Source organism: Oryctolagus cuniculus, chromosome 14 (assembly GCF_051225735.1).
Source record: "Oryctolagus cuniculus isolate XC-2025 breed Fujian yellow rabbit chromosome 14, ASM5122573v1, whole genome shotgun sequence".
In the NCBI taxonomy this organism is placed as follows: domain Eukaryota; kingdom Metazoa; phylum Chordata; class Mammalia; order Lagomorpha; family Leporidae; genus Oryctolagus; species Oryctolagus cuniculus.
The window spans coordinates 62,464,338-62,752,695 of record NC_142880.1 but is presented as its reverse complement, the minus strand read 5'-3'; the positions used below and the strand labels follow the sequence as shown (position 1 = coordinate 62,752,695).

General features: G+C 39.2%; 2 protein-coding genes and 1 pseudogene across 10 annotated transcripts in view; 2 read left to right on the top strand and 1 right to left on the bottom strand.

Moving 5' to 3' along the window:
- Positions 1–39,055, top strand: part of CPLANE1 (ciliogenesis and planar polarity effector complex subunit 1) — a 134,060-nt gene extending 95,005 nt beyond the window's left edge. For 5 of the 8 annotated variants that reach the window (XM_051853812.3, XM_089312744.1, XM_089312740.1 and 2 more), the window contains 12 exons: positions 785–1,038; positions 6,190–6,277; positions 8,638–8,796; positions 10,681–10,711; positions 11,221–11,352; positions 15,069–15,234; positions 20,714–20,772; positions 21,038–21,205; positions 23,282–23,406; positions 28,686–28,775; positions 37,285–37,463; positions 38,597–39,055. In XM_051853812.3, the coding sequence (XP_051709772.3) occupies positions 785–1,038; positions 6,190–6,277; positions 8,638–8,796; positions 10,681–10,711; positions 11,221–11,352; positions 15,069–15,234; positions 20,714–20,772; positions 21,038–21,205; positions 23,282–23,406; positions 28,686–28,775; positions 37,285–37,463; positions 38,597–38,773 (1,628 nt within the window). In that variant the 3' untranslated portion in view covers positions 38,774–39,055. The remainder of the gene's footprint in view (positions 1–784; positions 1,039–6,189; positions 6,278–8,637; positions 8,797–10,680; positions 10,712–11,220; positions 11,353–15,068; positions 15,235–20,713; positions 20,773–21,037; positions 21,206–23,281; positions 23,407–28,685; positions 28,776–37,284; positions 37,464–38,596) is intronic. The other 3 variants (XM_089312742.1, XM_089312741.1, XM_089312743.1) reach the window with 3 other exon arrangements.
- LOC149122350 (large ribosomal subunit protein eL24 pseudogene) lies at positions 12,122–12,821 on the top strand (annotated as a pseudogene).
- A 24,528-nt stretch (positions 39,056–63,583) lies between the features above and the next one.
- NIPBL (NIPBL cohesin loading factor) lies at positions 63,584–283,418 on the bottom strand. Of its 2 annotated transcripts, none has more exons than XM_089312739.1 (47): positions 282,989–283,418; positions 190,893–191,034; positions 188,757–188,922; positions 185,626–185,753; positions 182,797–182,896; positions 181,679–181,830; positions 175,799–175,959; positions 174,769–174,865; positions 166,589–167,215; positions 157,588–159,246; positions 147,362–147,544; positions 142,871–143,068; positions 142,540–142,611; positions 142,352–142,441; positions 140,997–141,100; positions 137,070–137,156; positions 134,069–134,300; positions 132,478–132,629; positions 131,835–131,915; positions 131,221–131,321; positions 122,383–122,521; positions 120,226–120,308; positions 119,518–119,650; positions 118,141–118,284; positions 115,566–115,655; positions 114,327–114,541; positions 114,113–114,215; positions 113,430–113,528; positions 113,187–113,333; positions 108,209–108,343; positions 107,067–107,165; positions 103,213–103,266; positions 95,625–95,733; positions 94,004–94,140; positions 87,101–87,241; positions 85,972–86,065; positions 85,439–85,593; positions 84,836–84,926; positions 82,274–82,447; positions 80,675–80,865; positions 78,500–78,607; positions 77,846–78,046; positions 73,024–73,170; positions 71,111–71,385; positions 67,675–67,849; positions 65,072–65,301; positions 63,584–64,559 (listed from the first exon to the last, which is right to left on the bottom strand). In XM_089312739.1, the coding sequence occupies exons 2-47, from the start codon at positions 190,954–190,956 to the stop codon at positions 64,553–64,555; spliced, it is 8,130 nt and encodes a 2,709-aa protein (XP_089168865.1). In that variant the 5' UTR covers positions 190,957–191,034; positions 282,989–283,418; the 3' UTR covers positions 63,584–64,552. The 2 variants fall into 2 exon arrangements, with proteins under 2 accessions (XP_089168865.1, XP_089168864.1); XM_089312738.1 differs by having other exon boundaries at positions 65,113–65,301.
- Positions 283,419–288,358: the final 4,940 nt, after the last annotated feature.

The window sequence follows — 288,358 nt, the reverse complement described above, 5'->3', positions numbered from 1 at the left end:
TGGAAAGATTATGTGTGCCTGTGCCCTTTTTTGTCATGCTAAGGCATTTGGACTTTAAGGTAAAGGCATTGGAGATGATCTGAAGGGCTTTGGGGCAGAAAAGGAACCGTATTGCATTTTTGGGTTTAAAAATTTTTTATGTATTTTATTTTTTTAAAGATTTACTTATTTACTTGAAAGAGTTACAAAGAGAGAGGAGAGGCAGAGAGAGAGAAAGGTCTTCATCTGCTGGTTCACTCCCCAATTGGCTGCAATGGCCGAAGCTATGCTGATCTGAAGCCAGGAGCCAGGAGCTTCTTTCTGGTCTCCCATACGGGTGCAGGGGCCCAAGCACTTGGGCCATCTTCTACTGCTTTTCCAGGCCACAGCAGAGAGCTGGATTGGAAGTGGAGCAGCTGGGACTTGAACCGGTGCCCGTTTGGGATGCTGGCACTGCAGGCGGTGGCTTTATCTACTACGCCACAGCACCAGCCCCATGTAATTTTATTTGAAAGGAAGAGTCAGAGAGATAAACAGTGGTTCACTCTTCAAATGTCCATAGCAGCCCAGGCTGGGCCAGGAGGAAACCTGGGAGACAGGAACTTTAATCTTGATCTGCTGTGTGGATGGCAGGGACCCATTTACTGGAGCTATCAGCTGCTTCCCAAAGTGTGCATTAACAGAAAGATGAAATTGGAAATAGAGGCTGGATTCAACCCCAGGCTCTCCGATATGGGATGTGGGCACCCCAAGCAGTGCTAGTGCCTATCCCCTCAATCATTTGTGATCTTCTGTTGACATTTAGATCTGCCCAAACCAGAGTTCCAATTCAAAGAACAGAGCACGGAGTCGGACTCTACGGAAGATTATCTGCTGGGGAGACTCCTGCAGGACGTCTCTGCACCTCGCCCTGCTCCAGGCCCTGCCGCTTGCCGCCTGGAACATCTCACCTCTAAGCTGCAGGAGATTGACCGACAGCTGCTAGCAGTGCAGAACATCGCTGGAAGCATAGAGCAGGATTTCCCCAGCCTTGAAATGCTGAACCTGCCTAGTAGTAAGGTAGATTCTCTTCATTTTTCTGTTCTTTACTGAGTTGTTAAACATTTATAGTGTAGTACAACTGTAGGCACTTGATTTTTCTTTCTTTTTTTTTTTTTTAAGCTTTAGTTGAAAGGCAGAGTTACAAAGAGGTGGGGGGGGGGCAGAGAGAAAGAGAGAAAAAGAGAATGAGAGAATCTTCCATATGCTGGTTCACTCAGATGGTTACAGAGGCTAGAGCTATACTGATCCCAAGCCAGGAGCCAGGAGCTTCCTCTGGGTCTCCCATGCGGGCACAGGGGCCCAAGGACTTGGGCCATCTTCTACTACTTTCCCAGGCCATAGCAGAGAGCTGGATCAGAAGTGGAGCAGCTGGGACTTGAACTGCTGCCTATATGGGATGCCGGCACAGCAGGTGGTGGTTTTACCTGCTATGCCACAGCACTGGCCCCTTGGTTTTTTAAATAATTGGGAGATTTGGTTTCTACAAGCTAGAGTTTCTCAACCTCAGCTCTGTTCACGTTTGGGCCAGATAATTATTTGTTGTAGAAGTGTCCCGTGCAATGTAGGATATTTGGTATCATCCCTTGTTTTTACCAAATGCCAGTGGCTCCCCTACCCCATCAGAAATGTCTCCAGACATTGCTAAATGTCCTAGGGGGCCAAAGTCACATCTGGTTGAGAACCACACTCCCTTAAGCTTCTAAGAATTGAGCCTGTGCTTCATACCAGAAAAGGTATACATGAATTGGGGCCAGTGCTGTGACGTAGTAGATTAAGCATCCACGTGTGGTGTCAACATCCCGTTTGGGTGCCAGTTTGAATCCTGGCTGCTCCACTTCCAAATCCAAATCCCTGCTGATGGCCTGGGAAAGCAGTAGAAGATGGTCCAAGTGCTTGGGCCCCTGCACCCGTGTGGGAGACCTAGAAGAAGCTCCTGGCTTCAGATCTGCTCAGCTCTAGCCATTGCTGCCATCTGGGGAGTGAGCCAGCAGATGGAAGACCTCTCTTTCTGTCTCTTCCTTGCTTTGTCTGTGGCTCTGCCTCTCAAGTAAATAAATAAATATTAAGGAAAAAAAAAAAAAGAAGAAGAAAGAAATGCAGGAATTATAAAACCAGAATGTGATTTCAAAGAATCCTGGGCCGGACTAGAACGGGTCAAAGCCAGGAACTGGGAAGCTCAATCCAGGCAGAGACCCGACGACTGGAGCCATCACCTACTGCCTGCCAGGCTCTGTGCTAGTTGGAAGCTGCAGTTATGAGCTGAAGCCAGGAACTGAACCCAGACCTTCTGATACTGGACACAGGCGTCTGAACCACTAGGCTATTTATTTTTTTGACAGGCAGAGTGGACAGTGAGAGAGAGAGACAGAGAGAAAGGTCTTCCTTTGCCTTTGGTTCACCCTCCAATGGCCGCCGCGGCCGGCGCACCGCGCTGATCCGATGGCAGGAGCCAGGAGCCAGGTGCTTTTCCTGGTCTCCCATGGGGTGCAGGGCCCAAGCACCTGGGCCATCCTCCACTGCACTCCCTGGCCACAGCAGAGAGCTGGCCTGGAAGAGGGGCAACCGGGACAGAATCCAGTGCCCCGACCGGGACTAGAACCTGGTGTGCCGGCGCCGCTAGGCGGAGGATTAGGCTAGTGAGCCGCGGCGCCGGCTTTTGATTTTATTTTTTAACTCGGGCTTAGAACTATCATATCAAAATGAATGTTAGCTGTCAAAGTAGTCTATGGAATGTCCTTCATAAAACCTTTTCCTCCCCTTTCTGAGCTAGTTCAGTAAGCACAGCTAAAGCCAGAGGCTTCACTTATTTCCAAATCTAATCTTGATTCTGGCTTGCTCACCCTTGCATTCATTCACTTCAACATTTATTGAGTATCTACTACATGCTAGGCCTGCTACTAAGTTCTGGGGATGGAAAGTCTAGTAAGGCAGAGTACCTACTTACTCTGGGGAGCTTGGAATCTAACAGAAGGTATTGAATCTGTACACAAAGAAAACATGAAGCAGGTGAGGATACCGAGGTGCGCCTGGCCTGCTGTGAGAAAAAGCAGAAAAGATGCCATACGGTGGGAGGTGTTGGGGAGTGTCTCAGCATTACCTGGAGGTAGAGGCTGGTGGATCTGGCTCTGCGACTGTAGCAGTAGACAAAGGTGGGAGATAGATAAGAAGCATTGTTGGCCGTGTCCAGTGGCTGGGATTTCATCCTGCAAGCAGGCAGTGGGGATCACTGCAGAGCTTTCGGCAGTAAAGTGATGTGATCACACTTGCTGGCATAGTGTGGAGGGTAGATTGGAAAGGCTGAGACCGGGAACAGGGGGGCCAGTTGTTATCACTGGGGTTCCAGACCTTGCTGCTCATTAGAATCATCTTTGAAACTTGTTATAAATGCAAACTCCTGGGCCCTGGTTCCCTGAGATTCTGATCTTTAAGTAAGTCTGGGATAGAGCTCAGGAATCTTTATTATTAACAAGCTTTACAAATGATCCCTGTGCTGCTAGTTTTATGTGAGGTCCACTGGTAAGTTTTCAGTGGATCCCAAACACCTAAGGTATGCAGTAGTGATACAGGTAAACCTTCCCTAGAGGGAGAAGCTATCAGGAGTTAGCTATCGGCTAAGGCACGTGAAGAAGAGAACAGATTCGCAGTGGTGTCCAGGTCCCAGTCTGGGTGCACGCTGGGGCCACTTTCTAAACTCAGGTAGAGGAAGCGCTCGTGTGTGTTTATGTACGCATGAGTTTGGGGAGGGACGCACATGTGAAACATGAGGTGCTGTGAGATTGTAGGTATTGGATATATGCTCCTGGAGCTGAGAAGTTAGGTGTGGGCTGGAGGTTCAGATGGTGGAATCACTAGTTAGGAGAGTTCAGATCGTAGGAGAGAGCAGACGGTGGCACAGGAGAGATTCCAGGCACACTCCTTTTTAAGGATGAGGATTCAACATGCAGGCCTGAGAACAGCCCAGGGTTGTAAGAGATCCAGGAGAAAGCTGGCCAGTGGAGGCGTTTGAAGAAGGAGCTCTCACGGATCTGCTGCGTTAGACATTGCACAGTTGTGTCATGATCACCCTGATAGCTCTTCTGGTAATGTACAGGCCAGCCCTGCTGAATCTGTGGAGGAGGCATAGGGGCTGCCATTTCTGAAAAGTTCCTAACAATTGAGGGAGAGCTTCCCTATCAGCCCATGCCTTTGAGACTGGAAGGTGGGTGCTAAGCCTTGTGCTGCCCATGGCAGGTACTGGGTTAATGTTTGCTTAACGACTGCCTTTGTTCTCCTGGTTTTGATTGTAACAGCAGTACAACTATATATACAATGCAAGATTTGCTACTAGAATGTTTAGTAATAATTGTAACACAAGTTTGGAAGACAGTTTGAAAGGAAGAGATTTATTAACTCTGTTTGAAAGGCAGAGTTACAGAGAGAGGCAGAGACACAGAGTAGTCTGCTGGTTTACTCCCTAAAAGGTTGCAGCTGCCGGGGCTGGGCCAGGCTGAAGCCAGGAGCCTGGATTTCCATCTGGGTCTCCCACCTGGGTAGCAGGGGCCCAAGCACTGGGGCCATCTTCCGTTGCTTTTCCAGGTGCATTACAGGAAGCTGGATAGGAAGTGGAGTAGCTAGAACTCAAACAGGAGCCTGAAGACTTGGGTGGAAATCTGTGTTCTACAATTAAGCAAGTCACTGAATCTCCCCAGGGCCGTGTTCCCTCATCTTTTTTTTTTTTTTTTTTTTTTGACAGGCAGAGTGGACAGTGAGAGAGAGACAGAGAGAGAGAAAGGTCTTCCTTTTGCCATTGGTTCACCCTCCAATGGCCACCGTGGCCGGCACACTGTGGCCGGCGCACCACACTGATCCTATGGCAGGAGCCAGGTGCTTCTCCTGGTCTCCCATGTGGGTGCAGGGCCCAAGGACCTGGGCCATCCTCCACTGCACTCCCGGGCCACAGCAGAGGGCTGGACAGGAAGAGGAGCGACCGGGACAGAATCTGGCGCCCCGACGGGGACTAGAACCCAGTGTGCCAGCGCCGCAAGGTGGAGGATTAGCCTATTGAGCCACGGCGCCGGCCCCCTCATCTTTTAAATGCCTTTGCTGAGATGGTAGTCAAAGTTCCTTCGTGTTCTCAAATTATATATTACTGTTTTTCTGAGCCTCTCTTTTTTTTTTCTGAATTAATATTTATTTTTTTGAAATAATATATTTTAATTTTCTTTATAATGAAAGGTATTTTTTTGTTTAAAGATTTATTTATTTATTTGAACATAAGAGTTACATAGAAGGAAAGGTGTAGCGGGTAAAGCCGCTGCCTGCAGTGCCGGCATCCCATATGGGCTGCTCTAGTTCCGATCCAGCTCTCTGCTGTGGCCTGGGAAAGCAGTAGAAGATGGCCCAAGTGCTTGGGCCCCTGCACCCACATGGGACACCCAGAGGAAGCTCCTGGCTTCGGATCAGTGCAGCTCCAGCCATTGCGGTGTGAACCAGTGGATGGACGATCTCTCTCTCTCTCTCTCTCTCTCTCTATCTCTCTGCCTCTCCTTCTCTTTCTGTGTAACTCTTTCAAATAAATAAATAAATCTTTTAAAAAATTTATTTTTTAAAGATTCTGTTTGTTTATTTGAGAAGTAGAGTTATAGACAGTGAGAGAGAGAAACAGAGAGAAAGGTCTTCCATCTGTTGCTTCACTCCCCAAATGGCCGCAATAGCCGGAGCTGCGCCGATCCGGAGCCAGGAGCCAGGAGCTTCTTCCTGGTCCTCCATGTGGGTGCAGGGACCCAAGCACTTGGGCCATCTTCTGCTTTCCCAGGCCATAGCAGAGAGCTGGATGTGAAGAGGAGCAGCCAGGACTCGAACCAGCGCCTATATGGGATGCTGGCACCGCAGGCGAAGGATTAACCCACTGTACATGGTGCCGGCCCCCCAAAATTTAAATTCTTTTAAAAATATATATATATCACTTCTCCTGAGCCTCTTAAAAGGTTAATTCAGTTAAGGAACAAATAAATAAAATTTTCTTCTGTACTGATCTCTATCATTTAGCTCAGAGTGGATTTAATTCATTTTTTTCATTTGTTGCATTAATGCAAATGTTTAAAACTTATATAAAATTATTTGTGATATTGATATGAGCAGTGTATAAAATCTGTAACTGTTGTTTTGTTGTGTGTGTGTTTTCTGCAGTTTGGACAGGTGGATCATGAGGAATTGTCTCCTGGCTCTGAAATTGAAAAACCATTAGCTTCAAAAACCATCAGCATTTCTGAAGAAGGTTTGTTGTGGGTGTGGCAGGGGCTGGGACTGAGCCTTGTTTGGTTGATCAGAAAGAATAACATTGTTTCTTGGAATACCAGAATCAGGAATAGTGAACTGAAGACATCAGCCTCCCAATTTTTAGTTTAGGGTTATTTTTGTAATAATGTAATTGACTCCCACCTTAAGGTCGTTTTTACCCCTGAGAAGCCAGTAACCTCCTCGAGCTTTGACGCCAGAAGCGGGCAGTGTGGCCTGGATCTTAGTTTCTTTGGATTCTGAGCCACTGGTTACCCACAGCTGAGGACTGCACAGGGCTTGTGGTTATGCCTCTGTTTGAGGTGGTCAGGTGAGCTGACACTGGAGGCTCTGGTTAAGCCAGGCAAGAGTTTTTTGTTTTTTATTGAAAGGATGAGATTGGAGTGATATTGTTTATTTCTACTGTATCTTTTTTTTTTAAGAAATATTTAAAATCAAAAATCTCCAATTCTCTTGTTCACTACCCAAATGGCTGCAGCAGCCAGGACTGAGGCAGGCCGGAGCCAGGATCCAGGAGCTCCCCCTAGGTCTCCCATGTGAATGCAGAGGCCCAAGCTTTGGGCTATCCTCCACTGCATTCTGAGGCATACCAGAAGGGAGCTGAATTGGAAATGGAGTAGCCAGGACTCGAACTGGCATCCATATGGGATACCAGTGCTGCAGGCTAGGGCGTTAACCCACTGAGCCACAGCACCGGCCCTTCTACTGTATCTTTAGTTGTTTATACCTGCACTCTTATTCAGTCTGATCAAAAGAAGACAGCTTTTTCAGTGTTCTCAAAAAACCATCCTGTCTGATACTTCTTAAAATATTCATTTTCTTGGCCGGCGCCGCGGCTCACTAGGCTAATCCTCCGCCTAGCGGCGCCGGCACACCGGGTTCTAGTCCTGGTCGGGGCGCCGGATTCTGTCCCGGTTGCCCCTCTTCCAGTCCAGCTCTCTGCTGTGGCCCGGGAGTGCAGTGGAGGATGGCCCAGGTGCTTGGGCCCTGTACCCCATGGGAGACCAGGAAAAGCACCTGGCTCCTGCCATCGGATCAGCGCGGTGCGCCGGCCGCAGCGCACCGGCCGCGGCGGCCATTGGAGGTGAACCAACGGCAAAGGAAGACCTTTCTCTCTGTCTCTTTCTCTCTCACTGTCCACTCTGCCTGTCAAAAAAAAAAAAAAAAATCAAAAAAAAAATTCATTTTCTTTATTTTTTTCATGTAGTCTGTGAGTGGTAAATTTCTCGTCTTTGAAAATAACTTTGATTGTACTATAATTTTTGAGTGATAGCTTATAACTGAATATAGAATTCCAGGATAATCATTGCTTTCCATCACCATTTTGAAGCTATCTTCTGCCATTTCTTTCTCTTTTTTTAAAAAAAAATTTGAAGCAGAGACAGAACTTCTGGTTCACCTCCCAAGTGCCCCCAGTGGCCTTGGACTAGGGGCCAGCACCAGGAACTAGGAACTCAATCCAGATCTCTCATATGGCTGGTGAGAATCCAATTACTTGAGCCATCACTAGTGTCTCCCAGGATCCACATCAGCAGGAAGCTGGAGTCAGGAGTGGAGGCGGGTATTAGCCCGGACACCCCCAATTTGGGATGTGGGTGTCTTAACTGGCATCTTTGTCACTGAGCCAGATTTCTGGTCACTAAGTATCCACCATGTGCGGTCAGTCTAATTGCATGTCCTTTTATCTCTGAATTCATAAGATTTCTCATTTTAAATTTATTTTGCTGTTTTGAAACAATATGTCTAGGTCTTTATCTTCCATTGAGGTAGTAATGACTCTTCGGTTAATGGTTTAACATGGGGAACTTTTCACGTGGTATGTTCGGCAGTGTTGTGTCCACCCTGTTCTTTGTTCTTTCCTCAAACCGTCCTTTGTAGGTTTGTTAGAACTCACTCTGTTCCTTATCTCTTTAACCCACTCTCCATAATTTCCTCTCTTATCCCCTTGGGGTTCTCACAGATATCTTGGACCTGTCTTCCTAGTGTGCCAGTTCTCTTTTCTGCTGTCCTCTTATTCTTTCACCCATTCCTCATGATTTTAGTTTTGATGACCACATTTTTAATATATAAAACTTCTGTACTTTTTTTCCAAATCTATCTGTTCTTTTGATGTTCTATCCTATTCTTCTGGTATGGTTTCTATGCCTTTTAAATTGTTTTTTATTACTATGGAAGAATTTTGTTTCATATTAAATTAATTCATTATACAGTAAAAATTTATCAGAATATTGATACAAACTTCTGATATATCTGAGATGCCAGTGGAAGTATTATAAATTGTTTTCATGTGATTTTTTTGGCTAGTGTATTCTTTTAATTGTAATATGTGTTCTGAATTAGTGCATGTCCTGACTCATGTGGATGGGGAAGATCAGAGTGACAAGATTTCAGAAGCTGAATTTTCAGTAACAGAAAATCGTTCTCATCAGAAAACCTGTGTATTTCCTTCTGCTGATTCAGCTGTCAGCCTTTGCAGTGGCCAGAACACTGCTTCTCCTGGTACTGGTCTTCATCTTTGTTATTTCTCTATACTTTCTGCTACCGCGTTATTGAACTGTGTTCACTGGGGCCACAGGTAGGAAGAATTTGTGAAGGCCATTATGTAATACTTACTTCATGGAAGTTACAACTTGAGCCATTCATCTGAAGAAGTGTGTTACATTGTCACCTTTATAAAGTGTACTACAGCCACGTATCTCCCTGTAACCAAGGTTAAATAGATGAGAATAACAACTGGAATTACCATGTCTGATTTCCACAAACATTTAGAAATTTAAACTTTGCAAATTATGAGAACTTTGAATTTTAATTTGAAAACAAGATACTGGCTGCAAAATACTGAGGCTCTGCCATGTGCTAGACGTCACTTTTTATATGCACAGATTCTGGTTTAAGCTTGGCCTGTGGCTTACTTTTATGATCTCCATTTTACCATTGCAGATATTGAGACTTAGATTTAGCACCACTTTTTATTCCATTTTATATGGGAGGAAAAATTAGCAGTGATATTCTTTTTTTTTTTTTTTTTTGACAGAGTGGACAGTGAGAGAGACAGAGAGAAAGGTCTTCCTTTGCCGTTGGTTCACCCCCCAATGGCCGCCGCGGCCGGCACACCGCGCTGATCGATGGCAGGAGCCAGGTACTTATCCTGGTCTCCCATGGGGTGCAGGGCCCAAGCACTTGGGCCATCCTCCACTGCACTCCCTGGCCACAGCAGAGAGCTGGCCTGGTAGAGGGGCAACCAGGACAGAATCCAGCGCCCCGACCGGGACTAGAACCCCGGGGTGCCAGTGCCACAAGGCGGAGGATTAGCCTAGTGAGCCGCGGCGCCGGCGCATCTACTGTTTCACTCCCCAGATGACCTCAATAGCCAGGCTGGGTCGGGCGGAAGCCGGGAGCCCAAGTACTTGTGCCGGCTTCTGCTGTTTTCCCAGGTGCACTAGCAGGCAGTTGGATAGGAAGCGGAGCAGCTGGGGCTTGAGCTGGTGTTCTGGTGTGGGATGCTGGTGTCACAAGTGGTGGCTTAACCTGCTGTGCTGCAATGCTAGCCCTTAACTTCCATTTTTTAGCACATTCTTCTGAAGTCGTAATACTGGGAAACAATTACTCACTGAGAATGGATTTAATCTGGGGGCCGCTTCTGGCAAGTTAAATAGATGATGGGGTTGAGTATCACTTTTTGAAATGAAAAATAAGGAATTGTGGTAATCAAGGAATAAAGCTTACTGATTTTGGTTAAGAAATTGTACAGGCAGTCCCTGTGTTAACTTGTCTTTCCCAGGTAAACTTATAGAAGATTTAATAAATTGTTTGCTTTAAAGACATGTAGTTAACATTGAACAAGGTTTAAAGAAGTCATTCCTTAGTTTCTGTCCTTTCAAGTAATTTGCTTCTTAGATTTAAATTAGATATCTTCCAAAAGGTATTACTTTCAGGTTACTAGAGGGTTTTTGTCATTTGTGTTTTGTTTTAAAGTCAGTTGCATTCTGGTATTCCACACCATGTACCAAAGATGCAACTGAAGGATATCATGTTGAATGAAGAATGAAATAAGCTGGACCCAGAAAGACAAACACCTTATGTCTCCCGTATTCATATGTGAGAGCTAAAGTTAAAGGATAAAATAAAAAAATCCGTGTACTAAAGGAAGAGGAGTTGAAAAATATTCTACAGGATACTCAAGATTCTAGGAAGCAATCCTGAAATGTAGTAGTACCAAATAGCGTATTCAAGACGAGGACAAACATGTTGATGAATATGTATTTAAACCAATTCAGAGATTTAAAAATATTTCTTTTTCTGAGTATATGATTTGTATATGTGATTACTGATTGACACAAAAAAAGACCTGAAATTTTTATTAATAATATTTCTTTCTTCAAGGTGCAAATAACAGTGATGAATTACTTGAAAGGTAAATATTTTAAAAGCTAATTCTTGATTTTAATTAAGTTTGGGTAAAAATATGTATTCTAGGAATTTTGCAATATGTATGAACTCTTAAAGTATACATCTTTGCATGGTTTAAAGAAATGTAATAAATTCCCACTGAGAACTGAAAATTGTTACATACCTTTCTATTTTAACACAATTAGAATATAGACTCCATTTGCTACATTTCCCTTCACTAAATGTGTATTGAATTTCAGCAGCAAAATCTGCAGACTCTTTTCTTGGTCCTTAAGAGTTTGCTTTTCAAAATGCATTTGCCAAGTCATCTGTTGTGGATTAGGCTTTTCATTTAGAAAAGCATAGAATACTAGAAATTAGTATATTAGAATGACAAAATATCAGAAAGAGTAGGTACGTGTTTATCATTTTGTGTTCAGGTACTCTTGAAAGGCGTAGTTTCACATGTTTAGTTTTGTTTCATTATGTTGTGGATACTGATTTTTGTTTCTCAAATCACATTCGCAAACACAGTGCTTCAGTCGATGCACTCCAGGTGGCTGGCCTGACTGACATTGCAGACATTATTGATGATCTGATAACCGGCGGTGGAGTTTCCAGTGAAGAGCTTGGCTTAACAGAACAACAAGCTAAGAGTATCTCCAGGTAAACTTTGAAAAAATCATTTTTTTTTCTTCTTAGAGGCAGAGAGAGAGGGACAGGCACACACACACGGAGTCAGAGAGGGAGAGAGCGAGCACTTGCGAGCGCTCGCATCTACTGGTTCATTCCCCAAATGCCTGCAACAGCCGGGGCTAGACTGAGCTGAAGCTGGGAGCCCAGGAACTCTGTTCAGGTCACCCAAGTGTGTGGCAGGAACCTGGTCAGACCAGAGCAGGAATCAATCTTGGGTCTGTGAAGCAAGATATGGCCAGCTAATGGTGATTAAATGTCTACCCCAAGAATTCACTTTTAACCCATTGAAAATATTGGTGTTTCAAAAATGTTCAGAATGGACATTTTTAATGTGGTATTCATGAAACAAATTTGAAGCTATTCTAGAATATACTTTTTCTTCATCACTAGTTTTTGTGATGTGTATGTGTCATTTGCCCCTCTCCCCCAACAGTACATAACTGGTTTATTCAGTGTAGCACATTGTATCCAGCGAGTTTTTCCAGGGTCTCAACACTCTGTCATACATTTCATCTCCTCCCTCCTCTGCTCCTCCCTCCCCTCCCCTTTAGTTCCCTTCTCTTCGCCTTCCAGCCCTGCCTGCCTGCTGCCTGCCTGCTGCCTCCCTGCCTTTATTTGGAAGGCAGAGAGAGGAAGAGACAGACAGAGGTCTCCTATCCATTGGTTTGTGCCCCAACTGTCTCCAGTAGTCACGGCTGGGCCAGGCTGAAGCCAGGAGCCTGGAAGTCCTTCTGGATCTCCCATATGGGTGTCAGGGGCCCAACCACTTGGCCAGCTTCCACTGCTTTCCCAGGTGCATTTACAGGGAGCTGGATCAGGAGGGGAGCAGCCTTTGCCATGGGGAGCCACTGCCATGAAGGTCGAGCTGTGCAGCTGCAGTGGGTGCACGATCGATCCCAGCCACGGGAGGCACCATGAGGACTGATGGGAAGGTGTTCTCATTTCTTAACACAGAATGCAAGTCTGAGTTTCTTTCCAAGAGGAATCCTTGGCAGATAAACTGCACTGTCCTCTACAGAAGAAAACATAAAAGGGGCAGCCGGAAGAAATCCAAAAGAAACGAACTCGCCATGCAGTCAGATTCCAGAGGCCATCACTGGTGCATCTCTTGCTGATATAACGGCCAAGAGAAGTTAGAAACCTGAAGTCAGACTCAATGAGAACAAGCTATCAGGGCTGCCAAGGAAGCCAAAAAAGCTAAGCAGGCATCTAAAAAGATAGCAATGGCTGCTGCTAAAGCTCCTGTACAGGCAGCACCTAAGCAAAAGTTCGTAAAGCTAGTGAAGGGTTCCGCTCCCCAAACTAGTGGAAAATGCCAAGTTGGCACATTAGAGTTTTAACTAAAGATTGGAGTATCAATAAAAAAACGAAGTAGAGAAGCTGGGTCCCCCACTGGCACCCATATGGGATGCCAGCATCTTGGGTGGTGGCTTAACCTGCTAGGCCACAAGCCTCACTTCTTGACTTTTATAGAGTCAGCTTTACAAGGAGCAGCTATACTTCTTTATTTCCTAGCTCAGTTCCACTTACTGCCTCAGTAAAAATAGTGTTATAATCAGACTTTAAAGACTGACCAGAAAACAGTCTACCCCCCACCCCGAGAAAAATAAACGATTATTTATTTAGTGGACTTTATCTGCTATATTATGGCCTTCTATCACAACATTGTAAACCCTAACTGCCTAAACTAGCACATTTAATTACCTTCAATATTTTTTTTAAAGACTGATTTATTTTAAAGGCAGAGTTGGAGAGAGGGGAGAGAGAGAGATGAATATTGACTTAACCTGTGCCATAGCACCAGTTTCTTTCTGCTGTTTTTAAGTTGATGACATAAATATTTCATTAAGTCTATTAAATGTCAAAAGTTGGGGCTGGCACTGTGGTATAGCAGGTAAAGCCACTGCCTGCAGTGCTGGCATCCCATATGGGTACTGTCTATGAGTTTCGGCTGCTCCACTTCCAATCCAGCTCTCTGCTATGGCCTGGGAAAGCAGCAGAGGATGGATGGTCTAAGTGCTTGGGACCTGTACCCCTGTGGGAGACCCAGAAGAAGCTCCTGGCTCCTGGCTGCCAGTCGGCCCAGTACCAGCTGTTGGTGCCATTAGTGGACAGAAGACCCCTCTCTCTGTCTCTGCCTCTCTGTGACTCTGCCTTTCAAATAGATAAGTCTTTGGGGAAAAATGTCAAGAGTGATAAATAACAAAATTTTTTTTCTATTCCTGATTGGAGATAGAAATGTAAGACCAAGTTATGTCAGTGTGCTGAAGGGGTCCAGGGCAGGAGAGTCAAAGGCAGCACTTCACCAGAGTTTGAGCTGTATCCTAAAGGATCTGTAGAAACTCATGGCTGTGGGCCAGCCCTGTGGCATAGCAGGTAAAAAGCCACCACCTGCAGTCCTGGCATCCCATATGGGAGCCGGTTCGTGTCCTGGCTGCTCCACTTAGGACTCAGCTCAGACATTAGACCACAATGAAGATCTGAGGCCTGCTGGCGCTGCAGCTCACTAGGCTAATCCTCCGCCCAGCGGTGCCGGCACACCAGGTTCTAGTCCCAGTCGGGGCGCCGGATTCTGTCCCGGTTGCCCCTCTTCCAGGCCAGCTCTCTGCTGTGGCCCGGGAGTGCAGTGGAGGATGGCCCAAGTGCTTGGGCCCTGCACCTCATTGGAGACCAGGAGAAGTACCTGGCTCCTGCCATCGGATCAGCGTGGTGTGCCGGCTGCGGTGCGCTGGCCGCGGTGGCCATTGGAGGGTGAACCAACGGCAAAAGGAAGACCTTTCTCTATCTCTCTCTCTCACTGTCCACTCTGCCTGTCAAAAAAAAAAAAAAAAAAAAGAAGAAGAAGAAGAAGAAGAAGATCTGAGGCCTTCTTTTTAAGGAGAGAGGGAAGAAAAGAAGGTTAGGGAGACAGAGAGCCAAGAGTCACCCAGAGTCACCCGTGTCCTGCAGGAATGGGCCAACCCAACCGTTCCTGCCGTGCCTGGTCATTGACTTGGCCAGACTGTGGACGTGGGACATGAAACTGAGCAGGAGCTGGGGAGATCCAGAACAGTTCCCTCTGCGTTACAAGTTCTGGAAGTGATGGAGTCTAGGATATAGATTATAGATAAGAAAATCTAAAACAAAACCGTTAGGACTGGAATAGTGAAATGGTGAGCAGAGTGGAGCCATGTAGGAGACCACGTATGTTTGAGAGTTAAAATCCAGGCTTGTGGTGCAGTCCCAGCTACTTTGCGCCCCCAGCCAGGTTCCTGCTAATGTGCTTGGGAAAGCTGCAGAGGATGGCAAGTGCACCCGAGTGTTTGGGTCTCTGCCACCCACGTGGGAGGCCCAGATGGAGTTCTTGACTTCAGCCTCAGCCTGCCCTGGCTATTAGGACCATTCAGGGATTCATAGCAGATGGAAGATCTCCCTCTCTGTCTCTCCTTCTCTCATTCTGCCTTTCAGATAAGTAAATAAATAATTAAAAAAAAAAAAAGTTCCAGAGAGAGTGTAAAGAGAAAAGAGCTTAAAGCAAATGTATAGGGAATTTGATCATTCTGAGACCCTTTTCAGTGGATTTCAGGGAGCAGATTTTAGCGAACTGCCTAGAGCAGGGGAAGACTCCAAGTACACAGTAGTTAGTCATGGTACTTCCTATCTGCATGAAAATGTAAAAGTAAACGAAATCTTGTTCTGTTTCTCAGGATTCAGCGTTGTTCTGGCAGGCGTCCACAAAGAACTGAGAGAGAGAGGAGAGAGATTCAAGTGTGGATGAAAAGAAAACGGAAAGAAAGAATGGCAGAGTACTTAAATCAGCTGGCAGAAAAGAGAGGGCAAGAACATGACCCTTTCTGCCCCAGAAGCAATCCGGTAAGTCCGCCATGTCCCAGGAGTGGGATTATCATAGACTGTGTAGTTTTATCATGTCAAATAGTCAAGGATTACTGTAATTTGGATAAATTTTATTTGTTTAGAAGTCACTGTTTACTTAGCTCAGGAAAAATTAAGAAACTTCAGAAAATATAGCAGGATATTGTACAAACCACTTTCACTTGAACTAGCTTAAATACTTGTTTTCTCCTCCAGGCTCATTATGGCTCTAGCATTTTAACCAGGAAGTTGAGTGAGTAGGTGTTTTGCTGGAGTTAAATTTGTAATTTTCGGTGAGAGTTAGGGGCAGCTGAACAGCTTTGTGCATATGAAAGCTGTTTTAAAATTTGATTTTCTACATTAATTTATATATGAAGAATTTTTTAAAGTATGGTCTAATCTTGTACCTGCAGAACAGTGGCTAATGTGTGTGTGGGGTTGTTTTTCTTTTTTTTAAGATTCATTTTATTTGGAAGATAGAGTGATGTTTCATTCTCTGGTTCATTGTCCAAATGGCCACAACAGCCAGGATTGGGCCAGGCTGAAGCCAGGAGCTCAGAACTCCATTTTTGTCTCCCACATAGGTCGCAGGGGCCCAAGCAGTTGGGCTACTGGCTGCTGCTTTCCCTGGAGCAAGAAGTAGAGTAGCCAGGACTCGACCTAGCACTCTGATATGGGATGCTGCTGCTGTTAATATACTGGCCCTTGTTTTGCTTTTATTTTTTCTTTTCTTTGCTCTTTTTCCTTTTTCTTTCTTTCGCTATTGATTTATTTATTTTGGAAGTCAGAGTTACAGGGTATTGGGGGAAAAGAGAAGTCCTCCCATCAGCTGGCTTACTCCCCAGATGGCCTCAATGGCCATGCTAGGCTAGGCTGAAGCCAGGAGCCAAGAACTTCACAGGGTCTCCCACAAGGGTGGCAGGGGCCCCGACAATGATTTCCCAGGCCATTATAGAGAGGTGGGTCAGAAGTAGAGCAGCCGGGACATGAACCAGCACCCTTATGAGATGGCCAGTGTCACAAGTGGTGGCTTTACCCACTGTGCCATAGCGCTGGCCCCTTTTTCTTAACTGCCTCCCTTTTTTGGTCATTTAATTTGAAAAGCAGAGAACTCTCTCTCTCTCTCTCTCTCTCTCTCTCTCTCTCTATATATATATATATATATATTTTAAGATTTATTTGTTTGCTAGGCAGAGATCAGAGAGAGGGAAGGACAAAGAGAGAACTATCTTCCATCTTCTGGTTCACGCTCCAGGTAGCTTCAGTGGCCAGCACTGGGTCAGGCTGAAGCCAGGAGCTTCTTCTGGATCTCCCATGTGGGTGCAGCAGCCCAAGGACTTGGGCCATCTTCCGCTGCTTTCCCAGATGCATGTTCCAGGGGAGCTGGAACAGAAGTGGGGCAGCCAAGACTTGAACCGGCACCCATATGGGATGCCAGCACTTCAGGCCGTGGCTTAACCTGCTGCGCCACAATGCCAGCCCTAGAGACAGAGAACTCTTTCATCTACTAGTTTACTCCCCAAATGCCCAGAACAGCTGGAGTTGGGCCAGGCTGAAGCCAGGAGCCTGAAACTCAAGCCAGGTCTCTGATACGGGTGGTAGCGACCCTGCTGTCTCCCAAGTTGCACAGCAACAGGAAGCTGGATCAGAAGCAGAGTGCTGAGTTGAATTCAGGACTTCCCAAGTGGTGCATCTTAACTGCTGTGTCAGACATCCGCCCTTAACTGCCTTTTAAACAGTCAGTGTTTATTTTCTGAGCCTGAGTATAGGCATCACTGTGGCTATGTCAGATTTTTTTCCTTCAAAAAAGTGAAAAAAAAAAGCAGTGTTACTTTGATAATCATATTAGTATGAAAATTAATTTAGGTTATAATTAGATTATATTTTTATCTTTGACTTTTTAATATAAAATAAAATGTTTCATTTTTTTCAGCCTCATTAGTAGAACACATTATTTTTAATGTTTTTTGATTAACATGTAGTAGTTGTACATTTAAAAAATATTGTCATTGTATTTGAAATGGAGAGAGAAAAACACACACACACACTGACAGTGACAAAGAGACAGATACAAAGAGATCTTCCATCCACTGGTTCACTCCCCAACAACCAGGGCTGGGTCAGGCTGAAGCCGGGGCCAGGCTGAAACCAGGAGTCAGGAACTCAAGCTGTGTTGTTGGTAGCGACTTAAGTACTTGCTATGTCTCACAGTGCGCATTAGCAGGAAGCTAGATCAGAAATGGAGGAGGGATGTGCACCAAGCACTCTGATAGGGAAGGCAGGCGTCCCAAACCAATTCTTGATCACTGCACTGAACAGCTGCCCCACCATGCTTAATGTATTTCCTCCCTCCCTTCCTCCCTCCCTTCTTGCCTTCTTAAGAGTTACACAGAGAGGAGAGGCAGAGAGAAGGGTCTTCCATCCGCTGGTTCACTCCCCAGTTGGCCACAACGGCTGGAGCTGCGCCAATCCAAAACCAGGAACCAGGAGCCTCCTCTGGGTCTCACATGCGGGTGCAGGGGCCCAAGGAGTTGGGCCATCTTCTACTGCTTTCCCAGGCCATAGCAGAGAGCTGGAAGAGGAGCAGCCGGGTCTCAAACTGGTGCCCATATGGGATGCTGGCGCTTCAGGCCAGGGTGTTAACCCGCTACGCCACAGTGCCAGCCCCTTAATGTATTTTCATGAATTAAGCCCAGTGTTTCCCATATGTATAGTGTAAATTGATCCAACCAACTATCCCGTTTCTGTGTCTGGAGCCTAACAACTCCTCTCTTCCTGTTCTTTATACAGTATATATTGTGAATTATACTCAGCTGTTGGTACTGTGGAACACTAAAATTTCCTTCTATCTAATCTCTCTCCCACCCTTCCCAGCCTTTACTAATCACTATTCCAAGTTTAATTTTTTTTAACTTCCACAGATGAGAAAGCCAGATATATACCCAATGGAAAGGAAATCAGCATAGCAAACATGCATTGCCATGTTCATTACCGTGCTAGTCACAGCAGTCAACATTTGTGATCAATAGATTACAGGAAAAAAATGTGGTATATAAACATATGATGGAATACTGTTCAGATATAAAAAAGAATGAAATTCTAACATTGTTAGCAAAATGGATGAAACTGGATGCCATTGTGTTAAATGAAATAAACCAGACACAGAAAGACAATAACAGGGCTGGCACTGTGGCATAATGGACTAAGCCTCTACGTGTGGTGCCAGCATCCCATATGGGTGCCGGTTTGTATCCTGGCTGCTCCTCTTTGGATCCAGCTCTGTGCTCTGGGCTGGGAAAGCAGCAGAAGATGGCCCAAGTCCTTGGGCCCCTGCACCCGTGTGGAAGAAGCTCCTGGCTCCCGGCTTCAGATTGGACCAGCTCTGGCCATTGTAGCCATCTGGGGAATGAACCAGCAGATGGAAGACCTCTCTCCCTGTCTCTCCCTCTCTCTTTCTGTAACTCTGCCTCTCAAGTAAATAAAGAAATCTTTAAATCTGTCATTTGTAAAAGGAGAACACGTTGTGTAAGAATTTTCCAGCTAACGCTGTGCCATATAAATACCAAACCATGCAAAAATAATTGAACTATTGTCTAAAGTGTGTTATTTTCTTGGAAAGAGCATGTTGTTAATATATTTTTTGGATAGCGTTAGGGAAATGATAGTGACCTTTGAGGCTACTGTGATATATAACCAAAATGCTAAAGTGTGTGTATGTCCCCTCTCCATGGTAATATCACTTTCAAAACGGTTAAAATTGGGACCAGCATTACAGCATACCAAGTTAAGCCATCAACTGAAGTACCAGCATCCCATATGGGCACTGGTTTGAGTCCTGACTGGTCCACTTCTGATTCAGGTTTCTGCTAATGGGCTTGGAAAAGCAGTGAAGGATAGCCCAAGTACTTGGGCTGCTGCACCCACATGGGAGACCCAGATGAAGCTCCTGGCTCTTAGCTTCAGCCTGGCCCAGCCCTGGTTGTTGCAGCCATTTGTGGAGTGAATAACCTGATGGAAAAATCTCTCTTTCTCTAATTCTGCCTTTCAAATAAAATAAATTATTTTTTATATAAAAAGATGTTTAGAGTTGTGTCCAAATATAGAAAAAATTAGCTATGAGGGCATAGTGTTTGCAACATCTCATTCACAATTATAAGCACATTTCTTAGTTTTTAGCTTGATTAAAAACATAGTGGGCCGGCGCCGTGGTTCACTAGGCTAATCCTCCACCTGCGGCACCAGCACACTGGGTTCTAGTCCCTGTTGGGGAGCCGGATTCTGTCCTGGTTGCCCCTCTTCCAGGCCAGCTCTCTGCTGCGGCCCTGGAGTGCATTGGAGGATGGCACAAGTGCTTGGGCCCTGCACCTGGCTCCTGGCTTCGGATCAGTGTGGTGCGCCGGCCAGCTGCAGCTGCCATTGGTGGGTGAACCAACGGCAAAGGAAGGCCTTTCTCTCTGTCTCTCTCTCTCACTGTCCACTCTGCCTGTCAAAAAAAAAGTATAGGATTAAAAAGGGGTTAATGTAATTAAAATTTTCATTTGAATTTCTATCAGAAATCATTAAGATTAATTTGTTATAGATACTACTGTAGATGACGTCAAGAAAGCTAATTTACCTTTGGGTGGCCAATTTTTTTATAGGTAATTGTGTACAAAAAGAATTAATCTTACATGTAACAACAATAATTTTGGGGGATGAGATGCATATAATAGATGTTTGTCTATTTGCTTTCTGGGGCATACATTTTTGAAGAGTTTCCAGGCTACAGTGGACGTAGCACTTTTTGAAGCATCAAAATGGTGATTTTATTTTTATTTTTAAAAGATTTTATTTTATTTATTTGAAAGGCAGAGTATGCAGAGAGGGAGAGGCATTACAATCTTCCACCCACTGGTTCACTCCCCAAATGTCTGCAATCATTTGGGCTAGGCTGGGCGGAAGCCAGGAGCCAGGACCGTCCTCCTGGTGTCCCACGTAGGTGCAGGGGCTTAAGCACTTGGGCCACCCTCTGCTGCTTTTACTAGATTGGAAGTAGAGCAGCAGGACTTGAACCTGGCGCCCCTATGGGATGCTGGTGTTGCAGGCTGGTGGCCTTACCTGCTGTACTGCAACATGGCCCCAAAAATGATGATTTTAAATGTCTGACTCATTTCTACTTTTTCAAGCAAGCTCTTGGTGAGATTAATCACAAGATTGAGTATAACAGATAGGGATCTCTGCTCCTAAAATGTTCCTTTTTTTTTTTTTTCATTCAGCTGATAACTTGCTTCCCTTCTGCATACATACTTCACATTCCATTTATGAAACTGGATTTTACTTGAATTTCCATGTTTTAACATTTTCAGGTTTTGTGCTAGCTAGGTTAGGAAGTTTCATCAGATATGGCATTTTGCATTGTTTCCTAAGTAGCAGAATTATGTCTAATGGTTTAAATACTTGTATTAAACAATAATGAACTAACTGGTTACTTCTTGTGCAGTTTTATATGACTTCAAGGGAAATCCGGCTGAGACAAAAGATGAAGCATGAAAAAGACAGGTGAGTTTGGTAGCTCCTCCCTTCATATTCTCTCTAGCCCAGGGTCACTCAGCCTAGGTAATGCCTTAGGAATTCTGTTTTTTATGATATTCTTTTTGTTGATAAACAGAAAACTATAGGAGATATCACTGCAAGGAAAAGAATTGGAAAAGCATTGGGTAACAAAACAAACAAAATGCTCCTTGTTCTTTAGGCACTGTTTCCTCTCGAAATAGCGACTGAAAACGACTGTTTCAGTAAATGGTGTCTAACTGTTTGTTTACAGATTGCTGCTGTGTGACCACTATAGTCGTCGAATCTCACAGGCGTACAGTCTAATGAATGAACTGTTATCTGAATCAGCTCAACTACCAGGACCCACACAGAAACCATTGCCTTCCAAACCCAGCACTGTTCAGTCTCCCAGATGGCAACATTGCCCTTCTCCAAGAAGGTAAGACAAGGTTGTCATGTCATTTGGGAGTAGTTAGCCCTGATCAGAAGAAATGTACTTTTTTTGTTTGTTTGTTTGTTTTTGACAGGCAGAGTTAGACAGTGAGAGAGAGACAGAGAGAAGTCTTCCTTCCATTGGTTCACCCCAAAATGGCCGCTATGGCCGGTGCTGTGCCGATCCGAAGCCAGGAGCCCAGCACTTCTCCAGGTCTCCCATGCGGGTGCAGGGCCCAAGCACTTGGGCCATCCTCCACTGCCTTTCCGGGCCACAGCAGGGAGCTGGACTGGAAGAGGAGTGACCAAGACAGAATCTGGTGACCCAACCAGGACTAGAACTCGGTGTGCCAGTGCCGCAGGCTGAGGATTAGCCAAGTGAGCCCCGGTGCTGGCCAGAAGAAATGTACTTTGTGACCAAGTACTCTTTTTTTTTTTTTTTTTTTTTTTTTTTTTTTTTTTTTGACAGGCAGAGTGGACAGTGAGAGAGAGACAGAGAGAGAAAGGTCTTCCTTTTGCCGCTGGTTCACCCTCCAATGACCGCCGCTGCAGCCGGCGCACCGCGCTGATCCTGGCAGGAGCCAGGAGCCAGGTGCTTTTCCTGGTCTCCCATGGGGTGCAGGGCCCAAGCACCTGGGCCATCCTCCACTGCACTCCCTGGCCATAGCAGAGAGCTGGCCTGGAAGAGGGGCAACCGGGACAGAATCCGGCGCCCCAACCGGGACTAGAACCCGGTGTGCCGGCGCCGCAAGGTGGAGGATTAGCCTATTGAGCCACGGCGCCGGCTCGACCAAGTACTCTTTATTTGTATCTAACTTGTTTAGAGTTACGATGACAGAAAAAATAGCCCCATAAATATGAGGTTTTTGTAAGTTTATAGAATTATTAAGGAAACAGGCAAAAATGGTATTAATTTTCTACCTAAACTATAATAAAGCACTTCAGTATATCTGTTTTGCTTCTGTAATTTTCCTACTAATTGCTCTGCTTGTTTCTTTTTTTTTTTTTTTATTCTCTGCTTGTTTCTTGTCCTTGTCCCTCTCACTGAAGCAGCCAGTCCCCATGAGCCAACCACTTCTTCTGCTTCCCTCCTCACCCTGCCTAGTTATTCTCACTCAATTACAGATATTATGTATTTCACTTGTAGGGGGCTTAGATATAGTCTATTGGGCAGGAATTATTAAACATAGGATGCTAAAGAAAAGTATTACCAGTGTATACGTGAATCACATATTGTAACTCATAAATAATTATGTGTCAATTTTAAAAAATTGGAGGGGCTGGTGCCGTGGTGCAGTAGGCTAATCCTCTGCCTGTGACGCCAGCATCCCATACGGGTGCCGGTTCTAGTCCCTGCTGCTCCTTTTCTGATCCAGCTCTCTGCTGTGGCCTAGGAAAGCAGTCCTTGGGCCCCCGCACCCATGTGGGAGACCAGAGGAAGCTTCTGGCTTTAGATTGGCGCAGCTCCGGCCGTTGCAGCCAACTGGGGAGTGAACCAACAGACGAAGACCTTTCTCTCTGTCTCTCCCTCATTGTCTGTAACTCTACCTCTCAGATAAATAAATAAAAAAATCTCAAAAAAAATTGGAAAAAATTCCTATGGCAAATAAACATGCAAGTTATGTATCGTGACTCATAAGGTGATTATGAATTTGCAGTACATATTAAAAATTACTGCCTTTGACAAAAATAAATGATTAGAATTATTGCTCATAAAAGTTAAGCAGCTAGAGGAAATGCCACTAACACAGACTTGACATAATCAGATCCCTTTCGTGTAGTTTGGAATCGACTGAAAATACCAGAGGTTCCCTTTGAGTCTTTTCTAGAATGTAATGGGGGAATAAGCACATGAATAACTGCAAACTGTGTAAACATTGTAATGGGAAGAGGTAACTGAAAAAGTTGTTTGAATAAAGGAATGGGGTTGAGAGATAAGGGATACAGAGTCATTTGTTGAGTGTTCTCTATGTTAAAGGTCACTAAGGTACAGAAGAAGCAGTAACAAGTGGATGGGGTATTAAAATATTAAAGTGTAGCTGACAGGAAATTCTAGGAATATGACAATACTTTCTACTTTTAGAGAGACTCAGCATGGTCACAATTGTCCAGTAAATTGGCCTGGAAAAGCCAGATACACAAGGAAGCCAAGCTGTACCAATAAGGGGCAACCATTTGAGCAACCTCAAAGCTCACGTTGGCCACATGGTAAGAGTTCAAGATTTTTTTTATTTTTTTTATTTTTATTTTTTTTGCATTGTGTAAGTTGAACCTCATCTCTGTATTTTCATTAAGAAAGTCTATGAATCTTTGCAAAAAGGAACTCTGATTTCAGCAGAAATCAAGGTATTAATAAACAGTTGTACTAGGATTTTGTACTCTAGCTTTGGAATCAGAAGGCCCTGGGAATCTTTTTTTTTTTTTTTTTTTTTTTAATTTTATTTATTTGAAAGGCAGTTATAGAGACAGGGAGAGACGCACAGAGACCAAGAACTTCCATCTGCTGGTTCACTGCCCAATAGCCACAAAGGCTGGAGCTGGGCCAGGCTGAAGCCAGGAGCCTGGAACTCCAACCATTCTCCCACAAGTGTGGCAGGGGCCCAAATACCTAGGCCATCTTCCTCTGCTTTCCCACACACATTAGCAGACAGTTGGATCAGAAGTAGAGCAGCTAGGAGTGGTGCAGTAGGTTAATCCTCTGCCTGCAGCACTGGCATCCTATATGGGCGCCAGTTCTAGTCCTGCTGCTCCACTTCCAGTCCATCTCTCTGCTATGGCCTGGGAAAGCAGAAGATGGCCCAAGTCCCTGGGCCCCTACACCCATGTGGGAGACCAGGAAGAAGCTTCTGGTTCCTGGCTTCGGATCAGCACAGCTCTGGCCGTAGTGGCCATTTGGGGAGTGAACCAATGGAAAGAAGACCTTTTTCTCTGTCTCTCCCTCTTACTGTCTGTAACTCTTTCAAATAAAATAAATAAAATCTTCTAAACCAGTACTCACATGAGATGCTGGCATCACAAGCAGTGGCTTAAGCCACTGTGCCACAACACTGGACATCAATTTGGAAGTTAGTTTTTTTTTTTTTTTTTTTTCAAGATTTATTTATTGGGGCCAGTGTTGTAGTATAGTGGGTAAAGCCGCTGCCGCACTAGTGGCATCCCATATGGGTGCCGGTTCAAGTCCTGGCTGCTCCACTTTCGATTCAGCTCTCTGCTAAGGTCTGGGAAAGCAGTAGAGGATGACCCAAGTCCTTTGGCCCCTGTACCCGCGTGGGAAGGCTCTGAGGAAGCGCCTGGCTCCTGGCTTCGGATTGGCACAGCTCTGGTCATTGTGGCCATTTGGGGAGTGAACCAGTGGACAGAAGACCAACCTCTCTCTCTGCCTTTCAGTCTTTCTGTATAACTCTGACCTTCAAATAAATAAATAATTCTTAAAAAATATTTATTTTATTTGAAAGAATTACAGAGAGAGGGGGAAAGACAGATCTTCCATCCACTGGTTAACTCCAAAAATGGCCACAATGACCAGGACTGGGCCAGGCCAACGCCAGGAGCCAAGAGTTTCATCTGGGTCTCCCATGTGGGTACAGGGGCCCAAGGACTTGGATCATCTTCTGCTGCTTTCCCAGGCACACTAGCAGGAATTTGGATTGGAAGTGGAGCAGCTGGGACTAGAACAGGTGCCCCTATGGGACGCTGGCACTGTGGATGGCGGCTCAATCTGCTGCACCACAGTGTCAGCCCCTGGAATCTTTTTAAAGTAGTGACCTTTCTGTAATAATATGAATTAAATGTAACTTACTCAGTGGTTTGTTTCTCCATTTGTACAAGTCAAGTTCTGATGGATTACAGGATAGATATATCAGAAGAATGCTTATAACCTCAGTTTGAAATACCATGTTTTTACCTTTGAACATCTGTTTCTACATTTGAAGACATATCTGTTGTTTATTGCCAGCCTTTCTTTAGTAAATTTTGCCATATTTGGCTTTGGATCACTACCATACAATGTATTCATAATATGATTACACATTGAAAATGTATGCAGCTAAAATCTGTAATAACTAGTTTTATGTGCCAAGTTCTATTTAAGCACTTTAATATAACCCTATGAAACAGGTACTGTCATATGTTCATTTTAAAGATGAGAAAACCAAGGCAGAAAAGTCTTAAATAACTAGCCAGGATCAGACAAGTAGGAAGTAGCAGATCCCTGATTTAATCCCAGTGTGGGTCCAGAGTCTATATACTTGGAATCCACTGACTTAATTTGCAAAGTTGAAATTCCCATAAAATCCAGTCCTTTAGAAAAAGTCCTTCATAGTTTAGTTAACTGAAAAAAATTATTTACCTATTTGAGACAGAGACAGCGCCCATCCTGCGAGTTCATTCCTCAGTCCTAGCGGGAACCAGGAACTGAATCCAGGTCTTCCACATGGGTGGCAGGAACCCAACTACTTGAGCCATCACTGCTGCCTCAAAGGGTCTGCATTAGTACAAAACTCGCAGTCAGGAATTGCAGTTGGGTGTTGAACCCAGGTCCTCTGATGGTGGAATATAGAATCTTCACTGCTAGGCTAACAACCTGTCCCAACTCTTGGTTTTGATAATTACAATAAGGAAACACTGCTCTTTTTAAAACTAAAATTTCAAACCCAGGGAACTATGCTTTTTAAACAGTTTTCTTTTAAACTAAAATTGAATAAATATTTAAATTGGCAAGGGTTTTAAACGTTGAACTGTCATTTCATGCTATCTGATGAACAAGTCTTAAATTATACTGGGATAGGTCTTCCTACTCCTGGGCTCAGAAGCCCTCGGTTCCTCTCCGACCATGCAGGGAGGCGCAGACCCTCTCCCTCCTGGCCTTCCAGGCGGCATGTGTTAACGTCTGTCTCCTCTGCTTCCTTTCCCCTGACACGCACGTCATTTTCCAACCAAATGCCATGTTTTTGTGCTTCCATTCTTTTTTTTTTTTTTTTTAAGATTTATTTATTTATTTGAAAGAGTTACAGAGAGAGGAGAGGCAGAATAAGAGAGGGAGGGAGGGAGGGAGAAAGAAAGAGAGAGAGGGGGGTCTTCGCTCTGCTGGTTCACTCCCCAATTGGCCGCAGTGACCGGAGCTGAGCTGATCTGAAGCCAGGAGCCAGGAGCTTCTTCTGGGTCTTATACGTGGGTGCAGGGGCCCAAGGACTTGGGCCACATTCCACTGCTTTCCCAGGCCACAGCAAAGAGCTGAACTGGAAGTGGAGCAGCCGAGACTTGAACCAGCACCCGTGGGATGCTGGCACTGCAGACGGTGGCTTTACCCACTATGCCACAGCGCCGGCCCCTGTGCTCCCATTCTTTACCTGAAATTCTCCTGTGTACCTGGAATGTCTCACTTCTGTGACTGAAGACATCTTTAATCTTGATTCTGTAGTCGTTCTGATGTGATACAATCAGTTGTAAATTCTACATCCTCATTTCAGAATTGGGGCTGCTACTTTTCTGAGGCTATTACTTGCATGGCCTCCTCTGAACCCTTAATCACATGTTTATGCCCCTCTTGAGCAATGCAACAACAGGTTTGTATTGTAGTCACTTCTTTTAACTTTTTATCCCTGTGCTAGACTAAAATCTTTGAGCGTAGCCACATTCTCTTTCTCAACTATTATCCCTCACACTGAACAAATGAAATACTCGAATAACTGAAAAAAATGCCTACTTAACATTTTTGCTTAAAGATAGCTTTTTGTAAGCAGTAGTATCATGTGAGTATATTAATGGACTGGTAGACTAGTTTTGTACTGTGTCATAACAGCACCGTATTACCCTAGACAGTGCAGCGATAGGAGGCAAACTGCAGTGGCTGCTCTAGCTTCTCCGAGTGCCTTGACTTGGAACTCTGGCTTCCTTTGTTCTTGGGGCCTGTCCCACATCCAGAACCCCCATTTCACTTGGCTGCACTGAGAGCCTTTAGGTCCCCTGATATGGGGAAGGAACAGGAGGGGAGGCCACATCAATTTAAAAATTGACTGTAGTTTGGAGTTGGCATTGTGGCACAGCAGGTTAAGCCACGTCTCATATGAACACGGGAAAGCAGTGAATAGCTGAACACTTGAGACCTTGCCACCCATGTGAGAACCTTGGATGGAGTTTTAGGCTCCTGGCTTCAGACTGGCTCAGCTCCAGCTGTTGCAGCCATTTGGGGAGTGAACCAGCAGATGGAAGATCTCTCTCTCTGTATCTGCCTGTCCTCCCTCCATCCCCAACTCTCACTTTCAAATAAAATAAAGTCTTTAAAATAAACAAATGAATAAATAAAAAAATACATAAATATTTTGGGAAAACAGGATACCCACATGTAGAAGAGTGATATTAGGCCCCTATTAAAAACACAATGTTGGCCAGCGCTGTGGCTCACTTGGTTAATCCTCCACCTATGGCACCAGGTTCTGGTCCCAGTTGCTCCTCTTCCGGTCCAGCTTTCTGCTGTGGCCCGGGAGGGCAGTGGAGATGTCCAGGTACTTGAGCCCCTGCACCTGCATGGGAGACCAGGAGGAAGCTCCTGGCTTTGGATTGGCGTAGCACCAGCCGTGGCGGCCATTTGGGGAGTGAACCAACGGAGGGAAGACCTTTGTCTCTGTCTCTCTCTCTCACTCTCTACAACTCTACCCGTCAAATAAATAAATAAAAATTTAAAAACACAATGTAAAGGCTATATAATTAGTAATGAAGAATCATCATAGGCATAAAAAAGAAAACTTTGTGGTTTGCAGTCATCTAGAAATACTTTCATGTTCGAGTTCTGTTGCTTGCTTTGTGCCCTGGCTGTGTTACTGCAAACCTTCCTCAGGGGCCAGGATTGTGGTGCCGTGGGTTCAGCCACTGCTTACAGCACTGGCATCCAGTATCAGAGCGGCAGCTCTAGTCATGGCTCTTTTGTTTCTGATCAGCTCCCTGCTATGCACCTGGGAAGGCAATGGAAGCTGGCCCAGGTGCTCACTCTTGTAAGCATTTGAGGGAGTGAACCAGCAAATGGAAGTGTTCTGTCTCTCTCTCTCTGGATATAGTCACTGTACTTCTCAAATAAACCCTAAAAAGAAGAAAAGCTACATCAAAGGGTTGTTGAGGATTATAAATAAAACATTTTGTATAACAGAATAAATGGTTGCTGTTAATTTTAAGAAACCTTGATTGAATGTAACAGCAATTTATGTAGGGTGTTTACTGCTAACAGTTTTGTTACATCCCTGGCTTTTCCAGTTGCCAGAGATGTTGTCAAAACACATTAGCAATTTGAGAAACGATACCAGTTTTCAAACTAGGGTTTTCCCTTTGCTTTGCTTTCTTGATTTAAATAAAATACTATTTATTGGGCCCTATTGTGAGCATGACTTGGGAGCAGATGTAGAGCTGATCAGGTTTCTGTCCTCAAAGAACTTGCCAATAAGATGTGTGAAAAATCATGTATGCCTATGAAAGGCTGAAAAAGTTTGTCTTTATAGGAACTACCACTTTTACCATACAGAGAAAAGCTGGTGGAGCCAGAGTGGCAGGAAGAAAGGCTGTGAGGTCTCCAGTTACCTTCCGAACAGGTAAAGGATAAAATAACTAAATTTGTAGAAATTTCGAGTATTGGGGCCGGCGCCGCGGCTCAATAGGCTAATCCTCCGCCTGCGGTGCCGGCACACCAGGTTCTAGTCCCGGTCAGGGCGCCGGATTCTGTCCTGGTCGCTCCTCTTCCAGGCCAGCTCTCTGCTGTGGCCTGGGAAGGCAGTGGAGGATGGCCCAAGTCCTTGGGCCCTGCACCCCATGGGTGACCAGGAGAAGTACCTGGCTCCTGGCTTCGGATTATCGCAGTGCGCCGGCCGCAGCAGCCATTTGGGGGTGAATCAATGGAAAAGGAAGACCTTTCTGTCTCTCTCTCTCACTGTCCATTCTGCCTGTCAAAAAAAAAAAATTTTTTTTTTTCGAGTATTGGTCTCAGATTGAAGGGTGGTTGTGTGGTACTGCAGTTCAGAGGAACAGCTCTGGAGTTACTGCATTTGGAGTTCCAGTTCACCGCCTACTCTGAAACCTCAGGCAAATTTCTAACCCGTCTATGTAAACATTAGTTTTTCTCACCTGAAAAATACATTTTGTAGCAGTGAAGATGCACCAACTATGGTAGGTAGAGCAACTCCTACCCCCATCTTAAAGCAGAGGAAACCGGCTTCAACAACGTGTTTGAATCTTAGAATATACTGAGTACTTTCTCTGTGCTGACCATTGTGTCACACCTTATGTGTATTATCTCCCTTGATCCTCACAATAATCCAGTCAGGTCGTGGAGTTATCCTCATTTAAAGAACTAAATTTTGCTAAAGATAATGATGAAGAGAAAACAATGATTTTTTAAATATATACTACGAGAATGATGAGAAGTAGGAAACAGTCTAGTCCTGCTTTAATGCCTGTCTCTCCACTGCTGCCTCCTTTCTGTGCAGGTCTTTAGTTTACCATCTCTCTCTTCAGCAATGTCTAATTTGCTATTTAACCCATCAGTCAAGTGTTTAATGTTGATGGATATAGTTTCTAGAAGTTCTGTGAGGGGTCTTCAGAAAGTTCATAGGTAAATGGAATGAAAAGATAGATGTATTTTCCACAAACCTTTTGAAATACTGTTGTATTTGGTCCCTTTCTTTCTTTTCTTTTTAAAGATTTATTTTATTTGAAAGGCAGAGTTTACAGAGATAAGGAAACAGAGTTCTTCCATTCTTTGGTTCACTCTCCAAATGGCCACAACAGCCAGGGCTAGGCTAGGCTGAAGCCAGGAGCCCAAGGACTTGGGCCATCTTCCACTGCTTTCCCAGGCACATCATCATGGATCTGAAGTGGAGCAACTAGGACTCGAACTGGTGCCCATATGGGATGCCAGTGTTGCAGGCAGTGGCTTTACAACTGCTGTGCCACAATGCCAATCCCTGTATCTGGTCCTTTTCCATTCTTTTCTCCATGCACACATTATAGGATCAGTTTGAATTCTAGAAGCATTATTTCCTGTGCTTTTAATTATATAGTCCTGGGCTACTTTTTTCCCCTCAAAGTGCCTTATTTTATGTTTTTGTAAAATACTTTCTAGTTTAGAGTACTCTCAGCTTTTCATTCTTTTCTAAGTAAGCATCTAGCAATGTCTAGTCCAACAGATAAAATGCCTCAAAATATGATGTCCTTAGAAACAGCTGAATGGCTGGTGCTGTGGCATTGCAGTGCCGGTATCCCATATGGGCACTGCTTCGAGTCCTGGCTGCTGCACTTCCAATCCAGCTCTCTGATATGGCCTGGAAAAGCAGTAGAATGGGCCCCTGCACCCATGTGCAACACCCGGAAGAAGCTCCTGGCTTCAGATCAGCACAGCTCTGACCTTTGCAGCCAACTGGGGAGTAAAGCAGCAGATGAAAGACTTCTGTCTGCAACTCTGACTTTCAAGTAAATAAATAAATCTTAAAAAAAAAAAAAAGTTGAAAGTGTATATACATTTATATTATATATTTTATTTATAAATTATATAAATATAATTTATATTATATTTTTTATTTATAAGTATTTCTAGATGACTGCAAACCACAAAGTTTTTTTTTATTTATATATAATAAAATTTATATTTTATTTATATTTTATTTATAAGTGCTCCAGAGAGACAGGGTTTTATGTTCTCTGAAGTACATAATGATGTAGTATGAAACCTTGCCTATAGAAAGCTCAAGAGATCTGTTTCTTTATATAGTGGTAGCTCCACCTCTGAGGTCGGAGGTTAGACTGTGGCCCACTGAATGACACAGGTCAGGCATGAGTAGAAGCAGTTTCGTCTTGAGGGTGGTGGAGGTAAGGGTTTTAGTTTTATGATTACTTTAAGATTTCTAGGGCTAGTAGGTACTGTTTGGCAATCTGTTATAAAGGAACAGAGTGGCAGTGTGTGCTGGCCTACATAGCAGTAATACATCTGCCGGCCTGGTTTTGTCATGGGATTTCTTTTCATATAACTTACTTTGACCATAGAGAGCATTCACTGATACATATATGTTGTCCATGTAAGTAGTAACTGAAAGAGAGTGAGGTGATGGTAGTTAGAAAACAGACTGTAAATCAAAAACTGTTACAAGAGACCAAGAAGGTCATTATTTACCAATAGGATATATATATATACCCAACACTGGAACATCTAAATACATAAAGCAACTATTGGTGGACATGAAGGGAGAAATAGCAATACAATAATAATAGTAGGGCACTTTAGTGCCCACATTCAACAATGGACAGGTCAACCAGACAGAAAATTAGTAGGGAACTGAACCATACTTTACGAAGAAATTATACAGAACTTCCCATCCAACATCAGAATACACATCCTTCTATAGTATACGTGAAACATTCTCCAAGGTAGACTATATTTGGAGACATAAAACAAGTCTTACAAAATGTAAGAAGACTGAAACTTTATTGTTTACAATCACAGTGGTATGAGTTTAGATACTAATAACACATATGGAAATTAGCATGTTCCTAAACCAATAGATTGAAGAAGAAATATGATGGAAAATTTTAAAATACCTTGAGATAAACTACTATGGAACCAGCATAACTTTTGGCATGCTGAAAGGAAGTTCTATGAGGGAAGCTTATAGCAACAAATCTACATTAAGAAGATTGGGGGCCAGCGCTGTGGCGTGACAGATAAAGCCACCGCCTGCAGAGCCGGCATCCCACATGGGCTCTGGTTTGAGCTACTCCACTTCCAGTACTGCTCTCTGCTATGGTCTGGGAAAGCAGTAGAAGATGGCCCAAGTCCTTGGGCCCCTGCACCCACGTGGGAGTCCCAGAAGAAGCTCCTGATTCCTGGTTTCGGATGGTCCCGGTTCCAGCTGTTGTGGTTATTTGGAGAGTGAACCAGTGGATGGAGGACTGACTCACTCTCTCTCCCCCTCTGCCTTTCAAGTGAATAAATAAATCATAAAAAGGAAAGAAAGAACACAGATTGGGCTGTGGCATAGCAGGTAAAGCAATTACCTGTAACACTGGTATCCCATGTGGGCACCATTTCAAGTCCCCATTGCCCCACTTTCCATCCAGCTCCCTGCTAATGCACCTGGGCAAGCAGTGGAGGATGGCCCAAATCCTTGGACCCCTGCACCCATGTGGGAGACCTAGAAGCAGCTCCTGGCTCTTGGCTTGGCCTGACCCAGCTCTGGCCATTGCAGTCATCTGGGGAGTGAACTGGTGGATACAAGGTCAATCTCTCTCTTTCTCTCCCTCCATCTCTCTCTTTGTAATTCTGCCTTTCAAATAAATAAAACAAATCTTTAAAAAAAAAAGGGGGGGGGTGGGCAGACTTCGTGATGCATTATGTTAACCTGCTACTTTGGACACCTGCATCCCATATTGGAGTGCCTGGGTGTGAGTCCCACCTTTGTTTCCTGTCCACCTTCCTGCTGATGTGCACCCTGGGAGACAACAGATGATGGCTTCCACATAGGTGATCCAGATGGAGTTTCTGGCCCCTGGCTTTGGCCTGGCCAAGCCCTGGCTGTTGCCATTTGGGGAATAAACCAAAGGATGGAAGATCTTTATTTCTTGCTCTTTCAAATAAATAAAAAACAGACTAACATTATGCTTCAACATACTAGAAAAATGACCTACTAAGGTTGGACCAGGAAGATAGCCTAGAAAGACCAGTAAGAGACTGAAATAATAATTTTAAAACTTGCAACAAAGTAAAGCCCAGCAGCAGATGGCTTTATAGCTGAATAAAGAGTAAACTTCCAAGCTGGCGCCGCGGCTCACTAGGCTAATCCTCCGCCTTGCGGCGCCGGCACACCGGGTTCTAGTCCTGGTCGGGGTGCCAGATTCTGTCCTGGTTGCCCCTCTTCCAGGCCAGCTCTCTGCTGTGGCCAGGGAGTGCAGTGGAGGATGGCCCAAGTGCTTGGGCCCTGCACCCCATGGGAGACCAGGAGGAAGCACCTGGCTCCTGCCATCGGATCAGCGCGGTGTGCCGGCTGCGGCGGCCATTGGAGGGTGAACCAACGGCAAAGGAAGACCTTTGTCTCTCTCTCTCTCACTGTCCACTCTGCCTGTCAAAAAAAAAAAAAAAAAGACAGTAAACTTCCAAAGATGACCATCAATACTTCCTAAACTCTCCTGAAGAAACTGAACTGGAGGGAACACTCTGAACAGGTTTCACAATACCACTATTTCACAATACCACAATATTCACACTGATAGAAAAATCCTCAATAAAACATTAGCAAAATTACTTGAACAGTATATCAGAAAGATTATACCTCATGATCAAGTAGTATTTATCCCAGCATCCAAGGTTGGTTTGATATACACAAGTCAGTCAGTGTAATACATCACATAAGTAGACTGAAAGACAAATCACAAGATTTTAACATCTTTTCCTGATACAATTTCTTAATGGTTTATGTATAGAAGGAAAGTTCCTCAGAAATGATAAAGTTTTCCATGTAAGATGTGGCACGTGGGCTAGGATGCTCAATCACACCAGTTCTCTGTAGTACTGGGTTACTGTCAAGCAATATCAGAAAGGAAGTAAAATTGTCCCTACTTGCAGATGACATGGTCTTGTACATAAAAACCCTAGGAGAAGCACCAGAAATGGTTTGATCTAACAAATGAATTCAATAAAGTTGCAGGAAATATAATCAACATGCAGAAAAATCCATGGTGGATTGGGCATTTAGTCTGTTAAGACACTTGCACCCCCATTAGAGAGGCTAGATTCTATTCCTGGCTCCAGATTCTGATTGCAGCTTTTCTGATGCATACCCTGGGAGGCAGCAGATGATGGTCGTTCAAGTATCTGGGTCCCTGACACTGACATGGGAGATGTGGACTGAGTTCTGAGCTCCCGGCTTTGGCCTGCCACCAGCTATTACAGGCATCGGGGGATGAGCCAACAGAGTAGGGGAGTGTGCTTTCTCTCTCTCTCTGCCATAGAAATAAACTAAGCCAGTTAAGCCATTGTCTGCAGCACCAGTATCCCATATGGGTGCCCACTTAAGTCTCGGCTGCTGCACTTCCACTCCAGCTCCCTGCTATGGCCTGAGAAAGCAGCAGAGGATGGCCCCAGTGCTTGGGCCCTTGCACCCATTTGGGAGACCCAGAAGAAACTCCTGGCTTCAGACCAGCTCAGTTCTGGCCATTGTGGGCATTTGGGGAATGAACCAGTGGATGGAAGATCTCTCTCTGTCTCTGTCTCTAACTCTGCCTTTTGAATCAGTAAATAAGTCTTTAAAAAAAAAGGTAAACAATCTAACCAAGAAGGTGAAAGACTTATACACTGAAAACTATGAAACATTTATGAAAGAAATTGGAGCAGACATAAATAAGTAGAAAGATAGTCCATACTCACGAATTGGAAGAATCAGTATTATGAAAATGTCCATGCTACCTAAAGCAATATTTACATTCAGTGCAATTTCTATCAAAATCCAATGACATTTTTCTCAGAAGAAAAATCAGTCCTGAAATTCACATGGAACCACAAGAAACCCCAGATAGCTAAAGCAAGCCTGAGCAAAACCAACAAAGTGGGAGGCGTCGCACTCCTGGTCTTAAAATCAAAATCCAAAGTTACAGTAATCAAACAGTGTGGTACTGATCTAAAACTGACAGAACAGTGGGACTCAGTAGAATCCAGAATTAAACTCAGATATTTATGGTGAATTATTTTTTTTGACAGGCAGAGTTAGAGAAAGGTCTTCCTTTTTCCATTGGTTCACCCCCCAAGTGGCCGCCACAGCCAGCGCGTCACGGCCGGTGCACCGCACCAGTCCAAAGCCAGGAGCCAGGTGCCTCTTCCTGGTCTCCCACACCGGTGCAGGGCCCAAGTACTTGGGCCATCCTCCACTGCACTCCCGGGCCATAGCAGAGAGCTGGCCTGGAAGAGGAGCAACCGGGACAGAATCCAGCACCCAGACCAGGACTAGAACCCAGGGTGCTAGCGCCACAGGCGGAGGATTAGCCTAGTGAGCTGCGGCCCTGGCCGGTGAATTAATTTTTGACGAGCTTCAAGAAAACACCACTGGGGAAGGATAGTGTCTTTGGTGAATGATGTTGGGAAAACTGGATCCTTATGTGCATCATCGTAACACAAAAATCAACTCAAAATAGATGAAAGACCTAAACCGAAGACTCAAAACCACAACACTCCTAGAAGAAGACAGAAGAAAGAGCTCCTTGACATTGATTTTGGCAATGATTTCTGGGATATCACACCAGATTTATCAAGAATTCATACAACTTAATAGCCAGAAAATATATAACCCTACTAAAAAATGAGCAAAGAGACATGAATAGGTATTTCCACAAAGATAACATAAAGATGGCCAACAGGGGGCCAGCCTCATGCCAGCATCCTACATTGGAATGCTGAATGGAGTCCTACCTTCTCTGCTTCTGATCCAACTTCCTGCCAATGTTCCTGGGAAGACTGTAGAACATGGCCCATATACTTGGTCCCGTCCACCTGTGAGACTAGGATGTGTTCCTGTCTCCTGGCTTCAGCTCCTGACAGTCATCTGGGGGAATAGGCCAGCATATAGGAGGTTTCTCTGTATCCTCTCTCTGTTGTTCTGCCTTCCAAATACATACATAAAATGCAGCTTTTTATAAAAAGTGGCCTGGAGGAAAAGATGCTTAGCACCACAAATCATCAAGGAAATGCAAATGAAAACTATTCATGCATATTAAAATAGTGTTTTAAGATGAGATTACAGGGGCCTGTGCTGTGGGGGAGGGGGTAAAGCCACCACCTGCAGTGCTGGCATCCCATGTGGGATGTAGAGTGGATTAAAGTTAGAAAAATTGTAAAAATTGAAGGAAGGAAGGAGGATTGGGGAGGGATGGAAGTATGGTTATCTTAGAATCGTACCCATGAAATACATGAAAGCTGTTTTCTTAATAATCTCTTTAAAAATTTGCATCCTGTTTCTTTTGGATGCAACATTCCAGAAACTTTGATAAGGTTCTTTAATAATGTATTGAGGTCTTCCATGTCCTTACCTGTTTTCTGTATAGTTTTTACTTTGTTTGCAGAGAAAGGATCATTAAATGTCCAACTTTGGGGTTGGCACTGTGGCATGGTGGGTAAAGACGCCACCTGCAGTGCCGTTATCCCATATGGGATCCGGTTCAAGTTCTGGCTGCTCCACTTTCGATTCAGCTCTCTGCTATTGCCTGGGAAAGCAGTAGATGGCCCATGTCCTTAGGGCCCTGCACCCGTGTGGGAGACCCAGAGGAGGCTCCTGGCTTTGGATTGATGCCGCTTCGGCTGTTGTGGCCATCTAGGGAATGAACCAGCAAATGGAAGACTTCTCTCTCTCTTCTCTGTCTCTCCTTCTTTCTGTGTAACTCTTTCAAATAAATAATCTTTTTTTTTTTTTAAAGTCCAACTTTAATTGTAAAAATATTTATTTGAAAAGCAGAGTCACAGAGAGGGAGAGACAACGTTGAAGAGTCCATGTGTTTTGTTTTTATCTGTGGCATTTCCTCTCTTAACTCTCTTGTCCTCATATTTATCGTTACTTAAAGGTAGCCAGAATTCAATTTTTATTTTTAAAGATTTATTTATTTATTTTAAAGTCAAGAGTTAGAGAGAGAGAGAGAGAGGTCTTCTATCCACTGGTTCACCCCCCCAGTTGGCCATAATGGCTGGGGCTGCACCAATACGAAGCCAGGAGCTTCCTCCAAGTCTCCCATGTGGGTGCAGGGGCCAAAAGACCTGGGCCACCTTCTACTGCTTTCCCAGGCCACAGTGGAGAGCTGGACCGGAAGTGGAGCAGCTGAGTGCCCACATGGGATGCTGGTACCTCTGGCCAGAGCGTTAACCCACTGCACCACAGTGCCGGCCCCAAGAATTCAGTTTTCAAATCACACATTGACAGGACAGGAAGTTGTGAGAACTCTAAAGTGAACCGTATCCAGAACTCGTAATTGAAATATCAGGTAAAATCTGGCTATGTTAGCAAAAAGATAAAAGTCACAAATCAACAAATTAATGAATAAGTCAGTCTCAATTTATGCTTTGTTCTTTTCCCTTTAAAGGTTCTAATGATCCATGTCATAGTCGGCAACATACAAAAAAACAAGGAAGTGCTGGGCTTGTGCCTCAAACAAAGGAGGTGTGTATAGAGTATGAGAGAGAGGAGACAGTGGTGAGTCCCTGGACGTTACCCTCAGAAATCCATGAGATTCTGCATAGGAGGCACAGTTTCCTTTCACAAGTAAGCACTGTTCCAGACTGCACTTTTTTCTAGTGGATATTTCATGTTCTTCAGGGTTGTTTTTGGAGGGGAGGGGAGTGCAATGTAGAAATAATAAATGATGTTAGGTCAGTTTGAAATAGTGAATTGGGGCTGACGCTGTGGCATAGCAGGTAAAGCCACCGCCTGCAATGCCGGCAACCCATATGGGCGCCAGTTCGAGTCCCAGCTGCTCCACCTCCAATCCAGCTCTCTCCTGTGGCCTGGGAAAGCAGTAGAAGACAGCCCATGTTCTTGGGTCCTTGCACCCATGTGGGAGACCTGGAGGAGGCTCCTGGCTTTGGATTGGTGCTGCTCTGGCTGTTGGGACCATCTGGGGAGTGAACCAGCAGATGGAAGATCGCTCTCTCCTACTGCCTGTCTATAATTCTGCCTTTCAAATAAATAAATAAATCTTAAAAAAAAAAAAAAAAAGAAACAAAGAAATAGTGACTCAAAGTATCACTCTTTTGGCTGAGTCCTGACGCATTTACATTTCAGAATTTTTCTTGACCCTGGAGACAGGCGTTTGGTGCCGCAGTCAGGATGCTGCTGGAGAGGCCCACATCCCACTTGGGAGTGCCTGGAATTGAGGCCCAGCTCCACGTCCAGTCCAGTTTCCTGCTAGTGTATACACTGGGTGGCAGCAGATGGCTCAGATATGACCTGAAATAAACTCCAGGCTCCTGGCGTTAGCCTGGGCTGCCCCCAGCTGTCCTAGGCATTTGAAAAGTAAACCAGCAGGTGGAAGATCTTTCTCTTTGCCTTTCAAATTAAATTAAATTGAAAATTAAAATACACACACACACAGAAATGGAAAATTTAACTAAAAAACAACATAAACACAATAACAGTTGTATTCAAAGTACCAAAATCCCTTCTGTCCACTCTGATGACAGAGGTCAGATAATGTTCAGCTTATTGTCAGTGACGACACAGAGTCAGGTAATGTGCAGTTTACTGTCGGTGCAGACAGGAAGGACAACCACAGCCCTGGTTCCCTGCACATTCCCTCCAGCCCTTTGATAGGCAAGTAGCTTTTGGAAACCTTCATTCATGTTCTAGTTTGTTCTCAGGGGCTGGGACCACGACTGACTGTTCTTGCAATTTGCTAGGACTTGTCACCGACTGGAGAGGCAGAGCCAGAGCTCCCCGCCGGGCTGAGCGGCACGGACAGCGCCTCTGAGAGCACCGGCAGCCTCCTCAGCAAGCTCGACTGGAACGCCGTCGCGGACATGGTTGCCAGCGTGGAGGAGAAGGGCCTGGCTGTCCACTGGGCCCCAGACTTGTGAGGACGGACGGGCGGGCCAGCATCTCAGTGATGTGATGCTAAGAGATTTAGGGGTTTAAGGGAGAGCAGCAATGAAGGAAGCAACACGAATTTGCCACCAACAGCCATCAGCTACTTCAAAAGGGATAATAAACATTTCTCACTAGTTTTGCCTATACAGGAAAAGCAAAGGTTAACTCAAGACATTGTGTGTTTTTTCATTTGACTTGTCTTTAGATATAATTTTAAAAATAAATAGCTTTCATGCCAAGTTTACATAATATTAAACTACTTTTAATAAAAATCTTGTATCTTGTCTCCTCTTTTACCACATTCTAAGTGTTGAGAAACAACCTTATATGGATGAACCTGGCTGGAAGAAAAAATTCTTTGAGAAGAATCTCAGTCTCACTGAGACACTGAATAATGAGTACCATTTTAAAACGCTGTTTTTGAATTTTATCCTGAAATTCACTATGTAAGGCTTGGCCCAGGAGGGAAAAGGAACCAGGTATCTTCTAACCAGTCCTGAAAAAGCCAAGTCTCACACAGGCCCTGTAGACCTTTCGCTCTTCTGCTTTGTAGCTGTACAGCTCTATAGGAACAACCAGGGGTGCTTTTGGTGGGGAAAAGAAAGGGAGTATGATTCCCTGCTGTTCAAAGCTTATCTCTGGTGTTAGCACTGTGGCATAACAGGTAAAGCCGCCTTCTGCAGTGTCGGCATCCCATATGGGCGCCAGTTCCAGTCCAGGCAGCTCCACTTCTGATCCAGCTCTCTGCTATGGCCTGGGAAAGCAGAAATGGCCCAAGACCTTGGACACCTGCACCCACCTGGGAGACCCGGAAGAAGCTCCAGGCTCTAGGGTCCTGGTTTCAGATCAGCCCAGCTCCAGCCATTGCGGCCATTTGGGGAATGAACCAGGATGGAATATTGTCTCTTTTTCTCTCTCTCTCTGCCTCTGCCTCTCTTAACTCCACCTTTCAAATAAATAAATCTTAAAAAATAAAAGCTTATCTTTTTATTTATTTATTTGACAGGTGGAGTTATAGACAGAGGGAAAGGTCTTCCATCCGATGGTTCACCCCCAAAATGGCTGCAACGGCCGGAGCTATGCCAATCTGAAGCCAGAGCCAGGTGCCTCTTCCTGGTCTCCCATGTGGGTGCAAGGGCCCAAGGACATGGGCCATCTTCTGCCGCTTTCCCAGGCCACAGCAGAGAGTTGGATTGGAAGAGGAGCAACTGGGACTAGAAACTGGTGCCCGTATGGGATGCTGGTGCTGCAGGCAGAGGATTAACCTAATGTGCCAAGGCGCCAGCCCCCAAAAAAACTTATCTTAATCATGGTAAAAACAATTATGCAAAGAGCAGGTTAGTTTTTGGCAGTACATCCAAACAAGACAGTTTTGGAGATAATTTTTATGAGAATTGACTTAAAAACCAAGACCCTTCAATCATTTGTGAATTTTTGGTGGAAGCATCAAAGGATACTGTTATCTGAAAAGACTGTTAATTACTTTTCCAGTTACATGTCTGTATGAAGTGAGATTTTTCTTCATCTACCTAAACCAAAACAGGTATATATTGCAACAGGTTGAACACAGAAGCATGTGTAGGAATTCACCCACCTTACCCGCTAAGCCACAGCACAGGCCCTGAAAATAATTTTTTTAAAAAGAACAGAGTTTAGGAACTATGGCCCTAGGTCTAATGATATGGATGCTTCCATAATGGGTCAGTCAGTACTGTCCCACTTTACACAGCTGCCATGAACCTGCCCTAATTAAGGAAGCTGCTTCCCAACCAACGCTGCAGTCCAGGCCACTGAGGCACCTGCAGATATCACCAACACTGATTAGAGCTGAAGAAGCTACACAGACACTACGTAAATTGCCAGCCTAGAACCACAGCCAATATACTATATCCAACTAACATAGAACACACTGCCAGCAGAAAGTCTTTTACTTGAAAAACCATTCTATAAAATTGGAAGAAGCAGCTGACCAACCAGATGTCCAAAAATCAACAATAAGGGCACAGAAAGCATGAAAGAATTAGCATGACCACCGAAGGAAATAACTCCAGAAACAGATCACAAAGAAATTGAAATTGCCGGCACCGCGGCTCACTAGGCTAATCCTCCGCCTAGTGGCGCCGGCACACCGGGTTCTAGTCCCGGTCGGGGCGCCGGATTCTGTCCCGGTTGCCCCTCTTCCAGGCCAGCTCTCTGCTGTGGCCCAGGAGTGCAGTGGAGGATGGCCCAGGTGCTTGGGCCCTGCACCCCATGGGAGACCAGGAAAAGCACCTGGCTCCTGGCTCCTGCCACCGGATCACCGCGGCGGCCATTGGAGGGTGAACCAACGGCAAAGGAAGACCTTTCTCTCTGTCTCTCTCTCTCTCTCACTGTCCACTCTGCCTGTCAAAAAATTAAAAAAAAAAAAGAAATTGAAATTGATGAATTGCCTGACAATTTAAAAAGTATTTTTAAATATGTACTTATTTGAACAGCAGAGAAATGGGAAGAAGGGAGAGGGAAGGAGAGAGAAAGATAAATCTTCCTCTTCCATCTGCTGGTTCACTCCCCAAATGGCCACAATAGCCAGGGTTGGGCTCCTCAAGTGAGGAGCCATGAACTCCTATCTTGGTGTCTCACGTGGATACAGGAGATGAAGTACTTCAGCCATCATCCACTGCTTCCCAGGCACATGAACAGAGAAGTGGAGTAGCCAGGAATCGAGCACTCCTATGTGGGATAAGGGGATCCAGACCAGCAGCTTAATCTGCACCAAATGCCCCCACCCCCAAAAATTTTTTTAAGGAAACAATGAGATACAAGATAATGCAGACAGCAATTCAACAATTCTGGGAAGACAGTTCATGATAGGAATGAGGAATTCAGCAGAGTTCATAAAATGATCTGAAATCTTGAAGCTAAACAATTCAGTAAATGAAACTAAAAATATATGAGCGCATTAGCAGTATTGAGCAGTTTCAGAATTTAAAGATTTTTTTTTTAAATCAGACAAAATTAACAAAACTTTCAAAATTTACAGGACACCATTAAATGAGCATTATGGGTGTTCCATAAGAAGGAAAAGGCATAGAAAACTTTCCAAATCTTGAAAAAGACAAATAAATCCAGGTGCAGGAAGCCCAAAGGATAACAATCTTCAAGACAAACTGTCAAAAACATAAAACCAAAAATAAGATACAGAATTTTAAAAACAGGAAAAGTGTCAAGGTACTCATAAAGAAAGCCACATTAGATTAACAGCTGTAACTCTACAGGCCAGGAGAGAATAGGATGAAGCGTTCAAAGTCCTCAAAGAAAAAAATCTGCCAACCAAAAATACTATTACCCAGCAAAGCTATCCTTTGGCAGCAAAGGAGAGGTAAAGACTTTTCATGACAAGCAAAACCTGAAGGAGTTCACGGTAACTAGAAAGGCCCTACAAGAAATGTTAAGGGAGTCCTTTGTTAGAAGTGAAAAAGATGATCACTACCACTATGAACACACAAAATACAAATCTTCAACAGCAGAGAAGATAGACAAAAAAGAAAAATATAATATTTTTACTTTTTTCTGGATTTGATCTGTTGTGTACTTAGTTAAGGTTTCTTCACCTATATTAATTAGTACTGTCATTCTGCAATTTTCTTAAATTTGGTAGATTTTGATATCAGGGTTATGTTGATCTCTTAAAATGATTTGGATAGCCAGCGCTGTGGTATAGTGGGTTAAGCCATTGCCTGCAGCGCTGGCATCCCATATGGGCACCAGTTCAAGTCCTGGCTGCTTCGCTGCCAATCCAGCTCCCTGCTAATTTGTCTGGGAAAACAGTGGAGGATGCCTAAGTTCCTGGGCCCCTGCTCCCATATGGGAGACCTGAAGGAAGCTCCTGGCTTCAGACTGACCTAGCTCCAGTCTTTGCAGCCATTTGGGGAGTGAACCAGTGGATAGAAGATCTCTCTCTCTCTCTCTCTCTGACTCTGCCTTTCTCTCTCTGTAACTCCACATTTCAAATAAAATAAATCGTAAAAGAAGAAAAGACAGCTGGAAAGTGTTTGATGTTTCTGTTTTTTCAAATAACACATTGTGCTGTTATTTCTTTTTTAAATTTTAGTAGAATTCACCAAACTACACAGGCCTTATCTACAGGAAAAAAATTTTAAATGAATTTCTTAAATACATAGAGGGGCTATTAGAAAATTCTTTCCCTATATAGTTTTCTGTATTTAAATTATTATTTAATGATTGAATTATTTAAATAGCAGTTATTAAAAATTTTAAAATGGAATTATCCTTTTTTGTAGCAGTCTAAGAGATACCTGGGAATGGGTGTTTGGCACAGTAATCAAGATGTAACTTGGGATACCCAAATCCCCTATCAGACTGCTTCAATTTTTTACAACTTTAAAAAAAATTTCCTTCCTTCCTTACTTCCTGCCTTATTTGTTTAGTTAGTTAGTTAGTCAGAATTACAGAGAGAGAGGGAGAGACAGAGATTTTCCATCCACTGGTTCACTCCTCAGGGCTGGGGCACATTGAAGCCAGCTGCGTCATCCAGGTCTCCCACATGGGTGGAAGAGGCCCAAACACTTGGGCCATCCTCTGCTGCCCTTCCCAGACTATTAGCAGGGAGCTGGATCAGAAATGGAGCAGCCAGGCCATGACCTGTGCTCACATGGGATCCCTGCATCACAGGCAGCGGTGTTACCTACTACAACACAATGCCAGCCCCCTGAGTGCTTTGAGTCCTGGCTTTGTTTCCAGTTCTGGCTTCCTGCTACGTACTCTGAAAAGATGCCAGTGATGGCTCAAGTAACTGAATCCCTGCAGCCTATGTGGGTGACCCGGGGGTGAGTACATGACTCCTGGATTTTGGCCTGGCCCACCCCTGGCTATTGTGGGCTTCTGGGACATGAACCAGCAGATGGAAGATCTCTGTCTCTGCCTTTTAAACAAATTAAAAAAAATAAATCTGTACTTCCCTGTTTATTGTAGCATCTATGCACAATACCAAGATATGGAATCAACCTGAGGGCCCATCAACAGTTATAGATAAATAAAATATGGTCTTTGTTCATAATGGAATACAAAAGGATAAAATCCTGTCATTTGCAACAACATGGAGGAAACTAGATGACATTACGTTAGATGAAATACTCCAGCACAGAAAGAGTCTGCACTGGCAGTGATGCTGGAATCAGGGGCTGGAACCAAGAATCAAACCCAGGCACTCTGATGTAGGACACAGACGTCTTCATCCACCAGGCTGAACGCTCTCTTCAGTTCTGGTGTTTTATTCCACAGCAGGGTGACTACAGTTAATATATGTTTCAAAATAGCTAGGAGAGGACATCACAGTGTTCTCCTGACAAAGAAATGACAAATTCTTGAGGCTATAGATGTGCTAATTATTCTAATTTGATCATTACACAATGTAAACATGCACTGAAATACCACATTGTAGCCCATGAATAGATATAGTTATAATCATGTGTCTATCAAAACACTTTTAAATATTTTAGGCTTTCATTTCCCTCTGCGTCTCTTTGAAACCATTGAAACCATACTTTCTTTTAATTCCTTAAACATTTTCTTTTTATTCTTTGTACATATTTCTTTATAGTTGTCACAAAGTCATCATCTAGGGCATCTCAAGGTTGGCTTCTATTGACTTCTTTTTTCCTGAATCTTGGGTTATATCTTTCTTTGTGTGTTTAGTAATTTTGCATTGTATACTATATATGGTGGGTTATATTTAACAAACTCTTGATTCTGTTAGTTAGCCTGAAAAGGTTGTTTGAGACTAATCACCTTGGCCTGAGTGTAACCCAGGTTGTGGTAGAACACAATCTTCAAAATCTCTCTCCTGTGGATAGTATCAGGATTTGGTTTTAGGTTTTGGAGCCCTTATGATAGGGCAAAGTTCTTAATTCTAAGGCAGACCTTTCTAGACTATTAATGAGGTTTTAATGCCATACTCTGGCATGCCCCTTAGCAACACCAACACCCCTCAGCAATGCTCACTTAAATTTTTTATCTTTTTCTCAATGTTGGAGCAATTGTTTTCTTGTAAAAACATATGTAGTACTACAACTAACACAAAAAGCTTAGCTGCTGGCCAAGACCTCATAAGCAACTGCCACATGGACTTTTGGCAACATGATGTCAGATTGATAACAAGAAATGTACCTCTTCTGTGACCCAACTTTAGTGATTTGCGTCTATCCTGCTGTGTTAGTCAACTTTTTGCTACTACAATGAAGCATGTAAGACAAGCTACTTATGAAGCAAAGAGGGATTTCTGGCTCATGATTTTGGAGTCTCAAGTGCAAGATGGGGCGGCCTATGGGTTGAGCATGTGATGGAGGCAGCGGATGGCAATGGCAGGGCACAATCAAAGGAAGGTTCTTATGGTGAGCCAGAAAACAGAACAGTCTTCTTCAAAGGGTTTCACTTTTACATCTACCTTATAGGGCAAGCTTCCAAAGACCTAAGGACCTCACACTAGGCTTACCTCCCAAACACCATAACTGGATTAAGTTCCCACCCTCTGAGTATCATTAACTTAAGACTTGGGGTTTAAACATTTGCATGAGGGATAGGCATTTGGTGCAGCAGTTGTCATTTGGGATGTTTGCATCCAATATTGGAATGCCTGGTTCAAGTCCTGGCTACTCCCTTTCAGATCTAGCTTCCTGCTAATGCATGTTCTGGGAGCCAACAGTGATGGCTCAAGTAATTGAGTTTTTGCCACCTGGCTTTGGCCTGACCCACCCCGGCTGTTGTGGGGAATGAATCAGTGGATGGAAGATGTCTCTCCATCTCTGTCTCTGCTTTTCAAATAAAATGAAAACAAATATATTTGATGAGTTTGGGAGCCAAATCTTCAAACCACAGCACCTGCTTAAAATTATGAACAAGAAAAAATAGCCCACAATTATGAAATACTTCTATACAGCTTTCTTTTTTCTGTTGTCCTACCCTACAGATTCCAGCCACTGACTACCCTAACTCTGATTTCTGCTTCCTCTGCTCAGCAGGAACATGTGGTCTACTTGGATACTAGCTCACTGTGGAAGTCAGGATAATATCCTTAAACATACAGCTAAAGCATTCATGGACTCACCTCTGGAGCTTCCCATCTCTTGGGAATCCTGTTTTGTGCTGCATGTTGTCCAACATCTAAAAGAAGTTGTCCTGCTATACTTTGTCCATTTTTATGATTAATGTAGTTTGGCTAGCGAGGTACTAGTTTCTCTGTCATAGCTGGAAGTAGAAGTCTTACTGAGTTTTATGTCCACACAACACTCCTGAAAATAAAGAAATGAAGAAGGGAGAGTATTAGTAGAGGACTAACAATCCTAGGAGATATCCAGCCTCTAGTTACAATGTGCTGTCATCTTCAAACAACTGAAATATGACAACTTTGCTCAGGATGTCTGAAGATATAGGAAACATTTTTTTGACAGGCAGAGTTAGACAGTGATAGAGGGAGAGAAAGTTCTTCCTTCCGTTGGTTCACCCCATAAATGGCCTCTACGGCCGGTGCAATGAGCAGATCCAAAGACAGGAGCCAGGTGCTTCCTCCTGGTCTCCCATGCGGGTGCAGGGCCCAAGCACTTGGGCCATCCTCCACTGCCTTCCCAGGCCACAGCAGAGAGCTGGCCTGGAAGAGGAGCAACCAGGACAGAATCCGGTGCCCTGACCGGGACTAGAACCCGGGGTGCTGGCGCCACAGGAGGAAGATTAGCCTAGTGAGCTATGGAGCCAGCCAGAAAACATTTAACTGAATGTTTTAGACTCTCTGCTTACAAGGAAAGGCCCAAACTTCATGTTCTCCATACGTGAAATAAAAAGCAGTTTCTTTTTTAAGATTTATTTTCAGGCTGGCGCCGCGGCTCACTAGGCTAATCCTCCGCCTAGCGGTGTCGGCACACCAGGTTCTAGTCCTGTTCGGGCGCCGGATTCTGTCCTGGTCGCTCCTCTTCCAGGCCAGCTCTCTGCTCTGGCCTGGGAGTGCAGTGGAGGATGGCCCAAGTGCTTGGGCCCTGCACCCCATGGGAGACCAGGAGAAGCACCTGGCTCCTGGCTTCAGATCAGCGTGGTGCACCTACCGCAGCGCACCACCCGTGGCGGCCATTGGAGGGTGAACCAACGGTAAAGAAAGACCTTTCTCTCTGTCTCTCTCTCTCACTGTCTACTCTGTCAAAAAAAAAAAAATTTATTTTCTACTTTGAAAGATTCATTTTCCACTGAGACAGAGAGGGAGGGAGAGAGAGAGAGACAGACAGACAGACAGAGGGGGAGAGGGAAAGGGAGGGCGAGAGAAAATATCTTCCATCCACAAGTTCACTCCACAAATGACCACAATGGCCATGGCTGTGCCAGGCTAAATCAGGAGCCAGAAGCTTTATCCGGGTCTCCCACATGGGTGCAGGGGCTCAAGTACTTGGGTTATTTTCTATTGCTTTCCCAGGTGCATTAGCAGGGAGCTGGATCAGAAGTGGAGCACCAGGGCCAGCGCCGGGGCTCACTTGGTTAACCCTCTGCTTGTAGCATCGGCATCCCATATGGGCGCCGGGTTCTAGGCCCGGTTCCTCCTCTTCCAGTCCAGCTCTCTGCTGTGGCCCGGGAGTGCAGTGGAGGATGGCCAAATGCTTGGGCCCCTGTACCCACATGGGAGACCAGGAGGAAGCACCTGGCTCCTGGCTTGGATCGGCACAGTGCGCTGGCCATAGTGGCCATTTGGGGGGTGAACCAACGGAAGGAAGACCTTTCTCTCTAACTCTGTCAAAATAAATAAATAAGTAAATAAAGATGTGGAGCACCATAATCAGCCCTAAAGGCATTTGGATGTGGCTTTATAGCCCATCAGAGCAGTTAAGGCATGGAAAGCCAAGACACTGTGGCAAAAAATATCCTACATGAAGGATCTCCGTGAGACCCCAGTGGGCCATCAGAGAAGGATGTACTTTTCTCTGAAGGGAGAGAGAGAACTTCCACTTTGCTTACAACCTTGTCTAAATACTGACAGAGTTTATGGTCACAAAAGGCTTCCATAGCCTTGGCAGCTCATGGCAAGAGCCTCGGGTGATCACTGACATCATAAAGAAGAGTGTTTATTGTTAAATTAACAACGGAAGTCACTGTGCACTTACTCCCCATGTAGGACCTCTGTCTTTAATGAGTTCTACCATGAGATTTAACTTCAAAACTTATTCTCAAATAGTACCTTATATGTTGTGTGTGGGGGGGGGTACAAACTGTTGAAATCTTTACTTAGTATAGAGTTGGTCTTCTGTATATAAAGTTAATTAAAAATGAATCTTAATGAAGAATGGGAAGGGAAAGGGAATAGGAGATGGAGTGGGAGGGCGGTATGGTGGGAAGAACCACTATATTCCTGAAGTTGTATCTATGAAACTTGCAATCATTAAATAAAAGCTTAAAAAAAAGAGAAGTGGAGTGCCCATGCAGAACGGCTGGCTGGTGTTGCAGGCAAAGGCTTATCCTGCTCTGCCACAACACTGACCCCAAGAAGCAGTTTCTATGATTAAAGACTTACCAGTTCAGGAATACCTCTGTCAAGAATGTTCCCTCGCACCAGTTTAAATCCTTGTTCCACTTCCCATCCAGCTTCCTGCTAATGCATCTGGGCAAGTAGCAGAGGATAGCCCAAGTCCTTGGGTCCCTGCACCCATGTGGGAGACCCGGAAGAAGCTACTGGCTCCTGGTTTTGGTCTGGCCCAGTTCCTGCAGTTGTAGTCATATGAAGAGTCAACCAGTAGATGGAAGATGTGTCTCTCCCTTTCTCTGTCTTTAACTCTGCCTTTCAAATAAATAAAAATAAATCTTTAAAAAATGATTATAGCTTATTCCATTTTACACTTATAACGATTCAAATAATTGTGCACCATGCTTTGTGTCTTGCTTATCTTCTGTAAGAAAACCTTGGATTTTGGGGTTGGCGCTGTGGCATAGCAGGTAAATTTGCCGCCTGCAGTGCTGGCATCCCTTATGGGCACCAATTCGAATCCCAGCTACTCCACTTCCGATCCAGCTCTCTGCTATTTCCTGGGGAAGCAGTAGAAGATGGCCCAAGTCCTTAGGCCCCTGCACCCTGTGGGAGACCTGAAGAAGCTCCTGACTCCTGGCTTTGAATCAGCGCAGCTCCAGCTGTTTCAGCCAACCGGAGAGTGAACCATCGGATGGAAGACCTCTTTCTGCCTCTCTTTCTCACTCTGTGTAACTATTTCAAATAATCTTAAAAAAAAAAAAAAAAAAAAGAAAAGAAGGGAAAAAGAAAACGTTGGATTTTGTGGAGAATAGGACAATGAGCTCTACTTCCTTCACACTGTTTACACTCTGACCATTTATCTGTTCAGCATCTGAATTGTAGCACTATACAGTTAAGGAGTTCTGATGTTTTCCTTTTCATGAAAAAATTGAGTCTAGGGAATACCTCAGGGAAAACAAAAGCCTTGTTAGGTAAGGTCGGTTTCTAAGTTGGGAATTAATGTTCTGGCTTAGAGGTCTGCGGCCAACTTCTGTGGGAGAGATTTTAGTTTTTTATTTATTCTCATATTCAAAAGATGGGGTGGGAGGAGAGGGGCAGAGGGAAGGGAGAGAGAGAAAGAAAAATACAGATATCAATTTTCTTTCTGCTCGTATGTTCCCCAAAGGCCCACAACTGCCAGGGCTGGGCCAGGTTGATGCCAAGAGCCTGGAACTCAATATCCAGTTCCAATGTGAATGGCAGGGACCCATCATCATCACCAACTGCCTTTCATGCTGCACACTGGCAGGAAGCTGCATTGGAAGCACAGCAACCAGGTACTCTGATATGGGATATGGGTGTCCCAAGTGGAATCTTAACTGCTACTCCAATGCCGACCCTTGAAGGAAGAAGTTTTACATAGGATTAAGAAAAACAAAGGACACTAATAAAAAAGCACGTCTTTAAAATATGTGCAAAGTCAGCAAATGCATAAAGAAGCTAATGGGGCCCTGGTGTTGTGGCACAGTGGGTTAAACTGTCTGTGATGCTAGCATCTAATATCAGAATCCTGGTTTAAATCCTTGTTATTCTGCTTCCAATCCAGCTTCCTGCTAATGCCCCTGGGAAGGCAGCAGATGATGGTCCAATTACTTTGGCCCCTGCAACCCACGTGGGAGACTTGGATGAAATTCTTGGTACTGGTTTCAACCTGGCCAAGGCCTAGCTGTTGCAGCCATGCAGGGAGTGAACCAGTAGATGGAAGATCTCTGTCTTTCTCTATCACTCTTTCAAATAACTAAATCTTTTTTTTTTTTTTTTTTTGACAGGCAGAGTGGACAGTGAGAGAGAGAGACAGAGAGAAAGGTCTTCCTTTGCCGTTGGTTCACCCTCCAATGGCCGCCGCGGCCGGCGCGCTGCGGCCGGCGCACCGCGCTGATCCGATGGCAGGAGCCAGCAGCCAGGTGCTTTTCCTGGTCTCCCATGGGGTGCAGGGCCCAAGCACCTGGGCCATCCTCCACTGCACTCCCTGGCCACAGCAGAGAGCTGGCCTGGAAGAGGGGCAACCGGGACAGAATCCGGCGCCCCGACCGGGACTAGAACCCGGTGTGCCGACACCGCTAGGCGGAGGATTAGCCTAGTGAGCCGCGGCGCCGGCCGCAAATAACTAAATCTTTTGAAAACACAAGCTAATTAAAATAACCTCAGCATTAAGAATTTGCAAATGGTTTCTAGATAGGTTTATTAGTATTTTTATTCCTTCTCTAAGACTCAAGTGAAAAAACAAAGGAATTCTTTTATCAATTTTTAAAATTTTAATGTTTTTTTTTTTTTTAAAGATTTACTTTATTTATTTGAAAGGCAGAGTTAGAGAGGTAGATACAGAGAGAGAGGTCTTCCATCCTCTGGTTCACTCCACAGATGGCTGCAATGGCAGGAACTGTGCCGATCCGAAGCTAGGAGCCAGGCGCTTCTTCCCAGTCTCCCATGCGGGTACAGGGGCCCAAGGACTTGGGCCATCTTTTACTGCTTTCTCAGGCCATAGCAGAGAGCTGGATCAGAAGAGGAGCAGCCGGGAGTAGAACCAGTGCCCATATGGGATGCTGGCACTTAGGCCAGGGCTTTAACCTTCTGTGCCACAATGCCGGCCCCAATGCTTATTTATTTCAAAGGCAAAGAGATGGGGCTGGCATTGTGGTGCAGCAGGTTAAGCTGCCATCTGCAGTGTTGGCATCCCATATGGGTGCCACTTCACGTCCCGGCTGCTCCACTTCCGATCCAGCTCTCTGCTATGGCCTGGGAAAGCAGTATAAGATGGCCCAAGTGCTTGAGCCCCTGCACTCACTTGATACCTGGAGAAAGCTCCTGGCTCCAGCCTGGCCCAGCCCTGGCCACTGTAGCCACTTGAGGAGTGAACCAGCAGATGGAAGATCTCTCTTTCCCACTGTCTCTCTCTGTAACTCTGCCTTACAAATAAATAAATCTTTTTTTTTTTAATTTAAAATAGTAGATAAAGCTGGAAAAAAGTGGGCTGATATCTTCCTTTCCAAGGAAGATAGAGCAAAAAACCAAGAAATCAAGCCAAAAATTTAACTGAGAAAATTAGTCCAGGAGGAAAGTCTTAGTAACAGAAATTTCAGAGAGGATAAAAACTAAAGGAGAATGAAGCATTAAAATCCTCTAGAGCTTAGGAAAAGAAGTTTACAACATGCCCTACAAAATTAATTTTATAAAGAGATTTACAGTAATGAACATCATTGCAAATTTTTAGAAAAAATAAACATAAAAATCATCTTAAAAGCTTCTGCAGAGGAAAAACACAAGTCATATACAAAGGAACAATAATCAGAATGGTATCAGCCCACTTAACAACAGCAGCACAGGCTGCAAGCAAAATACTTTCTAATGGAAACTACTCAATTTAGAATTCTAGACCCAGCTATAAATCATGAAGGAGAATTAAAGACAACTTCAGAAGCCGATGATTCAAAAAAGTGTGCCCCAGGGCTGGCGCTGTGGCATAGTAGTTTAAGCCTCCACCTGCTGCACCAGCATCCCATACGGGTGCTGGTTCGTTTCCCGCCTATTATTCTGACCCAGCTCCCTGCTAATGGCCTGGGAAAGCACTGGAAGACGGCCCAAGTGCTTGGGCCCCTGCACCCACATGGGAGACCCAGAAGCTCCTGGCTCCTGGCTTTGGATCTGCCTAGCTCCAGCCATTGCAGCCATCTGGGGAGTGGACCAGCAGATGAAGACCTCTCTCTAACTGCCTCTTAAGTAAAAATAAATAAAGCTTTAAAGAAAAAAGAAGTTTGTCCCTATGCACCCATTCTAATTATTTATTAGCATTACAGAGGGGGAGATCTTCCATCTGCTGAGTCCCACTCCCCAGATGGCCACAATTGTCAGGGTTGGTCAGGTTAGGCTAGGAGCTTCTTTCAGGTTGCCCATATTGGTAGGGGGGGCTCAAACATGTGCACAATCTGCTGCGTTTCCAAGGCCATTAGCAGGGAGCAGCCGGGACATGAAAAGGCACCCATGTGGGATGTCAGTGTTGCAGTGGCTTTACCTTCTATGCCACAATGCCGGCCAGTAAATTGAACATTTTTAAGCTAAAAGGAGGAAGAAGGTATGGATTCTGGATCCAATCAGAAGAGAATAAGTCTGGTATAACTTTTTAATAGCCTGCAAAATCAGTCCAAATTGGTGCAGAAGAACAGTTCCAGGAAGAGTTTCCTAAGGGGAGGTAGGTCAAGGCACAGATAGGAGCAGAGTAAAGTCTCAAATGAATGATTTACATGAGGTGCTGGCACTGTGGCACAGAGGTTAGGGCTGCTGCTTGTGATGCCTGCATTGCCTACTGAAGTGCCTGTTGGAGTCCTGGCTGCTCTGCTGCTGATCCAGCTCCCTGCAAATGCTCCCCAAAAGGCAGCAGATGACTGAGGTGCTTGGTGCCCTGCCACCTATGTGGAACCAGGATAGGTTTCCTGGCTCCTTTCTGTGGTCTCACCCAGCCCCAGCTGTGTGGCCAGTTAAGGAATGAACCAATGGATGGTTCACTCTTGTTTTCTCTGTCATTCTGCCTTTTGAATCCATCAATCTATCTTAAAAAAAATTTATCTGAAAGAGCATTTCAAAAGAAGCAAAGTTTTCTATGCGTTAATTTTGCTAGTAAGAAAGCAAAAACAATTTCACTGAAGGAGAAACAAAAAAAATACAAGAAAATGTGTAACTCATAGCATAATAAACAATGACTTTGAGCAATATTTATGTAGCTTTATACTACATAAATACTCATTAAATATTGAGAGGAAAGAGTAAAGGTGTAAGAGCCACATGATTATCATAAAAATTTTGATAATGTAATACAATGGAAAATTAATAATCAATAATTAATTTTTAGAAATAGAGATTTAATGGCCCAAAGAAAGGCTAAGAGTTCAAAGTATTTGCATCTGCAAAGAAGGATGAGGTGTGGAGAGGTCGAACAAAGCATTATTTCTTAAAATCTTAATTAGAAAAATGAAACCATTAATATAAATATGGGTGCTGGTTCCAGTCCTAACTGCTCCACTTCCAATCCAGCTCTCTGCTAATGTGCCTGGGAAAGCAGCAGAAGACAGCCCAAGCCCTTGAGCCCCTGCATGCACATAGGAGACCTAGAAGCAGCTCCTGGGTCCTGGCTTCAGACTGGCCCATTACAGCCATTTGGAAAGTGAGTGAACCAATGGATGGAAGATCTCTTTAACTCTGCCTTTCAAATAAATAAATCTTAAAAAAAAAATTAAGATTTGTTTATTTGAAAGGCAGAGATACAGAGAGAGGAGAGAGAGAGAGAGATCTTCCATCTACTGGCTCACTCCCCAAATGGCTGCAATGGCCAGGGCTGGGCCAGTCTGAAGCAAGGAGCCAGGAGCTTTTTCAGCGTCTCCCACATACCTTTCAAACACACTTGGGCCATTAGTGGGGAGCTGGATTGGATTTGAACCCGTCTCCATATGGGATGCCGGCGTCACAAGTGGACACTTTACTTGCTACACCACAACTTTGGCACCCATGTTGTCTTTTACGTGGATACATTACCGAAAGAGACTTGTCTTATTAACCTAACTAACTTATTAAGAAAATTTCCACCTGTTATCTCACTACAATTTAAATAACCAACCAAAGCTATGACTGATAAAACTTGCTAATCACTTCAATGAAACCACTACTTTCCTTACCCTACCACCACCATAGTTCCAAGTGATCATTTCTCATGTGGGCCATTATGCCCCCTCTCCCATAAATGTGTAAGTTGTAGTTGACTTTATAAATGCAAACTGGATTCCACATATGCAAGCTGCATTCCACACATATAAACTGCTATTCCACCCCATCCATCTTAATTCCTTGCTCCCCACAGTTTGTTTGACCACCTTAACAAGGCTCTCAGAAGCATGAGCTGACCCCCTTCTATTTCATGAGCTTCCTCGTCCTGCCATTCAGGGAAACCGTGAAGCTTCTGAAGGCTAGATGTGCTCTCTTCACAGCCTTTGCACATGCTTTGCCAGCTGTTTGGAATGCTAACCTTGCTCCCTTTCCTTTCACCAATTTCTTCCCTCATTCTTTGTTCAACCACCATGTCTCTAAGGAGCCAATTACTAGCGGAAAATTTCAAAAATACAATTACCCGGCCGGCGCCGCGGCTCACTAGGCTAATCCTCCGCCTAGCGGCGCCGGCACACCGGGTTCTAGTCCCGGTCGGGGCGCTGGATTCTGTCCCGGTTGCCCCTCTTCCAGGCCAGCCCTCTGCTGTGGCCCGGGAGTGCAGTGGAGGATGGCCCAGGTGCTTGGGCCCTGCACCCCATGGGAGACCAGGAAAAGCACCTGGCTCCTGGCTCCTGCCATCGGATCAGCGCGGTGCACCGGCCGCAGCGCGCCGGCCGCGGCAGCCATTGGAGGGTGAACCAACGGCAAAGGAAGACCTTTCTCTCTGTCTCTCTCTCTCACTGTCCACTCTGCCTGTCAAAAAAAAAAAAAAAAAATACAATTACCCACTTCTCACTAGTTCAGCCCACGTTACTTGGTATCTATTATGTCTATTACATATGAAGCTTCATACGAGGATTAGTTTCATTTGGAGAACACACTTTCTGACTTTGGCAACTCTCCAGACTACTTCAGAGGTACATACTCTCTTGTATTCTATTACTTTTTTGTTTGAGCACTCACTGAAATTTCAATACGTAAGTGTGTACCTTTTGGTCATTTCCTATCTCTCTCACTGGAATACAACTTACTGCCAATGAGTTCAGCACAGCTCATAGAAGCCATTCAGCACAGAGTTGTCAACAGATGGAATCTACAAAAACTAAAAATGAATGAGCTATGTCAATACTCAATGATCTACAAGTAAACTCACTAGTATATAGCAGATAAGGACAAATAAGCCAATGTTTTAGCTCAAGAGGAGTACAGAATATAACTTGTTATGCCTTTTATTTCTTCAGTACTAAACTTTACTTCTTCATCTTACTAATTTACCCCCAAGCTAACACTAGGTCTTTTAGAACAGTTCTCTCAGAAATCTTACAAAGCCTTGGGCCAGGAGTTTGGTCTTGTGGTTAAGATGCCAGCTGGGATGCCAGCATACCAGACTGGAGTGCCTGGGTTCAAGTCCTGGCTCTTTCCTATTCCAACTTCCTGCTAATGCGCACTCTGGGAAGGAGAGGTGATGGCTCAAGTGTGCTGTTTCAGGTGCCACCCAAGTGTGACACACAGATTTTCTTGGCTCCTGGCTTTGGCATAATCCAACCCCAGCCACCGTGGGCATTTGAGTGAACCAGTTGGATAGGAGGTCTCTTTGCCTTTCAAATAAATAAAATATTACTTTATCTGACTACATTATTCTGTTATTTCATTTCTGCTACTTTATTACTCTAGCTTGTCTACTTCATGGAGACCTCTGCAAACACTAGCAGTCCCTCAATCCTGGTTCAATGATAAATCAGTTTTTCTTGGTTGGGCAGCTGAGCACTACTGAACAAAAACAGCACAGAGTTTGGCATCAACACAATTTTCCACATTGCAGACTGTGAGTGATCTTTGTAAACTGCAACTTTGATTACATTATACACTGTTTCAAAATCCTTCCAAAGTCCTAAATGTAGCTTTTTATTTTTTTGGTAGTTTAATATTTTTTTTAAATTTTTTATTTGAGAGACAGAGAAAGAGAGACCGAGGGAAAGGTCTTCCATCCACTGGTTCACTCCCCAAATGGCAGCAAGGGCTGGAGCTGTGCTGAATCGAAGCCAGGAGGCAGGAGCTTCTTCTGAGTCCTCCATGTGGGTGAAGGGGCACTTGGACCACCCTCTGCTACTTTCCCAGGCCATAGAAGAGAGCTGGATCAGAAGAGGAGCAGTCAGGATAGGAATTGGCATCCATATGAGATGCTGGCACCACAAGTGGAGGCTTAGCCTACTATGCCACAGCGCCAGTCCCCCTGAATGCTCGTAAGGTCCTGTATTCTCTGCTTCCCTGTTAGAATCTTACTACTCTTGGTCTCTCTTGGTGGTGGCACTGTGCTGTAGTATTGGTAAGGCTGTTGCCTGAGATGCTGGCATCCCATATAGGTGCTGGTTTGAGCCTCGGCTGCTCCGCTTTGGATCCAGCTCCCTGCTAATGGCCTGAGAAAAGGATAGATGGTGGCCCATGAGAGAGATCTGGGAGAAGTTCCAGTCTCCTGGCTTTGGTTTGGTCCAGCCCTGGCTGTTTTGGCCATCTAGGGAGTGAACCTGAGGATGGAAGATACATCTCTGTCTCCCTCTCTCTTTCAAAAAAAAAAAATTAATTAAAAAAATAAAAATTTTCGCTCTTGATCTTGTATCTTATGTTGCTCTTTCTTTTGATTCCTTGGTTTCTGCATTCTTTCCACATTCCTCTAATCGTTTCTTCTGTTCTTCCTGCCAAATTCTTTTTCTATCATATTTTATACACTGGTAGTATCCAAGTCCTTTCTTGTCTCTGTGCTGCTCTTTCTCCACAGCCTACATGATCATGGCACCTGGCTGCTCTGTTAATGATTTATTTCCACTTTCTGGACATCACTTGAAGTTCCCAAAGGTACTTACTTTCAGCATACTTAAAACTGAACACAGTCACTTAATCTAGAAAAACCTGATTAACTATTCTTGATACCTTTCATTTACCCCAAACATCAAGTCCTATTTTTATTTCCTAAATATATCTGAAATCACTCCAAATTCCTCTTCATCTGTATTGCCATCATCATCCTAGTTCAGATTCCATCTCTGAGACTACAACACCAATGTCATTGTTAGACTGTCAACTCTATTCTCTATATGGCAGCCATTGTGAACTTTCATTAATCCCTGCTTAAAAGTCTTTTAATTGGCTACACATTAACATAAATTATGTTTTTGTATTATTGAAATTGCATACTTATCTATTTAGTTTTTATAGCTTAATTTTTTGCTATTGTACCATATGGATTCCAGTTTCTTTACTCACCACACTGTTCCAACTTTTAGAATTCCATCCCTCATTTCCTGAAACATTCTGATGACCCAAGTCTGTGCAATATAATTAATGGATTTCTTTAAGTTCTTCTATAATGTGCTAAATGGTTTTATTTGCCAAGTTTCATTTTACACTTCTTTCAGAAACACATTGATCCAAACTATGTCTTCTGACTTCAAAGTTACTCTTTTTATCAATCCATGTTTTGGTCTTCTACATGAATCCAGGCAATACAGAAAATAGTTAAAAATAGAACATAATAAAAATATCACATTTCCTCTTCTTCATTTATCAGAATGACAGGCATCACAAAATTTGGGAATATAAAAGTGTATCTTATGAAAAGGTATTAAAAACAACAACAAATTTAGTCACAGAGTAGCCTACATTCAGTTCTTATATCAGGAGACTGAATGAAGACCTTCCAAGAAAAAAATCATCTGTGTAGGAGCAAATGATCTGAGAGATAAAAGCTATTAGTTGATCAACTCGGTGCTAAGCAGGTATGCAGCTCTGGCGATCATTTACCTCTTTGAGCATAAATTCCATCTCCTTCAAAAGATGGGGTTTGGGTTAGAACAGGAAATCTAAATGATAGATATCCAAGACTGTTTAACATGGAATTAAGGTGGTAATAAGCAAGAATTTCTTGGGATTGTATGCACTATTCTAGGTATGAAAATAGGTTCTATTTTCTGAGCAGAGATTTCATGGCTCTCATTTATTCTCAAAGGTATGCATGAATTCTAAAGTGGTTAAAACCAGTTTCTGAACTAAGTTTGTCAGATCTCTCATAGTTTATGAATCTATATATATGTTTTAAACCATAAAATATGGAGCCAATGTTGTGGTATAGTGGGTTAATTTCATATGATGCCAGTTTGAGTCATGGGTGTTCCACTTCCAATCCAGCTCCCTGCTAATGTGCCTGGGAAAGCAGTGGAGGATGACCCAAGTGCTTGGGCCCCTGCCCCTATCTGGGAAGACCTGGAAGAAGCTCCTGGCTTTGGCCTGGCCTAGCCCTGGGCCGTTGCAGCCATTTGGGGTGCACCAGTGGTTGGAAGATTTCTAACTCTGCCTTTCAAATAAACACACATACACACACACAAATGGAGAGCCATTATTGGCTCAGGCTTTACACTAAACAGGTTATAATGACTGTCTTCGATTTTTTGTTCCAGGATCTAAATCTAATAAAGTTATTCCAAAACTACAATTTAAGGCATGCTATATTTAACATTAAAAAAAAAAGCTTTATTTACTTTTTTTTATTTAAAAGTCAGAGTTACACAGAGAGAGAAGGGCAGGCAGGCAGAGAGAGAGGTCTTCCATCCATTGGTTCACTCCCCAGATGGCTGCAATAGCCGGAGCTGCACTGATCTGAAGCCAGGAGCCAGGTGCTTCCTCCAGGTCTCCCACGCAGGTGCAGGGGCCCAAGGACTTGGGCCATCTTCCACTGCTATCCCAGGCCATAGCAGAGAACTGGATCGAAGAGAAACAGCCGGGACTAGAACCGGTGCCTATATGGGATTTTGGCGCTTCAGACCAGCGCTTTAACCCACTGCGCCACAGTGCCAGCCGCTGCTATATTTAACATTTACACTGCCATTTTTAAGAGGAAAAAAAGGCTAATGTAAATGGTGAAGACATTGTGATGAAATAAGATAAAGTAACTTCTTATTTCCAAGTTTCTCAATGTTTGACACTAGCAAATAACTGACAACAGTTATACATTAAAAAAAGGGACAAAATTCTGTTCAAGAGAAACAGTAATACCTGTAAACTATGTAATAAAAATTACAACCTACTGGAATTCATTTGAATTTCAAGCAAAACTTTATTTTGCTTGAATTTTAACACAAAATTACTGACCAAAAAAAGGATTTTGATTATAGGGCAGTCTCTGGCATCCAAACTTCCATTTTCTTATTTTAATTCTTTACCTCCAACTGCCCACATGGCATTTGTCAACTCAAAAGACTGCACAAGATTTATCAAAATATTTCTGAAAATCAGACCTAACTCCTTACTTCATTATCTCTGTAATGGTTCCTCTGTCCTATTCATACAAGTTCATGCCTCAAAAATCATGAATTCAAAAAAAGAGATTCATTGTCTCATGCCTACAATAAGTTTATAAAGAGGATTTAAGAATTCAAAACCAGAAAACAGGGTAGGTGGGCATTTAGTTTAGTGATTAAGACATTATTGAAATGCTTGCATACTACATTGGAATATCTTGATTTTTTTTAAAAGATCTTTTATTTATTTATTTGAGAGGTCGAGTTAGAGAGAGGGAGAGACAGACAGAAAAGTCTTCCATTCACTGGTTCACTTCCCAAATAGCCACAATGGCTGGAACTGGACCCATCTAAAGCCAGGAGCCAGGAGCTTCTTCCGGGTCTCCCATCTGGGTTCACACCAGATAGGTTCAAGCACATGGGCCATCTTTCTCTGCTTTCCCAGGCCATAGCAGAGAGCTGGATAGAAAAGGAGCAGCTGGGACCTGATCTGGTGCCCATATGGGATGCAGGAAATGCAGGCAGTTTAACTTGCCACGCCACAGTTCCTCCCCAGAGTAGCTTGGTTTGATGCATGGTTCTGGCTCCTGACTCCAGCTTCCTGCTAACGTGGACCCTCAGGTGCAGTTGTGATTGCTCAGGTGATTGGGTTCCTGCCTCCTACATGGATTGGGACCTGCTCTGAGTTCCTGGTTCTTGGCCTCAGCCTGGCAAGGCTCTGGGCCCACTTTGGGAATGTGAGAAGTGAATCTACAGAATCAGAGTTCTCTTTTCAGATAAATAAAAATTAATACAAACAATCAAAAACAACTGTGTCCCTCTATTTAGCATCAATTATATTCTTAAGAACCCAAGAAACAATTCAATTTCTTTGTAAAAAATCAGCAATGGAGGAAAAAAAAAAGGCAAGTTCTCTATTTATTTGGAAGGCAGAAAGACACACACACACATGGATATTTCCCATGCACTGGTTCACTCCCCAAGATGGTCACCTTGGGCCTGGGGCCATGCTAGGCTGAAGTCAGGAGCCGAGTACCCAACATACATCTTCCATTTGCTTGGTAGAGACCCAACTATCTGAGCCATCAATTGCCACCTACCAGGGTTCATTCAACAGAAAGCTGGAACAAGGAACCCAGGCACTCTGGTATGGAATGCAGGCATCCCAAGTGGTATCTTAACTGCTACATACACCAAAAGCCTGCCCTGGCAAGTTCTCTAAGACCTAAAAAATTACAGTTACAAGAAAACTGGAAATTTGGTGTCAAAAAAGGATTAATGTTTAAGGATAATAGATAATATATTTACAGATGAAATATGTTTGTGACTTGTTGCAAAAAACATGGGGCTGGGAGTGTATAGGGAACACTTCAAACTTGGTCAGAAATACAGACTGATTTTAACTGAATGGTAAGTACATGGGGGTTCCCCTAATAAAATTTTGGAATAATTTGATGAGAAAAAATAATTATGTGCTCACTGCACCACTCTGAACACTGGAGTCACAACTGAGGTCACAGAAAGGAAGGGTGAGTTGGTAGTACTCACGCTGAAATGCAAACTTGACAATGGATTTTATGACTGCTTAAGTCAACAGGCTATGCAAACTGGAATTTGTTTGATCAGTGACCTTTCTGTCATACCAAATTTATAACCAACTGTTTCTCAAATAGGATTAATAGGACAAGGGGTATACTTAGAAAAACCTTCAAATAAATAAAATTAGTAAAAATGTGTAATAAATAATATGTTTCCTTTTACAACGTTAGGGGATTAAACAAACTTTAAAATGAGAAAGATGAAACAGCAAAAAGTTCTAACAAGTAGAATTCTGGAGAGCAAAAACTAAGTGTTTAAAATTAAATTATTTCAAGTGAGTAGTCTGATGGGTTTTACCTTTGCAAAAGCAATCTAATTTCAACTTAAGATTTTTATCAGTAGTTCTGAAAATGTGCATCACCTGGATAGTGACCAACATGAGTTTTCTGGTACAATCAACAGTGATGTGAGGGAGAGGGAGACCCACAATTTCCCACATATTTCTAAATGAAAATACACATTTGCTTGCTGAACATGAAATCCATATTGGACAAAAATCAGTTTGACTTACCTGTCTTCGCGAGACATACTACGATAGTCAAAAATTGCCTGTGTGCTTCAGTTACCTGCCAACAATTCAAATATCAGCATATCAACAAAGTAAGCTATACCTTACTTTTCTCTAAATGCTATTTCTTCCATTAGACATTACAAAATTCGAGAAGATTTTAGACTGAACTTTCTGCCATGTATATCTGAGTATGGATTATCTTTTTAAAACCAGCCATTTTTGTTAAAATAACAAAAAATTTAAATCAGATGCTAAAGTTTCATATTAATATATTTAAATGTAGAGGTTCTTGAAAATTTTATATAAAATACACCTTTTCAATATCAAATAAAACATAATACAGCCTACTACATATCAATCTACAGAAATTAATCAACACTCAACAAATTAACTTTGTAAATCTGAATATATTTGGAAAATTTAATTTTGTATATTTGATTGCCAAGACCTTAACTTACTTTAAATGTTAAAACCTAAAAAGAATAATACCCAAACATCACCTAAAAAGAATCTTCGAGAAATCTTCAACTTTTTGAAAACTTTGGTTTGTATATTCAAGAGTTAAGGCCTATGTGTTTGAACAACACTGGGTTATACCAGTATTAACAGATAAAATTTTAAGAGATTAGACTATATGGAAAATTCTAAAAAACTTATAATTTCTAAACTTCCAATGAATGACAAACAAAGAAATCCACAGATAATCTAATTAAGGCAAGAAAAGACTTACTACTATTCTATACCCACTTCCAAATTAAGATTCCCAACTGTCTGTACTACAAGAATCTTTAAGGAACTCATTCACTTTCAGTAAGGATGCACATTCTTAATACTTGATGTTCAGTTAGCTAGACTAGTGCGATACAATTTCTCCAATTTTAGATTTAAATTGCCATTATCACATTTATCAGCAAATTCCTATTTCCTTATCTACAAAAAGTGGCTAAAATATTTAACTAGTAGTTTTTCTGAGATTTAGATAGGCACATAGCTTTCAAAACTGTTTTTTCTTTTTTTACTTGTAGTTTATTCTTCAGTACCCTCTATGCTAGATTTATTATATATATTCTTATATTTTCTCAACTGGTATTATACTCTTATTTTTATATTATTATTTTCATAAACTACCACAAATCCTTCTGATATATAAACAAACTCCAAGGTGGGGGATAGCTAGCTTTGTCCCAAAGAGTTCAGAGTACAAGAGGAGAAAAAACATGTAATTAATGGGAACAAAATAAAGACTGAGAAAACATTTCCTTCAAGAAAGCATTCTAAAAGAATTCTACAGAAGAAATCAATCCTGAATTTTCATAGTGGTTTCAGAGATGTTCACAAAAATGTATTTTATGGTGATGTCACTCTTCCTCACAAATTGAATATCTTCACTTTTTGCCAATTTTATAAAACTTGGCATTCTAGAAATCAATGTTTTCAATGTTAAAAGTAAGTGCATATTTGTAAAGGAATTAAATTTGAACAGACTTCATTCACTATTTCTCATGTCAATTATACAAATTAAGAGGTTAAACAAATTCTTACCAATTTTAGTTAAAGTATTTGTTGCAACTAACGTAAAAATGACAACTGCTCCCAAAAGATTTATGATGAAACTTTTAGAATAGAAAGTGAGCATTTCAAGTAGTAAAATAACCCTTTTTGGCATTAAAATTAATTTGTGAAAAATGTCATCATGAAGTGTCATACTTATTTGAACTCTACTTCTAAAATAATATGGCATCATTTTTACCAAGAGAAATGCTGGAATTCCAGAACAGCAGGATTGTTACCTTCCCCGAGTTTTATAAAGTAAATATTACCATCAGAACATCACTAGAAAGAAATTGAAGCATACAAAGAATAAACTATAGTTTCTTTTTATATCAAAATGTACTCTTGAAAATGTGTTTGGCACAGTGCTAAATCATATATAATTAATACTAAATATTGCAGGATACAATAAAACCCTGGAGTTAATCGTTTACACCCTCTTATAGGAATGAAAATTATAGATACCAGTTATTCAGAAGTCAGCCTATACAAATTGTATAAACAATATTATATGTTTTGCTTCGAAAACCAGTGATATAATAAATTTTACATAAAAGACTGCAAAATAATATAAATGGATTTAAACAGATCTTTACAATAAGAAATTCAAATGGAAACAGACAAGTAACAAAGAGAAGTAAAAAAATTTATTGCAGTATTCGCTCCACCAGATTGCCTGGGGATCCCTTTTCTTGTATTGTTTTCAGGGTGACCTAATACAACAAAATCTACATTTACAAAAACTCCTTCTGCAGATAGGTCATAGATACTGCATGCTTTTTTTTTCAACAGAATAAATTATATATCCAGGAGATTCTGCCATTTTACAGCCTGGAAAAAAACAATGCTTCCCTGGAAACTGGGCTAAGCTAAAGAAAGCCATCCGCTGCTAGGTTAAACTCCAAGAACACTTTATTAAGAACATTAACAGACTAATTTCCAACATTCACTTGTTTATTTTTTTAAACAGAAAGTTTTTTTCCAAGATATAAACAATTTTTGTTAAACTATAATACAGTGGGAGTAAAAATGAACTGAGAATCTGTTTCTGCTGCACAACAGCGAAGGGAGCTCCCACAAAAATGTTTGCCCAACATTTCCTTCTTTTGTTCCTGTATCCCAGGTTCCACTCTTACTCTTCAAAAAACTGATTTTTTTTTTGCCAGAATGTTGATATTTCAAGTTTTTCTGCCTTTAAAAAAATTCCTGTAAATTTGGCTGCATGTACAAATTCATTAGCTGGAAGTCCCATCCTTGGCGGCATACAGGGATCGTAAAGTCTGAACAACTTTATTAGTCAGCTTATTAGCACTCGTTAGAGCAATTTTTTTGTAAATAATGTCTGACTCTTTAATAGTGTCTACCCAAGGCACCAGTTTGCGGCCATCACGGCGCTTAGCCTCAGTCCAGGAGCCACTGTAGGAGCCTGCCATCCACTGAACACTGAAGCCATTGCTGGTTTTCTGTACTACTCTTGCAATTTGTGGTCGATCTTTGTACTTTGGACAGCAAATAGCGATGACATCCATGACGTCAACACTTTCATTCATCTGTGCTGCCAACTCCGTAGAGTCTGAATTTCGTTTTGACCTTCTCAATGACTAAAACATTGGGAGGGGGAAAAAAGACCAAGTGTTACACAAAATAATTTTAGTGAAATTATTGTTTTTATTGCTTTTAATCCCTTGACGCCGGGAGTTGGGATTTCCCGGCACACTTCCATTGCCGGCAATGAGACGCACCGTGACCGCCAGCGCCAAGGGGTTAACATATACTTGTAAAACCATATAACTCTTAATTTGTACCCGTGTCTTTACTCTTATTGATATATAAAATTATATATACATATGAACCATAAAGCTACATAAAACTTAGCAACAATAAAAAGGATAACACACATTAATACAATCCAAAGAAAAATTAATAACCCTTTATGCTGGATAAATCTTATTTCTTTTTTTTTATTGTCTTTTATGTTAAACTTTCTACAAAAGGATGTATAAATGGTTGAGTAGAGAATCTCTATCTACAAAATCTTTTCTCTTAAAAGTATTACATTACTCGGTGTACATTTAATAGACTGACATATATAAGCACATAAAAATCATTTTACGTAATACGCTGCGAAATACGTTGACTCCTCCTCCGCCTCACCCCTGAAGTGCCTCCTCCTCTATCCTCCCCATCACTTTCATCATCTTCTGTCTCTGCTGCTGTATTATTTTTAGGGCTGCCTCCTCCAAGCAGCGAGGTAATTGCTTTGTTCCGAGCATTTGTACTAGCTGACACTTCCCCTTCTTCCTCTTCTTCATCAGGGTCCAGATGTTCCATGAGAAGTTTGAACTAAAAGAAATAGATATCAATTCAGAGTTTTATAGTAAATATTCTAAGAAAGACTGTCAAATTTCTAAGTGGTTTCTAGGGCAGGAGTTTTGGCATGGGTGAAATAGATCCTAGCTACTGTCCAAGTTGGGATGGGTAAAGGTTTTCTGTAAAAGGTCATATTGTAGATATTTTTGGCTTTGCAGTTCATATGGGCCCTATCACAACCACACATATCTGCCACTTAAGTGTGAAAGCAGCTATAGATAATACATATAATATAATAGACGATACAATGGGTATGGCTGTTTCAATAAAACAAAGGAGGTAATAGGCTGGATTTTGCCCAAAGCCACAGTTTGCTAACTTTTGGTCCAAGTCTTTATATACCCAGGTATAATAATTTCAGATTTCCATCTTTTAGTTCTCTGCCCTCTTGGGTCTCTGCCAAGATAAGAGGACTTAAGAAGCAGAAAAGGACATAATAACTTTTAAGTGAGTACTAAAATATTTTTCCAATTCTGGATATATGGTTTGCAAAGTTCATGAAGAGCATAAAAATCACTGTGCAGATTTCTTCCTTGGTAAAAAAAATAAAAACAAAACCTTTATTCAGCTACTTGCTTTAAGTAGGTTAAGTTATAACAGTTTAGTTTTATTTATTAAGATAGTCTTCTAAAGACACTGCAAAATTGTTTATTATGTGGTGAAATAAACATGTAATTTACTATATTATTATAAGTGTACAATTTATTGGCATTAAGTTCATCCTCAATATCGTGTACCCATCACCAGCACCCACTTCCAGAGCTTCCTCATCATTCCAAAAAGACATTTTCTACTAATCAAACAATTCCCACTCAGCGCTCTCCCAAAACCCCAGTAATCTCTATCTTCTGTGAATTTTCTTATTCTTTCTTTTCTTTTTCTTTCTTTCTTTTTAAAAAATATTTATTGATTTGAGAGGCAGAGAGACAGAGACAGAACTTCCATTTACTGTTTACCTCCCAAAAGCTTGCAATGCTTGGGGCTGAACCAGAGCAAAGCTGGGAGCTGGAAACTCAATCCAGGACCCTCACATGGGTGTCGGGAGCCCAATTACTTGAGACATCACTTCTGCCTCCCAGGGTCTGCATTAGCAAGAAGACAGAATCAGGAGCCAGGGGCAGGTATTGAATTGAGACCCTCCAATATGGGATGCAGAAAAATTAAGTGGGATGCAGAAAAATTAAGTACTAGGCCAAATACCTGCCCCTTAAAGACATTTTTAACAGACACACTCACATACTTCTTGAATGTGTGTGTAGAGACGTATTCATGTATTATTTATGTAAAAATAAATAAGAGGCCAGCATATAGCACAGTGGGTTAAGCTGTCACCTGCAGTGCTAGCATCCCATGTGGGTGACAGCTTGAGTCCTGGCTGCTCCACTTCTGATCCAGCTCCCCGCTTATGGCCTGGGAAAACAGTGGAAGATGGCCCAAGTGCTTAGGCCCTTGCACCCACGTGGGAGACCCGGAAGAATCTCCTGGCTTCGGCCTGGCCTATCCCTGGGCCATTGCAGCCATTTGGGGAGTGAATCATTGGATGCAGGACCTCTTTCTGTCTCTTTCTGTCTCTGTAACTCTTTCAAATAAGTAAATCAAACCTTAAAAAAAAAAAAAAAAGTAGTACTTGTTGCCAGAAAAAAGAGGAACAAAATGGCCAAATAAGGCAAGAGGATGATTGTTAGTAGTTTTACCTTTTATGAAATAGAAACCATGCAATCCATTAAATTAAAAATGAAACACACATATACATTTTCCTATAATCTTTCATTTTTGTTAAAATAATTAGTGGGCTGCTGTTTTCTAAGAAAAAAATAATTATGATTCAGTTGGGTGCACTGGTAAGGGCAAGATAAAACTAGAAACTTACTAAAACCACAGAAATAAGTGATCCTGGTAACTCATGAAACTAATATGAAAAAAGTTATGTCCCTTCCAAAAGTTTACTTTTCTTTTTATTTTTGACAGGCAGAGTGGACAGTGAGAGAGAGAGAGAGAGAGAGAGAAAGGTCTTCCTCTTTCGTTGGTTCACCCCCCCCAATGCCCACTGCGGCCGGCACACTGCGCTGATCTGAAGCCAGGAGCCAGGTGCTTCTTCTGGTCTCCCATGTGGGTGCATGGCCCAAGGACTTGGGCCATCCTCCACTGCCTTTCCGGGCCACAGCAGAGAGCTGGACTGGAAGAGGAGTGACCAGGACAGAATCCGGCACCCTGACCGGGACTAGAGCCCGGGGTGCTGGCACCTCAGGCAGAGGATTAGCCTATTGAGCCATGGCGCCAGCCCAAAAATTTACTTTTCAAAAAATTCAATACAAGAAGGAATTAGTTTTTGGCTTTACTACTCACATCTAGATATTGTTTCACTATACTCCTCTTCACATCTTCAGTAATTTTGGAATTAGCCATATCACTCCGCAAGAAGTCCAATGTTTGTTTGGGATGAAAATGAACTCCCGTTTTTCGGTTTATCGCTTTATCATATACTTTTGCAGATTCAGATGGAGAGTATTTCTGAATTTTACTGTGTTGGGAAAACAAAGTGGAAAGGTTTATGAACTTTTCATGTACTTATACTGAAATTCAGTCTAGCTAAATTTTTTATATCTTTTATACCAAGTGTTTAGTACCAGAGCATTTTGGATTTCAGATTTTTTTCTACTTTGGAATATCTGCACATAAACAATGATATATACTGGGGATGGGACCCCTAACATGAACACATAATTAATTTGTCTCATATATACCTTATATACATAGCCTCAAAGTAGTTTTATACACTACTGTTAGAGTACCAGACTTGTTTTTTTAAAATTTTTAATTATTCAAAAGGTAGATAGACAGAGATGGATAGATTTCCTTTACTGGGTAACAAAGGCTGGGGCTGTGCCAGGGTGAAGCTGAAAGCTAGAAACTCAAGCTAAGGCTCCCACATGGGTGGCAATGACCCAACTAGCTGAGCCACAACCTGCACATCAGCAGGAAGCCTGAATCAGAAGTGGAGACCCCGTACTCCCATGTGGAGTACAGGTGTCTTATCCATGAGGTTAATTGCCTGAGTGGCACCTAAGTTTTGACTGCAACCCATCATATGAAGTCTGGTGTAGAATATTCTACTTGTGTAGTCATGTTGGTGCTCAAAAAGTTTTGGATTTTGGAGAATTTCAGATTTTAGATTATGAATGCTCAACCTGTAATTACATTGTTGTTACACAGATCACAGATTTCAACTAATGAATTTGACACTACATAAACAATTTTTCAAAGGGAAATAAAGACATAAAAGCAAAAAATAATATTCTCTTGAATACAGGCATGAAAGTGATAGGGATAGAGAAAAGATGCCTGGAGTAATCCAATGACAGATAAGCAGCATCATTTTAATGAAATTAAATTTTTCATTTTTATTTTGGGATACTATGATTGTGATTGTTGGGCAGCTTTAATATAATTGCAATAGTTACTAAATTGGTTTACTGCTTTCTACTTGATTGTCCCCTACCTATTCATTCTTTTCTTTCTTTCTTTTTTTTTTTTTGACAGGCAGAGTTAGACAGTGAGAGAGAGAGAGAGAGAGAAAGGTCTTCCCTTTCCATTGGTTCACTCCTCAATGGCCGCTACGGCCAGTGTGCTGCACTGATCCAAAGCGAGCCAGGTGCCTCCTCCTGGTTTTCCATGTGGGTGCAGGGCCCAAGCACTTGGGCCATCCTCCACTGCACCCCCGGGACACAGCAGAGAGCTGGACTGGAAGAGGAGCAACAGGGACTAGAACCTGGTGCCGATATGGGATGCCGGTGCCAAAGGTGGAGGATTAACCTAATGGGCCAGGGTGCTGGCCCCTTGACTATTCTTTTTTAAGATTTATTTATATATTTGAAAAGTACAAAGAGAGATAGATATCTTTTTTTTTTTTTTTTTGACAGGCAGAGTTAGACAGTAAGAGAGAGAGAGAGATAAAGATCTTTTTTTTCCATTGGTTCATCCCCCAAACGGCCACCATGGCCGGCACGCTGCAGCGGTGCACTGCCCCAATCCGAAGCCAGGAGCCAGGTGCTTCCTCCTGGTCTCCCATGTGGGTGCAGGGCCCAAGCACTTGGGCCATCCTCCACTGCACCCCCGGGACACAGCAGAGAGCTGGACTGGAAGAGGAGCAACCGGGACAGAATCCAGTGCCCCAATCAGGACTAGAACCCGGGGTCCCGGTGCCGCAGGCAGAAGATTAGCCAAGTGAGCCGCGGTGCCGGCCTTATTCATTCTTTTCATAGAAGCTAGAATGACTGCGTAAAATCTGCTTCAGATTATTAGCAATTCTGCTTAAAACACTTCCAACTCCTCAGCACTGTAGCAAAACCTTATAACATTTTAAATTATATTTCTCATGAAGATCTGGATCTCTAGTGTCTCCTGGGAGAGTAGAAACTCTGGCTACTTTATCCTCACTCTATTCTGTGGCAACAGATGCTAGAAACGAGACATGTCTACTTAAATGACATTACATGTCTCTTTTACATGAAACATTCTTTCTGGTTGGCCACTGACCAGGTTCACATTAATCATTAGCTGTCCTCCCTATTAACTTTATTTATTTATTTGTTTTTGCAGGCAGAGTTAGACAGAGAAAGAGAGACAGAGAGAAAGGTCTTCATTCCATTGGTTCAACCCCCAAATGGCCCTTATGGCCGATGTGCTGCACTGATCCAAGGCCAGGAGCCGGTGCTTCCTCCTGGTCTCCCATGCAGGTGCAGGGTCCAAGGACCTGGGCCATCCTCCACTGCACTCCCTGGCCACAGCATAGAGCTGGACTGGAAGAGGAGCAACCGGGACAGAATCTGGTGCTGCAACTGGGACTAGAACCTGGGGTGCGGAGGATTAGCCAAGTGAGCTGCGGCGCCGGCCCCCCTATTAACTTTTAATCTTGTGATGGCTAATCTAAGGTTTCAATGAATGTAAAAAAATGACCAGAATTCAATGGGCATAGGCAGAAAAGAGTTTCTTTTTTCTTTTCTTTTTTTTTTGACAGGCAGAGTTAGAGAGATACAGAGAGAAAGGTCTTCCTTCCATTGGTTCACTCCCCAGATGGCAGCTATGGCCGGTGCTGCGCCGATCTGAAGCCAGGAGCCAGGTGCTTTCTCTTGGTCTCCCATGCAGGTGTTGGGCCCAAGCACTTGGGCCATCCTCCATTGCCTTCCTGGGCCACAGCAGAGAGCTGGACTGGAAGAGGAGCAACCAGGACTAGAACCCGGGGTGCCGGCGCCACAGGCGTAGGATTAGCCTAGTGAGCCACAGCGCTGGCCTTTTTTTTTTGGAGGGGGGGCAGAAAAGAGTTTTAGCGACTAAACATGGGTAAGACTGTAAAGCATTCACAATAATCTCTATTTTTTGTCTCTTACTTTAAATAAAGTACTTGAAAGTACTATTTGCATTCTGTTAGAGCTCAGCCTAACTGGTTTTCACTTGCTCTTATTTCAATGTTTTTTATAAACTTAAATTTGTATACTATTTTAAGATCAGCCTGATTCTCTAATAAGTCCTTTTAGAGAAGTTCTTTATTTTGCAATGCATTATCTATCATCAAGTAAAGGAATATTTTTTTTTCTCCTTTAATAATAGAATGGGTAAATTATGGTATATTACACAACAGAATACTATAAAGCAATAAAAAGGGACAATTACAATATTAAAAGGAACATTTATAATATTAAGTAGGCAGGCAATCATAACTGGGAATCATATTTCTCTACTATTTGAACAGGGTAGTTTTTTTCCCCCTCTTCTCACTGCTTACCTATCAGAAAATCCACATAGATTCTTCAAATGTTGTTTTAACATTAGAAGCAATAAAATACCCTGGGAGACATTTGCAAATTCAATTAAAGGAGCTGAATTTTCTGGTAAACATTTCATCACTGAATTTATATCATCTTCTGAATCTGAATCTGAATCCGAATCTACACGCTTTCGTGATTTCCGAGGCCTGGAAATTTCTTCTTCACTCTCACTTGATTCATTTTCTTTACTGGGTGATGATTTTCTCTCTTTCCTTTTGTCCTTTACCATAGACTAAAACAAAGAAGAAATGATTCTGTTTGAAAAATGATAAAACAAAATGCCACTAACATAATTATGCTCTATTCAATAGCTTCAAAATGCTTCCTTAAATTAACAGCCCCTTGGCTTTCTATAAGTAACTGGAGATGTAACTGTTGTGGGTAAAAATTAAGGTTCAAGACTGAATAAAATCATATATAACAGCCTCACCTATAACCACTCCCTTGGGAAAATCTCTGAAAGGGAAAGGGGAATAATTTCAAAGGGAAATAATTTTTTAATAAGGATAGTAATGAAATAGAAACTAGCTTTTTAAAAAGTTGTCAACTTGGTACACAGGTAAGCCAGTACAGAGGTAAAGCAGTAATTATAATTTAACTGAAGAGAATATAGTAGGCTTGAACACCCCCAGTTTCTACCAAATTCTCTGTTTCAAAAATTTTTAGCAATACAATATACAACTTTTCTTGAATACTTAAATCCTGTTTTTTTTTTTTTTTTTTTTTTGCACTTTATGAAAACGTTAGCTATTAGAAAGAAACAAAGTCAACCAGTTTAAATGGGGGTAGGGAGAGGATCAAATTAATAAAAACAATTATTCAAAATGCAATTGTTAAGAAATACAATTAAAGAAACATTTACAGGTATAGCCACAACAGTAAGTGAAGTAAAATATGAGAACACGAGGTCTTCAGCTCCTGGGAAAGTATTAACTTCTCAAACTTTAATGTAATATAACACATTAGGGATTTGTTAATAAATACAGTCTGTTTTAGCGATTCAAAGGTGGAGTCTAAGATTGTACAGCTCAGGTAAGGCCAGTTTTCAGACTTGTGGTTTACACTTCAAGTAGAGAGGACTTTAGACATTACTATAATTTCAATCCTTATGTATCTAAAAGAACTTCTGTGATTACTAGATTTGGTAAGTTGAATTTTGAGCACAACAATTTTCTAAGATGTCATCTACTTGTATCATCAGGAACATGGAAATATTCCAATAAATTTGTAAAGAATTTATGGAGCGTTTACTATGTGTCTAGTGCTACACTAGGTACTTTCACAATTAAATCAGTTTTATTACTTTCTAAAATTATGGCAGAAAAGACACAAGGTTTTTAACAATAAATTCAGAAAAGATTTTGGGAGCACAATATGCCAACTCCATCTTGACGCTGTTGTTGACAGATAATGAGAGATCAATGATGCTATACATTTTGTTTCCTTATAAATAAACTGTCTATTTATATATCTTGATGTGTACTGCTATGGTCCACAGCATCACAAGATTTACAGAACAGCAATGTGCTATAAAATGGGGCTCAAATGGATATATGAATGGACAAGAAATACTTAAGATCAATGTTAAAGTGCGAAAAAATAAAGAAGTGAGATGGCTCATTGATAAAAACAATTCATGTATGTATGAAAAGTGACCTAAATGACCTACACATGACATTGTTTCAGATCTTTCTGAATAAAAATAAAAAGGTAACCCACTTTCTTTCGCAATTAAGTACTGCCCAGGTTTTAGTATGTTAATTTAGAAGGATTTTATATACCTGTGAAAATAAAAATAATGGGAAGCAAAAGAGAATAGCATGCCTGTATTTTTACAGATGTATTAAGAATAGTAATGTGTGTAACTTACCTCCTTGAATGACTGCAGTAGATTACTACCAGAAACTGAGAGTGTAATATCTATATGATGCATTATAAACAACGGCTCTTCCTGTGTCTGGTATGGAAAACAGGCTAGATTGTCTGCTATATACAAGAGCATAGTCACTTCTGTTTTCTGTAAATTTTAAAAAAAAAGGCACATATATTTAGTGGATACTCTAGAAACCCATCCAAAAAGCTTTTTTTTTTTAGAAAAAAATACTATAGGGCACTTTCACCTCAGCTAATGTGAGAGAAAGAAAGAGAAAGGGAGAGAGAGAGACAGACGCAAAGATAGGGATATGGTTGAGTGCAGGGTTGGGTGGGAAGAAAAAATGAGGCAGGAGATCAGAAATGGATTTTATAAAATAATCGTATACCCATTTTAGGAGATTTTTGTAGTGACTTCCACCATGTTACCTCAAGAGGGAAGAGGTGAAATTTTTTAGCGTACCCAAGTGAAGTTGCATGAAATTTTCTTATGGAGTAGTATATGGAATCTTTATGATAAATCCATACCACATCAGAAAGTATACATATGAATTCGTAATTGTTACTGTGTTTTTAAAGAGTTTAACCCATATGGAGATCAGTTACACACAGTTACTATTCTACCTTCAAAAACAAGTGGTAATTATAGTACTCTAGGTGGGCTAAAAGAGAAAAAAACATTCCAAATTCACATACTCATAGAACATTTGTCAGTTTGCTCTGTATGTGTAATTGAGAATATCAGTTGTTTTGACAATGTTACCAGCTTTATACTCTAAAAACTCTAAGATAGGCAAAATTTAAGAAAAAAATTAAGCTTACTACTACTTGCTTGCTTCAATAAGAAGTAACTTTAAACAGAGACTTTTGGAATTACATAATACAGAATATAAACAGAAAGACACATTAATATTCAAATTCCTGGGGAAGGATTCAGCACAGTGGTTAAATAGCTGCCTGGGACATGTATATCCCATACCAGAATGCCTGGTATGACTTTTGCTCCTCTACTTCTGATCCACCTTCCTGCTAATGTGCACCCTGGGAGGCAGCAGGTGATGGCTAAAGTACTTGGGACCCTGCCACCCACATGGGAAGCCTGGATGGAATTCCAGGCTTCTGGTTTTGGCATGGCCGAGCCCTGGCTATTGCAGAAATCTGGGATGTGAACTAGTAGATGAAAGATTTCTGTCTCTTTCAAATAAAAGATGAAAAAAAGATAAAATTTCTTTTACAAATTTATAGCTCAAAAAAAAAATAAAACCAAAAAAGGAAAAACCAAAAACATGCCCTCTTGTCATCTACCACCCCACTGTTCAAACAGCACTAAATTCAACAGCACCAAAAGCAACAACAAAAATCTCACAGGTCATATTATACACTCTTGTTGTTAATATTCAGAAGAGACTCTCACTTTTTCACTCTAAAATAAGTATTAGTACTTAATAAGTTACAGTTGAGGAAATGCAGACATAGAACCCTACCTCATCTGTTAGTTTTAACATCATAATATATAAGATATATATAATATTTTCCTACTTAAAATTTGAACAAACCTTTTCAAAATTATTTGAAATTCTTCAACGCTGTTCATTGAAGTTTTACATTGTCCTTCCATTCAAAATCAACCTTCTTGAAAGAATATACTGCTCTCATGTCTTTTCCAGTATTCTAGAAAATCTGTTTTTGCCCCTCACAGCTTGACTATTTCTATCAAGTCTGTCAATCATTCCACTCTGGTTTTCACTCTTTATTCTCCTTGACTTCTTAGCAAAATCTAACTCTGTTACCTGAAGTTTCGTTCCTGAAACCTTCTTGTTCCTTAGCTTTCTTTTCCTACCTCTTTGACTATTTCCCTTCTGTGTCCTTCTCAGGTCAACTCTTTTTCAAATTGCCTTCAGGGAGAGTCCCATTATTTTTTCAGATATCCAAGAGAAAAGTATTCCAGTTTATCCTTCGATTATTCTTTTTTTTTAAAGATTTATTTATTTGATAGGTAGAGTTACAGACAGTGAGAGAGACAGAGAGAAAGGTATTCCATCTGATGGTTCACCCCCCAAATGGCCGCAATGGCTGGAGCTACGCCAATCTGAAGCCAGCAGTCAGGTACCTCTTCCTGGTCTCCCATGTGGGTGCAGGGCCCAAGCACTTGGGCCATCCTCCACTGCTATCCCAGGCCACAGCAGAGAGCTGGACTGGAAGAGGAGCAACAGGGACTAGAACCTGGTGCCGATATGGGATGCCGGTGCCAAAGGTGGAGGATTAACCTAATGGGCCAGGGTGCTGGCCCCTTGACTATTCTTTTTTAAGATTTATTTATATATTTGAAAAGTACAAAGAGAGATAGATATCTTTTTTTTTTTGACAGGCAAAGTTAGACAGTAAGAGAGAGAGAGAGATAAAGATCTTTTTTTTCCATTGGTTCATCCCCCAAACGGCCACCATGGCCGGCGCGCTGCAGCCGGTGCACTGCCCCGATCCGAAGCCAGGAGCCAGGTGCTTCCTCCTGGTCTCCCATGTGGGTGCAGGGCCCAAGCACTTGGGCCATCCTCCACTGCACCCCCGGGACACAGCAGAGAGCTGGACTGGAAGAGGAGCAACCGGGACAGAATCCGGTGCCCCAACCAGGACTAGAACCTGGGGTGCTGGCACCGCAGGTAGAAGATTAGACAAGTGAGCCGCGGCGCTGGCCATAGATATCTTTCACCCACTGTTCACTCTTCAAATGGGTGTAACTTAGCCAGGTTTGGATTGGAACAGGCTGAAGCTAGGTACCAGGAACTTCATCCTGGTCTCCCATAAGGATGGCATGGACCCAAGTACTCGGGCTCTCTTCTGCTGCCTTAGTAGGAAGCTAGATAAGAAGTAGAGCAGCTGGGACTCAAATCAGAACTCTAAAATGGGATGGTGACTTAGCCAGCCATGCCACAATGCTGGTGGTCCCTCCTTTGGCTATTCGTATCACAGAAACATTTATCTTATTCCTGCCATAAAACATGTATTTCCTTTCCTACTATTTATTCTTTTTTCCTACTGTCATGATAATACTCCTTTATTACCTTTAGTGTGAATGTTCTTAGGACTTGTCCCCATCATTTTATTTTTCTATCATTCTTTACTATCTACAGTTTCCCCTATATACTTTTCCTCAACATGATTTTTCTGTCCCAAATTATATCTATTCATTATTTCCCACAGATTCTTACCACTGTATTTTTACACCTGCCTAGAATATCTTCCTTTCCTGCTTTATACAGTAGATCTGTATCATCTAATCCCTCTAGGTCTTCAGAGATTTGTTCTCTGATATCCTTGTTGGAAATAGTCAGAAGAAAGCACCACATTATTAGAACTGGATTTCTAATACAGCATTTCAAATGCTGAAGTAATAGAGTATCCATCTGATGACACAGACCAGGAAGTGATACCACACAGGAATGAAACTCAGGAAAGAGTCACTGATGGAAGCAATGTCATCAGTATGAACCACTGGGTGTACAGTTAAGGTATGCTAACCTTTTATTTGTTTTATTTTGTCCTATACCCACAACTGGAGGTAAAATCCTTTGAGGATAAGAACACTACATCATACCATCTTGTTTTAGTACAATGTCCTATGCACTATGAAAGCTTAATATTAATGATGTTATGATAATGATGATGATGATGGTTATGATATATTATATTCTAGGCATTTCTGAAATAGATATCTACAATACTTATCTGCCAGATCATACGTCCAAAAACTTCACAAGTACTTTAAAAGAGGTCTAGTAAGGTCCCTATACTCCGCTAATTATCATTTTGCTTCATTGCAAAAATCTGGTATCTAGTTAACAAGTTATTAAAATAAGAAAATAGCTATACACACATGGCACTCATTTGTTAGTTCTATATGGGTAGACAACACATCTGCTGTTGCTATTTAATCCTTTTTTTTTTTTTTTTTTTTTTTTTTTTTTTTTTTTTTGACAGGCAGAGTGGACAGTGAGAGAGAGAGACAGAGAGAGAAAGGTCTTCCTTTGCCGCTGGTTCACCCTCCAATGGCCGCCGCTGCAGCCGGCGCACCGCGCTGATCCTGGCAGGAGCCAGGAGCCAGGTGCTTTTCCTGGTCTCCCATGGGGTGCAGGGCCCAAGCACCTGGGCCATCCTCCACTGCACTCCCTGGCCATAGCAGAGAGCTGGCCTGGAAGAGGGGCAACCGGGACTATTTAATCCTCTTATCTTTTAGCACAACGGCCAGCACATAGTAGGTGTATAATATTTGTTTAAAATGAATTAATAAATTAAAATATAAAGAACAGGATGGTCTTTTTCTTGGCTTTTGGTACTGGCCAGTGCAACCTGTGCAACAGAATAGCTGAAAGTGTCAAAGCTGGAACTACACAAAAGTGGACTCTGCATTAAGGAAATTGAGTTGAACACTAGAGATCTCATTAGTCAAAAAACAAAAACCTCAACCATTTATTCTCTAACGATATTTGAGTCCTACAGAAATGAGAGAAACCCATTTTATTTATTATTTGTTTAGGTAATCTATTCCCAAAGTGATAGCTTTAGTGATGTAGCTTATTTAAAGATATGGTTACAGACACAATAATCAAAGTTTATAAGATATTCATTTTAAACAATTACATACTTTATTCCTCAACAGACTTATTCTCATGTAAAATTTCCCCTGAAATCTTGACTGTATACCTTGTACATACAGGGTTAGGGAAACACATTTAATATAGTCACTAGCATTTATAAAAATGGCAATACAGACATAACATTTGTAGAACATTTATTTCCTTAAAGTAATAAGTTTTTATGCTTACTGCTGTGTCATCAAAGAGGTTGAGTAAAGAAATAAGAAAGGCCCGTCTGTGCTGGCGGTTTCCACGGATCATGGAGTAAAGGTGTGAGCACAAAGCACTGGAGGACTCATCTTGTCTGAATCCCCTCACAGGATCCTTTAGGCACGTGTTGATTGCCTGTTGTACCTGATAAGACATCTTCATACCAGCCACTGCTTTCATCTGAAATCAATAAAAGCCTCATTTTTGCCAGAGAAATTAAGAAAGTGAAGTTAAAAATATACTTTGAACATTACATTTGGAGGCTAAATTCATTATTTAGTTTTCTTATTTAAAATGATAATATCAGAGAATGAACAGCTGAAAGGAAGATTAGTGATCACCTATTCCAACTCCTTCATTTTATAAAAGAGAAAACTGAGATAAGAGTGTTGTTGCTGTCAAGATCAAACAAGTATGGTCTTGGACCCATGCTTGCTGATTTTTAGTGTTGCATGCTTATCTCTAACCCCCATCATAGAGTTACTTCTAAATCAGAGCAAACATCATGGAGAACAAACTTACTTGCATATACTAGTCAAAGCATTTTATGAATGGGAAATGGACATTTACCAAAGAGATAGTTTATTTAAGAAAGATGCTTAAATTTAGGTTATACAATTTAAAAATACATACATGAATGAATCCAGCATATTTTTTGTCTATTTCCACAAGCTGCTGATCAGCCTTGTTCCGCATAGCAGGTTCTGGATCTGTGCCCATAGCAATTAAATATGGTACACACTGGAAGTAAAAATAAAGAATTTATAAGACATAAGAGTAGTAAAACTATGTATCTCAACATATGTCAAAACTTGTGTATCTGGGATATACGAATTTAACTTTACAGACCTTCCTATAAAAGCTATGTTTTCATGTTCTCTTAAAAATGAGTTTTCTCTACTTTTGGTTCAAAATAAGAAAGCATCAGCAAAAATACTGATATGGTGAAATTCTGACCAACTTTACTGTGAAGTTAAGGCTCTTCACATATAAAGCACTCACACACTCAGAATATCTGTTTAAGATTATGATAAATACTCCAAATGTACACACCAATTTTTTAAGCTTAAATTTGCTATATAAAGATAATGTGGTAATTTGTTTTCCATACTAAAAGCTAAGAAAATTTTATTTTATTTTTCCACAAAGTTGATTTCAGACATGGCTTTAAGGATCAAATAGTTGGTAATAGTCATATTCACTATATTTCTAAAGTCAAGAAACACCATTACTATGTTGAATGAATCTGAATCAAATATCAATGAGAAGGTCATAATAGCTACCACAAACATTAAATATATATATAGATGTGGCACTACATGAAAGAAATTATCATGGATTAAATCCTGGATCATGAAATAAAAAAGTATATTTCACCTACCAATGTCTGAAAAGACTTTACATTAGATAATACTATATCCATATTAAATTCCTTAGATTTGATGACTGCATCATGGTTTTGTAAGACAATGTTCTTGTTCTTAGAAAATATACGCTTGAGTGTTTACAGGTAAAGAATCCTATTATTTGAAACTTATAATGAAATAAAGTGATTCAAAAAATATATAAAGATATAAAGTAAACGTGGCAAAAGTTAACAAATGGATAATATAGGTATACAAAGTATAAAGGAAATCAAGAACCACACCTGCAATTTCTTTGTGAGTGGGAAATTTTTTAAAGAGTAGCTATGATAATACCAAGCACCAAGTAAGAGGAGCCTTAAGTATCTCAAAAAAGTGAGAGTTTCAACACTGTAATAAGCAGTCTTAATGATAACCTGAATTGTGAGAATACGTTAAATACTTATTAACATGCTTTATCTCATGAAACAGGAAAGAACACAGTCATCTTTAAATATGGCATATTTTAGAGAAAGTTTCATGAAAAACAGCCAAGATACAGATTTTTAAAGGCAAAGACTGGTTATTTAATAATTTCACTTCTATATTCTATGTTATTCTCCCGATCATGAACTATACGAGCATTGGCTGCCAATTCTCAGTAATGCTATTCCAAAAACATTTTTTAACTTATTATTTCATTTATTTGAAATACACAGAGAGAGAAACAGAGAAATCTTCCATCTGCTGGTTCATTCCTCAAATGTCTACAAGTGTCAGGGCTAGGACAGGTCAAAGCCAGGAGCCGAGAACTCTATCGGAGTCTCTTACATGGATGGCAGGGCCCAAGTACTTGGGCTATCATTCATTGCCTCAGGGTATGCATTCGCCAGAAGCTAGAAGTAGAGCTGGGCCTTGAACTCAGGGACTCCACTATGGTATATAGGCATCCCAACTGCTAGGTCAAATGCCTGCCCCACTAATATGATTTATACATTGTTCTGTTCTCTTATCAATGCTCTGAAGTGTTGAGTAGCTGATATCTCCAAAGTAAACATGAGAAAATGGAGATCAGATTATATACCTTACTCTTCTGTGGACTAAAATTCCACCCTGTTGAACAGATTAGTCTTAAACCCAGTTCATTCCTGACATTATATATCATTGGTTCTCAGGGATGAGAGTAAATATGGATTGAAACAAATTTGTCATTTCTATTTTGAATATTTACTTGAGTATGTATGTTCTATGTATGTTCTACAAATTTGAAGTTTGTTTGGTAGAGACTACATTATGAACACAGAAGTATGGATATTTTTCAGTAATAACAATATAAAGGAATCCTTTAAGAATTTAGCACAAATTAAAGATTAAGAGGAATAAGAAACTACTTATTCTCTATGCAATGTCAAAAAATGACAATGTGACTCTTGCATTAAGTGCTGCTGCTACAAAACATGCTTACCTGAACTGGATGAATAAGACCTTGGTTTAGAGTCAATGCAATGACATTTAGGGCAAAGTGGCGTACACTTGACTGGGTGTGAAAAAAGGCCTCAAGCACCTGTTTGAGGTAAAGTTGCATGATGGAACTACTCATCCCTGAGGAAACATCACCCATTTCTTTTAAGTCTTCCTGTTTTGCAACTTTTTTCCCTACAAAAATAAACAGAGTTAATACATACATAATACATATATATTAAAACAAGAGCATGTATACTAACTTTACTAGGTACTCCCAAAATAGATCACGATTAAAAAAAAAATCACAAAATATTTTTTTTTTGTTTTTTGTTTTTTTTTTTTTTGTTTTTGACAGGCAGAGTGGACAGTGAGAGAGAGAGACAGAGAGAAAGGTCTTCCTTTGCCGTTGGTTCATCCTCCAATGGCCGCCGCGGCGGCCGGCGCACCGCGCTGATCCGATGGCAGGAGCCAGGAGCCAGGTGCTTTTCCTGGTCTCCCATGGGGTGCAGGGCCCAAGCACCTGGGCCATCCTCCACTGCACTCCCTGGCCACAGCAGAGGGCTGGCCTGGAAGAGGGGAAACCCGGACAGAATCCGGCGCCCCGACCGGGACTAGAACCCGGTGTGCCGGCGCCGCTAGGCGGAGGATTAGCCTAGTGAGCCGCGGCGCCGGCCCCAAAAATCACAAAATATTATAGCTAGTGTTCTCCCACAAATTATTTAATTTTTTTAAAAAATATCATTTATTTGAAAGAGTTAGAGAGAGAGGTAGAGACAGAGAGAGAGTGGGAGCGGAGGGCTTCCATCTACTGGTTCACTTCCCAAATGGCCACAAGAGTCAGAGCTGAGCCTAACAGAAGCCAGGGGCTTCCTCTGGGTCTTACACATGGGTGCATGGGCTCAAGGACTTGGGCCATCCTCCACTGTCTTTCCAGGTGCATCAGCAGGGAGCTGGATTGGAAGTGGAGCAGCCGGGACTTGAAGTGGTGCCCATATGGGATGCCAGCACTGAAGGCTGTGACTTTAACCTGTTGTGCCACAGCATTGGCCCCTCTTCCACAATTTGAAATTTTTTTTTTTCACTTGTTTAAAAGTGGAAAGAGAGAGAGACCGACAGAGATAAAGAGAGATGGCTCTTTCTTTCATCTGCTGGTTCACTCCCCAAATGCAATAACAGCTGGGACTTGGTCAGGCCAAGCCAGGAGCTAGGATTCAATCCAGGTCTCCTTTGTGGCAGGGACCCAAATACTTTGGCCATTCAACTGCTGCCTTCCAGGGTATGCATCAGCAGGAATGTGAAATTGGAAGCAGAGCTGAAACTCAAACACACTCTTGTATGGTGTGAGGACATCCCAAGTGAAGCCTTAAGCACTAAGGGCAAACACTTGCTTTCTCACCAGAGTGGTGACATTTTCTCTTGTCTATGTCAGGAGGCTCTTTTGAGACCCCCTCTTCCTTCAAAAAGTTAATGTTTACACACACACACTTAACTGAATTTTTCATCCAATCCATAAGGAAATTTAGATAACTAAATTAAAGCAAATGAGTCAGAGTATCATACTGCAGAGGTGCTGTGAAATTTTATATATACTTGCACTTACAGTCTCTATCTGCCTGCTGCATACGGGTATCCTCTTCTTGTAGATAGGTCTGGAGGTTTTTCAACACTTGTATTTTTAAATTTACTGAGGAGTTTTTATCAGACAAAATATTATTATACAGATTCTTCACTTCTTGCTCAAACATTAGGCTTGGATGCTGAATAAAGGCAAATCCTAAAGAGATGAAAAAAACTTCATATATTTATATTAAAAATTAAATACAACATCTAATGAAAATGTTGATAAATTATATAAAGAGCTCCTTATTTCAAAAAACAAAAACTTAAAATGACTGGAAGAATATGCTGGTGGCCTTACCTAGAGAAGTATTAGAGCAGGTACTTCTTTCCCAATGAATTAAAAACAAGAAATTGCATTTCAAAGGAGAATTTCACAAGGAAGAAACCTTGAGGAGGGAGCAGGGCCTAGTGGCTAGGGGAGTGGATTAGGAGTCAGGAGTCTTGGGTTCTATTCCTGGCTCCACCACTGACTTGTAGTGTAACCTTGGGAGAGTCACATAATCTCTCTGTGCCTCAATTCTCCATCTGTAAAATGGGGACAATAACATTTACCACCCACCTACCTCAAAGGGATGCTTTCAGGATTTAAGATATTAATGTTTGCAAACATTTTTCAGATCCCTAACAGAAGATACTACATTGACATTAATTTTTTAAAATGTAAACATATCCATTTTATGAAATAGAATAATTCTAAAATAAACTAGAGTTCAAATTATCTTCCATTTCTTTTTCATATGGCCTTATAACTTATGAGGCCATCATGCTAATTTCATAACCACTAATTGTGAAGTATTATTATCCATGTTTACTTATTTTTATATATATAAAAATGATTTGAGAAAGAAAGTAAAGATTCTCAATGATGGTATTTTTGGTATCAGTCAACAAACTAACAGCATAGAGTGATCAAATAACTAGCCCAAGGTCACACAAGATTAACTATGGCCCAGGCAAGATGTCTTTTTTAAAATGATCTAGAGGCATTACTTTCTGGGAAATGTTGCTTCTTTAGATAAAACTTCATTTACTATTCATTCTCTAGTTAGCTGTAACACTATTAATTTTGCCCCTTCATATATATAATAACTGAATATTTAAAGGTATATATATGTTGGCTTGAAGATCATCTTGTACCACTGCGACTTTCTAGCAAACTATGTCTGATTTCTTACTATATTTTCTCTAAGTAATTTTCTGAAAGGTATGGAGAAGAAATAAGATAGTAAGATTTAAATTCACTTACAGATACTATAAACATGATTTAATGACGGATGAGTAACTCAGTATCTTTCACTATTCATCTTTGTTTAAAAAAATACAAATGACCACCCATGCAGATTAACTGTAAATCTTGAAAATGTTTCCAAAACAAAATTTCCAATTAAATTACTAACTTTTATAGGATAGCTTTATGTGTACCTGACCAAAACAACAAAACCCCAAAACATGGACAGATTGTTCCTCTTTTTATATAAAAAGTGCATTCAATTTGGATACTTAAATGCTATCCCTCTTCCCATTTTCCCACACTCTAACTCTTTTTCAGATAATCCATATAGGCCAATGTGTTCAACATGTTTTTTACTATATCAATGCACCTGCAAAAATATGGAATAGGTATACATCCAGCTGACACTGCGGCTCAATAGGCTAATCCTCCGCCTTGCGGTGCCGGCACACTGGGTTCTAGTCCCGGTCGGGGCGCTGGATTCTGTCCTGGTTGCCCCTCTTCCAGGCCAGCTCTCTGCTGTGGCCCGGGAGTGCAGTGGAGGATGGCCCAAGTACTTGGGCCCTGCACCCCACGGGAGACCAGGAGAAGCACCTGGCTCCTGCCTTTGGATTAGCATGGTGCGCTGGCTGCAGCGCGTTGGCCGCGGCGGCCATTGGAGGGTGAACCAACGGCAAAGGAAGACCTTTCTCTCTGTCTCTCTCTCTCACTGTCCACTCTGCCTGTCAAACAAAACAAAACAAAACAAAACAAAAAGGAATAGGTATACATCCAAACTGTCCCTTTAGGTGGGTTTCTATATAAAGAAATATGTATATAATAAATATATCTATATAATATATAGTATATAATAAATATTATCTATATAAATATGTGTTTCTATATAAATAAAAGTCTTGTGTAGACTGCTCATTGTTTTAACTTGAAATGGCATGTAATAATAAAGCTTTGCATGAAAAAGAACAATTTAAAAAATATGTAAACAATACACAAATCCTTCTGCCTCATCTTCTTTTATCAAAGTCCTTTTTTCTTAAGATACCCTATGAAGTAGGGGTAGGAGACAGTATTGTTATCTCTACTTGCTAATGAAGAACTGATGAACAGAGAAGTTAAGTGGCTTGCTCAAGGTCACCCAGAGAGTTATTGGCTGAGCCAAGAATGGAATCTAGATATTTTAACCCCTAGTCCTCTGTTCTACTGTCAAGAGAAACATATTTAAACATTAACAAATTATTCTAACAATATTTACAAATTTGCTCCACCACTTAAAGACTTAAAAAGCTATAAAAAAATTTAGACCTAACTTACCTAGACCAATGATAGCTTTTGTTTGTACTTCTTCATCTGAATGTTTTGTAAAATACATTAACAGCTCAAGTACTTTATCTTTTATGTTAACCTAAGAAGGGAAAGACCACATTGAAGTATTTAAGAATAATAATTTACATCAACTTCCAAATATAGAGGGGAAAAAAACCCAACACCTTAAACAGAATGAGAACTTCCATATGTGAACTTTACCAAAAAATAAATCATCAGTCCATTTATCTTAGAACAGTGGCATTCAAATTATCACTCTATGAAGTTTGTAAATCCATGTAAATCAACGCATTACTCCCTTCACCGAGAAATCGAAAACATGTCAGCTGTTTATCTAAGCAGTAAGCCTACTTGTTACAAAGCTGATATAACTGATGGTGAAAAGTTCACATCCTGTCACAAACCACAAATGGTTGATGGATCAGCATCAAGTTCAAGAACCACACTTTCAGTAGCAATGTTTTCAGAATTCTCACTAAACCAGACTATAAAAAATGCTGTATCAATTGTAGGTCACTGTAGTCATTCTTACCTCATCAGGCTATAAAATTCTATGTTTTACAGAATACTAACTAATATTATAATCTTTACCTTACTGTTGCCTTTAAAATCTTCCAAATCAAAATCAAAATGCCGACATAGTGCTCCAACAGTGAAAAGAGATCTTAGAAGTGCTGGTTTGTTTGTTAGGAGTGAAGTATTATTTGGGTCTTCTTGATGCTGACTTTTTAATTTTGAAATGGCACCTAAAGGAGATAAGTAATATTTACTTGTAATAAATCCTTTAGACTTGAGTTGTTATGTTCAAACAGGTAAAATCAATGAATTACAATTATTTTACCTAAGTATTAAATATATCTAGAATTATGAGAGTACTCTAAATAACATAATGAAAAAATTAAATTTTACCTTATAGCAGATAGAAAATTTACTAACCTTTACCTATGAGGAGATACATTTCTAAAGTAATGACAGTGGACTCTTTAATACAAAATATACATGAGATTTGCTTCTGATAGTGGACCAAGGAGGACAATCATATCATTTCAGTTCCCTTGATGTTACATTTTGTTGTATGTATATGTTAAAAATAAATAATTTTAAAGTCTGGGCATTGAACTTACCATAGTATCTATTAAAACAGGCCCACACGAATTTAAAATTTTGTGTCACTTTATTTACAACAGCCCCAAGACAGCTCACACAATGTTGCACTACCTAAAAGATATAAATATGTTATAATTTGATAAAAGTTAAAGACAAATATAAAAATGCACTACTCCAAAATTTTAACAAATATTTGATTTAAAAGCATAAAAAATATTGTGGGGAGCAACTCAGACTAGACTGTTACTCGAATTAAGACTTATTCTATGCATCTGCTCTCCCACAATATGGCGCTGGGAGAGGAGGAAACAGCTTCTACACAGCTGCCTCCAGGTCAACCAATAAACTGTAGGACCTGCTCCTGATTGGAGGAGAGCAGCGTACTCGGCGTGTGGGTAGCAGAGTTGGGATTGGTGGAAGAGGACTATAAAGGAGGAGAGAGACAACATGCACCAGGAACATCTATCTGAAGGAACACCTGTGCAGCCTCCGAAAGAGCCGGCCGGCGGTGTGCCGCTCCCCCGCGGAAGTGGGGAAAGTGGCGGGGGGAACCGCCCTTCCACGGAGGTGGAAGGGACGGTAGCCAACCCGGGAAGAACCAGCAGCAAACCCGGGGAGGGCCGAGCAGACGAAAGAACAACGCAGGGTCCTGTGTCGTTCCTCCACGAAGAGGGGGAGCGACAAATATAAAGACATAGAAATTTAATCCTGACATATAATATTTTAAAAGTTACTTGCAAATTATATACTTTTTTTTTGTTTTTGACAGGCAGAGTGGACAGTGAGAGAGAGAGACAGAGAGAAAGGTCTTCCTTTGCCGTTGGTTCACCCTCCAATGGCCGCCGCGGCCGGCGCGCTGCGGCCGGCGCACCGCGCTGATCCGATGGCAGGAGCCAGGAGCCAGGTGCTTTTCCTGGTCTCCCATGGGGTGCAGGGCCCAAGCACCTGGGCCATCCTCCACTGCACTCCCTGGCCACAGCAGAGGGCTGGCCTGGAAGAGGGGCAACCGGGACAGAATCCGGCGCCCCGACCGGGACTAGAACCCGGTGTGCCGGCGCCGCTAGGCGGAGGATTAGCCTAGTGAGCCGCGGCGCCGGCCGCAAATTATATACTAATCAACACAAAGATGGTCAACCAAATACTTACAGTCATGCCATATTTGATGATAAGCTTCATGAGATCTTCTTCAATAGTGGCAAGGAAAGTTTCACTTGGATGCTCCATCAGTGGTACCACTAGCTCTAGGATTTTTGCAACATTGCAGATAACCATGAAATCATTTTGTGTCTGTAAGGACAAAATTATTGCTTTATGAATATCTAAAATCTAAAAATAAGCTATACATGTACAGCTTTATGTATTTATGGGTAGAGGTGGGGCATTATATGTTGTTTGTTTTAAAACAAGGTATTAGAAGGGCCACCATCATGGTACAGCAGGTTAAGCTGCCACTTGGAACACAGGCATCCCATGTTGGAATGCTGGTTCAAGTCCAGGCTACTCTGCTTCCATTCCAGCTTCCTGAAGATGCCCCAAGGATGTGGACCTCTGCCACCCACACTGGAGACCAGGATGGAGGTGCTGATTCCTGACTTCAGCCTGACCCAGATCTGCCTGTTGCAGCTAGTTAGGGAATGAACCAGCTGATGGACGATCTGTCTCTGTCTCTCCCTCTCTCATTGTCACTCTGCCTTTCAAGCAAACAAATCTTGAAAAAATTAAAAAGATAAAGCATATATATAATTAAAAAACATTAGAAAACTGCTTTTCTTAAAGGTATGAAGGAAAGAGCACCAGGCAGTGTATAAGGTATCTGGATTCCAGTTCTCCCACAAACTTACTATATGAAATAGAAGTCCCTGAATCACAATGCTAGTTGTTTTTTTTTTTTTTCCATAAAGTATACCATGAGTCAATTCTGAACAATTTGATCTGAGAATTTCAGAAAGCCTGGTAGTTTTTAAGATATTTCAAACTGGGACATAATGAAGTAGTTGCTCAGATATGGTTGAGTATGCCCCCATCCAGAGGTTTTTGACAACATCAGGAGATATTGTTGTTACAATGGAAGTTGGTGGTGGAGACCGGATACAATGGACTTGTAGTGGATAAAATCAGGGTGCTACCTGTTAAATAAGTCTGTGGTTAAACATTCTACAATGTACAAAATAGTCCCTAACAACAAAGAAAAATCCATTCCTAAGTACAAATAATGCTGAGGTTGAGAAACGCTGCATTAAACATTTTTTATGATAAAAATAAAGACTCTGAAAACTAGGCATAAGATCTAAATTTTTTTGAAAGATTTACAGAGAGAGAGAGAGAGAGAGAGAGAGAGTGATCGATTGATTGATTTAGATCTTCCATCCACTGGTTCACTCCTCAGATGGCTGCAATGGCCAGGACTGATTTAGGTTGAAGCCAGGAGACTGGAGCTTCATTCAGATTTCTCACACAGGCGGCAGGGACCCATAAACTTGGGCCATCTGCTGCAGTTTTTTCCAGGCCATTAGCTGGGAGCTGGATAAGAAGGGGAGCAGCCAGGACACGAACCAGGGCCCAAATGGGATGCAGGTGGTAGCTTTACCCTCTATGCCACAACACTGGCCCTGTATTTTAAATTTAAACATATTTTCTTTGAGTAAAAAAACTAAGCGTGCTTTAAAAAAATAGGTAGAATATTAAAAATACCACAACAAAACAGAAAGGTACTAAAAAAAGTCCTGACCAGCCAGTTCCTTTCACCGAATGCAAGCACAGTTACTAATTTTTTTTTGGTAGAATGAGGCTTTCAATGTATGTTTTTAGTCTACCAAGACACCTGCCATTTCACATTTTTAGCAACATAATTATGGATACTTATTTTGGACTTTTAAATAATTTATTTCACTGGTGAAAAACTTTTCCACCTCATTTCCATTCATCCATTCAGGGTCCCAACAGTATTAAATAAATAAGATGAATATTTATTTCTAAGCAATCTGGAAATCTTGTCATTTCCTACCATTCCATCCCATAATTCCTTTAAGCAACTGAGAATGAGTTAGAGTGGGCCTAGAGATAGAGCTTTTGTTGGGCAAGATAAATTTACTTGAGAACCATTACTAGCATTTAATTTAAAAAACAATGAAACACCATTTCCTGAAACTTCTTTTTAACATATCTGCTTGGAAAAGCAAATAAATGAACTATTTTAAAACCTACAAGAAAAATTTAAATAAAGAGATCATGAAGGAAAAGAATGCAGAGTATAATGTTAGGAGGAATTACTTGAATTGAATATAATGTAAGATGGTTTAATAGATAAAATACGTAAAGGATTTATTCTTCAGAATATGAATAAAAAGGCCTATAATTCAAAGGTAAAATGGGAAAGTGATATGAAAATGATGTAAAGTCAGTTCACAGAAAAAGTCCACTTGGTTAACATCATGAAAGGATGCTCAAATTGGAAGTGAGAAACTGAAGCAACAAAATCAATCTTTTATACCTGTTAGACTGGAAAAGAGTATACAGATAATAACATCAACTGTTATCATACACAGCTTTCCAAGAAAGCAATAGAGCACGTCCAGCAGCAAAGCGGCAAGAACTACTCAAAACCCAAACCAAAAACCCATTTGGAGCAAATCCGTTCCTCCAAAGCCAGCTTGGTACAATAAAAGCACCAGTGTAAAAGGTAAATGAATAGGAATGCTTATTAAGGAACTGTTTGTACTGCAAATCAATAGGAGACAATGCAGGGGCCAGTGCTGCGGCATAGCAAGCTAAGCCTCTGCCTGCAGGGGCCAGAATCCCACAAGGGTTCTGGCTCTTTTTTGGGCTGCTCCTCTTCTGACCCAGCTCCCTGCTAATGTGTCTGGGAAAGCAGTGGAAGATGACCCCTACAATCATGTGGGAGACCTGGAAAAAGCTCCTGGCTCCTGGCTTTGGATCACCTCAGCCATCTGGGGAATGAACCAGCAGATGGAAGACCTCTCTGTCTCTCTCTGTAGCTCTACCTCTCAAATAACATCTTAAAAAAAAAAAAAAACCAATGCAAATGTCTCCTAAATATAGAAATGATTAAAGAATAGAATAGGTAATAAACCCATTTAAAAGAATGGGGCCAGCACCGTGGCTTAACAGGTAAAGCTGCCACCTGGCAGACGGGCATCCCATATAAGTGCAGTCCTGGCTGTTCCACTTCCCTTCCAACTCTCTGCTATGGCCTGGGAAGGCAGTGGAAGACGGCCTAAGTATGTGGGCCCCTCCACCCGTGTGGGGGACCCAAAAGAAGCTCGAGGCTTAGGATTGGCTCAACTTTAGCAGTTGCAGCCATTTGGAGAATGAACCAGTGGATGGAAGATCTCTCTCTCTGCCTCTCTATAACTCTTTCAAATAAATGAAACTTTTAAAAAAGAATGACTTAATTATATATTAGGTGATGTGAGATTAGTAAATATGCCTAAAAATATGTATATCTCACTTCAAAAAAAAAAAACTAGTTAACCATTTATATATGTTTGTCCATAATTACAGTATGGAAGAATATACTACACTGTTTATCCTGACAGGGGTAGGAATAAAGATGGGAACACCATATAAAAACAAAAATTTTTAAAAAGTTCATCATGTATGAGATAAATTTATATAAGTTCGTGTGTATATGATATACACAAAGCTTTAAAAGTGATCTTGCTTTAAAAAAAATACTGATTTGGGGGCAGGCATTTGGCTAAGTGGTTAACGTGCCACTTGGAACATCTGCATCCCATACTGGAGTGCTGGGTTCAAATCTTGGCTGTTTCTGATTCCAGCATCTTGCTGATGTGTACTTTGGGAGGCAACAGGTGATAGCTCAAGAGATACATGTGTCCCTGCTACTCATGTGGGAGACCTGTACAAATTCCAGGCTCCGGGCTTCCACATGGACCTGCCCTAGCTGATGTGGGCATTTGGTGAGTGAACCAGCAGAAGGAAGATCTCAGTCTGCCTGCCTCTCTCTCTTCCCTCTCAAATAAAAAGTAATAATTAAAAAATTGGCTCAAATATCATGTAAGGGCTGTTTATATAGTTTATAATATAATCCAGACCTTGGAGGCAAACAGACATTGTGCCAAAGTCTAGTTTTGGAGCTGGTTAGCAATCTGCCAATGGTCAAGTTATTTTCTCTGATCTTTAGTTTCATATGCAAAACTGAGATAATAATAGCACCAATTCATGAAGTGAGATAATGCTTGAAAACATTCTTGACAGCGCTTGGTGTTGTTCTCAACAACTATTAGCAATTTTTTCTTTAATAAAGATTTATTTGAAATATAGTTACAGAAAAGAGAGGGAGAGGCAGAGCTTCCTGGTTCATTCCCCAAATGGCTGCAAGGGCAGGGGTTGGTGTCAGGCAGAAGCCAGAAGCTTCTTCTGGGTTTTCCACATGGGTACAGGGGTCCAAGCACTTGGGCCATCCTCTCCAGCTTTCCCAGGCACATTACCAGGGAGCTGAATTGGAAGTGGAGCAGCCAGGACTTGAACCTGTGCCCACATGGGATGCTGGTGTTGCAGGTGGCAGATTAACCAGCCATGCCACAATGCTGGTCTCCATGTTAGCAGTTATTAAAAGCCACAGGTTATATATTAACCAACTTATTTCCAGATCTAATAAAGGCTCTAAAGATAGACTTAGCTTTTCAATAGTAATATATGCTGTTTTAACTTCTTTATTTTATTTTTTTTTAAAGATTCATTCATTTATTTGTAAGGCAGAGTTACAGAGGGAGAGAGAGATCTTCCACTGGCTGATTCATTCCCCAAATGACTGCAACAACTGGGGCTGGATAAGGTCCAAGCCAGGAGCCTAAAACTTCACCTGGCTCTCTCACGTGGGTGGGAAGGGCGCTACCACTTGGGACATCTACTGCTGCTTTCTCAGGTACATTACAAGGAGCTGAGTCAGATGTGGAGCAGCAGGAACTCCAACTGGCATTCATAAGGGATAATCAGCATTTCAGGTGGCACCTTAACCCACACTGGTCCCTTTAATATATTTCCTATTTTCTGCAACTCTCCTCAGTTTTTAAAAATTTCTCAGTCAGTCCTAGAATATATAATTACTATTTTTTATTGAATTTTTCTCTAATTCATAAGCAGAGAGCTAGACACAGAGAAGAGGATTCCACCTGTTTTGTTTGTGTGTGTGTGTATAACTGAAAGATCTTATTTTTTTTTTAAGATTTATTTATTTGTTTGAAAGGCAGAGTAACAGAGAGGCAGAGGCAGAGAGAGAGGTCTTCCATCCACTGGTTCACACTCTAAATGGCTAGAACCGAGGTGATCTGAGGCCAGGAGCCTGGAGCTTCTTCCTGGTCTCCCACATGGGTGCAGGGGCCCAAGGACTTGGGTCATCTGCTGCTGCTTTCCCAGGCACATTAGCAGGGAGCTGGATCAGAAGTGGAGCATCCCATATGGGATGCTGGCACTGCAGGGGGTAGCTTTACCTGCTAAGCCACAGCTCTGGCCCCTGCGTGTGTGTGTTTTTTAAAAGATTTATTTTCAAAGCGCGAGAGAGAGATAGAGATAGAGAGAGAGAGACAGAGACAGAGAGATCTTCTATCTGCTGGTTCACTCCCCAGATGGCCACAATGGCGAGGGCTGGACCAGGAGGAAGCCAGGAGCTAGGAGCTTCTTCCTGGTCTCCCACATGGGTGGCAGGATCCAAACACTTGGGCCATCTTCTGCTCCTTTTCTCGGGCCATTAGCAGGGAACTGGATTCGAAGTGGAGCAGCCGGTACATGAACTGGTACCCATATGGGATGCTGGCATTGCAAGTGGCAGCATTACCTACTATGCCACAATACTGGCCCTTGGGATGTGGGCCTATTTACTGCTAAGCCAAATGCCTGTGACCTAGACCCAAGTTACCATGCTGTAATCTAATAATTAAAGTGAGATTTTAAAACACACACACACACATATTAAAATACATACATACATACATACATATGTAGATAGTTAGGTTTAGGTATAAGGCCATGGTTAGGGATAGTGTTAGTGTTAAGGTTAGGGCTAGCGGTAGGTTTAGGGTTACAGCTAGGTCTAGGTCTAAGGCTAAGGCTAGGGTTAGGGATAGTGTTAGGGTTACTGTTACCGTTAGGGTTAGCGTTAGTTTTCCGGCTAGTGCTTACGATAGAGCTAGGTATAATATATATATTATATATACATATATTTTAAAATCTCACTTTATGTATTGGATTATTGAGAGGTAGACATGGGGACATACACACACACGCACACAAACTCCCATCTGTTGGTCCATTTTCCAAATGTCTGCCATGGCCCTTAGCTGGGGTAAAACCCAGAAGCCAGAAACTCAGCCCAGGCTTCCCTGGTGGGTAATAGGATAAAATCATCTGAGTTACCACTGCTGTCTCCCGAGGTCTGCATCAGCAGAAGATGAGTCAAGAGCAGAGCTGAATCCAAGTACTCCAACAAGGGATGCTGGTGTCTTAACAATTAGGCCAAATATCCACCCTGCTGTATTCTTTTACTTATGATGTTTAACTTAATTTTCACATTTTATTTTATGAAAACAAGAATATGCTAAGGTTAACTTAAGATTACAGCTTTACATCTCTGGTATAATACTAGAATTCCCATATTCATTATACTACTCAATTGGAAAAATAAATAACAAAATAAAATATATTTTTATATAAAAATAAAATATAGGTGATAGACAAATACAAAGCAAATTAAGGATCCAAAGATGGTAAATTTCTCAAAGATAGGAACTTTGCTTCTTTCATCTTTGAAGTCTTAACAACAACTACAACATTTATGAAGCATTTATTGAGGGTTTAACTTAAGAAACTTACAGAAATGGAATCTGAACCTTATTTATCTTATATTTGAAAATTATGTTTGTAGATAACTTGCTACAAATATTAAACCATATATTTGAATAAATGTCATAGTTGATCTGTCAGTGAGTATGTGACAGATACAAGTGAATTCTAAATTTAAAATCCTACATGTTTCATGTAGGACAAAAAATAAAAAAGCTCTATACTTACACTACATTTAGTGGTAAGGTACGGCTGCATAGTCATAGCATGCTTAACCATGAGTTGGGGTCTTATTTTGCTGAATAAAAACAAAGTGGTTATGCAAGCTACCAATCTTCCAGAATTCACACCTTTATTGTCAGAGTCTAGAAAAACAAACAGAGAAATAAGATACCAAAATATGATAAGCCAGTGAAAATTATGCAGATTACTATTTAAATTACTTAACATATTATCCTCTGGATAAATTAGCTGTAGGTGTTAATGTAATGGATTAGCATTTCTTATGATACCAGTATCATTCTATTCTCCATTTTTTGTTATAGAAATTACAAATACTGAAAATAAAGGACAAAGATGTAACAAGTGTGCAAGGCATTTTTTCCACTCAGTGGAAAAAGTTAAAAAGTAAAAAGTTAAAAAGTGGAAAGGTTAAAAAGTAGAATAGAAGCTGGGAAGTTTAGGGATGGGCTTTTTGGGAATAAACATAATGTTCAGGATGAAAAAATATGGGAAAAAGAAAAGAGAAACAAAAATGATTTTTACTGAGGTGATAAAGTGTTTAAGGTTATTGCACAAAAGAGTTGTTATTGTGGGAGCAGAATGTTAACAAATGAGAGTGATAAATGGAGAAGTTAATCCAATGCTTTATTAAACAAAATCCTGTTTGGTTGGAAGAAGAATGTTGTCAAAAAGAGACACATTGGTTCTTGATAAACAAAATAATTTTTAGGGGCATTAGCAACTTTTTACCACTGAAGGACTCTAGGAGCACTCCTAAAATCTAGGATAAGGAAAAACAGGGGTAACAGAATAAGAAGAAAACAGATATATGCAGAAAATGGAAAAAAAAAGATTAAAGAAAAAAACTATAAAAATATAATTAACAATTGCCTCAGGTACTATAAATGGTACCTTTTCTTTGACGTTACTGGCCCCCAGCTCTGGAGAATGACTGAGGTTGACTGTTGTTACTCATTAATGTGCACTAGCAAAAGGGAAGTAATGCTAATCTTTTATGTTTTTAACAATGGGTATATATTAAAACTTCTATATTTTTATGCAATTACTTATAATTGAAAAAATTCATATTTATGACTGGTAAACAGTACGATAGATGACATAAAATATTAAGTACTTAAAAAATTTGTGAATTTTCAATGTTTTAACAGCGTTCTAGCTCAAGATTAAGAAAACTTTGTATAACAATTATAAATAATATTAAGAAGGTACCAAGTCTTTAAAAACATTTTTATGAGAGTTAAAACAATTTTGAGAGAAAATTTTATTTGATTTAAAAGATATCAACAGTTTTGTTCTGAGTGTCATTTGTTAAAGACATATGAGCCCCTGGACTGACTTATTCCTATTGTATGTGACATCTACAATTATATGCTAGTGAAAAATACATAGAACAGATGAAGACTATGATTTTATTATGCTGTTCTCAATAATCTTAGTCAACAATACAATCTTGGACACAACATCAAACAGGTATTTATACAATAAAATACAAATAGCATTGAAGAGTTAAGCAATTATTAGATAAGCAGAGTCACAGGTTAAAATGGGAAACGTACCCAAATAGCTTATAAAATTAACCTAAGACTCAGTATATAAAATATCTTACCAGCTAGAGATTCCTCATATTTAAGAATGTGCTCAACTAGGTTATCAACAAGCTGAGTACAAGCTTTTTTCACAGGTTTATATGAAGAATCCTCTTCAGACTTCAGCAACTACATAAGTACATTAAAAAAAAAAAAACTCAGTAAATAATTCATCAGGTCAAATATTACTAAAATATCACATGTGTTCATCAGTATTTTTTTCAATTTGGAATTAACACTGAAAGCATAAATAATATAAAATAATATAAAAATACTGACATTTAAAAATATGACCCAGTAACTAACAAATACTTTTGACTTCAGTATGAGATATTTAAATTGTTGTGTGTAGGATCACTGGTATACAGGAAAGGTGACTTTTTTCTCCCTTACTCTAATCTAAAACAGAGTATCACTGAATTAATAAGTGTAACTACATCTAAATTGCACATTAAAATTTGTGATTATAAAACCTAACATTAGATATCTTGTTATCTTTTGCTTAATCATTAATAAATAATATTTGAAAATATTATGATTAATGAGATGAAGACAGAGATCAGTCTAACTACAGATAAAAAACAACTTTGAAAGGCAGAGTGATATAAAAGAGAGATCTTCCATTCACTGGTTTACTCCACAAAATGACTGTAATAATCAAATTTGGCCAGGCTGAAGTCAGGAGGCAGAAACTCTATCCAGGTCTCCCACGTGGGTAGCAGGAACCCATGTACTTGCGCCATTATCCATCGCCTCCCAGGCACATTAGTGGGAAGCTGGATCAAAACACAGAGTACCTGAAACTCAAACCAGAACTCAGATATGGGATGTGGGTATTCCAGGTGGTGGTTTAACCTGCTGGGCAACAATGCCCATGCCTAATTCAAGAGCTTATGTTTTGTTTTGTGAATGAATATCAATTAATATAATTCTACATATTAAAGGAATTCCAATTTTGTTGATTTCTGTGAACACTTTCATTGCTGTCAAATATAATTTTTTACAATAATGGCAATGTAGTCACATGCAACTATTAGGTACCTTAAGTGTGGTTTATGTAATTGAAGAATTAAAATCAGAACTTCAAAATAGTTTTCTCTGATTTTCAACTTTCTGAAACAGTAGCATATTTGTTGTAGTCTTCTAGGACCTGTTTTTTCATACATTAGGTCACTAACTGCAATTCACATTGTTGTATATTGCTGTATTTCATTCACTTTCACAGGTATATAACAGTCCACTATCTATGTATACCACAAATCATTAATTAATTCATTCATTCTCTGTACCTAGGTTATAGTTTAGTGGTACAACATATATGTTTCCTGGTGCACATATGCAAGATTCTCTAGGGTATAAAGCTTGGAGTAGAACTAGTGGGTCATAGAATGTTTGCATTTTCAATTTCACGTACATAATGAGATATTTTAAGCTTAAATATTAAATTCATTTGCATTCCACACATACCTTATAAATAGCCTGATGGTAATTTTATATAGTATTTTTAATATGCCTAAGTTTTTATTTCAGATACAGAGAGACAGAGAAAGACGGAAAGAGAGCTCCTATTCACAGGTTCACTCCTCAAATGCCTGCAAAAGCCAGGGCCTAAGTCAGGATGAAGTCAGGAGTCAGGAACTCAGTCTGGGTCTCTCATGTGGGTAGTTAGTGACACAAGTACTGGAGCTATCACTTGCTGTCTCCCAGGGTATACAATAGCAGGACGCTGGAATCAGGAATGCAGCAGGTGCTTCAAAATGAGATGTGGTGTCATCATCTTTTTTTTAAAATACCTTTATTATTTTTAAAGTTCATTTGTTTTTATGTATTTCAAAGGCAGAGGAAGAACAAGAGATCCATTTGCTGGTTCAATCCAGGTTAATGGCATTTGTGACTTAAGAAATCACATCTTACACAAAGGTCAAAAATATGTTCACCTTTTCTCTTCTAAAAGTTTTAAAGTTTTCCTTTAACCAACTATGGCATTGAGATTTTGGTTTAAGTAGGAATCAATTTTTTTTAAAGACAATTCCTTACAGATAAATAATTGTTCCAACACTGTTAAACTGCAGTAACATGCCTGCTTTTTAGGCAGTAAATTCCATATGTGTAGGCTTATTTTCTAGGCCTCTGTCTTGTCCTGCAAGTCTGGGCTAGGCTGAAGCCAGGAGCCTGGGACTCCATATGGCTCTCCCAAGTGGGTGGCAGGGATCCACCTGCTACCTCCTGGGATGTGCATTACTAGGAAGCTGGACTGGAAGGAGAGGCAGGGCTCAATCCTAGGCACCCCAGCAAGTTGCAGCTTGACCTACTGTACAAGCAGCCCAACCCCCAAGCCATGTCATAATAGTTAGGCCAAACACTTGTCCTCTCACATGAATATTGGCTGTGACTTGTTACTAGAGGTCAGCTGTGGAATTTTCCAATTATGCCATCATCTACTATAGTGCTAATAGTTTTGGATTTTGGAACATTTTAGATTTTGGATTTTTGGATTAGGAAAGTTCAACTTGAAACACTCTCTCAGTTATCAGCAGTGCCATGAGGTACTACTTAATCCATCTTGTTATACATTTGTTATTGTCTCAGTTCCCAATTTTTGCCAATCAAATGGGCTGAAAAGTAGCCTTGATTTATATTTGACATATTACTAAACGAAGTTGAACACCTTTATAGGCAAATGTGCTAGATCCTTAATGAAATGCAATTCATGAATTTTACCTATTTTTTTACTGGGACTCTTACACATGTTCACAGGAGAGGACTTTTTAAATTTTTCTCACTATTAATCCTTTGTTGTATGTGTGTCAATTTTGTTTTCCCAGTTTGTGACTTATGCTTTTTCTTCTTTTAAAGATTTATTTAATTTATTTGAAACAGTTAGAGAGAGAGGTAGAGACAGAGAAAGAGGTCTTCCATTCGCTGGTTCACTCCCCAGATGGCTGCAACTGAAGCCAGGAGCAAGGAACTTCCTCTGCATCTCCCACATAGGGTGGGACTTGGGCCATTTTCTACTGCCTTCTCAGGCCATAGCAGAGAGCTTGATTGGAAGAAGAGCAGCTGGGACTCGAACTGGCGCCCATATGGGATTGGCACCTGGCTTAGGCCTGGCCCACCCAAGCAGTTGTGCCATTGTGGCCATCTGGGTAGTGAAACAGTCAATGGAAGAACTCTTTTCGCTCTCTCTCTGTAACTCCGCATTTCAAACAAATAAATAAATAAATCTTAGAAAGCGGAATCATCCCCTTCACAAAAGCAAAAAATATATTGTTTTTTGGGTAAAAGTTTAAAAGCTTTCCTTTAACTGATGATGGAGCTGACTTTTTTAGTTGAATTAATTAGGAATCAAAATTTTTTTTTTTTTTTAAATTTTTGAGAGGCAGAGTGGACAGTGAGAGAGAGAGACAGAGAGAAAGGTCTTCCTTTGCCGTTGGTTCACCCTCCAATGGCCACCGCGGCCAGCGTGCTGCAGCCAGTGCACCACGCCGATCTGATGGCAGGAGCCAGGTGCTTCTCCTGGTCTCCCATGGGGTGCAGGGCCCAAGTACTTGGGCCATCCTCCACTGCACTCCCTGGCCACAGCAGAGAGCTGGCCTGGAAGAGGGGCAACCGGAACAGAATCCGGCGCCCTGACCAGGACTAGAACCTGGTGTGCTGGCGCTGCAAGGCGGAGGATTAGCCTAGTGAGCCGCGGCACTGGCCAGGAATCAATTTTAAAAGATAATTCCTTATGAAGAAACTATTGTTACATGCCTATTTATCTTTTCCTTACAATCAGTAGTGCCACTTCTGTTTACAGGAAATATATTCTGTATAGGCTTATTTTCCCTTATTTTTTAGTCTTTTCAGTACTGCTGTGTCTTAATTATTGTGTGTATATATATATATATATATATATTTTTTTTTTGACAGGCAGAGTGGACAGTGAGAGAGAGAGAGACAGAAAGAAAGGTCTTCCTTTGCCGTTGGTTCACCCTCCAATGGTTGCCGCAGCCAGCGCGCTGCAGCTGGCGCACCGCGCTGATCCGAAGGCAAGAGCCAGGTGCTTCTCCTGGTCTCCCATGGGGTGCAGGGCCCAAGCACTTGGGCCATCCTCCACTGCACTCTGGGGCCACAGCAGAGAGCTGGCCTGGAAGAAGGGCAACTGGGACAGAATCCGGCGCCCTGACCGAGACTAGAACCCGGTGTGCTGGCGCCGCAAGGCAGAGGATTAGCCTATTGAGCCACGGCGCTGTCCAATTATTGTATATTTTTAAAAAATTTTGTCATTTGACACAAAGACAGCAAGTTGCCATTCTCTAGCTCACTCCTGAAATACCTGCAATTGCCAAGGGTGCAAATATTGCAAAGCCAGGAGTCAACAACTTAATCACCTACATGGGCAACAAGGTGACATCACTGCTGCCTCCAAGGGTCTGCATTTTGCAGGAAACTGGAGTTGGGAGCTGGAGGTAGGAGCTGAACTCAGGCACTCCATAGTGGGAAGTGGGTGTCTTGACCACCAGACCAAACACCCACCCCAGTTACTATATCTTTAAAAATAATCCTGTATCAAAGTTCCTGCTTTCTCAGAAATAATTTACTTTTTAGCTCTGCTTTTCCCATAGACATTTTACAATCACTTTGACATATTTGCTGAATTACTTTTTCTTGATTTTGATGAAATCTTAAGATTTTATGTAATTTTCATTTTTGGCTTTTTAATTTATGGATTAATTAATGAATTTGCATTTTATCTTCATGAAAAATTTTCATTTACTTCTTTTCATTTTATTTGAAAGGCAGAGAGAGAGAGACATAGGGAGATCTTGCATCCACTGGTTCACACCCCAAATGCCTTCAATAGCTAGGGCTGGGTCAGGTTGAGGCCAGCAGCTTGGAACTCCATTTGCATGTGCATGGCAGGGACCCAAGTATTTGGATCATTACCTGCTGATTCCTGGGGTTCACATCAGTAGAAAGGTGGATTGGTAGTAGAGTAAATTGGACTTGAACCAGGGACTCTGACATGAGATGCAGGTATCCCAAGTGGCAGCCTAACTGCTATACCAAATGCCCACCTCAACGTAGGCACCTTTAATATCATTTTAATATTTTATTATGAAAAATTTCAAGTACACAATAAAAAATTTTACCATGAACATATTCTATCAATCATTTCAACTATTAACATTTTATTCTATTGACATTAATAAACACACCAATACAAACACACCCACATGCTTTACATAAGCATATATATGTGTGTATATATGCATTTGCATATACATATATTTTACCCATTTTACTTTTGGGGTATTTCAAAGTAAATTGTGAACACCAGTAAATTCTCCCCTTTTTTTCCTATTGAGATAAAATGTACACATAATGAAATGCATAAATCTTCAGTGTACATTGTTCTGTCAAATGCATTCAGCATTGTAACTCAAACCTCTACCACGACATAGAACAAGGGTTCTCAATCTTTAACCTTCATCAGAATCATATGGAGAAATTGTTTAACTATAAAGTGAAGGGTCCCACCATCAGATTACTGAGTCATTAAGGTTAGGGTAGGAGCTAGTAACAAATCCCAAGCAATGCTCATGAACTTTTAGAATAACTAACACAGACTTTTACTATCACCCCAGAAAGTCCTCTCATGTCTTTCTCCAGTCAGTCCCTGGTGTTCTGCAACCATTTTGATTTTTCCTAATACAGATTAGTTTTTCCTCCCCTAGAACTTCATAAATATGGAATTATAATATGTACTCTTCTGTGTAAGGTTTCTTTTACTGTGCATACTTGTAATGTTTTTCTTACTCTTTTATGTTGCTGTATGTATTGATAATTTGTTCCTTTATAATGTGGAATATTATTAAATTGTATGCAAACATCGCAGTTTATTTATGCAATCACTCACTGATGGAGATAGACAGTACTTGATGTTAACCTTCAATAAGATCTTACTTTGGATTTCAAAGGCCAGGAATAGATGAAGTAAGGGTTAGCTTTAACTAATTCCATTGCCTGCATATCCTCATAAATTAAAAAAGAACCATTCTTGGATCATAAGCAATTATAATGAAAAGAATTTTGATATGAATTAAAAATTTTCTGTATCTATCATGAGTTATAACAGGGTTTTCTGAAGGCTTTTCTGCAGAGCTTCTTAGGATCAGTACTAAATTTATGACAGTGGCTTAAATACCTGGAGTACTTTACAGACACTGAAAAATGTTAGGTACTTTATGGTGGAAGTTATTTCACAGACTACTGAAAAATTGCAAAAAGCAATGAAGTCATCTCAGGTTATAAGGGAAATGATAGCTCCACATATTTAAATATGATATACTAATGTAACTCTTTAGTCTATCAGCAGTTCAGTACACGTGTGACTCTGCAAGTTTTTAATGTGCTATTTCAAATTTCCATAGGAAGCCATTATTTCATGAATGAGGAATCACTGACTTATAAGAAATCAATACAATCCCCCCCCCAAAAATCAGAAATACCTGGAATTGTACTGAATGGGGTGAATGTGTGTATATGTGCACATGTAGAAACAGTAAGTGTGCCAATTATTCCTGACTCAACATTGCAATAATCCTAGAAGTTTATTTTTCTATATCCTTCCTTGCTCTTCATAAAATTTAGGCACATATGTTGATATAACTGTTAAGAGTGATTATATCTCCGTCACATGTATATGAATAAATGAATTTTCTTCATTTCTTTCATTAAACAAAACTTTGCTACTTATAAAGAACTTCATCATAAAATCTCAATGTCATTAGTAAACTAAATTGTTGGTAGAAACTAAGGTAGGAAAACAGAAGAGAGAGCATGCATTGATTGAAAGGGCAACAACTAACTAAATCAGATGAATAAACATACAATAGATGTAAAACTACCATTCTTCTTCTAACTTGTCAATAACATTCTTGCTACTAAATCCATAGACTAGTATTTCTGAAAGCTACACTTAACTTTTACTTAATCACTTACTGTAATTATCAGATGAAATATGTGGTTGCAGAGTTTTTGGAAATTATACTGTTGCCTTTGGAATGGGTGATTTAACTAAGGTGGTCAAAAGGTCATATAATACAGAGTCATTTGATTTAGGAAGGGAATTATGCCAAATATTGGAAAAATGCTAATTTTTTTGAAGCAGAATGAAGAACATTTCTATTTTAAATATTCTGAACTAAATTTAAAGATTCAAAGGGAGGTATACATTTCCACTTATAGAAGTTTTCAAAAAAGCACTAATTGTGATTTAATTCTGTATTACTATAGGAAATTCTATGGGTTTTTAAAACCTGACAAATGATGTTTTATGTATGTCATGCAATATGTATATTTAAAGATCTCATGAATATTATCTAAAGGGATAAAAAATAATTATTTGGAAGGGAAGACAAGATTTCAATTAGTTATTCAGAAAACTTACTGTTCTAACAGCAAAATAATTGACTAAATAGGGAGCAAGAAAAATACTTAACATTGACATGAATTTTTCCTAGCAAAAGTTAAATAATTAACACAGAACTGAAAAGATTCTTTTAAATCATAAAGTCTGTGAAGGATTAGACTTCATATTATCAATGTCAAAATAATACTCACATTTTGAAGTAGTTGCTCAAACCAGTCATATCCAGTATCTCTGCATGCAGCAACCTAAGAAGGAAAAGATGATAAAATTATGAATAAATATTAGAAATGTATTTTATAATCTGAAAAAAACATTTTTTGCATACTTCAGCTTTAAGTATATAAAATTCTCAGTTTTCTCAAATTGAAAAGTTTATTTTAAAGTAAATAGTTTATTATTTTCAGCAACCCAAACAATAACAAATGTTATATAATTTTATTGTAAAAATATCTTGGAAGATAGTAAAAAAATTAGTTTAATGTATTGAAGTTTAATTAATATAGTACTAAATCTTGAACAATAACTTGAACCACACTCTACCAGAAAAATCTGTAAAACTTAAAAAGAATAAAAATATGTTATACAGAATATAATTATGTATAAAAAATATTTCATATTTAAAACATAATTCAGCTTCACTAGGCTAAATTCTACCAAACTGTTAAAGAACTAATCTCTATTCTTGAAGTATTCAAAGCCATTGAAAGGGAAGGAATCCTCACAAACTCCAGCTTCACCTTAATTCCAAAATTTCAAGATAAAGATAAAACAAAGAAACAGAACTATAGACCAATATTCCTAATGAACACGGATGTAAAAATCCACAACAAAATACTAGCTAATTGAATCCAACAACACATCAAAAAAGATTGTCTACCTAGACCAAGTGGGATTTAACCTAGGGATGCAGGGATGGTTTGACATATGCAAATCAATAAATCTGATACATCACATTAACAAATTGAGGAATAAAAATGATTATCTCAATAGATGCAGAGAAAGCATTTGACAACATACAACATCCTTTCATGATGAAAACCTTAAGCAAATTGAGTATAGAAAGAACATGCCTCAATACAATCACAGGAATATAAGACAAACACACAGCCAGCATCACAATGAATGGGGGAAATCTGGAAGCATTTCCATTAAGATCTGGAACCAGACAAGGATGCCCACTTTTACCATGAATACACAATGTACTCCCGGAAGTTTTAGCCAGAGCCATTAGGCAAGAAAAAGAAATCAAAGGGATACAAATTGCAAAGAAGGAATTCAAATTGTCCCTGTTTGCAGATGATATGATCTCTTATACAGGGGAACCGAAAGACTCTACTAAGACACTATTAGAACTCATAAGAGAGCTTGCAAAGTTGTAGAAAATAAAATCAACACACAAAAAACGGCATTTGTATCCACAAACAATGCCATGGCTTAAAAAGAACTCCCAATATCAGTCCCATTAATGATGGCTACAAAATACTTTAAATGCCTTTGGATAAATTTAATCATGGATGTGAAAGATGTTCACAATGAAAATTATAAAACATTAAGGAAGGAAATAAGACACCCCCCCCCAAAAAAAAAAAGGAAAAATCTTGCACATCTGTGCATTGGAAGAATTAATATCATCAAAATGTCCATACTACCCAAGGCAATTTAATGCATTCATTGCCATCCCACACCAACACCAAGGATATTCTTCTCAGATCTAGAAAAAAATGACCCTAAAAATCATGTGGAAATGCAAGAGATCCCGAAAGGCTAAAGCAACCTAAATAAAAAAATCTGGAGGCATCACAACACTAAATTTCAAGACATACTATAGGGCAATTATAATAAAAACAGCCTGGTACTGGCATAAAAATAGATACATGGACCAATGGAACAGATCAGAAACTCCAGAAAGTAATCCATGCATTTATAACCAATTAATCTTTGACAAATGAGCTAAATCACTTCCTGGAGAAAGGACCATCTCTTCCACAAATGGTATTGAGAAAATTGGATCTCTGTATGAAGTAAGAGCCCCACCTCACATCCCATAAAAAAATTACAATGTATCAAGGATTTAAAATTTTACCTGAAACTACCAAACTAACTGCTTAAGGAAAACATCAGGGAAACAATACAAGACACTGGACTCTGCAAAGACTTCTTGAATAAGACCCAAAAACTGTAGGCAATAAAAGCAAAAACAGACAGATGAGAATACATCTAGCTAAGAGGAAGCTCTCAACAAAGTGAAAAGGCAACTGACAGAATGGAAGAAAATATTTGCAAACTATGCATCTGACATCCAGAATATATAAGGAGCTCAAAAAACTCAACAACAACAAAACAATAAAACAATCCAGTTAAGACATGGGCTAAGGACATGAACAGGCATTTTTCAAAAGATGAAATACAAATGGCCAATAGACACATGAAAATACATTCAGGAGGATCAGCAGACATTAGAGAAATGCAAATAAAAACCACAATGAGGTTTCACCTCACCCTACTTAGAATGGCTATCATCCAAATGGTGAGGACGTGGAAAAAAAGTTACCCTGATATACTGTTGGTAGGAATGTAAATTAGTATAACCATTATGGAAAACAGTATAGAGATTCCTCAGAAATCTGAAAATAGATCTACCATATGACATTACAATCCCACTCCTGGGAAACTTATTCATAGGAGATGAATCAGCATATAAAAGACTTTATCCTTATGTTTAAAGCAGCAGAATTCACAATAGCTAAGATGATATGGAATCAACCCAGATATCCATAAACTTATGACAGGATAAAGAAAATGTGGCAAATACACACGACGGAATACTACTCAGCCATAAAAAAGAATGAAAGCCTGTGATTTATAATAAAATGGCTGCAAATAGAGATCATCACACTTAGTGAAATAAGCCATTTCTCAAAACACAAATATCATATGTTTTCTCTGATTTTTGGTAACTAGTATATACAGTACAAAAAAGTAATGTATACTAGTGAAACTGACATCTTAAGATCTGATTACTATTTACAGCCCTTGTTTATTATATTCCTGTGGAACAGTGGTCTACTTTTCACTTGTTTAGAGGAACACTGAACCTGTGATTATAAAGTAAATTGAAAGTATATTATCACAAAAAATAAAAAGAAAACTAGGAAAGAGGAGGCAGAGAAGGAAGGAGTAATATTATCATCACTGTATTCTTGGAATTGTATATATGAAATTCATCAAATCTCTATGTATTAATAAATTTAAAAATATAGTTAAAAATGTATTCTGGGTAAAAAAATCACAGTTTATGTCTGTAATGAAACAAAACTAAATTCATATTTTCTGAAAAAGGTAGAATTATGTCTAAGTTGCCACTCTTGGACTACTGTATCTATTCTTCCACTTCTTTACCTATCTTTAATTGTTGCAAAAATAGGAGAATCTCAACATCCATACTTAACATGAATGAACACCAAGAATTTTGGCTATGAGAAAACAACCTCGCCGGCGCCGCGGCTCACTAGGCTAATCCTCCGCCTAGCGGCGCCGGCACACCGGGCTCTAGTCCCGGTCGGGGCGCCGGATTCTGTCCCGGTTGCCCCTCTTCCAGGCCAACCCTCTGCTGTGGCCAGGGAGTGCAGTGGAGGATGGCCCAGGTGCTTGGGCCCTGCACCCCATGGGAGACCAGGAAAAGCACCTGGCTCCTGGCTCCTGCCATCGGATCAGCGCGGTGCGCCGGCCGCAGCGCGCCGGCCGCGGCGGCCATTGGAGGGTGAACCAACGGCAAAGGAAGACCTTTCTCTCTGTCTCTCTCTCTCTCACTGTCCACTCTGCCTGTCAAAAAAAAAAAAAAAAAAACAAAAAAACAAAAAAACAAAACACAACAACCTGAACTTACTTGCATCCTTTGAGTATCTCCAGAAACATAAGGTAAAAGAAGCATGAGAAAATATCCAAATTAATCAAATATTTCATCATTGCCTCTCCCTTCATAACACAGGTTGAACCTCAACTAGCTTTGCACCAGTGACCACACACTTATTCCATCCTTTCTTACCACATCAGTGATATTTAAAATTTTCCTTGTCATTGCCTCTTTGTCATTGTGTGGAGTTGGAGTAAACCAGAGTTTTTGGAATGTTTCATTCACTAATTTCTAAAAGAAAAAAAAAGTAAAATTACCTAACTCACCATAACAAACACAGCAAATCTGCAATCCCAAATTCTCAATAAAGCTCATCACAAAACCACAAATAACCAATCAAAACACAAACTGATGGAAATTCTGGAATGAATTTCCTTACAGTTTTCTTAAATAACTATTTTTTTTTTCAAAAGTATGAATTTGTAAAAGGTGGCAAAAATTCTAAATAATTTCAATGAGTATTACTATGCCTAACCTAGCCTGGCCTAAAACTTATGCAGAGTATACCCCCATAGGGTTTTTATTTTTGTTTAAAATTAATATTTTTTTTATATTTGAAAGGTAGAGATCTCCTAAGGTTGGTTCGCTTCCCAAATGACTGCAAGAGCTTGGGCTGGGTCAAGCTAAGCCAGGAGCTAGAAACTCAGTCTAGGTCTCTGAAGTGGGTGGCAAGGACTCATGTACTTGAGAGCCATCATCTACTGTTTCCCACGGTGCTCATTATCAAGAGCATGGACAGGAAGCAGAGGAGTGAACTTGATGCAGGCACTACAATATGGGTTGTGGGTATCTTTAATTGTTGTACAAACACCTATCTCACAAATGTTTTTGATGAAACTAAAAACTATATTTTTACTGATTTTGGAGTAGTTGTTACAGTATTTACTAAACTTCAAAAAAAAATTAGGGACAACACATGTATGTGAATTCACTAATGAATTTAAAGATTAAACTTTCAACATAGTTTTTATTTACTAATTTGGAAAACCAAACACATACCATTTGAAAATTAAACAGTTTCAATCTGATGACAAACTTTTGGATATAATGCAATGACATAAATAAATATCATAATTGCTGAATTGGTTGAGAAAGAATAGATTTTATGCAATACAAAAATCCAGACATTAAAAATTTAAGTTTAGAAACAAAAAATGTTGATTCTCTTGTTAAGCTTTTATATGTATTTAAATCAATAAAATTTAGCAGTAACAAACATCTTATTTCAAACATGAAAGAAAATAAGTTTTAAAGTGGCCAGTGTTTTGTCTTACCTTAATGCCCTCCTCATCATTGACTCTACGAATCATTTTTACACACATTTCTGTAATTTTTGGAAATGTAGGTTGTTCAATGCAGATGTCTCTTAGAATCTTTATTACCCTTTTCCTGACACTGATACCAGTATCCTAAAAACAGAAAGTATTTTTAAATGTCAGAAAAATTGAAATACCTGAAGTGTACAAATTTGATAGAATGAAATTAGAAAATAGGTATTCATTATATTCATTATTTGTTAACATGATATATGTGGTTTATACATTCTCTGTTTACAGGTTTTCTTTTTTTCTTTCTTTCTTTTTCTTTTTTTTTTTTGACAGGCAGAGTGGACAGTGAGAGAGAGAGACAGGAGAAAGGTCTTCCTTTTGTCGTTGGTTCACCCTCCAGTGGCTGCCGTGGCTGGCGTGCTGTGGCCAGCGCACCGCGCTGATCTGAAGGCAGGAGCCAGGTGCTTCTCCTGGTCTCCCATGGGGTGCAGGGCCCAAGCACTTGGACCATCCTCCACTGCACTCCCGGGACACAGCAGAGAGCTGGCCTGGAATGGAAGAGGGGCAACTGGGACAGAATCCGGCGCCCCGACTGGGACTAGAACCCGGTATGCCGGTGCCGCAAGGCAGAGGATTAGCCTATTGAGCCGTGGCACCGGCCCTACAGGTTTTTTAACATGAATATGATTTGTTATATTCATCCTTAAAATTATTCATTTGTTTATTAATTTACTCATTTTCATTGTATTTGTGAGGCAAACAGAGATAGACAGAGAAACAGGGGCTTTCAGCTGGTTCCCTTCCCAAATAGCTGAAACAGCTTGGGACAGGCTGAAGCTAGGAGCCTGGAACTCCATCCTAGTGTCCCATGTGGGTGGAAGACACCCAAGTACATGGATTATCACCTTCTGCCTTTGAGGGTATCTATTAGCAGGAAGCTGAACTCAAAGTGGAGGTTAGGATTAGAGCTCAGGCACTCTGCAGGCATCCTAAGGAGTGACGTAAAATTTTGAGCTAAACATCTGCCGCATATTATATTTACTTTCAACATAGGATATCCAAGAACATATTCTGTTGCTTTGCAATGGGCACAAGACTAGAATATAAGCTTGCTAGAATGAAATATATAATAAATATAAATAGAATAGTATCTGGCACTTCAATAGCATTTAAGATAAATTTTAACAGAAAAGTTTAATCAAACCTTAGTACTAACTTACCATTTAAAGGGAACACAAGAAACAAAGTTACAAAGTAAAGAAAATGATGGGAAAATAACAAAACTGACCTGGTCTTTTAAGTGAGTCAATGTCATGGGGTAGTATATAAAAGAGTAGGAAGATAGTCTTCAACTTTGAGACTCGATGACCATGGGAAAGGCAGAGAAAGATACAAAGAGAGGGAGGGGGGAGGGAGAAGGTGAGGGAGAGAGAGGGAGGGGGAGAGAGAGAGAGAGAGAGAGAGAGAGACACACACAAGTGCGTGCAAGCAAACTTCCATTGGTTAGTTTTCTCCCTTAAAAGACTGCAATATCTAGGGCTGGGGCAGGCTGAAGCCAGGAGCCCGGAACTCCACCTATGCCTCCATGTGGGTGTCAGGATTCAAGTTCTAGAGCTATTATCTGCGTCTTCCCAGGTACATTAGCAGGGAGCTGGGTTGGAAACGAAGCAGCCAGGACTTGAACTGGCACTCTGATACTGAATGCAGGCATCACACGTGGTGGCTTAACCCACTGTGCCAAGATGCCTACTCCAACATGTTACCTTAAATTGGATTCTAATTCTTAAAAAAAAAAAAAAAAAAAAAAAAAGCCAACTTAAGAATCTGAAGATGAATGGTTGGGTGAGACGGTTTTCTTTTGATAGGACAATATCCTTATTTTTGGTGATAGTCAAGCTGAAGTATGCACAGGAAAGCAGTAAAATGTTTGTAATTTAACTTAAGATAATTTAAGTTTAGATCAAATATGGAGGTGAGTTTAAGGGTGTTTACTGTATAATTTTTCTTTAATTTAAAAGACTTTTGGGACCGGTTGTGTGGCATGGGGTTAAGCAATGTTAAGCTGCCAGCTGCAAAGCAAGCATCCCATGTTGGAGTCCCGCTGCTCACTCTGATCCAGCACCCCGCTAACATGCCTAGCAAGGCAGCAGAAGACGGCCCAAATATTTAGGACACTGCTACCCATGTGGGAGATCTGGATGGAGTTCTTGGCTCCTGGCTTTGGACTGGCCCATCCAGGCTGTTACAGACATTTGGGAAGTGAACCAGTAGATAGAAGATCTCTTTCTCATCTCTCCCACTCTCTCAACTCTCTCAAATAAAACAAATCTTAAAGAAAGATGACTTAAGTAAGCCATTCTTTAAAAACAGACTTTGATATTAACAAGTTTTAAAAAATAAAATAAAAAGCATAAGGCAGTGTGCAAAATTACTGATTTCCATTATATCATTCAGCAGTTCTGAAACATGTTAGGATAGTTTGCTAGAGTTAATTGTCAGGTAATTGAGAATCCTATTGATTTTACTCTTCACTCTTGAAAAGACTGAAGCACTAAAAGTGAAAAAGTTCTTCCACTCCTTTCTTAAATTATTTCTTAATTAAAACTTTTTTTAAATTTAAAATTTTTACTGAGAGAAAGGGGCAGACAGATAAAGAGTTCTCACTGACTGGTTTACTCCTTCACATGCCTACAACAATTCCAGGAGGGAGCCAAAGCTGAGAGGTATGAACTCAATGCAAAACTAACACACGGGTTGCAGGAACACAATCACTTGAGCCATTACCACAGCTTATCATGGTCTACTTTAGTAGGAAACTAGAGTCAGAACTTGGAGCCTGGTTTTGAACCTAGGTACTCTGATGGAAGATGTGGGCATCTTAACCACTAGGCCAAAAGCCTGCCTTGCTTTTTGTTGTTTTATTTATTTGTTTTTAAGTATTTATTTTTTATTTATTTGAAAGGCAGAGTTACAGAGACAAGAGGAGAAACAGAAAGAGAGATCTTCCATCCATTGGTTCACTCCCTAAATGGCCACAACAAACGGGGCTGGGTCAGGCCGAAGCCAGGAGTCTGTAGCTTCTTCCAGGTCTTCCACATGGGTGCAGGGGACCAAGCACTTGGGCCATCTTCTGCTTTCCCAGATGCATTAACAGGGAGCTGGACTAGAAGTGGAGCAGCCAGGTCTCAAACCTGTGCCCATATGGGATGCCAATATCGCAGGTGGAGGCTTAATGGGCTAGGTCACAATGTTGTCCTGTTTTTTTTTTTTTGTTTTTTTTTTTTTTGTTTTTTTTTTTTTTTTTTTTTTACAGGCAGAGTGGATAGTGAGAGAGAGAGAGAGACAGAGAGAAAGGTCTTCCTTTTGCTGTTGGTTCACCCTCCAATGGCCGCTGCGGCCAGCGCGCTACAGCCGGCGCACCGCGCTGATCCGAAGGCAGGAGCCAGGTGCTTCTCCTGGTCTCCCATGGGGTGCAGGGCCCAAGTACTTGGGCCATCCTCCACTGCCCTCCCAGGCCACAGCAGAGAGCTGGCCTGGAAGAGGGGCAACCGGGACAGAATCCGGTGCCCTGACTGGGACTAGAACCCGGTGTGCCAGCGCCGCTAGGCAGAGGATTAACCTAGTGAGCCGCGGCGCCGGCTTGTCCTGTTGTTTTATTTAGCAGGTGGAGACACAGAGTTCCCATCCAATAGTTCACTTCCCAAATACCAGCAATGGCTGGGATCACCCAGGTTGAAGCTGGGAGCCAGGAAACTCAATCCAGGTCTCCCATGTGGGTGGCAGGAACCAAATTACCTGAGCCATCACCACTAGTACCCAGGGTCTTCATTATCAGGAAGCAAGAGATAGTAGCTGGAGCCAAACATCAAGGCCATATATTCCAATATGGGGTCATTTGGCTTACCACTCACCCCAAATTATTCTTTTTTTTTTTATTTGACAGAATTACAGACAGTGAGAGAGACAGACAGAGAGAAAGGTCTTCCTTCTGTTGGTTCACTCCCCAAATGGCCATGACGGATGGGGCTGTGCCAATCCGAAGCCAGGAGCCAGGTGTCTCCCACGCGGGTGCAGGGGCCCAAGCACCTGGGCCATCCTCCACTGCTCCCAGGCCACAGCAGAGAGCTGGACTGGAAGAGGAGCAACCGTGACTAGAACCGGTGCCCATATGGGATGCTGGTGCCGCAGGCGGAGGATTAACCTAGTGAGCCATGGCGCCCCCCCCCCCCACCAAATTATTCTACAACAAAGATTTTATGCCTAGTTGAAGCTGAAAAGTATACCCCTCTACTCTAATGGTAAAAAATACTTGGTAAGGTGAGAATACCCACTCTCACGCACTAATACATATAAAGTCAATATTCCTGTAATGGGTCATATGGGGATTTCAAAGTTCTTTCCTAATGCTAATGCTTCCTTTTGTTTTCCAGGAAAATGCTACTGTGCAAGAGTTCCCTGACAAAGAAGGAAAAAGTATCTTAGAGCAGTAATTTTTAAATTTGTGCTTAGGCCTCAAATAACTTTCTGAGTTACCCTGTAGGTATCTGAGCTTGTCAAAATTCAGTTCTAAGGAAACATGCAAATATGCATAAAGGATCCAAAAATAACAGATACTAACTTTATATAGCTCTCTCTCACTGCAATAATAATTCTTGTTTATATACTTATAAATATGAATATATAAATACTCTAGGTTCCTATCTATTTTTCCATGCAGTCCTAATCATTTGTTCACTGTTAACTGGAATAATCAAAAAGTAATAGAAAGTGAGAAAAGAAATCCAATTTTTGCCAATGGTCTGTTTTATGATATTGAGCAGTGTTCCTCTTGAAAATGCATCCTTCACAAAGTTGCTATAGTTCACAGATTAAAGACTATAAATATATAATTGATACATTACTTTTCTAGCTTAACATTTTAAAACAATACATGATATTCAAAATGCAAAATTATATTGATGAATCATAAAAATGGCAAACATACCAATATTCTTTCAATTAGCATATCATAATACTGTTCAGCAAGTTGAGGTCGACAAAGGACAAATCGACCAAGTAATTCTACTGCAGCTTCTCGGACACTGGTGGAGTTGTCCATCAATCGTCCATGAACTCCTCGCTGCATATCGAGCTAAACAAAAGTAAAGAAAAGGTAATTTATACTTAATAAACTAGTATTTTAATTTGAATAGAATAACCAAATAAGAATTATTTTTGCTCTCTTTACCCTTGCAAGAATACTGGGGTCTACAGCAACAACCTCAGATAAACACTTCATGGCTTTTGTTCGAACGGCAATTGCATTTTCACCAAGAACTCGTAGGATCTGCCAAGCAAACATTGATTATTCATAAACTTTAGAATATATAAAATTTAACAAAATATAGCATGAAAATATGCAATAAAAAACCTATTACTTGCCTCCCTTTATTTTCTATATGAGTATTTAGATATAAAATTATTTTAATGATTATATATAAAATATTTACTAATCCAAAGCTTTAAAGATTAGCACATGGGGTAAGTGAGGCAGGCATTGGGGCCCTTTTTCACTCTGGTATTCTCAACAAAACTGTTTTTTATTGTTTTCCTTTTCAAGAATGTTCAGTCCCTCTGAAACCTCACTATGTGTGTACCTTTAATTAGGGACATTTGGTAACTGAGTATTTTTGTAATTCACTCTAATTATACCATAATGTGTATATTCATAAATACATAGCCACTTATTTTTGAAACAAGAATCAGTATGTAAAAGGCATGCAGAAAAGACAGTTATAACAAATATGGAATATAGAATTTCTATAATCTTTTAACTATCCATACTCAGTAATGAATAGATATTGTTACAACTCCTTAAGCATCCACTCAGAAAAATCAACTTTCTGTATGAAAAATATTGGCCCAGTTTACCTGTGTCAAATAAATATCAAAGCTCTGGGCAAATGGCCTCATGGAGGCCAAGTATCGAACAATCAAGCAAGCATCATCATAGTCCACAGTATCGGAGTTCATCCTGCAACAGAAAAGTCATCAAAATTTTATTAATTTTTTTTTTGTAACTTAGGTTAATGGGTATTAAAGAGATAACAGAGTATGTATATATATTTTCTATCTGGGATCTTACTTTAATGTGCTGAACTGAGAAGGTGTGGTTTTGATAATGCTTCTAAGAAATTTTTTCCGGTTTTCAGCCCGATGCATAATTTGACCAGTTGTCTCAATTTCTTTTGCATGATGTGTTCCTTCAGATGATTCTTCATCTTTTTGTGATTTCATTGCTTTTTCTGTTTCTAGAGTTGTGTCACGGAACCACTGGGCTATATAGAATTTGCGAGAAAACTAGAAACAAATTAGAAAAACTTGAGCATGATGAAATTAGCAACAAAATTCTCCAGCAATTAATAAAATCAGAGTACTCACAACCAGAACACAATTGTGAGGTTTCACTGAAAACAATTTTCATCAAATAAAAAGTTTAAAACTTTGGGATAGCCTCAAAGATAGAAAACTTACTTTACTTTGTTCTAATACTTGCAACAATGATATACAATGATTATTTGATAAATACAAGTATATTAAATATAGAATACTACTATCAACTAATTACCCAAGGACATATCACTGGAGACAGCAAATTTAGACAGATTTTACAGTCAACTGTAGAAGTTTAGAACAAAGGTATAAAATGCTGAAGGTGGAAGACTCTGCCTGTTTTCAAATTTTGTCTTATTTCTACAAGAAATACATAGATCAATTATCAGTGAAGTAGTTTAATATGAAGAACAATTGCAAGTATGTTCCTCTGAATGCATATCAAAAACCTGTAGTAGTTGGCTGAATAGTTCAGTAGTCTCTAATCCCATTTAATTACACATTCCATCCATTAAAGAATAAAAGTAAAAATACCCCAGGTATATGTCTACTGTTTTCTAATACAGTGCATACATTTTATATATGAACCTATTATACTACTAATCTGGATACACAATACACATGAAAACACAATGGCTATATTTTAAAAATAGAAATAAAAGTAAATAGTTTATTTTTATATATTGATGGATTATCTCATGCATTATCTGGCCCATATCCACAGTGAGAACCAGCAACCTAACCAAGATTCAATGGTAATTTATAAAAAGATTTTTAAATATTTTTCATTACTCAAATTTTGGTATACTATAATACATATAACCAGAATACCATACAAGACAAATCAACCTATAACTATTAGCATCCCTGTATTTCAAAATCAATATTCCAGACAACTTAACTTTTCCTCTTCATGCTACCTCCCAATATTTTTTATACCCAAGTTAAATATACATATAGTATCCCGCCTCCAGAAAGCAAAGAATCCTACCACTAGTGAAGGATCAGTCTCAGTGTTTTCATCCAAATAATCAAGTAATGCCTTTTGTAACTGCTGGATTTCATCTTCTCCTCCTGAAACCTACAGGGTGTAACAAATAAGAACAACAACAAAAAATTACTGGTGTGCTCTAATAATCATCTAGTTGTAAACAAAAATCTGAAGAAAGAAACTGACAAATATCAAAAGTGAAAATGTTAACTATAGCAACTAAGAGGAAGAAACAGAAAAATACTATTTCTTTATTTTAAAAATATGTCAGAAACTACATGCCTTCTTTCTTTTAAACAGCACACTGGCAGCTAACAAAAATTACCAGAACAATGTGTTAAATCCTCAGAAGTAGGAATGCCCTGGAACTGGTTTTCTATTTGAATTAAAGAGAACACCTCCAAACTTTAAATCTCATAAATGAAAACTGTAACTATTTGTATTAATATATTTTGTACAATGCTGAAATTTTTGTAAGACTATGTTCCTTTGAGATATTATTTAAAAAGAACATTGTAGAAGGAAAATATTATTTTTAATTAATATGAAAACAGGATGTTTCATGTAGAATATTAAATATTCATTCAATAGGTGAGTTATTTTTCTATCCAGGTGCAGAAAGGAACTTTATCTTTAGGTTCTATCAAGAATTCTGCAGATAGGAATCAACTGAGTTGATGTTCATGTCCATATCATGTGAAGTTCTAAATATATATTTAAGTAGAATATATAGGACTATAGAATATATTAGAACATATGTAAGTAGAATGCAAAGATCTGAATAACACATGTTCTAGGGGTATAGTGAGACCGATGTATTCAGAAATTGGCCATAGCACTGTGAATAAACTCTAAATTTCCAAAGGCAACCGAGAAATGCGCTAAGAGCCAAAAAGATATTTATGAATAATGCTCTCCCTGAGGTTGAACAAGAACAATCTACACAGCTATATGTAGCAGTAAGAGATCCAAGGATCCCTCTAAGAAATACTGAAAGTTATATAGCCTGAACATCAAGGTATCTGTATTATCATTCACCAAAAAAAGGAACTGCAATTCTTTGGAGAAACAGATGCTCCAAGGGCTGGGGCAGAGAAAGTAAAAGATGGGTCAGGAAGTATAGGATGGCATAGAAAGTAAGTCCTCAAAGAAAAAGGGAACACATACATCAAAGGTCATAAAAGCTAGCATAAAGAGGATCTCACCAGTCAAATAATGATGGCAATACACTGTAACCTATTAAATAGAAGAGGAATGGCAGTCTCAAATGAGGGTAGTTCAAAAAATCTGTTTAAAAATTAAAGTGAAAGATACTTATGTTTGGGGAAAAAAACCTGAAATCATGCATAGCTGCTTTCTTTTCTTTTTAAGATTGATTGATTTCTTTGAAAGGCAGAATTAGAGGAAGAGAGAGAGAGAGAGATCTTCAGCCACTGGTTTACTCCCAAAATGGCTGTAACAGCAGCAGCTGGGCAGGTCTGAAGCCAAGAGCCAGGAGCTCCTTCTGGGTCACCCATACGGGTACAGGGCCCAAATACTTAGGCCATCTTCCATTGCTTTCCAAGGCGCACTAGCAACGAGCTGGACTGGAAGTGGAACCAGGGCCCATAAGAGATGCTGGCATCACAGTGACTTAACTCATTAAGCTACAGTGCCAGCCCCAGAAATTACATTTCTAACAAATTCCCACATAATGTCAACATTGGTGCTGCTAGTCTAGGGGAACCATACTTTGAAAAACACTATACTAGAGAACTTAGGGGTAATGGTGACATCATGTCTGCAACTTAACTTCAAAAGAAATAAATTTAAAAACAAAACAAATATGCATATAAAGATCCAGATACATGTGTATTCTGAGAATATGATAAAGCAAATGCTGTAAATTGTCAACAATTAAGGAATTTGGGCAGAGATCTTATGGGAGGTTTTTTTGCACTACTCTTAAGGCTGAAATTATTTTTAAAAATCAAATGAAAAAATTTAGAGGTACTTCCACTAAAATGTATACAGTTATGAATGTAAGGAAAACTAAAAAGAAAATGAAAACAGGAGCAGTACCTGATAGGATTAGAGACCATGTCCCAATATTTTCTTTTTTTTTTCAGTCTTTTTCCTATCAATTTTCTGAAATAACTTTGTTTTACTACTCCCTTACCCATACTTTAAAGAAAAGAATAAATATGGCAATAAAATATGTCCCCTCAAGATGAAAATTCTCTAATATAAAGGCGAAGGAAGCCCTTACTTCTCAATATAAAAGATACACAACATTGAAAGTTATAAAACCATCTGACAGGGCATGTTAAAATCATCTCAGTAAACTAGAGATTTAAATAAAACTTATGTTAAATACAAAATAGTATTCTACATGCATAAGAATATTTCATTAAAAGAAAGTAAACAAAGGATTTATATAAACCATTTAGAAGTTCCCAGTAGAATTTATAATTCACCCCTAAGTCTCACTTTTAGAAATATCTTATTTTCAATCTATAAAATGAAAGACTATGCAAGAATATTTAAACAAAGCAACCAACTATTATCCCGAAATTTTAATACTTTATCTCAATACCTGCTTTAAAATTCGTTCTATAGATCCTTGATCCATTTTGCTTGTAACAGCATCTTTTCTCAGTCGTGCAGCGACAGTTCCAAGATAATCAAGAGACGCCACTCTTAAAGCCATTTCTGTTGACTTATTACTGAACTGATGAACCTAAACATGGAAATAAAGTAGTTTTCCATTAAGCTAGTAGATTTAGAACAATATATCTTTAACAGCAATTTAATGTAAATTCCCAACCTATGTTTTATTATTTAAAATTTAAACTTCTTGTTCTTGTGGTAGTATGTAAAAAAATGATTTTTGCTTTTTTATTTTACTTTCTGAAGTCTGAGCATTTTCATTTATTAACAAAATTATAGATTAAATTTACTCAAAAACCCAGTCACTTTTTAAAAATACAGGCTTAGCTGTTTACGCAAAATGGGAAATTAACTGGTAAAATTTTCTTAGCACAGAATTCTGATGCCTATGACTCATCTTACTTTTAGGACAGTACTAATATATTTTCCAATTCAGAGAAAGTTAAGACCCCAAAAGCTTTGGAAGGCAACTATGTTCACCACTATACCACCAACACCTCCTAAGATCCAAAAAGCTTTGTAGAAATTTGTATTGCACAAGTCCAAATGTACTTTAAAGTGAAATCACAAAATTTCTTTGCAATTCCTAATATGAGGACTAAAAACTGCCTTGCATTTTCAGACATACTCTTAAAGGCGACAAAGAATTCATGTCAATCAGTTGCATGCTTTGAATTGAGTAACTACAGTAACTTCTGACTCAGTGTTGAAATGCTTTTAATAATATAACATTTCCACACACCCCCAGTATATTTTTTTTGACAGGTAGAGTTAGAGACAGAGAGAGAGGCAGAGAGAAAGGTCTTCCTTCCATTGGTTCACTCCCCAAATGGCTGCTATGGCTGGCGCTGTGCCGATCCGAAGCCAGGACCCAGGTGCTTCCTGCTGGTCTCCCATGCAGGTGCAGGCACCCAAGCATTTGGCCATCCTCCATTGCCTTCCTGGGCCACAGCAGAGAGCTGGACTGGAAGAGGAGCAACCAGGACTAGAAGCGGCGCCCATATGGGATGCCAGTGCCACAGGCGGAGGATTAACCAAGTGAGCCTCGGCACCAGCCCCACCCCCAATATTTTAAAACATTGTTTTCTTATGTAATGAAATGAAAGCACTAAAATTCACAACATTTTAAAGTTTTTTACAAAGTACCAACAATATTGTGTACAGTTATGCACATGCAAAAAAAGAGATGCAATGTTCATATTTCCTTACACATTTTTAAAGAATTCATCATCTGTGAATCAGAGTATATCCTCATTATGTTGTCTTCTAGTAATCTAATAATCTTTAAATGCTATACTCTTACCAACAGTCTCCCTAACAAACTAAGGAGTAGTTCAGCCGCTGGCCATTCAGGCTTATTGACTGTTGAAAGAAGGTCTTGAACAAAATTTTCAAACAGTGGTCTGTAATCTTCTTCACCTTGCTTACTACCACATCTGTTCAAAAACAAATAAGAAGGATGTCAATTTATATGACATGTCTACCCACATGCTGAAATTTTGTTAACTAGGTTTTCTTTTCTCTATATCTAGTAATAAGGCATGAAAGTACACTGAACATGGTTTAAAATAATCTATTTCTTAAATGCCATTTCCCCCTAAATATAGAAAATCAATTTATTAATATTAACACTATTTTCTGGTAAGTATTCACATTTTAAAATATCATCACTGTTCTTTTCTCTACAAGATTACCCTAAATTCTTATGCAGGCTAACTAATCTCTACAAACACTCCTATCAGGTGAAATGTACCATATTTTGCTTAAAAAATGATAAAAAAGTTCAACCCAATACTTTAATTATTTAGAATCTAAATTATAAGCAAATTAAAAAATTTTGGATTTTTAATATTCTAATTTGTCTCACTTTAAATCAGATCAGGAAACTAAGGACCAGGGAGAGGTATTTAGTATTCAGACTGTGGCAGAAAACTGAATTAATCTTTTACATAAGTGAACTATTCTCCATACTATGGAAAATAAAAATCAGATTTATGCTATTTTAACTTACTTTTTAAGGAAGATAGAAAGGAAGTTTTGGGCTGTTCGCATAGCTGTTTCATAAGAATTAGTAATTACAACATCCTGGTCAACCTAGAGAAGGGAAAATCAATTTATAAAGACATAAGAAATAATCAACAAGCAAACTGGCTTAGTTGCAATTACGACGTTATTACAGAATAGAGGTAACACATTTGAGTACTAAAATGATTAGAGTCCCAGCTGCTCTACTTCTGATCCAGCTCTCCGCTATGGCCTGGGAAAGCATTAGAAGATGGCCCAAGTGCTTGGGCCCCTGCACCCACATGGGAGACCTGTGACAATCTCCTGGCTCCTGGCTTTGGATAGGCCCAGCTCCAGCTATTGTGGCCATGTTGAGGTTGAGAGAGAGCAGTTTTTTGTTTTTAATTTTTATTAATGTAAGGAGTGAACCAGTAGAAAATGAAGATATCTCTCTCTCTGCCTCTGCCTCTCTGTAACTCTGATTTTCAAATAAATAAATAAATATTTTTTAAAAAAAGAAAAATTGGATCAAAAGCATAAACTAATACTGTAAAGAATATTTTAACCTCAAAATTTATGAAACAATGGGATGTAATCTAAAAAAATTAAACATCTTCAGTAGAAATTTAAACATTAGAATATAAATAGTCAATTCATAGTTGCAGAAATCCAGAGAGTAAATAAATACAGGTAAAGGAGCTCAAACTCATCAGTAACCAGGAAAATGCAAAATACAACATGATACTATTTCACAGCGATCAGAATAGGTAAAATCAAAATGTGTAGAAATGCCAACTGAAAACCCCATTAAGGAAACTGACAAAGTCCACTAAAGTTAATGCATGTAATTCTACTTCTTAGAATATTTAGAGAAACTTGTGTTGTAAGATGTGATACCATTAAATGAGGTGTTTAACTCAAGTCAAAAACAATCTGGCACATTATATGTATTAAAAACAATGTTGACTGAAAAAATTAGCTGTAAATACATCACTGTCATTTATGTAAATTTAAAAGATCATGGAACTGGTGCTGTGGCACAGTAGGCTAAGCCTCCACCTGAAGCACCAGCATCCCTATGGGTGCTGGCTTGTATCCTGGCAGCTCCTCTTTTGATCCAGCTCTCTGCTATGGCCTGGGGAAGCAGCAGCAGATGGCCCACGTGCTTAGGCTTCTGCACTTGCGTGGGAGATCTGAAAGAAGCTCCTGGTTCCTGGCTTCGGATTGTCCCAGTTCCGGCTATTGTAGTCATTTGGGGAGTGAACCAGTGGATGAAAGACCTTTCTCTGTCTCAGTCCCTATCTGTGTCTGTAACTATCTCTCAAATAAATAAAAACTTAAAAAAAGAGAACATAATGATCTGCCATCAAATTTATGCAAATAAATAAATGGAAGGGGATAAACATACTCATGATATAAGTTACTAAGAGTAAGGAAGAAAAAACTAAAGACAGAACAATGGGCTTGGAAGGGGAAAATTCAAAGATGGTCTCAACTCCTTGGACAATATTTACTTTACTACTTATTATATTTTATAATTAAGTGTAGAAATAACTACTAAATATATTTAAACTTGGCTGTAACAAAACAGATTTGTCACTTGAGTCTTACAAACCGGTATGGCAGGCTTGTTAAGTAGTACCATCTCAGTTTTTGTTTTTTGAAGGAAAGGTTTATTGTTGGGTGGGGGAAACCCGACATGCTGGAGAGGGGGGGGAACAAAAAATAGGGCAAAAACAGAGAGAGGTCGAGAGAGAGAGGTTGAGAAAGAGCAGTTTTTTGTTTTTAATTTTTATTAATGTAAGGAGAACAGATTTCATGTACTTCATAGGTACAATTCTAAGAAGATAACCATATTTCCCTCCTTCCTCTCTCAATCTCCCTCCATCCTTCCTAAATTTCAATCCACTCTAATCATAGGCTTAATGTACCACTAACAGTAATATTTAACAAGCTGAATAAACTCAATAAAATGATTTTTGTTTCATGAGTGGTAGACATTAAGTTAGAATTCAAATCTCTGAAAAATGCTGTCTAATATTTCACAAGAAGCCTAAAGTACATTGATGAACTCTTAATTAAGAAATTTAGTTTTCTGACAAAGAATATAGGTGTTTCCTTACATAAAAGTACAAAGTTATAAAACCTTTAAAGCTTTCCTTACCTTTTTATTTGAATCCTCTTCTGAATTAGAGTCCTTCTCTGATGATGGTAAGTGTACTACACACTGAATAAGCTGTAAAACCAGTGCTGTAACCATCTGGATATACATAGGTTCTCCATCCATATCACTACTGTTTAACCTTTAATGAATAAGAAACAATTTAAATTATATGAAGTATGAAGAAAATCATTTTACATGTCAACTACCACCTTAAAGTTTTAGGATATTTTCTTTACTAACATTTCTGGGCATTACCTTTAGTACTTATAATAATATTTTTATGTTTATTTTTTATAAATTAGAGTATCAAGTAAATGTATATGTGTTTCAGATAATTGAAATGTGAAAGAAAAAAATACAGAATGTAATACAAAGTTCTAGCCTAAAGCATGCACTTAATAAAATTTATAGCAAAAATTTGTTTCTTTTTTTTTTTTTTTTTTTTTTTGACAGGCAGAGTGGACAGTGAGAGAGAGAGACAGAGAGAAAGGTCTTCCTTTGCCGTTGGTTCACCCTCCAATGGCCGCCGCGGCCGGCGCGCTGCGGCCGGCGCACCGCGCTGATCCGATGGCAGGAGCCAGGAGCCAGGAGCCAGGTGCTTTTCCTGGTCTCCCATGGGGTGCAGGGCCCAAGCACCTGGGCCATCCTCCACTGCACTCCCTGGCCACAGCAGAGAGCCGGCCTGGAAGAGGGGCAACCGGGACAGAATCCGGCGCCCCGACCGGGACTAGAACCCGGTGTGCCGGCGCCGCTAGGCGGAGGATTAGCCTAGTGAGCCGCGGCGCCGGCCAAAAATTTGTTTCTTAAAATTGTTTTTTAAAAAATTGTTTACATATTTAAAAGGCAGGCAGGGAAAGAGAAATGAAAGAGAGAAAGTTAGCTCTCATCCACTGGCTCACTAGCTCAAAACAGCTGGGCCTAGACCAGGCCAAAGCCAGAAGCTGGGAACTCAACTGGGGTCTTCTATATGGGTAACTCAAGTACTTGAGCCACAAGCTGCTGCCTCCCCAGAGTCCACATTAGCAGGAAGCTAGAAATAGCAGAAGAATCAGAAGCTGAACCCAGGGATTTCCATCTGAAATGTCAGCAATTCAAGTGGTACCTTAACCACTGCAACAAAGCCCACCCTTAAAATGCCTTTAAAGGGGCTGGTGCTGTGGCACAGGGGATTAAAGCCCTGGCCTGAAGTGCCGGCATCCCATATGGGTGCCAGTTCTAGTGCCAGCTGCTCCTCTTCAATCCAGCTCTCTGCTGTGGCCTGGATAGCAGCAGAAGATGACTCAAGTCCTTGGGCCCCTGCACCCCCATGGGAGACCTGGAAGAAGCTCCTGGTTCCTGGCTTTGGATTGGCGCAGTTCCGTCCACTGCCGCCATCTGGGGAATGAACCACTGGATGGAAGACCTCTCTCTCTGTCTCTACCTCTCTCTGTAACTCTTTCAAATAAATAAAATGAATCTTTAAAAAAATTTTTTTTTTAAATTGCCTTTAGAAATAATCACAGGTTAAGCCACCGTCTGCGACTCTGGCATCCTACATGGACATTGGTTTGAGTCCAGATTGCTCCTTTGATCCAGCACCCTGCTAATGTGGCTGGGAAAGCAGGGGAAGATGGCCCAAGTCTTTGGACCTCTGTACCCATGTGGGAGACCCGGGTGAAGCTTTTGGCTCCTGGTTTTGTCTTGTCCCAGCACTGGCCATTAAGGCCATTTGGGGAGTCAATCAGTGGATGGAAGATCTCCCCGTCGTTCCCTCTGTAACTCTGCTTATTTATATAAAAATAAATAAACTAGGCCGGCGCCGCGGCTCACTAGGCTAATCCTCCGCCTAGCGGCGCCGGCACACCGGGTTCTAGTCCCGGTCGGGGCGCCGGATTCTGTCCCGGTTGCCCCTCTTCCAGGCCAGCTCTCTGCTGTGGCCAGGGAGTGCAGTGGAGGATGGCCCAGGTGCTTGGGCCCTGCACCCCATGGGAGACCAGGAAAAGCACCTGGCTCCTGGCTCCTGCCATCGGATCAGCGCGGTGCGCCGGCCGCAGCGCGCCGGCCGCGGCGGCCATTGGAGGGTGAACCAACGGCAAAAGGAAGACCTTTCTCTCTGTCTCTCTCTCTCACTGTCCACTCTGCCTGTCAAAAAAAAAAAAAAAAAAAAAAGGCTAATCCTCTGCCTTGCGGTGCCGGCACACCGGGTTCTAGTCCTGGCCGGGGCACTGGATTCTGTCCCGGTTGCCCCTCTTCCAGGCCAGCTCTCTGCTGTGGCCAGGGAGTGCAGTGGAGGATGGCCCAAGTGCTTGGGCCCTGCACTCCATGGGAGACCAGGAGAAGCACCTGGCTCCTGCCTTCAGATCAGCGCGGTGCGCCGGCTGCAGCGCGCTGGCTGCGGTGGCCATTGGAGGGTGAACCAATGGCAAAGTAAGACCTTTCTGTTTTCTCTCTCTCTCTCACTGTCCACTCTGTCAAAAATAAATAAATAAACAAACTTAAAAAAAAAAAAAAAAGCAAGTCTTAAATGTTTCCAAATGCCCATATCTTCTGGTATTCATTTTCTAACTCCAGTACTAAAATGTGTCAGGCTTTTTTTTTTTTTTTGGGAGAGCAGGATTTATTTATTTAAATTTTTATTAGTTTTTAACAGATCCAATGTGATTTGTACATGCAATTGTAAGATATAATGATGTTCCTTTCCTCCCTTGCCCCCCTCTTTTAGATAACATTTTTATTTGCATTACAATAAAAGGCTTACTGCTTTACTGATTAAGAAGCTTAAAAGTAAAAAGCACAAAGACCCAGGCAAGGGCTTTCAACAGTAATTCAATGGGAAATTATCATTTCACTCACATATAGCAAATTTTAAAGAAATCATAGATCATTAGTACTATAGTAGTATATGGGCTGTCTCTGTGGTGTAGCAGGTAAAGCCTCCACCTGCAATGCCAGCATCCCATATGGGCGCCCCATATGGCTCCTGGCTTTGGACTGGCCAGGCTCCAGCTGTTGCAGTCATCAGGGGAGTGAACCAGAGGATGGAAACGCATGCTCTCTCTCTCTGCCTCTCTGCCTTTCAAATAAATAAATAAATAAATATTTTATTTTAAAAAACTATACAATATTCTTAACCATTAGTTTGACAGTTATAAAACAAAATTTTACAAAACTATATTTGCAGCAATACTGACACACACAGACATTTTTTTTCTGTTTTTCTTTGTTTGCTTATTTTTTTAATTTTAGCTCTCACTTATAAGGGAGAACATGCAATATTTGTTTTTCTGGGTCTGGCTTATTCCACTCAACATGATGTCCTCCAGTTCTGCTGATTTTGCAGCAAGTGGCACAATATCATTCTTTTTAATAGCTGAATAATACTCCATTGTGTGTGTATGTGTGTATCCATATTTTCTTTACCCATTTATCTGATGATTGACACCTTGGCTGAACCCACATTATGAGTATCACAAACAATGCTGCTATAAACATGATGGTGCAGGTATCTCTTTGATTCACTGTGATCAAGTTTTTTGGATACATATCCAGCAGCGGGATAGCTGAATCTTAGAGTTAGTCTATTTCTAGTTTTTTGAGAAATCTCCACACTGTTTTCCACAGTGACTGCACTGATTTACATTCCCACCAACAGTGTTTAAGTGTTCCCCCTTGTCCACATCCTTACCAGCATTTGTTAACTCTATGTTTGGATTTCAGCCATTCTAGAGAGGTGAGGTGTTATCTTACTGTGGTTTTGATTTGCATTTCTATGATGGCTATTGGTGTCAAGCATTTTTTCAGGTATTTATTGGCCATTTGTATTTCTTTTTTTGAGAACTGTCTGTTGTAGTCCTTTGCCCATTTCTTAAGTGGACTGGTTGCTTTATCGTTGTTGAGTTTTTAAAGTTTCTGATATATTTGGGATATTAATCCTCTGTGAAATAGGTGGTTTGCAAATATTTTTTCTCATTCTATCGGATGTTTCTTCACTCTATTGATCATTTCCTTTGCTGTAAAAAAGTTTCATATACTCCCATTTGTTTAGTTTTGTTTTTCTTGCCTGTGCTTTGAGGCTCTTATCAAAGAAGTCATCCCCTACACCAATGTCTTGGAGTGTTTCCCCTACATTTTCTTCCAGGAACTTCATAGTCTCAGGTATTAGATTTAAATCTTTGATTCATCTTGAGTTGATTTTTGTATATAGTGAGAGGTAGTGATCTAATTTCATTCTTCTCCATACACACACATATATTCAGTTTTTTTTATTAAAGACTTTATTTATTTATTTGCAAGGCAAAGCCACAGAGCAGAATAGGCAGAGAGAGAAAGGGGTCTTCCATTCACTGGTTCACTTCCCAGATGGCTGCAACAGCCAAAGCTGAGCTCATCCAAAGCCAGGAGTCAGGAACCTCCTCCAGGTCTCCCATGCAGGTGCAGGGGTTGAAGGACTTGGGCCATCCTCCACTGCCTTCCCAGGCCATAGCAGAGAGCTGGATTGGAAGTGGAGCAGCTGGGACTCGAACCAGTGCCCACATGGGATGCCAGCATTGCAGGTGGCAGCCCCACCTGCTACGCCACAGTGCTTGCCCCAGTATATATCCAGTTTTGCCAGCACCATTTGTTCAAGAGATTATCCTTACTCTACTGTATGGTCTGAGCACTTTCGTCAAAAATCGGTTGGCTGTATTTATGTAGATTAAGTTCTGGGCTCTCTTTTCTGTTCCATTGATCTGTGTATGGGTTTTCATGCCAGTACCATGCTGTTTTTATTACTACAGCCTTGTAGAATACTTTGACATTAGGTATTTTAATGCCTCTAGCTTGATTTTTCTTATCTAGGATTGCTTTGGCTGTTCTAGGTCTTTTGTGATTCCATATGAATTTTAGATTTTTTTTTTATAATTCTGTGAAGAATGTCATTGGTATTTTGAAAGAGATTGCATTCAATTTATAGATTGCTTCAAGAAGTATAGGCATGGGGCAGGCACTGTAGTGCAGTAGGTTAATCCTCCGCCTGCAGCGCTGGCATCCCATATGGGTGCCGGTTCGAGTCCTGGCTGTTCCTCTTCCAATCCAGCTCTCTGCTGCGGCCTGGAAAAGCAGTGGAAGATGGCCAGGAGGAGGCACCTGGCTCCTAGCTTCGGATTGGCGCGGTTCCGGTCATTGTGGCCATTTGAGGAGTGAACCAACGGAAGACCGTTCTGTCTGTAACTCTACCTCTCAAATATATATATATATATATATATATGTATAGGCATTTTAGTGATATTGATTCTTCTGATCCATGAGCAAGGAATATATTTCTTTTTTTGGGTCATTGATGGTTTGTTTCACCATATTTGATAATTTTCATTGTAAAGATCTTTGACTTCTTCAGTTAAATTTACTCTTAAGTAGCTGATTTTCTGTGGCTATTGTGAACAGTATTTCTTGATTATTCTTTCTGTGAGTTCATCATTAGTATACAAAAAAGCTACGGTTATGTTTATTTTATAATCTGAAACTTTGCTGAATTGGTTTATCAATTCTAACAGCTTCTGAAGGAGACTTTAGGCTTTTCCATGTTCAATATGTTATCTGCAAACACAGATAACCTGACTTTCTCATTCTCATTTCTGATGGCTTTATTTCTTTCTCTTCCTTAATTGCCCTTGCTAAAACTTCTAGTACCACACTGAAGAAGAATGGCAGAAGTGTATACATCCAGGGCTGGGTCTGTGGCACAGCGGGTTAACACCTTGGCCTGAAGCGCCAGCATTCCATATGAGTGCTGGTTCTACTCCCAGCTGCTCCACTTCTGATCCAGCTCTCTGCTATGGCCTGGGATAGCAGAAGATGGCCCAAGTCCTTCGACCCCTGCACCTGTGTGGGAGACCTGGAAGAAGCTCCTGGCTTCTGGCTTCAGATTGGTGCAGCTCATGCCATTGCGGCTAATTGGGGAGTGAACCATCGGATGGAAGACCTCTTTCTCTCTCTGTCTTAACTCTTTCAAATAAATAAATAAAGCTTTAAAAAAAAAGTGTAGACATCCTTGTCTTGTTTCAGATCTGAAAGGAAATGCTTTCCGCTTTTCCCCATTCAGTATATTTGCTGTTGGTTTGTGATATATAGCCTTTATAATTTTGAGGACTGTTCCTTCTATACTTTATTTGTAAGGGTTTTTTCATGAAGGGGTGTTGAATGTTATCAAATGGTTTCTCTGCATCTACTGAGATAACCATCTAATTTTTGTTCTTCATTCTACTGATAGGATTTATGACATTTATTGATTTACGAATGTTGACTCACCCTTGCATTTATGGTATAAATCCCACCTAATCATGATGTAGTGATTTTTTTGATGTAGTTTTGGATTTGATTTGCTAGTATCTCACTGAGAACCTTTTGCACCTATGTTCATTAAGGATATAGGTCTGTAGTTTTCTTTACCTGTTGTGTCTTTGTTTGGTTTGGGTATCAATGTTGACCTCATAAAATGAGTTTGGCACAGTTCTATCCAGAACAATTTTGGAATAGTTTGAAGAGTACTGAAGTTACTTCCTCTCTGAATGTTATGTAGAATTCAGTAGTAAAAGCTCAGGTCTCCAACCTTTCACTGATGGAAGAATTTGATCACTGCTTCAGTGTCATTGCTTGTTAGGGATCTGTTTAGATTGTCTATATCTTCCTGATGTAATCTTGGTAGGTCATATTCATTTCTTCGAGGTATTCTAGTTTATTAGCATATAGTTCTTCATATTAGTTTCTTATGATCCTATGTATTTCAGTGGTTTTGGTTATAATGTTTCTTTTTTCATCACTAATTCTGAGTCTCTTTCTTTTTCTTTGTTATTCTGGATAGAGGTTTATCCATTTTGTTTATGTTCTCAAAAACAACTTTTTGTTTTGCTGATCTTTTTTATTTTTTAGTTTCAATTTCATTAATTTCTGGTCTGATTCTTACAATTTCTCACCTTTTGCTGATTTTGGTTTGTTTTTCTTTTTCTAAGTCTTTAAGATGCATCATTAGATCCTTAATTTAAAGAATTTTTCATTTTTTTTTAATGTAAGCACTTACTGCTGAAACACTCCTATCTTAATACTGATTTTGCTGTATTCCCCAGGTTTTGATAATGTTCTATTTTTATTTCAAGAAAGTTTATTCCTTTTCAAATTCTTCAATGACCCCCTGATCAGTCGGTAGTACGTTGTTTAATTTGCAAGTATTTATAGTGTTCTATTGTTCTTCTTGTTGTTTTCTGGTTTTATTTTTTTATGGTCTGAGAAGATAAATGGTACTACTTAAATCTTAAATTTGTTGAGACTTGATTTGTAGTCAATCCTAGAGAACATTCCATGTGCTGATAGGAATGTGTAGTCACAGTCAGTTCTTAATCACCCATGCTCAAGTATGAGGTCAACAGCAGATTATGAAAAAACAATTTTCAAGTTTTGTATTGTATTGATATTGTAGAAAGGTAAAAATCTGTTCATATGCTGATGGTTTCATTAGGTTTACCAGACGATAGATATTTATCTATACACATTTAGTCCAAAAAATGGATATGAAAAAGTTAATTATTTCAAAGAAAACAGACTTTAAAAGCAATTTAAGCAGCTGGTGCTATGGTGCAGCAGGTTAAAGCCCTGGCCTGAAGTGCCAGCATCCCATATGAGTGCCGGTTCATGTCCCGGCTACTCCTCTTCCAATCCAGCTCTCTGCTATGGCCTGGGAAAGCAGTAGAGGACGGCCAAGTCCTTGGGCCCCTGAACTCTTGTGGGAGACCTGGAGGAAGCTCCTGGCTCCTAGCTTTGGATCAGTGCATCTCCAGCCATTGCCACCATTTGGGAAGTGAATCAGCAGATGGAAGACCTCTCTGTCTCTACCTCTCTCTGTAACTCTTTCAAATAAATAAGCCAGGTCAACACATTTCATCACTTACTTAGGAATATTATAATTACTTGTGCTGGCAAAGATGATAATGCTTACCATAGCAGTAAGTAATACTATTTAGTTATAACGTGCTGACTCATTAAAGCATTTAATCCCCATGTCTATTCTCTATACTGCTGTTAGTCTTTTAGCTCTTCTTTAAAAATAGATCATTTAATGGCTTATCATTACAAATAATTAAGTTCAATATCCTTAATTTGGCTTATAAAACACCCTGTGAACTATTATGATTCTATTTCTCTTTTCATAAAATAGTGATTCCTTTTTTTTTTTAATATTTATTTATTTATTTCAAATGGAGCATTACAAAGTAAGAAAGGAAGAGACAGACACTGGTTCAAATAGCTGCAAAGGCCAGAGCTGGGCTGTCTGAAGCCAGGAGCTTCTTCCAGGTCTCCCACTTGGGTGCAGAGGCCCAAGCACTTGAGCCATCTTTTGCTGCTTTCCCAGGTCTATTAGCAGGGAGCTGGATCAGAAGTAGAGCAGCTGGGACTCAACCCGGTTCCCATATGGGATACCTGCCTGCTATACCACAGTGCTGGCCCTCAAACCAGTGATTCTTAACCAGGGAAGATTTTGATTTCCAGTTTGGTTCTCACAACTGGAAAAGGTGTGGGCATCTAGTGCTTAGATCGGGGATGCTGGTAGCATCCTGTAAGGCACAGGACAGTCCTGTAGAACAAAGTATGACCTTGTCCAAAATGTCACAAGATTGAAAAACACTGTCATAGATCTTTGCAACTGAGGATTATTGAACTTCTTTGTTTCCCAAAGATGTCATTGTATTAGTTATTTTTCATGCTGTCCTGACTGAACCCTTATTTTATTGGTAAAATATAAATCAGACAGACATGAAGAGTCAAGTTTGATGGCAACGATATAATGGAATTCTTTTGTATACTTGATCTTTTCAGTCAATTAGTTACCTGAAGTTCCTCAAACTCCTCTTGCTAGTCGGTAATCTTGCAAGTGAAGTAAAAATTTCTTCCAAAATTAACTGCCTATGCTTTTCATATCTTGAGAATACCTGTTTAGGAAGTATAAGATTCCAAATTAAACACATTCAACTAATAAAAAGCAAATGATATGATAATGTGGTAGAAAGCATTTGCCATTTAGAATGAAAATGTTTCCACTTTTTCTGTAGTAATGACTTCAGATAATTTGCTCTAATTTTCGGCCATTAACTACAATATTTTTTATAAAAGTCAAAGAACATACTAATTTCATTAGAAGAGCAGGATATCTTGAGTATAGAAAGCAAGAAAAGGTATGATTTTAAACCATTCTGATTTATTAAAATATTAAGGAACTGTTAACTGGAATATTTTTAAATATTCGTAAGTTTTTCAAATTTGACAAAAACAGAATAACTGAACAAATTCATGGTACAGAAAAATGAAACTTCAGTTTATAAAAATCTAGTAAGACTCAGTACTGAAATGAATCTACTAGAAACTAGGAATCTGCATTTTTTTTAAAGTTTAGATTAATTGACATTAATGTTACTTTAAGGAAGAGAGTAACTAAAAATACTTACTGCGGTAACTAATTTAATGGCGCACAATTGTAGTTCACTGACATTTTCCACAAAAAATGGTGTAATTCCCATTGATGAAACCTGGGGAGAATGTAGAGAAACAGCAATTAGTAGACATCTTTAGGTAATTTTAGTAACATTCTATATTACCAAATTCAAGATATTCATGAACTTACAGGAAAACATTAAGAGGCTATCTTCTGTTCCCTCACCTAAGCTAATTTCCTTTCTTTGTTTCCCTTCATCCTCAAGCACATTAGCACATATACAACGTATCCTGATTCACAGCTGTCATTCCTCTAGAAGTCATCTTTTGGATTTATAAATGGCATAGGAATATAAAAAAACAAAAAACATCTCACTATCTTGGATGAAAATACATAGTGTAACGGATATCTTTCAAAGAATGCAAAGTTTGAAAATCACACTATATTCACCTGCCTTCTGCCCAAAATGTTTCTTATTAAACTCCTCTGAACTTTTATTTTCCAACTTAGATATTACACTAAACAGGAAAAGTTAACATAATGCTGGTATTACTATTCAGTAAGCAAGGTTATACCAGATTTAATCAGATCCTCTATTCTTAAATCATTCTGTCTAGAAATATACAAAATGCTTAAAAAAAAAAAGAAACCCTCACCTGAAGAATTGTCGTGTCTGTAAGAAGTTGTATCTCTAGTAATTCTGATAAGCTGCTAACAATATCACATACTTTGTTATAAAGCATTACTATTACTCTTTGTTTATGAGTAGAACACTTAGCCCGTTTGGCCTTTGAACTTAATAAGCCTCCTAAAATGAAAAAAAAAATTCAAGACAAGAAAAATAACATTTTTTTAAATTAAGAGAACACAATGGTTTTAGCTACATAAAAATGCAATCTTTTTAATAAAGCTGGTTACTGAAAGAGAAATACTTGTAACATAATATAACAGCACATTTCAGCAGCTACTAAAGTCTTGCTATTTAAAGTATTACTCTATCATGATTTGTATTTTTTTACATTGCAGCAAAATAGTAAGATTATATTTCGCTTTAAATTAACCTAACAATTATTGTGAAACAGGTAATTAAATGTAGATTATTCCTGGGCCTCAATTTAGTGTTCCTCATTTCAAACATAGAAGTAATAACTATTTCATTGCTTATTTATACAGGCTAACAGCAAAAGAAAATGAGCTGCACACTCAGTCTAGCAATTAAGGTGCCAGTTGATACAACGGCACTCCACATCAGAGTGTCTAGGGTGGACTCTGACACTGGCTCCCAAGTCTAGCTTCCTGCTAATGTAGATCCTGGGAGGCAGCAGTGATGGCTCAAGTAATAGGACTGCTGCTGTAGTCTCGTGGGAGACTAGGACTGAAATCTCAGCTGCTAGCTTCAGCCTCCATCAATTCTTGGGTGTTATGGGCATTTGAAGAATAAGTCAGCACCCGGGGGCGCTCTCTCTCTCTCTCAAATAAGTAAGTAGAAATAAAGATACAGAGCATACACGTAGAATCAATCCAAATAACTACCCCTTTGGGTAAAGTTAGGGGGGAGTGATAAACGGAAACAGAAGCTAGTATTTGGGATTTTCCTCGACCAGTAGAAATACCTGTAACTTCTTTTTCTTAAAGATTTATTTACTAGAAAGTCAGAGTTACACAGAGAGAGGAGAGGCAGAGAAAGAGAGAGGTCTTCCATCCACTGGTTCACTCCCCAATTGGCCACAAGGCTGGAGCTGCACCGATCTGAAGCCAGGAGCCAGGAGCTTCCTCCAGGTCTCCCACGAGGGTGCAGGGGCCCAAGGACTTGGGCCATCTTCTACTGCTATCCCAGGCCATAGCAGAGAGCTGGATCAGAAGAGGAGCAGCTGGGATTCGAATTGGTGCCCATAAGGGATGCCAGCACTGCAGGCGGTGGCTTTACCTGCTAGGCCACAGCGCCAGACTCCCTGTAAATTCTATAACACAAGTTAATATCCCTTTTGGAATATATATATAGATTTTACCAGTTGAGCATCCTTAATCTGAAAATTCAAAACATATTGGACTTTTGGTTTAGGGATGTTCCAACTTGTAGTTGCTAAAAAATTTATAATTGATCAAGTACTATACTTAATAGTTACATATTCTAGACAAATCCAAAAATCAAAGTCAGTGTTCATTACAATTTATATAATATAATAATTTGTGTCATTTTAATATTTATAATATAAAGAAATCATCAACATAAAAGAGCAAACTAACCTCCATGAGGATCTAATCTGTAAACAGGATCATACTGGGGATAAAGTGTATTCTGCAAATGAAATTTAGTGTACTGTATAACCCTTTCAATTACATCCTCAATGTATACAGCTTTTGGCATGTTAGGGGATGTCATAATGTTGATAGTTGTAAGACAAGCATCTGCTGATTTTGTGACTCTTTCCATAATAAGGTCTCTCCACAATCTTTCTTCTTCTTCAGTATCGTTATTCTATAAAACAGCACGATGTTAATAACATGAAAATAAACCCACTTATCAGTTGAAAATATAAATTAAACAATGGTGTATTTGATTTTCATGATGGAAAACAGAATTTTGATATGTTTACTCTTTATAGAAACCTGGAACTAAATACAAATCCCAATATTACTTTAAGCAAAATTTTTGCTTCAGTATTTTCAAAAATGATATATTCTATGAATTTCACCACTAGATGACTCTCCAAACACAATTATAGTTACTTTTACCTTTTATGAGTCTTAACCAAATCTAAGAATTTAGCTTATAACCATAACCACATACAAATTAATTCTGTACTTTGCATGTAAACATGATAGTTAGAAAAAAAATAATGTTTGCTTGTGATTGTCAGACCAAAGCAAAAATTACAACAGTAAAACCCAGATACTTTATTTTGAGGTAATAAAAAGTTGTTGACTTGATCATGCTTAATCACCTTTTTTTTAAAGCACTATTTTTAAAACTGGGATTAAAAAGTGGTATAACACAGACTTCTGAAGACTTCATTTTACATTATAAATCAGCAACCTGACATTACAATTGGGGAGTGCTTTTAGTCTTACTATTAAAGTGAAAATGTTTCTATTGTATCCTTTTTAAATGAAATATCAGCTTTATATTCTGGGATTACTTCCATTTACATGCTTTTAAAAGTTTATATACTGGGAAGTAAACAAATAAAAATACATATTTGTAAAGCAGAGGGACTTTATAATCAATAATGCTTAAAAACTTGATTACCTTTTCCCCTCTAGCTTTCTTTTTTCTTACTGTTTAAATTACATGCATACTTAAAAAAAAAGATTAAGTAGTTTGACTTTGAGATTAAAATTACTCTTTGGAAGAGTCCGTTAAGGAGGTTCATGATTCATACTGAACATTAAGGCTATCTATAACATTTTAGGTAGTGCTAAGGTTTTAAGGAATAAAAATAATTCCATGTGACTCAGCCACCTTTCCAGAACTCTAGATTACTGATATTTACCACAATTTCCTGGAAAAGTATTTAACTTTGTATGATCCAAAAACCAATTCAGAAAACTACCATCAGAGATTACTTTTCTACATATTTTACCCCATGTGGCTGGCTCCTGTAAACACTAACATTTCTCTCATAAAATAAAGTACATGTACTAAATATGAGAGGACTTCAAAAGTTCATCAAAAACAGAATAAATGATATTGTAGATTTTACAGGTTTTTTTTGTTTGTTTGTTTGTTTTGGACAGGTAGAGTGGACAGTGAGAGAGAGAGACAGAGAGAAAGGTCTTCCTTTACCATTGGTTCACCCTCCAATGGCCGCTGTGGCCAGCGCACCGCGCTAATCTGAAGCCAGGAGTCAGGTGCCTCTCCTGGTCTCCCATGCAGGTGTAGGACCCAAGGACTTGAGCCATCCTCCACTGCACTCCCGGGCCACAGCAGAGAGTTGGCCTGGAAGAGGGGCAACCGGGACAGAATCCGGCGCCCTGACTGGGACTAGAACCTGGTGTGCCAGTGCCACAGGCGGAGGATTAACCTATTGAGCCGCGGCACTGGCCGAGATTTTACAATTTTTAAGTACTTTGGTACATATGTATAAATGAGAAGTGGTTATTTCTAGACAATATAATTTTCTGTGCTTAAAGAAAATCTCTTCTACTAAACGCCAATAAGCATTAATGTTCATTAACATTAGAGATATTAAGATCAATTTGACACATATGCAATTTAAAATAGGCTATTACAGTGCTAGGAAGGCAAGTTCCAGAAAATTTAATTTATAAACCACTGCAACCATGTTATTACTGCTTCTGACATAAACACATTAAAATGTAGAACAGTTGCAGTTAACATTTACTTAGAAGTTACAATGTACCAGATACTGTTTTAACTACTTTGTATGAATTCATTCATTTAACCTGTTCAACCCCAGTTTGAGCTCTGTATTCAAATGATATATAAGGAATAGCGCTTTAGTGTACATTAAGAATCAGCAAAAGGTTTCCAGTATTTCCCTAGGGAAGGTCAACAAAAAGAATTACTTATCTTTTTTTTTTTTTTTTTTTTTTGACAGGCAGAGTGGACAGTGAGAGAGAGAGACAGAGAGAAAGGTCTTCCTTTGCCGTTGGTTCACCCTCCAATGGCCGCCGCGGCCGGCGCGCTGCGGCCGGCGCACCGCGCTGATCCGATGGCAGGAGCCAGGAGCCAGGTGCTTTTCCTGGTCTCCCATGGGGTGCAGGGCCCAAGCACCTGGGCCATCCTCCACTGCACTCCCTGGCCACAGCAGAGAGCTGGCCTGGAAGAGGGGCAACCGGGACAGAATCCGGCGCCCCGACCGGGACTAGAACCCGGTGTGCCGGCGCCGCTAGGCGGAGGATTAGCCTAGTGAGCCGCGGCGCCGGCCCAAGAATTACTTATCTACTATTACCTCACAAGTGAAAGGAAATTTTAAACACATACATTTCATACAATTATACAAGGAAAAGCATAAATAATTCAGAGATTAAAGAATAGTTTTTTGACAAAGAACAAAGAATTTTTTCTAAGTTAAATAAATTTAAATGTCTTTGTCTTTATATCAAAGCTGTAAATTGACAAAGTGTAACAATTTTTAATTGCTAAAAGTAAAATTCTATTAGCAATGTTAATGAATGTAACTCGCAATTTGTGGTAACAAGTTCAAACCAATGATATGTGGCATTTTCCCCATAAAACAAAGTGGCTTAAAAATTAAATCAACAATATAGATTTTACACTTACATGATTTAACAAAGTGGAAAGCTTTGACCCATCTTGAATATTCTTCTCTAAGATATTTAGGACTTTCACAGTTTTGTCAGTTGAAAGCTAAAATGACAATATAAATTCTTTTATCAATTATTGGTAAAACAAATTATTCAAGAAACATTCTGTACAATTATTCCCTCTGGGCTATGAAAGATAAAACTTTACTACCCTGTTGAAGAGTGTATGTGTGTGGAACTTCCCCCTTAGAAGCTCTATTCAAGTTGAATTATGTGAAAGAATTAATCAGTTGTTTGTGGAAAACAAAGTAACGCAGTATAGCCACATGTGTATACTACCAGCCAACTCATACCACTTATCTTTTTAAAAATTATTTATTTATTTATTTATTTGAAAGTGCCACAGAGAGAGGCAGAGCCAGAGGGAGAGAGAGGTCTTCCATTCTGCTGGTTCACTAATGACCACAATGGCCAGAGCTGAGCTGATCCGAAGCCAGGAACCAGGAGCTTCCTCCCAGTCCCCCACAAGAGTGCTGGGGCCCAAGGAGTTGGGTCATCCTCCACTGCTTTCCCAGGCCATAGCAGAGAGCTGGATCAGGAGAGGAGCAGCTGGGATTTGAATCAGTGGCCATATGGGATGCCAGTGCTGCAGGCTGGGGCTTTAACCCTCTACGCCACAGTGCCAGCCCCCATTTATCTTTAAATACACTGAATTTGTACTGAAGTCTACACCTCTCTTTTTAAAAAAAAAATTTTTTTTTGATTTATCTGAAAGGCAAAGTTACAGAGAGGAGAGAGAGAGAGAAAAAGAGAGAAAGAGAGAGAGAAAAAGAGAGAAAGAGAGAGAGAAATATCTTCCATCTGCTGGCTCATTCCCAAATGGCTGCAAGAGGCTGGGCTGGGCCAGGCAGAAGTTAGGAGCCAGGAGCTTCCTCTGAGTCTCCCAGGTGGGTTGCAGGGTCACAAGGACTTGGGTCATCTTCCATGGCTTTCCCAGGCACATTATCAGGGAGTGGGACTAGAAGCAGAGAAGCTGATACCCATATGGGATGCCAGCATCGCAGGCAGTAACTTAACCCATTAGGCCACAACGCCAGCCCCTACCTCTCTTCTTGTGACACTGACACTGAGCATATAAACACATATGCACACACTGAAGATGTAATCTGTTGATTTAAAGATCACATGGCTTCCACACTATCAGGTTATTCAGCAAGTTTCTTAAAACCCAAGATGAAGCATGAAAATTGCAAATGATAAAAGTTATGAATGTTTAACACTGCTTTAGTTAGCAGGTATCTTTTAAAATAACTATTTAGCTTCTTACATGGGATGCTTTCAAAAAATTATCCTATATTTGGAGTTTCTGTCAGGAGTCAATGGTACCCATACTCTCTTGATTGAATGAATAGTACTCTTTTTAGATATCTGGCATGGTTCTAGGACATTCAACCAAATCAACCCCATGCAGAGCACGATGGGAGATCAAAAGAATAACTGATATTAAGTCCAATTTGATTAATCATGTGATGTATAGAAATATTTTTTTTTTGACAGGCAGAGTAGACAGTGTGAGAGAGACAGAGAGAAAGGTCTTCCTTCCATTGGTTCACCCCTCAAAATGGCCGCTACGGCTGGTGCTGCGCCGATCCAAAGCCAGGAGCCAGGTGCTTCCTCCTGGTCTCCCATGAGGGTGCAGGGGACCAAGCACTTGGGCCATCCTCCACTGCCTTCCTGGGCCACAGCAGAGAGCTGGACTGGAAGAGGAGCAATTGGGACAGAATCCAGCACCCTGACCGGGACTAGAACCTGGGGTGCCAGTGCCACAGGCGGAGGATTAGCCAAGTGAGCTGTGGTGCCGGCTAAATATTGTTTTAATTATTTCATAACAGATTAAAACTACTGAGATTTTTGACAAAATTTCTATACTTCAAAAATGCTCAGCAAATTTACCTTTTGAAATAGTTAACATATTAAATATATGTAATTATGGAATTTATCACATAAATCCCTAAGATTGGCAATGGAATCTCAGAAAACTGCTGACATGACCCTATACATAAAATTAATCAATGTACCCCTAAATAGACATAGTAAATCACTGTGACCAGCACATTAATCCTCCATTAATTAGGTAGTTTATATGACTGAAACAATCCATGGCACATTCATTACCTAGAATACAGGCAATATTTAAACAAATTAACACAAGGAACAATTGTATTTAAGGTATGCAAGAACATCAAAAAATAGGGGTGAGCATTTTGGTACAAAGGGTTAAGTCATTGCTTAGGGTTGGTGGCATTCCTTATGGGAGTACTGGCTTGAGTCCCAAATACACTGCTTCCATTTCAGCTCCCTGCTAATGTGCTCAGGAAGCAGCAGATAATGGGTCAAGTATTCTAGTTCTTGCTACTCAGGTGAGAGACTGGGAAGGAGTTCCTGGCTCCTGGCTTCAGCCTGGCCCAGCCCCTGCTATTATAGCCATTCAGGGGATGGAAATTCAGTTTTTCTGTGACTCTGCCTTTCAAACAAATAAATAAAAATATGGAAAAAATTTTTTTCCAGGATAAAATTGTTTTGAATCAACTCCACAAGTAATCACACTTTTCAAAAAAAATTTTAATTTTTTTTAATTTACTTGACAGGTAGAGTTATAGATAGTGAGAGAAAGAGAGAAAGGTCTTCTTTCCGTTGGTTCATCCCCCAAATGGCCGCTACAGCCGGCGCTACACCGATATGAACCCAGGAGCCAGGAGCTTTTTCCTGGTCTCCCATGTGGATGCAGGGCTCAAGCACTTGGGTCATCCTCCACTGCCCTCCCAGGCCACAGCAGAGAGCTGGACTGGAAGAGTAGCAACCGGGACTAGAACCCGGTGCCCATATGGATGCCAGTACCGCAGGCAGAGGATTAACCAAGTAAGCCACAGTGCCAGCCCCAAGTCATCACACTCTTTCATTAATTCTTTTACTGTTCTTTTTTTTTTTATTTTTTTATTTTTTGACAGGCAGAGTGGACAGTGAGAGAGAGAGACAGAGAGAAAGGTCTTCCTTTGCCGTTGGTTCACCCTCCAATGGCCGCCGCGGCCGGCGCGCTGCGGCCGGCGCACCGCACTGATCCGATGGCAGGAGCCAGGAACCAGGTGCTTTTCCTGGTCTCCCATGGGGTGCAGGGCCCAAGCACCTGGGCCATCCTCCACTGCACTCCCTGGCCACAGCAGAGAGCTGGCCTGGAAGAGGGGCAACCGGGACAGAATCCGGCGCCCCAACCGGGACTAGAACCCCGTGTGCCGGCGCCGCTAGGCGGAGGATTAGCCTAGTGAGCCGCGGCGCCGGCCCTTTTACTGTTCTTAAAGAAAAAAATTCTTATTTCTACATTATGGACTAGAAAACTAAGAGTAATGTTGTATAATTTTGTGTAAGCCAGGATCCGGTTGGTAGAGAAGGGAGAAACTGTCTTAAAATTGTACTAAATGACTTAAAAAATACTCTGCTGTTCCACTAGAGCAATGAGACTAAAGACAACTCATAAAAACCTACAGCAACGAGGCTTTGTATTTATTAACAAAAATTACAACATTTTACAGTATGAGAAGTAATGTGTTGAAATTGCACTTTTACTCTTTCACAACCCTAAATGACCACAGCAGTGTCCAAAAATGTATTGTATTTGCACATTTAAATAATGGATATATTTGAGAAAATGAAAAAAATTAACAGTGAAGAAAATCAACGTCCATTACTCTTTCAACACTAATATCTTTTTAGAGTAATTTGCAGAATATTTATTTTATTCAACATTTTTGAAAGAAAGAATTCATGTAGAATTGAGAAGGCAACCAGCTGCTAATTACTTTTTGCAAATTTTGGAATTTACCCTGAAAACTTTAATTTCAAATGCTAGCTTTAATCAAGTTTTTTCAATTTTACTTTACTGAGATACCTTATCCATTATACCCATTGCTTTAATTTTAGCGGATTCACTGCCAAGCTCATTAAGCTGATGTTTTCCTAAGAGTAGTTCCTGTGGAATTTCATCATCATCACCTGAAAAAGCAATCAAACAAAAACGCAGTTTAGGTAAAAGAAATAGTTCAAAATGGTAAGTTTAACAGAAATCTTGGAAATGCAAAAAGATATAAACAAAGTGTACAATAACAACAAGAGACCTCTAAAAATCCAACAACAACACTTGAATGACAGAGAATAGGAGTTTAAAAAGAGAGTTCTGACTCGTTTAAATGTAGTATCTCTACTATCTTAGATATACTACTGTTGACCTTTCTCAACCATGTTCTACACCCAGGAGGCTGACCTGTACAAACTACATCAACAGTGACTCATACCCTTTGTCTTCCGTTTGGGTTTAGCAAGTGGAGTGCCCTGTCAGAATATCAAGGACAAGGAAGTAAGATCAGGATATTTATATTCCTGACGTTTTCCTTGCAAGATCTCCAAGCCTGGCTCTGTCCTCTGACCAAAAGGTACTGCTTCTTTCAAGGCAGAGACATTTTTTCCTACATGTGTTCTGGTGACTTCTTTTGAGAGCAGGGGTGTTAACAACTGCATGCTGTTAATACTGGTTTCTGGCACTATTTCCCCCTACCTTTGTCAATAACTCCTCCCAAATCATCTTACTGTGACAGTGCCTCTCTCTTTGGACCCTAATGATACAGAAGGCAATTTTATTACAAAATTGAAAGTTTTAGAAATGATGAAACTGACACTCTAAATGAGGACATATAATGATACTTATGAGTAAATCTCACAAAATATTTTAAAAATAAAGAGTGATGTATCTTTTAGTTCATTCTTAAATAGGTGGACTCATTTCAGAATTAAGGTATGGCATACAGCTCTTGTATAAATTAATCATTAATATTAAAAAAAATTTATTTGTTTTCATTTAGTTGAAAGGCAGAGAGATCTTTCATCCACTGGTTCATGCCCCCAAAAGCCTAGAACAGATGGGGATGGGCTAGGCTGAAGCCAGGAGTCTGTAACACAATTTGTCTCCCCTGTGGGTGGCAGGGACTCACATACTTAAGTTATCACCTGCTGCCTCACAAGATGCAGATTAGTAGGAAGCTGGAATCAGGAGCAGAGCCGGGAATCAAACCCAGACACTTTGATACTGGATATAGGAGTTCTGAGTCGTATCTTAACCACTGTGCCAAATGCTTGTCCCAGATTTCAGGTTTCTTGATAGCACAGATCACGTTCCTGTATCTTCTAGAATAACTGGCAGAAAGCTAGACATAGTAGGGGTAAATAAAATATTTTTAAAATTTATTTTACCAAATGCAGTAAAATCCATATCTTCCAAATTATCCAAAATATTCTCGATTGAAGCTGTGAATCTTTTAAAAGTTGAAGAGTCCATCATTTCTGAAAGAGATAAAAAAAAGAAGACTTATATGTCTACATTCAGAATTGACAACTGAAGATAAAGATCATCAATAAAAACCAATTAAATAAACTGTTACCTTCAGGTGTTAATTTTGGTTCATAAGCTTTCCTTTTCTTCTGTTTTTCTTTTTTCTTCATTTTTCTAGCGACTAAAATGAACGAAAAGAAACGTTGAAATGCAGGAACAGCTTAAAATATTTCCACTTTCATTTCTAGTTTCTTCCTGAACATTTATTTCTTAAACTATAACCACTGCAAATTCAAACTAAATATATACTATTTTTTTTTTACTTTTGTCTTAACAATTAAGAGTTGTTAATTAATTCAGAAAAAGATAACACTCTTCAAAGTTAAAGCCCTAAATTTAAATCAGTTTATGTAAAAAATCCATTGGCACTGATGAATTACCCTCACTAAGGCTGGGAGGAGGAGAATAATCTTCCATGTCAGAATCTGATGGACTTCGGTTTCGGTAACGACCGCCACCTGAACTCCTTCTTCCTTCATGAGAGTGGCCACTTCGCCTATGATCCCCAGAGCTTCTTCTGTCACGCTCTTCATATTCCCAAGCTTTATCATCATCTTTTTTATGTCGTTTCCTAGAGGCTAGAAGCAAATCCCCATGACAAATAATTTACCTCATTTAAAAATACTATGAAAACTTGTACATTACAGATGAATCACATGGGAAAAAAAACTTCATTTTGTGGGTGTAAGAAATTCTGGGTAATTCTGCCTATCCAGAAGTTTAACTTATGGTATACAAAGAGTATCAATAGATCTATCCAAATTTAAAGATTTTTACATGAACTAAATTTGCTAATAAATACACACACGACCTGGATATTAAACCATAGTGTTCAGTTCAATGAAACGCATTCAGTACTTCAGTAAAGATTATGTCTAACGTTCAAGATTAATTAAGGCTTGTAAAACAGCCTTTATTTAGATTTGGATGAACAACACAATTACTTTACCACATTTAGATTATGGACAGGGCAGTGCAGGGTTTGGAGGGAAAAAAAAAATTAACCTTTAAGAAAGTATTACAAAATATAGATAACCATGCATACAGTCAATTAACATCTGAGTTAAACCTACAACTAAGCAACTAAGTAATAAATTCCACAGACTCTGGTAAACATCACAAGCCTACACAGATAAACTTTATAATTATAAATACTAATATACTGAATTAAGTTCTCCAACAATGAGCTTGGAGAAAATCTTCTAAGCTTATGCATGCTACATAAGCATGTTTATATATCATGTTACCTTCAGTCTTTTCCCCATCCTTCCAGAGGTCCAAGCATTGTGTTAAAATCACCAGTACTGACAGGAGCCTCTGGGCAGATGTGGCAAACAGATTTCATCTGACACATCAATCTGGTCAACTGGTAATAGCTGCCTAAAACATTATGTTGAAAATAATTCTGAGCCTTGAGAAAGCATCATAGTTCAGCAAGAAAGACTGATTAGAAATAATCCACAGTGAGAGCTGAAGGGCAATGCTAATATTTACCATATTCACTCTAAGATGTAGGTACAACTAAGTTAAAACCATGGTAGAGAACTGTGTCCTACCAAGATTATACTCTAATTAATGGTGTGACCACTGCTGCTGGCAATGATATACTTTCTACTCTGCTGTTTGACTCCCTTGTGACCATTCCCCCTCCTCCACCCTGAATTCCTAACTGTGATCAAACACAAATACTTAAGACAAATCACTTGGATCTCTATACTTAGCTTTAAGGATGCCAACCTCTGGCCCATGCACTCTACCTACACTTTTATCCGTGACCTTATTTGTTGACAGTAAGTGTATATCCTGATTAATCTTACCCTTACATGCCACCCTAATTATTCCTGCTCAAGAATCCAGTTTGGTTTCTGACTATGGACATTTCTGTCCAATCTATGGATAACACAGCAGGAAAAGGAAATTTCTTTTTTCTTTGTGGTCACAGGTTTGGCATAGCAAGAGGATTCAAATAAAGGACAAATTTAAGTGGGCAGACTGAAATCTTCACTGATTCTTCTTCATGATTAAGCATAAATTTGTTTATGAAATATGTGAGGAGAGATAGATATTTAGAGAGAGATATTTAGAGAGAGATATTTAGAAATATAGTTAGGATCTATCTTAACACATTCTCTTAATGAGGGGCTATTTCATGTACTAATGAGTATGTGTGAGAAACAGGATTTGACAACAGGAAATTTGTTCAGAAATCTTCTATGATCTCAAATATGAGTTTTTATGGTGATGGACCAAAACTAACATAATCCAGTTCATTTTTTGAATTTTAAATAAGAAATCTATTCTAAACATCTGCTCTTATGAACAGAAAAATGACTGAAAAATCATTAGTAATTACATACAATATACAATAGTAACTATTTATAGGCCTTGGGGATTTTTATTTTGTATTCTTTAAAACATGAGGTGGCAAACAAAACAAAAAATTTCCATGACACACAGTATTCCAAGTGAGGTTACTAGGATCGCAACTTAACTGCAGCTAGCTTGTTTTTTCTCCATTTCCCTCATTACTCTAAAAGAAGCAGAGGAGGGTAGTAAGGCTCTCAACAGATATGTAAAATATGGCTTGGGTTTTTGCCACCTTCCCTTTCTGAATTTTACCTTTCTCTGCTGAATATTTCCTCTCTTCCCATGTTCCCCAGGCATCCAATGATCCTAAATTTGTGTTAAAGCTACTGAATTGTGTGGCTCAACTTTCAAAAGTAGCCTTCAATCTTTTCCCCTATCTTTCAACAAAACTATTTTCATAAATTTTAGATTCTAGGAAAACAACTGGATTAAACTTCAGTAAAATCCTGAATTTCAAAATCTCTCCCTCTCAAAATAGCATTATGCTTGCAACTTATGTTCTTATGGTGGTTTTGCATTTTGCATTATTATGTATTCTCACTGCTTTGTTTCTGTTGTGGTACAGTAACAATTTGGTTGTTTATGTCAACTAACTAGGCTTCTTCTAACACTCATCAAGGGCACCATATCCATTTTTTATATTGTTGCTTATATCAGTGTAAACCAAGAAAAACAGGAAAGTACTCTGTGATTTCTTTAAAAACCTAGAAGAACTTTGCTTTTTCCTAGTGGAGGCTAAAGCTCAGGTTCTGGGAATGAGTAACATTAACTTTCATATACTTAGGCATAACTATAATGGGATACACAGATTCAGTAAGAAGCTATGTGCTCCCATAGATGAGACAGTATCTCTCATAATAGCAAGGAAGATAATACTGGCAGTGTTGATGATAAACATAAGTCATGTATAGCTTTACACTCTCATATCTAATACTTGGTGGTCATTTTTGATTAGCTGTCCTTTCTATTTAACTGTTAGATAACTTCAGAAGTTTCAATTTACAAGGCAGGAAGTCATTATCAATCAACTGGAGTCTAAGTGTAAGTTGAAATAAAACTGCAATTAAGGAATGATTTCTCAGCTATTCTAGAAATGGATGATGTTTAAGGGGAGGAGGGAGAGTAGAGGCATGTGTATAAAAGGGAATGAATTTCCAGGTCACCAAATTTCCTTTCTCCTCTCACGTTGCAGAGCAAATCAGTTCCCATAGTATCAGAACGTTTGATTGCAATAAAAAAAAAGTTAGCAATTTTAATATACTGTGTATAAATACATCTCACAATAATACAAATTGTAACAATTACACATATAGTTAAATGTCAGATTAACTTTACTGCATATTTTATTTCAACTTGAAAACTTTGTTCAGATTTTTTCCATATTCATAGTCTACTGCTCATCACTCAAGAACTCACAATTTAAAAAAGATCAGAATAAATGAACATCAATTAAAAACTCTAGAGAAGTGAAAGGCTTCCATCAGTAATATACATTTAAAAATAGCAGCATGCATCTGTCCTTCCTGCCCTTGCTGGTCACACCTCAATCTACAGACTCTAGGTGGAAAAGGTAGAACACATTGGTGGTCTTCCCACTTCTTTTGGTCATTATGACTAAGTCAGTTGGCACACAAGTGAAGATCTCCCATAGTCTGTTTCCACTGAATGGCGTTTAAGTCAAACAAGGTTGCTGACCCCTCTTGGCTAGGCTCAATTCTGTTGCTCCAGAAGAAGGAAGATAGGGATAAAAGAGAAGAACTTTTTTCAGTGGACCAGTAGGAAGACAGGCGAGGTATAGCAAGTCTAGTGCAAAGACAGGTGATCACAGTGTTGTAGAGAGGTAGCTGTGAGGTGAAGAAGCCAGCTCTGGAAAACAGTGAAACAAGGGAGGAATTCCAGGACACAGCTGGGCAAAAAGGAGAAGCCAGGTGCAAACCACACAGATAATCCGCAATGCGGCTAATCCATTCATAATTTAGTGATAGTATGGTTTTATATATTTCTTCATCTGGCTATCTCCTACGTGTCCTTCAAGACTCAACTCAAGTGTCACCTCTTCCAGTAAGCATTCCATGAACCCCCATTCTGATTTTTTTTTTAAATGTCAATCCAGCGTGTTCCCACAGCACTCTGGACTTAACACTGTTAGCACTACTATACTTTTTATATACATAGTTCCCCCATTAGACTGAAGATCCTTTGAGAACTGGGGTCAAATCTTATTTGTAATTTTATTTTTAATACCTAGAATACAATAGGAGAGTAATAAATGTTTGTTAAATGCTTACAGACACATATCTGTGTTCTTTACCACTCATTCTAACTCATTTAAATTTTTTTCTTGGTGCCAACTGATCTCATTTTTCACCAATTTTAAAGAAAAGACCTTGCTATAGTTGATTATTAAGAATCAATGTCACTGTACTTCTGCTAACCCCCCAAATTATGAATGAGACAAACACTTCAATCTGTTTTATAATTCCAAATAATAAAATGATACTTACATTCAAAAGCTTCATCACTATCATTATCTTCATCTGAACTGATTTCAGCATATTTTGGCTTTTCATTAACTGTGCTACGTTTGCGTTTGTTCATTTTCACCCGTTCACAAAGTGGCATTGTGGATTCAATTTCTGCCAGGAGTTCAGGGGGCAATTCTTTTAACACTGATTGATCTATACTACCTATTAATAAAAGGTAAGAAAAAATTTAAATCTGGGTATCAAAGAAAAAGTTTCAACTAAATTACCAGCACAATAAAAATATTACTATTTATTTTTTAAGTTACCTTTTCAAATAAAATATGCTCACACTTGAAATTCTAATACTTTTAATCTTAAAAAGAATTTGTATATATTTAGTTTTAAAAAGTTCTTAGAAAAATGGCATTAAAATACGCCTATTTCAGTGTAAAAATTTTGAAGCTCATGTACAATTTTTTTCATAATACACATTTCTATGAATGTTTGGAGATTCCTTGTTTATACAGATTTCAAAAGGTTTTTCTTATACCTAAATGAAAATGCTTTATGGTTTATTTTTAAAGAGCATAACCAGTACCCAAACATTTTTTAATTCCATTTGCCATTAACTTCTTGAAGTCCCTGGTATATGTGGATATATACATAAATACTTATCTATATACACAGACAATAACATTACCATATAAATGAAGGGCAGTAACATCATCAATTTTTGAAACAATGTCTTCATTGAATAAAAACATTCTGAAACTAGAGATCACTGGTATCAGCAAGCGGATTTGTGATAGATGGTATAGTTCACATACTAAGTAGTACCCTAATTTGTTCTATAAAGGTATAGAGACCTATAATTAGCTTGAAACTCATGTTACTACACAGTACAAATGACAAAAGTTGGAGGACATGCACCACCTCCTTTTATGATCTTAGCAGTTGTGTAGGGTGGCTGGGATAAGAACTTAATATATGCTTTAACCTGTCACTGCCTAAATAAGAAGTAAGTTAATGTCTTTAGCATTATGAAGAATTTCTTCAGACAAACCAATATATACTGGGGACAACAGAAATATGTACAGTAAGGTAAACAAGCCAAAATATTAAAAATATAAATGTCTATAACTGAAAAATAGTAAATTCCACACTGTTACAAGTTCCTATTTCCCTTTTCACCCAAAGAATAAAGACAATGAAAATACGTAAGCGCAGTACAGTAAGAATCATTAACATCACACTAATCCTACACACATCCACATATAATTTCTATGAAGAAACAAATTGTAAAATCTTGACAGTTTAAAAACAAAGAAGTGGCAAAAGTTATTTATTCAGGCTAATTTTAGTGTCCTTGATGACTGACAAAGCTGACATTTTTACTTTACTTACCCATGTAAATCTTTTAATGAAAGCATTAAAAATGATACCTTACCTGATAAATTTTATTATGAATTACAGCAAATACTTTAGTGGTTTACAGCAGGAAATATTAGCAACTTATAATCAATTTTAACACTATCCTTTATAGCATTCAAATGATAACACTGTTTATATAAAGAGTAAAAAATAAGTCATAACAGAAAAATAAATAGGTTCTAATTAAGACCTATTTAAAAGTCTGAACAATATACAAATAATTCAAGATACAGAAAGCAAAGTATTAATCTTCATGGAGTAATATCCTTTTTTATGCTTCTGAAGTTTCTGTTCAAGATCATGAAGGAGTTATTTCAGTAACTTTCAGTCTTCTATTCTTCTAAGGACATGCATGGTGGCAGTAATACCCAACAAAGATCCAATACTGGTGACTGGTATTATTACAAATACTTCATTGCTGAGAATCCTGATTCTCATGTTGAGTCTACCTTGCCTACGTTGTTTTTAAATCATAACATTTACTTGTATTGACTTATTAATTTAAAGAAATTTTACCAATGACAGCTATTTTTTAGAATACTGGTCGAAGTAAAAGAAATCAATTTTAGCTTTGCATTATCAGTATTTTCAGCTCCAAAATGAATGTATTCTGCATGTCATTTATAAGTCTTTAAAGCTATGAATACCTCTAATTAAGTATGTATTTCTTTTTTGATGGGAGGCTCATATTTTCTAGAATACATCTTTCAAGCATGCATACCTAGATGGACAATAAATGCTTTGACTGAAAATTCTGTGGTTTATAATTTCTTATGTTCATTATTATAGATATTAATTACTGGATAGTTCCTAAACTGCTGAATTTTACAGACAAATAAAGACATTCTCCAAATTTTCTCAATAGAAAATTTGTAGTATTCTAATCTTTTTAGGCTTAGAAATTTGGGTAACTCGAAGTATTTGGCCTTTAATCCATCATAGGCCATTTTTTTCTTTTTTAAAGTTTTAGTATCAGTGAAAAAGAAATGTTTCAAAAAGATTATTTATTTGAGAGGTCGAGTTACAGAGAGAGGGGAGGGAGGGAGGGAGGGAGGGAGAGAGAGAATCTTCATCAACTGATTTACTACTCCCCAAATGGCCACAATGGCTGGCACTGGACCAATCTGAAGCCAGGAGCCAGGAGCCTCTTCCAGGACCCTTATGTGAGTGTAGAGGCCCAAGCACTTGAGCCACCTTCCAATGCAGGGAGCTGGATTGGAAGTGGAGTAGTCAGGACTCGAACTAGTGCACATATGGGATGCCGGCACTGATGGCAGAGGCTTAACATACTATATCACAGTGCTGATCTCGAAAATGTAATTTTTAAAAAATATATTTATTTGAGAGGCAGAAAGAGAAGGGAGAGAGTAGGTGCTCATTTGCTATTTCATGTCCTAAATGCCCACAAAGGCAGGGACCAAAGTTGGGAATTGGGACTAAATATACAGGTCTCCCACATAGGTGGTGGGAACCCAATTGCTTGAGCCATTTCTGCCACCTACAAGGTGTGCATTAGCAGAAAACTGGAGTCAGGAGTTAGATAGAGGCAGACCTTGAACACAGGCAATCCGATGTAGGGTACAAGTATCTTAACACTAGGCTTAATTATACCCACCACTAACATGGGATTTTTAAAAAGTAGATTTACCTAACTGATTGTTCCACGTAGGTTAAATTCACATCATAAACACATACTGACTTGATAATAACATCCCAGAGTTAAAATTATTTTGCAGATAAATATTCAAGGGCTAATGTATGTATTTGTACTTGTACTCTCTCTACAGTGAATTAAGAAGATGTCACCAGAGCAAGGGCTCTATTGTCCTTACAAAAATTCTTCCTAAAGGTCAAACACTGACAATTTGGGTCTTATATCCAGTAACTCAGATATCAACACTTATTTGTGGTAGAGGGGCCTCAAAGTTCCTAGAAAACGGAGTTGAAAGAAAGATAATCAGACTTTTCTGTGAACTTTTTGAATTCCTTTTTACTCCCTTAAATTAAGACACTATCAAGTTTAAGAGTACTAATATTCTATAGATCACTTTAACCTCTGCACAACTTTCAAAGGTAAAACCACTTAATTCAAAGACCAAACATTGTATTTCTGAACATGACCCACTCAAGTTAAAAAAATTCAGCAATGATTAATCTCTCCCAATGTACTGTCCTATAAAAGTGAATCCTGTTACATTTTGAATGGAACTGTCTATTCAACAGGCTTATGTATTTTCTGAATTAAACACATCCTTTCTTTTTATGAAAAGTTGGCTCAGCTAGATCCCTTAATCACAAAAGCAAAAGGTTAATGAAATGCTTGATTTGCCTAACAAGTCCCAATATTTTAAATATATTATCAAGCCGGGTGTAACGTGTGTGTCGGTGGGACTGGAACCAAGTGGTGTGGACACTGCCGGGCACACAGGAGCCAGGTGCTTGGCCCGGGACTTCCTGTGCACCTGCTATGTCTGGCTTTACATTTTGAAGCACAAATAAAAAACTTCTTGGTTGGCTCACTAAAAAAAAAAAAAAAAAAAGGATCTCAAATGAATAAACAATGAGTACTTAAAATGATCCATCTGATGTAGTTGATCACATTCTTTCCCCTGAATTAGGAAATAATTCCTTAAATACAAATCTAATATCACACTATTTTTTAATGCATTGATGACTTTGTGATTGCTGCTGTTTGCCAATTTGCTCCCCAAAACTTCAGACTGATGATGCTGCATAATTATCTTTCTCACACATCATTTCTTTTGCCCCAACTATTTTATTCTTTATATAAGATATTTGAATTACTATCAAATTTTAGATTATTGATTTGAGGAATAATGCAATTTATTCACAATTTCGTGAATATGTAACTTCAGCACACACATATATTTATATATTTATATGTGTGTGTGTACTCCATAAATACAATGCACCTCCACATTCTAGCTCTAATAGGACTAAAAAATACACTTAGTCCTCAGTGTGCCACATTTTAGAAATCTTGGATTTCTGGTGTAAATCAATCACAACTAGCACATGTGCTAGATTACTTAAACCAGAAGTCATCAAAAGACTTAAAGTCCCAAAGAGTCACTGATTTAATACTTAATAATAAGAATTGTTTTTCAGAAACAGGAAAACAAACGAGGTTAAAATAAATCACCTCAACAAATTCTTTCGCTTCAGTGACATTTCTTCCACTAACCTACCTATGAAATTTAAGGATAATATCAAATGATGTTTAACTTCAATTAGAAGTAAGCAGGGGCAAGAAGAAAAAAGCAAAAATTCAACAGTCTAGATTGCCAATATGTCCTCTTTTGATCATAAGTGAGTCAATATTGTTTGAAAACACGTCTTTTGTAGTTGCAAATGGTTCCTAAATGCAAGGCAACTATCCCAGCTAAAGCCACTGTTAGTGAGAACTTTCAAGGAATATTAACTACTGATAACAGAACTCTGAAAAACAATAGCAGTTGAGAAGTAGAAACAAAGGAAGGAACCTAAAGAGAAACTGAAAAAAAAAAATGTGAGTATAAACAATGAGACCAGGATACTGAATGTTCCTTCCAAAGGGACACCCCCTTGTCAAATGTGATGGCAAAACCAGAGAGAGACTATATTAGGCTCAGAAATGTTTAGTGAATGAAGGGAAACAGAAAATTGCTAATTAAAAAAAGTTTTGAGGTCACAAAACAGTGGCCACGGAGGAACTTAGACATGTGCAGTTAAGCAATTTTGTGGAAAAAGCAATAAAAAACTAGAAGGATCATATTTTAAAATCCATTTTATATTATATCAAAAATGTATTCATCGTCTTAATATCTGTATCAGGTCCTTGTAGAGTTTCATGAACTTTTTTAGAATAAGAAGGAATTAAGAATTTTAAAGATTATTTCTTCATAAATAGGTACAGGTTCTCTTAGAATTAGTGCTAGCTCTTTACCATTTATCATATACCTATTAATCATATATCTATTTCTACAGATACGAGAACGTGTAGAAGTTATGTTTTGGGACTGTCTTAAGGTAAAAAATGGAAACAAAAGGACATTTTCAAACAACTTTATAGGTTTGATGTTTATGAAAGCTTCTGGTGATTCATTCCTTTTGTCCAAAAACTTCTACATAGGGAAATCATGGGCACAATTTTTAAAAATATTGCTCCAAAATTATATTCAACAATAGCTTATGCCAACCTCTGCAAAAAATACTTCAAACATTCCTAAAACTATCACTGATAATATAGTGTTTATTTCAGCATTTAAAGAGCTTTAAATTTTCATTATTTATCTTCATTTTTATTTGAAAGGCACAGAGAAGAGAGACATTTTCTACCTGCTACTTCACTCCCCAAATGCCACAACAGCCAGGGCTGGATAAGGCCAAAGCCAGGAGCAGGGACTTCAATCTGGGTCTCCCATGAAGGTGTCAGGGACCCAAAGTACTTGAGCCACCATTTGCGAAGCACACTGTATTTGGAAGCATTGGGGATTCAAAGGAGGCAACTCATTGATATGAGATGTAGAGATCTCTAAGGGCATATTAATTACTACATTAAATGTCCCTATTTGAGCATTTTAGAAAGGTATTTTACAAAATGTTCAAAAGAATCAAAAATAAATTTTTCCTCTGTCTCATTACAGACTACTAATTATTACAATCTACTTCAGAGAAAATAAACCAAGAGTTCTTCAATTTAGGAATTCATACACTATGCCATAAATCTATTCTGAAAGATTTTTCTCTCAAATTTACAGAAGCTGAGGGTCTTTTGTTGTTGATTTTAAGATTTTATTTATTTATTTAAAAGGAGAGAGAAAAAAAAAGTTCCTCCATCTACTGGCTCATTCCCCAAATGCCTGCAACAGCAAGGGCTGGGACAGGCCAACACCTGGAGTGAAGAACTCCATCCAGGTCTCCCACTTGGATGGCATCATTTCCTGCCTTCATAGTTGAATTAGTACAAAGCTGGATCAGAAGTGCAGTGTAACCTGGACTCAAATCCTATTTGAGATGCACAAATCCCAAGTAGTGGCCTAACCCACTGAGCCACAATATCTACTCTGAAGCTGAGTCTTAAACATAATCCAATTCAATTAGATTGTTGAGGCAAATAGCTATGTGTTTTAGTGATCAGTATTTAGCAGTGTAATTTCTACAGTAGATAACTGAGGTTTATGAAATAACTGCCTCTAAAAATGACTACAATCATTAGCTCATCAAATAAGCAGCATAGTTTAAACATTATTGACTATTAGAGCTGCTACATTACATTCACAGTGAAGATTAATTTCAGCAACTGTTTTTTCCCTTCAGTTTAAATGATCACAAATAACAAATAGTTATAGGATGTTTCTTGAATGAACTGAGTACAAGTAATAGAGAACAATACATTTATTGAAAAGAAGGAGGGGTAGGGATAAGTAAAACTGGTTTCCTTAGATATAAAGCTATTTTGACAGTCTAGAGTGTTTCAGAAAAACCAAAACCAAAATGAAATTATAAATGCTTGTAATTACTGATATTGGGATGCTAACACCTAAGGGATGATATCTGATGCCTTAAAGGGTCTCATAACTTTATTATTTTAATTTGGAGAAGTATTATACATTAGGGAAATATTCTGATAAACAGAGGTTACAACTAAGTATATTTTGGCATTTAATATACTGACAATATATTTTAATAAAGATATTTTAAGAACTTAAAAGATTTTATAAAAGATTATGTTGTCTCCTCATCCCCAAGGAATAAACAAGGTGACAGAAAGAGGATGGGACTAATATTGAGCTTATCTTATACTAGCTATAGATCAAAATAAAGATAAAAGAATAATTAAACAAATATGAATTGACAAAGTTATTATAAATTTAATGAACAAAAATTTGAAAATTATAGTTCCTGTACTACTTAATTCATGTATTAGTACACAAAAGATGTGAGTATACTAGTTTAATCTGCACACAAAAGTTTTTTTGAAAACAGCAGCAACACAATCTCTAGTCATCAGTGGGCATTTAATAACTTTAATATGTTCTTGTTATTTGTGAGGTAGTGTGCTAGGTACTAGGGATACAGACATACTGTCATGGAAATAAAATCAAATTAAACAATATCACTTTAGACTAATGTGCTTATACAAAAGACAAAAATAAGTGACCTGTATTAGGAGTTATAAATCTATATCTATCATATATTCAAAATTCATTCACTTAAAGCATACTGAAGAAATTTCAAATTACCCTAAAGAATATTTTATACATGAACATCAGATAAAATATTTGAAGAGTGTTTTTTTTATTTATTTATTTTTTGAAGGCAGAGTTAGACAATGAGAGAGAGACACAGAGTGTTATTTTATAGCTCTTCCAAGAAAGGAAAACCTACTAAAAATTTGATCAATTGGGAATCAACCACCAAAGTATCCCAGCAATATTTATACTAATTTCTTAGAAAAACATTAATACATTAGAACCTGTAATTATTTTTGTGAGTTTGCAAAGAAAATCTTAGTAATCCACAACTGTGCTCACACACATGTAGTAAAAACAAAAGCAAAAACAAAACCCCACAATCACAGAACTCTGTGATTACTGATCAGCAGTAATTTTAGTAAACTAAAATTGAACTACATATAAAACTGAACATAACATATATATAATAGAATGTAACATATATAGATACTAAGATATAAAGCCAAAAGATATTTATATGCATCCTGAAATGAATTCAAGCACTGAAATCATACTTTGGTAAAAACTGTTCCTTACTGTAATTGCAGATATGTTAATATATGTGTATGTATACACAAACATGCACATGTACATACACATACACACATACTCAACCACTCTAGTAGGAAGACACCCAGCAAGTCTACTTACTAACATGACCAAATCAAGTATATATAATTGTAACAGTAGTACACAATATGTATTGGTGCTAAAAAGACATTCATAAGCAATGAAATTACATGTGAAAAAATACACAGGAAATAATACAGCTTTCACTAATTAGCAGTTATATTTACTTCTTGATGTTCTTTAAGCAGTTGTAAAAGAAAATTTGTTAGAACATAGCTTAAAGCAAGGCTAGTATTAAGCTGACAGAGGGCAGGGAGAAAAAGACGGTCCAGAACAAGGAAAACAAGAGGGTACCACTTTCCATCTTTCACCTGGGTCTTCTAAAACTGTGTAACTATATACTCTTTACTTCTTAAATATAATTTGCTCCCAAACTTTTACTGAAAATGTTTCAAGAAAATCTAGATTCAAAAGAAAGCAATTCTGATGCTAGCCCTACATTCTATAATCTCTTATTTTATATTAATAAGAAATCTTGAAAAGATACATTCGAGTTAAATAAAATATTTCTAATTAAGGCTGAAGTGTTAACTAGCTTTTACATGTCTGATTGCCATAACCGAAAAGTTAAAAAGCTTTACCAAAAGAGTACAAATATTACTGATTCAGAAGGCAAATGATTTTGGTTTTAAAAGAGGGAACAAATAAACAGTAAAAAAGCAAATATCCAAGGAACACCAAGTAAGAATACCAACATAAGTCACTGTGTTTTTTTGGAATAAAGCATTCTTTCTAGTAATACTGTGTTTTCAAAGAGTGTTTTCTTGGGGGGGTAGTCAAGACACAATAGGTTAAAAAAATAATAACCATTCCACTTTCCATGTTTCCTAAAACACTGTAGTGCTATATAAGACCACTTTCATTGACGATGCAAATGTTCTCTATCTGTGCCATTCAAAAGCTACATGTAACTACTGAAGAAAAGAAATTCCTAAATTTTACTAAATTTCTAGCCAAAAGGAACTATTGGTTACCATACTGGATGACATAATTACAGACTGCATATATTTAAGTATAAAGTTTTTAAATCACAGAAAAAAAAAATTTAAGGTCAAACATTCAGTTCCATTGCCTTTAAAACTGTATGTTAATTTATTTAAATTGATAGGCTAAATAGGTCTTGCCATATAACAACATAAAAAATATTTTAAACATGAGTACACAAAGAACAGCAAGTTACATTTTGTGCACAAACTGACATTTTTAGCATTTAAGACTCTCCCTGTCCCTACCTCGTCCTGGAAATAATATTATTAAAGACTAACCAGAGAACCAGAGCACTGCAAACTTAACACCAGCCTCCCACCCCAAAACTTTATGATTTAACCCAAGAGACAAATACAATTTTGTATTATCTTTGCATAAAAAGGGTAGATTATTTTTTTAAAAATAAAAAACCACCTCCCCAGAAAACCTTTGTATAACTTTCTAAAATTTACAAAATCAAACTATTAATCAATAATTAACTCTGAGGTAAGTCTATAAGAAAATAACACTATCATGCATTTAGCATTCTTTAAAAATTTATAGCAAAGATTCTCATATACCATATAACTTTACTTAAATGCTAGATATTAAAATTATCTTATTGTACAGTGGAGTATCTCACCAGCCAATGAAACCTGTTAAATACATCTATTTTTATATCTCATTCGCTTGATTAATGAGCAACTTCCAGAAATATCTGATAACTAAACAGCAAAAGAACTTATTTCTGTGTAACCAAACAGGAGTAAAATTGAAGACCACCATGAGCAGTTTCAAGCAGGAATGGGAGAAACAGAATTCGCTCAGAACTTTCATTGAGAATTTATCAACACTTCTGGAAACAATCCATATTATTTAATATAAATACTTATAATTAATAGCTTTTTTTTTTATCTCTGTAAACCTCCATTTTTAAAAATAATCAGAATTCTTAAAATTTTAAACTTATTAGAATACAAATGACATCAGAAGTATTCTTACCTTTGTTTGACTTTGATGGTTTATTCTTGATAGATTTAAGTGAACTTCTTGATTTATCCTCTCTATCTTTAATAAGTTTCTGAACATCATCCAAAGACAGCTTTTGCAGAACAACTACAGGTTTAGCTCCTTTATTTAGATCTTCAACTAATCCCATTTTTTCTACCTTGTCTTTCTGTTCTCCTTTCAATTCCATTTTTTTTGTCTCCTGAGTAATATTGCCATCTTTATCCCTCTTGATTTTTGGAATGACAAAATTTTTCAATGCACCAGACCTGCCCCCCAACAAATAACTTGGAAATTCTGCCTTATTGTCAGGATGTGCTTTATTACTGTCTACTTTACTCTTGTTACCCTCTGTCCTTTTGTCATCTTTACTATTTGGTGACTTAAAACTAGGCTTATCAGGTCTTGATTTATTAGAATCTCCTTGTTTAACACGAGGACTGTCAGGTCTTGATTTTTGTTCTCCGGAAGACAGTCTTTCCCTTGAGTCCCCTGATTCATGCCTATGTTTTCTTTCTAGTTTATCAGTTTTTGAAACATCTGATTTAATACCATGTTCATTTCTACTAGAGGATCTCAATGTTTCTGGTCTTCGAACTCTAGACTGATCCCCCCGATGTCGCTCTGATTCACCTTTGTCATCTGATTTTTGTTTATTATCATGGTCACGTCTTAGTGACTCAGAAACAGATCGCCCATCAGGTCTCTGCTTTAAGGCTTCAGCTCTTTCTGATTTTAATCGAGGTGAATCAGATTTAATATCCTGTTTATGTTTAGACACTTCAGGTTTTTTCTCTGCTGATGGCTTTCCAGAATCCCTCCTATTTTCATGTCTGTGTTTTGGTGTTTCAGGTCGACTTTCATTTTTTTGCTTTGGAGTTTCAGGCCGGCTCTCACCTTTTTGCTTTGGAGTTTCAGGTCGCCCGTCACTCTTCTGTTTCGGGGTTTCAGGACGTCCATCACCCTTCTGTTTTGGGGTTTCAGGACGCCCGTCACTCTTCTGTTTTGGAGTTTCAGGGCGGCTTTCACCCTTTTGCTTTGGGGTTTCAGGTCTTGATTTTGTTGTTTCTAACTTGCTATTATTTTGTTTATTATCATTTGGTTTTGTGTCAGATGGTCGATTTTCATTCTGTTTAGGCTCGACTATGGTGTTCTCATTTTGTTTGGATTCAGTTGTTCTGCTCTCACTCTGTTTAAGTTCTTCTGTTTGGGTTTCATTTTTAGTTTCTGACTTATTTTCATTTGATTTTGTCTCTCCCAATCGGTTTTCATTTGGTTTGGATTCTGACAATCTACTTTCATTTTGTTTCATTTCACTTTTTGAAAGCTCAGCATCAGACTTTTTTTTAGGTGTCTCAGGATGGTTTTCTGGTGTAGATTTAAGACTGCCAATAATATCTTCCTGAAGAACAGAAATAGGTGCATCATTACATTGTTTGGTTTCTTCAGGCTTTTTTATGGAGTCTGAATCCTGAGTAATAGAAGCCTGAGAGTCCACTCTTCCTGCCTGATGAAGATCAATGCTAACCATTAATGCTGGCCTTGACCCATTTCCCGTAGAACCCGTCTCCTGAGAAGCTGGTCTATTACCTCCTGTAGCACCCCCAGCCTCCTGTGGGTAAGAATCTTGTTTTCTTTTTTTCAAAGGCTTATCTGAAATTCAAAGATAAATATTCAGTATCAGTAATAGACATATATTCTTGATTATTAAAAATCATAAGGACTTTGACCATCTTTTTAAAATCATAATTTTTAAAATGTAGCTAATGCAAATACATATATATAACAGTAAGCAAGAATTACATAATGATTTTAAAACCAAGGTGTGAGGAAATATTTATGTTTGCTGGAACCCAGTGAATATTAGTGATTATAAAGAATTTTACAGTATATTTTTTGAAAATATAATTAAGTCTAAGAATATAAAATTAAGAAACTTCTAACACATCAAATAACAATATGTTTATGTTTGCATTTGTTAAAGAAAACCGATATTCTTTATACAAGAATCAGAAAATTTGAAATACAAATCATACTACTAAAGATAAAGCATATGAGGGTAGTAAGGAAAACAGATAATTTAAGTATTGTTCATAAATCTTTGATCCAGAATTCAAATTCTTCAACGTGTTAACAGCACAAATGGAGTTTAAAAGCTAACACACAATATTAGAAAGAATAAATTTAAAAATAAGGAATCATATATATCAAAAATATAAACCAGAAGCATATAAGAACTTATAAACTTCCATAAAGAAAACCTGCTTCCATTCCTACACACAAACTTTTAGGGATCTATATACCAGCCTCAGAAAGAAATAGTTAGTTACCCTAAAGCATCAGCATGCATGCATATACACCAATACCCACACACACACACACACACACACACACACACACCTGCCACTGCAATAAAATGTTAAGATATTTTTAACAGCTATATATTTCTATACATTATTCCACTTCTAACTCAGATGTTTCTGGGTTGTTTTCTGTAAATTCAATTTCTAATTCATGGGGATAGTTACTTTAGAGCACACCTTCAGGTTTTGTCTGCTTTTACTTACTTGTTGACTTCACTATGCTTTAAAAGTAATTTCTAGTCATTTTTAACAGAGAACTTCTACATTCTCTTATATTATTGTGATTTACCATTTAAGGAAAATAGTACCACAAAGTGAAAAGTAAAACTGACAACTTTTTAAAAGAACAATCCCTTATTGTTAAGGAACCCAATTCTGATAAAAAAATGTTTTAAATGGTAATGCTTCTTTTATACAACAATGTTCTATCAATTTGTTATCAAAGTGAAGTAGCAGTTCATTCCAGTTAAAAACATAATGAAATGCAATTAAAATTTACTGTGTAAACAGATTAAGTTTTTTGATAAATCAAAGTTATTCTGCTCTGTTAACCAGAAGTCAAATCTATCATTACATGTGATGCTCAATTTGCAAAATGCCATAATAATAATAATAATAATAATAATAATAATAATAATAATAAGGGCCAGAGCCATGGCGCAGTAGGTTAATCCTCTGCCTGCGGTGCCAACATCCCATTTGGGCACCAGTTCTAGTCCGGGATACTCCTTTTCCAATCCAGCCCTCAGCTATGGCCTGGGAAAGCAGTAGAGGATAGCCCAAGTGCTTGGGCTCCTGCACCCATTTGGGAGACAGGGAAGAAGCTCCTGACTCCTGGCTTCGGATCAGCATAGCTCTGGGCCGTTGTGGCCATCTGGGGAGTGAACCAATGGAAGGAAGACTTTTCTCTCTGTCTCTTTTTCTCACTGTCTGTAACTCTACCTCTCAAATAAATAAAAACAAAATCTTTAAAATAATAATAATAAAGTCTGCTATCATTAGATTGTTTTCTCTAATAAAACACAGTAAGAATTGATAGAATGTTTTCCGCATCAAAATCTAAGAATAAAGCAAGGAGAATACTAAATTTATGCTTACAGAATCCTTTTTTTAAAAATACATTTTGTATTTATCTTTTATTACTTATTTGAGAGGCAAAGAGCAAGAGAGGGAGAGGGAGAGAGGGAGGTGGTGGGAGAGAAGAAGAGGGGAAGGGGGGGGAGAGACGGACAGAGCGGGAGAGAGAGAATAAGATGAACACAGAAAGAGAGAGTTCCTATCCTCTGGATCACTCCCCAAACGTCCACAGTGGGCAGGAATACAATCCAGGTCTCCCAAGGGGGTGGCAAGATTCCAATTACTTGGACCATCATCACCATCTCCCAGGGTCTGCACTGGTGGGAAGTTGGAATCAGCAGTCAGAGCTGGGAATAGAATCCAGGCACTCTGATGTGGGAGGTAGGTACCTTAATTCCTACACTAAATGTCTGCTCACAGGATTCGCTTTTTGATTATGCCACATAAAATAAACTTTATATTTTTCCAGAGGGCACACTAAATAATTACTATTTCCTAGATAGATTTTTTATTATTATTTCTTAGAAGTTCATGACAAGAATCTAAAAATTCATATAGTAAAACCTTTCAATGAATAAATTTCAGGCACTTGAAGATTTCTCTTAAGAAACTCATGGTTCATCTGCTTTTCAGGAAAACATTAACATACTTTAGAAGGCTGATATTTAAAGGGTTACAAAATACTTAAGTTTATAGATAATTAACCTCTTCCTAATTTACCTTTTGTCATTAAAAAGGAAAATTCACAATTTCGGAGAAATCATGATGTTTAATTTATTCTTGAACAATGGATCCCATTATTATTTGTAAAAAGTATATGAAAGCATTTTTACATAAGTAACATATTAAAATGAAAAAGATAATTTTTTCACTTAATTAAAAATTACTAAACACAAAGTTTCAGTATTTTCAGCTCCTGGAGAGTACTTCATCTCTTCTGTAAAACCTGGAAAATTTTCATAATTTGTGTTGGAATTCTTGGATACATTAAGAGCATGCACATTCTTATTCACCTGATCAGGTTCAGTTCCACCACAAATTTACTCTGAAGGGGGCTTGAACCTGTATAGGTCATTTCTGTCCATTCACTTTTGTTACCAAGTGTTCATTACATCTAATCTTCATCTAATCATGGCATGCCATTTCTAAGAAGAATAATTATAGTATTTGGGACACTGATTACGTTTAAGCCCTCTTTAGCATTGGGAACCATAAGATTAACTATTAGAATGTATGTATTCGTGAAGAAAACAGATGCAAAAGGACATCATAATTTCAAAACCAACAATTCTTGTCATCTAGATATTGATATTCTGAAAATAAGATATGCCCTTACAGAAATTCTGAACTCTGTTATGCTTACAAAAAACAAAATCACTATCGCTTACTTATAGCTACTACAAGTAATGACTGAAAGCACCTACAGTAGAAAGCAAAACAGTTATACACATGATAGCCAATTATGCAAAATGAAAACAGCTATTAAACCACGGCACAGAGTAAATGAATAATTGCTCCATTCCTGCCCCAAACCCCAATCTCTTATTCCAAATTACAGTGGATAACACAGATTGAGTATTAGTTATCAAAACAATTGGGACTGAAATGTTTCAGATATCAGAGTTTTTGAGATTTTGGAATATTTGCACAGACCTTCCTGGCTGAGCACCCCTAACACAAAAAGCTCTGAAACCTGAAAATTTGAGTCTTACTTCAGCTCTCAAAAAGCTTTCGATTTCAGATTTTCTGAACAGAGATGTTCTATGAAGGCTCCAGTGCAAGAATATTAAACATTATAAAAACTATTGGTGAAGCTGGGTCATTCATTATACTTACTAACATGGAAAGTGGACCTTGGGAAAAGATGAAATAGGCAAAGATGGACAAAGGAAGCCCTTCTTTGACAAAAGAAAGCAGGAATTTTCAGCAAAGAAGGAGATATTAATGTCTATGACAGGTCATCCCAGAAGCAAACATGAATAGTCTTTTAACATTAATTGATATAATGACAGATGTTAAAAGTATGAGCAAAATGATCATGAAAAGGTCCTTTTGGGATACCATAAAATATTGGGTTACAGATTCACCATATCAGTGTATATACAAAACTGTCCAAAGGGATAACAGGATAAAGGGACATAAATATCCAGCAATCAGGAAAGTGCTACCTATGAGTGGAACAGGGAACACAGCAGGAACTACCACAGCTTAGGCAAAACATTCCTTAGGACTACTTTACTCCTTTTCTTGAATTCCACAATTAACAGCTATGTTTCTTGAGTTGTATTATCTTATTTATATGATAGAGCTTTTTGATTTCTGGTTATTTAAAGAATAGTTCTCTAACAGCAAATGAATAATTGACAAAATTGAAATCTAAAGGAGAGTAAACAGTAAAACCCTATAGGTCAGACAAGTAGTCTTTGTTTCTTATAACCCATAACACAATAGTTGTTTAAAAAAGTTCTAACTACATTAAATATCACTTTTACAATTTAGCCCTAAGAAGTAAAAACTGATAACTGTGAATTCATCATGAATTAATTTCAAGGAAGAATTTCATCTGTGAAGGGCTGACTCCAAAACTACCACTTCAGACAAATTTTACTTTTACCTATGACCTCACCTGCAACTCCTAATCTTTCCAAAATCTTAGGTAACTTCTTAAATAAAAAATACTATCCCATCACACAACACAGAAACTAAATGCAAAATGGCATTTTAAAGGTGTTAGGTGGCACTTAATTCCAAGTTTTCAAATACATCCATGAAATAACAGGCATATGTCTTTGAGAAAACAAGTTTAAAATGACAACGGTAATATGACATCAGCAAAATCTACTTTTATCATTATAGCACCAGATAACTATATCCACCAAAACTGTAAGTCAATTTTGCTCAACTTTTCATTTATCTCTGTTATAGCCACATTATCATAGATTACAGAGTGAACTGTTTAGATGATTGAAAGTAAAATATGCATTATAAACTTCTGTAAACACGGTGTATAGTATGTTAATTTTGCTTTATTTACCTATAGAAGTTAGTAGTACAAAATAAGTTTGGTAATGCATTTAGATCTATTTACTATTCTTTTTTTCTTTTTTTAAAAAAAAAGATTTATTTATTTATTTATTTGAAAGGAGAGATCTTCCATCCGCTGGTTCACTCTCCAGATGGCTGCAATGGTCAGGGCTGGGCCAGGCCAAAGCCAGGAGCCAGGAGCTTCATACAAGTCTCCCACGTGGGTGGTAGGGGCCCATACACTTGGACCATCTTCTGCTGCTTTTCCCAGGCAGGGATCTGGGAGCAGTGAGCTGGATCAGAAGCGGAGCAACCAAGACAGCAACTGACGCCCATGTGGGATGTGGGCATTGCAGGCAGTGGCTTTACCCAAAGCCACACCACAACACAAACTCCTGCCCTTTCTCTTTTTTCCAAAGTAAAAATTTTGATTTCAACAAATATCATACAATAGAAATTCAAGAAAGTTAAAAAAATTCAGCATTTCCTCTATTGTTTGTATGAACAACTAAAAATCATTTTAAAATCATACTTCTAAAGGAGACAAATTTTCCATAATACAGTATATCTGGGTTAGGCAATCACAATTTCATGTATTTCTTGCAAATTTTCATAGGATTCAGGAATTTTGGATGGATTAATACTAAAAAAAGCTAAATAAGATTGCTCTCTTCACTTGACAAGGACATACCTCTATAAGCATTAGAGAAAGACATATATAGGTTACTTTAAAAAGTCCGTGGAAAACTGAATTAAAAATAGATTCATTTTGGAGCAAAAGAAAAATGAAATCCATGCATTTTTTGATAATTTGTATTGTATACAAACTTCTGAAGACCCACCATATTGCATGAATTTCAAACTTTTTATTTGAACTAAATTAATTTATTTTTAATTCCATTTTCCACAAACATTTTGAAGTATTCTGTACTTTGGAACTTCCACACTGCAAGTACAAACCAAAGACAAAAGGAACAGACACAATATCAAAGACCTATTAGCTAATAAAAATCCTAATTGTCTAGCAAGTAAAATGAAGACTCTCAGCAATTTCTTTATTTGTACCTATTTATGACTCTCATTTTTATAAACATTATTTTCGATAAATGCTAAAAAGAGCCATCATAATAAGGGACATAATACAAATCTTCAGCATGTTTCTTAACATAGGATCACAATTATCTACTATAATGATCCTGTCATATAATAAATGATACACAGAAATGAGCTCTACTCAACATTATTAAGTTCTGTTCAATAATTACCAAGAAATAAAGTATAAGAATTATAAATCAATCTAGGATGTTTTAATCATAAAATTAAATCACAAAGTGTGTTTTTTGCTTGGATGATCAAATGTACATATACACCTGTAAAGACATCAAATTCATAAAACACTAATTTCAATCACGATTCATCAGTTTCTCATATTCAAGGGATTATATACATAGCGTATGTCAAATAATCAAGAATTTACTAGGAATTATTTTTATTTGATTATAAAGCCCAAAGAGGCACATAAATTCATCGATTAGGTATGTCTTAAAAAATTCTAGCTTAATATCCTAATCAGGTAAAAGGGATCTAAGTTTTGCTATTTAGTATAAACTTAAAACTCCTTTGGTAATTTACTTTTTTCCCTTCTTCCTGTAATTTATTAAACAAAACCAAACCTAAAATCAAAAACAAAGTGGAAAAAACACACACACTGTGCTAATACAGGATTATAAACCAACATAAGGATGTATATATACTTTTCTTAAAGGTACCTGCTTTAAAATAATTCTGTAACAGTTAACCCTTGCCAGAAAACAAGTTTAAGATGCAAAACTATATTAACTTTATTTTGCATATAATTCATTTTAAAATGCATGCAATGCTATGTTCACTTTAGCAGAAAAGCACAAATAAGTAAAATCACTTTATACATAACAGATGAGACCTGCTGTAGAGAAATACCAAATCTCAGATAAAGTGAAGCGTACTAGTAATTCAAATATATGAGTCTTCAAAAAGTTCAATGGTAAATGTTTATAATTAAGAAATACTCTCAAATTTTAAAACAAACACTTTTTTCTAAAGATTTATTTATTTATTTGTAAGAGTTACAGAGAGAGAGGGAGAGTTGGAGAGATCTTCCAAGTACTGGTTTACTCTCTAGATGGTGACAGGCAGGGCTGGACCAGGCCAAAGCCAGGAACCAAAAGCTTCATCTGGGTTTTCCACATGGGTGGCAGGGGCCCAAACATTCAGGCCATATTATACTACTTTTCTCATGCCATTAGCAGGGTGCTAGATTAGAAGTGGAACAGCTGAGACACCAACCAGCAATGCAGGCTGCCATTGTACCTGTTATGCTTCAGTGTCGGCCCCCAAGCTTGCCTTTAAATTCTGCTTTGAACTTTTTGAAGAACCATTGCATTTGAGAAGACAAAAACATTACAAACATGAGAAAAAAAGAGCAACTAAAAAAATATTTTACCACTATAATTATATATTTGCCCAGATGATGACATTAGAGATTATTTTACCTTTATCTTGAACTTCTTTTGAAAAGCGCTCTCTTTCAATAGCCGATTCTCTCTCTATTCGCTCAATTTCAGCCAATGCATCCAATTCCACTTCATCATATATAGGTCCCTGTTGTGATACCTGTTGCTGATTCTGTACCACAGAAGTCTGGGGTTGTTTTGTAGCAACTGAAGTGTTCTGTTGTAAAACAGGCACTTGATTTGCTGGAAGGAATGCTGTTTGTTCTTGCTGCGACAAACATTGAGCAGCATTTAGCGGGCGATTTACATCCTGTGGAGTAATGGGTGTTTTTGAAGTCTGTCCTGGGTACTGCACATTAAAAGGAATATCATTTTCTGAAACATTGCTATTTTCCATACCAGAAAGCATATCTTCTTGCTGGTCCATGTCTGAAGACCTTACACGAGACAGTCTTAATGTAAGTTTAGTAGAATCCTTGGATGGAGAACTAATTATATCATACATTGCAGCTTTCTCACTCTGGTCTTTTTCATCCTTGCCTAATTTCATTTTCTTCTGCTTCTTTTGTTTTCTTTCTGGAGAATCTAGCAAGATGTCTGGTGGAACATCTCGAGGTGATGAACAGGGTAGAGGCTGAGATTGTAGAATTAAAGGTGGTCTTGATCCTAGAAAAAGAATTCGACAGCAGTGAACACTTCTGCTGGTTTTACCTATTCTTTTAGCATGATAGATTCTTAAAAAAAAAAATAAGTGACAATATGGTAATGCTAGAATTAATACTAAGTTATCTAATAGAAGATACTTATTAAATAGAAGATGAAAAGAAAGCCTAAAGACTTGTCCTGCACAGTTGTTTAGCTTGCTGGTGGAAGATCTAGGTTAGAATAGGAGTATTCTCTCAGACCAGTATTATTTTTAACATTGCGTATGTGAAATGTAAATGGTCAGCTTTAAAAGGGCTAATGAGTTCATTGTTTCTAAAGATGATATAACTCAAGCTACTAAATATCTAGGAAAACTGATAATATCCTATCTAAAAGTAACAATAGGCAAACCTTTGTCAAACTGCACAAGAAATTACTTCCAGTGTCTGCAGTGACATATTACTTACATGATAAGAAGCAGTAGAAAATGAGTTGGGAGTCCTTCACTTCAAATGTCACGATAAAGATTTACACCTTTATGTGAGTCTTTTATTTCTCCTACCACTTAACATCAGGCACATAACTGCCTTCAGCTTGCTAATTCTCCTTCTCTTAGAAACATATCCAACTCCAGAAAATTCCAAGGCTCAAAAATTATTTTTGAGCCCAGATCCCATTAAATTAACTATGTTAAATTGCTATGTTATACAGTAAAGTAAAAAAATTGAACAATCCAATAGAAAAATTCTCCTAGTTATCAACCTATTAAGGGATGAAAAAAAGGCATGATATGCTTCAGAAATAAAAGTAAACTGTATCTGAATAATGTGAAATCCCTAAGAAATTAGTTACTGTGGTGCAGTGGATTAAACTTTCATTTACAATACTAGCATCTCATATTAGATTCTGATTCAAGTCTCAGCTGCTGTGCTCTGAATCGAGTTTCCTGCTAACACACCTGGGAAGGCAGCAGAAGATTGGGAACTGCCACTCATGAGAGAGACCAGAATGGAGTTCCTGTTTCCTGGCTTTGGACTGCCCCTGTCCTGGCTGTTGCGGCCATTTGGGGAGTGAATCAGAGAATGGAAGATCTCTTTCTTTCTCTCCCTCTCTCTGTTACTTTGCATTTAAAATAAATAAATAAATCTCTAAAAAATTACTCAAGAAGCCGGCGCCGTGGCTCAATAGGCTAATCCTCCACCTTGCGGCGCCGGCACACCGGGTTCGAGTCCCGGTTGGGGCGCCGGATTCTGTCCCGGTTGCTCCTCTTCCAGGCCAGCTCTCTGCTATGGCCAGGGAGTGCAGTGGAGGATGGCCCAGGTGCTTGGGCCCTGCACCCCATGGGAGACCAGGAAAAGCACCTGGCTCCTGGCTCCTGCCAGGATCAGCGCGGTGCGCCGGCTGCAGCGGCGGCCATTGGAGGGTGAACCAACGGCAAAAAAGGAAGACCTTTCTCTCTGTCTCTCTCTCTCACTGTCCACTCTGCCTGTCAAAAAATAAAAAATTACTCAAGATAAAAGTGCTTTAAAGAAAGAACTTACATCTAGACCTGCTTTAAATTAAGATTATGATGTGCAGTGCATTTATACATAAAATTTTTCCATGATATATAAATCTGACAAGCAATGTTAATATATTTTAAATGCTGTATGTGAAATATCAGTTGTTTTTTTTTTTGTTTTTTTTTTGACAGGCAGAGTGGATAGTGAGAGAGAGAGACAGAAAGGTCTTCCTTTTTGCCGTTGGTTCAACCTCCAATGGCCGCCACGGCTGGTGCGCTTTGGCCGGCGCACCGCGCTGATCCGAAGGCAGGAGTCAGGTGCTTCTCCTGGTCTCCCATGCGGGTGCAGGGCCCAAGCACTTGGGCCATCCTCCACTGCCTTCCCGGGCCAGAGCAGAGAGCTGGCCTGGAAGAGGGGCAACCGGGACAGAATCCGGCGCCCCGACTGGGACTAGAACCAGGTGTGCCAGCGCTGCTAGGTGGAGGATTAGCCTATTGAGCCGCAGCGCCGGCCGAAATATCAGTCTTAAGAGAGCCTATCTAATGAGCAAAAGGTGTGATACTAGATGCCATGAGACTCATTTACTATAAATGTTAACTTCAAATTAGATCAATCACGAGAACGTGAGTGAGCTAAATCAGACATCAAAATGACATTTTTGGCCTGTTTTGTGTCAGAGCTCTATAAGGTTTTTACGTAAATTCACTTAATTAATTAATTCACTTCCAACAACATTCTTGAGGATTTTCATCTATCACCACTTTGCAGAAAAGGTATATGAAGCTTACAGAGGTGAAGAAATCTGCCCAAAGTATGTAGCTAGCAAACTTGAAAAACTTAAACCAGATTTGTGTAAATGTAAATTTGTGTAAATTTCTGTAAATAACCTGTACACCACTATGTCCTCCTATTTAAAGTTTATGTTTTGGGGCCAGTGTTGCAGACAGCAGGTTAAGCTGGTGCCTGCAATGCTGGCATCCCATATCAGTGCTAGTTCAAGTCCCAACTGCTTCACTTCCAATCTAGCTCGCCAATGCGCCTGGAAAAGCAGTGGAGGATGGACCAAGCACTTGGCCCCTGCGACTCATATCAGAGAAGCAGCTCAAGTTCCTGGATCCTGGTTTTTGACTGGCCCAACCCCAGCTGTTATGGCACTTTGGGGAATGAACCAGTAGATGGGAAATTTCTCTCTGTAACTCTACTTTTCAAAAAAGTTAAATAAAGTAAATAAAGTTCATATTTCAAATTATATGAGGAAATCTTCAAAAAGTTTTTGAAAGATATGCTTGATAAAATAATCGTGCATGGATGTCAAAAATGTTTTGTATCAAAATAAATTTATACTTCAATCCTATTTTTCCATGAACTTCTTGAGATACTCTTATGTGTGCGTACATCTTAAAGTTTTTTTTTTTTTTTTTTTTGAAAGGCAGAATGTTAGTGAGACCTTGCATCCACTGGTTTACTCCCCCAAATGCCTGCAACAGCTGAGGTTGGCCACGTTAACGTCAGGAGCCAGGACTCCATCTGGTTCTGTCGAGTGGGCAGGGACTCAAGAACTTGAGCATCAACTGCTGCCTCTTTAGGCATGTTAACAGGAAGCTGGATTGAAAGCAGAGTGGTTAGACTTCAATCAGGCATTATGAAAACGGATGTAGGCATCCCAAGTGGTGGCTAATCTGCTGTGCCACAAGCCCTACCCTCTTGTCTACATTTAAAGCTCCCATCTGCCATCTCTACCATGGCAGGTTGAAGCTGGGAGACAGGAATACAATCCAAGTTTCCCACATGGGTTGCAGGAATCCAATTACTTGTGCCACCCTCACTGTCTCCCAATGTCTGTAAGAGCAAAAAGGCAGAAGTCAAGAGCCAGAGTCATGCATCAAACCCAGGCATTCCAATGAGATGTGGGCATCTTAACTGTTGGGATAAATTTCTACCTGCTTTTTAAAAATTATATTTATTCATTTATTTATTTGATAGGCAGAGATAAAAGATATATTTAATTTAGAGCAAGCATCAATTTCTGGGGGCTGGCGCTGTGGTGTAGCGGGTAAAGCCACTGCCTGCAGTGCCGGCATCCCATATGGGTGCCGGTTCCAGTCCCGGCTGCTCTACTTCTGATTCAGCTCTCTGCTGTGGCCTGGGAAAGCAGTACAAGATGGCCCAGGTCCTTAGGCCCCTATACCCGCCTGGGAGACCTGGAAGAAGCTCCTGCCTCCTGGCTTCAGATCAGCGCAGCTCCGCCCATTGAGGCCAATTGGGGAGTGAACCAGTGGATGGAAGACCTCTCTCTCTTTCTGTGTAACTCTTTCAAATAAATAAATCTTAAAAAAAAAAAAAAACCACTTCAACTTCCTATAATTCACCTAAAAATCAATGACTGTCAGGGCATGCACTCATCAAGGCTAGTTTGAAAGCAACCACAAAGAAGTTAAGGCTTCTGCTGTATAACTTATTCATTTGATTGACTACTCTAAAATTTTCTGTTTCTAAATAAGACTAACTGCTCATCCACATACCTACCTACCTACCTACCTACTTACCTATCTGATCTTTAGAGTCAGAAGAGAAATAGACTGGTTCTCCATCAACTTTTTTTTTTTCTTAAAGATTTGTTTATTTGAAAGAGAATTAGAGAGAGGCAGAGACAGAGAGAGAGAAATCTTCCATCCGCTGGTTTACTCCCTATATGGCTGCAACAGCCAAAGCTGTGCTGATCTGAAGCCAGGAGCTAGAAGCTTCTTCCAGGTCTCCTATGTGAGTGCAGGGGCCCAAGGACTTGGGCCATCCTCCACTGCTTTCCCAGGCCATAGCAGAGAGCTAGATCGGAAGTAGAGAAGCTGGGACTTGAACTGGCACCCATATGGGATGCTGACATTGCAGGCGCTGGCTTCACCTGCTACGCCACAGCACCAGCCCTGATCAATCACCTCTTATTATTCCTCCCTAGCAGTTTAAATAATACATGTGGGATAAGCATCCAACTTTGATGGCTAATCTACAAAACCAGAGTTATCCCAGAAGCTATTCTCTCTAATAAGCCAAGTTTTTATCCCTGAACATTCACAAAAATCATAGAATTAAAACGGTTCATAAAAAAGTTCAACTTCCGGCCGGCGCCGCGGCTCACTAGGCTAATCCTCCGCCTAGCGGCGCCGGCACACCGGGTTCTAGTCCCGGTCGGGGCGCCGGATTCTGTCCCGGTTGCTCCTCTTCCAGGCCAGCCCTCTGCTGTGGCCAGGGAGTGCAGTGGAGGATGGCCCAGGTGCTTGGGCCCTGCACCCCATGGGAGACCAGGAAAAGCACCTGGCTCCTGGCTCCTGCCATTGGATCAGCGTGGTGCGCCAGCCGCAGCGCGCCGGCCGCGGCGGCCATTGGAGGGTGAACCAACGGCAAAAGGAAGACCTTTCTCTCTGTCTCTCTCTCTCTCACTGTCCACTCTGCCTGTCAAAAAAAAAAAAAAAAAAAAGTTCAACTTCCATCTCAGGAAGAATGTCCTTGGTCAAATAGTTAGAGTACAGTTTATGAAAACATATCTTTACCAGATGAGGCAAAACCAGTCCATGCTTTAGTTGAATAGAATCAGAAATTATCATGGATCAAAAAATCTATCAGATATGTTGTAACTAATTATAAGCAATTTTTAAAAAGCAGAATAAAGTATTCTCTTCCAAAATTCAGGCTCTAATTTCAAATATTTTAAAAAACAACGCAAATAGGACTTAATTTCACAATATTGTGAATCAGTTATAGAGAGAAGACCATGCAAATTTCTTTGGAATTTAATAAATAACACTCAATGCACATAATACAAAATAGGGTAAGTTCTTAGAAAAAATTAGATTAGGGGAGGATCCATGGAAGTTCACTCATTTAATTTAGAACTGAAAGAACAGATAGGATTTTTTTTTTTTAAGGTTTTATTTATTTGAGAAGTAGAGTTACTGAGAGAGGTAGAGCAGAGAGAGCGAGAAGTCTTCCATTCACTGGTTCACTCCCCAGATGGTTGCAATGTCTGGAGCTAAGACGACCTGAAGTCAGGAGCCAGGGTCTTCTTTCAGGTCTCCCATGTGGGTGCAGGGGTCCAAGTACCTGGGCCATCTTCCAGTGCTTTCTCAGGCCATAGCAGAGAGCTGGATTCAAAGAAATGCAGCCGGGATACGAACAGAGCCCATATGGGATTCTAGTGCTGCAGGCAGAGGTTTAGCCCACTATTCCACAGTGCCGGCCCCAAACAGGGTTTTTATAAGTAGAGATAAAGCAGATGTGAGAGATTTAGAAAAATAACAGAATTTCCTGGACTTGATAAATTATCACAGAGTTAAGAGACCACTTTATAACAATTTCAAAATTTTAATTCAAGTTGATTCAGAGATACAAAAGCATTGAGAGACAGAAATGGCAGAAAAAACAGTGAGAACAATTTTGAAAATGAATTTGATGGGTTGGTATTTTGGTGCAGCAGGTTAAGCTGCTGCCTGTGATGCTGGCATCCCATATGAGGACAGGTTAGAGTCCCGGCTACTCCAGTTCTGATCCAGCTCTTTGATGATGTGCCTGGGAAAGCAGTGGAGGATGGGCTAAGTACATGGGCCCCCGTCACCCATGTGCGAGACCCTGATGGAGTTCAGGTTCCTGGCTTAGGCCTGACCCATCCCTGGTCCCTGCGGTCATTTAGGGAGTGAACCAGCAGATGGAAGATCTCTATCTGCCTTTCTAATAATAAAACAAAGCTTTAAAACAAAAGAAAATGAATTTGAAATATTAGCTAGGAATGAAGAAACTCTGGAAATGAAAAACTACAACGAGAGACAAGACTGAGTCAAAGATAGATGCAGGAGAGGCTAGTTGGCATTTATGATGAGGTGGGTTAAACTGCTGGTTGCAACACTACCATCCAATATCACAGTGCTGGTTTGAGTTCTGGCTGCTGTACTTCTCATTCAGATCCATTTTTTAAAAAAGATTTATTTATTTGAAAAGCAGAGTTACAAAGAGGCAGAGAAAGAGGGGGGGAGGGGGGAGAGGGGAGGGGGAGGGAGAGGGAGAGGGGGGAGGGGGGAGGGAGAGGGGGAGGGAGAGGGGGAGGTGGGAGGGAGAGGGGGAGGGAGAGAGGGGAGGGGGAGGGGGGAGGGGAGAGGGGAGAGGGAGAGGGAGAGGGAGAGGGAGAGGGAGAGGGAGAGGGAGAGGTCTTCCATCCACTGGTTTACTCCCTAGATGGTCGCAACAGCCAAAGCTGTGCTGATCTGAAGCCAGGAGCTAGAAGCTTCTTCCAGGTCTCCCATGTGGGTGCAGGGGCCCAAGGACTTGGGCCAATTTCCACTGCTTTCCCAGGCCACTGCAGAGAGCTGGATGGGAACTGGAGCAGCTGGGTCTCAAACCAGCACCCATATGGGATGCCGACACTGCAGGTGGCAGCTTTACCCGCTAAGCCACAGTGCTGGTCCCTCAGCTCCGTTCTAGTATACCTGGGAAGTCAGTGGAAAATGGCCCAAGTAGTTGGGCTCCTACTACCCATGTCAGAGACTAGGACGGAATTCCTAGGCCCTGGCTTCGGCCTGGCCCAGACCTGGCTATTTGGGGAGTGAACCAGCACATGAAGATGGACTTTTCTCTCTGTTGCTCTGCTTTTCAAATAAACAAAGATTAGTCCTGTTCACAAAAGATATCAATGCTGTCATCAAAATCAAGTAAAGTAGCCAAGGAAAAAAGTAAAACAGGCAATAAATTTTTTTTAAAGTGGTAAGGAAGACCAATCAAAATTTTCAACTGTTTAACAGAGATTAAGAAGGTTGTGGTTTGAAAAGACCACTGGCTTTAGATTTATCAATGACAGCAATAGTGGATATACCTAAGAACACTATCAACAGTTTAATGGGATTTAAAGGAAGGGAAGATGAATAAATAAACAGAAGATTTAAACCTCTGTTCTAGATGTGTTAAGTATACATTTATTTTTTTCTACAATGTACAACAATAGAGAGTAACTTTTTGGTATCTGCTATAAGAAGTTTGAGCTTCTGAATTGAAGTGTGAAACACCCTAAAAGAAATTTTGTTACAGTAATACCTTTAGGAGTTCCATCGCTTCCAGCAGGGGAGCACACGGGCTGTGGAGATCTCAAGGGAAAAGATGTCGCATTCCTTATTGTTGAAGAATCTCCATCCTGAGAATAGAGTATAAAATTTGTATCTTGAATGATAAGAGAGGCTTTATAGAAATCTTAAAGAGAACCAATAAAAGACATAAATTACTGACAGGTAAAGTGTTGAAATTCAAAAGCATAATTCTTCTGCACTTTCCTGTCTTCTTCTTGGTATATCTTAGAAGAACTGAAACTGTATCCAAAAGAACCAACAGCCTAAGCATGGCAATGAATAAGAAAATTGTATTACTAGTACGCTCCATTTTCTTTTGCTATTTTCTATCAAAGGAGCTGTGAACACCCTATGAGGTTTATAAGTATTTTGAGGGCAGAATCCATTGTCATCTTTCTTATTTTTATATACATGCAGTTTACATAAAAATACAACCAAATCCAAAGCAAGGGAATGTCCAGTATATGGAATATTTTAATAACATTAAGGCACATTAAATTTCAGGGAAAAAGCATTGTACAAGTTTTAGAGGCAAAAAGAGCCAAGTACTAATAAAAAAAAAGCACATTATTTAAAAGAATATTTTGGTGTGACAGTATTAACTTAAAACTGAAATTACATTTCATTAAAAACAGATCTCTAGACCATGGGTTGGCAAACTTTCTGTAAAAGGATAGATAGGAAAAATTTTATGTTTTATGGGCCATAAACAGGATCTATCATATAAAAATCTTTGATTTTTAGTTGTTTTTTTTTGTTAAAGAACTCCTTGAAAATGTTAAAATCATTCTTAGTTTGTGGATCATGTCAATGGCCACAGTTTATCAGTCTTGCTTTAGACTAAGTCTATCGTTACAGGAACCATGCTGTTCATAGATTTAAATTCTCAGTATTTAGTATAATATTTGACATATAGTAAATATCCTTTAAATTGTAGAATGAAAATACTTGGTTAAGGGACAATTACTTTATTACCTTATTGATAACAATACATTACATACTTCACTACTTAGCCTGTGCACCATGTGTAGGTAGTCGTCACTTGAGCCATGTCTAGGATTATCAGCATGATGATTAGCTGAATTGCCAGACAACGGACCAGAAACTTTATTATCATGTATGTTTCTCAAACCACCTGCAACAATGGGACTTGATACCGATGCTGAAATTAATAAGAATTTAAAAAAAAGTTTATAAACGGTTAAAGTTTTTACAGAATAGTCATTCATAAGAAATATATTAAGCATATAGAAATTACAGAGAATAACATAATACTCATATACTGCCAACTCATTTTGATCAAACTTAACACTGTGCCAGTCGTCATGAAGATTTATTTTTGAAAATAAAAAAATTAAGGATATAGTTTATGCTCTCCCTATATCTGTATATTCCTCTCTTCTGCCCTCTTCTACTTACTCCCTAGAGGCAACTATTTTTGATTACAGAGTATACTTTACCTTTGCATACTTTTGTACCTTTGCTATAAATGAGCAATTCCCAAATAATACATAGCAATGTTTTGTACATTTTAACTTTATAATTTTATCTACTTTGTACTCATACTAGTTTTAAATTTATTTTAAATAATATATATCTACTCAGTAATATATTCCCCATTCTGATGTTGGACATTTAGATTGTTTAAAATATTGCTGTCATAAATAATGCTGCGATGTATATACTTTTTACAAATTTTTGTGAGCTCTAGGCACCAATTCCTAGAAGTAAAAGTGCTGGATATGCTCTTTTTAAAGTTTTATTAAAAATACTAAATAACTTTCCAAATTACTTATGTTCATTTGTATTCCTCAGCAGTACATGAGCATTCTCATGGCTCTACTTCTTTGCCTATAATTTTGTCATTCTGAGGGTGGAAAATGTCTTTGATAGTCATTTTAATTTGCATTTCCTTGATTACTAGTGAAGCCAAGCATTTTTTCATGTATACTGACTATTCACATTCTTCCCTTAACAAAGTCATAAAAAGTTTTCTAGATTTCCTTTTAAAAGTCTTACAGTTTTACTTTTTGCTATGTAAAATTTATTTTTAAGTGTAATAGACTAGGACCCAAGTTTACTATTTTTCATATGGATAACTGAGCACTATCAATTAAAGAAATCATTCTTTTTCTTTTTTTTTTTTTTTTTTTTTTGACAGGCAGAGTGGACAGTGAGAGAGAGAGACAGAGAGAGAAAGGTCTTCCTTTGCCGTTGGTTCACCCTCCAATGGCCGCCGCTGCAGCCGGCGCACCGCGCTGATCCTGGCAGGAGCCAGGAGCCAGGTGCTTTTCCTGGTCTCCCATGGGGTGCAGGGCCCAAGCACCTGGGCCATCCTCCACTGCACTCCCTGGCCATAGCAGAGAGCTGGCCTGGAAGAGGGGCAACCGGGACAGAATCCGGCGCCCCAACCGGGACTAGAACCCGGTGTGCCGGCGCCGCAAGGTGGAGGATTAGCCTATTGAGCCACGGCGCCGGCTCAGAAATCATTCTTTATTCTATTACAATATAATGCTATATGTTTCAAGTTTCCATTTGTTCATGGCTATGTACTTAGGCTCTTCATTATGTGTTACTTTCTTCCATATCTGTAACAATACCACAATAAATACTGATTTCTGTTAGATTATCTTTCTGTACCTCACCCTTATCAAAATTGTCTGGTCTATTCTTAGACTATTATACCTCCATATGAATTTTTAGAAACAGTTTAAATTTCAACAAGCTCTGCTTGGGATTTTTTAAAATACAGTATTGAATTTATAGATTTGGGGACAAATCTATGACCATCACAAAGATGCTGTAAGTCTGTATTTTCTTAAGTTTACTTCTTTCAAAAGTTTTAATTATATATATATTGAAAATGCTTATCTTCCTTATTGCCTAGAATGCCCACTGCATGCTGAATAAAAGCAGCAATTACAGGCATTCATGTCATGATCTGAACGGCATGTTTCTATTCCTCACTAGATAAAGCCTTTCTTAGGGTAAGGCTGTACCAATCTATTCTCATTTTGTTAAAAGTTTTAAAAAGTACTTTTGTTCCTATAAGGAAGCTCACAGGACCTTTACCTCTTCCATCTGAATTATATGAATTGTCCATTAATCAGTCTATGAATTTCTGATATACATCCAATTTTATCATATAGATTGCTAAAACTACTATTTTGGTCCCTAACACTTATTTAGAAATTTTGTTCCCATGTTTATATATGATGGCTGGGTCTACAATTTTTCATGTTTTTCCTTATCTCACCTGATACTGGTTTCCAGATTATTGCACAATTTTGTAAAATGAGTTGAGAGAGTGCTGATGTTTTTCATTATTCTGGAATTGTTTAAGATTAGAATATATCTTCATCAAATGTTTGGTAGAACTTGTTAAAACTGTATGATAGGGTAGGGTATTGGGAGCAGCAGTTAAGATACCACTTGGGACACACTGCATCCCATGTCAGAGTGCCTGGGTTCAAGTCCTGGTTTCACTTCTGATTCCAGGTTCTTGCTAATGTGCACCCTGGGAGATAGTAGGTGATGACTCAAGTAGTGAGGTCCCTGATACCTGGTACAAGACCTGGATTGGGTTCTAGGATCCTGGCTTCTGCCTGGCTCAGCCTTAACTGTTGGCAGGCATTTGGGGAGTAAACCACCAGATGGAAGATATCTCTCTCTCTGCTGTTTGAACAAAAACAAAATAAAACTGGTATGTTTTATCTCTTCCCTACTTCTAAGAAAGGCAGATTTTAACTTGAGTGAAGTATATGAATTTTAAATTAAGACAGACAATGTCAAACTCCTCTCCAAAACAGTAATACCAATTAATACTCCTATGGAGACTACAAAATGTCTAAAAATTTAACACAAAATTTCATTCAATTTAATTGTATCTCTTAGTGAGCCAAACTGACCATAATTTCATGCATCTATTAAACCTTTCTGTATCCAATTGCTGCTCTTTTTCAGTAAATTGCCTTTTTACTTCTTTGTCTTTTTGTTATCAGTCTATATATATAGGACCACAGTATATTAAAAATACTTCATATTTATATAATTGTTAGTTCCATATTTATTTGTTTACATATTTTTTACATATTCAAGTTCCCTTCTCTTACATAGAAATTTATAATCTATTTTTCTGAATTCTTGACTCTAGGTTTTTAATCTTCCTACAAGTAACATCTTCTCACCTCTAAGATTAGCAAACTTTGCCCATATTTTTCTTCTATTAATTTTTGCTCTAAGTGATGCAAGAAACAAACTAAAATTTCAAAAAGGCCTAAAAAATTATCAACATAATTTATTAAATAATCCATTTTCATACACGGATTTAAGGATGTCATCTTTGGAATGACAGAATTCTAATCATCATCATTTTCCAATGACCGAAGTAAAAACTGATGAAATGAGAATCACTGGATGCTAAATCCTTTCATTAAAAGATAAACTGTACTTTCACAATAGTGAGATCATCAGATGGTCATCATCTTAATATTATTAATAATGGGCCCACCTGGCCTTCTTATGTTAGGCAATATAAAGTGCACAGTATTATATATGCAATGCTTTTGCCAAAAAGACAATAATGAAAACTAACAGAAGCTTTAAAGCTAACTTCGAGTTCAAAGAAAATATATGATTTACATGAACAAATTAAACCAAACTAAAAAAAAAACAGTGAAGTATAGAATATGTGATATTCTCAACAAAAGCAACAGATACTCTTCAAAAAAATTAGTGTCATGCAGGGGAAAAGGCATAGGAATGTTTTAGATTAAAATAACCAAAAGAGGGGGCCGACGCTGTGGTACAGTGGTTAAAGCCCTGGCCTGCAGCACTGGCATCCTAGCTCTTCCACTTCAGATCCAACTTGCTGCTAATGTGCCTGGGAAAGCAATGAAGGATGGCCCAACTCCTTGGGGCCCTACACCCACGTGGGAGACCGGGAAGAAGCTCCTGGCTTCAGATTGGCTGAGGCTGTTGCAGCTGTTTGGGAAGTAAGCCAGCAGACGGAAGACCTCTCTCCCTCTCCCTCTCCCTCTCTCTCCACTCCTCTGTAACTCTTTCAAATAAATAAAAAAAAAATAAAAAATAAAAAAAACAACAAGGGCCTGCGCAGTGGTGCAGCAAGTTAACGTCCTGGCCTGAAGAGCCAGCATCCCATATGGAAGCCGGTTCTAGTCCCGGCTGCTCCTCTTCCGATCCAGCGCTCTGCTATGGCCTGGGAAAGCAGTAGAAGATGGCCCAAGTGCTCGGGCCCCTGCACCCACGTGGGAGACCCGGAAGAAGCTCCCGGCTCCTGGCTCCTGGCTTCGGACCGGTGTGGCTCTGGCCGTTGCGGCCAACTGGGGAGTGAAGCATCAGATGGAAGACCTCTTTCTCTCTCTCTCTCTGCCACTCTTTCAAATAAATAAATCTTTAAAAAACAAAAATAACAAAAGAGGCAAAAAACAAGTGCTATGCATGAAAAACTAGATAATACATTGAAAAGAAAAACAACCAAGACATACTTATGACAACTGGTGAAAATTAAACATAGACTGGATATTAAATGAAACTAAGAGCGGTCTGTAATTTTTTTACAGGGGTATTTATATAGTAGAAATCACCTTAGCAGATGTATTTAAAGGAAAATATCATGATACTTACTGGTAAGGGGCTCTCCCTGTGCATGGTTAAAACTTTTTATGATCCTGAAAAAGTTTTAAATGTTATCTTCCTCATACTCTAAACTGCCTTATTTCTATATTGTTTTCTCTCCTACTGACCTATCTATTTGTCCTCAAGTAACTGAGCATTTCCAAGAAATTATTCATTACTGAAAGGTCCTTAAACCACATTTCTCTTGATTTTATGATTTTAAATATTCTTTTGGACAAGCTAAGTTTATTTTGATAAAAAAATCATCATTACAGTATTTATAGAGTAAAAATTTATGTTCTCTTCTACAAATACTCATGTGTACATGGATATTTACATAAGAAACAAATGTGTCCTTTTGACATTTTTCCTGATTCATTACATCTAAAATGTTCCTCACACCTTGTGTATATTAATATTAAGAATCTACACAGGGGGCTGGCGCTGTAGCATAGAGGGTAAAGTCATCGCCTGCGGTGTTGGCATCCCATATGGGCGCCGGTTCCAGTACTGGCTGCTCCACTGATCCAGCTCTCTGCTATGGCCTGGGAAAGCAGTGGAGGATGGCCCAAGTGCTTGGTTCCCTGCACCCACATGGGAGACCTGGAGGAAGCTCCTGGCTCCTGACTTTGGATTGGCACAGCTCCAGTCATTGAGGCCAATTGGGGAGTGAACCATTGGATGGAAGACTTCTTTCTCTCTCTCTCTCTTTCAAATAAATAAAAAAAAAAATCTTTAAAAAAAAAAAAAAAAGAAAAAAATATACCTCAACATAATATAACTTTTAAAAATGGTATCAACATTATGATAGTGAGAAAAATAGACTGAGAACTAATAATCTAACCCCAGAAATTTCTGCATCTAATCTTATTAATTATACCAAGATCTTTTCATAGTGTATACTTTACAATTCTTTGGTTTAGTGTTTCTATAAGAAAGTCAGATAAAAAACTAATTCTCAATTTCCTAACTAAATAATCAATTATATATTAACCTAACCCAAGGAGCCTTTCACTTTCTAAATCATGAATTCTCATACAATAAATGATCTATTTTAACAATTTAATCTGTATGTTTTTCATTTTTCATTATGTAGCTTGTATATTTTAAAAAAGATTTTTTGACAATTATATAGTATAACACTTTAGTTTGTGTTTTAAAGAGTATAAAAAGAAAAAAAACTAGTTTGGATGGAATTATAGGTAACCACGTATTCCTAGTCAAGTAACAAACAACGTTCTTACCTTGCTGCATCTGTGGATGTGTTGTATAACTTGAAGGATGGGAATATGGCATGTATCCTGCAGGGCTTTGTGGGGCATATGGACTAGGCACTGGGCTATTTTGTTGTGGCATAAATCTGTTCCCAGAGCTTGTCTGTGGTGGCACAAACCGGCTGAAACCCAAAACCCAAATAAAGATTAGGAAATGAAATAAATATGCTGTTTTTTGAAATTTCACTGTCATATAATCCTTGAACTCCATATATCATAAAAATATGTAAACACAAAAATTTTGGATTTAGTGAAATCCAAGTACACATAAAAGTATAAATTTAAAGCACAATCAACATTCACTAAAACATCACTTTTGTATATAACTAATCTAGAACAGTCAACATAAAAATCATTCATAACTCATAATCTAAGAGCTATACTAATGTAAAAGCTGAGGAAACTAATTTAACTTACATATATAAAAATATCAAGCTGTTTATGGTATGTACACCCATGCCCCCTAAAATAAGTTCTATAAGGAGCCAGCATTGTGGCATAGCAGGTTAAGCTGCCACCTGCAATGCTGACATCCCATATGGATGCTGGTTTGGGACCTGGCTGACCCACTTCTGATCCAGCTCCCTGCTAATGTGCCTGGGAAGGCAGCAGAAGATGGCCCAAAGTGCTTGGGTCACTCCACACATGTGGGAGACACAGAAGAAGCTCCAGGTTCCTGGTTTAGTCTGGTCCAGCCCTGTCTGTTATGGACATTTGGAGAGTGAACCAGTGGATGGAAGAGTTCTGTCTCTCCCCCTCTCTCTGTAACTCTGCCTTTCAAATAAATAAAAAATAAATCTTTAACAACAACAGCAAGTTTACGCTATAAATTTTCTTATATATTTTAAACACAATAGTAATTAAATTATTTAAGATGGCATCTACTTCCATTAGTATAGTGGAGTATTTCCATATAAAACATTAAGACAAATGTTCATGTAGATTGCTATTTAAGACCAAGCATGTCAACTCTTTAACTACATATAATTCACCATTATTTAAATGTATACACTTTATAATCACAAGTATATTCACCACAGAAGACATTTAATAAATGAGATACATACTCTTTTTTTTTTTTTTTTTACCTGGAGGGGCTATGTGAGATAGTGGTTTGTTGATAATTGGAAGATGCAGGACTACTGTGCATGGAATTCTGAGAAAGTTTGTACTGAGACATCATCATTCCTATATGCACAAAAAAACATTAAATGTTATTTTTTTCTAACAGTATATATTTAAGTCAATCATTCTTTCACTAATATTCAAAAGTTCTTTTTTTGACCAATGCTTTCAATTTGAAGAGCAACATACAGATCCTATAAAGTATAAATTTAAAGCACGATCAATATTCACTAAAACATCACTTTTGTATATAACTAATCTAGAACCAGAAATAAATATTATTATTTTTAAATTTTACTTGTTTATTCAATGTTCTATCATCCAGTCTCAGAACTGAAAAGAATTTTTAGAAGTGACTTTATCAAATCCGTTTCCAACACCACACACTTCCAACTATAATAGGTCTATAGGAATTTATTTTAATGTATGGAATACTTTATCACACGTATTTTCCATGTGTGGAAACAAGTTCACAAAGCTGGCTGTTTCACTGTGCTTCAGAGGCCCTAGAAAATACTTCATTTATGGCCTAAAGTTTGAGTTCCTGAAATTTCCATCTGAAAGCCTTTGCAACACAACAGAATGCATTTATTCCTTCTGCAATCACTCCTTGCCACATACGAATGAAAATGTGAGGATAACTTTCAGATTTTCAGATTTTTTCAAGGTAGACATTGTTCCCCATTTGTTAGAAAATGGCATTTTGTTATACAGGCAGTGTAGAAAAATTCAGTTACTTAGATATTTTAAAATCACAGATGAAATCCATGATTAACTAGCCTTCAATTGTCTTATTTCTAGAACTATTCTTAAATTATATCCCTAAATTTCATTTCCTGCTATTGATAGAAAAAATGCCTTTCTCCAGAAATATTCAAAGAGAAGTTACATGTTCACTGGTTAGGAATATTACAGAAGGACTTATAGCTCTAAAGCAGTGGCTGAATGGAATTGGGGTTCAAAATCACCTCAAAGTCTATCACTGGTAGCGTATTTTCTTATATAATCTGAAATTCAACTTATGAGCTTTCTTTTCCAACTCAAATTTAATATAAGTAATTTTGTTCCATAGTTTAATAATTATCATAATTATTGTTGCTGGATTTTTTTTTCTTCAGGGCATGGCGGGGAGTAAGGGGACAATACTTGATGAAAACTTCCTTCCCTCTCCCTGTCCTATCAATTTAACAGTAATCACTGGGACAAGTGACATTCCTAGTTGTAAAGCAATGGCTTTCTAAATAAAAGGAGTACATAAAGTTCAAATAGTCCTTCCCATGAACTCAAAGTTTCAAAGAATTATGAAAAAAGTGATCTATATAATATTTTTTCCATGTGTGAAACTCACATTTACATTTACCAATAAAAAAATCATACTTAAAAATTTTAAGCTGTATATCACCAGGAAAATGCTTTTAAAAAAATCATAACAGGCAATTAATCTGTTAATATTAAATACTACTTTATGTTCTTAAAAAATAGGATATGTAGAAATCAAACAATATTTTGGACTAAAAATAAGAATATATAATATAAACACAAAATATATAACTGACAGATGAGTAGCTCAAAAGTTTCTAATAGAATGTTTTACTATCCAAATTAAATACTCGAAAGTAAAGATTACACAAACATCATATTTGTAGCCTTGGCAGATTTCCTTTAATATTATGTAAGGTGGGGGTTTTCAAAAAATTCCAAGACAATGTACAACTTTCAGTTCCATTTCCCACGAACATTTTGAAGCATATTCATATTTACCTGCATGCTGTCAGACATAATACTTCCATTACACTAGTATTTTTCCCAATTATCTCCATTATTTTCTTTCAGTTTCAACGTGTTTCAAGAAAGCATTCAAAACTCTAGTTTTCTTTCATCATTCCTATCTGTGCCTAGCTTATGAGTGCTGGTGAAGGCACAACCCTACCCTCAATTTGCTGAAAGGTAAGTTGGGCAGAAGCATTCCTTTGGCTGTATTTTGAGGAATAGATAGTAACTATGTAATTGCATTAAAAACACACCCAAACCTACCAAAGATCAACATCAATACTATTTTAAAAACTAAACTAAACTAAAAAGCAGAAAACAAAACAGAAAGCTTCATGGAGGCGCTGCCAATATAGCAAGCCAGAATGAATTTGGCAATATTCTTGTATAATCAATCAGTTAACTATGTCACACCTTCCTGATTGGTCTAAACTATTCTCTCCTCAAATCTGTGGACCTAACCATGCACTTGGGCTTGTCAAATTCAGTAAGCTTCAGAACAGAACAATGGCCCTATTGCAACAGTACTAAATGTTGAATATAGTATTTTTATTATTGTTTTAATACTTTTTCTGCTGCTAAAGCAGTATGAAAATTCAATCAATTACTAGATGATCATGAATATAATACTAATTATTACTAAAATTAAGATCTGGTGTAGTTATATATACACACATTACATGTTCAAAAACTTTATGAGTATTTTTATTATTGGGATTAATCAAAGACTTCAATCCATTTTATCATTTTCTAAAATAAATTCAAAAGCTCTTTGAATAAGTACATTCTGAAATATTTAACAAAATGCAAAAAGTTTTAATTTCCAAGGAATTTAGCTATATATTAAACTACAAGAATATTATTTACTTTCTTTCTTGGCCTTGGCTTGATTCAAGATATAAACACAGCATTTCCTAGACAGTAGATCAGCTGTTGAGGCATTTAAACTCAATTACATGTAAAACAAGTCTTGATACAGAACCCATAAAAATACTATAAAATTCAATAATTAAGAATCTCACCACTTTGTACATATCTGTTCTGCATGCTTTTCTCCCTGAAAACGTTAGGACTCCTTGCCAGGACAGCCTGCAATAAGACTGGTATATCGCCTTCAGGATCATCACTGCCAAGGTTATCTTTCAACTCTCTGGCATTAAAAAAATAAATATGAAAAATTAAAAGTAATTATGATTTATTAAGAGACTATGGAAAAAATATCTAAGCACACAGACTTTTAAAGATGAGAACATCTAACCATATAGACTTTTCAAGATGGTATCTTTGAAATAGAATTAGCAAAAATGACAGTTCTTTTATGAATAACTTCCCTTTTTTGCATTTTATTTTACACATGTGAAAAAGATAAAAACATTATTTTATGGTGCTATTAGTTTATTGAAGAATGTTCAATTAGTTTGTTTCATATGTGTGCTGAAGGGAGCACATGTTCAATTAGTTTTAAAACAGAAAATAGAGTTTATTCTAAATTCGAAATAACAGAAAGGTAGAGAAGTGATAATCATGAAAAAGAACTGATTTCAGGGTTTTGAATGTATTTTTTTCCCTTGCATCTAAATATGAATGAAAATCTAACTTTCTGAGGATGGCTTCCAAATGGAATACTGTTACCATATTAAGACAAGTTTATGTGGTTTGTCCATCTTACACTGTTATCTCAAATGAAGTCAGCAGGGAGAAAAACCCAAACACATGATTAAATGAAGTAATAACTTTCAATAAACTTCACAGTACACAGCAAAATATACCATGGAAAATGGTACCAAAATTAAATATAGGCAGTGTTCACTAGGTCTAATAATAAAGACTTACAAAGTTGGTGTTCAATGCTAAGATTTAATAAATTTCTGGGGGCATGTTTTTCTTTTGCAAATGTTTCTTTATTTCCACCTACTTGAAAGGTAGAGACAGAAACAGAGAGACAGAGAGTAAAAAAAAGACAAGAGATCTTCCATTTGCTGGTTCACTCCCCAAATGCTTACACCAATCAGGGCAAGGCCAGGCCAAAGCCAGCAGCTTAGAATGCCATTTGAATATACCAACTGGGTGACAGGGGACCAGACACTTGAGTCTGTCTCCCAGGATGCATTAGCGGAAAACTGGATTGGAAGTGGAGGTATCAAGACATGAATCAGCACTCCAATATGGGATTCAGGCATCCCAAGCATAGGCTTAAGCTGCTGAGGCACAATACCTGCCCTGGGTACAACTTTAATGTAGCACTCCTTTGTACAAGGGGTCTTGGAAAAGTTCTTGGAAAACTACATTATCACTTAATTAATTTTCTATGAACTTTTTTAAGCCATCTCACATATGCGCTATTTCCGTATCTCTTTATATTTAAGGAAAACTGTTGAATGTGCACAGGCATAAGAAATGATGTAATATTAGACACTGCTGACTTTCTGTAGTGACAAAATAATGTATTTCTTCCTGATTTTAAGGAATCAATTTTGTTTCTGCATCAGAAAATCCACACTTAGTATTTCACTTCAGAGTCATCATCTTAAAAATGGACCCAAAATATGCATTGCACTGCATCTAATGGTTGAGACGTCTCCAATATAATGAGCTTTATCCCCGTTTTCTTAAAAAAAAAAAAAAAAAAAAAATGGGATCAGTGCTGTGGCACAGGTTAATCCTCCGCCTTCAGTGCTGGCATCCCATATGGGTGCTGGTTCTAGTCCTGGCTGCTCCTCTTCCAGTCTAGCTCCCTGCTAAGGCCTGGGAAAGCAGTGGATAGTCCCAGTGGAAGCTCCTGGCTCCTGGCTTCGGATTGGCCCAGCTCCAGCTGTTGTGGCCAACTGGAGAGTGAACCAGTGGATGGAAGACCTCTCTGTCTCTCCTTCTCACTGTCTGTGGCTAAATAAATAAATAAAATCTTAAAAAAATTATATAAAGTCAGTTTATTTCTATGTTATCATCTTTTTAATAAAAAAAGTTTTTAAGAATCTATTTGAAGGTGGTGGAGAAGAAAAGAGAGAGATCGTCTACCCACTGGTTCACTCTCCGAATGCCCTCAACATCTAGGATTGGGTCAGGCTAAAACCGGGAGCCAGAAACTCAATCTGGGTCTCCCATATGGGTTGGGATGACTACTTGAGTCATCATCTGCTGCCTTCCAGGGTGTGTTTCAGCAGGAAGCTGGAACTGAGAGTAAAGCCACGACTTGAACCCAGGCACTCCAACAGGATGCAGGCTTCCCAAGCAGTGGCTTAACTGCTGCACCAAACACCAAACCTCATTTCCTTAAATAATGAATATTTAAGAAAAACAAAAAAGGAAGGACACATCACTACCACTTTGTGATGGGATATGATGGGACAACAGTGAGAGATCTTAACTCTTTATGTAATTTTTAATGATATTACATGTTGTTGTAACATTGTTTTTGTTACAGAAAAATGAATTTTAAAAAGTAAATGTACAAAATATCTATAAGTGTGCCATATATTTAAGTCAGTTTTATCTCAAAAAGACTGTAAATGCATATGTATGTTCAGGTATTACAGTATATTAAGGAAAACTTCATTTTCATCTTTCATAGTTAGTCCTTGAGTTCCTTATATACTTATGAAAAGCACTTTAAGTCTATTCCAAATAAAGCTAGCAACAAAATCCAAAGTGTCTGGGAACTTTAGTGACTGCAATACTATAAAAAAGGGAGATGCTTTCTTGGACAACTTTGGATGTCTGGAAAACTTATAGATCCCAGGTCATTTTTTTTTTTTTTTTTTTCCTGGCACACTGCACCCATCTGAAGCCAGGAGCCAGATGCCTCCTCCTGGTCTCTCATGCGGGTGCAGGGGCCCAAACACTTGGGCCATCCTCCTCTGCCTTCCCAGGCCACAGCAGAGAGCTGGACTGGAAGAGGAGCAACTGGGACTAGAACCCGGCACCCATATGGGATGCTGGCGCCGCAGGCGGAGGATTAACCAAGTGAGCCACGGCGCTGGCCCCAGATCCCAGGTCATTCTTAAAAACTTACGGTCTCAAATATGTTAAAAAATACAACAACAAAAAACCCTCCAAATATCCAAAATTTTTTGAAACAACAGAATAAAACCAGGAATATTGTTAGTAAGATCAAAACTTTTTGCTGTATTTTAGATGTAAATTTGATTGTACTTACATGTGATCTGTTGATACCTGGTTGAGGCTATGGACAAGCTGTGAAATCAAATTGTCATCCCTACAGGCCAAAAGGCAGTTCACCTCTTCTGCTATTCTTGCATTAAAGAGAAGGCTCTTTGTAGTAGTAGCAGGTAAAGGAGATGGAAGAGGCAGCTGGTTCAGGACTATTTGGAATAAAATCAGATTATTAGAAACTGAATGACTATCTTTAAGTCTCTTTAGTTCTTATGTATACTTTGGGAATGAAAATAAGTATAACTAATCAATACAATAAATTATTAAAAGACATCCCTCTAAGTAAACCTCAGTCAATCCCATAAAACTCCCCAAGACATCACATGGCCATAATAGATAACAGTCTTTTTTGAAAATAAAATTTATCTCCTTTACATTCATGATTGCTTCTCACTGCCTAAATTTTTATTAATCTGATATCTGACTACTCAAAAAGAGTAAGGTTAAAAATTAAGTAACTTCCAAGGTAAACAATTCATTTACTTCAGTTATTCTTGCTTATAAGATTTATCAAATCACTTGAACTCTCACAAACCAAACAACAATATCTGACTCTTCATTATACAGGCATGTAATATATTTTTAAAAAACTAAAGAATATATGAAAATAAATGGCATATATCAGCAAGAGAACATTCACAGGATTCTGAAAAAAAAATTTAAAGAATTCTGATCTCAGTTATAAATTCTTAAACAGTTTTTTCCTTTCCATCTATTTTGATAGCAAACAAAAGAAAATAAATAATTAGAGTAGTTTAAATTCAGTTATTTATGTCTCTTCACCTAATGGAAACTTGTTCATTTGCCTCTAAACTTAAGATTAAGAGAACAAAAATGGCAGATGTCTTTGTTTCTGGCTTAATTTCTAACCATGTACATAGTATAATTATCATGCTGCCCAGTCTCAGGTTTTACATTAAAAAAAAAAAAAACCCAAGAAACAAAATATTAATAAATGAAGCACACTCCGAACACAGACTTAAAAAATATGAGGCCTAGCAGAAATGATAGGAACAAAAGCTAGGAAGAAATTTAGAAGTAGGATGGTACTTCAGAAAGTTCATGGGAAAATGGAATTTAAGATAGGTTTATCCTGGTGTAAAATAATTTTGAAATCCATGCAGTTTTTCTATAATATACATTTTCCATTAATTTTATGAAGATCCCTCAAATACACAGATTCCCAAACACTGATCTGGATAAATATTCTTTAAACTTAGTAACTGCTAAAGTAGGCTGTTAATAAATATATCTATGAGAAATGCTAACAAATACTGAATGTAACGTCCAAAATAAACGTCACTGAGGAGGCCATCACTGTAGTGTAGCGGGGAAAGCTGCCGCCTGCAGTACTGGCATCCCATATGAATGCCATTTCAAATCCCAGCTGCTCCACTTCTGATCCAGCTCTCCACTAAGCCTGGGAGAGCAGTGAAGACGGCCCAAGTGCTTGGGCTTCTGAAGCCATGTGAGAGACCCAGAAGAAGCTCCTGGTTCCTGAGTTCAGATTGGCCCAGCTCTGGCTGTTGAAGCCATTTGGGGACTGAACCAGCGGATGGAATTCATATTCTCCCTCCCTCCCTCCCCCTCCCCCGCCTCTCTGTAACTCTGGCTTTCAAATAAATAAGTAAATCTTTTTTTTTTTTTTAAATCACTAAGAAATTAGATAGGTTGGGTTATTAAACTTCCTTCTTCTAAGGGCAGTTTCAGTTACCATTTTCAAAAATGTATTTTTAGTAGTCTATATAAACTCCTATAATCGAACTCATGCTTTTCCACTTCTGGTTTATATCAAAGCTTTGTGTCATCTTCTTTTGTCCTTACTTTCGCGTTTACCCCTTTATCACATAAGACCTTTTTTCAAACACATACTACTTTTTAATGGGTCCTTAGATGTAAACACATAATTAAAGTTTATCTGTAACTGGCTAGTAACACAAATTTTTCTACTTTCATATGTATGGCAATAAATCAAAGGCAATAAAAATGCTTGACACTCAAAATTTAAAATCTTAACAGTTTTTTGATACTTACAACCTATTGATAATTTTTATAACAGTTTCATTAAAAGGCATTAGCACACAATTCAACTTAAAGTAGATAAGTTAACCAAACTTACGGTCTGTGAGACTAGCAATCCCCGCAAGAGTAGTGATGGGGACATGGGGCATATCCCCATTCATCCTGAAGTTCTGGAATGGTGTTGCCTATGAAAGTACTTAGTTCAGGTGCCAGCTGTCATTACTTCCCATTTCCCAACACTGCAACATACAAAAAACAATTATTTGTGGAAAAATATCAAATACAGTACTACTATGGAAATGCTCATCATTATAAAAAAATTTCTGCTTTTGTCTGTTCAATATTTGTAATAATAGTCATGATCTATATGCCACTTAAGCAATTCCAAGTGCTCCACATACATGAACATAATTTAGATCTCATTACAATACAATAAGGTAGGTAGTGTTATTTTCTGCATTTCATTGGTGAAGAAATTAACTGACAGGGAGTTTAAAGTAACTAGTGGAGCAAGAATTAAAACTCAAGCAATCTAACTCCAGTGTCTGTCTTTTTTTAACTACTAGGCTGTATGTTGCTGGACAGGAATACTCAAACTTGGCAAGCACTGTAATTTGCTTCCACATTATAAGCACATTAACATTTCAATCTCACAGTTTAGCTTAAATTTGCCTTCCTAACCATGATTCTCATCACTTTCCTACATAAACCATTCTTCCCAATCAAGTTTATCTAATTAGATTCTCCCAGATTCACATTGTGTTTTCCCATCTACACGTACTTCCTTAAGACATTCTTCCTACCTAGGAAGTTCATTCATACTTTATTCCAAGTTCAATAATTCTTCAAGATCTTGGGCAAATGCCCACTACTTCATGAAAACTTCAAATTCATCCCAAAGTCCTTTTACCAATACACTCTGAACTTATGACATCTATTCTTTTAGTAAATAATTTTATAGTCCTTTGTAACATCTGTGAAACTTGCTTCATTTTTTGCATGCACTTACCTTGTCCTCCAACTATCAGTGCATGCTGCTTATAAAAAATTTACCACATAATCAATATGCAACTACATAAATGAGACAGAAAGGCACTAACATTTTTATTCTCCATACAAATGACTTAATTGGGTTAAATATCTAGTAGTCATCCTAGTGAAATTCTCAGTCTCTTTACACACATATACATACAAGTACACTGTACAAAACTGTTGAGCATTTGTCCTTTCCCTTATTCTGTTCAATGTCCCCTAATTTCTCTCATTTTAGATTCAACGTATGGCTCATGAACTTTTTTTTCTGCTTTAACCTTATTGAGTAAGCACTTTTTTGGTAGGTAGATAAAGTAACATTTTAATAATGTACATCATCACAATTGTTTTTAGTAAGTTATAAAATAAGTAGGATTCTACTTTAGATCAGCAAAAACACAGAGCCAAAATAGAAAAGCTAAACTGCTTCCTTATTAACATCTCTTTTTGAGGCTGTATATGCTCATCAGTTATTTTTAAGAGGCCTCTAAGTTGTAAACTTCAAAACAATCACACGCTAGGAAAAAGTTCCCCTACACATGTGTGTTAATGCAACGTTGCAAACAAGTATTTTTTGAAAAAGCAGTTTACGTTAAAATTACGAAGGCACTTTTCCCTTAACTTTTTATTATAAACACAAGACGCACTGAGAATGCATATGCAACATGTATGCCAGAGTCTGAAAGTTACAAAGTAAGCATTCATAGAACCACCATCCAGAAGTGATGTCTATTTGACTTTGGCAATAATTTCTTTTTTCTTTACAGTTTAGTGACCTTTTTATGTACATTCTTTACTAAGTCAACTCAAGGAAAAAACACTACTTTCCTTTGACAAATGACTGATGTAAAATTTGCTAGTAGAAGCCCACTGAAAGGAAATGGCACAGGAAATAGCCTAAGAAGATGAAATTACTACTGGCTATCCTTTATCTTTTGCAACTCTGTGGACTTTTTGAAATTACAACTCTTGAACAATTACTAAAGAAATTTAATGCAACACCGCATATGTACCAGTCAGATCAAGGACTTAAAAAATAGGTTGGGATTTAAAAGCTCCTAATAGAAGCCAACAAAACAGTGAACTTTTCTTTATATTTATGCTAACAAGAAAAGTTCAAACTTATGATTAGTAACTAATAGAAAAATTGTTGAATGAAAATTATTTGAGCATTACAAAACACCTTGATAATCATATAAATTAATTGCTGTAAATTGCTATATTCAAGCAGATTAAGTAACAACTGATCATGTTGCCAACTCAGAGAATAGGAACTTAAAGAACAATAAGTTAGAGGTTTCTTTCTTTATTTTTTTTTAAAGTTATTTATTTTGTTTGAAAGGCAGAGTTAGAGAGAGAGAAGAGAGGGATCTTTTATCTGCTGGTTTACTACCCAAATGGCTGTAGAGGCTCCTGCTTAGAGCCATTAGCTCCTTTCGGGTCTCCTATATTGGTGGCAGGTGCCCAAGCACTTAAAAAGGCATCTTCTGCTGCTTTCCCAGGCACATTAGTAGGGAGCTGGATCAGAAGTGAGGCAGCTGGGACTTGAATTGGTTACCCATATGGGATGCCAGTGTTGCAGGCAGCAGCTTAACATACTACACCACAATACTAGTGCCAGATTAGAAGGTTTTAGTATAGGTTACCCGATTTAACTCTATTTCCCTAAGTCTCAGGTGAGTAACATAGAAATAAGGATTTTTTAGGCTAAGCACAATCTATGTAGTTATGAACCAGATTATGCTTTTCTTAGTGATGTAACAATATATTGGGATATTATTTTTTTAAATTTATTTGACAGGTAGAGTTATAGACAGAGACAGGTCTTCCTTCCATTGGTTCACCCCCCAAATGGCCACTACGGCCGGCACTGTGCCGATCTGAAGCCAGGAGCCAGATGCTTCCTCCTGGTCTCCCATGCAGGTGCAGGAGCCCAAGCACTTGGGCATCCTCCACTGCCTTCCCGGGCCATAGCAGAGAGCTGGACTGGAAGAGGAGCAACTGGGACTAGAACCGGCGCCCATATGGGATGCCGGCGCTGCAGGCGGAGGATTAACCAAGTGAGCCACGGCGCCGGTCTAGGAGTAAAGGGGAAGGGAACAACAATGGTTGCTTGGTTTAAAGTACTTTATTGTATATTCAGATTATTATTAATAAATATATTTATACCTCACTGCTCAACTAATTTCACTAGAATCCAAAAGTTTAAAGAGGAATCTAGAGGAAATGGACTTAAATTTTAGATGGATCTGTAAATGTTATAAAGATTTATTTATTTGCAAGGAAGAATGAGAGAGAGAAAGAGGACCTTTCATCTGCTGGTTCACTCCCCAAATGCTCCAATGGCTGGGACTGGGCTAGGCTGCTGCCAGGAACCCTGAACTTATTTTGGTCTCCCACATGGGTAGCAGGGGCTCAAATACTTGAGCCATCTCTTGGTACCTTCTCAGGGCATTAGCAGGGAAGTGGATCTGAAGTGGACCAGTTGGGACTCAACTGGTATTCTGATATGAGATGCCAGTGATGCAAGAGGCAGCTTAACATGATATGCCACAACACAAGCCACCAAGAGTCACAGATTTTAGTGATGATGAATAACCCGTGGAAATGCTGCTACCTTGCTAGGGGGTCACAAGAATTCATTAAGAAACAGTAATCCTAGAATTCTAAATATGAATATATACACCCCAACTAACAAAATACAGCATTTCTGGCTCTGGGTTAAATAATGTTTGATGTCTGGCTCTGTGACAGTAAGCTGTTTTTCATGAAATGAAGCTTAAAGTCATTGTCTCTGTCCAAAATGAAAAAGTAACCAAAACTTTAATGAGAACTGTCAATTAAGGTAAGGCTTTACACTCTGGGAATGCTGACCAATTAGAAGACTACAAAATAAATTTAGTTGGTTGAGATCAACATTGAAAGAGATGAAGGAAGACAAATGTATCAGTACATTGTACACTGCTTTCTGTCTAGGTAAAATGTCTTTAAAATTGTGGTTCACTAGACAAACAGTATGAGAGCTCTGATGTGAAGAAACAGAAGAATGGGAAAAGTGGCCTACCTCGTAAGATAAGAATGAAATTAAATAATATGTGTAAATAATCTGAGATACTACATGGCTCACACTGAGTGATAATACAAAGTTAACAGTGTTACTGCTAAACAGAACACAGATTTGGGGGAATAGTGGAGGAACCAGGTGAATTACACAACAGGGTCTTTTCAAGGCAAATAATTTCTACTTTTGAAAAATTTATTATAAATTATTTGATATTCCAGTATGTATTTCACTACAGTCTTACAAACTGTACTTAAAATCTTAGGTCTGCTTTCCTACAATTACTTAAGTGATAAGGTCACAGAAATAAATATTGGCAATAAAAAGCAGAAAAAAAAACCCTTAACTGTTGTGAAGCTCAGAACTAAATTAGACAAAATATAATAAGAAATTACAAAAAAAAAAAGAAATTACTTATAGAATAATTTTAAGAATGACATTTAATTAAAAGAATGTTTAATTAGGAGAAGGTAAAATAGTAAATTCTCAATTTAGTTCATTATCAATCTGAAGGGAACCTCTAAATACTTGCCAAGATTTTTAAATATTCCGATTTTTTTGTTCATTAATTTCACTTCAAAATTTATGATTTCCTCAAGCAAACAAAAGAAATGCAAACAAAACAGTACCAATAGAAGTTATAATAATATGCTAAAATTGAAATGGATTTGGAATAAAATATCTGATGGCAGATAAACTCTTCTGGAGAGCTACTATACACTCAATAGAAAAGCCTAAAATGTGTATAATCTTGTCTCAACAATTCAATGTTTAGAAATATACCCTGGGAAATAATCATACTTGCTCAAAAACATATATACAGTATTGCTGCAACACTGTGCTGCATTTTAGTATTGAGAAATAGATAACTAATGTTTACTGAGCACTATTAGGTTAAAAAAAAAGGTTAAAAACACTTTAATGTGCTTTAATTCTCATACAACACTTAGATACTAATATTTCCATTTTGTTTGATGAGGAATCTGAAGTATAGAGATGGTAAGTAATTTGCATAAAGTCATAAAGCAGGAGTCAAACCTAGGCCATCTAGCACATAACTAAAATACATAAGATTATTGTTATTTTATTATTATTGGTATAATAAATGTTATTATGAAAGTTTATTGTGCACCAATTAAATATCAAGATGTACAATCAATAAAGTCATAGTATATAATTAAGGAAGAAAGAAAGCCATAGGGATTTGAATCCAAGCTCTTCCATACTGTACCTCAGTTTCCTTATCTTTGAAATAGGAGGCAGGTGATTTTTCTTACAAATGATTTTGTTTTGAGACAGAAACAAATTAATACATATAAATTACTCAACAAGTGCTTAATAAATGTAAGCTGCTATTTAAATTTTCCTGCACTGTGCTTTCATCAAGTATGTTATCTCAGAAACTGTTCACTTAGGTAGACTTGCCTCATTTTATTTTACAGTTTGATAAACTATACTATGTGAAGAGTACATTCCCATCACAACTATTCAATCTGTCTCAGTAATTCAATAATTGAAATTTCTTTAAACTTTACATCATATTCTCCAGAAAAATCCACTTCATCTTTTCGTTAATGTAACTAAAGTATTTTCCTTTTCTTTTTACTAATTAAGGTGCTTAATAGTGAAAACAGTCTGAAATGACACACTATGTTACATCATTAGTTCATTCAACCCCATAAGTACCTTTTGAGTTATATCCAACACAACACACGTATTTCTATAATATTTAGCTCTTTGTGATGGTGAACTCAGTATTTGTTTTGTGTCACTGTGCCACATACTGTGTCAAACACAAACATAGGCAAATAAAGTACAGTGGTTAGCAAGATGCAAACAGCCTCTGCTCTTCAAAATTTGAGTTTGGCCACAAGAATGATGTAATGGAGTTCAAAAGGAGAAAGGTTCAATCACTGAAATAAACCCTGAATCAATTCTACCACTAGTTTTTTTATTTCTATTTTTTAAATTATTTATTTATTTGAAGAGGCAGAGTTACAGAGAGTGAGAAGGAGAGACAGAGAAAAAGGTCTTCCATTCGTTAGTTCACTCCCCAAATGGCTGAAATGGCTGGAGCTGAGCCAATACAAAGCCAGGAGCTAGGATCTTCCTCTTGGTCTCCCATAGGGCCATCTTCTACTGCTTTCCCAGGCCACAGCAGAGCTAGATTGGAAGAGGAGCAGCTGGGACTAGAACCAGCACCACTGGCAGAGTATTAAGCTACTGTGCCACAGCACCGGCCTCAACTCCATAGTTTAAATTTTACTACTTCATGTTTTAAATTATCTACAAATAGGGACCGGCACTGTGGCACAGCAGATAAAACTGCTATCTGTGATGCTGACATCCACGTGGAAACTGGTTCAAGTCCTGGCTGCTCCACTTCCGTATCTATTTTTTTTTCCAAAATAGGTTTATTTATTTTATTTGAAAGGCAAAGTTAGAGAGAGAGAGAGAGAGAGAAACAGAGAGAAAGAATATCTTCTATCTGCTGGTTCATTCCCCAAATAGCTGCAATGGCCAGAGCTGAGCCAATCTGAAGCCAAAAGCCAGGAGCTTCTTCTGGTCTCCCATATGGGTGCAGGGGCTCAAATACTTGGGCACAACTCATATAGGATGCTGGCACTGTAGGCAGCAGCTTTTACCTGCTACACCACAGCACTGGCCCCTGCTCCACTTCCGATCCAGGTCCCTGTTAATATGCCTGGGAAAGCTACAGAAGACTGCCCCTGCCACCCATATGGGAAGCTCCTGGCTCCTGGCTTCTGAACAGCACGGCTCTGGCCCTTGTGGCCATTTTGGGAGTGAACCAGTGGATAGAAGGTTCTCCACCCTCCCCCCTTGTAACTCTGCCTTTCAAATACATACATACATACATAAAAAATAAATAAATCTTTGTTTTAAAAAAAGAACAGTTTAAATTCTCTGCAAATCCCTATCAAATTTATTTAAAATAAAAATGGCAGAGATCCTTAAAATTTCTGAAAAGCTAACTATCAACGGGTCCAATACAAACTCATTTTTTGTTTAAACATATTTTTATACAAATGATAGCTTGGGTAGTACGAAAGTCCTTGAAAATATGTTAGGGATATTTTAACAATGAGTAGGGGTGGTATGCATTCTGAGAGTTGGAGAATTCCTCATTTTTGTGGTATTTATATCTGTACTGCTTGGATTTTTTGTACTAGGAAACTATTTCTTTATGATTCAGAAAAACAATGATATAAACTATGATAAAAATGAAAAACTGGGGCCGGCGCTGTGGTGCAGCAGGTTAACACCCTGGCCTGAAGCGCAGGCATCCCATATGGGTGCCGGTTCAAGACCTGGCTGCTCCACTTCTGATCCAGCTCTCTGCTATAGCCTGGGAAAGCAGTACAAGATGGCCTAAGTCCTTGGGCTCCTGCACCCGTATGGGAGACCCAGAGCAAGCTCCTGGCTCCTGGCTTCAGATCGGCACAGCTCCGGCCATTGTGGCCAATTGGGGAATGAACCATTGGATGGAAGACCTTTCTCTCTCTTTCTCTCTGCCTCTCCTCTCTGTGCAACTCTGACTTTCAAACAAAGAAATAAATCTTTAAAAAAAAAATGAGTCTTTTAATATATGTACACAGATTTCTGTGACATATAAATAATTATGAAACATGCTAAACTGCTACTATACGAAGGCACTGTGCTAGATGCTGAATGATAACAGACATGCTAAGTGGATTCATAAACACCTGGGCCACAGCATGTTTGTTACAATTTTTTTTTGTTACAAAGCAGTTTGTTACAATTTTTTCCATATTACTGACAAAGCAAATTTAAGTTTTCAGTGAAGATTAATTTAATAGTGATAAAGAAGATTGAGTGGTAGAGAATGGAAGAAGAAAGTTCTGTTAGGAGAACACTGCATTACTGGCATGTAATAACGGTACAATTTTTGATTTATTTGTATTAAAATGTCTATATTAACATCTAGCTGAAAATGTCTAAACTAGGAAGTTAGAAACTCAGGAACTAACCCAATGGTACAAAACTATAGTAATAGTTATGGTTATTCGTAGGGAGTTACTAACAGTTAACATGTGTTGAGCTCCCCTAATTCAAAAGTCAGAAATCTGAAACACTCTAAAACCTGGAACTCTGATTGCTTACATGACACGACAAGTGGAAAATTTGCATACCTGAACATATGTGACCTGCTGCAGTTAATATGCAGTCGCACTACAAATACTTCAGAAAACTACCTTCAGGTTATGTGTCTAAGGTATGTATGAAACATAAATCAATTCTGCATTTGTGTCCAATCTCATTATGCAAATGCAAATATTCCAAAATATGAAATATGAAACACTATTGATTCTAAGCATTTAAGATAGAGGATGCTCAGATAATATATGAGACAGGCAAGATAGGATAACACTATCAGACAAATTTTATTTTAGTACTTCTTAAGTGCCAGAAACAGTATTAGAAAGTTCTAGATTATCACTATTTTACAGATGTAAAAATGCAACTCTCATATCCTAAATACTTTATCTCTGGATAAATATTGCAGAGAACTGGGATCTGAACTCTGAATGTCTCTAAGTAAATCTTATATTCTCACATATATCTAGAGGATGTAATATCAATAAACACCTACACTGGTATGAAATTAAGTAAAACCAATAAAAGGTACCAAAAATACCAGTAAAAGTATTTCAGAGCTGTTTGTTCAAGATTTCAGAGTTAATAACTGACCTAGTTAAGACTAGAATCTAAATGTTTGGACTTCTAGCTTACTAATAAATAATCTTTTAAAAAATTATTTATTTATTTATTTATTTGAGAGGCAGAGGGAAACAAAGAGATACAGAGCAAGCTCCCATTTGCTAGTCTACTACCCAAATGCTCCAACAACTGAGGCTGGGTAGGCAAAGCCAGGAGCTGAGAATGCAATCCAGGTCTCCCATATTAGTAGCAGGAAACCAAATATTTGAGCCATCACTACTGTCCCCTCACAGGTTTCCATTAGCAGGAAGCTGGAGTCACAAGCTAGAGTCAAGAACTGAACCCATGTACTCTGATGTGGGATATGGATATTTTAACAAAATGCCTGCCTCTAGTTCAGTACTCTTTATTTTTTTTAAGATTTATTTATTTATTTATTTGAAACTCAGAGTTACACAGAGAGAGGAGAGGCAGAGAGAGAGAGAGAAAGGTCTTCCATCTGATGGTTTACTCCCCAATTGGCTGCAACGGCTGGAGCTGTGCCCATCTGAAGATGGGAGCCAGGAGCTTCCTCCATGACTCCCACACGGGTGCAGAGGCCCAAGGACTTGGGCCATCTTCTACTGCTTTCTCAGGCCACAGCAGAGAGCTGGATCAGAAGTGGAGCAGCCGGGTCTTGAACCAGTGCCCATATAGGATGCCAGCGCTTCAGGCCAGAGCATTAACCTGATGCACCACAGCACCAGCCCCTCAGTATTCTTTATACTATGCTGTCGTCTTGAGCGATCATGACATTATTCTGAATAAATCAATATTCCATTTATGTTCAATATTTAACCCAATATTTTTCTTCTTTGATAATGTTGTGGCTTTTTTGGGGGGTGATGGAGGGTAGGGTTTAAAATTAGTATACTTTATTATCTTCTTGGGAAAAGCATAGGCTATAAATTCTAAATAATGGGGCCAACATTGTGGCAAAATGGGTTAATTTGCCACGTCAGAGACAGGGTTGAAGCTCTTGGTTCCTGGTTTTGACTCGGCCGTTGCAGCCATTTGGAGAATGAACCAATGGATGGAAGATCTTTCTCTCTCTCTCTCTCTCTCTCTGTAACTCCCCCTTTCAAATAAAAAAAATAAATCTTTAAAAAATCCTAAATAACTACATAAGTTAAGACAGTAAAATAAACCTATGTTGTACTATTTTAGGTAGGTCACAGTTACTCACTAGTTAGTGGCAACTCTTCAGCAGAATTCTTTCACTTTAGTTAAGTTCATATTCCTTTTCCCTGCTTATTTCTCAAGAACAGATTTTTTTCATGTTCTGTTTCAGACACTTCTGAAAGGATCTTCTTCAAAATCTAACTCAAAAATAAGCATTTCCTAATCAGCTGAACTGTGAAAACTCTCACTTCTTTTAAAACACTTCTGCTCTTCTAAAGTTCCAAGTGCCTCCATTAAATTAAAAAAAAAAAGTCTAACAAAACAACTCTAAAGTTCTCTTGGTACACTTGCTCAAGGAAGCCACCATGATGCATACTAGTAATATGTGTGTGATTTGATAATGTAGCCATGATAATATACAATATATAACAGAAGGATATATTTACATTATTTAATATTATCAAGCAGAGAATGCAAAGCTACTAATAACTAAATCAGGTTGAGATTTAGGATTTCTCAAAAGTAGTTTCCCAAATATGTGTATGTTGAGAAAATAATTCATAAAACTTTACTCACATGCAATTTTAAAATTGTTTAATTTGAAAGGCACCGAGAAAGAGAGAGAGAGAGAAAGAGAGAGAGAGATGTCTTCCATCCTCTGGATCACTCCCCAAATAGCAGCAACAGCTTGGAAGCTAGGAGCTAGGATCTCCATCTGGGTGGCAGGGGCCAGGTGCATTAGCAGGGATCTGAATTAGAAGTGGAGCAGGGGACAGCTCTGCAGCAGTGCTGGCAACCCATGTAGGCACCGGTTCCAGTGGCTGCTCCACTTCCAATCCAGCTCCCTGCTAATGTGCCTGGGAAAGCAGTGGAAGAAGGCCCAGATACTTAGACTCCCTCCACTCACCTGGGAGATCTGGAAGAAGCTCTTGGCTTCAGATTGGGGGGTGAACCAAAAAAATCTCTCTGTAATTCTGCCTTTCAAATAAAATAGATACATCAAGAGAAGGAGGAGAAAGAGGGGAAGAAGGAGGCGAAGGGGGAAAGAGAGCGGAAGAAGATGGAGAAAGGGGAATGAGGAGGGGAGAGAAGGAGGGGGAGGGGGAAGAGGATGGACGGGGGAGAGGGTAGGAGGAGGAGGAGGAAGAGCAGCAGCAGAAAGGACTCAAATCAGCACTCAACTCATATTGGATGCAGGCACTGAAGGTGGCAGCTTAACCCACTGTGCCACAATGATGTCAGCACCAACACGTATTTTATATGAAATGACTTTAATGAAACTCCACATTCCAAAACTCTTTACATAGTTTCAGCTGGTTATACAATTAGGCCTGCAGAGTAGTTACACAAGCTCTAATCATATAAAAATGTGCTGAAGTACAAACTGCATCAGGAAAACTAGTCCTGAGTCCTAGAATTTGATCATTTAAAAATTCATTTACAGAGTGAAGGAGGAAATTTCCAAGTACTCTTATGTTTTGGGTTCTTCATCTATGCCTCACACACCAAAACAAATTCTACAGCTCACTTTCTTTTATACTGCAAAGGAAACAGTCTGTCTCCAAGCACATTATTAGGTAATAGAGGCTGACAGAATATCTTATAACTATCTCCTATAGAATGGCAGCAGAAATGCAAAAATCAAATGACTATTTCTTTATAAGTGAGGTTTAAAGAGCTACATTATTTAGATCTAGGCCTCAATTGTCACCAAAACATATCAGATGATTAACAAATGATTTACTGTTAAATCTAAGAGAAAATGCTACCTCAGTGAAAATTACCAAATTGACCACAAGAGGGCACACTTTCAATTACTGTAAATAGATGGAAAAATAGTAAACACAGATTTTCTAAAATCAGTACATCAAAAGTTGGCCAGAATCTCTGGAATTGGTTGTTCAACATTGTTAGAAAGCAAAAAAAAAAAAAAAAAAAAAAAAAAAATCTTTGTGTGTAATATTCTGTTTAAAGACACAGAGAAACTGTATGCATTTAAATATAAGAAAAACTTATATACACAGATTTCTATATTTATACTAATTTAAAAGTATGGAATGATCTTATCAGCCATCTTAACTCTGTTAGCTACTTGGGATTTGGTTGCCCTAAGACTCCTTTAAAAAATTCCTCATTCCTTTTTTTGCATCTCATTTGTAGCATAGTTCCTATGAGCAACTGAATTCTTCAAGACCTAGCAGGAGGCCGGCGCCGCGGCTCACTAGGCTAATCCTCCGCCTTGCGGCGCCGGCACACCGGGTTCTAGTCCCGGTTGGGGCGCCGGATTCTGTCCCGGTTGCTCCTCTTCCAGGCCAGCCCTCTGCTGTGGCCAGGGAGTGCAGTGGAGGATGGCCCAGGTGCTTGGGCCCTGCACCCCATGGGAGACCAGGAAAAGCACCTGGCTCCTGGCTCCTGCCATCGGATCAGCGCGGTGCGCCGGCCGCAGCGCGCCGGCCGCGGCGGCCATTGGAGGGTGAACCAACAGCAAAGGAAGACCTTTCTCTCTGTCTCTCTCTCTCACTGTCCACTCTGCCTGTCAAAAAATTAAAAAAAATAAATAAATAAAATAAAAATATTAAAAAAAAAAACCCTAGCAGGAGAACTAATGGAATATGCTTCAGATACTTTAGTAAATTCTTCCAATTAAACAGGTAAAATAATTAATTAAAATACCTGGAGGAGTACTTGAGAAAAGATTGCACATAAATCTTGGATATTTCATGTATAATTTGCACACCTATTCTATTCTGCTGTAATCTGCTCAAAGACAGCATTTCAACACTTTCTGTATCATCAGTTTTCTCTCTTACAGAATAATTCTAATTAGCATAAAAATGTATGTTGATAAATTCCCTTATTCTTAGCACAAAGCAAATAGTCTTATCTTGACTCTTAAATACACCTCCAACAATTCCTTAATTATTCTATTCCTTTACACAGTAAAAATCCATTCAGTTGTCTATATTAATAACTAATTCCTATATTTTCTATTTAATCCACATATGAATTTTAAATTCTTATCATTACACCAAATGTCTTGCTGGTTAGTAATGGCACTAACATTGCAAAATTCAATAAGCAGTTCAACCTAGCATTTAGAGTTGATCACCATTTCTTTTTTGAATAATTCTATACCTGTCTTTGCAGAACAACATATTCTTCTAGTTTCTCCTCCAGTTATTCTAGCCATACTCTTGAACCTTCTTCTGGTTTCTTCTCTTCTTCCTATTCTCTCTCACTCCTTTGTTGATCTCATTTTAGTCTCATGACAGCACCTTTATCTGGATGACTCCCAGATATATACTTCCAACTCTAATTCTCTCTGATCTAGACCAAAGATTGGCAGTCTTATTACTGACTTTTTAGAGTACTATCGATATGCTCTGGATAAAAGTACTTTATTAAATGAGGGTATCTTAAAAAGCTTGTGGAAAAATGGAAGTTTTTTTTTAGTGAGAAAAAATTTGAAATCCACAGTTTTGTCATAATATACACATTTTTCATAAACTTTCTGAAGACCGCTCATATGCATGTATCCAACATTTTGTTTGCACCAAAATAAACTCATCTTCTCGTTCCATTTTGCTTATGTTTTGAAAATATTTTCCCCAGCACTTTGGATTTCCATTCTCTTACCGTTACCTTTTGAAGAGTTAAAGATTAATTTTTCATTTTAAATCCAATTTATCAATTTGTTCTTTTGTTGACTGCTAATTTTTAGTACTATACATAAGAAATTTGTCTAACCCAAACTCACAAAGCTGTTATCCTATTTTTTTTCTAGAAGTTTTGTTTCTGTTGACCTCTATCATCCTTTTAAAATTTATTTATTTATCTAAAGATTTATTTATTGGGGCTGGCGCTGTGATGCAGCAGGTTAAAGCCCTGACCTGAAGCACCGGCATCCCACATGGGAGCTGGTTCTAGTCCCAGCTGCTCCTCTTCCGATCCAGCTCTCTGCTATGGCCTGGGAAAGCAGTAGAAGATGGCCCAAGTCCTTGGGCCCCTGCAACTACGTGGTAGACTGGGAAGAAGCTCCTGGCTCCTGCCTTTGGATTGGCGCAGTTCCAGCAGTTGCAGCCATCTGGGGAGTGAACCAGCAGATGGAAGACCTCTCTGTCTCTACTCTCTGTAACTCTTTCAAATAAATAAAAAAAAAATCTTAAAAAAAGATTTATTTATTATTTATTTGAAAGGCAGTTTCAGAGAGGCAGAAGCAGAGACAGAGAGGTCTTCCATCTGCTGGTTCACTTCCCATATGGCTTTAACAGCAGGAGCTGAGCCAATCTGAAGCCAGGAGACAGGAGCTTCTTCTGGGTCTCCCACCCAGGTTTAGGAGCCCAAGGACTTGAGCCATCTTCTACTGCTTTCCCAGGCCATGCATCCGAAACAGAGCAGCCTGGATTTAAACCAGTGCCCATATGGGATGCTGGCACTGCAGGCTGCAGCTTTACCCGCTAAGCCACAGTGTCGGCCCCTAGGTTTATTTTTGTATACAGTGTGAGTTATGGAACAAGTTTCATTTTTTTCTTTTTGGATATGAATATACAATTGTTCCACACCAATTTTTTTTTTTTAAGATTTATTTATTTATTTGAAAGGCAGAGTGCAGAGATAAAAGGAGAAAGCACCATTGGCTCACTCTCCAAATGGCTGCAATGGCCTGGGCTGAGCCAGGCCAAAGCCAGGAGCCAGGAGCCAGGAGCCTCTTCTGGGTCTCCCATCTCGGTGCATAGGCCCAAGTACATGGGACATCTTTTGCTGCTTTCCCAGATGCATGAGCAGGGAGCTAGATAGGAAGTGGAGCAGTGGGGACTCAACCTAGCACCCACATAGGGTACCAGCACTGCAGGTGGAGACTTAGCCTTTTACATCACAGTACTGGCCCTATACCAATTGTTGAAAAGAATATTCTTTCCAAACTGAATTGCCTCTGCACTGTTGGAAAACATCAATTATATTTCTTGGCCTTTTATTCTGTTCTAATCAATACACTGTTAACAACAACTACACTGTCTTGATTATTGTCACCTTGTAATAAGTCAAGAAGTTAGATACTATTAGCTGAAATTTCTGTTTTTTCTTTTATTCCTCTCTCCAAACTTTCTGGTTCTGTTTTCAACAGTTACATATGAGTTTTAGAAATATATTGTTGGGGCAACTGTTTTCACACTGTTTGGGATGCCTGTACTCCATACTGGACTGCCTGATTCCAGTTCTCCCATGCTTTAGATCTAGCTTCCTATTGATGTGGCATTCTGGAAGGCAGCAGATGACACTCAAGTACTTGGGTTCCTTTCACCCACATAGGAGACCTGGATGGAGTTCCTGGCTCCTAGCTTCAGGATGGCCTAGCCCTGGCTATTAGGGGCATGAGGTAGGGAGTGAAACAGCAGATGGAAGGTATCTTTCTTTCTCCCCCAATCCCCTAGGGCTTTTGGGGGGCATTTGAGGAGAGAACCAACAGATGGAAGGTCTCTTTCTCTGTCACTCTGTCTTTCAAATAAAGAAATCTTGAAAAATTATCCTGACAGTTTCTACAAAATTGCTGGGAGTATGATAGCACATTGTTTCTCCTAGTCAATTCTGTAGACAAAATTTTTCTCATGCTGTTATTTTTTCTGTAAATGTCTGGTGAATTCACCAATAAAGCCATGTGGACCTCGAGTTTCCATTGTGGGAAAGTTTTAAACTATAAATTAAATTGCTTTAAAAGATACAGGGCTGTTCAGGTTATCTATTTGCACTTAATGAATGTCATTTTGTGCTTTCAAGGTGTTTTCTCATTTCATCTAAGTTATCAAAATTATAGGTATAATATATAACATGTCTACTGTCTTTTATGCACCTACAGTGCTGTCATCTATCTCATTTACAATATGGGTAAATTTGAGCCTCCCCCTTCCCAACACTCTAGCTTGTCAATTTCATCAATTTCCCAAAGAACCTCCTGTTACTTTTCTTGATTTTTTTCTATTTCACTGGTATCTGGTTAGATTTTTTTTTTTACTTCATTTCTTCTGTTTATTTATTTATTTTTGACAGGAAGAGTGGATAGTGAGAGAGAGAGAGACAGAGAGAAAGGTCTTCCTTTTTCCATTGGTTCACCCTCCAATGGCCGCTGCGGCCGGCGTACCGCGCTGATCGGAAGCCAGGAGCCAGGTGCTTCTCCTGGTCTCCCATGGGGTGCGGGACCCAAGGACTTGGGCCATCCTCCACTGCACTCCCGGGCCACAGCAGAGAGCTGGACTGGAAGAGGAGTGACCAGGACAGAATCCAGCGCCCCTACCAGGACTAGAACCCGGTGTGCCGGCACCGCAGGTGGAGGATTAGCTTATTGAGCCGTGGTACTGGCCTCTTCTGTTTATTTTGGGTGGAGTGTGCTGTGCTTTTTCTATTTTCTTATGCAGAAAACCAAGGTCACTGATTTGTTTTTTTTTTTTTTTTTTTTTTAAAGATTACTTATTTACTTGAAAGTCAGAGTTACACAGAGAGAGAAGGAGAGGGAGACAGAGAGAGAGGCCTTCCACCCACTGGCTCACTTCCCAATTGGCCACAATGCCCAAAGCCAGGAGCCAGGAGCTTCCTCAGGGTCTCCCAAGTGAGTGCAGGGGCCCAAGGACATGGGCCATCTTCTACTACTTTCCCAGGCCACAGCAGAGAGCTGAATCGGAAGTGAAGCAGCCAGGACCAGTGCCCACATGGGATGCCGGTATTGCAAGAGGTGGCCTTACCTGCTATGCCACAGCACTGGCCCCCAGGGTCATTGATTTGAATGCCTTCTTTTATATAAGGATGTTTAATGCTATAAATTCCTTCCATACATTTCTTTAGAGGCATCCCACAAATTTGGATATTCCAGTATACTTTTGATTAGGAGCTAGACAGCAAATATCCTTTCCTTGTTCCTATTCTTAGGGGAAAAGTGTTTACAGTATTTCACTATTACATTTGATTTGGCTGTAGGTTTTAAAAAATATCTTATATCAGATTAAAGGGGTTTTCCTATTTTACTGACATAATGAATAAATACTGAATTTTATGGGATTCTTTTTATTTAGTGCAATGATCACTTTTTTATCCTTTATTTCTGATAATGTGAATCATAATTGATATTCTTAATGTTAAATCAACCTTGTATTCCTTGAATAAACATTACTTTGTCATAACATATCTTCCTAATTTGATCTGCTAGTATTTAAAATTTTTACATGCATATCCATCATGAATATTGACTATAATGTTCTTTTCTTGAAATAACTTTACCAGTTTTGATATTAGTATTATACCAGCCATGTAAGATGAAATAGAAATAATACCTTCCTCCTATATTTTTAAAATGCGTTTAAAAAAGATTGATCATAAAATTACCTTTTTCTCTTGAATTTTACAGCTTTTGCAGCAATATGCTCTTTCATTTTTCAGATTGGTAATTTTCTTATTTTTTGATTAGTCTTAGTATAGGTTTACCAATTTTATTAACATTTCAAAGAAATAGACTTGTTGAGATTTTCTATTTCATTTATACTCTTGTTTTTAACATTTCTTTTTTTACTTTTTTTTTTTTAGATTTTTATTTACTTATTTCACAGGTAGCATTAGACAGTGAGAGTGAGTGAGAGAGAGGGAGAGACAGAGAGAAAGGTCTTTCTTCCGTTGGTTCACTCCCCAAATGGCCACAACGGCTGGAGCTATGTTGATCTGAAGCCAGGAGCCAGGTGCCTCTTCCTGGTCTCCCTTGCAGGTGCAGGGGCCCAAGTACCTGGGCCATCATCCTCCACAGCCTTCCCAGACCACAGAAGAGAGCTGGACTGGAAATGGAGCAACCAGGACTAGAACCGGCACCTATATGGGATGCCGGCGCCACAGGTGGAGGATTAACCTAGTGTGCCATGGCACCGGTCCCCAAACATTTCTTTTCTTCAACTTACATGACTACATATCCAAGAGAAAAACATGTTCATAAAAAGACTTGTATACAAATGTCCATAAAGGCTTTGCTCAGAAATATCCAGTCGGTAATAAAAAGTCTCTCAACAAAGAAAAGTTCAGAACCAGATGACTTTTATTGTCAAATCCTACCAAACTGTCTCAGAAAAGAGTGAACCCTTCCCAAATTTCATCTACAAGGCCAGCATTATCTTGATTCCAAAACTAGGCAATGATACAAAAACAAAAATAAAACCATAGACCAACATCCCTGATGAACACAGATGCAAAAATTCTCAACAAATTACTAGCAAATCAAATCCAATAGCACTTCAAAAATATTCACCATGTTCAAGTGAGATTTATCCCAGGGATACAAATATAAATCAACACACACAAACCTATAAACAAAATCCATTACAGCAACAGAATGAAGGATATGATCATCTCAACAGATGCAGAAAGAACACCTGATAAAACTGAACATCCTTTCATAATAAAAACCCTGACAAATTGGATGTAGAAGCAACACATCTCAACATAATAAAGTCTATACACGACAAACCCACAGCCAACATCATATTGAATGAGGAAAAGCTGAAAGTATTTCCTCAAAGAGTTGGAACATGATCTTTGAGTATCTACTCTTATCACACTTAATATAGCAGTGGGAGTTTCAAAGTAATTAGGAAAGATAAAGAAATGAGGGGCCCGCGTGACGGTGCAGTAGGTTAATCCTCGGCCTGCGGTGCTGGCATCCCATATGGGCGTCGGTTCTAGTCCGGCTGCTCCTCTTCCAATCCAGCTCTCTGCTATGACCTGGGAAGGCTGTGGAGGATGGCACAAGTATTTGGGCCCCTGCACCTGCATTGGAGACTGGTAAGAAGCACCTGGCTCCTGGCTTTGGATTGGCGCAGCTCCGGCTGTTGTGGCCATTTGGGGAGTGAACCAATGAACGGGAAACCTTTCTCTCTGTCTCTCCCTCTCACTGTCTGTAACTCTACTTCTCAATAAATAAATAAAATCTTAAAAAAAAAAAAAGAAATGAAAAGCACATAAACAGGAATGAGGAAGTCTGTCTGCAAATGACATGATTCTATAAATACAGAAACCTAGAGATTCCACCAAAACGTTATAATTGATGAATGAATTCAGCTTAGTTGCAGAAGACAAAATCAGCACACACACAAAAATCCATATCCCGTTTATACACCAATAATGAGCTTGCCACAACATAAATTATTATTATTAACATCATCCTCTTCCTTTCATTTATTTGAAAGCCAGAACTACACAAAGAGAAGGAGAGGCAGAGAGAAAGAAAGAAAGAGAGAAAGAGAGAAAGAAAGAGAGAAAGAGAGAGAGAAAGAGAGAGAGAGAGAGAGAGAGAACCTGCTGGTTCACTCCCTAATTGGCTGTAAAGGTTGGAGCTGTGCCGATCCAAAGCCAAGAGCCAGGAGCTTCCTTTGGGTCCCCCACATTTGGTTGCAGGGTCCCAAGGACTTGGGCCATCTTCTATTGCTTTCCCAGGCCACAGCAGAGAGCAAGCGTTGGCCCTACTACAACATAAATTATAAGAGTAATACCACTGACAACAGCTACAAAATAAATAAAAGAGCTTAGAGTAAATTTAGCTAAGGATGTGAAAGACCCTTAAAATCAAAATCACAAAACACTATGCAAGAAATTGAAGAAGAGATATAAAGAGGGGAAGACTTCCCATATTCACAGATTAGAAGAACATTATTAAAATGTCTATATCTCCCAAAGCAATTTACAGATTCAATGCATTTCTCATTAAAATACCAATGACATTCTTCACACAACTAGAAAAAACACTCCTAAAATTCACATGGAAGCACATAAGGTCCCAAACAGTCAAAGCAATCTTGAACAAAAAGAACAAAGCTGGGAGCAGCACAATATTTGATTTCAAAACATGCTATAGAATTACTATAATGAAAACAGCATGGAACTGGTACATAAACAGACACACAGATACAGAGATTTCTGAAATAAATTCAAATATCTAAGGCCAAGTAATTCTCAAAAAAGGCACCAAAAAACCACACTGGATGAGCAATGGTTTTTCAATAAATGAAGCTGAGAAAATTGGACATTCACATGCAGAATATTAAATTTCATCCCTTTCTTTTTATCCTATGCAAAAATAAACTAAAAGTAGATCAAAGATCTAAATTTAACACCTAAAACTACTAGAAGAAATCACAGGGGAAATACTTTAACACGTTGGTATAAGCAACAGTTTTTATGATAAAACACCAAAAGCACAAGTAACAGAAGGGAAACTAGACAAAAAGGACTATACCAAACTAAGAAGCTTCTGAACAGCAAAAAAGGAGAAAAAAAAAAAAGAAAGAAACAAAAAAGAACAACGAGACAACTGACAGAATGGCAGAAAATATATAGTTATCTGACAGAGGATTAATAGCCAGAATCTATAAGGAATTTAAAAAAAATTGAACAATTAAAAAAAATCTAGTTAAGAAATGTGCAAAAGATCTAGATATTTCTCAAAAGAAATACAAATGGCCAACAAATATATGAATAAATGCTCACTAACAAAACCACAGAGATACCATCTCACTGCAGTTAGATTAGCTACTATCAAAAAGAAAAAAGTAACAAATGTTTCTCAGGATGTGGAGAAAAAGGAACCCCTATACAATGATGGCTGAAATGTATATTAGTACAGCCATTATGGAGAGCAGTGGGACAGTTCCTTAGAAAACTAAAAATAGATAAAACTGTATGACCTAGCTATCTCATTTCTTTACATGCAAGGAAATGAAATTAGCATTTCAAAGAGATACCTGCACATTCATGTTCACTGCAGCACTATTCACAATAGCTACAATATGGAGTCAAACTAGGTATCTACTGATGGATGGATACAGAAAAAGAAAAAAATCAAATTCAGAAATTACAGCAAAACGATGGAACTGGAATCATTATATTAAATTAAATAAGCCTTACATAGAAAGAAAATATCACATGTCATCTTTGATATGTGAAGTTTAAAAGATAGCATCTGAACTTAGAAGATTAAATTGGGGATGGCTGGGGGAAGGACTGTATAAAAGGAGGTTGGATAGCAGGCACCAAAACACTGTTAAATGGAGGTAGTAAGTGCTACTGTTCACACTGGAATGACTATATTTGACAAAAATGTGTTATATACCATATAAAGAACTGGAATTGAGGAGTTGGTAGGCTCTAAACATACAGAAAAGAAAATCAAAATGCTAACTGGCTGATTTGATCAATATGTGCTGTATACATGTATTGAAATATACTGTACCTCATAAAAAAGTATGTTTTGTTTTTAAAGATTTATTTATTTAATTGAAATAGTTACAAAGAGAGAGAAGGAGAGGGAAAGAGGGAGAGAGAGAGAAAGAGAGAGAGAGGTCTTTCATCCACTGGTTCACTCACTAGTTGGCTGCAATGGCTGGAGGAGCTGTGCTGATCCGAAGTCAGGAGCCAGGAGTCAGGAGCTTCTTCTGGGTCTCCCACGCGGATGCAGGGGCCCACAGATTTGGGCCATCCTCTACTGCTTTCCCAGACACATTAGCAGAGAGCTGGACTGGAAGTGGAGCAGCCGGACTTGAACCAGTGCCAATATGGGATGCTGGGGCTGGCCCCAAGTACAAGTATTATACATTAATTTAATAATATGTATCTATTGCCAGTAAACCAGACTTACAATTCTGGCATATTTGCACAAGGGAGTAAGAATGGGGGGCCTGCGCTGTGCTTAGCAGGTAAAGCTGCCACCTTCAGGGCCCACTAAGCATATGGGTGCCAGTTCGAGTCCTGGTTGCTCCACTTCCCATCCAGCTCTCTGCTATGCTTGGGAAAGCTCTGGAAGATGACCCAAGTCCTTGGCTCCCTGCACCCATGTGGAAGACCCAGAAGAAGCTCCTAGCTCCAGATCAGGATCAGCGCAGCTCCAGCCATTGTGGCCACCTGGAGAGTGAACCAGCAGATGGAACCGCTGCCTCTCTGTAACTCTGCCTTTCAAATGAATAAATAAACAAATCTTAAAAAAAGAAAAGAAAAATGGGGTTATTGATACAACAATATGGATGTATTTTTTTTAATTTCTAAAGATCAAGCTTAATGAAGCACAAATTGTGCATTTTAAAATTTATGCTTTAAGGTATATAGTTTGATGAGTAAAATTTCATAATTGTTCAAATAACTATTTCCTAATAAATCAGTTCCTTTTTTGAAAACAAAATTTATTTTGCCAGAGAAGCCTTTTATTTAAGGAATACAAACTTCATGTATTTCATAAGTACAACTTTAGGAATATAGTGATTCTTCTGATCATACCTGCCCTCCTACCCACACTCCCACCCCTCTTCCTCCTCCCTCTCCCATTCCCAGTCCCATTCTAATATGGATGCATCTTAAAGGCATACTAAGTGAAAGAAGCCAAATACAAAAAGCACATACTGTATAATCCCACTTATATTAAATTCTGAAGCAGGCAAAACTAATTGAAGGTGGGGGAAAGACCACTAGAACAATGGTTTGTCTATCTGACTACAAAGGGGCATGCGAAAACTTTCTGATGTGATGAAAATGTTGTCAAACATGAGTGGGTATTTGTCATATAAGTGACACTTGTCAAAATTTTATAGCTGCTTTCTATTTTGATGTAAATAATTACCAAATGCAAAAAAAAAAAAAACCTGTAAAAGTAAGTGGTTGAAAGATAGGATGAGGCATAGATAACATTAAAATGAAAGCATGCTGATGACTATTCAAGTTTGGTGATGGGTACTGGAATTTCATTATACCCTTCTGTATACCTCCACATATTTAAACTTTTCCATAATAAAAAGTTTTCCAAAAGTGAGGAGACATTTTTGTTGAGGGTAAAATACTATTTGTCTTCAGATAAGATCAACATTAATTAAAGCTTAAAAAAAAAAAAAAAGCCCTGCCCTACTAACTGCTAAGCTAGACTGTAATACTGCAATGGTTTCAAAAACCCATAAAAGAATACAAAGAATCAAATAAGGGCACACTACTTAAAAAGTCTTTAAAAAAATGTAATGAAGGGGAATATGTTTGATGCAGCAGACACACCCAACATCCCATATTGGTATGCCTGGTTCGGGTCCTGGATACCCCAGATCCAGCTTTCTGCTGAACACCAACCGGGGAGGCAGTAGGTGTTGGCTCAAGTATTTTGGTACCTCTCTCTCATGTGGGAGACCCAGATGGAGTTCAGGCTCTTGTCTACCCACAGATGTTATGAGCATTTGGTAGTGAACCATCAGATGGAAGACATCCTCCATCTGTCTGTCTGTCTCTCTCTGCCTTTCAAATAAAACGAACAGAAAAAAATATAAGATGGAATTAAAAGGTAAGTTTATTTTGCTACAAAGTTTTTTTGAAGTATCTGTAAATTTTTTAATATGCATTTCTGAAAATGTTTTGACAATCTCCCTTATAATCAGTAAATAACATAATGCATGAAAAATGCGATGAATATAAGAGAAAATACCGGAATTGGTTTTCAGGAGAGATAAACTTTTGAAAAATCAATTCAAACCAATAAAAGCCCCTTATTAAGAATTCTTTGTTAGTTTTTAAATTTATACAGTATTCTCAAAATATTTTAAGTAGTTCAAAATACAGGGTAAAAAGCTAATACATATTACCTTCAGTAAGCTTTTATGTTTTCCAATAGATTCCTCTATTATCCCATTTTATAGGATGTAGGTGCATAAATTATAGATGTATTGCTTCTAAATCAGTATACCCATGTTCAATGAACTAATCATAACATGCAGGTTTTATGTGCCACAGCACTGGCCCATTGATAGCATCACATGCCATATGCTTTTTGCATATAAAATTTAAAAATTTGCTTTAAAAATTCCATCATTATCAATTTTTCATTAGGAAAAATTTACTTTAAGTAGAGTTTGACTTATTTACTGACCTGCTACATGAAAGTGAACTTTCTATGAAACAAAGATTATAAAAAAGAAATACACCCAGAGGCAGAAGGCTAACAAAAACAGAGTCAAAAGGCTTTGTGTGGTATAGCATAATCTTCCAGGTAATGATTCAGAAGAGGGAAGGAACCTTAAAAACTTTTTAACTAAACCTTAAACTCTAAACAACATTTTTGTCACTGTCCATTTTGTTTCTTGCTCTTGAAAATATTAGGATATTAACTAGTGATTTCTTGCATCCAGAATGTCATAGCTCATAGAAGAATGCAAAAGAGGCTGGCACCACAGCTCACTAGGCGCTGGCACAGCAGGTTCTAGTCCCGGTCGGGGCGCCGGATTCTGTCCCGGTCGCCCCTCTTCCAGGCCAGCTCTCTGCTGTGGCCCGGGAGTGCAGTGGAGGATGGCCCAAGTGCTTGGGCCCTGCACCCCATGGGAGACCAGGAGAAGCACCTGACTCCTGCCTTTGGATCAGCGTGGTGCGCCGGCCGAAGCGCACCAGCCGTGGCGGCCATTGGAGGTTGAACCAACGGCAAAAAGGAAGACCTTTCTGTCTCTCTCTCTCACTATCCACTCTGCCTGTCAAAAAAAAAAAGAAGAAGAAGAAGAACTTTTATTGTTCTTTATGAATCTAAGTAAAATTGGGAATTATAGAAAAGGGATGTAGAAAAATTTTTCAAATTGTTTTAACACATGAATTCTTACACAAAAATACAAAAACAAATTAGACTTAAAAATGAAACTAAGGAGTATTTAGCCTAGTGATTCAGACACCAGTTATATGCCTATACCCCATTTTAGAGTGTGGGTTCCATACTCGCTGTAGCTCCAAAACTACCCTCGTTCCTGACTTTAGATTCCTGCTAATTCAGACAGTTGTAAGACAGTGGTGGGGGCTCAAATAACTGGATTCTTGCCATCCACGTGGGAGAACTGGAATGAATTCCCCTGGCGCCACGCTTTGGCCCAGCCTGATCCAGTCTCAGTCATTATAGGTATCTGGGGAGTGAATCAGTGAATGGGAATTCTTTCTCTGTCCTGTCTCAATCAAATGAACTAATTAAGACAAAAAGGAAACAAAAAGTTTTAATTTCAAAATAATGAATTGCCTGGATTTGAGGAAGCAGTTTAATCTCTACCAATATCTATCAGCTAAGTATTTTTATCATTGAGTGATAAAATTTATAAATCACTAATTTCCTCCTTTTTGCTAATCTGGTTTCTTGATTTTTAAAAAGGTAAATCATTACACATTCACCATCTTATAATGGATATCACCATTATAAGATATTCACCATTGTAAGATATTCACCATCTTAAAATGGATAGTGGCTGTTATGTACATAGTGGAAAACAAAACACATGATTAATATCCTCATGGAAGTTAGAGTCCAACAGAGATGACATATTAAATCATGCAACATAATTATTTTTGTAGCAACAAACATAATGGAAGATACTTACACTGTGATTAATATATGCCTGAAATTGTTGTAATGGATTTACATATTTTAACTCATTTCTCCCATAAAAATACACTCTACTTTACTTTCATTTTAAGATAAAATTTGAGCCACATAAAGGTTAAGTAATTTGCCCGAGGTCTGATTCCAGTTGCTTTTTATATTCTAGAGTCCTAGCATATTTGAGTCCTTTATATGAAAAGAACAAGGTACCCAGAGAAGAAAAAAGAAGGTAAATCAACACAAGATCAGGGGGAAAAGCTTATGAGTTAGCTTATGTGAGTTAGCTCATACCTGGTGTGACAGGTTTGTCAAGGGGCTTTCACTATGATTTTGATTTATGGCACTCAAAGAAAGGGTAATCTACTGGTTATATACTTGCCTATCTTGGAAACTTAGCATGGCACACTGTTGTTGCTTAGTTTTGAATCTATTTCTCCCTTTATACAAAAGGCTGGAGCTATTCATTAAAAATATTAATTTGAATTACAATTTACTGTCTACAGAGGGCAAAACTTTAAGGAACTGAATGCAACAATACTTCTGTTTTGTTTTTTCTTATATTAAAAGTTTGAAGGAGCTGGCACTGTGGGATAGTAGGCTAAGCCTCCACCTGTGGTGTTGGCATTCCATATAGGTGCTGGTTCACGTCTTGTCTGCTCCACTTCCAATCCAGGTCTCTGCTATGACCTGGGAAAGCAGCAGAAGATGGCCTAAGTCCTAGGGCCCCTGCATCCGCGTGGGAGATCCACAAAAAGTTCCTGCCTCCTGGCCCAGCTCCTGCTGTTATGGCGATTTGGGGAGTGAACCAGTGGATGGAAGACCTCTCTGTCTCTCCCTCTCTCAAATAAGAAAATTAAAAAAAAAAAATCTTAGAAAAAAATTGAAAAATTACAGATAAATGAAGTGCTAAGTAAAAAGACAAATTGTATACTCTTGAATAGTCACAAAATGAAAAATGATGCTCATGCAAAAACCTGCTCATGAATGTTCATAGTAGCTTCAACCACAATAGCTTACTGGAAACAACCCAAATGTCCTCCATTGCAAAAACCACTCAATAAAAAGGAACAAACTAGTGATATATAGATCAATTTGGATGATCTCAAGGAAATCACGCAGAGTGGGAAAATGCCAGTCTCAAAAGGATACAGAGTCTATAAACCCACTTATGTAACATTCTTGAAGTAATAACATTCTAGAGATGGAGAAGATGCTCTGGTAAAAGATTGGTGTGCAGGTGTGTGGCTACAATGAGGCATCACAAGCAAATGATGCTTCGGATTGGTCCAGCACCAGCCATTGTGGCCATCTGGGGATGATCCAGCAGATGGAAGACTTCTCTCGGGCCAGCACTGTTGCACAGTGAGTAAAGCCACCCGCTGCAGTGCCAGCATCCAAAGTGGATGCCGGGTCAAGTCCCAGCTCTCTGCTATGGCCTGGGAAAGCAGTAGAAGATGGCCCAGGTTCTTGGGCCTCTGCACCCACGTGGGAGACCAGAAAGAAGCTCCTGGCTCCTGGCTTTGGATTGGCGCAACTCCGGCCGTTGTGGCCAATTGGGGAGTGAACCAGCAGATGGAAGACCTCTCTCTCTCTGCCTCTCCTTCACTCTGTGTAACTCTTTCAAATTAATAAATAAATCTTTAAAAAAAAAAAAAGCAGATTTTCAAGGGGCAAGAAATGATCAGTGAATCAGAGTAAGAAATTATTGACAGGTCAGATAAAAAAGGACTGGGGGAGGTGAGTGAAGTGTTACATGATTTATTTTTTCCAATTCCCTATGACACTAATAAGCATATCAAAATTATAAATTATAAAAGGGCTGGAACTTGGCCCAGCAGTTTAAAATATACCAGTTAAGACACTTGTATTGCTTTTTGGGATGACTGAGTTCTGTTCCTAGCTCTAGCTCCTGGTTTCAGGTTCCTGCCAATGCAGACTCAGGGAGCCAACAGATAATAAGTAGTTGAGTTCCTGACTCCTAGCTTTGGCCCAGTCCTCCCCAGCTACTGCAGGTATCTGGGGAGTAAAGCAGTGAATGAGAGCTCTCTTTGATTCTCCTTTAAAAAATTGGAAAGCAATCAGTCTTTGTCCAATATAGTAGTTAACTCATTAGTATTATACATGCCCCTCAACTATTTAGATAAATCCAGTGCAGACTGAAAATATTACTAAGTCCCAAATGCATTTAATACACCTACTAAACATTAAGCTCACCAACACAGTACACTGCCAAGTATGAGCTGTTTACTGTCATGACGGCATGGCTGAATGGGAGCTATGGCTTGCTGCTTCTGCCCAAATCATGAGAGAGGATCAGAGTGCAAATCACTAGCACCAGAAAAGATCAAACATCAAAATAGAAAGTTTGATTTCTACTGGATATAGATGCCTTTAGTACTATAGTAAATTTGAAAAATCCTGCCAAACCACTGTAAATTGTGGACCTACATCCAAACTTTTATTACTGGACAAAGAAACATTTACACTAGCTGATGTAGAGACACTGCAGAGCAATCTAAAGGCAGAATGCTTTAAAATTTTTTCCTAAATTTTTCTAACATTATAATTTCTTTTAAGGTTACAGAGATCATTTTTAAATTACTTTTTAAAACAGATTTATTTCTTTATTTAAAAGGCAGAATTACAGAAAGTGGGCAAGACAGATGGATCTTTCATCTGCTGGTTCACTCCCCAGATGCCTGCAACAGCTGGAGCTGGGCCTATCCCGAAGCCAGGACTTCGTCCAGATCTCCCACATGGGTGCAGGTGCCCAAGTACTTGGGTCATCTTCTGCTGCTTTCCCAGGCACATTAGCAGGGAGCTGGATCGGAAGTGGTACAGCCAGGACTCAAACCTGTACCCATATGAGATGCTGTTGCCACAAGGGGCAGCTTTACCCACTATGCCCCAAAACCGGCCCATTAATTACCTTTTTTTTTTTTTTTCTTTTGAGAGGGAGAGAGCGCGTAAATGAGTGAGTTCTCCCATCTGCCAGTTCACTCTTCGACTGCTTGCAGGTCTGGTCATTGTTGGAGACAGGGGTTAGGACTCAATCCAGGTCTCCCACATGAGTGGCAGAAACTCAACTACTTGGGCCATCACTGCTTTCCTCCTAGGGTCTGCACTGGGAGGGAGTTGAAAACTGGAGCTAGAGCCAGGAATCCAACCCAGGTTCTCTGATGTGAGATGGGGGTGTCTTAATCCACCTGTTCCTGAAAAGGTAATTTTAATATAACTTCAAACTTAAAAAGTTACATAATGAGTACAAGAAAATGTCATAAACTTTATCTGGATTCACAAATTGTTTACACTTGCACCATCTGATTTAACATTCACAATCTTGCTTTGTGTGTGTGTGTATGTATGTCCTGGGAATGGCAGGAAATGACAGGAAAGTTTAGACAACAAAGTCCATTCTTCTACATACTTCAGTATATAGTACTGGCTTGAAAACAACTGCCTATTAATCTCCTCCCAGAACCAGTGGGCCAAGGTGAACATTTTTGTTTCTTGGAGATGGCAAAGGCACAAATGTACATGTCCAATTTTGCAAATGCTTTTCAAATCTTCAGTCATGACCTGATCACTAATTTCAATGGTCAACATAACTCCTTTGGCCAAATCCAAAGTCCAGGGGCAAGGAACTATTCTCTGCCCCTTTAGGAGTAGAAGGAATTGCAGTCATAAGGCAAGGGGCCTGGACAGAGGGATGATCAAAGAACTGGGGCTACTAATGCAATTTCTCACAGCCATTGAATCCAAGGTTATTGCGGATGGGATCTGGTATTGATTAAACCTTTCAGGTGATTTTCATATATGCTTAGGGGTAAAAAATCATGAGGCTCCAAAGACCATTGAGTTAATACTCAAAAATTTTCATTTCTAACAATTTTCCCTAATAATGTCGTTATTGCTGCTGATCTAAGGACTAACTGGGTTTGGAGATAAGAGTGAGACTTCTAGAGATGTCACTGGTAATGAATTTTGAAAGCCTGGCAGGGAAAAACGGAAAGGATGTTCTGGGCCAAGGGAAAAGAAGCTACAAAGGCAAACAGGTGTGAAACTGCATGAAAGGTTTAAGAAATTTCAAGCACTTCAGAATGAATACAATTGATAGGCATGGGGAGTAAGGAGGATTTAAAAAACAGACTGGAAACAGATCATGAGAAAGCCTTATGTGCTAAGAAGTCCAAATATGAAAGCTTCCAGGGAACCACAAAAAGATTTTATATAGAGATAATGATATGAATAGAACCTAGTGTTAAAACACGTTGTAGGGCAGCACTAGGAAAGATATAGAATGTACAAACTATAGCTAAGAACAACAATTAATAGGGAATACTTGCTTATTAATGAAGCAATTAATACCCTGAACCAAGAGAGGGCAAGGCAAAAGGGAGAAAGAGGTGGATATACGACTATACAAGAGATAAACTTAGTTACTACTTGAATGTGGCTAAGAAAAACCAAACCAAAACAAAACAAAAAAACAAAATAAGAAAACTACTAAAACTAATAAACAAGCTCAGCAAGGTCACAAGTAAAAAGATCAATAAATCAAAATTAATGGCATTTCTATATTCTAGCAAAAACAAGATCAAAACAATTAGACTCAAATCAGCAACTCAATGAATATTAAGGAATAAATTTTTTGAAAAGTACAAGATTTATATTTGTACACTGTCACAAAACACTGCTGAGAAAACAAGATCTAAAGACGTGGAGAAACAGCCCATGCTCATGGAGGGACAGATTCAAAATTGTTAATATGGCAACCCTCCTAGAATTGATGTACAGATTCAACATAATTCTTTTCAAACTCCCCACTGTCTTTTATGTAGAAATAAGTGTTCTTGATTTAATAGGGAATTATAAAAGACCTAAAAGAGACAAATCAATGTGAAAACAAAATAACAAAGTTGAAGGATTTATAATATCCAGTTTCAAAACTTACTATGACAGTATGAGGCAGGATAAAGTATAAGGGCTAATCAATGACGAGAACTGAGAGTTCAGAAGCAAATTTTTACATTTGATTGATATTTTACAAAGATGCTGTAACAATTAGACTAAAGATAGTCTTGACAACAAATGGTTTGCAGACAACTGGATATCCATATGCAGAAAAATGAATACAGACTGTTATTTCACACCATGCATAAAATTAATTCAAATGGGCTGAAGAACTTTATTCCTAACAGCCCAAAATCAGAAATGATTTAAGTACCTATCAACTAGTATATGGATATACAAAACATATCAATACCACGAAATATCATTTAGCTGCAAAAATACTGAAACTTGCCTTTCTATGGATGAATCTCAAAGCATGACAAGGGAAAGAAAGTAGATATAAAAGATGATATATGATATATGAAAACTTAAGAGAAACAGAAAGTAGATTAGCCTGGGAATAGAGAAGGAGTGTTAGGATTTGCAGACTGGCTAAAAATTGACTTGAGGAAAAAGTACTGAAGTGATGGAAAAGTTCTAATACTGGAAACTGCTGAATTATATATATATATAATATTATATGTATATAATATATAACATATAAAATATACATTATGTAAGTTATTCCTCAATAAAGTTGCAAAATAAAATACATTTGGATTTTGATCACCTTTAACTAGTTCTAAACTAGTTTAAACAGTGTAACTATATGTAATTAAAAATTTATTTTACATACCAAATACTAATAATTTCTGGGAATTAAAAAATATAATTTGGTTGTGAGTTAACTCTAACTGGCACTTGATAAAATTTCTTGAAAGAAATAAGGAAAGCAGTGTTATTCAAGCAAGCTTACATAGTGTCACCTGGGTATATTAAAGACTATTTCATCTACTGTGATAGTTGCACTCGATATAATTATCTTGTTTTGAATAAAATCACTAATATACAAGTGGAAGAACATCTTACAAATACTGTAGTCCAGCGCCTTTGTTTCACAAATAAGAGGAAATACAAAGAGATTATTATTATTATTATTTTAAATTTGACAGAGTTAGACAGTGAGAGAGAGACACACACAGACAGAAAGGTCTTCCTTCCGTTGGTTCACTCCCCTAATGGCCGCTATGGCCAGAGCCACACCAATCTGAAGCTAGGAGCCAGGTGCTTCCTCCTGGTCTTCCACAGGGGTGAAGGGGCCCAAGCACCCGGGCCATCCTCCACTGCCCTCCCGGGCCACAGCAGAGAGCTGGATTGGAAGAGGAGCAACCGGAACCAGAACCCGGCACCCAAATGGGATCCTGGAGCCACAAGCGGAGGATTAACCAAGTGAGCCATGGTGCCGGCCCCAATACAAAGAGATTAAATAGTGTTCAAGATCACTTCTCCAAAATGAGTTGCAAAAACTAACAGTCTTCAGACTTTCTTCTTTTCCAGGAATGAAATATGATTTGATTGAAAGAAGAGAGTGTTAAGAAGATTATATAAAACTAACAGGAAAAGCATTCAGGTAACAGCTAAGCAGATGATGAATTTTTCCTCCTATAAACAAATCTCTTGTAATTCCAAATTATTGGTTACTTTTATATTCTACAAAAAGGGAGAGAAACTTTGACGTATGTATTATCTTAGTTAATATTTGAGACCTCCCTATGAAGAATTACCAGAAACTAAGGTTCAAAATCATTAACTTGCCATGAGTAGAAAGCTTATAGATAACTGAGTCAGAATTTTAAAAAATTAAATTTAATTGCTTTTGAAGCCCATTTCCATACTCATTATTTGTCGCTTATCTCCAAAACAATTCCTTTCAATAAATACTGTTTGTGCTGACACCTCAAACATATAAATAGTGTTTATTGTTAAAGTCACAAAAAGTAGACATTTTAAAAGGATGAAGTAGGGGTGGGAGTTGTGGTACAGTAGAGTAGCCAAGACTCGAATATGATTCCATAATATGGGATGCAGGGGTCACAAGTGGCTGCTTACTCTGCTGAGTCACAAAGCTTGCCCCTAAAATCAGAGATTTTTTTAATGACTGAAGAAGTAATATGAAGAACTGAACACTCTATTTCTGATAAACCACAAGGTTTTTTGTCAAAAAGTTTCAGTGTTTAGGTTGGAAAAATAAACTTAGGTGGGAAAGGGGGAATTTCCTTAATATATATTTTTTTAATTTTTTATTTTTATTTATTTATTTTTTTTGACAGGCGGAGTGGACAGTGAGAGAGAGAGACAGAGAAAAAGGTCTTCCTTTTTGCCGTTGGTTCACCCTCCAATGGCCGCCGCGGCCGGCGCGCTGTGGTCGGCGCACCGCGCTGATCCGATGGCAGGAGCCAGGAGCCAGGTGCTTTTCCTGGTCTCCCATGGGGTGCAGGGCCCAAGCACCTGGGCCATCCTACACTGCACTCCCGGGCCACAGCAGAGAGCTGGCCTGGAAGAGGGGCAACCGGGACAGAATCCGGCGCCCCAACCGGGACTAGAACCCGTGTGCCGGCGCTGCTAGGCGGAGGATTAGCCTAGTGAGCCGCGGCGCCGGCCGAATTTCCTTAATATTAAATTTAGATTTTAAATATAAATAGCAAGTAATCTCTGAACCTCACAGAAAGTGAAATTTACTATTTAAGTTTAAAAACCTTTGAGACACAGTTGATCAGTTTATGAAAACAGAAAGGTGATAATCAGCTTACAGTATATGCATCATTAGAATTCAACAAACCTACATCATACTTCATTAGAAGCATGCTATGAAATATTTCTATGTAGACTAAAATGTATCTGACTTTGGATTAACTTTAACCAATATGAAGTGTAATCCACTATAAAATAAAATCTTGCTTCTCAATTTCAGCTCAATTCATTTAAGAGATTTATTCATTTATTTGAAAGTCAGAATTACAGAAAGAAATATCTTCCATCCTCTGGTTGATACCCCAGATGGCCGCCAACAGCCAGGGCTGGGCTAGGCCAGAGCCAAGAGCTTTATTCAGATTTCTCATGTGGCTGGCAGGGCCCAACACTTGGGCCTCATCTTCCACTGTTTTTCCCAGGCCATTAGCAGGAAGCTGGATTGGAAGTGGAGCAGCCAGGACAAGAACTGGTGGTACTCATATGAGATGCCTGGATTGCAAGTGGCAGCTTTACCTGCTACACCACAATGCTGGCCCCAACCCCATTCTTAACCAGTGTGTCTTCAGATTATGAGATCCAAGTTATCTAAGTACACTAGCAAAGCTCCTTAAGCCAATATTCCTAAATTGCTTACCTAAGATTTTCCTTTCTCATCATCTCACTCCCATTCACTCACTTTCGGGTACTTCTCCTATTGATAATATATGTGCTAAATTATATTTCACAAAAAATACACATTATAAAGTTATAGGATTTTTTTCAAAGTTTATTTATTTGAAAGACAGAGGTAGATAGGTGGCTAGGTAGGCAGGTAGATAATCTTTGATCTGTTGGTTCACTATCCAGATGTGCTCAACACAGCCCAGGCTCAGACAGGCCAAAGTCAGGAGCCCAGAACACCAAGTGGGTCTCCAGTGTGGATCACAGGGACCCAGTTACTTGAGACATCAGCTGCTGCCTTGGAGGGTACACTCTACCAGGAAGCTGAATTAGAAGCTGAGGGGGCGGCGCCATGGCTCAACAGGCTAATCCTCCGCTTGTGGTGCCGGCATACCAGGTTCTAGTCCTGGTCGGGGCACTGGATTCTGCCCCGGTTGCCCCTCTTCCAGTCCAGTTCTGCTGTGGCCCGGAAGTACAGTAGAGGATAGCCCAAGTCCTTGGGTCCTGCACCCGCATGGGAGACCAGGAGAAGCACCTGGCTCCTGGCTTCAGATCAGCGCGGTACACCGGCCGCAGCATGCTGGCCGTAGCAGACATTGGAGGGTGAACCAATGGAAAAGGAAGACTTTTCTCTCTGTCTCTCTCTCTCACTGTCCACTCTGTCAAAAAAAAAAAAAAAAAAAAAAAGAAACTGAGTGGGGCCTCAACTCAGGAAGTCCAGCCAATATGGGACATAGGTGTCCCACCTCTGTGCCACAAAACCCATAAAATAACTTGATAAACTCACAACAAAGAAAAGAAAGCTTACTCTGTTGCTTACCAACTTTTAAAAGTCTATCTTCTGGGGCCGGCGGTAGCGGGTAAAGCCAAGGCCTGCAGTGCTGGTATCCTATATGGGCGCCAGTTCAAGACCTGGCTGCTCCACTTCTGATCCAGCTCTCAGCTATGGCCTGGGAAAGCAATAGAAGATGGCCCAAGTCCTTGGGCCCCTGCACCCATTAGGAGACCTGGAAGAAGCTCCTGGCTCCTGGCCCCGGATCAGTGCAGCTCCGGCTGTTGTGGCCAATTGGGCAGTGAACCAGCAGATGGAAAACCTCTCCCTCCCTCCCTCCCTCCCTCCCTCCCTCCCTCCCTCTCTCCCTCCCTCTCTCTCTCTGCAACTCTTTCAAATAAATAAATAAATAATAATAAAAAAAAGTCTATCTTTCGGGGCCAGTGCTGCGGCGCAGCGGGTTAAGGGACTGGTTAAGAGTCCCGGTTGCTCCACTTCCGATCCAGCTCCCTGCTAATGTGCCTGGGAAGGCAGGGGAGGATGGCCCAAGTCCGTGGGCCCCTGGACCCAAGTGGAAGACCCAGAAGAAGCTCCTAGCTTTGGATTGGCTCAGTTCCAGCCGTTACGGCCATTTGGGGAGTGAAGCAGCAGATGTAGCACCTCTCTATCTTTACCACTCTCTTTCAAATAAATAAAGTAAATGTTTAAAAAAAAAAAAAAAAGGTCTATCTTCCTAAATAAATTTTAAAACATGGGCAGAAGAAGAAAAAAAGCAAATTGGAAAGAACTGGAGTTGGTCAAAAACAGATATCCAGATAAACACTGGAAACTTAGGACTTGGTGATCACAACAATATTTGGTGCTCATTTCACTCAGTAGACTATAAATGGTTATACATATGGAAAACTCAAGACAACCACACCTGGAGAAAAGGAGAAAAAAAGGGAAGGAATCACTCAGGAAGTTCTTAAAGCTAAAACTATTGATTTTTAGACTTCTTCTCCCTAAGTGGCCTAGGCACTTGAATCCAACAATGTTATTTCTGTCTGCAGAATAGGAAACAGCATTATTTAAAACATAGAACTATCTACTTTAGATCATTTTTATTTGAGGTATTACTGCATATGCAACTGCTTACTTATCAAAAATATCCAGAGATTTTCATGGGCAAATTCAACATTTATACTGCTCCAAGTTCATTATCCTGTTCTATCTAATCTATCTTTAAAAACATTGCTTGGGGGCCGGCACTGTGACACAGCAATTTAAGCTTGGGTCTGCAGTGCCCGCATCCACATGGGCACTGGTTTGAGTCCCGGCTGCTCCACTTCTGATCCAGCTCCCTGTTAATGTGTCTGGGAAAGCAGCAGCGGGTGACCCAGCTACTTGGGATCCTGCACCCCTGTGGGAGACCCGAATGAAGTTTCTGGCTCCTGTTTTCAATCTGGCCTAACCCTGGTTGGTGCAGCCATTTCCGGAATGAAACAGCAGATGGAAACTCACTCGCTCACTCTCTTTTCTCTCTCTGTAACTCTGCCTTTCATATAAATAAATGTAAAAAACAAAACAAAAAGCCACAAACCATTGCTTGGGCACCAGTTCAAGAACCAGCTACTCTACTTCTGATCCAAGTCCCTGCTAACATGCCTGGTAAAGCAGCAGAGGATGGCTCAAGTCCCTGGGCCTCTGCCACCAAAGTGAGAGACCTGGAAGAAGCTCCTGGCTCCATGTCAGCATAGTTCTGGCTATTGTGGCCATTTGGGGATTGAACAAGCAGATGGAGATTTCTCTGTCTCTCCTCCTCTCTCTGTAAACTATGCCTTTCAAATAAATAAATGTTTTGGCCGGCGCCGTGGCTCACTAGGCTAATCCTCTGCCTGCGGTGCTGGTACTCCGGTTCTAGTCCCAGTAGGGGTGCTGGTTCTGTCCCGGTTGCTCCTCTTCCAGGCCAGCTCTCTGCTGTGGCCTGGGAAGGCAGTGGAGGATGGCCCAAGTCCTTGGGCCCTGCACCCGCATGGGAGACCAGGAGGAAGCACCTGGCTCCTGACTTTGGATCGGCACAGCGCGCTGGCTGTAGCAGCCATTTTGGGGGTGAACCAATGGAAGGAAGACCTTTCTCTCTGACTCTCTCTCACTGCCTAGCTCTGCCTGTCTAAAAAAATAAATAAATAAATAAAAGTTTTTAAAAAGAAAAACCATTGCTTGAGTTATTCTTCTAAAATCATGATTTGCTTAGGTATTCTCATGCTATCTCTAACATGAAATTCTATTTCTTTTATTCTACATTATTATATAAAATCTTAAATTTCATGCCTGACGATAAAGATATTATTTATTTTTATATTCCAGCTGCCTACCACAATGCGGGAAAGTTTTACATGATAAATAAATGTCATGTTGAACTGAACTTTTAGCCTGTTAAGCATTTTACCATACATATATATGATGTACAACCAAACCAGCTTTTGAGAAAGGCTTGTTCTAATACTCTATCAAAAACAGAATTAGGGGGGCCAGTGTTGTGGCATGGCAGGCAAAGCCACTGCCTGCTATGCTGGCATCCCTTATGGGTGTTAGTTCATGCAGATGCTCCATTTCTGATCCAGCTCCCTGGTAATAGCCTTGGAAAAACCAGCAGAAGATGGCCCCAAGTGTCTGGGCACCTGCCACCATGTGGGAGAGCAGATGAAGCTACAGGCTCTAGGCTTTGGCCCAGCCTACTCCTGGCTACTGGGGCCATTTGGGTAGTGAACCATGGCTGAGAGATCTCAGTCTCTCCCTCTCTATCACAGTAACTCTTCCAAATAAATTTTTTTTTTTTTAATTTTTTGACAGGCAGAGCGGACAGTGAGAGAGACAGGGAGAAAGGTCTTCCTTTGCCGTTGGTTCAACCTCCAATGGCCACTGTGGCCAGTGCGCTGTGGCCGGCGCACCGCGCTGATCCGATGGCAGGAGCCAGGAGCCAGGTGCTTCTCCTGGTCTACCATGGGGTGCAGGGCCCAAGCACTTGGGCCATCCTCCACTGCACTCCCGGGCCATAGCAGAGAGCTGGCTTGGAAGAGGGGCAACTGGGACAGAATCCGGCGCCCCAACCGGAACTAGAACCTGGTGTGCCAGCGCCGCAGGTGGAGGATTAGCCCAGTGAGCTGCGGCGCCGGCCAAATTTTTAAAAATTGATCAAGAAGAACTTTTTTCTTACCTACCTACCTACCTACCTATCTAGGTTGCTAGCTAAAATATGCACAGTGACCATGAAGTTACTTTAAATGAACATAAGCAATGTAGATACAAAACAATGGAAAGTGACATTTTGGGGATCCTATGCCCAAAGCAACAAATCTAGTTGACTGTCAGCACTGTATATGACCAACATTCAAGTGTTCAAGAAAAGCTGGAAATCTGTCCTACCATCTTTTTTTTTTAATGTGGTTTCTTTTTTTTTTTTTTAAAGTTTTTATTATTTTTATTTATTTGAAAGGCAGAGTTACAGAGAGAGGGTGGAGGGAGGTGGAGAGAGAGAAAGATCTTCTATCCAATGATTCACTTCACCAAATGGCTGCCAGCTGCTGAGGCTGGGCCAGGGTGAAGCCAGGAGCCTAGAACTTTAACTGGGTCTCCTACATGGGTGCAGGATTCCAAGGAGTTAGACCATCTTCCGTTGCTTTCCCAGGCACATTAGCAGGGAGCTGGATTGTAAACAGAGTAGCTGGGACTTGAACCCGCCCATATGGGATGCCAGTGTCACAGCCAACAGCTTACCCTGTTACTCCACAATGCTGACCTTCTAAATAAACATGGCTTAAAAACAAAACAAAACAAAACAAAACAAACCACTGTTTATTTAATTATTTGAGAGGCAGAGAGAGAGAGAAAGAAAACAGGCAGGCAGGCAAGCAGGCAGAGTTCCCATCCTCAAATGCACACAACACATGACCCTGTTAGCCTGAACCCAGGAGCTGGGAGCCCAACTACTCTAGCCATCACTTTGTAATGCCATAGGGTGCATACTATCAGAAAGCTGAAATTGAGAGCAGGGACAAGACTGAAACTCAGGTACTCTAACATGGAATGCAGGCATGCTAACTGGCAGGGCAAATGCTTACCACTAATGTGGTTTCCTAATTTTACAACTTAGTTACTTTCTTTTTTTAAAAAAGCAAGGTTTAAGAAAATAAGTTTGTAAGATGGATTGGGTCTACAGGCCTTTAGTTTGTGACCTTTGAAACAAATGGATGGCAGATTATTTGGTTTGGGTCAAAGACTCTAAACACTGTTTTGATTCTTTGATTTACTTCCTACCTCCTTCCTTGGGTTCACAGCCATTCTACCTTTTCCATTTCTCAATATGATTCAATCATATTGGCTTTCTTGTAGTTCCAGAGTCTTCTTTCAGCTTTATTTAGTTCATAAGCCTCCAGCCTGGAAATCTACACACTTCTTCAAGTGTCAACTACCCCTCAACAACTCCTCTGACTAATCCCTAAACTGGTATGGTTTTTCCTTGACTAGGTAAATACTCTGTCAAATATATTCACAACTGCTGCTGTGAATAACTATAATGAAAACAGATTAAAATAAAATAAATCTATGATCTAGAGGTCTGGGAGACTGGATATGGAATACAGTGTTCTCGTTTTATTTGGGTAGAAGGAAAAATGGAAAGTATGAAGTATGAGTGAACACAGAAAGCTGAAGTAACAACAAAAATACAGAAGTTATGTAGGATGTAGAGGAAACAGCTTTTAAACAACATGAAAGTGTGGTAAGAACAGAGGGTTTTAAATTATAATTCGGCACTTACTGGTTGAATAACTTTAGGCAATTAGCCTGTTTAAAGATTTCCTCAAATATAAAGAAAGGTGGTTAATAGTACTCAGTTCACAGAACTATTTTAAAGATTAATGAGCTACCTCTTCCAGTCCAGCTCTCTGCTGTGGCCCGGGAAGGCAGTGAAGGATGGCCCAAGTGCTTGGGTCCTACACCTGCATGGGAGACCGGGAGGAAGCACCTGGCTCCTGATGGGTGCAGTGTGCCGGCCGTAGCGGCCATTAGAGGGGTGAACCAAAGGAAGGAAGACCTTTCTCTCTCTCTCTAACTCTGTCTGTCAAAACAAACAAACAAACAAAAAAAGATTAATGAGCTAAAGTATGTAAGGTGAATGTAAGATATTGCTTTGATATGATATAGTGAAAAAAGTATATTTCAAAACAGTATATCAATACTATTAGTAAATAGCACCATTTGTTGAGTATATTCAACATGCCAGCCATTCTGCTAGATTACATACATATTAATCTTTGATGCTGGTGGTGTGGTGCAGTGGGTTAAGCTATCACCTGTGATGCTGGCATCCCATGTGGGCACCACCTGGCTGTTCCACTTGTGATCCAGATCCTTGATAATGTGCCTGGGAAGACAGCAGAGGCTGGTCCACATGCTTGGGGCCCTGTACCCATGCAGGATACCAAGATGGAGTTCCTGGCTGCTAGGTTCAGTCTGGCTAAGCCCCAACAATTGTGGCCATTTGGCGAATGAACCAGTGGATGGAGAATCTCTCTCCCTCTATCTTTCCCTCTCTTTAACTCTGCCTTTCAAATAAATAAATCTTTAAAAAGAAGATAAATAAAAATGTTAAGCTTCACTACATTATTGTCAGAGATAAATTTTTTTTTTTTAGACAGGCAGAGTGGACAGTGAGAGAGAGAGACAGAGAGAAAGGTCTTCCTTTGCCATTGGTTCACCCTCCAATGACCACCGCGGCCGGCGCGCTGCGGCGGGCGCACCGCGCTGATCTGAAGGCAGGAGCCAGGTGCTTCTCCTGGTCTCCCATAGGGTGCAGGGCCCAAGCACTTGGGCCATCCTCCACTGCACTCCCTGGCCACAGCAGAGAGCTGGCCTGGAAGAGGGGCAATCGGGACAGAATCCGGCGCCCCGACAGAGACTAGAACCCGGTGTGCCGGCGCCGCAAGGCGGAGGATTAGCCTAGTGAGCCGCGGTGCCGGCCGATAAATTTTTTTTGATAGGCAGAGACAGTGAGAGAGAGAGAAAGTGAGAGAGAGAGACAGAGAGAAAAGTCTTCCTTCCATTGGTTCACCCCCAAAATGGCTGCTACAGCCAGCGCGCTACCCCGATCTGAAGCCAGGAGCCAGGTGCCTCCTCCTGGTCTCCCATGCAGGTGCAGGACCCAAGGACTTGGGCCATCCTCCACAGCCTTCCCGGGCCACAGCAGATAGCTGGACTGGAAGAACAGCAACTGGGACAGAATCCGGCGCCCCAACCGGGATTAGAACCCGGGGTACCGGCGCCGCAGGCAGAGGATTAGCCTAGTGAGCCGCGGCGCCAGCCCAGAGATTTTCTAAAAATATTTATTTATTTGAAAGTTAATAGTTATGGAGAAAGAGGGACAGAGATCTTCCATATGTGGGTTCACTCCTCAAGATGGCTCCAATGGCCGGGGCTGGATCTCGAACATGAATAGCAGGGACCCAAGTACTAGAGCCATCTTTGCTGATTTTTCCAGGTCATTAGCAGAGACTGGAAGTAGAGCAGCCTGCAGGTGTCAGTATCTGCTATGCAACAGTGATGGCCTTGCCAGAGAGATATTAATCTCTCCACTTAACATTTATGGAATATTTGTACAAGTGGACAAAATACTTAATAGCACTGTAAAATATTTTCCCTTAAAATGCAATTATCAGGGCCAGCATTGTGGGGCTGAGGTGCTTCCTGTAACACTGGTATCCCATATGAATACCTGTTCGAGTCCTGGCTACTCCACTTTTGATTCTGTTCCCTACTAATGCACCTGGAAAAGCAGCTGAAGATGGCCCAACTGCTTGGGTCCCTGCCACCCATGTGGGAGATCTGAATGGAATTCCAGAACTCTGGCTTCAGCTAGGTCCAGCCCCAGCCCCAGCAACAGTTATGACTGAACCAGCTGATGAAAGATATCTCTGTTTCTCTCTAACTCTGCCTTTCAAATAAATAAATATTTAAAAATAATGCAATTATTGTCCCTTTACCTGATATTAAGGATATGAGACATAAAATTATACTGACAATGCTAATAGTATAACAGATGTAATTAAAGAAAAAGGTGTGTGATGGTGGTCCCTGGGAAACTTCAGAAAATGAAAGCAAAATGAAATTGTCTTGGGTAGGCATGGGACAAGGGAATCTTGAAAGAGAAGAGAGATGAGAGTCTAAGAAAAAAATCTATTACATGTATTAGCTAGACTGGGGATTTTCCGTTATTATTGACAGCTAATGTCTGCTATGAATTTTCAGTTGCTTTTCATTCAGACCATTTAATTTTCAGAGGCAGTATTTTAAAATACATACTATTCATTTCATTAAAATTTAGCATATACTATATGCCAAACATTGTTTGTAATATTATATATGAGATCATATAGTGTCCCTGCCTTAACCAGCTTTCAAGCTATCACAGAAATGGAAGACTTTTCAATGATGCTAAACAATATGCCTAATTTCACACACTTTATAAGGGACAGTTAGGATACAGACTCAAAGTTTACTCTCAACCAAGGTTCTCAACTACTGTACTTATTACTTCAGAACAATAAAAACAATTCTATAATACTGATGAGGTACAAGACTATACAAATTTATAAAAACATTGCTAAATTGTTAAATAAATATATTTTATTCAAATTCAACATATTAAATGCTATCAGCAATGATAGTAAAATTTGAAATATTAAAAATTAGTTCAGGAGGAAAGTTTTTTTTTTTTTTTTTGACAGCAGAGTTAGACAGTGAGAGAGAGAGAGAGAGAGAGAGAGAGAGAGAAAGGTCTTCCTTCCATTGGTTCACTACCAAAATGGCTGCTACAGCCAGCGCGCTGTGCTGATCCAAAGCCAGGAGCCAGATGCTTCCTCCTGGTCTCCCATGCGGGTGCAGGGCCCAAGCACTTGGGCCATCCTCCACTGCACTCCCTGGCCACAGCAGAGAGCTGGCCTGGAAGAGGGACAACCGGGACAGAATCCGGCGCCCCAACCGGGACTAGAACCTGGGGTGCCAGCACCGCAGGCAGAGAATTAGCCTAGTGAGCCGCAGTGCTGGCCATGGAGGAAAATTTAAATTCAAATCAAAAGCTATATCCATGGAGCTCTATATTATCTAATCTAGTATGATTAAATACTTAATCAGGCTAGGATATCAAAAAATCCTAAAGATGAAATAATAATTGATCTGTGAGGAGCAAAAATGAATGGACAAATTATTAACAGTGCCATCTTTAGGACAATTAGCAGAATACAGACAACTAACTTGGAATTTGCAAACATAATTCTTAATTATCCAAATTAGGGATTTATTCAGAATGGAAATTAGTCATCAATAAAGCACTCAAAACTGGATCTTTGTCCACTCAATTTGTAATTCTTAGATAGTATATACAGCTTTATACAAATTATAATGAACATTTTTACAACATAGGGGTGCTAACTGGGGTCTTATTTATTAACACATAATCCCCTAGATTCTCACTCATGTCCACCAGTTGATATCTTACATTATATAGAAAGCCAAAAAGATCAAGACTAACTTCTGTGTCTTAAGATAAAACTTCTAGATACGAAACTTTACAAGAGTATTTATCAGGGCCGGCGCCGTGGCTCACTTGGTTAGTCCTCTGCCTTGTGGCTCTGGCATCCCATATGGCGCCGGCTTCTAGTCCCGGTTGTTCCTCTTCCATCCAGCTTTCTGCTGTGGCCCAGGAGGGCAATGGAGGATGACCCAAGTGCTTGGGCCTCTGCACCTGCATGGGAGACCAGTAAGAGGGACCTGGCTCCTGGCTTCAGATTGGCACAGCACCGGCCGTGGCGGCCACTTGGGGAGTGAACCAACGGAAGGAAGACCTTTCTATCTGTCTCTCTCACTGTCTATAACTCTGTCAAATAAAAAAAAAAAAAAAAGAGTATCAGAATATCTAAATTACACAGTACTATAACCAAATGCCAAATAATGTTCCTGGTTGTAAAGAAGATAATGAATATGAAAGTGAGAAACTGGTCAATTTCCATAAAGGATCAGTATTTTTAAATAACAACAGACTGGAGCCAGCACGTGGCACAGAGTTTAAAGCTTTGACCTGCAGCATCCCATTTGGGCGCCAGTTTGAGTCCCAGCTGTTCCACTTCCTATCTAGCTCCCTGCTAATGTGCCTGGGAAATCAGCAGAGGATGGCCCAAATCCTTGGGCCCCTGCACCCACATGTGATAAACAGAAGCTCCTGACTCCTGGCTTTGGATCGGCTCAGCTCTGACCATCGTGGCCATTTGGGGAGTGAACCAGTGGATGGAAGACCTCTCTCTCTGTCTCTACTTCTCCCTATAACTCTGTCTTTCAAATAAACAAAATAAATCTTTAAAAAAATAACAATAGATTACCAGTACAAAGATTACTAGTTACCAGATCAAGAGATTTCAACAAAGATAATGCCATGAATGCCCTCCCCTTTCCCGCTCCCTCTCCCCTTCCATTCACATCAAGTTTCATTTTCAATGATCTTTATATACAGAAGATCAATTTAGTATATACTACGTAAAGATTTAAACCGTTTGCACCCACACAGAAACACAAAGTATGAAGTACTGTTTGAGTACTAGTCATACCGTTAATTCACATAGTACAGCACATTAAGGACAGAGGTCCTACATGGGGAGTAAGTGCACAGTGACTCCTGTTGTTGATTTAACAACTGACTCTCTTATTTATGGTGTAAGTAGTCACCTGAGGCTCTTGTCATGAGTTGCCAAGGCTATGGAAGCCTCTTGAGTTTGCCAACTCCGATCTTATTTAGACAAGGCCATAGTCAAAGTGGAAGTTCTCTCCTCCCTTCAGAGAAAGGTACCTCCTTCTTTGATGGCCTGTTCTTTCCGCTGGGATCTCACTCAGAGATTTTTCATTTAGGTCTTTTTTTTTTTTTGACAGAGTGTCTTGGCTTTCCATGCCTGAAATACTCTCATGGGCTTTTTGGCCAGATCTGAATGCCTTAAGGGCTGATTCTGAGGCCAGACTGCTGTTTAGGACATCTGCCATTCTATGAGTCTGCTGTGTATCCTGCTTCCCATGTTGGATCAGCGAAAATTTATTTCTAAGAATAACTCCCAAAATGGACAACTTCAGATGAGATTTTACCTATACTAGTAAAAGCATGATTTTTCAAATTCAAATATCAAGCTAACAGGTTTAAGGTAAGAGAAAATACAATATAGAAATTATAATCAAAAATAATTTTTAGGAAATGGATCAAAATCCAAGGCCATTATATAAAAAATAAGGTATGAGTAGGAAATGTACAGTAACAGAAACTGGTAATATACATTTAAGAACTACATTGGGGAAAACATACAATAAAAGATGAATCATTTTCTTATTCCTCTTTACTAACGATCTATAATTTATCAAATAAACTGAAAAGTTTTTTAAGTATTAAGCAATTTTGTGTTGGTCACTCATTTTGGAAGTTAGTATTCATTAAAATAGCTTTCAATTTTACTCTGCCCTCAACTATTTTATCTAATTAAAAGCAAACTAAAATCCTGGTTACTTTCTTTTTGAGATATAAAACTGGGACAAGTATCGACATACAGACTTATCTCAACAAATCCTAAATTGTCGCCTTCTATTTTGATTTGGCAGAAATATAAAGAAGAATCATGAGTAGAGCACTGGATCTTTTCGTGGGACAGTGAGGAAGAAGGCAGGCACACCACTGTAAGACAACAGTTCCAATAGAAGAGAGCACTTTCTATTTTGCTCTAGTGTGACTATTTTAACAGAATAAATATGACACCAAAATAATAGTTCTACATATAAAATGGTTGTTAAGATTTTAGCCTACATTATTATACTGCTCACTCCATTTTCAAGTTAGTACTCAAACTGGATGCAAAATATACTCATTTTCCTGGAATGGAAATACCAGCAATGGGTTTTACAGAATATGAAATTTCACTCTTCCAGATACACATATTATACTTTAAGTCTATGAACAAAAACGTGATATAGGTTGAGATTCTCTTGTAGAGTGGTAGAAAGACAGCAAAGAATTAACATAGAGAATTGAAACACTATATACTATTTTGTACTGATGAGAATCAGTCAATTAAAGTTTTTGAGAACAGGTAAAAACTGACAAATGGTAAAATGTAACACACAGTAAGATCCTGAATGACAAGATCAAAATAGTAACAACAAAAGATAATAAACTAGAATACCCGACAATTTAAGTTTTAAAAGGCATCTAAGATTTTTATGAAAGTCTGTGTTTAGCTTACTGGGTTACCTAGCATTGATGACTACAGACACCTGTCCATTTGGTACTTAAAAAATCCTACTTATGTGAACTGAAAGTTCAAGGTCATCAGAAAATTTTCATCATGCATATAAATCAATCTGTTATGTTAGAAAAGCAGCTGAGAATCTTTCTTTTAGTAAACAAAACATACTTCAAATGAAACTGATTTCTTGTTTCCCGGCCATGCACTTGCCACACAGAAACTTTGCCTTCAAAATTGAAAGCTCTTCCCTATTGCAATAAACTCTGCAAACTTTATCACAGATGTGTTCAAAATTATGCTTTTCAAACAATCATCAAAATAAAGTTTAGAGACACTTATAGTAAAACTCAAGAAACAGATAATGTGAAACATAAATATCAGTATCAATTACACACATATGGAAGCTGTCTTCTATACTGAAGTTTTACCTTTCCTACTTTACGTTCTGATATTTAAATGTCCTTCCTTTACAAAGTCTTTATTTATTTTAACCGCAAAGTCTTTATTTAGCGGTATAAAAAGCTAGTCCTCTTATGTTAAAAGTTCATTGGTTGGTAAAATTAACTTGAAAAACAAAATGTGGGGTGGACATTTGGCCTAATGGTTAAGATGCTAGTTGCAGTGTCTGCATTCCACATCAGAGTACCTGGGTTCAATTCTCAGCTCTGACTCCCAGTTTCAACTTCTTCCCAATACAGACTCTGGAAGATGGCAGGTGATGGCCGAAGTGGCTGAGTCCTCTGGCACCCAAATGGGAAACCTGGATTGAGTTCTCAGAACCTGACTTCAGCCTGTCCCAATATTGGCTATTGCAGTCATTTGGGGAGAGAACCAGCAGATGGGAGCTCTTTTAAAATTTTAAATGTTCTAAAAATTTTAAATGTTCTAAAAATTGTGGTCACTCTGTGCTTTTAGTGAAATAAATATTATTAAACACCCTCGCATTTCCAATTTAAAAAATGAAGAGAAAGTTTGTAGCCAGACACTTACCTTGTATTTTGGGGAGTTTTAGAGAGAAAGTTGATGGTTTCTCCCCCACTAAAGCAATAATTTATTAAGTAGCTGTGAAAATAGGGGTCATCTTTTAGCTAACTTACAAGAAAAACAAATTCAAGCATCTAGATGAACTTACAGTAAATGGAAAACTTGCTAGAAGTCAACTATCTACTTGCATTAGGAAACCTCAAACTTGTACAAAATATACTAAGAAAAGAAATTTGACCAACTTTCCCTTTTTTCAGGAAATAGATGTTTGGAGAAAGACAAGGTTTCAAGAAAGAAAGGACAATGATCACAAATGAAATGCCAATTCATTTTTAATAAATGAGTACAGTCATTCCATGTGTATCTTTCCATTGGAGATAATATGGTAAAGAAATGGATACGAGATGAATGAATAATTCTTGCTAGCCTGCATTCTATCAGTAATAATAAATGATGAAATATGACTTAACTGGCTTACTAGTTCACAGCTGGATCCTTAGGGAATTGGATATAAACACCTAAGTATTTCTTATGTGTTTAGTTAGGACCACTTTTGTACGAGATGAATACAGATCTGGGGCACGTATTGGAACAACTTACTATGTGACATGACTGATATCACCTTTGTATGTCAGAAATGACTTCAAAGAGAATGATAAAATCTAACTGGCTACTTTTAAAAATTCTCTTTGGGTATAACCAAACAAAAAGTTAAGGGAAGCTACTTAAGCTAATAAACTTGTTCCAGTGATGTAAACTATTATTAACAGTGAAATGTGTTTCTTTTTCATTCTACAGTTACAATATAGCTTTGGCATTTTCTCATAAGAGTATGGTTACAAAACAAAACTCTGATCAGCAATTAGCGGGGCATGTAAGACTGTTGAACTTGTAGTGACCTGAGAACTTCATCTATGAAACGCTTCTGCTCTACAATTTACCTAATTCATTCAACAAAAAGTAGTATGCAGGAAGGGCTGGTATAGAATCAGATCAACTGAGGAATATGAAATTGACTTTATCTATACTAGATTTGGAACAAACATCTTAAGATACTTAAACTAACATTTTCTACTGTGCTTCTAACAGAACGTCCATAACAGAAATTAGTATTACACCTCAAGAGATACCTTACAAATTTTATATATAGTTTTAATCCACTAGATAGACATTTCAAAAGTGCTTATTAAACAACCATAACGCAGAGCATTCTGGATATTAGTTTAGAAATACATGTTTATACCTCTGAGAAATGTCTAACAAACTAAATTTCCAAGAAGAAGAGAATGAGTATATACAGGGTTATATACAAGGAAGTGATAGACCTGAAAAAAATACTAATGAAAAAATACTAATGTTATTTTTAATATAAATATTAAGAAGGAAAAAAAATCTCCTGAGGAAAACTCCTTTCAAAAAAATCCAAAAATGTTTTAGATTAAAGTAGTATTTCAAAGTAGTTACCATTAAAATTTAAATGGCAAAGCAAAATTTCAAAATTCCACAAGCTCTCTCAAAGATATCATCTGTAACTCACAGCAAATCCAAACTTCCTCCAAATGTAGTTTACATTTACTACATAACTGAGAGTAAAACATAAAAATGAGTTACATGAAAAATACCTGATACTTAAGCAGTAAGCCACCTTTTTGAGTAAAATTTCTGTGATAAAACTTTTCTTTTTATTAGACTTAAGTAAACGGAATTATGACAGCAAAGAACATTATCTGTAAATTTAAAGATTACCTACACTATTTCTTGAGATAAACTACAAAAGTGACTTGTGTGTCATGTCACAGCTGAAATATGAAAGCGTCAAAGGAAGAGCCTTCAGCTTTTTATTTTCTTGTATTGGTCACTGTGGATGTCTTAAGTCCCAGGTATCCAGTTATAAACACTGTTAGAAACTATCAGTTTGGTTTTTTGAGCTACTGTGTGGAGTTTTATTCAAATTTTTGGATATGTAATGTGAGCAAGAATAAACTTTGGTTGTATTAAGTAATTGAAATTCTGGAGTTAAAATACCCTATTCTGATTAATACAGGGCTTATTTAGAGACCATAGTAATTTCAGCTCATTTATTTAGTAGGTTTGGCTTCAAGGAAAATAACTCTATGACAGGCCAGCTTCTTTAGAGTGAATGCTGTTCTATTCGCCATAATCAATGGAGAAAAAACAAAAATACATAATAATCTTATTCAACCTTTAATATGCAACCATATGCAGAAATAAGAAAACTAGGGGCCAACGCTGTGGCGTAGCAGGTAAAGCCACTGCCTGCAGTGCCAGCATCCCATATGGATGCCAGTTCGAGTCCTGGTTGCTCCACTTCCAAACCAGCTCTCTGCTGTGGCCTGGGAAAGCAGTAGAAGATGGCCCAAGCCTTTGGGCCCTATATCCATGTGGAAGACCTGGAAGAAGCTCCTGGCTCCTGGCTTTGGATCGGTGCAGCTCTGGCTGTTGGGGCCAATTGGAGAGTGAACCAGCAGATGGAAGATCTCTCTTTCTCTTTCTCCTTCTTTCTCTGTGTAACTCTTTCAAATAAATAAATAAATCTTAAAAAAAAGAAAACTAAACATTTTTATAAAAGTACATTTTCTTATATCTAAGAAACCCTTGCAATACTAAGTCACATTTGCTTTATCTTTTTTGGGTGGGCTGAACCACTTGAGTTAGCTAGATTTTAGCATTTTACCACAAGAAAAAGGGCATTCTCCTAGATAACAACCGATAATCAACTTAAATTTAACATTGATACTGTTATTTAATACACAGTCCATACTGAAATTTGCAACTGTCCCAATAATGTCTCCTAAAAAGATAATTCAGGATCAACCAATCAAAGATTAGGTTGCATTTGGTTATCAAGTCTCTTTCAGTCTCTAACCCAGAACAATTTGCCAACCTATATTTATCTTTCAAGACACTGACATTTTTGAAGCAATAATGGCAATTATTTAGTGCTCTTCAATCTGGATTACTTTGACTTTGCCTGTCATGATTAGATTCAAGTTGAAAGAGACTATGGTTTTTACAATTTTAAAAAGTTATAGATGGGGCCGGTGCTGTGGCATAGTGGATAAAGCAGCCACCTGCAGTGCCGGCATCACATATGGGCACTGGTTTGAGTCCTGGCTGCTCCAGTTCGATCCAGCTCTCTGCTATGGCCTGGGAAAGCAGTAGAAGACTGCCCAAGTCCCTGGGCCCCTGTATCCATGTGGGAGCACTGGAGGAAGCTCCTGGCTCCTGATCAGCACAGCTCTGGCCACTGTGGCCATCTGGGGAATGAACCAGCAAATGGAAGACCCCTCTCTCTCTCTCGCTTTCTCTGCCTCAACCTCTCTATAATTCTGCCTTTCAAATAAAATAAATAAATCTTAAAAAAAAAGTTATAGAAAGTACGGGACAGTGTGTAGTGCAGCAGGTTAAGCTGCCCTCTGCAGCACCAACATCCCATGTGGGTGCTGTTTTGTGTCTCGGCTGTTTCACTTTCAATCCAATTCTCCTCTGGTGTGCCTGGGAAGACAGTGGAAGATGGCCCAAATGTTGAGACTCCTGCATCCACATGGGAGATCCTAATGGAGTTCCTGCCTCCTGGCTTTGGCCTGGCCCAACACCTGGCTGTTGTGGCTATTTGGGGAATGAACCAGTGGATGGAAGATCTGTGCCCCCTCCCTTCTCTTGCTTTAACTCTTTCAAATAAATCTTTAAAAAAAAATTATAGAAAGAAAACCGTAAGATATCTTCTTGGCGGACAGGGACACCAGCAAAAGCACCAAGAAAGGCTCCTAAAATTACAATTTAGGCTTTCTAGGACAATGAATAGCCATTCTCACTTTTTTCCTGTATGCCAATGATACTCCGCCTTAACCTCTTCTAAAGTCTGAGATTTACACAACTGACTGTTGGACGTTTTCAACTGGCTATCCCATAGACAATTCAAATTCTTTTTTTTTTTAAGGCACCATTTTTTAAAAAGATTTATTTATTTATTTGCAAGTTAGAGTTACACACAGAGAGAAGGAGAGGCAGAGAGAGAGAGAAGGAGAGAAAGAGAGAGAGATTGACAGAGAGAGAATGTCTCCCATCTGCTGGTTCACTTCCCAAATGGCCATAATGGCCGGAGCTGGGCCATTCTGAAGCCAGGAGCCAGGAGTTTCCTCCTGGTCTCCCACGTGCGTACAAAGGCCCAAGGACTTGGGCCCTCTTCTAGTGCTTTCCCGGGTCATAGCAGAGAGCTGGATTGGAAGTGGAGCAGCAGGGACTCAACCAGCACCTATATGGGATGCCAGCACTGCAGGCAGCAGCTTTAGGTGCTATGCCACAGCGATGGCCCCAACAATTAAAATTCAACACATTCAAAGTTCATCTCAGTCATAAAAGTTATTACTACTCTCCCTCCTTCCATATTCCTTCTCTAAGTATTAGCACTTCATACTTTCTAATTCTTTTTTTTTTTTTTTTTTTTTGACAGGCAGAGTGGACAGTGAGAGAGAGAGACAGAGAGAAAGGTCTTCCTTTGCCGTTGGTTCACCCTCCAATGGCCGCCGCGGCCGGCGCGCTGCAGCCGGTGCACGGCGCTGATCCAATGGCAGGAGCCAGGAGCCAGGTGCTTTTCCTGGTCTCCCATGGGGTGCAGGGCCCAAGCACTTGGGCCATCCTCCACTGCACTCCCTGGCCACAGCAGAGAGCTGGCCTGGAAGAGGGGCACCCGGGACAGAATCCGGCGCCCCAACAGGGACTAGAACCCAGTGTGCCGGCGCCGCTAGGCGGAGGATTAGCCTAGTGAGCCGCGGCGCCGGCCCATACTTTCTAATTCTTAACTGAGATACTTCCTTGGGGCCAGCACTGTGGCATGATGGGTAAAGCCACCACCTGTGGTACCAACATTGCATATGGGCACTGGTTCATGTCCCCGCAAAAGCAGCAAAGGATGGCCCAAGGGGTTGAGCCCCTGCACCCACGTGTGAAGAAGCTCCTGACTCCTGGCTTCAGATTGGCCCAGCTCTGACCACTGTGGCCATTTGGGGAGAGAGGCAGCAGATGGAAGATCTCACTTATGCGATCTCTAAACCTGCCCTTCAAATAAACAAATAAATATTTAAACAAACAAAAAACAAAAAAAATTTCCTATGTCCTACTCTACCACCAAATAAGGTACCAAGAAGCCTACCAACTTAATCTGTGTGTTTCTTGAATATATTCTCTTCTATCCTACTATACTATCTTTGTTCCAAGATCTCTTCTTTCCTAGACTCTTGTAATAGCCTAATTAGATTCACATCTCCCAGCCTCACCATCTCTATAGACCGCTCTCTCACTGTATCAGACTAATTTGTTTAGAATACAAATTTGATCAAAAGACATCCCACTGAAAATTCTTCAATGGTTCCCCTTCAGATACAGAGCAAAGTCAAACTGTTAGTACTGCCTCCAAGGACTGACAAAGTTCATTACCTACCTACATTTTCACTCACTTCTTGACTTGATACTGCTTTTTCCAGTTGTTTTCCTAACTTCAGTCATTGGATACATCTTCATAATTTTTGCAAATTTTTCTTTGAGCAAAAGACATTACAAGGAGGTAGTAAAATAATATTTAAATTTTATTAATTTTTTCCTTTTAAACTTTAAAATGAATAGTTGGAGGGACACGCATTTGGCACAGCAGTTAAGATGCTGCTTAGGATACCCACACCCCATTATCAGAGTGGCTGGGTTTGAGTCTCAGCTCTGTACCCAATTCCACCTTGCTGCTAATGTACACTCTGGAGGCAGCAAGTAACGACTCAAGTAGTTGGGTCCCTGCCATCCATGTGGGAAACCTGGAGTGAGTTCAGGTTCCTGTCTGTTGTGGGCATTTGGGGAGCAAACCCACAAATTGGAAATCTCTTTCAAATAAAATAAATAATTACAAGATTTTTTAAAATTTATTTTACAGAGTTAGACAGTGAGAGAGAGAGAGAAAGGTCTTCCTTCCACTGGTTCACCCCCCAAATGGTCGATATGGCTGGCGTGCTGCGCCAATCCAAAGCCAGGAGCCAGGTGCTTCCTCCCGGTCTCCCATGCGGGTGCAGCGCCCAATCACTTGGGCCATCCTCCACTGCTTTCCCAGGCCACAGCAGAGAGCTGGACTGGAAGAGGAGCAACCAGGACTAGAACCCAGTGCCCATATGGGATGCTGGCGTTGCAGGCGGAGGATTAACTAAGTGAGCCACGGCACCGGCCCCATTACAAGATATTTTTAAAAAAAGTTTGGTGGGCCGGCGCCTTGGCTCAATAGGCTAAATCCTTTGCCTGCAGCACCAGCACACCATGTTCTAGTCCCGGTCAGGGCACTGATTCTGTCCCGGTTGCCCCTCTTCCAGGCCAGCTCTCTGCTGTGGCCTGGGAGTGCAGTGGAGGATGGCCCAAGTCTTTGGACCCTGCACTCGTACAGGAGACCAGGAGAAGCACCTGGTTCCTGGCTTCGGATCAGTGAGGTGCGCCGGCCGCAGCGGCCAGTGGGCGGTGAGTCAACAGAAAACGAAGACCTTTCCTCTGTCTCTCTCTCGCACTGTCCACTTTGCCTGTCAAAAAAAAAAAAAAAAAAAAAGTTTGGTCAAAAAATATTTTCTGAGCCTCCACACAATGTGCAATGCATTCTATTAAGTACTGTGAAAAATGATAGGAAAGTTAGAATATCCTGCTCTACCATTTTTTTTATTTAAAGATTTATTTTATTTATTTGAAAGACAGAATTACAGAGAGAGGCAGAAACAAAGAGAGAAGTCTGACATCTGCTGGTTCACTCCCCAGATGGCCACAACGGCTGGAGCTGTGCCTATTCGAAACCAGGAGCCAGGAGCTTCTTCCAGGTCTTCCACACTGGTGCAGGGGCCCAAGGACTTGGGCCATCTTCTACTGCTTTCCCAGGCCATGGCAGGGAGCTGAATCGGAAGAGGAGCAGCCTGGACTAGAACTGGTGCCTATGTAGGATGCCAGCGCTTCAGGTCAGGGCTTTACTCGCTGTGCCACAGCGCCGGCCCACTAGGATGTTTTTTAAAAAGGTTTACAACTAATTACACTACAAGGTCAAAAAATATAAGGGTACGAACAAGATCCAAGAAAGTTCAGAGAAGGATGAAATTATTTCTGAATAGGAAATGTCAAAAGAAAATTCGGAAAGATTTCCTAGAGGAGGCCAACTGGCAGCCTTAAAGAATATGAAAGGTATAGGCATGAGTATGAAGGAAATTCTTATTGTTATTGCCAATTTCTTTATCCTAAGTTGGTTTTCTGCCCCTACAGAAAAGGACCATGACACATTCCTTTAGTAATAATTCCTCATTAAAATGGATTCTTCAAGGAAGAAAGGTAACAGAATTTGATTAGCACTGTATAGGAAAAATCTCTGCAGGTGCGATGCCCTCTCTACTACATCCCCCAAATGGAAAACTGCTCTGAAGGGGTTGTTTTACTAACTGACCAACTATGAGCAAGTTTTCCAGACATCTACAGTCTTCATACAATGCTAGTCTAGAAACAGATCAAAATATTTTTAAAGAATTTCATTTATTTATTTGAAAAGGAAAAGGGAGAGACAGAGATAGAGAGACAGATATCTCCCATCCACTTGCTCGGTAACTAAATGCCTACAACAGCAAGGGTTGGGCCAAGCAAAAGCCAAGAACTGGAATCAACCATGGTCTTCCATGTGAGTTGGAAAGACCCAGTTACATGAGCTACCACTGGCTGCCTCCCAGGGTCCACTAGCAAGAAGCCAGAATTGGGAGCAGAGCCGAGATTCAAACCCAGGCACTCCCATATGGGATGCGGGAGTCCTGAGTTATGTTTTAACCACTATGCCAAAGGCCCTTTGTCTTATAATAATTTTATTTCCTTTCAGTTCAGCTGAGAATCTTTCAAAATGATGATGAAAAACATCAAAAGAATAAAATGAATCAAAACTTACAGATAGCTGAAGTAGAACAGGTATCTTATTAAACAATTTCTACCATAAAACACAGTTCACTATGCAGGGCTCCTTTAGTAAGCACATCCATTTTAAATCTTTACCATAACTTGATAGTTTTGTTAACAATCTCTTCTTCTAGAAGAACTGGGTCAGTGGGCAAGCTTACATGAGGTTATTTCAGAAACTTCGTGAAAAATAGAATTAAAAAGGAAGCTTATTTTGGTATAAAAAATTTTAAATTCACATAGTTGTTTTGTAATACATATATTCCATGAAAACTTTTGAGGAACCTGCATATGCAGGGATCTTAACATTTTTCTGCACTAAAATAAACTTATCTTTTAATTCGACTTTGCACAAATTTTCTGAATCCTCATAAACTAATTACTGTAGATCACTAGTACACTGTAACATTAGCTCCTACATCTTGCCTTTCCTTTATCTTCTTTCTACACTACTTAAAAAAAAAAAAGTTATTTCTTTAGGGTGAAGAAGTAAAAACTGATAAAGCAGTATTTTCATATGGTTACTGTCCACAGCTGGAAGTAACAATAAAACAACACTGCTTCTATGCAAACATTTAATGTAATAGTAATGCTACCTGTCATATGCTTAGAAGAGACTGATTAGCATGTAAATGGAATGGGCTGAAGCTGAAAGAAGACCAATTTCATAGACTGTTGTAGTAACCAGGCATAGACTAATGAGGATAAAAACTAAAGGCAGCAAAAGCAATAAAGTATATGGCAAAGTGCTGTATAGGCTGGATCCAACTGAAGTCAAAGTAAGACAGAAAAAGAAGAAATAGTCAAAATACCACAAATTCTGAGCTTATCATAACTATGAATATATTGCCTTAGTAGTTTCTAAAAGTTACATAAAATATTTTTGGGTAGACAGTCTGGAGGTAAGCTTTTCCATTAAGTGCAACTGGGTACTCTAAAGGAACAAATGAAGGTTAATGATGGGAGAACCAACTATGTAATAGAAAATAAGGAAAAGCATTACTCTCCCTTTTGCAAGTTTTGAAAGCCTGGGTTCCACTTTTTATTTGTTTAAACACAATATAAGAAATCACTTTCTAGGCCTTACTCATATATATATACACACCTGTGTACACCCACTGTATTTCAAAAATTGAGGTCATACTAACTACATTGTTCTAACAAACTACTATTTTTTCCTTTAATGATACATTACTTGTTAACTTATCTAGGGCACAGAGTCCAACTTCCTTTTTAAAAACGTATGTATTGGAGTTGGCGAACTCAAGAGGCTTCCATAGCCTTGGCAACTCATGACAAGAGCCTCAGGTGACTACTTACACCATAAATAAGAGAGTCAGTTGTTAAATCAACAACAGGAGTCACTGTGCACTTACTCCCCATGTAGGACCTCTGTCCTTAATGTGCTGTACTATGTGAATTAACGGTATGACTAGTACTCAAACAGTACTTCATACTTTGTGTTTCTGTGTGGGTGCAAACGGTTTAAATCTTTACGTAGTATATACTAAATTGATCTTCTGTATATAAAGATCATTGAAAATGAAACTTGATGTGAATGGAAGGGGAGAGGGAGCGGGAAAGGGGAGGGCATTCATGGCATTATCTTTGTTGGCATTTAGGAAGTGAACCATTGAAAGAAAAATAACCCTGTCTCTGTCTCTCTGCTTCTCAGTGGAAATAAATAAAAAATTTTTTAAACTCCCAAAGCCCTTACACTGAACACTAACTTTTTTCATTCATGTCCAGTGTAAAGCTTCAAAATAATTGCTGTCATGAAATTAAATACTCTAAAAACAGCTTTCTTTGGGATTCAATCAATTCTCAACAGAGAGTGATACTCATTCACCAATTCCAAGAAAATTGTGAAGGTATTTTTGGTACCTGAGGGTTGCAACTGCCAGTAGAAAGTGGGACACTAGGGGCCAGCATTGTGGCACAATGTTGCAAAGCTGCTGCAGGCAATGCCAGCAGCATCCCATTTGAGTGCAAATTGTGTTCTGGATGCTCCACTTCGGATCCAGCCCCCTGCTAATGGCCTGGAAGGGGCACCGGAGATGGCCCTAGTATTTGGGCCCCTGCTACACATGTGGGAGACCTGGAGGAAGCTCCTGGCTTCAGCTTGGCCCAGCCCTAGCCGTTGCGGCCATCTGGGGAGTAGGCCAGTGAATGGAAGACCTCTCTCTCTCTTTCAAATAAATAAATAAATCTTTAAAAGAAAAAAAGAAGAAAGTGACACACTAAGCAACAGAGCAGTTCAGCACAATGAATATCCTTCCCTAAAAACCAATAGCACTCACTCAACTCTTGGCTATGAAATACTGAATTGGACAATTAGGGTATGCTGCTTGGTTTCAGTTGTGAGAAGTTTGGAAAAGACCAACAAAGATTCAAACTGGAACAAACTAGGGAATGCATATAACATAATATTATTTGAAAATATTTGAAATTTTTAAACACTCATTCATTCGTTTAAAAGGCAGAAGAGAGCAGGAGGGAAGGGTACGGGAGAGATACAGATCTTCCATTTGCCAATTCACTCACCCAAAGGTCTACAACAGCCAGGGCTGAGCGAGGCTGAAGCCAGGAGCCTAGAACTCTATACAGGTATGTGGCAGGCACTCAAGTACTCAAGCCATCACCTGTTGCCTCCCAGGATACACATCAGCATCTGGACCACAAGTGGAGCAGCCAGAATTCGAACCAGACACTCTTATATGGGATGCAGGCATCTCAAGTGGCAGCTTAACCCACTGTGCCACAACACCAGTCTTGATATTGAATGTTCCTATATCTAGTAGTAGGTAATGCTTGACGTTTCTAAAGAATTTGTATATAGCTGATTACTTTTTAAATTTCCTGCTTAAACTTTCTCTATGGTGGCTTCCTGGTATAGACCATTTCTCTTTTTGCTAAGATTTATTACACATGTTTGGCATTAGTTATATTATTTTGGATGCAACCTTAGACACAGAAGAGAAAAAGAAACTGAAACTAGAACTTAAAGATTATTTTTTTAAATGCCTGAAGTTCTTCAGTCATTGCTGAAATAATATCTTTAAGATTTTTCTATTTCTAAAAATCATAATTTCTTGTAGCCCCCAATTCTATATTTTGTTTTTGTTTTTACAGGCAGAGTGGACAGTGAGTGAGAGAGAGAGAGAGAGAGAGAGAGAAAGGTCTTCCTCTTTCCATTGGTTCACCCCCCAATGGCTGCTGCGGCTGGCGCATCGCGCTGATCCGAAGCCAGGAGCCAGGTGCTTCTCCTGGTCTCCCATGGGGTGCAGGGCCCAAGGACTTGGGCCAGCCTCCACTGTACTCCCGGGCCATAGCAGAGAGTGGACTGGAAGAGGGGCAACCAGGACAGAATCCGGCGCCCCGACCAGGACTAGAACCCGGTGTGCCAGTGCTGCAGGCGGAGGATTAGCCTATTGAGCCATGGCGCTGGCCAATTCTATGTTCTCTATATAATACTTGAACATTAACTTTACCACATGCAAGGAAAGCTCAATATATTTTGAATAAAAGATTGGATCTAATATTGGGAAAGTTTAAAAAAAAAACGATATAGGCTGCCATACTTCTTATTTAGAAAAATTCCATAGGAAATATGCTGTAGAGGGCTGAAAACATAAAAACAAAAACCTAAATATTCATAATAAGTAAAATGTGCTATACTTGATAGTAAAAAGGCTATCATATGTAAAGTTCACCTACATATTGGTAGCTTTGGGATCCGCAAGGAGGGAAGGCCTATACTTCCGGGAATGGAGAGGCCTACTTCCGGGGAAGAAAGTCCTTGTCAAGGTCCCTGCGGATGCCGAAGTAGAGATATAACATATCAGCATCTTAAGTCATTTAGGTGTAACTGCTAATTTATTGTAAACTCTTGTATACTCAGCATGTTAAATTTGTGTTAAAAATGTTATAGAAATGTGCATTTGGTAAGGAAGGTTAAAAGGAAAGAGTTATTTTGAATAAAGAAAGGACAAAGTTTGTAAGATTGACTTCATCCTGATGGCTAGTTTACTCTAGACTGGAATGGAAATGATGGAATGTTTCAACTAAGTTGAAGAGGGTGTGTGGAAGTCACAGAAGGTTAGGAAAGAAAGAAATCTTGGATCTTAATGAGAAAGCCACAGAAGCCTAAAGAGTTAAATGTTCTGTAAAATCCTACAGGTGCTTTCAAAAATGCTATGTGAAGTAAGCACGTGCCTCTTGTTGAGTTTATAATAAGTTTATAATTTTAAACGAGGCAACTTAAAGTCTTTCATCATCCACAGTTTTGTGTATCAGATTTGCTGCTCATAAAACTAAATATGTTGCTGGTTCTGTGTTTAGCTGTCCTCCTATAGGTTCCGATGGACTTTTTCCAGCCACTTCTATTGTATTCAGTACTCTGGGATGGTGCTGTAAACAGATGAAGCTATTACCAACTGAAAGTATGGTTAGCTGAGGTTACTAAGAGCAGAAAGTAATTCGAATCAACTGGTAAATTAAAAAAAAAAAAAAAAAAGGCCGGCGCCGCGGCTCACTAGGCTAATCCTCCGCCTAGCGGCGCCGGCACACCAGGTTCTAGTCCCGGTCGGGGCGCCGGATTCTGTCCCGGTTGCCCCTCTTCCAGGCCAGCCCTCTGCTGTGGCCAGGGAGTGCAGTGGAGGATGGCCCAGGTGCTTGGGCCCTGCACCCCATGGGAGACCAGGAAAAGCACCTGGCTCCTGGCTCCTGCCATCGGATCAGCGCGGTGCGCCGGCCGCAGCGCGCCGGCCTCGGCGGCCATTGGAGGGTGAACCAACGGCAAAGGAAGACCTTTCTCTCTGTCTCTCTCTCTCACTGTCCACTCTGCCTGTCAAAAAAAAAAAAAAAAAAAAAAAGTTAAAAAGTTTAAAAAACTAGTATTGAAACTGCTATATTTGTTATCTAATGATTGAAACTGCTTTCTAAGTTTTCATTTGATATTGCTATTGTCAGTAAGTGATCTGGGACTGGCACCCCCTTGACTTGCATCCTCTAGTCTGCTTTAACAAAAACCAGGAGGAAGAGAAAGCCAGGCATCAGAAATGTGATGATAGGTGGCAGGCCTATTAATGGCTGTTCTGTACAGTGATCTGCCCTCAAGGAGACCCAACAGGCCAGTCCACTACAGTGGCTTTCAGTGTGGCAAGCCTGTGCTTCAGCAGAAATCAGCTTGTGAAGAGCCTGGCAGCTCTGCCAGCCAAGAGTTGGATCACTGGAAATGGACCTGCCCTGGAGTTGAAGGACACCCAGGTCAGAGCCACAGATCTTATTGGCTCTAAGCTGAAAAGCCCTTTACTCAACCCAGCTTCCAAGGTGACCACCGCTGCTGAATGGAGACGGCCAAGTAGGGTCAGCAACATTACAGGCAGAACTGTAAATTTCCTGTTAGAGATGCCATCTGCTTTTACCTGGCCAGCTCTCCTCCCTGACCAGCTAGGTAATGGAAGTCAACAGGGTGCCTTCCTCAAGAAGGTTCACACTTCCCTTAGGATGGTACCCTATGTGAACAGACAGATAAGTCTGGGCCTCTTAACTTACAAGGCCTAAAGCCCACCAGATTATTTTCAAGCCCCTTCTGTCAGGTTCTATTTGCATCTCAATCAGCAAACTTAGTTGTGGCTTAGGCAACACCTTTCTTGAGTCCTCTAATAATGACTCTGTCCTTTGTTCTAGACCCTGTCTAGCCCACTTGGGCCTCATTCCTTTGTAATCATAACCTCTACTCTAACATCAATGACTCTACTCCCAACCTGTGAGTACTGATGGTCCTCTCCACTTAATGTCGTATGATTATTCAGAATTTCTCTACAGACAAACCCCACTACCTGCAAAAGTTGAGTGGCCTTTCTCCCAGTCTTGGCTGGGATCAGATTTAAACCACATCCATCAAACAATCCTCACAGGGGTCCAGAGACCCCCCTCATTTCCTCTCCTCTATGAAATCCTTTCATTACCTGGTTAATGCCACTCTTAGGATCATTGGTTGCTATTCTCACCCTGACCTGTATACTACAGTGTCTGTTTAAGTGTTTACAGCAGGTTATAATGGAATGAACCACGGCCTTCAGCAACCAGGCAGTCAACCAGATGCTTCTCCATCCATACATGCCTGTCCCTGCGGAGCCCCAAGATACCCCCAGCGGGCCCCTGTAGACGACGTCCCCAGTCAGCAGGAAGTAGCCAGAGAGACTCATCGTCGCCCCCTTTCCTATCATCAAAAGGTTGGGATGGTAGCTTTGGGATCCGCAAGGAGGGAAGGCCTATACTTCCGGGAATGGAGAGGCCTACTTCCGGGGAAGAAAGTCCTTGTCAAGGTCCCTGCGGGTGCCTAAAAGTCAACCAATGAGGATCAGACCCGCCTCAACCTTTAACTCCCATGCCCTGAATCCATAAAAGGAGCTCTCCCAATCTCTGACGTGTGACTTCCCCGGCCCCCCCTCTGTTGCTCTGTTGGGACCGGGGTACCTCGCCCGGGAGCGGAACCCCAGTAAAAGCCTGTGAATTAATTGATTTGTCTGCCTGGGAAGATTTGTTAGGCGCCGGACACCTTACACATAATTAATTTTTTTAGTTGAATAGTTCTCAAGTTTAAAGAATTTTAAAGCAAATACTAAAGCTCTTTGATTCTCAACCCTTTACCCTCAAATAACACTTTGATAGCAAAAGATTGTCTTTCAGTATGCAAAATTTCACATGGTGACAGGTAGAGTGTATATAAAAATTTTGTATCCAATTGCCATTATCCTGACTATGGATCTTTGTTTGTGTTACCTGTACTGCCTTTCAAAAGGTTGCATAAAAATGCCACTAGAAATGAATGAGGATATTGGCTTGTTGTACCTTGTCAGCATTGGCTGTTAGCTCCAAAACACTTCTCTAAGTTGCTTTAAATTTTTTTCAATTGCTCACTTGCTGTTTATAGTTTCAGTTATTGCTCACTTACTACTTATACTTTCAGTTGTACAAATTATTGTTTGACCATATTCCTGTTAAGATCTTGGTAATTTTCATTTGAATTGTAAAGTATTTACTTAGTTATTACTTTTCAGGCCTGTTCCTCAGGAGCATTTCTTAAAGATTGATTTATTTATTTGAGAGACAGAGCTACAGAGAGAGGGAAAGAGAATGAGAGGTCTTCCATCCACTGATTCATTCCCCAAATGGCCACAATGGTCAGATTGGGCCTATCTGAAGCTTCTTCCAGGTCTCCCACGTGGGTGCAGAGGCCCCAGCACTCCGGTCATCTTGCACTGCCTTCCCAGGCCATTAACAGGGAGCTGGATCAGAAGCAGAGCAGCTAGGACTTGAACCCATACCCATATGGGATGCTGGTGCCACAGATGGAGGTTTAACCTACTATGCCACAGAGTGCCAGGCCCCCTCAGGGGCATTTCTGAGAAGACCGAAGTTTGTCTTTTACAGTAAAGGTAATATATGCAAATTATATATGTGTATATAGCTGGAATTTCAGGTAAATGGAGGAAGCACCCACAATTCTGTCACTATAATGTAAGTACTATATGCTTTGATGTTTCTTCTGGTCTTTTCTAAACAAATACATTTTACATTTAGTCATATTACTCCACAGCATTTTGTCTTTTTTACTTAAGGTAAGAGAATGCCAATGATATAAGGCATTTTCATTTTGAAGATGTAAACTGTCACTGGAGTTTAAAAGGAAGAACCTTTAAGTATTATTTTAACCTCTGGTAGCTATATAATTCACATATTTCTCCTTTTTTTGGAGGGATGCTGTGAAGATTAAATGAGAAAAAATATATGAAGCTACTAACATCTTAAAATTATTGTAAGACTAAGAATAGTACAGTCAGTTCCTTTTGAATAAAGGCATCACAATAACTAAATCTATCCAAGCAATCAGAAGTCTAGAACCTTGTCAGCAGTATCATTTTCAAGTATGTTAGAAATGCAGACTCTCAGACCCTACTCCAGATCTACTAAATTACAATCTGTATTTAACAAGACACTGAGTGAGAGTCTAAGATCAATGCTTTTTAATCTAAGATTGGTGGCTATATACCTGAATCACGCGGAAAAACTAAAAAATATTGTGGAATCCTAAGTGAGATCCGCATTCTACTTGTTACCACCCATGCAAAGAAACATACCACAGTATTTTTAGCACTATACTGAAAAATATCGACAAAACTAAAGTTTACACTAAAGTGTATCTTTGGGGGTTGTGACTAAGAAACTCATTCATATTTCTCATGGATCTATTCTCCCACACCAAGACAGTCCTTAAAAATAACCATTCTCTCAAAGAACATAAAGGCTAAAGTTCTAGAAAATGTTAAAAATTTAACTGTCTTCAATTTGGTGCCCTTTTCTCAAATATTCAGATTTAGAAATCACTGAGGACTAGTCAGCCATACTTTCTCCGGAAGACTGAGAAAGATAACTAGACTTTGACAAAATAAAAACTCAAACTGCAACACAATCAGGTAAACAATTTTATGTGATCAAGGTAAATAGTCAATTTAGAGAAAACTTGGGATAAGAAGATAGTCTATATATTTGGTCAAATTATAAATTATAAATTTAACTCATTTCCTTCTGTATATTAACCACCTTTAAATTACTAACAATGAAAAAACTATTCTCGTAGCAGAAATAATTTTGAAAGGCTACTGCACTTGTAGTTTGAAAGAAAAAACATACCACCCTTAATTGAAAGACTAATGAAGGCACTATAATGATTTTAATAAGATGAAAGAATTATATTTGAAGTACATTCTTGTTAAAATATCTTAAAGAATCCCAAAATAATCATAACATTATTAATAACACTGTCACTATTGATAATTTAGGGGGGGACCTAAAAATACAAAATTCCTTTTTATTTTTACATAAATGTATTTCATACTGTATTTTTAGAAATTGCTTTTTCTTATCTTTTAGATGTCATTAGCATTACTTCAAGTCTCCCTAATATCTCAATGAAACTTTTATTGAAAAAATATTAAACCAGTAAATAATTTAGAAACAGGTATCTTAAAAATATTTTCTCTATGTCTTTACGTTTTAAGGGTTTTGTTGTTGTTGTTAATATTCTCATTAAGATTGATTTAGAAAAGAGAAAAGCACAGGAGAAGCTGCCCCACTCACACATGAAAACTAAATTTAAGAAGGTAGCCCATATTCAAAGTCCAATTCCAACCTCATAAACAAACTGTATGATTCTCTGCTCAATTACCTATTATAAAGTCCTAAATCTTCAACTAAAAATCTTTATTAGTGGATCTTGCTCCAACAGGAAAAGATTTCCACATCACAACTAATACAAAAATGAGAAATATGTAGCAAGAGGGGAAGTGATCCCAAGGATACACACTACAGTTAGATTGTCTCTTAAACATTAAGTTATTCAAATTCATTCCTTATTACCTTTGCAACTAACTCCTCACAAACTACATATTTCTGTTCTTGACTAAGAAATTTTTGGCCAATTTATCCTCCATGCAGTAAAAGCATATGAAAGGAGCTGGTGGTGTGGCATAGCAGGTAAAGTCACTACCTGTAGTGCCAGCATCCCATATGGGCAATGGTTCACGTCTCAGCTGTTCTACTTCTGCTCCAGCTCCATTACAATGGCCCAAGTGTTTGGGCCCCTGCCACTCATGTGGGAGACCTGGGAGAAATTTCTGGCTCCTGGCTTTGGATTGGCCCAGCACTGACTGTTATGGGCATCTGGGGAGTGAAACCTGTAGATACCTTGTCTTTCTCTCTCTCTCTCTCCCCCAATCCCCCGTAACTCTTACAAATAAATAAATGTTAAAAAATAAATAAAGCATATGAAAACCTCAATTTTCTCCTTGTGCTTATTTTTGTGGAATTTTTTCACTTGTACAACAATGGAATTCTCATACATCCCATAGGGCACTGTGGTAGGCAGCCTCTAAAATGGCCTCTTATGATGCCACCCACCTGATAATCATTTCCTTGTGTAATTCCCTTAGAAAGTGGGCTGGATCTAGTGTTTACTTCCAATAGAAGTATGAAAAAGGCATAGTAAACTAAGGGGTAGCCTAATTGCAAAGCAAAAGACATTCAGAGAAAGCATCTAAATAAATGCCTCAACCCTTATCTATAAGTCTATTTTAAATTTGTTTATATGAATTCATTCAGTCCAAACATTCATGCTGATATTAACATTAACTTCCAAACTAGGGAGAAAAAATAATTATGATATAATAGGTAAGAAAGGCTTAAACCAAAACAAACGAACAAACAAAAACCCAGGAGAGAAGATAGAAGAGGCACTGACAAATTTTGCCTCAAACAGACAAGGAAGGTATCACAAAGATGCAATTGTGTTAGAACTTGAATAAATACAAACTTGCTAGATTCTCTGCCAAACAAAGGGAAAACAGAATTCCAAGACGAAGGGAAAAATTCATGCAATGAAAACTAAATTAATATGGATTCTTTCCAGAAGACTTATAGCTAAGGCTGAAGAACCAGCCTCTTACAACCTTACTCATTCATGTGTTCATTCAACAAAACAAAACTCTGAACATACACTATATGCCTAGTACTGGGCTAGGTACCAGAAATAAAGCACTAAACAGAACATTAAGTTCCTGACCTCAACAAACTTAGAATTTAACTGAACATAGAAGGAGTATATGCATTCATTGTAATTATGCTGACTTTGAAATGCTTATGGGACTTCACGCTTTCATCCCCTGGGTTAGTCATATTCTTTGTAAGCTTCAGTTCCCCAATTTGTAAAGTGGAGATAATATTATACTTATACCTCAAAGGAGTATAGTAATGATGAAATAAGGCAAGTAAAATATTCACAACAGTAAGCTCTTGATAAAACTGGTCATTACTACTATTACCATTATCATTATCTGTGCTAAAGAATGAGACAAAGATTTTAGTATGCTCTAAATCATAAAGAAGGAGCAGAAAAACTCTTTGCTGTTTAGCTCCTTCAACTAACTTAGTTCAACTATCAACTAAGGCATTAAGTAGCTCTAGACTGTCATAAAGTTCCCAACTCTTCCAAAAAAGGGTACTGAAAACAAAAGCTGGCATAATCTCTGATGATACAATCTGCAATTAATTTGACTTGTTTAGTAACAGATTCTCAGCTCTGTGTACATGTGTACTAAAGAAGTAATACTCGGGGCCAGCATAGTGACACAGTGGGTAAAGCCATGGCCTTCAGTGTTGGCATCCCAAATGGGCACTGGTTCTAGTCCTAGCTGCTCCAATGTTCATTCAGCTCTGTACTAATGTGCCAGAAAAGCAGCAGAAGATGGCCCAAGCATTTTGGCTCCTATATCCATGTGGGAGACCTGGATGAAGCTCCTGGTTCCTGGCTTTGGCCTGGCCCCGTCCTGGCAGTTGTGGCCATTCAGGGAGTAAACCAGTGCATAGGAAGATCATCTCTTTCTCTAACTCTGCCTTTTAAATAAATAAATAAATCCTGAAAAAAAAAAAAAGAAAATAAAGAAGTAATATTCAACAACTCAGGCTGAAACACTGAATTTACTTTGGGACTAAAATATAAAAAAAATTAAAAATAAGAAGTTGTTATATACTAGAAGGGATGTTTCAAAGGGCAAAAAGAAATGGAGTTTAGTTATTGATTAAAGAAGAGGAAAGGAAAATAAAAAGTGGCCTGAAATGAACAAGTTATCATGGAAAGAGTAACTGAGGTCTAAAACTAAAACAGTTCACAAAATCAAAAGCCAAACATGTCTCTAACACAAGATTTAGGGAGCAATCTTTTGGAGGCAGTCCACTATTGGTTATTTTAAACTATTTAGAAATCATTATTTCAAGAATTATTTATCTGAGAGGCACAGACAATGTGAGGGCGAGAATGCTCCTTCACCACTCTTCTGCTGGTTCACTACCTAAACATATGCAACAGCTGAGGCTGGGCTGGGCCGGGCCAGAAGCCAGCAACCACGAACACAATCCAAGTCTTCCATATATGTGGCAGAAACCCAACTATTTGAGACATCACAACTGTCTCCCACGGTCTGCACTGGCAGTAAGCTGCTAAAAACGCACTTTTAAAATGGCAACAGGAGGCCAACACTGTGGCGTAGCAGGTAAAGCCACTGCCTGCAATGCCAACATCCCATATGGGCACTGGTTCAAGTCCCAGCTGCTCCACTTCTGATCTAGCTCTCTGCTATGGCCTGGGAAAACAGTGGAAGATGGCCCAAGGACTTGGGTCATCTTTTGTTGCTTTCCCAGATGCAGTATCAGAGAGCTGGGTAAGCAGTGGAGCAGCCGGGACTCAAACTGGTGCCCACATGGAATGCTGGCACTGTAGGTAGCAGATTAACACACTGTGACACAGGGCTGGCTCCAAGCTGTAAGCTTCTTGCCCTAAAACTCTTAAGAGGACTCCTCCAGGACTAGTTCTTTCACAGTCTTTTGTTTCCTGATGCAACCTCTGACTCTGGGTTTCAAGAGCCCACCTTCCTAAAGTTAGAATCAAGAAAATTTCTGAAACTGAGATAACGGAGTAATTTAGTAACATTCTAACAATGAGGAAATCCTTTATCTGAATTCCAAAGACAAAGGTAAGAGTTTTCTGAAGTAAAAACAAAATTTAATTATAAAATTCTGCTTTAATTTTCATTTAATATAGATTAATGAGCTATATTATGTGTAGTATAATCAGCATGTAGGTTCTTTGAAGTTAGTGGTAAAACAGTATAGTACCACAAGAGTTTAATACATTTTAGAATCAGAAAAAAACAGGTTCAAATTCTCCTTTCTCCTGTTTCAAGTTGTACAACCTTGAGCAAATTAACTTCCTAAGACTCAACCTCCTCAATGAATTAAACATATCTACCTCCTAAGGTCTTTACAAGAGTATTAAATATGACAGTGAATAATGCATAAAAAAGCACCTGATATTTTCTTTAAAAAAAAAAAAAAGGGCAGGGGCAAACTCAGCCTATCAGTTAAGATTATCCCACACCCCACACTGGAGTCCCTGGAATCAATTCTAGGCTATGGCCGCTGACTCCAGTTTCCTGCCTCTCATATTGTGGAGATATAGATTGCATTTCAGACTCCCCACTTTCACCCTAGCCCAGTCAGTCACAGCCACCATGGGCATTTGGGACATAAACCAGGAGATGAGAAGAGTCTGTCTGTCCGATAAAAAAGGGAGGGATGGGGAGTAGAAAGGGGAAAGGAACTACATCCTACCCAATCTCTGTTTCTACAAAGCCACCCAAAGATCAGTGATAAGATCAACACACTATGAATGAGAATGGAAGTAACACTTACTAAATAAGCACACTTTTCATAGTACTTCAAGCACTTCATCTTATTTAATCCATGTGGATCAAGAGCACACAGCATAAACTAAGTACAGTTTTATTCTTTATCTCCCTGTGAGGTTTGACTTCCTCCCAAAGAAACCTTTTACTTAATGAGTACAAATTTCATAAGCACAACTTTAGGAATATAGTGATTCTTCTCACCATATCCCCCTCCCATCCCCATTCCCACCCCACCTCTTCCTCCCTCTCCCATTCCCTGTCCCATTCTCCATTAAGATTCATTTTCAATTAACTTTATACACAGAAGACCAACTCTGTACTAAGTAAAGATTTCAACAATTTGCATGTGTGCACACACACACACACACTGCTTGAGAACAAGTTTTACAGTTAATTCTCATAATACAACTCGTTGAAGACAGAAGTTCCACATGGGAAATAAGTGCACAGTGTCTCCTGTTGTTAATATAACAATTACCACTCTTATATATGACGTCAGTGATCACCCGAGGTTCTTGACATGAGCCACCAAGGTTATGGAAGCCTTTTGAATCCACAGTCTCTGGCAGTTTTTAGACAAGGCCATAAGCAAAGTAGAAGTTCTCTTCCCCCTTCAGAGAAAAGTACATCCTTCTTTGATGGCCACCTCTTTTCAATGGGGTCTCTCTCAAGAGATCCTTCATGTAGGACAATTTTTTGCCCTGTGTCTTGGCTTTCCATGCCTAAAATGCTCTCATGGACTTTTTAGTCAGACCAGAATGCCTTAAGGGCTGATTCTGAGGTCAGAATGCTATTTAAAGCGATTAACATCCTTTTTAATACATGTATTTGCCATTTTAGGTTCAATTCTACTAATTAAAAAACAGAAGTTTAAACTTGGGAGTAATAATTAATTATCACTGCTTATTAGATATGAGGTTTCCAATCAACAGAGAAACAAGGATATTTCAAAAAATTTGTACAAAATGGAATTAAAAAGATAAATGTATTTTGGTACAGAAAGAACTGAAACCTATGCAAACAAGAGGACTTCAAAAATGAGTAAAAATGCATATTACAAAAAAATTATTAATGAATTTCAACATATTTTTTAATAATTTTTTTCTATATCCTTCTTGAGGAACCCTAAGTATCTATTTAAATCACAATATTGTCTGAATTGACAAAATTCAAGCCATTAACCTTACTTCCTTGCTTCTCTTCCCTCTTTTTCTACTCCTCCCCCCCTTCATCAATTTATTCTTTTTTTTCTTTCCTATATGACTCATATATTAACTAATGGAAGACTTAGGAAAATCCTACTAACCAAAAACATTACAGACACAGACACTTATTTCTGCAACAAACATATGAGATACCTTACTACAGGTAAAGCACATTGCTTTAATTTCTGGACCACAATCCTATTTTTAATTCTATGCCACAATCAGATAGCACTATATAAAAAAAAGTTAACAGAATTAAGTGGCTGTAACATTTCCTTCTGAGCTAACCTTACTTTTCATATGAGCTCAAGTTTGTTCAAGTCACAAAGGAGCAGCACTGGGCAAATAGGAAAATTCTATCTTGTAACTACTGTTGGAATGTAGTACTTTAAAGGTTGAAGGGCAGAATGAAACTAACTAAAGAACAAAAACTGTCTCTAGAAAAATCAGGGTATGAATTAAAACTAATACACAAGTTCAGCAAGGTTGCAGGATACATGGTCAATATATAAAATCAATTGTACTTCCACACACCAGCAGTGAACAATCTATAAATGAAATTAAGAAAACAATTGCATTTATAAAAGCATTAAAAGGAATAAAATGCTTAGGAACAAATTTAACAAAAAAAAAAATACAAGTCATACACTGAAAGAAATAAAGGTCTAGAAAGGGGAAAGGCATTCCATGCTCATGGATTGGAAGATTTAACACTGTTATGATGTTAACACTCCCCAATCTGATCTACAGATTCAACACAACCCCTATCAAAATTACAAATGCTATTTTGCAGAAGTTGACAAATTGATTCTAAAACTCTTGTAAAAATGAAAGTGATCCAGAATAGTCAAAGCAATCTTGAAAAAGACCAAGGCAAGAGGACTTCCCATTTTCAAACCTTACAACAAAGTCACAGTAATCAAGACAATGTAATAGGGGCATAAGGAAAGACACCAGTATAGATGGACTAAGTGTCCAGTAATAAACTCTTAAATTTATGCTCCATCAATTATTCTGCAATGGCCAGTACTGGGCCAGGCTGAAACCCAAAGTCATGAGCTTCTTCCAGGTCTCCCATGTATGTGCAGGTGCCCAAGTACTTGGGCCTCTTCCTCTGCTTTCCCAGGAGCATAAGCAGAGAACTGGATTGAAGAGGAGTAGTTAGGACACAAACTGGCCCCCATACTGGATGATGGTGTTGCAGGCAGCAGCTTTACCTGCTATGCCACAATGCTGGCCTCTCAACTGATTCTTGATGGGCATACCAAGAGAATTCAAAAGGGAAAGAAAAAATTTTTCAATGTATGGTAATGGACAACCAAAGAGGCACAGATAGAACAACAAAGCTGGATCCCTACCTCATAACATGCAAAATATTAACTTGAAATGAATGAGAAACTTAATGTAAGAGCTGGAACTAAACACAGATGAAACTGTGCAGGACCTTGGATTACAGTGGTTTCTTAGATAAGACAATCCAAAGCACAGCAACCAAAGGAAGAAAATGATAAATTAGACAAAATTAAAATAAGAAACTTAAATGCTTTGCAGGGAACTATCAAGAAAGAGGAAAGGCCCCATAAAATGGGAGGACATATATGCAAATCACCTGACAAGGAACTTGTGTCCATAATATAAGAAATACTTATAAAGCAACAGTAAAAAAACCATGTAACTCAATTCAAAAATGCATCAAGTCAGATTACAAGTAATGACAAAGATGTGAAACCCCTGCACACTGTTACAAGAATGTAAAATGGTATAACCACCAGAGTTCAACATAGTTACCATACTACTGAGAAATTCTACTGTGTATACACACCTAGAACTGAAAACATGTCCACACAGAAACTGGCACATGAATGTTTATAGCAGCATTATTCATAATAACTACAAGGTGAAAACAACCCAAACATCCACTAAATGATAAAGCATAAATAAAATTTGGTATATACAGCCATTCAATGGACTATTACCTACTCTTAAGAAGGAATGAAATACTGATACACACAATCATTAGGTGACCAAGTAAAAGAAGCCAGACATAAAAAAGGCCACTCATAGGATTCTACTTACATAAATGAGGAAATTCACTTCAATAGAAGATATATTAGTGGTTGCCAAGGGCCAGAGTGAGAGGAGAATAGGGAAAGACTGGTGATGGGTATGTGGTTATTTTACAGGTGATGAAAATGCTCTGGAACTAGACAGTGATTATGGGTGCACAAGCTATTAATATAGTAGTCCCACCTTATCCATAGTTTCACTTTACACAGCTTCAGTTACCCTCAGCCAACTCAAGTCTGGAACTTTTAAGTGGGAAATCCCAAAAATAAGCGATTCCCAAGTTTTAAATTGCATACCATTTTTAGTAGCGTGTCTGCATAGCATTCTGAAATCATCATAGTTACTTAGCAGTCATTTCTGTGATCAGATACACTGTCAGGTATAGCAGTGCCTGTGTTTAAGTATCCCTTCTTTTATCTAATAATTCCTCCTAAGCACAAGAGTAGCAATGCTGGCAATTCAGATATGCCAAAGAGAAGCTGTAGGTGTTTCCTTTCTGTGTCTCATATCATCTCAAGAAGGGTGAATACAGTACGATATTTTGAGAGACTACATTCATCTAACTTTCATTACAGTATAGTCAATGACTGTTACGTCTTTCTTTTGTTGTTAATTTCTTGGTGTGCCTATTTCCAAATTAAACTTGTCATAGATGTATATATATGTATAGAGGAAGGGCAAAGGGGACACAGTATATCCAGGGTTTGGTACCGGGTATCTTAGGAATCCTCAAGAGTACTGAAATACATTCCCCCTGGAAAAGGGTGACTATTGTATACTAAAAGCCATTTGATTGTACACTTTAAAAGAGGGAATCTTATGATTCATCTGAATTTAAGATATTTCTGAAACCTCTTCAAATTAGTGAGCTCCATCAGTTATTAGCAAACATTTGCTAAGAGTCTGCTCCAGGCCAAACATTTTCACGAACCACCACAGGCAAAAAGTTTATAATCTGATAAAGACTGGGCAAATAGGGCAAAAATGAAGCAAAATGAATCTTAGTTTGATATATAATGAGAAAATCTGACAACACATAACTTATGTAACTAGCTCCTACACACAAATACTTACAGAAGATAAAAAGATGCTATGAACTGAGGCAGGAGAAAAGAGGGAAAATTTTTTAAGCTTGAATGTTTTAAGCCTGAAGCACCAGCATCCCATGTGGGTACCGGTGCTCCTCTTGCAATCTAGCTTTCTGCTATGGCCTGGGAAAGCAGAAGATGGTCCAGGTCCTTGGGCCCATGCACCCACATGGGAAACCCAGAAGAAGCTCCTGGCTCCTGGTTTCCGATCAGCGCAGCTCCAGCCGATGTGGCCATCTGGGGAGTCAACCAGCAGATAGAAGATCTCTCTCTTTGTCTTCACCTCTCTCTTTGAAATAAATAAAAATAAATCTTTAAAAAATATTAGAGGTAATTCTGATATGCTACTTCCTCCCAATCAAACAACCTGAAGACTGTGATAGAAAGACATCTTGCAAGTATTGAGAAAAAAGGAGATAATGTATTGATTAAAAGGTGTGAGGCAGGGAACAGGCCTAGAAGTTAAGACATCTGCATCCCACAGTGGAGTACTTAGGTTCAATTCCTAGATCTGGCTCCTTGTTCCAGCTTCTTGCCAATGCAGATCCTAGAGGGCAGCTTTGATGGTTCAAGTAAGTGAGTTCCTGCCATCTACCTGGGAAACCTGAATTGCATTCCCAGCTCCTAGCTTTGGCCATAGCACAGTCCTGGCTGTTCACTGGAGCGAACCAGTGAATGGCTAGAAGCTCTCCCTCTAAGTAAGTATTTAAAAAATAAAAACAAAAAGGTATTAGGCAGGAAAATAAAAAAAAGTCAACATATATAGTGGATACATTTGCATATTTGATATATATGTAATCAAGACAGTGTAACATAGTACACACACCTATGAGGTATAATTAAGATACTAGATGTGAGTGAAATCAAGAAGTTATTATTTGGGTCACTTGATCTGGAGCATATAGCTAAATTGTGTTATAAAAGTATACTTAAAATATTTCAATACCAAAATTGAGCTGATAATTTTTTATTTATCAAATTCCTTTATTCTTAATAATGCATTACAAATGACGCAAATCAGCAGATTTCAAGGACAACCACAACCAGAAGGTTATCTATCAACTAAAAACAAATACTTGATGAAGATTCACTGTATGTGTATGCTATGGTTCTAAGCATTTTGCTTTTCTTTTTTTAAAAAAGATTTATTTTACTTATTTGAAAGGCAGAGTAATAGGGAGAAAGAGAGAGGCAGAAGAGACAGAAAGAGATCTTAATCCACTGGGTTATTCCAAATATGGCCACAATGGCCAGGATTGGGACAGGCCAAAGGCAGGAGCCTAGAAGCCATCTGGGTGGCTCATAGGGATGGCAGGATTCAAGTATTTGGTTATCTTCTGTTGCTTTGCCAAGTGCATTAGCAGGGAGTAGGATTGGAAGCTGGTATTTGAACTAGCACTAATATGGGATGTCAGCATCACAGGCAGCAACCCAAATCTCTGCACTAGGATACCAGCCTCTACATGTTACTTTTTATTAGCAAAATGCAACATTCAACTGGACTTTTGAGTGAACTTTTTAAATGCAAGACACCTTTAGGAACATATCAGTTTATAATTTCTGATTTTATTCCATATACTGCTGGCTAAGTTGTATTTAGTTTTTTTTGGTGTTTTTTTTTTTTTTTACTTCTATTTTTCTACCAATTTCTATTTTGCAAATTAATTTACAGTATCTGCTACCTTAACTTCTTTCCTCAATTCTACTGTCTTCTTTAGTATCCAGTAACTCTCTCTCCATTCTTCAGAACTAAATACATCTCTCCATTCTATCTTTACTTTTAATTCTAATTCACTAAAACTGCTTAACTCATTCCTTGCTCCTTTATAACTCAAATTGTTTTTATATAATAGGATAAACAGAGGATTAATTTACGCAGCCATGTAAAATTCAGGGGGGAAGCTGAAAACAAAGTCCTGGCACCAAATGCCCAGTATTCACTGTTGAGCATAAAGCAGATATTCAATTAATTCTTGATGAATGATTGAAAAGCCTAAGAGAATTGCTAAAGAGAAAATTTACAGACTTATCTTGCATCTCCAGAAAAGGAGTTAAAGTTTGAAAACATACCAGATGACTCTGATGTGCCACCTATCCAGCCAAAAGTAAAACAAATCTTAGGAAAGTATTAATTTTCATTTTGACAGTGTCACTTCGTCAATTTTTTGATAAATTAGTTTGAATGCTTTAAAATTACTCATGCATACAACATGTTTTAAAAAATTATTTACTTATATATTTATTCAAAGGCAGAGAGAGTGCACTCAAAGAATCTTCCACCTGCTGGTTCACTCCCCAAATGCTGCAATAGCCAGGGAATGGGCCAGGCAGAAGCCAGAGGCAAGAACACCATCCAGGTCTCCCACATAGGTGGCAGGAATCCAAGTACTTGGGCCATCTTCTGCCTTCTCTCAAGCACATTAGCAGGAAGCTGGAGGGGGAATTGATCCCAGAGACTCTGATATGGTACACGGGAATCCCAAGCAGTTTGTTTAACTCATCATGCCACAACAGCTGCCCATAACACTTTTGAAACATTCCTGCAATTTTAACTTAATTTTAAAGTATATCTTTAATTATATTTGTAAAGATAATGTCCCTCATGAAAAAAAGTAAAACAGTTCTCATGATAAGATCTCATTATATCTGTGATTTAGTATAAAACTAACTGAAGAAGTAGAGATTAAACTAGATAAGCAAACACATATATTAAGAAGGTGCATAGGGCCCTGTCCAATTAAAAAAAATCCTAAAAGAACATCATTTTGTTATTCTAATTTCATAGGAATACAGCCAATATAACAGAAAACAAACCATTAAGAAAATATGGATTATTGAAAACAAACAACTAACTTGGGATCTACCATTCTACTTTTAACCCTGACTTAAGAATGAAAAGCTCTTGTAGGTCAGCCTAGAAAGTAAGTTTTCTTAAAAAACTCAAATTTTGGGGTCGACACTGTGACGCAGCAGGTTAAAGCCCTGGTCTGAAGCGCCAGCATTCCACATGAGCGCCGATTCTAGTCCTGGCTGCTCCTCTTCTGATTCAGCTCTCTGCTATGACCTGGGAAAGCAGTAGAAGATGGCCCAAGTCCTTGCGCCTCTGCACCATGTGGGAGACCTAGAAGAAGCTCCTGGCTCCTGGCTTCGGATTGGCGCGGCTCCGGCTGTTGTGGCCATCTGGGGAGTGAACCAGCAGATGGAAGACCTCTCTCTCTGTCTCTACCAAGTCCATCCTCCATTGCTTTCCCAGGTGCCATTAGCAGGGAGCTGGATGGGAAGTGGAGCAACTGGGACTCAAACCAGTGTCGATATTGGATGCCAGCACTGCAGGCCGGGACTTTAACCCACTGAGCCACAGCACCAACAATAGGATACTCAACAATCTGACCATTAAAGACTTTAATTTCCATTCCTTCCAAAACATGAAAAGTGATACAGAATGTATTTTTATTCACAGGCAGTCAAAATTGATTTATTTTATATTCTATCCTCCAATGGCCACAATTAAGAAAAATGGGAATCTAGGAGGCACCAATCTACATGTAATCACTAAATTATAACCAGGTTAACTCCTTAATATTTTTTATGGATTTCTACTCCACATTCTGTCCTACTGAGGACCTAATCAATCCCTACATCTCCCCAGCCTCTTTTTTTCTGCCTACTATCCAATATATATTTTTAAAAATTTATTTGAAAGGCAGAGTTACATACAGAGAGGCAGAGAGAGAAAAAGAATCTCTTGTTCACTCTCCAAATGGCTGCAACAGCTAGAGCTGGGCAGATTCAAAGCCAGGAGCCAGGAGCTTCTTCTGGGTCTCCCATGCGCGTAAAGGGGCCCAAAGACTTGGGCCACCTTCTGCTGCTTTCCCAGGCACTTTACCAGGGAGCTGGATTGGAAGTGGAACAGCGGGGTCTCAAACGGGTGCCCATATGGGAATGCCAGCACTGAAGGGGGTGGCTTTACCAGCTATACCACAGCATTGGCCCCTATTCAATATTTTTTAAAACATAAAATATACTTCATTACTAAACAGCTTCCTGGTTTCCCACTGCTTTTAAAATACAGAATTCTCAATAGCATATATATTCCTCCATCTTCTATACTGTGATAAGTTTCTATAGTTTCAAATCTTTTTGATTCATTCTTTCTCAAGCCTATGCTATAATAATCTAAGCCATCTTTAGCTTCCAAAATCAAAACTGTTGCCCTAGACTCCCAAGTTTAACTAACAGCTTTCAAAATTTAGTTTATATACCACCATTTTCTGAGCAGACTTTTCTGACTTATTTCTTTGCCACACTAGTTTAAACTGGGTGACCACCACCCTACCCCCACAGTGCTTCTAAGCACCTTCTTTGTTTATCTTGATCACAGTATTTAGAAATTATGATTTCTGTTTACCCATTACCTTTATTAAACCATAAGATCCTTGATTAGGTAGCTTTTAATCTTTTTGTTTCACCATTTCTAATGCCTAGCAGTTCTCGAGAGAAGACACAGGAAATGGTCAGTGTTTCATGAACAGAAAACGAATATGAGATCATGGCCATGTCACACTGGATATTTTGTATTTCATATAGTAAAACTAAGTAACAAGTCAAACCTAGAGATTATCTTTCTTTTTTAGAACATTCCTATCTAGAATCTTTTTACCATTTTTCTGTAGAAAATTCCTTAAGCATCCAGCATCCCATATCAGAGCATCAGTTCAAGTCTCAGCTACTCCACTCTGATCCAGGTTCCTGATAATGTGCCTAGGAAGGCAGGGGAAGATGGCCCAAGTGTTTGGGACTCTGTCGCCCACGTGGGAGACCTGGGTGGAGTTCCCAGCTTTCAGCTTTAGATTGCTCAGTCCTGGCTGTTCCAGCCTTTAGGGGAGTGAACTAGCAGATGGAAGATCTCTTTCTGTCTCTTCTCTCTGTCACTTTATCTTCCACATGAATAAATAAATCTCAAAAAAATAAAAATAATTAAAAACAAATATCTGAATCATTAAAACCATCTGATAATTAGGTGGTAACATGCTTAGGTAACATTAGAGATTCTGATTTTGAACATCCTAGGTCAGCCACAAGTTTACCATAAATAATAAATCATTTTAAATTCCCTTGCTTTGACCCCCTCATCTAAATACCAAGGACAATGCAATATCCCTCTGGCATACACTGGGAACAATGAGAAACTGGAAAAGACTGAAGAACTATGAGAACTATCTTTCTACCTTTGCTGTTGACACTTCCCAATTCCTATCCCACATATCTAGATTATGCAGATCATTTTAGCCTAAAACCTATCAGTTTGTTGCTTGGTAGCAAATCCAAATGTCCAGAATTAGAGTTGGAGTCAGAAGAAGAGTAGAAGGAACTCAAAACATTCCTGTATACAGATCTTTCTCTTATCTAACTAAGCAAGCCTATTTATCCAAATAGAAATAATTAACTAAATTACACTAATTCTTTATCATCAATGCTGCTGTACCTTTTTGGGGCTTCATGATTCCTTTCCTACATGAAACTTACACGACATTTATAGCCCCACTCATCCTTCCCTCACTCCCAAGTAGTCCTGCATCCCAAAACTGAAATATATTTAAGTTCATTTATTCAGCAATTATTTGTTTTAGTGAGCCACTACAAGGATCCAATGACTGTCAGACTCCCTTCAGCCTTTGTAAACTGCGTTTGGACTGAAACCACTTACTCCAAAATATGCTAAGTAGCACCAGTCCAAAAAATAGCACATATTATTTCTTTGTTATAAACTCTAAATATAATGAAGAAAATGCTTACTTGGTTTTTCAAGACAACATTATTAGATGCCATTCACAAAAATCCTGATTATCTAATCAGGATTATTTAAACTATAGCTCTAAGCAAACTGGGATATGAGTGGTTAACTTCTAAGGAAGAAACATCATCAGGTTATACAAAACCAGGAGCAATTATTTCCAAATTCACAAATAATATAGTCACAACATATCTGATTCATACTACTAAAAATGTTTGCGGGGCTGGTGTTGTGGCATAACAGGTAAAATTGCTGCCTGCAGTGCTGGCATTCCTTATGGATGCTGGTTCAATCCAGCTCTCTGCCATGGCCTGGGAAAGCAGTGAAAGATGGCCCAAGACCTTGAGCCCCTGCACCTGCGTGGGAGACCCAGAAGAAGCTCCTGGCTCCTGGCTTCAGATTGGCTCAGCTCCAACCATTGCGACCATTTAGGGGAGTGAACCAGAGGATGGTAGACCTCTCTCTTTCTCTGCCTCTGCCTCTGCCTCTCTGAAACTCTGTTTTTCAAATAAATAAATAAATCTTAAAAAAAAAAAAAAAGTTTGCGTGTCTACCAACTGAAATGGTATCATATCCTATTGCATCTATTTCTTCAGTTTTTCTGATGTCTGCAACAATTTTCTTCCTAAATTCCCCATCTCTTTCCTACTCAAAATCTAGCTCCTGAACATATAAACATACTGTACTGAAATAAATGAACTCTACCATGAAATGCAATACTCTAAAAGGAAAGCAAAGAAAAACAAGGTTGAGTCTAACTGTTCTAGCTGACATAGAGCGATAAGTCAAAAGACTTAGATTGTAGATATAATGAAAATGTGTACAGAAGACAGTTACATTTAAGGTTATATACTGTGAATATTACTGAAGATTAGATCTTAATTTTAAAAACCAGAGCCTAAGCAGAGAAGCAACAAGTAACCAAATACTAAAAACATACTTCTACAATTAATTGCCTCTACATCTTTCTTAAAAATGCCAGCAGTTATTCAGTTTGACAAGTTATAAATTGAGGCCCACTCTCAGAATAAAAAACACTGGAGAAAACAGATCTAAGAGATATCCAGGTAAGTACTACAAATGTCAGAACTGGGTGATCAACTGAATTTGATGTACAATAAAGAGAAGGGTAGTGGATTATCTCACTTATAGTCTGTAGTTTGGGCAACTGAGTTAGTGGTAGAAACATTAACCCAACCTGAGAAGAATGGCTCTCTTTCCTTTTGGGTGGCACAGGTGGATGAGGGTATGTAAAGACTGAGAGATGAGTTCAGAGATAAATACATCCAAATATCTACTATTTGTGGAACCATCAGGAGGTGCCGGGGAGAAAACAGGATCTAGCTTGGCAAAGAAATAGATTTTGGAGACAGATTTCTGAGTCATATGTATACCTATCCAGGTAGTATGTAACAAATTATGTGAAAATATGAGAACCAGAAGAGAAAAGAGAACTGAAGTTAAAGAACTACCTGGAGATACAAATATTTAAAGGGGTATGAAGAGGAGGAAGAGTCTTTTCCTTTTTAGCAAAAAGGTCAAAAACATAGGGAAGTGACAAGAAGATAGTATTTTGAAACCAAGAATGTTGTTTCAAAAAGAGTGGGAGAGAAAATGATCAGAAAATGGGTACTTTTCTTATTATCTGCCCCAATAAACAGTACAGCTTTGCAAATAGCAGAAAAAAGGGCTATGACTACTTCTCACAGTAACCTATGCTCTATTTTTATCATAAATTCATAAAAATTTAAATTTGTGAACCCAATTTTTGGTGAGTCATTATTCTATCCTTTATTTCTTATTCCAGGCTTTATGTGCTATATGCTCAAATTATAGAATGCTACCATTAATTACAATAAAAATAAAAAAAAAAAGAGGGCAAGGTCTGTTTCACCTCTTTAGTAGAGCATTTAAGCTAACAGCATTTACTAATACAAATAAATATCACTTAATAATAGTACCATTTGTACTCAGCTTGGGGAATGAGGGGTAAAAATGGACAAGTAATATATTTACACAGCTGTCAAGATGTGAGATACATCTAAGGCTGTTCAAGTAGTATTTTTGATAATATAAGTCACTTCAAAAAGTTTATGGAAAATGTAATTAAAAGCTTAATTTTGATTCAAAACAATTTAGAAATCCATGCAGTGTCTTTACAATATGCATTTTTCCATGAACACTTTGAAGACCACTTTTGTCCTATCATAAGAATAATATCAAATAGTACATTAAATGTAATTTCAAAACCCAGTTACCAACAAACTACTGATACATGCAACATTATATGAGTCTCAAAAGTCTTTTAAGTGAAGAAACCATAGACAAGGGGTTATGCTTTTATCTTGTATGTTTATATGACATTCCAGAAAATGTAAAATTAATAAGGACAAGAATAAGATTTTGTTGCTATGGGCTAGACTAGGGGTAGGGAACTGATTACAAAAAGACACAAAGGAACACTTTTTGGGGCAATGAAACTATTGTTGATTGTGGTGGTAGTGGTTGCAAGACTGTGTTTGTCAAAACTCATCAAACCATACAAGTAAAAGAGTGAATTTTGCTATGTAACTTATGCCTTAAAAAAAAAAGACTTAATTTTTTTAGATAATTCAGTTGTCAGATCACTACTTTAGCTGAAGAGTATTTTTAATGTGCTGTAATATATTTATGATTATAGTTAATTTATCTACACAAAGAAAATAAAAATCAGCACAGCAAATTAATACTATAATAAATCTATTTGAAGATTAAAACAGGAAAGTATTTAGATATTTACCCTTTTGTAACAAATCCCACTATGATGCTCCCCATTATATTATTCAAGGAACAAAAATCCCTTTCTATTTTTCATTTACAGCTGAAAAAGGAATTGCTTTTGTCTTTTCTTTATTTTTGTACATAAGCTATTTATGTACTATTACTGACACATATAAGTAAGTAAAATGTTCTTATCCCAAAAGCAAGAAGCCTCAAGAATATGGCTATATCCAAGAAAATTACAATTTAAAATAAACAGATATACTCACCACTCACTAATTTTGGATTTAGAGATATATCTTTTTTATTTATTTATTTTTTACAGGCAGAGTGGACAGTGAGAGAGGTGAGAGAGAGAGAGAGACAGAGAGAAAGCAGAGAGAAAGGTCTTCCTTTCCCGTTGGTTCACCCTCTAATGGCCACCACGGCTGGTGCGCTGCAGCCGGCGCACCACGCTGATCTGAAGGCAGGAGCCAGGTGCTTCTCCTGGTCTCCCATGGGGTGCAGGGCCCAAGCATTTGGGCCATCCTCCACTGCACGCCCTGGCTACAGCAGAGAGCTGGCCTGGAAGAGGGGCAACCGGGACAGAATCCGGTGCCCCGGCCAGGACTAGAACCTGGTGTGCCGGCGCCGCAAGGCGGAGGATTAGCCTATTGAGCCACGGCGCCGGCCATGGCCATTGCATTTCAACTTTCAATCTGAGAATATTCTGAAGCATAAGTAGAACTCTAGGGGAGAAATAGTTTTTTATGTACAACTTAAGAATAGCATTAATAATAATAAAAGGAGCTATGTGTACTTTAAGCCCATGTGAAACTGTAACTTGCCCATTATCAAGAAAAGCTAAATTACATATAAACTACACTCAGATGAACAATTTCCTTTTAAAAAAAAAAAAGTTATGTATTTCGTAAGGCAGAATAACAGAAAGATAGAGAGAGATCCTCCATCCACTGGTTCACTCCCCAAAAAGGCCACAACAGCCTTGGCTTAGCCAGGCCAAAGCCAGGAGCCTGAACTCCATATGAGTAGCAGGAAGCATCTGAGCCATCATCTGCTGCTTCCTAGACACATTATTACTAGGGAGCTGGAAAAGAAGTAGAGTAGCAGGTGAGTAGGCACCCTGATATGAGATATGGACATCTCAAGCAGCTGCTCAGCCCTCTGTACTGTGCCACAAAGCCCGACCCTGATGATCAGTTTCTTTAGCTGAAAATTGGCAACCCCACAATCCAATTGGATAAAGATAACTAAAAATAGATTTAAAAATACTAAAAGGGTTAGCAAATAGCAATATTTAGAAAACTCAGTGATGTATTTCCTGGCTAGCATTAATTTCAAGGACATTGTTTTACAAATAACAAATTAATTATGGTAAACATCAACATAAAGAAAAGTATTTTTAAGTAAACCATAGTCTGAACTTTAATAATTTATCAGTATTTTAGGCACTGTTAGTTTTAAAGACTAAAAAAATTAGTGCTAGGGCACTGTTGTACAGCAGATTAAGCTGCAGCTTTGGACACCCACATCCCCATATTACAGTGCTGGTTCGAATACTGGTTCCTTCACTTCCAACCCAGCTCCCTGCTAGTGTTCCCAGGAAGCAGTAAATAATGGCAAAGTACTACTTGAGTCCCTGACAACCATATGAGAGACTAGGGATGGAGTTCTTGTCTCCTGGCCTAACCCAACCCTGACTTTTTTGAACATCTGGGGAGTGAACCAGTAGAAAGAAGAATTCTCCCCTCTTTCTCTGCCATTCTGTATTTCAACAAACTTTTTTTTTTTTTTTTTTTGACAGGCAGAGTGGACAGTGAGAGAGAAAGAGACAGAGAGAAAGGTCTTCCTTTGCCGTTGGTTCATCCTCCAATGGCTGCCACGGCCGACGCGCGGCAGCCGGAGCACTGCGCTGATCCAAAAGCAGGAGCCAGGTACTTCTCCTGGTCTCCCATGGGGTGCAGGGCCCAAGCACTTGGGCCATCCTCCACTGCACTCCCTGGCCACAGCAGAGAGCTGGCCTGGAAGAGGGGCAACCGGGACAGAATCCGGCGCCCCGACCAGGACTAGAACCCGGTGTGCCGGCGCCGCAAGGCGGAGGATTAGCCTAGTGAGCCGCAGCGCCGGCCTTCAACAAACGTTTTAAAAAGTAAATAAACAATGTGACCTAAGTATGTAAATCCTTAACAAAAAGGGAATCTAGCATTTCAAAATTGTAAGTACAGCACACCTTCGAGATTTCTCAGACAGGTGAATATATAGAAAATCATTTTAAAAATTAAATAATATTGGTAACCTCATGAGTGTTCATGCTAAAAAAGTTTTCCTTTTTGCAAAAGGGCAAATAATATGCCAAAATAAAACTTAAAAGAAGCTTGGTTTATGTGTTTAAATGATTTGCTATATATATAAGGTGGCATAGCAATTTACTGACATGAATTATTTCAGAAATTTAACATATTCTTAAAAGATTTAAAAAACTTAATTTTTGTTTGACAGGCAGAGTGGACAGTGAGAGAGAAAGAGACAGAGAGAAAGGTCTTCCTTTTCCGTTGGTTCACCCCCCCAGTGGCCGCTGCAGCCAGTGTGCTGTGGCCGGCGCACTGCACTGATCGGAAGGCAGGAGCCAGGTGCTTCCTCCTGGTCTCCCATGCAGGTGCAGGGTCCAAGGACCTGGGCCATCCTCCACTGCACTCCTGGGCCACAGCAGAGAGCTGGACTGGAAGAGGAGCAACAGGCACAGAATCTGGCGCCCTGACCGGGACTAGAACCTGGGGTGCCGGCGCCGCAGGCCAAAACTTAATATTTTTAAAAGTAATTCAATCACAACAAAGTCCAGAAAATAAAATGCTATGCCAGATTTTTCTAAAACTAGCTATTCTACAGGTAACCCTACTTAATAAAATTCGCAACCCATATATTTTTTAAAAATCAATATCCTATTTAAATGCATGTTTGTACATTTTATGTATTATAGTGATGTAAAAGAATAGCGTATCTATATATATACTTAAAATTTTATTTATATATTTATTTATTTATTTATTTAATTTATTTGAAAGGCAGAGCTACAGAGAGACAGACAGACAGAGGTCTTCCATCTGCTGATTTGCTCCCCAAATGGCTACAATGGCCAGGGCTGGGCCAAGCCAAAGTCTGGACCAGGAGCTTCATCGGGGGCTCTCACGTGGGTACAAGGGCCCAGATACTTGGGCCATCCTCCACTGCCTTCCCAGGCCATAGCAGAGAGTTGGGTCAGAAGTGAGCAGCTGGAACTAGAATCAGTGCCCATGTGGTATATCAGTATGGCAGCTGTACCCACTACACCACAGTGCCAGCACCTTAACAGATTATAATCAAATAATAAATCCACTGGGACTGACCAAAACATTTTAGGATTCCTCTTCATAAATTCTCGAGAGGGCAGGCATTTGGTACAAGTGTTAAAACACCACCACTTAGGACACTTGTATCCCATATAGAAATGTCTGGATTTGATTCCTGGCTCTTGATTTTGGCTTCCAGCTTAACACAGACCCAGCAATAATGGCTCAAATAGTTGTGTCCCTGACATCCAGGTGGGAGGGCTGGATTGAGTTCCTGTCTCTTGGGTAGATATGTGGTCTCTCAAATAAAACAAGTAAATAAATAATCTCGATAGTATCTTTATGATCTAATAAGATAAACTAAATGACTACTTTATAACCTAGTCTATCTTTTCCATCAAAAATTGTGTTATACAGTTTGAGGAGGAAGAGTGGTAAGAATGAAAATAGAGATTTCAGAATGTAACAAATTTAGGTTGGAATCCTACACTTGCTAGATTTGCCAGGGCAAGTTTCTTATATATGATGAACATCAATCCATTTTCATTGGTAAAATAAGTTCATTACCATTGAATTAGATGGGTAGTTGGGACGTTCAAATCATGATACACTGCATAGTGGTTAGGCATCAACTCTGGAGTTCTTTCTCCACTTTCTTGCATTTAACTGTGTGAGGCTGGGCTAGTCATTCAGTCATTCTACACCTTAGTTATTCATATAATCAATCTCAAACTATACCCTGAGGAACTGAGAAAATTCATATAAAGTTGTCGGCATGGTATCTGGCATTTACAAACCACTCAGTAACATATATCGTAAACATAAAGCAATGGCCACAATGCCTGGTACAAAAATATATCTTTTTCTAACCTGTTTCAAATGACTTTTTAACTGTATCTAAAATGAAAACTCACCTGAATATAAAGATTTGCAATGAAAGATAAGAAAAAAAGACTATCTCAAACTCTCTTAAGGTATTCACAACAAGAATTCTCATATAGTTTATGCAATGGCAACAACAACTAGGGTATTAAGGCACAACCTCCCAAGTAGATGACCCTGAAAATACCAACATTCTGTGGCAATAAGTGCTGGAGTTAAAAGAAAACTATCAGTCACATTAATTTACAGATTCATCTAATTATACTACAATTGGTCACATGTATTTCTAAGAATGAAATCACGTTCCAAAGCTGAATCTCCCCTTTCTAAAAATAGATGCTTTGGGGCAAAAATGTGGTACAGTGAGTTAAGCCATTGCTTTAACACTGGCATCCTATATTGGAGTCCCAGCTGCTCAGGTTCAAGTCCCAGTTGCTCTGCTTTCGATCTAGTTTCCTGCTAATGCACCTGGGGAAGGCAGAATATAGATGGCCCATGTACTTCATGGCCTGCTGCTACCCATTTGAGAGACCAGGATGGAGACTCTAGCTCCTGGCTTCAGCCTTGCCCAGACCGGGCTGTTGCAGTCATTTGGAAAGTGAACCTGCAGATGAAAGATCTCTGAGTCTCCCTTTATTTCTGCCTTTCAAATTAACAAATAAATCATTTTTTAAAAGATGCTTTGACAATCTCAACGCAATATAAAAAAACTTGAGAAGTAAAAAATTAACAGCTTAACAAAATTAAAATACAATAGTTCACAATACAATAGTTTACTGCTGCATTAAAAATGTTACATATACAGGCTAAATAAAAAAGTATGTGGAAAAGTGAAATTAAAAGATAAATTTACTGTTGTGCAAAAATTTTGAAATCCATGCAAGTTTTTCATAATATGCATTTCCTACAAACTTTTTGAAGTTTACAGCATGAATGTATAGCATGAATTCTATTCTAATGTATAGCATGAATTCTATTCTAGCTTCTATGCCTGAGGTACACAATTTCTTTGACCACGTGACTTGTAAGTTTTGAACTGATGAAGCAATGAAAAAATCTGATTATATTAAAACTAAAAATGTAGAACCCTAAATCTTTAAGAACAAAGTTATATCAGATTAATCATTTACTTATTATAAGACCATGGGCAATTTTCTAAACCTTTCCAGCTTCAATTTCTCCATATATTAAGTTCTGAAAATAATTGTTTCTAATTCACAGGCTTGTTAGAAAGAAGGAAATGATATAATACTATGAGGACATACTTAGCACAACTCCTGGCTAATAGTAAGATCTCTAAGTTGTATGGAGCAAAACATTAGCTGGCACTGCTTTATTAAGAAACGATGTCTTCTAATAATACATTTTAAGAATAGAAATATTCCTTAAAACTTAACTCAATCTGACAAAACTCAATTCATTAAAATTGACTCCAGATTTACATAAAAACAAAATTACAGACAAGAAAAACACCTAAAATCATTTTGTCACTTAATTTACTGAGCACATAATATTCTAAGCACATAAAATGCCAATTTTTTTTTTGGACAGGCAGAGTTAGTGAGAAAGAGAGAGAGACAAAGGTCTTCCTCCTGTTGGTTCACCCCCTAAATGGCTGCTACAGCCAGCGCGCTGCGACGATCCAAAGCCAGGAGCCAGGTGCTTCCTCCTGGTCTCCTATATGGGTGCATATGGGTCTCCCATATGGGAGCTTGGGCCATCCTCCACTGCCTTCCCGGGCCACAGCAGAGAGCTGGACTGGAAGAGGAGCAACCGGGACAGAATCCGGCGCCCCAACTGGGACTAGAACCCAGGGTACCGACGCCACAGGCGGAGGATTAGTCTAATAAGCCACGGTGCCAGTCACAAAATGCCATTTAAATTAAAATGATGGCCTTAGGAGTTATGGTTTTTGAAACTGCTTTTATATCAACTAGAAACACTAAAGTTCCACTCTAATAATTTTTTTTTTTTTTTTGACAGGCAGAGTGGACAGTGAGAGAGAAAGAGACAGAGAGAAAGGTTTTCCTTTGCCGTTGGTTCACCCTCCAATGGCCGCCGCGGCCGGCGCGCTGCGGCCGGCACATCGCGCTGATCCGAAGCCAGGAGCCAGGTACTTCTCCTGATCTCCCATGCGGGTGCAGGGCCCAAGGACTTGGGCCATCCTCCACTGCACTCCCTGGCCATAGCAGAGAGCTGGCCTGGAAGAGGGGCAACCGGGATAGAATTGGGCGCCCTGACCGGGACTAGAACCCGGTGTGCCGGCGCCGCTAGGCGGAGGATTAGCCTAGTGAGCCACGGCGCGGGCCTTCTAATAATTCATTTTTAAGAGATTTATTTGAAAAGCAGAGTGACAAAGAGAGACAGACAGATAACAATCACAGATAATAATCATCTATCTGCTTGTTCACTCCCCAAATGATGGTAACAGCCAGAGCCAAAAACTCCAGCAGGATATTCCACACGAGTGGCAGGAAACCAAGCATCATCTTGGTCATCAAGTGCTGCTTTCCCAGGCACATCAGCAGGAAGCTGGCTAAGAAGCAGAGTAGCCCGGCTACTCTGACACAGGCAGGATGCTGGCATCACAAGCAGGGGCTTAATCCTCCTCATCACAATACCAGTACCTCTAATACTCTTAAAAAAAATTTAAAAAAACCCAAACACTTCAGGAGGCGTTACATTCTTCACTACAAATATAGTTAATTCCCTTACATTCCTTAGTAGGCACATATGAATATCATTCAAACACCACATATGCACAAGATTTCTAATGTAAAATTACTATTTTCATTCCAGCAAAATACAACCAAGAAACAGGTATCACCTCTCTTTGGAAGAAGGAGAAAAAGGGAAAAACCACCTTGAACTTAGATAATTGAAAAAACAAAATCACAAATGGTATTAGTGTCAGCACTGAGCAATACTTAGTTTTGAGACCAGAGCTCAGGCCGGCGCCGAGGCTCAATAGGCTAATCCTCCGCCTTGCGGCGCCGACACACCAGGTTCTAGTCCCAGTCAGGGTGCTGGATTCTGTCCCGGTTGCCCCCCTTCCATGCCAGCTCTTTGCTGTGGCCCGGGAAGGCAGTGGAGGATGGCCCAAGTGCTTGGGTCCTGCACCCCATGGGAGACCAGGAGAAGCACCTGGCTCTTGCCTTCAGATCAGCGCGGTGTGCCGGCCGCAGCGGCCATTGGAGGGTGAACCAACGGCAAAGGAAGACCTTTCTCTCTGTCTCTCTCTCTCTGTCCACTCTGCCTGTCAAAAATTTAAAAAAAATAGAAAATAAAAAAATAAGACCAGAGCTCAGACATTTCTTAAAACAACAATCTAATAAAAAACTAGTAAGTGTTAGGGAATCCCTTACTCTTCAAATGACTCACTGTATAAATCTACACAAATCATGTGACCTATTTCAACCTTTTCATCAAAAAATGAAAATTATCCTGGTTACTTCTCTCACAGAAATATGAGAATGTTTATACATGGGCTCATGTCACCTTTAAAGAGGACCAATTTAACATACAAAGAATTATTATAAATGACAACTGCTGAAAATAGCAAAAACTGTTTGAAAAGTGCATTTTTAAAAGGTTGTATATGGTCATAAATTTCCACCAAAGTCAACTTAGTATGCCCAAGATACTGCAGTATCTTCAACTAAACAGTTATCAGCCTTCTAATAAAGGTTCCTAGTCAGTAGTTTCCTATTTTATGAAAAACAAATATAATAAACAGAATTCAAATTGCAAAAGGAATTTTTATTTATCCTAGACCTCTCAATCACTTCATGTAAAAATGATATTTAAAATTTTTTAATTACTTACAAATTATAGTTTTTCCAATAAACAGAGTTAGATGAAATTATATGAAACTCAAACTCAGGTTTTATTCACTCTTGAATTATGAATTATTGCATCTTATTTTGAGAAAGTAAAAATATCACCATAGGGTATGTCCGAATCTAACAGACAGTTCAAATGTTTCCATGACAGTTTGATGATATATAGGTACCAAAAAAATTAAAAATGAAATTAGTTAAGAAGCCTTAGGAACTAAATGTTGGAGCTGAGTGGTTCAGCTCTAAATAAAGAAAATTTTGGTAATAGCTTGGCTCATGAGATTTTTAAAATTTAATAATCAGCATTATGCAGAACCAAAACTGTTTATTATCATAGTAAGAACTTCCACTTTTCATTTCTAAAGAGACTCTCAAATAGACAATCTTCCTTTCCTCAAATACAACCTTTTTGTTCTTAAAGGTGCACAGCTGTATAATGATCTGTCACACACAGGTTCAAAAATGCTCTCAAACAACTTTAACAAATTTTGAAGACTCTGAGGAGAAAGCATCCTATACATACTTTTCAAAACACTAAAAAGAATTAACTATTTAATAATCAACTTTGATTTACTAGAGTTTAATTATTTACTTTAAAACTTCAAATAGTATAAGTTATTGCCACCTCTGCAAACTCAAGAGAAACAATAAACTACACTATTACACTGTTGAAATTTTGTTTAGGTATGTTAGGAAAATATTCCTCCAAATGACATAACTAGAATTATAAGATTACAGGGACAATTAATGGCTTTCTCTTTTTACTAATTTTTTTTTAAGATGGGAATACAAAAATAGCCACTGATAGATTAATATCTCAATCAATAGACGGAAGGTAGAACAAGTTATAATCTTTAGAGAAATACAAATTATTGTGTTCAGCTAAGTTGTCAGAAATTTAAAGTCCAAGTTCTGGTTTTATTTGTGTTTTACACAATGTTTTCTCCTTTTAAAGTGACTTCTTTATAACTGGCCTAAATCAGACAAAAAAAATTTTTTTTCCAAAGGTACCTTAAAGAAACATTTATGCTATCCTAATGAAAGACATCAAACAATCTACATCACTTACAGATTACTAAATATACAGAATTGGGGAAATAAGATGAGAAGAACTAATGAGCTGTAATCTACTTCCAAAGTCTCAAGAAATCAATCATGCAAACCAGTATCTAACATATTGATTCAAACTGCATAAGAAAGAGCCCTGTAACTATAAAACTCAAAAAATAAGTTGCTTCTGTTGATGAAAACTCAGCAAGAAAAACTTTTCTTTCCGTTACCTTTTGTAGAACTATGTCTATCCCCTGACACACGTCTCAGTATTTTAATTAAATAAAAGTCATAAAGACAATCACAGGAACATGAGCACCTTTTAAACATTCATAATGAAGACCTTACCCCACCCCATTTGCCAAAAACCAACCCTCTGCTTTCTTAAAACATGAGGTGTTCGCTCCCTTCAGCACTCCCTCCCTGGCATGCCCCCCCACCCGCTGCAGGCCTGAGGCCCCATAGCAAACAGTGTCTAACAGGAGCAGGCAGCACAAAGACAGGAATGGGAGATTAGTGGGAGGGAGGGAGGCCGGGATTGGGGCTCAGCAGGAGCTTCAGGCTTTTTAAAATTCAAACTGCTCCCTGACCAATACAAATCACGGACACGCTACTGACTACTACACGGATTTATAGCATTAAAAACATGCCTAGTACGTGACAGCTATATTAACTTCACTCTTTTAAACATTTATCCGTATGTTTGAAGGAAATGTGGGCCAATTTATTGTAAACAGGATGCTAAACTCAAAAATAATCTCCAGAAAAGTTACTTATTGTACACTGACAATAATTTAATAAGGACACAAAAAATTTGAACCAATGTAACACTGTCTAGTAAAACAGGGACTTTGTTGAGCAGTGTTGCTTCATTTTAACCAATGAAAGTTTTCCTTCAGTGAATACGAAAACAAAGTATCAAAACAGTCTAACCCAGGTACACTTATTTTTTTTCTAGGTAATTTGTATGACTGAGGACTTTTAAATCGGTGTTTCCCCCCTTACACCAATCTACATTACCAACGCCTCCACAAACACGCTTCAGACACTTGACATAGTTGTGAACTAGAACTTGTTAAGGTAGAACTGATATTTTTCTCCAGCATTTACAGATACATTTGACCTATTAAAATGACACCTCTCTCATTACACAGTCAAACATCATGGCACAAACAGCCAATGACAATCCTGGGACCTCAAGAAGATCTGCCCTGACATGAAAGGATGGCACCTTCTACATATATATGGTTTTTAACTTCCTAAGGGGTTTGAGTGTAACATATTTTCTATCCTTTTAAAGAAAACTGGTTTTGCCCTATCTCAGCACAATTCTCAGAACATTTAAAATTCTTTATATGCTTGTACACGTTTAGGTCAGGAAGCACATGAGTGTTTTACGTACAGCCGTTTAAAACTGTCCTTACATAACGCATACAAAATATAAAGTGGCAGAGTAAACCTGTCAAGTACTTTACACTCGTCTTTGAATAAAAAGTCCATGTGCAACATACACACTGTCAAACAACATAAAAGCTCTGGGGTGGGGGGGTGTGCACTGTACCACACTATGGTTTTCTCTATCAAATATTCATGTGGACGATTTAATTCGTTAATTCTCTCAAAAAGAAAACGAGTCTTCATGAACTTTCCAACGTCCAAACAAGTTTTACAAAGAGAAAAGAATCACCACTGGATCCGTGTCTGAGTATTTACATTTGTCTCACTAACTGAAACTACTTCCTCCCTTCATAGGGTCACAGGGGGAAGGAGGGGGGTTGTTTGTTTCACCGGGACGTTCCCCACTCCCAGACTGGGAAAGTTGTAAATATGGGGACGATCGGGCACATTTGCTGTTAGTTGTATTGTTTCCGCCTCCTCGCTAGCTACGGCTCCTCTCCCGGGCGAGGCCTGTCACCGACCAGCAGTCGCTCCGCTCAGCCCGGAGCTCTCCTAATCCCCGAGCTCAAGTAGATTCCGCTGGCCCGCGGCCTGCACTCTCCGCCGGGCCTACGCCTCCCCGGCCGCCCGGCAGGAGCCCAGTCCCCGCCGCCGGAGCCGGCCGGGAGCGGGTACAAAACCACCGCCACCCAGGGCGGCTGCCACCGGAGAGGAGCGAACTCCAGACTCGCCCGTGGAAGAGACCTGGGGCCGCTAAGGAAACGGCGGGGAGGGGAGCGAGGAGGAGAGACGCTGAGGACCTGGCGCCGTCGCCGCCGCCGCCGCCGCCGCCGCCGCCGAAATAAAGAGCAGGAATTTACCTGGGCGAATCGGCGTCTGAATCCAAGGGGAGGCCGAGGCCGCTGTGGCGAGAGACTATAATCCGGGCCGGGAGGGGGGGTGGCTACGGCTCCTCTTCCGTCTCCTCAGTGCGGGGAACATGTAGAGCCGGGGGGAGACCAGCCGAGAAGACAAATCGCTGCTTCTTCTTCCTCCTCCTCCTCCTTCTCCCACATAGAAACACTCACAAACACCCGACCAGGGGCCCGAGCTACCGGGGGGGCATCGCCGCGGGCCCGGGAACCAATCCTCCTGTCGGCGGGGGCGTCCCTCCCTGCGGCTTGGTGGTGTCGGGTGAGTCGGTACCGACGGAGGGAGGGGGGGGAGGCGGGGGGAAGGAGCCCTGTGTGTCTCTCTCTCTCGTTCCGTCTCTCCCTCTCAGAACAAAATGCCGACCGGAAGTGCAGCTGCAGGAATGACTCCCTCCGCCGGCGCCAAACACTAACAACCACCCCCTCTTCCCCACTCCACTTCCGCCACCGCCGCCGCCGCCGCCGCTGCCGCTGCTGCCGCCGCCACTTGGGCTCGCGTCCTCGGCCGCGCCGCTCCGCGCCGCACCCGGGCCCGGCCGCGGTGGCAGTCGGGCGACGGCGGCGGCTCACCTCGACGCCCTCCTCCTCGGGGCGGCTGTGGATGTTGCGGGCGTTGTCGACCCTGCGGAGCGGCGTTTGGGCTGCGGCACGGCCGGGGCGGCTCGCTCTGGGCTGTATATTCCTGGAGGCCGCCCGGCGCCGGGCCCGAGTTCGGTGGTGGTCGTGTGCGTGGGGGGCGCTCAGGCCCGGACAGGCTCGCAGGCCGCGGAGGGCGGCGGCTGGAGGCCACGCTCGCCGTCCCGGCTCGTCGTCGTTAGCTTTGCGGGGCCGAACTCCAGGCAAGGCGGCGTAGAGGACGCCCGCGACGCGACGGCGGCGGTGCCTTTTTAAAAATGGTGTGTCCCTGCAGCCGGGTGGATGGATGTATCCTACACCTTCTCCTTTTGAGAGGCCGGACCTTACGCCCGTCTGTGAGTCATTCCTGCGGAGGACGAACGCAATCCTCGCAAGTCATGAAGACTCCCAGCTGGATTGACTTGGAATCGTGCTTGGGATGCATTTAATTTGTGGAAATTAGGCGTTCTCTGCTGATCGTGCTTTTTGCTGGCGGTGGTCTGGGCTCTTCCCTACCAGTCGGGATAAAGGCCTGTAGGCGACGCTGTGGCGAGCGAGGCGCTGCCGGGCGGCCCGGCCGGCTCCCGGCGCCCCCCGTAGGTGTGGGTGGAGCCGAGCGCGCCGGCCGCCGCGGCGGCGACCCCGGCCCCGGGCGCACGGTGGGCGACAGAGTTCCGACGTCGGTTTCTTCCTTGTGTTGGAAACACTGAGGCACCGGACAAGGCTGGAGTACCCAATGTGATTATACGTACAAGTATCGTGCTTTCTGTAGTCTTTCACTGTAGAACGAACTAACGTCATCGTTGCCCAGTTCTCTGTAAAGTTTGTTGTGTAAATCAAAAGGGGGCTATTCTTCAGGTAAAAGGTGCGGTAGGTAAGCGAATTTTACTCAAATGGGGTGGAATTGTTTTGTCCTAATGAGCTCACTAAGTCAACGTTAACGGTATCGTGTATTTGTGTATGTACAGTGCGCTAAGAAAGAAAACAAATGGGAAGATTTGCCTGGAGGTCATTCCTTTTATCTAAAAAGCACTCGGGGACTCAGGTCTTGTCGCCGGCATCTCGAGAGGAGGGAAAGGCCCCTCGAACGCGGAGCGGTGGGGCGGAGGTGGAGTTCTCCCCTCGGCCGGGCTCTTCCCCCAGTTCACCACGGGGCTTGCCTCTTCACCTTCGGCGTGCTGTTCAAATGCCCTGTCAGTGCTTCCGGTGGCCGCTCTTTGTGAACTCCCAAGTTCTCTGGCCCCTTTCTCATTTTATTCTTCGGACGTTCTACCTATCTTACTGGTTTTTCTTATTTCCTCTTTCCCTATTGGAACGTACCCTCCAGATTAGTTTTTCTCCACTGCTGTTAATGACCAGCTCTTAATACTTGGTTAATACGTGAGAGAGAATTCTGAAGTCCTTGACATCCCCCCATTTCTGAATGCTACCTTTTAATATATACTTAATATATATTTATACACTACACAGGACTTTTATGAAAGATGGCGAAAACTGTGGGAAAATATCTAGTGGGAAGATGCACGTTTATTATAGAGCTCTGGTAAAAGAGATGGTCTCCAGACTTTTGAAAGCCCACCACAACACCAGCAGCCCACAAACTGGTGCTAATGACTTGTTAGGTTTTGTAAATGGGCATGCAGGAGAGTGGATTAATGGATCGTCTGAACGTAGAAAGACTGGGCCAATTAGCTTTGCTCATCTGAGTCTCTCAAACTGCATTCTTCATTCTCTCTATTCACGTATTAATATATGCTACTTCCGTAGATTAAAATCTATGAGATTGACTCGACCCAAATCCAGCACTACTAGAATAATTCATTCAGCAAGTACTTAACACAAAATGTGTGCCAGGCACAGTGATTCAAAAGGTACTTTTTTTCTGAGACTATGAGGCCTTTATAAAAAGGCCACATATGGCTACTTTGGTTACTACTCAATTATGCTGTCAAGCAAAACAAATGCTAGTGAGATGTATTTTTAGTTTTCTTGTGAAGAAAAGGTTCAGTGAAAGCTGAAGTCAGGCTTAGTGTGGATGTTTTAATTCACCATTTAGTTTGCTATTTATTTACATTGCCTTACCTTATGATAGCACTAAGTATACCCACAAACTAAAAATTGAAAACTAGAATTGTGAGAACTTTTATACCTTATGCTGGAAAAGTAAGTAAATAGACCACTAAGCTAGAAGCTATGTATAAGCCTTTTCCTATGTTACAAGCTTTGGCTTTTTGAACAAGACAGTCTTGATAGGTATTTTTATAACCTTTAATGTAATTAATTAAACATTGATCTTAAGAACAGCTTTAGCTAATATACAAATGGCTCAGAATGTGTTTTTCACTCAGTTTCAAAATACCAATATTTCAGTTGGTTTATGGAAGCACAATTATTCTCCTATATACTTCCTTAAGTGTTATTGCTAAACTAGCAATTTAATATGTCCAAATAATTACAGTGATAGAATCTATGGTTGAAAGTTTTGGCATAATTGCAGCATTTAATTTAAAATTTAAATAGTCTTGAAGTTTCTCATCTCAAACATTTATTGAGTACTTATTTAGGTGTCAGCTTTATGCTAGGCACCTCGCAAGCATACAGTAGTGTATGAAAATAAGTTAACTGCCTTTGAAGATTTTAACATATATAGTTTATACCAATTTTTTTTCAGATTATAGAATTAAATTATTTCAATGTGTACCCAAATATTTCCCCCATTAAGTCAATTAGATTTTGCTCACCTAAATTTATCCAAGTTGAGATCTTATATAGATTCTATTAATCTAGGGTTTTCTTGATTTCATTGTGTATTTTTTGTTTTTTTTTATTGTTTTCCCAATACCAACCATTTGTTTTGCCCAAATCAGTTGACTTTTTGGTGGCCTTATACTTGTATTTCATTATTATATCCTTGTCTTCTCTATTTTAATCTAGAGAGTAGCTCAGTGAACTTTATTTTTAAAAATTGTATTTATGACTTAGTTAAAAGTAGAAACAGAGACAGATCTTCTACCTGCCAGTTCACTCCCCAAATGCCCAACAGCCAGGTCTGGGCCAGGGGTCTAGAACTTGATTCTGTCTCCTATCTGGGCAGCAGGGACCCAACAACTTTGCCATCACTTGCTGCCTCCCAGGATATGCATTAGCAGGAAGCTGGAATTGAAAGTTGAGCTGGGTCTCAAACCCAGGCACCCTAATAGTGGATGCAAGTGTCCCAGTGTCTTAACCTCTGTGCCAAACACCCCTGCCTCTCAAGAAACCTTTAATCTGAACTTATTTCACCTCCTTGCTTTAAGGACCAAGTTGCATGTCTCAGTTTTATTTGCCAGAGATATTCCTTTACATATTCTTAATAAGTTGCAGAAGATTTAATAAAAAATTTTAAATGGGCTTTAAATATTAATTATATTGAATGTTATTAGCAGGAATTGGTACAACTGACAGATTATTAATTGTTTCACTAAAGAATATCTTCAAGATAAACACAATTTGCTATAAAATGATTAAAATAAAAAATTTTAGAAAATAGTGTGCTCCTCATTGTTTAATGCCTGCCCATTATGGTTTGTTGGTGATAAAATGATAGGAACAAGTTTTGCTTAATTGTTTTATCCACTTGAGAGAGAATGTTCCTATCCCCAGGTTTACTTCCTAAATACCCACATCAACTGTGTCTGGGCTGGGCCAAAGTCAGGAACCAGGAACTCAATCTCGGTTTCCCATATGGGTGACAGGAGCCCAATAACTTAAGCCATCACCATTGCCTCCCAGGAATCTGCATTAGTAGGAAACGAGTCAGAAGCCAGATCTGAGGATCAAACCCAGGTATTGCAGTGTGGAATGCAAGCATCTTACCCAGTCTCTTAAACTGCTAGGCTAAATGCCTGCTCCTAGTAACAAATTTTTAAAAGAAAACAAGAAGTAAAAGACAGGTACGGGCAGTATATGTATGTTTTATTGATTATTTTAGACTCTACCAAAATATTTCATACTTAGGATAATTATTTTTAGGTTGTTAAGGATGTTGATTTTGAAGGTACAGTGACAAAATTATAAAATGACATTTTGTAAGTCATATTTCAAGTTATCAAAGTAAATTTGTGATAATATTTATGAAACTTATTGAAAGTATTTTGTTTATTTCTGTTAAGGTTATAGAAGAATTTTTTAAACCTAGGTACGTGGCTTATTCTGGTCCTTTAAGAAATAGCTTTAGGTGTAGGCACTGTGGTTCAGCAGGTTAAGCAGCAGTTTGGATGCCCACATTCCATATCAGAGTGCCTAGGACTCAGTCCTGCCTGTGTTTCAGATCCAGCTTCCTATTATATTGTGCCTGAGAGGCAGCCAATGATGACCCAGGTACTTGGGTTCCTGCCACCCTTGTGGGAAACACATGGAAAACCTGGCTCTTGGCTTCAGACTGGCCCAGAGCTAGCTATTGCCAGCATTTGGGGGAGTGAACCAGCAGATGAAACATCTCTTTCTCTATCATTCTACCTTTCAAGTAAATTTTAAAAATAAATAAGCTTTGTCCTTTATTAATCCTTCTCATGTGTAATTACAAATATTCTCTCAATTTGTAGATTTTATTCATGCTGTTCATTTACAATCCTGTAATTTAGCTAGATTGTTTATATTATTGTGTATCTATGCCTTATGTTCCTAAATCAAGGTAATCTAGAAAAACATTAAAATATATGAGGA

What these genes read in the sequence shown, in the direction of transcription:
- NIPBL (XM_089312738.1), bottom strand. Translation starts at nt 190,956, where the DNA reads ATGAATGGGGATATGCCCCATGTCCCCATCACTACTCTTGCGGGGATT. An exon ending in GAACAGATATGTACAAAGTG is followed by an intron (nt 182,897 to 185,625) that starts GTGAGATTCTTA and finishes TTGTGCATATAG; the next exon opens with GAATGATGATGTCTCAGTAC. An exon ending in TAGTGAAACAATATCTAGAT is followed by an intron (nt 65,302 to 67,674) that starts GTGAGTAGTAAA and finishes TATTTCTTTTAG; the next exon opens with TTCAAACTTCTCATGGAACA.